Raw genomic sequence first — 243,793 nt, 5'->3', positions numbered from 1 at the left:
ATATTTATTTTGATGGATTGTGCTCAAAAAAGTTTGAAAAGCTCTGCGCTGGACAAGCTGGTAGGATTCTGCTACAAAGATGTAATAAACAACATTCTTAAAGTAATCCCTCTAGTAAATGCAGAGGTATCATGAATTTTTTTAAACAGCATCTCTTAATATAAGCAAATGGCATAGTGCTAAACATGACTTGGTTCATGCAATGTTGCCAACAGTGAAGACAAAATGGTACAAACACACAGTTTTTTGGTGGTCTGGTTTAATCCAGGGCAAAACGTAGTCCAGTGGTTGCTTTTGTTTTTAGAGGCAGGGCTGGCTATGTCGCCCAGGCTGGAACCTGTGAATATGTTACCTTATATGCAAAGGGCACTTTACAGATGTGATTAAGGACCTTAAGATGCGGGAGATTATCCTAGGAGATCTTTTTTAATCTCCTAGAGCCTGGTACCTAGTAGGACGTCATTATATGGTAGGTTTCTTGCAGCCCTTTGGTGGCCAGGTAGTTTTTAATTTTGTAGAGATGGGGGCCTCCCAGTGTTACCCAGGCTGGTCTTGAACTTCTGGGTTCTAGCAATCCTCCTGCCTTGGCCTCCTAAAGTGCTGAGATTATCGGTGTGAGCCACTGCGCCCGGCCTAGTCCAGTGGTTTGAAGTTTGAAGTTACCAGTCACCCATTATGACCATTTTGAGTTTTTTGATGAGAAGGACTGGATGAACTAGTTGCCAAATGTAGCCTCCCCCCAAGCAATACAATGAATCCACCTGCCGTATCAAGTTACTGGCTACCAATCAGTCTAATTTTAGAGAACATCTGCCTCAAATAATTAGGCTAGTATTAGGAGAGTTGAATTTCTTCCCCACACTGCTAGAGAGTAGGACCCAGGACCACAAAAGCCATTCCTAGTTCAGGCCAGTAAATACATTAGCATACAGCTGGACCCTCTGTTGCATGGGGCAGGCATTCAGATGGTTCTCATAGGTTTGTAGCTAAAACATATCCCTGAGAATCGTCATTTGATCTGTCAGGAGTCTTCTCAGCTCCTGCGTGGGGACAAACACCCTCCCCCCAGCATTTTCCCGTCTTTTTAGGCCAGCTCCCCACTCACTGCAGTTCAAGGCTTGCAGCCCTAGCTCCAACTGGCTGGGGCTTGAGGGCTTGACTCCGAGTGAGAAGAGTGGCCTGAGCATCAATCACCTCAGTACCGTGATATTCCTGCTACAAAGCTTTATTTTACGTAATATGTGGCTGCTTCTCCGTGCCCCAGACGGGGTTTTAGGTCCTTCTCTAAGGCGAGCTGCCCTTGGGCGCGCCTGGGACTGCACCTGGGGCACGTGGGCGCCGTTGTGCAGCCGGCACCTCCGGGCCAACCCCGCGGCTTGGAGAAGGGGCTTTGCAGCCGCCGCCGCTGTTTGTCCCCGCGCGGCCCCCGTCCACTGCCCTGCGGTTGCTCTGCGGGCTGAAAAGTTTCTCCCGGTGCAGAATTCCGGGCTCAGCGACAGCCTGCGCCGAGTGTGCGCACCTGTCGGAGACCCGCCAGTCCGCCGGCCGCGGTGAGTGGTCCCTGGAGTCACTGGCTCAGGGCGGGCCCGCGGGATGGGGCGGGTGGCCCGGGGCGCAGCCGGCCAGGCCGTTGCTATGGCAACGCGGTGGAAAAACGGGCCTCTGGGTATCTCGCTGCCGGTCGGCTGGTGACCCCCCAGCGGACGGACCGGGCCGAGCCCGCGGACCCCTCCGAGTGTCTCCTGGGGCCCAGCCGTTGGGACCCCATTTCCCCCGGGTCCGGTATTTGGGGTGGTCTCTGTCTGCCCCGGTTCATCTCCACCGTCTCACCTTCACCCCATCTTGGGACGTGAAACTTTTTGAAAGTTTAAAGCGAACTTACTGTAGGGTAAGTGTGTGGGAAACATCCTTAGAAGTTCTGAAGTTGTGTTTCTTTTTTTTAAACTGCTACAGCCTGGTACCTAGTGGAACGTCATTATATGGTAGGTTTCCTGTTGCCCTTAAGATAGTCTCTTGCACCTAGAGGATGCACATAGGAGGTGATAGGATGACATAAAGCAGCCCGGTACTGGCTCTGTGGACAGGTAATTTAAGCACTCTCCCTCAGCTCCCTAAATGTAGATTATAATTTCTCACAAGGTCGTGGGTTTCAGTGAACCTATATGTGAAGCTGTTTTGTGAACAGTACATGTAAAAAGCACTTGAGCGTTAGTTGTAAGGGATATTTGCACGCTAAAAGTGGTCTGGTGCTCCCCGTCCCATATCACCAGCTAAGAAGGACCTTCTTTTTTGCCTGACCACCAAATGACTCCAATATCCAACCAGAAAATAGGATAGTCCTGCCTTGAAAGAGGGCTCTGTGAATGGAAAGGAACATCAACGAGTTTTGAACCCAAACTCTTTCCTTGTTCTCCAGGCCCGTGCCTTTAGACTGTGATGGATATGCAGATATATCGCACATTTAAATTTTTAGCTCATGTAAATCTCTGTTGCTATCTCAATGGGTCATACCAACCTCTAGTTTGCAAATCAGAAATCTTGGCCTCATCCTTGACACCTCGCACTCGCTTCCTTTCTTATCCAAACAATCATCAAGTTCTATTCATTTTATCTTCAAACCAAATCTCAAATCCATTTGAGTATCTGTGTCTCTGCTACTATCACCCTAGACCAATCTACCATGATCTGTTGTCCAGTAGTAGCCTCTTAACTAATCTAAAGGTATTTATCCTTTCCTTTCAATATTCCCATCCATTCTTTGCCCTGCAGCAGGAGTGGTATTTTCACAACTAAAATTTGATTATGCTACCCCCCCACCTCCTCTAGCTCAAAATCCATCATGGCTTCTCATTATTCTTAGAATAAAGACAAAACTCTTAATGTGGCCAAAAAGTTGGGTGACCATGTACATGACCATCCAGACCAAGATATTTTTGAGAGTTCGAGGCTGCAGTGAACTTGCCACTGCATTCCAGCCTGGGCAATGGAGTGAGACCCTGTCTCAAAAAAAAAAAAAAAAAAAAAAAGCCTGACCAACATGGTGAAACCCTAAAAAATACAAAAATTAGGCTGGGCACGGTGGCTCACACCGGTAATCCAAGCACTTTGGGAGGCCGAGGCGGGTGGATCACAAGGTCAGGAGTTAGAGACCAGCCTGACCAACATGGTGAAACCCCGTCTCTATTTAAAAAAAAAAAAAAAAAAAATACAAAAATTAGCTGGGTGTGGAGGCGTTTGCCTGTAATCCCAGCTTCTCAGGAGGCTGAGGCAGGAGAATCGCTTGAACCCGGGAGGCAGAGGTTGCAGTGAGCCGAGATCACGCCACTGCACTCCAGCCTGGGCGACAGAGCGACTTCGTCTCAAAAAAAAAAAAAAAAAAAGAATGTTATTATTTATACTAGGACAAAATGTCTAACCTGGGTCTCTGTCAGGCAAACTGAGGCAAATGGTTCTACATTGGCTTCTTTTCAGACTTTTGTGCCATTTTCCCTCCTAGTACAGGGCTGTTACATATGATAGTCTCCCTGCCAGATGTGCTCTTCCCTTTTCTCTTCTAACTCTTGTTCACATCTCAGATCAAATATTTCCTCAGGAAAACTGCTTCTGACTGTCTAGGACAAACCGGCTTAACATAGGTTCTTCTGACACCAGTGATTTCTCCTTAGTAGCACTTAATCACAATTACAATTTAAAATTTGTCTGTGTAAATACTTGAATGATAAGCATTTTCCTATGTCATTAAAGAGTCTCTGAAAAGATCACATGGTGGTTAGGAGCACAGGCAGATGGCTTAGATCTGAATCCCAGCTCTGTCACAATTCCTTATCTGAAAACTTACGATGCTAGTTGTGTTTTAAAATTCAGAATTTTCACTTTATAGAAAGATGACATGGTATAGACACTGTATCATGTCTAGTGGGGTCTGGGGCAGCACTTTGTAATCAAACACATTAACTTTTCTTTAGTAAAATGAATTTCGCTCTAAGTAGGATAGAGATGATACATTGTTTCATTGTCAGTTTAGGTCAGGTTTTCCAAATGAATTTGCCACAAGTTTATGAAAACACTTGACTCTTGTTGGAGGCCTAGGTGGGAGGATGGCTTGAGGCTAAGAGTTTGAGACCAGCTTGGGCAGTATAATAAGACCCATTTCTAAAAAATTTTTTAAAAATTAGCCAGGCATGGTGGTGTACATCTATAGTCCCAGCTACTCAGAAGGCTGAGGTGGGAGGATCTCTTGAGCCCCAGAGCAAACCCCAGGCTGCAGTGAGCTATGATTGCACCACTGCAGTCCAGTCTGGGTGACAGAGTGAGACCCTGTCTCTGAAAAAAAGGAAAAAAAAAAAAAAAAGAAAACACTTGATTTTCTAAGATTTTTGGGTTTTAGAATTTCAGATGAGGATATGTGATTCTGCTTTAGTGTAGCCTTGAGCCAGTCATTTAACTCCTGTGGCCTCAGATTCCTCAGCTGTAAAATGGAGATAATACTACCACCTGCCTATGTCACAGGCTCCATGTCATGCTGTTTTGAGAAGTAAATGAGTTAGTACATGTTAACTGTGTAGAACAGGGAATGGTCCTTCATCAGTACTATAAAAGGGTCAGTTCTCATATCATTTTTATCAGCTCTGTAATAATCCACACTATGGATGAAACATAATTTATTTGCAATTTTCTTATTGTTGAATATTTAGACCTCAGGTACAAAATGTAGTAATGGATGTCTTTACACTTAAATCTTTTTGCTACATTTTTGATTACTTAAGATCACTTCCTAGGCTGGGCATGGGGACCCATGCATGTAAAACCAGCACTTTTGGAGGCTGAGGTGGGAGGATCACTTGAGGCCAGGAGTTTGAGACCAGTCTAGGCAACATAGCAAGACCCTGTCTCTAAAAAATAAAAAATAAAAAAATTAGCCAGGTGTGGTGGCATGTACCTGTAGCCAGCCCCTAATGCTCAGGAGGCTGAGGTGGGAGGATCTCTTTGACCCAGGAGTTTGAGGCTGCAGTGAACTTGCCACTGCATTCCAGCCTGGGCAATGGAGTGCGACCCTGTCTCAAAAAAATAAAAAATAAAAAAACAGTTCCCAAAAATGAAATTATAGGGAGGTCAAAGGGCAGGAACATTGTGAATGCTCTCAAAACATCGAAACATTGCCATACTGTTTTTCAGAAAGATTATGCCAATTTACATTGCCACCGTCAGTTTTATGACGCCCATATTAGCATGATTATTTTAAAAACTTTGCTAATTTCACAGATAAAAATGGCACCTCCTTATTTTAACTCACATCTGTCATTATTAATATGTTTTAAGTGAAATCTTATTGTTAGCTATTAGCAAAAGCTTTTTGATGGTTTTTGTATTGGAGTCTTAGTTTTTTCTTACCAGTTGTTTAATTGTTTGATTTTTGTCTTCCCCAGCCCAGGCAGGAACCACTATGCTGGGCTTTGGCTGGAATTAGTTGAATAAATTATCCCTGGAGCCTGGGGCGAGTTGTTACTTCCCTGCAGGCTACAGGGCAAGGTAGAAAACTGTTTCAGAGGCTGTTTCCTGGGGGAAAAACTGGAATCAAGACTGGGCTGATTGCTTGTTTATCTGAACTTTGAGTCAAACAGGGCTTGGAAGAAAGAGAGCATCCAGGTAGGAGGCAAAGACCAAGACAGACAAGGAAAGGCAGAGTAATTTTTTTTAAAATTTTATTATTATTATACTTTAAGTTTTAGGGTGCATGTGCACAACGTGCAGGTTAGTTGCATATGTATACATGTGCCATGTTGGTGTGCTGCACCCATTAACTTGTCATTTAGCATTAGGTATATCTCCTAATGCTATCCCTCCCCTCTCCCCCCTACCCCACAACAGTCCCTGGTGTGTGATGTTTCCCTTCCTGTGTCCATGTGTTCTCATTCTTCAATTCCCACCTATGAGTGAGAACATGCAGTGTTTGGTTTTTTGTCCTTGCGATAGTTTGCTGAGAATGATGGTTTCCAGTTTCATCCATGTCCCTACAAAGGTAATTTTCAAAGCTGGAGGAGAGAAGCTGCAACCTCTTTTTTTGCAGAGACATTGCGGTTTCCTGTATGGAGGATGAGGGAATGCTGGGGACACTGTCTTGGCCATACAGTGAACCATGTGAACTCTTGTTATAGTGAGGGTATTAACCCTTCGTCATTTGGGGCATCTTCCCCACAATTGCCCTTTCATTTATGATGGCTTATGATTTATAGAAATTAAAACAATTTTATGTTGTCTGCTTGTTAATCTTTTCCTTTATGATCCATTGCTTTTACGCTTAGAAAGTCCTTCCCATGAAGAGACCAGCTACCTATCTGCATTTTCTTTAAAAATGTTATTTTGTAATATCAGCAAATCAAGAGGTAAAGAAAATAAGTACAAGAAAGCTGAGTGGTGTGATGTCCAATAAAAAATCTAAAAGAGGATGATACAAAGGTGGATACTTGTGTCTTCTTCATGTGTCCTTGAATCAAGGAGCAGAAAAGAGCTTATACTGCTGTAAAGGAGATTTAGGAAGGCTGTCTCTGACAGTTGTTTGAACTGATGGCTGTTTCAATCATTGACTTATCTGTCACATGTTGTAGAAGCTTATCCTTAGAGACTTACAGAAGAAGTATCCTTCTGAAAGAGAAGATGTGTTCTCTGGAGCTATTTTCTACTTTTATTCATCTGATGATACTATGTAGTACTTCAAACACCTGTAGTTGTTAAATACTGAGAAATAACTTCCCTGTTTTTAAAAAGAGCCTTACAAAATGGAAAATGCAATATAAAATTAATTGCTGACTTTTTTGGCATTGTTAAATTGGTATGCCTTAAGATGCGATTCAGAAAGAATTTCCTTTCCTGCTGAACTCCAGTATATATGAGTGAGGCTAACTGTGTTTTGTTTGGATTTATCTTAGAGCTCTAGAATGTGAAGAATGGGCATCTTATTTTTAAGCTTTAATATATATTTTCTTAGTTTATTAACTAAAATAAATTGTAAGTGCATAAGAAATTACTAACCTCACAAATCCCGCAGTTTTATTGACTTGAAGTTGTTTTATTTTAAAAAGTTTACAAGGTGAGGGGCAGTAATTTTAATAATTAGAATGTCCTTTCTACATATATGGACTAATTATCTTTCTTAACCATTGACTTGTCAGTGAAGTTCAATAAGGATGTGGTATTACATTAGAAATAAATTAAGAAAAAACAATTTTCTATTGATAAAGATAAGTTCACTTAGGAATACTATTATTGATCCTTATTTTTGATAAAGTTATTTAGTAAACAATATTGATTATTATAAACATTCATTCAATAAATATTTACGGGGTGCTGATCATATGCCAGGCACAGTTCTAGAATATTGTATTATATGTTTACTTTTATAGTGTATGTGTAAAAAGTTTGCTTGTGATTCAGTATTCTTAACATGAGCTGATGATTATTCGGAAAAACTGGCCATTTGGACTCACACATATTAATTCAGAGACTCATAAAAAAGCCTTACGTAAAATGTTCATGCAGTCTCCAAGGTTGAGATGTTGGTTATTGAAAGTTCTACTCTGTTACTTTGTCATTATCATGGTGGAATGCTTGTCTACCACAGAGCTCACTGGGAGAAAATCCATTTACCATTTACCAAACGCAGTGCATCTGAGGCTCAGGTTCTTAGACTTGAATTCTTTCAAGTTTGTTTGCTGCTAGCAAATCTAACATCGAGGCTCTTATCTTTGCTCTAAGGAGCTCAGCTTCCAAACAGCTGAAATATTGGGAAGAAAGCAAATATTTATCCTTGGATCTTTTTCATGGAAATCCAATTAATTTTCCTTTCAATCTTCTTTATTTTGGTTTTCAGTTTATGGCAATAAAATTCAATATTTTTCATATTTGTTATTATAAAAGTAAACACCAATATCCAGCAGTGATTTTCAAGTTAACTTCTTTATTGCTTTTCTGTCATATCTCTTTGATGGTACATATAATATGTAAACTTGGCTCCTTTTTATAGTTGCACCTCACTTTTTTTATTGAGATATAATTTACATACCATAAAATTCACCCTTTTAAAGTGCACACTAGTTAAATAGTAGTGACACTAGCAATCATAACTACTATTTAATTCCAGAACATTTTAATCACCCTCAAGAAGAACCCTCACATTCCAATAGCAGTCATGCCTTGTTCTCCCTTTCCCTGAGCCCCTGGCAAACATCAGTCTTTCTCTATCTGTAGATTTGCCTGTTGTGGAAATTTTATATAAATGGAATTATACAATATGTGGCCTTTTGCATCTGACTTCTTTCCCTTAGCATGATGTTTTCAAAGTTCATTTCTGTTGTAGTATGTATCAGTACTTTATTCCTTTTTATGACCAAATAGAATTCCATTGTATGGTACATTTCGTGTATCCATTCATCAGTTGATGACCATTTGGGTTATTTTCTTTTTTTTTGGTATTTTGAATAATGCTGCTATGAATATTCATGTACAAGTTTTTGTGTGAACATATATTATCAGTTCTCCTGGGTTCCCTAGGAGTGGAATTGCTGATCGTATGGTAACTCTGTGTTTAACTTTTTGAGGAACTGTCAAACTGTTTTCCAAAATGGCTGTATCATTTTGCATTCCCAACGGCAATGTATGAGCGTTCTCATTTCTCCATAGCTTCACTAGAACTTGTTACTGTCCTTTTGAGTATAGCCATCCTAGTATGTGTGAAGTGGTATCTCATTATGGTTTTGATTTACATTTTCCTGATAACTAATGATGTTAGGATCTTTTCATGTGTTAATATGAAGATATGCAATTTGTATATCTTCTTTGGAGAAATACCTATTCAAATATTTTGTCTGTTTTTAATTTGGGTTGTCTTTTTCTTGTTCAGTTGTAAGAGTTCTTTATGTAGTCCGGATGTTAGACTCTTCTCAGATATTTGATTTGCAAATATTTTCTTCCATTTCGTAGATTGTCTTTTTACCTCCTTGGTAGTGTTCCTTGAAGCACAAAAATTTTTAATTTTATGAAGTTCAATATATTTTTTCTTTGGTTTAGGTGCCATATCTAAAATACACTATTGCCTAATACAAGATCATAAAGATTTACCCCTATGTTTTCTTCTAAAAGTTCTGTAATTTTAGCTCTTATATTTAGATTCTGGATCCATTTTGAGTTAATTTTTGTTTATGATTTGAAGTAGATGTCCAGATTCATTCTTTTATGTGTAGCTATTCAGTTGTCCTGACTGTTTGTTGTACACTTCATTTCACTTGTTAAAGTCAACTTGTCAGGCATGTTTTGGGGAGATAAAATTTGGCTGATTCCTTGTCACTCCAGTTGTATGCCACCATCCTACACAGAGGACATTCCAGGCAAAGAAACATTCCATATTGCTAACAGGACTTTGGCTCCAAATTTCCATCTAGGGATATAATTTGGTGAATTAGTGCTATGGATTGAATGTTTGTGTCCCTTCAGGATTCATATGATGAGGTCTAAATCCCCAGTGTGATGGTATTTTGGGCCATTTGAAAGGTAATTAGGTCATGAGGGTGGAGCCCTCATGAATGCTACTAGTGACCTTATAAGGGAATAGAAAGATGAGAGTGCTCTCTGTTCTCCACCATGAGAGGACAGAGCAGGAAGATGGCCATCTGCAAACTAGGAAGAGTACCCCCACCAAGCATCAGATCTGCTGGTGTCCTGGTCTTGGACTTCTCAGCCTCCAGAACTGTGAGAAATAAATGTTTGTTGTTTAAGCCACCCAGTCTGTGGTATTCTGTTAGAGCAGCCTGAACTAAGATAATTGGCCTGTTGAGGATGTAAGCTTCAAGGCTGCTTCCCTGTCTAATCTCACTTAAGGCCTCTAAGTAGACCCATATGGGTGCCCCTTTGCCATCTTTTTTTCAGGATTGTAACCTGATTCCTGCTTGACCCCTTGGGGAAAGGGAAGAGCAAAGGAAGGATTGCCCTTTCCCAAGAAGAGGCCTTAAGATTTTCCTTACAGCCTCATGGGAGAAACAGGGAGGGCCATGTGAACCTTTCCACAAAGAAAAGATGATGATCTTCAAGGGATGAAAGAACTTTTCATCTTTTTTTTTTTTTTTTTTTACCTTCCATTGAAAACTCCTTCCTCTGGAATTGTGATCCAGTTGAGCCGTGGCTTGTTCAGAACTCCTTTTCTTGGATTGGAATGATAGGGAGGTGTGCCTCCTGTTCTTTCCAGAGGTTCAAGCGTGCAGTGTGGAAAAGCTTAGGATTGGTGAGCTCAGGCTCACCTGGGTTCAAATTTTGGTCCTGCATTTCTAGCTTTGGTTCCTTTTTCTATAAAATGGGGCTTATAATTACAATTTCCCAGAATTCTGAAAAGCAAATGTCATAGGTAAAGTGCGTAACAAATATGTAGCCCTTCAATAAATACTAGTTTCCCATCCCATTGAAAAATGTTTTCAAATTTTCTAATAAATTTGTATAAATGCAATTAAAAAAACTCCATAGAATCTTAGAGTTGGAAGGGAGCTTCATACTTGATGTCATAAATAATACTTTGCTGAATCTGTTATAGCTCTTTTCATGTTTGTTCGCTTAATTTATTGTTTTTGTTGATCACCTACTGTGCATCAGACACCATTCTGTCTGTCACAAATCACTGAGGGAGAGATGCCAGATACACATGACACGCAGCCTGGCATGCAGTTGCCACTGCACTCATCCTCACTTCCCTCATTTGAGTCATTTACTTACTAAATTATGAGCCAGATACTATGCTAGGTTTTTGGGATACAAAGATAAAAAGATACACTCCATGTCGAGCTCATAATCTGTTGTGGAGGGAAACAAGCCAAGAATTTTTTTTTTTTTTTTTTAGACGGAGTCTTGCTCTGTCACCCAGGCTGGAGTGCAGTGGTGTGATCTTGGCTCACTGCAACCTCCACCTCCCGGATTCAAGTGATTCTGCTGCCTCAGCCTCCCAAGTTACTGGGATTACAAGTGCCCGCCACCATGCCCAGCTAATTTTTGTAGTTTTAGTAGAGACGGGGTTTCACCATGTTGGCCAGGCTGGTCTGAAACTCCTGACCTCAAGTGATCCACCCATCTTGGCCTCCCAAAGTGCTGGGATTACAGGTGTGAGCCACTGTGTCCAGCCCAAGCTGATAAATTATAATCCCCTGAGGCAGGTGCTATAACAGACACATTGGTTGGTGTGAAGGGAGATGGAGGAGAGCACTTCTGTGCCTGCTTGGGGGAAGTCAGGGAAGGATGAGCAAAAGGGAAGAGGAAGCTGAGGCAGAAGGAGCAGCAGACTCAAAGGCCTAGAGGTGGAAAAGCATGTAAGTCTTAGAGGAAGTTGAGATCTAGAAGAATAATGGCAGACAATGACTGGACAGGCTAGCGTGCCATTTTACAGAGACCCTGTTATGCCAGGTTGGGTTGGGATTTGAAGTCAGGTTTTTTTTTTTTTTTTTTCCGAGATAGGATCTGGCTCTCTTGCCCAGGCTAGAGTGGAGTGGCACGATCTTGGCTCACTGTAGCCTTTGCCACCTGGGCTCAAGCCATCCTCCCATCTCAGCCTCCTGAGTAGCTGAGAGCACAAGCATGCACTGCCACACCTGGCTAAATTTTTTGTTTTTTGAGATGGAGTTTTGCTCTTGTTGCCCAGGCTGGAGTGCAGTGGCGCAATCTTGGTTCACTGCAAACTCCACCTCCCAGGTTCAAGCGATTCTCCTGTCTCAGCCTCCCAAGTAGCTGGGATGATAGGTGTGTGCCACCACACCTGGCTAATTTTGTATTTTTAGTAGGGACGAGGTTTTACCATGTTGGTCAGGCTGGTCTTGAACTCCTGACCTCAAGTGATCTGCCCGCCTTGGCCTCCCAAAGTGCTGGGATTACAGGTGTGAGCCACCGCACCTGGTGCTAATTTTTAATTTTTGTATTTTTTGTAGAGACAGGGTTTTTGCCATGTTGCTGAGGCTGGTCTTGAACTCCTGGGCTCAAGCAATCTGCCTGCCTCAGCCTCCCAAAGTGCTTGGAATACAGGCGTGAGCCACCAAGCCCTGCCTGAGGTCCATTTTGTTGGATAAGACAGAAACACAATTTGTAGTTAATTAACATCTGTCTTGGACTTGCTTTTCTTCTAACGCTAGCTTAAAAAAATCATTTTTGGCTGGGCGCGGTGGCTCACGCCTGTAATCCCAGCACTTTGGGAGGCTGAGGCGGGTGGATCACCTGAAGTCAGGAGTTCGAGACCAGCCTGGCCAACATGGGGAAACTGCATCTCTACTAAAAATACAAAAATTAGCTGGGTGTAGTAGTGGGCGCCTGTAGTCCCAGCTACTCGGGAAGTTGAGGCAGGAGAATTGCTTGAACCTGGGAGGCAGAGGTTGTAGTGAGCCGAGATTGCGCCACTGCACTCCAGCCTGGGTGACAGAGTGAGACTTCGTCTCAAAAAAAAAGGCTGGGCGCAGTGGCTCACGCCTGTAATCCCAGCATTTTGGAAGGCCACGGCAGGTGGATCACCTGAAGTCAGGAGTTTGAGACCAGCCTGGCCAACATGGTGAAACCTCGTCCCTAATAAAAATACAAAAATTGGCAGAGCTTGGTGGTGCATGCCTGTAATCCCAGCTCCTTGGGAGGCTGAGGCAGGAGAATTACTTGAACCCAGGAGGCGGGGATTGCAGTCAGCTGAGATAGCACCACTGCACTCCAGCCTGGGGGACAGTGATACTCCATCTCAAAAAAAAAAAAAAAAAATCATTTTCTTTGTCTTTTGTCTGTAGCATTTTCTCTAAGAATCTGCTGTTTTGGGCTTTTGCCTTCCTCATTGTCTTCATATAGCATCCTGCCTAGATAAACTGCCTGTTTACCTTAGGGTTATGACCTTTCACTTCATGGAGAGCTCCCTCTGTGGCTGTATACTTTGTCTGAAAGGGTCTATCTCCTGTTTGCCCTGGCACTTGGTAACAGGAAAGACCTTTCCTATTGGATGGCTGAGACCTAGTAGAGAGAGAGCTGTTGGAGAAGGGCCAGGCATAAGGGGGAAGGCGCCTAAACCAGAGGTTTATCCTCTGGTGTTGCTGACGTTGGCATTATCATAGTCTTGCTCTGATCATCGCCCATAGTCTGTCACTGATTGGCTTGCTCCAAGGCTATGTCTCTCAGGCCTCTCTTGCCCTGCCTTATTTGTGGTATTAATAACTGAGAGTTGAGGAGTGGCCCAGCAGCTCAGGAGTTCTAGTCTTGTTGAGCAGCCATCCTTAATGTATCCAGTTACAGTATGCATTCTCTCAAGACACAGTCCAAGCTGGCACTTCAGACATGAAGGAATATGTATGAAGTTCCAGAGGTCACTTATGTAGGACTTTGTTCTGGAATCCTGCCTACATTATGAATCATTGAAGGACCCGGCCTTGAAAGAAGATTGGTTAGAGGTAGGAAGGGAGGGTATGATAGCTATTTGCAAGTATTTGAAGAGTTGTTCCAAGTATAGCAAAGTCCCAGATTTTGGTCTTAGGTTCTGGCCCTACCATTTACTAGCTTTGTTTTCTTTCTTTTTTTTTTTTTTTTCATCTAAATTCCTTTCAGCCTAAAATCATTCTGCGATTCAATAAATGTAACAGGCAGTGACTGTACTGATTAGATCTGGATCCTTGAGGCAGATTGAGTGGCAGCATTTTAGCTTTTTGAGCTCAGCCACTAGTGAATTGAAATTGTAATAGCTGTATTCATTATACTTAGAATTGAATGTTATTAATAAGCCATTCCTTACTCCCATATTATCTCTGTTTTACAGACGAATTTTTTCCAATAGGATTTCCTTAATTGTCTCAAATGTTTCGTTCTTAGAATACTTAAAATGTCTGATTGCTATAATCTCCAGGGAAACTAAACAGTCTTAATTACATCTAGTGTTTTTTATTTTATTTGATTCTTTAGATGAGATTAAAAGTAACTTATTTCAGAGGATATGATTATTCTCTATATAACTATGCTTATTGTAAATTTAGAAAGTTTTGGTCATATTACACCCACATTATCATTATTTCAGATAATTTAGGCTGTGGACTAGCATATAGGGGGGTTAACTTCTTTCAGAATGAATAACTTGATGACGCTATTTTTTACCACCCTCCCCACATCTTTCTTATCATTGTCTTTGATAGCATCGATTTATATTTTCTGTTCATCTAGTCATTTCCATAGTACATGTCAAGACTTGCTCCCTATGAAGCAGAGGGTTCTTGAGTTTGATCCTTTCCTACATATCTGCTTTCTCATGAGTAACGTTATCAATAATTTGTGGAATTTTACTTTTAGTACTAGATGCCATTTTTTTTTTAGTAGAAATATTGGCAAATTGGATTTCACCCAGAAGGTGAAGGGACTGGGATAGTGAAGACCTTTAAGTGATATGAAGGACAGGTGAGGGTGTTGGGGTTGTAGAAAAGACAACCTCTAGGAGGTATGACCAAGGGGACACATGATCATTTTCTTCATATCTGAAAGGCAGAAACCTGTTAAAGAAGGACTAGACGTATCTGTAAGAATGACATAATTACATGTGACCTGTAAGAAGTTTTATAAGGAGATAATTTTGGCTCATTATGAGGAAAAACATTCTGGTGGTGTCCAATGAAATAAGCTTCTTGAGGAAATTAAGGAATGGGTTCCCTGTCATTGGAAAACTTTAAACAATGTTCATGTCAGTATCCATCAGATCTTCTATGAAAGAAATTTCATGCTGTGCCAGATGTCCTCAGATATTCTTTGTAATTTCTAGATTCTGTGGTTGCTTCTCCACTACTGATGCTATGTTGTGGCCACTTCTCCACTGTAGGGTTTGCTTTGGTGACTTATCTCATTGGTTTTATGTTTCTGAACATACCATAGCCCAGAAGGCTGTGATATGGATGAAAATTTTAAAAGATAATTAAGAGGATATATACCATGTACATATATACTTATACACATACATACTTGATATGATTAGGCTTTGTGTCCCCACCCAAATCTCATCTTGAATTGTAATTCCCATAATCCCCATAATCCCCACGTGTCAAGGGAGAGACCAGGTGGAGGTAATTGAATCATGGTGACAGTTTCCCTAATGCTGTTCTCGTGATACTGAGTGAATTCTCATGAGATCTGATGGTTTTATAAGTGGCTCTTCCCCTCTTCCTGCTGCCTTGTGAAGAAAGTGTCTGCTTCCCCTTTGCCTTCTGCCATGATTGTAAGTTTCCTGAGGCCTCCCAAGTCATGCTGAACTGTGAGTCAATTAAACCCCTTTCCTTTATGAATTACCCAGTCTTGGGCAGTTCTTTATAGCCGTATGAAAACAGACTAATACAATACCTATTTGTTTTGTATAATTGAGAATTACACTTTTTAGTTTTGTCCTTAGTTCCTGTTGTTAAAAAATATCAAGCTATATGCTGTAGAGACCTCTGAGTATCATAAGAAAATGTTTTTTTGTTTATCAAATTGATTTTTTAAAAAATACAGGTCTGTTAAGTCTTCAAAATAGAGCCAACAAAGAGCTTTTATGGAAGTAGGAATTAAAATTGGTGGTTTTATTGTGAGAGTATTTGAGAAAGACCTATAAATAAAACAGTATGGACATTCAATTAGTGTCTTAGATATTTAAGAATAGGAAGTGGGAGCACTATAGTCATTTTGGAAAATCATGTTTTCAGACTCACTTACTAATTGGATTATTGAGTGCTGTATTAGTGGTTTCAAATGGCATTACAATTCATTGCAGTTCTGACCTGGGGTAATAGATGTAGAGGTAAAATGAAATCCATCTTCCTGAAGAAGTACTAGTTATATGAAATGATTAAATCTGATTTTAAAATAAAGCATTAAGTGCAAACCGCTAAGAGTTCAAAAAATACAGGTTCCATGAAAGAAGATTCAGTGCATTTAGCTTTTGCTCATTGTGGATGAAATGCCTTTAAACTGATGCAAGTTATCCTGCCAATAAATTGATCACATAGGGGAAGTTACGTATCTTCTCTTTGAAATGGACCCATCCTTCATGGACAGAGAGTTCTCTTTCAGGACAGACTTTCTTCCAAACACTTCGAAGACTCCCTCTAAGTGTTTGGTGTCTTTTCCTAAGTCTTTTCTGGGATGAGTCTTAGCTCAGTGCAGGTTCTTTGATTTGGTATTGTGAAACCGAAAGTCATCATGCTGGAAGAATTCCCTGGTGACCCTCTCACTCAGGCTGGGGTGCAGTGGTGGGATCATGGCTTACTGTAGCCTCGACCTTCCAGACTCAAGTGATCCTCCTGCTTCAGCCTCCTGAGTAGCTAGGACCACAGGCATGCACCACCATGCCTGGCTATTTTTTTTGTATATATGGGGGTCTCACTATGTTGCCCAGGCTGATAAGTTATCTCATATGCAGAAATATACATTTCCAAGCATATATACAGAAATATTATGAGATGTGAATAGGAAAATTGTACAACACTGTGTATATCGGTTTCTAAGAAAATGGGCTGAGTTAAGGCTTTCTGTGTGAGGGGGATTGGGTTAAGGTTTGGCTCAAGGTGAGGAATGTGAGTTGATGGGGAGGAAGGAAAAGGCATCCCAGGAGGAATTTAGAGGGAGGGATGAATGAAGAGGCAGATACCTTTGCTTGGCTGAGAAGTCTGAGCTTCCAAGTGGAGGGAAATGTCAGGGATAATAGGCTGAGGGGGAGATAGGGTAGATGGTGGTGATTATAATGTCTTTTTTTTACCAGACCAACTTGCTTCCAGATTGCTTACAGCTGGGGAGACAATACCACCATGAAGACAGCAGATAACCCATGATGAAGTGCTAAGTTGTTTGCTATGGTAGTAGCTGGAATTCAGAGGGGAGATACTTATGGCTACCAGATCCAAGATAGGTTCTGTGAACAAGGTTTTCTTTTTTTACAATTTGCAATTTTTAATTTCTGTGGGTACATGGTAGGTATGTATATTTATAGGATACATGAGATACTTTGATATAGGCAAGCAATGCATAGTAATCACATCATGGAAAATGGGGTATCTGTGCCCTTAAGCATTTATCCTTTGTGTTACAAATAATCCATTTATACTCTTTAAGTTATTTAAAAATGTACAATTAAATTATTTTGACTATAGTCATCCTGTTGTGCTATCAAATACTAGGTCTTATTCATTTGTTCTATTTCTTTGTACCCATTAACCATCCCCCTCCCCCTTCTCCCCTCCCTCCATTCTCCTTCCCAGCCGCTAGTAGCCATCCTTTCTAAAACCATCTAAAAATCAATTTAATTGTTTTGATTTTTAGATCCCACGAATAGTGAGAACATTTGATGTTTTTTTTTCTGTGCCTGGCTCATTTCATTTAACATAATGACCTCCAGTTCCATCCACGTTGTTGCAAATGACTGGATCTCATTCTTTTTTATGGCTGAATAGTACTCCATTGTGTATATGTACCACATTTTCTTTATCCATTTATCTATTGATGGACACTTAGGTTGCCCCCAAATCTTGGCTATTGTGAATAGTACTGCAGCAAACATGGGATTGCAAATATTTCTTCCATATACTGATTTTCTTTCTTTTGTGTATGTACCCCACAGTGGGATTGCTGGATCATATGGTAGCTCTGTTTTCAGTTTCTGAGGAACCTCCAAACTGTTCTCCATAGTGGTTGTACTAATTTACATCCCAACAACAGTGTATGAAGGTTCCCTTTTCTCCACATCTCCTCTAGCATTTGTTATTGCCTGTCTTTTGGATAAAAGCCATTTAAACTGGGATGAGATGATGTCTCATTGTAGTTTGATTTACATTTCTCTGATGATCAGTGATGTTGAACACCTTTTTATATACCCGTTTGCCATTCGTATGTCTTCTTTTGAGAAGTGTCTATTCAAATCTTTTGCCCATTTTAAAAATCAGATTATTAGATGTAAACGGGGTTTTAGGTTGTATAAGTAAGAGCCTTTTAGGTGAGGGAAAGTAGCATACTTGATGACTTCCTTGTAAGAAGGTGAATGAAATGAGCAGTAAAATGAGAGCATGTGAATTCTAGGCAGCTTTTTTTTTCTCTTATAAAGCATGTGAGTCTTTGGCAAGTCATTCTCTTCTTTGGCTTTCATTTATTTATTTCATTATTTAATATAATTTAAATTCATATTTAACAGGTTGCTCTTAAATTAAAAATATTCATCTACAAGAGAGATAAAAATATATGCTCTGATTCCCTCATCATTGTTGAAAAAAATTACATTGTATTTTAAAGGATCTTCCATTTCTGAGATTCTTATTCTAGGAATTGAACTAAAGTATTTGAAAGTACCTTATAAATGTTAAATAGGGATACAAGTATAAATTGGTGGCATTTCATTTGGTATTTAGTGTAGTAGAGACTCTGTAGATATGCCTATATACAGTGTCAATAAGGGCTCCACTGAAAGGTTTAGATTTAATAAAAAACCTATACCAAATGTATGATGGTTCCTAATTGCTCACAAAATCCCTACTCTAACTGATTCTTCAGGGTCTGGGCCAATCTCTAGTGGCTATAAAATAGACAGAAATGATTGAATGCCACACGTTTTAAAAGAACCAGCAAAATTTTTTCATTCAGAATAAGAAAAAAGAGAAAAAGGAATTGGTGATGACTATAACTTGGTGATTTCCAAGTCTGCAGTACCATTTAAAAGATAACACTAAATAATAATAATTGCCATGTACTCTGCTAATTGTTTTTTATACTTGATTGTTTTTCATTCTCACAGTAACTATCATTACTTCCATTTTACAGATGAGGAAACTGGGGCTTGGAGAACTTGCCTAAGGTTACACACCACTGGTTAATGGAAGAATGGGGACTTAAACCCAGATTTTCTTATCCAATAGAGCCTCTGCATATAATTATTACTCTATATATTCTTTTAAAGTTTAATTAGTTTTTAGATAGATAATAGTTGGACTTGGTATATAATTTTAAAAAAGAAGAGTATATAGTAAAATAGTCTTCCTTTTGTCTCTGTGGCCTTGATACCCATTTAATTTCCCTGGAGCCAAGTAACAATTGAGTATGCTTTCAGAGATGTGTGTGTGTGTGTGTGTGTGTGTGTGTGTGTGTGTGTGTGAATTACATGTACAAAAATGTACATATGTGGTATACATATAGTATATTATATATAAATAAAATGTTACCCTTATTTTATACAAGTGGTAGTATACTGTAGTTGCTATGTTGCACCTTGATTTTTTGCCTAAAAATATCTTAGATATTGTTGCAGTTGAAGAAAACCCTCTTCATTTTTTAAATTGCTGCATAGTATTCCACTGAATGGATGTACCACAACTTACTTAAATAGTTCCCTGTTGAAGGGTATTTGAATGTTTTCCAGTATTTTGCTATTACAAGTGATGCTGTAATAAGTAACTTTTAATTTATGTTATTTTGTACATGTGTAAATTCACTGTATATGTTAAACAAGAAACTAGGAGATTACTATCAGCATGGTGAAATTCACTAATACAGAAGGTTTTTCTTCCCAGTACAAGTGTGTGATAAATCATAAATATGTGAGTGCTTTCCTATTAGCAGAGCTCCATATCAGGCACTGTAATCATATATATGTATGGGTTGATAGATTTCAAAATGAGAAAAGAGAAGATTATGGCATAGTTGACTGACTTGTAGTGAGAGATGTCTGCATATGAGCAGACATTTACTCAACAGAGTGAAACTTTCATTCCTAAAGAAAAAATGACTCATTGCTGCATGGAAGAACTTCCCTGGAGAGGCACTGTTGCATTTGACCTTTATTAGGGTTATGGTATGATTCTTGCTCAGGAAAGTTACCATATAAAAATGCTTACAATGGCTCTGTTACCATTGAGTATATCCAGAAAATGGGCAAAAGGAGGTTTTAAATATTTATGTATAAATTGAAGAGAGCCAAAGTAAGCTTGTGTATAAAGAACTGCAGAGCAGTAAGATAGGATAGAGTATAAATGGCATGTATACTTACACCTTCATAGCTTCTGCATTGGTAGAATATAAGGTGAATATGAAAATAAATGTTAATATTACACAGTACTTTGCATTTTTCCTGTTACTGAGTGGGTAATTACTATGTCCAGGAGTGATTCTAGAGATTTTAAAAAGAATATGTAAAGTAAAGAAAAATAATATATTTATATACCCAGATAAACAAGCTCAAGGAAGGTGACATGGCAGAATCAAAAAACATATCTAAGATTATTCTGCTTATAGCATGTAGCATAAATAGTAAATAATAAGCAAAGTGTATGAAAAGTCATCTAGGCTTTTGAAATCTGAGTTAAGACTTAGTTTGGTTTGTTCTTCTAATATTCTGATTTATTAATGAATTCTTGAAATATCTTTGATTTTTCCTTCTGCTATTTTTTGTTTCTTAGAATCCATAGTTAATGAACTCTGGAGTACAGTCTAAAGTCACTTTGATTATTGAAGATTTTAAAATCTTTTATCCAGAAATATAGCTTTTTAGCTTATTTGTATTGTGTTTGAGACATAATTGAATGTAAAAGAGTGATACTGCCATATTTTGATAGTTGTATCATGTTAGATACTATAGTACCCTCTGCTAACTATTTACTAGACACATTCCAGGGCTCCTATCCTCCCAAATTTTCTTCTAAATGAATCTTCCTGGCAGGACATGGTGACTCATGCCTGTAATCCCAGCACATTGGGAGACTAAGACAGGAGGATCACTTATAGCATATAATTTATTTATTGTATGGAACTTTAAATCCCAGGGAAGTAGAGCAGTTCTTTCATGTCTTATTCAAGGTTGTTTAAAGTCATCCAGTAGTCTTTTGTGAATTGATGAAACTCTGGAACATCTGTCACTTGCTTCATTTTATAGCATTGTTGTTAGGAGTTTGGCATGTTAGCAGATTTCTGGTTTTGAAGCCTGTCTCTGTCATTTATTAGCTGTGTGGGCTTGTGCAAATTACCGAACCTCTCTGTGTCTTGTTTTATGATCTGTAAAGTGGGAATAGTAGTAGAACCTATCTTATGGAGTTGTTATAAGAATTAAGTGAGACAATATTCCCAAAGTACTTAAGCCAGTTACTGGCACAAAAAAGGTATTTAATAAATGTTAGCTATTATTATTCAGTATGAGAAAGTTAATATCTGTTATATTCACACATTAAGCAGTTGAAGTGATGAAATTTGTGGCATATATTTATAGCCAGATAGATAGTAATACATTATAAAAATTTTATCTACAATCTGAAAATAGATTTCGGGTTTATTTATGTCTTCTTATTACATTAGATGGTTTCATGAACATCAAATAGTTTGGAAAGTGCCAAAAGGAAATGAAGTCTTAAAGCCCTAAGAACACACTGACTTGAATGTTGGTTGTAATTCTTGTTTTGAATGAGGGTGGTCACCTTGGAACCTGAACTGTTCTTTCTTGTCCATGCCAAGTATGATCACTAATAACGCATTTCCCAGACATGGGTGCAGTGGCGGTGGTGAGAGAGTCATGATGATTAGGAAAGTTCTGCTGTTTGTTTTCAACTCCCCATTCAGTCCTCTTTTTAGAAGTCTCTCTTCGTTTTCCCCATCTCGGATGCCTGGTTTCTGTTTGCTGCCCTCTGGCACAGCATCCTGTAAACATTTTCTCTACCATTTACAAATGTCGGTTGTTGATTCGCTAACTAGATTGAGTTAGTCTTCTTAATATCTCCCTCTTAATATCCCCTGGTGAGGAATCTGTAGTCTTTAGAATACAGTATAAGCTTGTTAAGACTTTTAAGGTACTCCATGATTTAGTGTCTCCCACTCTTCTCAGCTTGCATCTATTGAGATGATCATATAGTTTTTCTTTTTTAGTCTGTTAGACTAAGTTAGATTGATTTTCAAACGTTAACCCAACCATACATTTTTAGGATGAACCCTACTTGGTCATGATATGTTATCCTCTTTTTTTATTGTGGTTATATATACATATATATGAAATAAAATTTGCCATTGCAGCCATTTTAAGTATACAATTCAGTGGCATTAGCTGGTTATCCACTACTTCCAAAAATTTTCAACATCCCAAACAGAAACTCTATAGCATTAAGCACCCCATACTTTTCTCTTCCCCCAGCCCCTGACTTGGGTTGTTTGTGTCTATTGGCTATTGTAAATAATGCTGCAGTGAGTGACTGTTGCTGTACAGGTATCTGTTTGAGGCCCTGCTTTCAATTCCTTTGCATGTATACCTAGGAGTAGAATTGCTGGTCATGTGGTAATTTTATGTTTAGCTTTTTGCGAAGCCACCAAACTGTTTTTCACAGCAGCTACACCATTTTAAATTCCCAGCAGCAATGTATGAGGGTTCCAGTTTTTCCACATCCTCACCAACACTTATCATTTTCACAAAAAATTAAAGCAATTTCATTATCCTTTCCCTTCCCTCTTTTTTTGACACAGGGTCTTGCTCCCTTGCCAGACTGGAGTGCAGTGGCACAATTATAGTTCAGTGTAGCTTCAAACTCCTGGGCTCAAGTGATCCTCCTGCCTCAGCCTCCTTAGTAGCTGGGACTACAGGTGCATGCCACCAGACTTGGCTATTTTTTTTTCCTTTTTTTATAGAGATGGGGCCTCATTATGTTGCTCAGGCTGGTCTTGAACTCCTGGCTTCAGGCAATTCTCCTGGCCTGGCACCCCCAAAGTGTTGGGATTACAGGCATGAGCCACCATGCCTAGCCTCATTATCCTTTTATATATTAGAGGATTTAGTTTGCTAACATTTTCTTAAGAATTTTTGCTTCTAGGTTCGTGAAGGATATTGGTCTGTAGTTATATGTACTTGCAGTGTCTTTATTTGGTTTTGGTAACATGGTAATGTATTGGGAAATGTTCCTTTTTTTATTTTCTGGATGAATTTGTATAGAATTGGTATTATTTCTTCTTTAAATATTTGATAGAATTCACTAGCAAGGCTATATGGGTCTAGAGTTTTCTTGGTTGAAAAGTTTTAACTAAGAATTTAATTTCTTTACTCTTTATAGTTATTTTAAAAAGAAAAAGTATTTATGGCTATTCTGATTATCTGTTTTCTTTCTTTTAACTTTTAATTTGAAATAATTACAGATTTACAAAATGTTTCAAATAAATACACAGGGAGGCTCTGAGCACGCTTCAACCATCCTCCCTCAATATTAACATTTTGCATAACTGTAGTATAGTATCATACTAGGAATCAAGGTTGACACAGTCCACAAAGCTTATTCAGACCTCTACAGTTGTATATTTACTCATTTGTATATGTGTGTATATAGTTGTATGCAATTTTATGCCTGAGGCTCATATTAGCTCCATCTCTAAGTGTCCACTTCCTCTGGGGTGAGTGGGGATAGACAGGGAGGGAGAGGGGCCACTGAGGGACTGGCAACACTCCAGCATGTGGTGTTGGGGTCCATGGGCAACTTCAAGGCAGGTCTTGTGTAACCACAAACTTTGTATAACCATCACTGTAATCAAGATACAGAACTGCACCATCACCGTGAGTCTCCCTTGTCTACTCCTTCCTTTATACTCATACCTACCCCTCTCCTATCTGTAACCCCTGGAAACAAATTCATTTCTATAATTTTGTTATTTCAAGAATGTTATATAAATGGAATCATACACTATGTAACCTTTTGAGATTGGCTTTTTTCACTCAGCATAATTCCCTTGAGGTTCATCGAAGTCTGTTGCATATTCCTTTTTATTGCTAAGTAATAGTCCTTAGTATGGATGTGCTACAGTTTGTTTAACCATTCACCTGTTGAAGGACATTTGAATAGTTTCCAGTTTTTGACTGTTACTGATAAAGCTGCTATGAACGTTTGTGTACAAGTTTCTGTGTGAACATAAGTTATCATTTCTTTGGGATAAATGCCCAAGAGTACAACGACTGGGTCATGTAATAAGTCAATTGTAGTTTTAAAATAAACTGCCAAGCTAATTTCCAGAGTGGCTGTACTATTGTACATGCCCACCAACAGTGTAGGAGTGATCTGTTTTCTCCGTATCATCACCAGCATTTGGTATTGCTACTGTTTTTTATTTTAGCCTTTCTGATTGATGATACTTCATTGCGATATTAATTCACATTTCCCCAAAGCCTAATGATGTTGGTCATCTTTTCATGGGCTAATTTGCCATTGTGTATCTTCTTCTGTGAAAAGTCTATTCATGTATTTTGCCCATCTTCTAAATGAATTTTTTAAGGTTGAGTTTTAGACATTCTTTGTACATTTTAGATACAAATTCTTTGTCAGATATGTGATTTGCAGTCATTTTTCTCAGCCTGTAAGTTGTCTTTTTAATAATTAACAGGATCTTTTGCAGAGAAAAAGTTTTAAATTTTGATGAAGTCCAGCTTAACAATTTTTCCTTTTTACCTGTTTTGTTTTGAATGAGCTTTGGTGTTTGTTGAACTTCTTGGATCTGTAGGTTGGTAGTTTTTGTCATGTTTAGAAATATTTCACCTCTTTTTTCTGCTTCTGGAAAACAGAAAAAAAAGTATTAAGAATGCTTAATACTCTCTCACAGGTCATTGAGGCTCTGTTCATTTTTCCTTGAGCATTTTTTTAATCTTTTCTTTTGGATAGTTCCTATTACTATGCCTTTACTGATTTTTTTCTTTGGCAGTATCTGATCTGCTGTTAATTCTATCTGTTGCATTTTTCATTTTAGGTATTGTATTTTTCATCTCTAGAGGTTCCATTTGGGTCATTAAAATATATCTTTCAGGCACCAGGCATGGTGACTCATGCCTGTAATCACAGCGACTTCAGAGGCTGAGGTTGGAGGATTGCTTGAGGCCAGGAGTTCGAGACCAGCCTGGGGAACGCAGTGAGACCCTATTTCTAAAAAAAAATAATAATAAAATAAATAAAAAATCTTTCATTTTTCTCATCATGTTTATGTATTTCTCTACCCTGTTAGACATGTAGAGCATATTTATATGTTTCTTGTCTGCTAGTTGTATCATTTCTGGGGCATATTTTCGCAGATTTTATATGCCCGTTAACTTTTAACTGGTTGCAAGACATTATGGATTTAGGTGACTTCTTTAAACAGTGTTCGCTTTGTTCTGGCATGCAGTTAAGTTGCTTGAAATCAGATGAAGCCTTCTGAGACTTGCTTTTAAGCTTAAGTAGGGCAGGTATGGAGCAGTCTTTAGTCTAGGGATAATTTATCTCTGTTGTCAAGATGAAACCCTTCTGAAAATTCTACTTGCTGCCCTATATGTATTAAGATATCTTTCCTCTCTGTCTGGCAGGAATAGGAATTGTTCCCAAATCCTGTATGAGATCTGGGCATTGTTCTGTCTTTTTCTTGCAAGGCTGTTTTCCTTCCTCTCCCACCCCCAACACGAGCCTTGGATAGTTTTTTTAAAATTAATTTTTAATTTTAAAATTAATTGATTATTTATTTTTTTTAAATTAAAATTTAATTTTAATTTTAATTTTTTTTAAAATTTATTTTTTTATTGTGGTAAAATACATATAAAATTGACGTTTTAACCTTTCTTTTTTTTTTGAGACTGGGTCTCGCTCTGTCGCCCAGGCTGGAGTGCAGTGGCGTGATCTTGGGTCACTGCAAGCTCTGCCTCCCGGGTTCACACCATTCTCCTGCCTCAGCCTGCTGAGTAGCTGGGACTACAGGCACCCGCCACCACGCCTGGCTAATTTTTTGTATTTTTAGTAGAAACAGGGTTTCACCGTGTTAGCCAGGATGGTCTCGATCTCCTGACCGCGTGATCCACCCGCCTTGGCCTCCCAAAGTGTTGGGATTACAGGGGTGAGCCACCATGCCCGGCCCCATTTTAACCATTTTTTAAGTGTATAATTAAGTGACATTAATTACATTCACAATTTGTTACAACCATCATCACTATTTCCAAAACATTTTTATCACCCCAAACAGAAACTCTTAAACTTTATTAGTAACTCCTTATTCTCCCCTCGCCTATCCCTAGTAAACTTGAATTTACTTTCCATCTCTATGAATTTGCTTATTCTAGATATTTCATATAAGTGGAATCATACAATGTTTGTTCTTTTGTATCTGGCTTATTCTAGTTAGCGTACTGTTTTCAAGGTTTTTCCAACTTGGGTAGTTTTGGCCTCACATATGCTTGTATCAGCTCTTAGCCGAGACTCACGTGCATCCTTCTGCAGATTTCAGAAGCTGTCTTTTGTGCAGCTCTTCCCCTCAACTAAGCTAAACTGCTGGGCTTTTGGGGAGTTTGCTGCATTCTGGAAACTGCTTCTATGTGGTAAACTGGTGCAATCATGGAACTCATCATGTTTGCTTTCCCTCTCCCAGGTATTACAGTGCTGTGTCTTGTGTGATGGTCCAAAAACCATTGTATCATGTATTTTGTCCAGTTTTCTAGCAGTTTATGGCAGAAGGGTGAGATCTGTCCCCCTGTTACTCTATCTTGATCAGAAGCAGAACTGTCCTCTGTGTCTGTGTGTGTGTGTAATAGCTTTTACTGAGATGTAATTGCCATGCAATAAGCTACCTATGCTTAAAGTGTACAATTTGATTTTTATATATGTGCACATCCATGAAACTGCCAGACAATCAAGATACTGAACATATCCATCACCCCCCAAAATTCCCTTATGTCCGTTTTAATGTCTCCATCCTGCCTCTCTCTGCCCTCCTCTGCATTCTCAGGTAACCTCTGAATGCTTTTCTGTCACTGTACATTAGTTTGCATTTTCTATGTAAATGGAATCATACAGTACTATGTGTGTGCACCAATAACTTACTCATTTTTATTGCTGAGTGGTGTTGCATTGTGTGGGTATACCACCATCGATTTATCCATTCACATGTTGTTGGACATTCATTTGGGTTGTTTCTAGTTTTTGACTGCTACAAACATAGCTGTTATATATTTGGATAAGGCTTTTTGTAGACATATGTATTTATTTTTCTTTGGTGAATACCTAAGATTGGAATTATTCATTCATAGGATAGATACATGTTTACCTTATAGAAAAACTGTTTTCCAAAGTGGTTTCACCATTTTACGTTCCCACCATCAACAAATGAGGGTTCTTGTTGCAAGAACCTTACATCCTTCCCTAATATTTGGTTTTGTCAGTCTTTTGAACTTGAATCTTTCTGGATAAGGATGTCTCATTGTGGTTTTAACTTACATTTATCTAATGATTAATAATTTTTTGAAAATTTTATCTGTTCATTGAACACTCATATATCCTTTATAAAGTATCTGTTCTTTTGCCCATTTTTTTGAAAACAGGTTGTCTTTTTATTTTTGAGTTGTAGAAGTTCTAGTTTTGGATACAAGTTTTTTTTAGATATATGTATTGTGAATATTTTCTCCCAGTCTGTGGCTTGCCTATTCATTTTCTTTTTTCTTTTCATTTATTTGTTTATTTATTTATTTATTTATTTGAGACAGAGTCTCACTCTGTTGCCCAGGCTGGAGTGCAGTGGCACAATTACAGCTCACTGTAGCCTTGGGCTCAAGTGATTCTCCCATCTCAGCCTCCCGAGTAGCTGAGACCACAGGCATGTGCCACCATGCCTGGCTAATTTTTGTATTTTTTGTAGAGATGGGGTTTTGACATGTTGCCTAGGGTAGTCTTGAATTCCTGGGCTCAAGTGATCTGCCTGTCTTGGCCTCCCAAAGTGCTGGGATTACCAGTGTGAGCCACCATTCCTGGCCGCCTATTGATTTTCTTAATGGTGTCTTTTGAGGAGTAGAAGTCTTACATTTTGATGAAGTCTAATTTATCAGTTTTTCTCTTAGGGCTAATGTTTTCTGTGTTCTTTCTAAGAAATCTTTAACTTACCTGAAAGTCATAAAAACATTCTGTGTTTTCTTCTAGAAGTTTTTAGTTTTAGCTTTTGCATTTGTGTATATGATCTGTTTCAAGTTAATGTCTGTGGGTGGTGTGAGATAGGAGTTGAAGTTCAGTTTCTTTTTTCCCTTATGGATATACAGCTGTTTCAGCACCATTTGTTGAAGACTTTTCTTGTGTTGTTGAATTGCTTTGCCAGCCTTGTCAAAAATCAGTTGACTTCTGTTTTCATTGATTTGTCTATTCTTATACCAATACCACAGTGTCTTGATTACTGTGGCTTGATAGTGAGTCTTAAAACAAGGTAGTGTGAGTCTTCCAATTTTGTTATTTTTCAAGATAGTTCTGGCTTTTCTGGGACCTTTGCCTTTACTGATGCATGCTAGAATCACTTTGCCAATTTCTATAAACTGTGCATCCAGATTGAGAATCATAGAATAGACCTTGGTAAATTCATGCCTTGTGATGTTTTTAAGAAGTCATTTTGGGGACCTTCTCCAGATAATATTCCTTGGAAGCACTGGGCTTTATTCTGTTTGAATGTCTATGTCTTATAACTCCTAAAAAGGAAATTTATACTATACATGCTTTTCTTTAGGTCTTTGCCTAGGTACATAGTTTCCTTGTCATCTTTAGTGTCTTTGGTGGAACTGAATTTTTACTGTTCCAATCTTAATAATATAAATGTTGCTTTAGTACAAGAAAAATAAGAAGGTAATATAGCACATAATCCATTAAGGTCTGTCTACAAAGGATATGTAAGGGAATGAGATTTTTTCTCTGTAGTATGAGAATCAGTCTTCCTTCTGCTGCATTATATTTTCTAGACAGTTATTAGGGAAGTGTTCAGGGACACAGTTTTATGGAACTGTACTTAGTGAAGTATCAAATACTATAATAAATAGCTTTCTTGCTTTTATATTTCCAGATAAACTCAAGTTTTCAAAAAACTTCAAACAGTCTAATTTTTGCTGTTATCTTGAAATACATGCTTTAATAGCACCACACTTACTGGTGACTTTTAATAGCAGAGCGAATTATGTTACAATATGTCTGATGCTTTCTAGAAGTTGTCTAACCATACTGTGGTATTCATTTTTGTAATTGTTTTTGAGTTGTGGTTTTACATATATAATTCATTATCCACGATTTATGATCCCAGTTACATAAATCAGTTCTTTTTAGTCTCTTGTAGTAAATACATGTAAATGTTATGAATAATACCTTGGAGGAACTTTTATGCCATTTTAATGAGTTCATGTTTACATTGAATAACTGAATTGCAACTTGGAGTGTTCCCAGAATAGAAAATGTGAATTACTAAAATGAATTTGGGTACTTCAGGACTGTGATGGAAGGAACTAAGAACTGTATTTTATTTAGTGATCATATTGTTTTATGATAAAAAACAAGCTATTTTTCTCTGGATGGCAATTATTTTGTACTGAGGAAGTACCTCGGAATTATAGACCATCTTTCAATTTTATGTGCATTCCTGTAAGCTGAAAATAATTGCTGATTTGGATTTTCCTTGGAAAAAGAGGTGGAGACTATATTATTAACTTTGTAGGGAGGCATTTTTTAGTCATTAGTCAGATATATTGCTGTAGAAGCTGTTGAATATTGTTTTTAAAAGTTCAGAATCTTGTAATATAAGCCCAAAGAATAAGTTAATTATAGAAAAGTGCTACATTGTATGACTCAGATAATCTGAGACTGGATGACTAATTTAGTGTGTAGCTAGGTGCTAAATGTAAAAGGAGTTCAAAGCCTGGAAAGATCCACATGGACTGGAGCTGTTAGTTTGTTTTTGGTTTAAAGGATAGAATCTGGTGTTATTCATCATGCCCATATTGGGACAATGAAAAGACTTCCCAGTATTTCCTTCAAAAGGTTACCCAGGTGTAGTTACGTGCTTCTGATTTTCCCCGTTCCTCTGTTTATAGAGGCATAGCTCATATATTTTGGGAAATGGGAGGAATAGCTGTATTGGTGCTATATTAGTTTGTTATAGCCAATCCCTAAAGAAATGTGTTCCTGTAAAGACTTTTTTGTTTTTCTTTATATTCTCTGAAATTATGATTTGCCTCCAGCCATAATTTCTTGCAGCCACAAATAGTAATAACTAATAATTTTATAGCACTGAACTGTGTACCTTACTGTGTTCTAGATAGGTTTCATATTTTGACTAATTTGATCTTCATGTTAACCCCATGTGGTAGGTAATATTCATTTTTTCATTTTACAGATGGGAGCCAGATAAATGTTACACAACTAGAAAGTGGCAGAGGTGAGCTCTGAACCAGAGTCTCTACTGTTAACCCTAGTCTATGCTTGAATTGACTTAAGAAGTAAATTTTATTAGTAATGTTTTAAACATTGTTATTATTATTATTATTTTGAGACAGGGTCTCACTCTGTCACCCAGGCTGGAATGCAATGGCTCGATCTTGGATCACTGCAACCTCTACCTCCTGGGCTCAAGCAGTCCTCCCACCTCAGCCTCCTGAGTAGCTGGGACTACAGGCACACACCACCACCCCAGCTAATTTTTTAGTATTTTCAGTAGAGTTGGGGTTTCACCATGTTGCCCAGGCTTGTCTCAAACCCTCCCACAGTGCTAGGATTACAGGCATGAGCCGCCACGCCCAGCCTTAAACATTACTTTAACAATGTCATAGGTTAGACAGTTATAACTGTATTAATAAAGTCCTGAGAAGCTCACTCAGTAATTTAAAAAATTTCCACTAGAGGTCAGTCTATCACTTGGCAATATAAATATTTTCTGCTTTCTTAGTGCAAAATTTCATTTACTAAATTAAAGAAGTATGCTGTGGAAGAGACTTGGGTAGCAGAATAGATTTTGAATTGGAAACATAATAAAAAGTCATCTTTATAGTAGTAAAAGCATCTGTGACTATTACAAGATGCAATATTGGTTCAATTGACTGTATTTGCAGAATTTAGTCAGGATATCCTATGAGATGCTATCTGGCACAGGAAAGGCTAATGACCCTGATCTTTAGTTGTTGCCTCTAAATGAACCACATATTAAACATCAGACCAATTTTGTGTTACTAGTACTTCAGATTCTTTTTCTTGACTCATTTAATTTAGTCAAGGACTTAAAATGTACCTGGAGAGTAATGAAATAGTGAAAATATTGGGTGTTTACTAAGAGAGGTTCTGATAATTTTAAGACAATGTGGCTCTAAGATTGTTTAAAAAGTAGCCTAGAGGCTTTTATTTCTCAACTCTCACGTTCTGGAGATAACAAGGAGTTGAATTAAGATGCAGAAACTGAGGGTCTATTTAGAAGCTGCATTTTGAGGTAACTTCTTTGCTTGTAAATGCAGTCGTATTTTGGAAGGATAAAATATAATTAATTAACTAGAGTCTTAACTTGGAAGGATTAAATATAGTTGGAGAGTCTAGCATGGTCCTGAGTATAAAGTTATTAATCAGTTGACCAATGATGTTATTTATATGTAAATAATGATTTTGGCTTCTGTAGGTTAAATAAAGCCTTTTAGGCAGCCTTCAAACTAACTGAAACAATCTGACTTGACTTCAGATTTGTCACACTGGAAATGAATGGCAACATGCGGAACAGGCCAGGACAGGGAGGGAAGTTACACAGGAGGGATGGGTCGGCAGAGTTGGTAAGTTTCGGTGGGTAATAACTTAACCCAGGGGATTGTCGGTGGAGGAACAAGGGAGTCCTGTAGCTAGAGATAGGCAGAAGCAGACAGGATATTTGGGTTCTAGGTAAGCAAGGTGCATCTAAGACCTAAGAAGTCTTCAGAGGCAGCAGAGACGAACCAATGAATGTGAAGGTGAGAGTTAATGATTTCTAATGGTACCTATCCCTTACTGTGTACTTATTTATGTGCCAGGCACTGTGCTAAGAGCTTTATGTACATTATCTCTTTTTCTCCTTATCATAGTCTTGTGAGGTAGGTTCTAATCCCTTTTCACAGACAAGATGACTGAGGCTGAATGAGTTTCAATAACTTGCCTTCAGTCGTAGAACTTGTAAATGGCAGAACTGATATTTGAACTTGGGGCTTATGACCCCGTCTGTGAAACTCTGTTATCGGATGCAGAAGGTATTTCTTTTTTTGCCCCAGTTTTATGCTGCCTGCAATGTAGGGATGGCCATAGGCTTATATCCAATGGGAAATTAACCGCGTGGGTAAACCCCAATTACAACAAAAGCAGAGAGTTATAACTTCCAGGGAGATGGGGGTTGGTATTTTTGTTAAAAATGTGAAGTTTTTTAACCTTTGACTATAAATCATGGTGAAAAACTTATATCCTCCATGTAGCACTGATTAGATGGTGGTGAATCCATCTCCTATACTTTCACTACTTTGTTATTTTTTTTCCTCTTTTCTAAAATCCACTAATTATCTTACTAGGTGTTCTCTCTGTTGGCTTGGTTTCTCATAAATGACACTCCTGGAGATGCCCTCTCAAGGGCTTTCTAGAGTCATAATAGGAAGAGTAGTGGGCAAACCTAAAAGGAAGTTTAGGGATCACTAATTTGGTCTGTCAGTGTACTTTTGTCACTTTATTTTTACACCTGCAGGCAGCAGTGCTTCTGAGACCTTTTAGTCCTTTAAAGATAGCTTTGATCCTAGATCTCTTTCTGCTTAGGATATGTTTTTGAAGGGATGAGGACAGAATGTCAGCTTTCTTCTCCTAAAGGCACCGGTTGTTGAATTTCCCCTGTAATCTGGGACTTTCATCATTTCCTCCATGTTGATGGTGGCGCTAGACCTGGGGAATAGCATTTATCTTTTGTTTTTTGACCTAAGTGACAGGTTAATGGTGAAAGGTCCATCAGCTAAGAATGCTTTTAATAAGGCCCTCTTTTTTGTGGTTTAGCCAGGGTCCATCTGTGGTTAACTGCAAAAAGTATTTCCCAAGTTCCTTCAGTCTTTTCTTCTGAAGTTGCTTGAAGGTGATACTTAGGAAGAGTACATTCACATGCTATACAAGGGCAAGCAAATGGAAAGTTCTCTTTCTATATCTTTTTATCTCTTGGGTGAAACTTTGATTTATTTTGACAAAATAATACAGAATTCTTAACCTAGCAGTATAAAGTAACACCAGATTCACAAGGGGCAAACTCTTCTCAGCAGAGCAGGCTCAGCAGAATTGCGTAAGGCCAGAGTGCCTGCTTTCTTCCATAAGGCTTTGGGATTAAATTTACTCATCTCTGTTTTTAATCCATCAATGCCCAAAGTCATCTGTCTCTTCTATTTGCTATTTCATAGAGAAGGAAGCCATTTGATGGGAATTTCCTAAATTCCCTACAACCAAATCTATGTACTTACTTCCACCTGTTAGCATCCATCTTCCTCACATAGCTTTCCAGCTGGCCTGCTTGCTACTTTCCACTCTTGATTCTCTTACATCCTGCCTCTAAAGTCATATTTTACAAATAAAAATCTGATTATGCCACTCCGCTACTGAAAAAGTGTTTATTTGCATGGTTGTAGGATAGAGCCTCAGATCTTTAACATACCTTATGAGGCCCTATAGATATTGCTCCTTGTCTACCTCACCATCTTTGACTGACAGCAATGTAGCTCTTTTTTTTCCCCACAGTTCAGCCATACTGGCCCCTTTTAATTTCCTCAAATCTGCCAGGTTTCTTCCTGGTTCCTCTTTTTGGAATGCATTCCTCACTTTCCCTGGCTAACTGATTGCTGTCCTTCAGGTCACTGCTTGTGTTACTCTTTCTGGGAAATCCCAATGTAGTCATACCTCTTGTAATTATTAAGTTAGTGACATTATTTTCCAGGTGTTTTTATTACCAGGAAATTCAGTTCTCACTCTTGAGGACTCTTCCTTCACTTTGTGTATTATGTAAGAACTGGGGGTTCCAAAGGGTTAGTCTCATGTACCATGTGGAGGGTGAACTTGAAATCTGAAAAGTACAATATAGTTGTTGCTGATAAAGACTGTTGCTGTTGAAGAATGGTCCTGCACAGCCCAAAGGGACTGATTATTTATGATGACCTGCCCAAGATATAGAAGTTATATTTTACATTCATATACGTACAGACTTACGTTCATACACTTAGTCATTGTTTCTCAAAGCATAATCTTGTGTCATGGTGGTTATAGGCTGGGTTAGAGTCACCCTTCCTCATGATCCCCTGGGCTGGATTGAACTTGGGACACCAACCCAGACAGCTCCTGCCTAGCGAGTATTCTTTTGGTGCCATTTGTATCCCTTCTTGCCAGAAGATTTTGGTCAGGGCAATGTTAGGTTTACTCCAACAGCTAACTTTGAATCCCAAGGAACACTCCCAGAAGGCCTATGGGTATCCCAAGAAAAAAGATAGTTATTGCTAGGTTGTATGCCCAAGGAAGGCCCTACTTACCCAGATACAGGGTACTTACTCATTTTTGCAATCTGTCACTATGGGAGGTGACTTAAGTGACTCTTCACAAAATAAAGTGAGCTTCAAGGAGACTTTTGCCTCTCCTTGAACTGAGAAGCAACTCAGAGATTCTTTAGCTAGAATAATCTAATCCATAACACTTGGGGACTCTAATCTCTGCTTAAACAGCTACCCCTTTACTTACTTATTGATCTGCTATTCTTGTGATTTTTAAAAATAGTAATAGTCTGTTTTCCCCACTATAATGTAAGCTCCAAGAGGGTAGGAACTATTTCTGTCTTCTTCATTGCTGTATCTTCAGTGCCTCCCAAAGTGCCTTGCAGATAGTTAATATCCTATGCATATTTGATGAGTGAATGAACTTTAAGTTTTCCAAAGTAGAATTGTAATAGTAACTATTACTTCTAAGAATGCAGAAGATATTCAGAGAAGTAAAGCCATGCTAACCATATTCCTTATCATGAAACTAATTGAGAATCAACAAATAGAATGAAAAGCAAACAAAAAAAAATCTGTGAAACTAGGAAATGGCTCAGTTCCTAGCTATGGACTAGAATCTAAGAGTATAATGAAATATGGATGAAATCAAAGGGGATGCTAAATTCTGTTATACACCTGTTTAGACTGTAAACAGAGTGCAGATTTCACTGAAAGTGGGGGCCATGAGTATCCCATCCTGTAAGGTTTTCGTGTTGGGACACGCCATGGGAAAACCTGGAAAATTCCCAAGGAAGCCAGTGCAATATCTCAAAATGGAGACAGAGAGAAAGAGAGAGAGAGAGGAGAGAGAGACAAGAGGACAGTATCTTTTGATTTCTAACCTGCAGTGAAGTGGAGAGGAAGAGAGAAGAAATGACAATGAGCTCTGTAGCAGTTAACTGAATCAAATGAACATAAATGAATAACTAATAAATTAGCAAACCAAAGCTAGTTAACTGCTTTACTCTAAGCATGCAGAATGAAGTACATTTCAGATTAAGAATTATTTTAGTAAACAAATTCTTGAAAAATACATCTGTATTCACTTAAAGAAATTGAAGGGGAACATAGAATTTTTAGAAATTGGAGTTAAGGAAAGCAAGGCAATCCCTCTCTGGTGGTCAGTCATAGGATGTGAGGCTTTATAGCTGTTGGCAGCCATGTTCTGTGCCTTGTGGGATAAATTGGTCTGTCTGTGATACTGACAGCCAAGCCAACACATTGAAGCAGAAATAAGAGACAAAAGAAAAATAGCCCTGGTTGAGATAAGCAGTCCTGGTGGCGTTCAAGTCTGTGGTTCCAGTTATCCCTCAGGCTCAGTTACACTTTATACATTTCCTAAAGTTATATGAGGTACTGCATTGTCTTTCTGATAAATTCTTTTTATCTAAACTATTTCAAGTTAGGTTTATGCCATAGGCTTTCAACTAGGAATTCTGTATGATATGTAGATAATACAGGCAGAGAAGATCCAACATATGTGTTATTGGTGTGCCTGATAGAGAGTAGAACGAATGGACAATAATTTCAAATATATCATGGGGAAAAGACCACCAGAGATTAAACGGATTAGTAATCTGCAGATTCAAAGAACACAGAATTCTAAAAGAACTGAAACAGGATGATCAATATCAAATAAGTATATAACAGTAAAGTTACTTGTGCTTCAAGATTAAAAAAAAGAATCGCCAAGCATCCAGACAGAAAAAGCAAGTCACCGAAAGGGGGAAAATGAGACTGGCTTCTGACATCATGGTAATAGCCAAAGCCAGGAGGCAGTTGAACAGTGTCTGAGTTTTGGTGGAATGTGTGTAGGCAGGGAATAGTGTGACCCACAGATTTAATACCTGGTCAAGCTCTTATTTATGCATAAAGGTAACAACCAATATTCTCAAACATTCAAGGACCTAGTCCCTGAAGAAATGCCTCAAGAGTAAAATTAATCATCTAAGTGATAAATGAAAAGAACTTGGGAATGAAGAAGCATAGATAGGGAGGGGTTGACAGGGCATATGGAATCTATTTAAAAATAGACCAAGTAAAGTCTGAATAACTGCGTAGTATGAAAACAGAAGAAAATGTAAAGGCTCTAAAATTAATATTGAATAAAGGATTTATGTAACAGATATAAAGAGGGGAAGGGAGAATAGGTAGAGGTTTGTAACAGAGTATGAACTCCCATTTATCTTCGTGGAGAGAGAGTCAGTAGATACAGCCTGTAGTTAATGAATCTGCTAGTCTCAGTTGAAATCTATGCACTGCCACATAGCAGCTATGCATTCTCAGATGAGTTTAATTCTCATAAGTAGTTGTAGAATCTTCATCTGTGTCTTGGAGGTAATGATACTACTAACCTACTAGAGTTGTTGTGAAGATTAAATACAATAATGTGTGTCAGATACTTAGAACAGTGCCTGGCCTGAAGTAAGCATTCAGTAAAAATTACCAATTGTTTATTATTATTTTAAGGCAAAAACATGGGCAGATAATTTTATAATCTTGGGGCAGAGAAGGCCTTTCTAAGCATAACTCTCAACCTAGTGACCACAAAAGAAAAGATTAATTATTTGACGTCATAAAAACTAAAAGCTTTTACATGACAAAATCACCATGATAAGAATCAGTGAACAAATACCCAAGTCGGGGAGAATAATTGCAATATATTTGACAGAAGAAGGATTGATATCATTAATATTTAGGGATCACTGATAAGTCAACAAGAAAAAGATGAGAAAAAATCAGTATGAACAGATATTTTATGGAAAAAAATTTGAAAAAATACTTAGCCTCATTTATAATTAAGGAGGTAGAAATTAAAATAAGATGCTATTTTTCATTTATCAAATTGAGAATGATGAAAAAGTTCAAAAATGTCTAATGATAGAATGTGGTAAAATGCACTCTCATATCCTTTCTTGAGGGCAGTCTGACATTTATCAAAATAATAAATGCTCACACATTTATCTCTGCAGTGCTACTGCTAAGAGTGTATTCTACAAATATATTCATCTTAGTATACAAAGATATATGTAAAAGGTTATTGCATATAGCATCATTTGTAATAGAAACCATTTGGAAGCAATTTACTTGACTATTGATATGGACTTGTTAAATAATTTAGAGTGCTTATATATATTGGAATATTATATAGCCATTAAAACAAAAGAGGTATAAATATATATACGGATAATGAAAAAATGGTTAGGCTATAATATTTAGAAAAAGGGTAAGTTACTGAGAATAGGTATAGTATGAGCTTATTTACAACAATATATGATTTATACTTAGGTTGTGTATATGCAAAGAAAATTTCTAGAATGTTACACAGAACCATTGGAAATGATTATCTCTGAGATGGAGAATGGAGATGCTCTGGACTCTTATTTTCATTTTATACCCTCTGGACTCTTTCAGTTTTTATTATAGCAATTATTTTCTGATTTTATAGTAATTAAAAGCAAACAAAAATAATATTTTAACCAGTAGTGACTATGTTGCTTTTGAAAATAGAATTTAATATTCTGGGAATAAAATTATGGGGTAAAATAGTAAAACAAATCAAGTAGGTTCAACTAATGTTTGTTCAACAAAGATTTAGGAAGCTCCTACTTTGCATGATGTACTAAACTGAGCTTAGCTTGTGGAACAGATAATACTTGATATATGCTAAAAATAGCGGTTCAGACATTTCTCCTAGAGGTTACATTTTCTTAATTAAAACCAGATGAAATGAAGTCTGTTAGTGAACACTGTTTTTATTACATGATTGTCATGCCACCAACCTAGAAACTAGCATGAGGGGCAGGAAAAAATGCTAAGGTTTGTGAACTTGGCTATGCCATTTTGTTGGCTTTGTGCTTTGGTTGTCATAATATGGCTGCTGAAGGTGTTGGGGATATGTGAGAAGGTATATTAGTGATAATGCTCATGATGACAGGAGAAGATCCTGTATTCCTGAGCAAAAACTAGATTTGATCAAATGCTGTATTTACCAGTGCTATTTATGTTTTGTTGCTTTAAAGGCAGCAATTTTATGAAGCAGGTTGTAGTTTCATGGAGGCAAACGGACCCCTACATTTTCTAGGGTTTGGCCATGTGAATTATACCAATCTATTTAGAAATTGTGGCTGTTTTCTATTAGAGAGTCTGTGATTCTTCAAAATCTTGTGATTTCATTGGGCTCAAGACATTTTGAGGAATGGGAAATGATTGCAGTATCCAGTTGGCATTAGCTTTTTGAATTTGAATACCCGCACAGTCAGCTGTGCTATATTAACACTTGTTTTGAAAATGTGAATTTGCTGCAATGCCATTGATATGTTAGGAAGCGATTTGAGCATAAGTGAATTTCATGTTTGTGTTATCCATGATTTTGTCAGCAAGAAACACCAGGTGAACACAGAATACAGCACACAGTTGAACCGAGCCCAGCAGGAACACACAAAACAGACACATGTACGTACCTGGAATATCTACGAGCTACCTCAGTTCACCACAAGTTATGAGCCACACCCACCCGCATCTGGTGTCACACCTTTCCTTCTGATTTCAGATAACCTTCTTTCTGGCACCCATGATTAATTCAAAAACTACAGTCTTTCAAATGCCTATATCTATAAGTAAACTTCAGGTTTTTTTCAAGGTAAGGTGCCATATATTTATGTTTCCTAACCATTTAACATGTACAAAAATGCTATGATTTTTTATTAGGTTTTGTGTGTGTGTGTGTGTGTGTGTGTGTGTGTGTGTGTATATGTGTGTGTGTACCACTGACAAAGATTTGGAGTTTTGTGTCCCTAACTACATTTCCCCCGTAAGTCCTTGTTTGTGCCATTTTGGCATAGTGTAGTGATTTTTAGGAATGTAGGTATTTCCTTATAGTGAAACTGACTATATCTCTTTGAACAAATTTATGCTGGTCTTTTTTCCTTTTCATTTTAAGTTTATGTAGTGCATCTGATTTGCAATAGTTAAACAGCTCCCTGCAAACAAATGAATGATGGAAATCTTATTTTTCCTTTTGTTGCAGATAATCCATTGTACAAAGTTAGCTCAACATTTCTAATTTTAAACCAACTCTCTAGTTCCTTATTGGCAGTTGGTTAGGGCTTCATGTGTCCTAGTGAATTGAGTGATTTTTCTAAGTTAAATTTTTGTGAAGGGCTGCATCTTAAGATAAGGTCCTAAATGCCTCGTGTTGAACTCCTTTGGACTTCTCTAGACTTCTGTGACTTAAGGTTCATTACATTGCTAATCGCCCATGTTTACTATTATATGAAGAAAGCCTTGCACCAAGTTTGTGGCATGAAGTAAGTACATAGGTATAAACAGCATGTGATTGAAAACCAAGTATTTATTATTTGGAAGTGAATTACTTGTTTTTTTAAAAAAAAGCTTAGTCATCTTTTTTGAGGGTTTTTTTCTACTCCAGTGATGATATAGGTTGAAGTAAAAATCTTTCATTGAATGCTGAAGTTCCTTTTTGAGGTTCTAACATGATATACATGAATAAAGGAGTTACAAGTCTATAATTGCCTTCTTTACATCTGACTTATAATGCTTTCTTGCGCCCAGGTTCCGTTCCTTATTCTAGTTCACTTAGTAGTTGCACTAGGAATTATTTCTGTAAAAATATGAGAGGTAGGAATGTATATTTTGACTTGAGTATTTGCTTTAAGATTTTCCTTGTGTAAGTACAGGTTTTTATTCTGATTTTGGCATGTAAGAATTCAGCTTTAAGTTGAAATTTAAGACTTCCTGACTTCCTTTTTTCCCTCCTTTTTTCCTTCCTTCCTTCCTTCCATCCTTCTTTCCTCCCTCCCTCCTTGCCTCCCTCTTTCTTTTCTCCTCCTCCTCCCTCTCCTCTCCTCTCCTCTCCTCTCCCTTCCCTTCCCTTCCCTTCCCTCCCCTCCCCTCCCCTCCCCTCCCCTCCCCACTCCCCTCCCCTCCCCCCTCCCCTCCCCTCCCCCCTCCCCTCCCCCTCCCCTCCCCTCCCCTCCCCTCCCTTCCCTTCCTTCACAAGGTCCCCCTCTGTTGCCTAGGGTGGAGTGCAGTGGCACAATCAAGGCTCACTGCAGCCTTGACCTCCCAGGCTCCAGTGATCCTCCTACCTCAGCCTCCCAAGTAGCTGGGACCACAGGCATGCACCATGATGGCCAGCTAATTTGTTTATTTTTTATAGAGATGAGGTCTCACTATGTTGCCCAGGCTGGTCTTGAACCCCTGGGCTCAAGTGATCCTCCTGCTTTGGCCTCCCAAAGTGTTGGGATTACAGGCATGAGCCACCATGCCTGGTTTAAGGTTTCTTTTAATTTTCTCTTTGAAAGAAAGTATCTTAGTCAATAGTAAGTGCATCTAGCAAAGGGGGGCATTACTATGGTGACCCTAAAATCTGTTCTTCTCTTCTTCATTCATTCATTCTTCATAGAACAAATATTTGTTAGGTGCCTAATATGTGTTACATCATTTTAGGCTCTGGAGAATATAATGATGAGCAAAAATACAGTCTTTCCCTCAAAGTCTAGTGGGGGAAATAGACTTTAATTAATTAGTGACCAAAATATATATTTATAAATTGTGATAAGTGCTATGAAGAAAGTGTACAAGTTCCTTTGAAAGAGAAAAACAAGGGGACCCAATTTGGATAAGTGATTTAAAAAAGGCCTTTCTGAAGAAGTGACGTTTAAACTGAAGTCTACAGGATAAGGAGTTTACTGGAAGGGAAAGGGGGTGGAAGGATTTCCAGGCAGAGGCAAGAGGTTTTGTGATATCATTTTATAGTACTTATGACCTTTTTAGATGCTTATATAATTAGGTACTAGTCTATGAGCAAGACAGTTTATAGAGCTGTGTTACTGAAAAGATGCATATAAATTACATTTTTATAAATGAATTCCTGAATTCCTGCAGGCTTACATTATACTCACTGTGCTATATCATCTGCATTTGATTGATGTTCAGTTACTTCAATTACTGCTAGATTGATCTTTCTAAAGCACAACTTTGATGACGCTTTTTTCTGCTCAGAAATCTTTACCAGCTCCCCAGTTACCCGATAAAATCCAGACTTCTTAGCCTCATGGTCAGGCCCTCCCCAACTGGCCCTAGTCTCAATATTCTACTTCAACTTTACTCCTGTTTCTGAGGTACTCTCTTGGCCAACAGAACTTCTGGATGATCATGGGTGCTTTCTTATGTGCCCACCTTCACTTGCATTGCTTCTCTTGCCTTACAATCTGTTCACCTCCTTCTTAGACTGCCCAAATCCAGGCCCATTTCAGATGTTAACATTTGATCTTGGTGTCTTCTCTGATCACCCCAGCTGGAAGTTACTTCTTTTTCTTCTGACTTCTTATGGCATTTTTATTTTTACTGTTCTTTAGTACTTTTCCCTTCTTGTTTTTAAAAAACTTATTATTTTTAATTGACATCATAATTGTATACATTTATGGAGTAGAATGTGATGTTTTGATACATGCACACAGCGTGGAGTGATTAAATCAAGCTAATTAACATATTCATCACCTCACTTTTTTTGTGGTAAGATAATTAAAATTTACTTTCTGTATTATTTTTATTTTTATTTTATTTTAAGATGGAGTCTCGCTCTGTCGCCCAGGCTGGAGTGCAATGGTGCAATCTCAGCTCCCCACAAGCTCTGCCTCCCAGATTCAAGTGATTCTCTCACCTCAGCCTCCCAAGTAACTGGGATTACAGGCGCTCACCACCACACCCAGCTACTTTTTATGTTTTTAGTAGAGATGTGGGTTTTGCCATGTTGCCCAGGCTGGTCTTGAACTCCTGGGCTCAGGCAGTCCACTCACCTCAGCCTCTTAGTGTGCTAGGATTACAGGTGGGAGCCACAGTGCCCAGCCAGTTTCTTAATTATTTTTAAACGTGCAATATGCTATTACTGACTATAGTCACCCTGCTGTGCAATAGATCTCAAAACATTCCTCTTGTCTACCCTTTGACCAGCAGCTTTCCATTCCTTCCCTCCTATTCCCCCCAGCCTCTGGTAATCATCATTCTACACTCTACTTCTATGAGTTTGACTCTTTTAGATTCTACATACAAGTAAGATGGTGTGGTATTTGTCTTTTTTTTCTTTCAAATACCCAAGGGAGGTAAACAAGGCTGCCCAGCTCTCAGCAGTCATGATGATGATTCTCAAGGGCCATCTTGGCCTCCAACCCTGGCTGAAGAGAAAAAAGATCCCCTACAGCCCTATGAGAGAGAGGTCCTCTGTCTTTCTGTGCTTGGCTCATTTCACTTAACATAAAGTCCCCCGGGCTTATCCACATTGTTGCAAATGACAGGATTTCCTTCTGAAAAAGGCTGAATAGTATTCCATTGTGTATATATATCACATTTTTTATCCATTCATCTGTTGATGGGCACCAAGGTTGTTTCCACATCGTGGCTATTGTGAGTAGTGTTGCAGTGAACATGGCAGTGCAGATCTCCTTCTGACATATTGATTTTGGTTCCTTCGGGTATGTACCCAGCAGTGGGATTGCTGAATCATATAGTAGTGATGTTTTCAGTTTTTTTGAGGAACCTCCATACCGTTTTTTATAATAGCTGTACTAATTTACATCCCCACTAACAGTGTACAAGTATTCCCTTTCTCTGCATCCTCACTAACACTTATCTTTCATCTTTATGATAACAGCCATTCTAACAGGTATGAGGTGATATCATCTCATAGTATTTTTAATTTGCATTTATCTGATAATTAGTGATATTGAACATTGTTTTCATGAACTAGCTGGCCGTTTGTATGTCTTTGTAGAAATGTCTGTTCAGGTCATTCACTCTTTTTCTTTTTTTGAGATGGAGTCTCACTCTGTTGCCCAGGCTGGAGTGCAGTGGCGTGATCTGGGATCACTGTACCCTCAACCTCCCAGATTCAAGCAATTCTCTTGCCTCAGCCTCCCTAGTAGCTGGGACTACAGGTGCATGCCACCATGCTTGGCTAATTTTTTGTATTTTTAATACAGATGGGGTTTCACTGTGTTAGCCAGGATGGTCTTGATCTCCTGACCTCGTAGTCCACCTGCCTCGCCCTCCCAAAGTGCTGGGATTGCAGGTGTGAGCCACCACACCCGGCCAATTCACTCATTTTTTGATCAGGTTATTTGTTTTCTTGCTATTGAGTTGTTTGAGTTCCTTACATATTTTGGACATTAATCCCTTATCAGATATATGGTTTGTAAATATTTTCTCCTACTCTGTGAGTTGTCCCTTCACTTTGTTAATCTGTTTCCTTTGCTCTGCAGAAGCTTTTTAGGTGGATGCCATCCCACTTGTCTGTTTTGGTCTGTGTCTTTGGGGTCATATCAAAAAAATCATTGCCTAGTCTAATGTCATGGAGCTTAACCTCTGTGTTTTCTTCTAGTAGCTTTATAGTTTCGGGTCTTATATTTAAGTCTTTAATCCATTTGGAGTTGATTTTTATATATGGTATGAGATAAAGATGCAGTTTCATTCTTTTGCATGTGGATGTTCATTTTTTCCAGCACCATTTATTAAAGAGGGTGTCCATTTCCCATTGTGTGTTCTTGGCACCTTTGTAAAAAAAACATCAGTTGACTATTAATGTGTGGGCTTCTGGGATTTCTGTCCTGTTCCATTGGTCAGTGTGTCTATTTTTATGCTAGTACCATGCTGTTTTGATTTTGATAGCCTTAAGATATACAGTTGTATAGCGTATAACAACATTTTGGTCAGTGATGGATCACGTATACAATGGTGGTCCCATATGATTATAATGGAGCTAAAGAATTCCTGTTGCCTAGCGACATTGTAGGTGTTGTAACATTGTAAGGCAACACATCACTCAGGTGTTTTTGGTGATGCTATTGTAACCAAACTTACTGTACTTCCAGTTGTATAAAAGTGTGGGACATATACTTATGTAAAGTACATAATGCTAGATAATAATAAGCAATTATGTTACTGGTTTATATATTTACTTATACATATATGATATATATATCATATATACACACCATATATATCATATATATACACACCATATATATCTCATATATACACCATATATATATCTCATATATACACCATATATAATATATATACACCATATATATGATATATATATACACCATATATATATCATATATATACACACACCATATATATATCATATATATATACACCATATATATATATATATATATATATATATTTTTTTTTTTTTTTTTTGGAGACAGAATCTCCGTCTGTTACCCACGCTAGAGTACAGTGGTTTCAGCATAGCTTACTCTGCAGCCTTGAACTCCTGGATTCAAGTGATCCTCCTGCCTCAGCTTCCTGAGTATCTGGGACTACAGGTGTGTGCCACATGCCTGGCTAATTTAAATTTTTTTTTTTTTTTTTTTTATGTGGAGACAAGGTCTCACTGTATGGCCCAGGCAGCTCCTGAACTCCTGGGCTCAAGCGATCCTTCTGCCTTGGCCTCCCAAAGTGTTGGGATTATAGACATGAGCCATCACCCAGCATATATTATACTCTTTGTTATTTTAGAGTCTCCTCTTTTCACTTACTAAAAAAAGTCAACTGTTAAGCAGCCTCAGGCAGGTCCTTCAGGAGGTATCCAGAAAAAGGCATTTTTATCATAGGAGATGACAGCTCCGTGCTTGTTATTGCCCCTGAAGACCTTCCAGAGGAACAAAATATGGAGGAGGAAGACAGTGATATTGATGATCCTTATCCTGTGTAGACCTAGACTAATGTGTATGTATGTGTCTTAGTTTTTAACAAGAAAGTTTAAAAAGTAAAAAAATAAATGAGTAAAAGAACGGAAAAATAGAAAAAAGCTTATAGAATAAGGATATAAAGAGATAAAATATTTTTGTAAAGCTGAACCTGTATTTGTGTTTTAAGCTGTGTGTTATTAAAAAGAAGCAAAAAGTTAAAAAAATGTAAAAAGTTTATAAAGTAGAAAAGTTACAGAAAGCAAGGTGATGTCAGCCAAGCAGCAGAATAGAAGATCCTCTGGCATCACTCTCCCTACAAAAATACAACTAGAAATGTTTAAAAACAAGAATACCACCCTGAATATACCAGAACTTGGAGGAGAAGCTGAGAAACCCCATAGACTCACAGGATCGAGATAAGCCATGACTGGTAAAAGAAAAGGTCGTTTCAGTCTGTGCCACTTCCTTCCCCAAGCTGGCATAATGCCACTCACAGAGAATTTTTCTAGACCTATGGCTTATAGGGTGATAGGAGGGAATTGGAGGTGGACATTCATTTTTGCCACTGGTCTGGAATCTTTTTGAGAAGCCTACTCCAGATGCACTCCATAGGAACCATGGGGAATACCAGGAGGGTTGTACCATCTGGGGGTGAATTGGGGGCACACAGGGGCACTGAGCACAGTGACTGGTGTGCAGATCTTGGTGGCTCTTTAGCTCTCCAATCAGCAGGGACACCATGTTGAAGAGACAGGCCAGTGCCATAGTGCTGCAAGGGGTACAGTTCATGGAAAGGCTGGAATACCTAGCTGCATTTTCCACAAAGCCTAGGCATTTGAAGCAAGCCTTCCCCTGACCTAGAAATAACTAAAAGGCTGGGATTAAGTTCTGGTGCCCATTTATGTTTTTCCTAGATTAGGAAGCAATAACAGGACAGCAATATAGTTCTGGGGTAAAGTTTTAGTTCTGATGCTCCCTACAAGTTTTGCGCAGAACGGGAAACAATGACAAGCCAGCATTTAGGTTCCGATATGAAGAAGTAAAGGTCTAACACCACCAAAGAACACCTGCAAACACTAGAAGAGGTAGCTCTCTCCTTAAATGTGCAGGCATCAACAAAAAGACACAAGGATTGTGAAAACTCAGGGAAATTTAATACCACCAAAAAATACTAACAAAGCTCTAGCAGTGGACCCAGAAGCATTGAAGATCTATGAAATGTCTGATAAAGAATTCAGAATAAGGCCAGGCATGGTGGCTCATGCCTGTAATCCTAGCACTTTGGGAGTCTGAGGTGGGCAGATTGCTTGAGGTCAGGAGTTTGAGACCAGCTTGGCCAACATGGTAAAACCCAGTCTCTACTAAAAGTACAAAAATTAGCCAGTTGTGGTGGTAGGCACCTATAGTTCCAGCTACTCAGGAGGCCGAGGCAGGAGAATCACTTGAACCCAGGAGGCAAAGGTTGCAGTGAGCCAAGATTGTGCCACTACACATCAGCCTGGGTAATAGAACAAGACTCTGTCTCCAAAAAAAAAAAAAAAAATTATTCAGAATAACTGACTTAAATAATTTCAGGGAGTCGTTTTGCCTGCTGCCATCCATGTAAAATATGACTTGCTCTTCCTTGCCTTCTGTCATGATAGTGAGGCCTCCCCAGCCATGTGGAGCTGTGAGTCCATTAAACCTCTTTTTCTTCCAGTCTTGGGTATGTCTTTACCAGCAGTGTGAACACTTACACTGTAAATTGGTACCAGTAGATTGTGTTGCTGCCATAGATACCTGAAAATGTGGAAGTGACTTTGGAACCGGGTAATAGGCAGGGGTTGCAACAGTTTGGAGGGCTCAGAAGAAGACAGGAAATGTGGGAAAGTCTGGAATTTCCTAGAGAAATTTTGCCCAAAATTCTTTGCCCAAAATGCTGAAAGTGATATGGACAACAAAGCCCAGGCTGAGGTGGTCTCAGATGGAAATGAGGAACTTGTTGGGAACTGGAGCAAAGATGCCTCTTGTTATGTTTTAGAAAAGAGACCAGTGGCATTTTTCACCTGCCCTAGAGATTTGTGGAACTTTGAACTTGAGAGAGATGATTTAGAGTATCTGGTGGAAGAAATTTCTAAGCAGCAAAGCACTTAGGTGACTTGGGTGCTGTTAAAGATATTCAGTTTTATAAGGGAAGCAAAGCATGAAAGTTCAGAAAATTTGCAGCCTGACAGTGCAATAGAAAAGAAAATCCCGGTTGAGTGTGGTGGCTCATGACTGTAATCCTAGCACTTTGGGAGGCCAAGGCGGGTGGATCACAAGGTCAGGAGTTTGAGACCAGCCTGGCCAATATATTAGTAGAAGGAAAGAAATAATAAAGATCAGAGCAGAAATGAATGAATTTGAGACTAAAAAAAATTACAAAAGATCACCCTGAAACTATTGCTATTAATTACATATTCCGAGACCTTATTGTGTATTATGTAGAGTTTCAAACAAAAGTATTTTTGTAAGAAGAATTATTACTATCATAAAATTATATTTCTTCAAAACTGTTACAATAATTGTTTGTTCCTTCATTAATTATATAGTTATATAAAACTTTTGCAGAAGATGCTGATATATCACTGAGAGCCATGATTTGTTCAGAGTGATATTTGTAATTATGGAAATACAAAGTACAAAGTTAATATTTGACATCTATTTGAAAGCATGTTACAGAAACACTGACTTTTGTTTTAAGTAAAGATAAGCTGACTTAAAAAATCAATGAATTTAAAAGTTGGTTTTTTTAAAATATGAAAATCAACAAACCTTTGGCTAGACTAAGAAAAAAGAGAGAAGACCCAAAGAAATAAAATCAGAGATGAAAACGTTACAACTGATAACCACAGAAATACAAAGGATCATTATAGAATCTCATGAACAACTATTTGCCAACAAATTGAAAAACTTAGATGAAATGAATAAATTCCTATATACGTAACCTATCAGAATTGAACCATGAAGAAATAGGAAACCTGAACAGACTAATAGTGAGTTATGAGATTGAAGCAGCAATCAGAAGTTCCCCAACAAAGCTCAGGACCCAATGTCTTCACTACTGAATTCTAACAAATGTGTAAAGGAAAGCTAATACCATTTGTATTCAAACTATTTCAGAAAATTGAGGAGGGAATACTCCAAACTCGTTCTACAAGGCTAGCATCACTCTCACACCAAAACCAGGCAAAGCCATAACAAAAAAGAAAAAAAAACAAAAACAGAAAACTACAGGCCAATATACCCAATGAACATAGATGCAGAAATCTTCAACGAAACACTAGCAAACCAAATTCAACAACACACTGAAAAGATCATTTAGCACAATCAAGTGTGATTTACACCAGGGATGCAAGGATGGTTCATCATATGTAAATTAATAAATATGACACATCTGATTAACAGAATCAAGGATAAAAATTATATGGTCATTTCAATAGATACTGAAAAAGTATTCAATAAAATTTAATATCCCTTCATGATAAAAACTCTGAACAAACTGAGTATAGAAGGAGAATACCTGAAATCAATAAAGACCATATATGACCAAACCACAGCTAATAATTTGTTTATCAGTTCTAACAGTTTTTTGGTGGAGTCTTTAGGTTTTCCTAAATATAAGATCATGTCATCTGTGAAAAAGGATAAATTGGCTTTCTCCTTTCCAATTTGGATATCCTTTATACAAAACCAGCATGCAAAAATCAGTAGTATTTTTATACACCAACAGTGAACAATCTGAGAAATTAAGAAAGTAATCCCATTTACAATAGCTACAAGAATATAAAACACCTAGGGATAAATTTAACCAAAAAATAAAACACCTAGGAAAAAATTTAACCATTTTTTATAATGAAAATGATAAAATATGAAGAAAGAAATCAAAGAGGACACAAACAAATGGAAAGATGTCCCATGATCATGTATTGGGAGAATTAATATTGTTGAAGTGTTCATACTGCCCAAAGTGATCTACAGATTCAATGCAATCCCTCTCAAAATACCAATGACATTCTTTACAGAATAGAAAAAAATTCTAAAATTTGTATGGACCCACAAAAGACTCTGAATAGTCAAAAGAATTGTGAGCAAAAATAACACAGTTGAGGGCATCACACTTTTTGACTTCAAAATATATTACAAAGTCATAATAACCAGAACAGCATGGTACTGGCATAAAAATGGACACATAGACCAATGGAACAGAATAGATAACTCAGAAATAAATCCATACATTTACAGCCAATTTATTTTCAACAAAGCCTCCAGAAACATACATTGTGGAAAGGACAGCCTCTTTAGTACGCGATACTGGGGAAACTGTATATCCATATGCAGAAGAATGAAACTAGATCCCTATCTCTCACCATATACAAAAACAAAATAAATGCATTAAAGATTTAAATGTAAGACTTGAAACTATGAAACTGCTAGAGGAAAACATTGGGGAAATACTTGGGGACATTGGTCTGGGCAAAGATTTTTTTTTTTTGTTATACTTTAAGTTCTAGGGTACATGTGCACAACGTGCAGGTTTGTTACATATGTATACACGTGCCACGTTGGTGTGCTGCATCCATTAACTCGTCATTTACATTAGGTATATCTCCTAATGCTATCCCTCCCCCCTCCCTCCACCCCACAACAGGCCCCGGTGTGTGATGTTCCCCATCCAGTGTCCAAGTGTTCTCATTGTTCAATTCCCACCTATGAGTGAGAACATGTGGTGTTTGGTTTTCTGTCCTTGTGATAGTTTGCTCAGAATGATGGTTTCCAGCTTCATCTATGTCCCTACAAAGGACATGAACTCATCCTTTTTTATGGCTGCAGAGTATTCCATGGTGTATATGTGGGTCTGGGCAAAGATTTTTTTGGATAAGACCCCAAAAGCACAGGCAACAAAAGCGAAAATAGACAAATGGGATTACATTAAGTTAAAAAGCTTTTGCACAGCAAAGGAAACAATTAACAGAGTGAAGCAACAACCCACAGAATGGAAGAAAATATTTACAAACTCTCCATCCACAAGGAATTCATAACCAGAATAGATAAGGAACTCAAACAATTCAATAGCAAAATAATGAATAATCTGATTTTAAAAATGAGCAAATGACCTGAATAACTTCTCAGAAGAAGACATACAGGGCTAGGTGCAGTGGCTCACGCCTGTAATCCCATCACTTTGGGAGGCTGAGACGGGCAGATCACCTGAGGTCAGGAGTTCGAGACCAGCCTGGTCAACATGGTGAAACCTCATCTCTAAGAAAAATACAAAATTAGCCAGGCGTGGTGGCGTGTGCCTGTAATCCCAGCTACTAGAGAGGCTGAGGCAGGAGAATCACTTGAACCTGGGAGGCGGAGGTTTCAGTGAGCCGAGATTGCACCATTGCATTCCAGCCTGGGCAACAAGAATGAAACTCTGTCTCAACAGAAACAAACAAAAAACAAAAAAGAAGACATACAAATGGCCAACTCTATATGAAAAAATTCTTATCGCTAATCATAAGGGAAATGCAAATCAAAACAACAATGTGATATTTTGCCCCAGTTAAAATGGCTATTCTCCAAAAGGAAAAGTAACAGATGCTAGTGAGGATGTGGAGAAAGGGAGAAGCCAGTGCACTGTTGGTAGGAATTTAAATTAGTACATCCATTATGGAAACAGTATGGAGGTTCCTCAGAAAACTAAAAATAGTCTACCGTATGATCCAGCAATCCCACTGCTGGATATATATCCAAAAGAAAAGAAAAGAAAAGAGATACCTGCATTCCCATGTTTATTGCAGCACTATTTACAGTAGCCAAGATATGGAATCAACCTAAGTGCCCATCAGTGGATGAATGGATAAAGAAAATGTGGTAAATATACACAGCGGAATATTATTCAGCCATAAATGACAATGAAATCCTGTCATTTGCAGCTACTTGGGTGGAACTGGAGGTCATTATCTTAAATAAGCCAGGCACAGAAAGACAAATATTGCATGATTTCACTCATGTGGGGGATAAACAAGTTAATGCCATGGAAGTAGAGAGTAGACTGATGGTTCCAAGGAGCTGAGAAGGGTAGGGTGGGGGGGATGAAGAGAGATTGGTTAGTGAGTACAAAAATATAGTTAGATAGAAGGAATAAGTTCTAGTGTTTGATAGCACAGTAGGGTGACTATAGTTAACAGTAATTTATTTTATATTTCAAAATAGCTAGAAGACAAAATTTGGAATGTTTCCAGCATAAAGAAATGATAAATGTTTGAGGTAATGGATAGCCTAATTACCCTGATTTGATCATTACACATTGTGTGAATGTATCAAAATCTCACAGGTACCCCATAAATATGTGCAATTATCATGTATCAATAAAAAGTTACAGTAAGCTAGTTAGTTTATTATTGAAGAAAAAGTTTTAAAAATAAATTTAGTGTAGCCTAAGTGTACAAGTATTTGTACAGTGTACAGTAGTATGCAATAATGACCTGTGCCTTCACATTCACTCACTACTGACTCACTGTTGTACCCAGAGTATCTTCCTGTCCTGCAAGCTACATTCGTGGTAAGCGCCCTATACAGGTGTATCATTTAAAAATATTTTATCTGTGTTTTTACTATACCTTTTCTATGTTTAGATACACAAATACCATCGTGTTACAATTGCCTACAGTATTTAATACAGTAAAATGCTATACAGGTTTGTAGCCTAGGAACAAGAGGCTATACCACATAGCCTGTGTGTGTAGTAGGTTGGCCCATCTAGGTTTGTGTAAGCGCACTCTATGATGTTTGCACAATGATAAATTACCCAATGACACAGTTCTCAAATGTATTCCCATTGTTAAGCAACACATGACTGTATTTTGAAATTAGGAGGTGTGATACCTCTAGCTTTGTTCTTTTTGCTCAGGATTGTATTGGTCATTCATCTCGCTTCTTGTTTTGAAGTTATTTCTAGGCATATCTTACCTTCCTAACTAGACCTTTATGTTTCTTGAGACCAAAGCCTGTGAAGGATGAGTCTGCTTCTTTCACTGTGCCTAATACAGTCCCTTGCACATGGTAGGCTCTTAATATAAATTTCTTAAACTAATTTGTAAGTTAATTGTTGATGGCTAGATTGCCCTTAAAGAGTACTTAGTAATCTTTAAACAAACGCATCAGGGGACTGATATACATATAAATACTTTGTAACATTAGTAAGCTTAAATTTGTATTTTCCTTCAAAGGGATACTACTTGATTGGGATATTTATATTTCGTTTTGCCCAATTTAGTGACACTGATTCACAGAGATTATTTTAGATTCATAAATGGTGCTGTCATTTCTATTTTTGCCTCTCTTTTAAAGGTTTGCATGCTCATTTAGCTGTAAAAAAGGATGAAAAGAACAAATCAACACCCTCACTGGCTGTTGATTCCCAGTAGAAAGAAATAGATTTGAAAGCATGTCTAGGTAATGGATTTATTTTGATTGTTTTGGGTTTTCCAAGTGCATGTGGCTTCAGATGAGGTTGGAATAATCCCACAAAGAATTTCCTTATTCATTGGTTCATTTGGACTTACACTTCTGGTAGGCAGCTTCCTATTCGTAAGTTTTATTAAAAATCATTTCCCTTTGAGAAGTTGTGCCCTTCACTTCTCTCTGAATAAACATTTGAAAAGCTTTTGGATTGCTCTTCAATCTGTGACTGTAAGCAGGACCATGTCATGGTTTTAGCTGATGCAGTTTTTAGAATATTTCTTATTGGAATAACATTATCTCAGGGCAATATTTAAATATAAGAGGGAGTGATTTATTTCTCATAGAAACATTTGTCTCTAAGGACAATTAAAAGTACAGTAGCAGAATAATGTGTAAACATTTATAATTGACTTAGTATTTGTAATTTATCTAACATTATGATTTTGGCTAGAAGCATTTTAAAAATAAGTCTCTTTTAGTTATATTGTTTTCCCCCATGCATAAATGGTAGGTTCTTTAAAGGGAAATAGTTTGGGAATTTCATATCTTTATGATTAACTATTGTTCTTAAATTTTAACCCTGGAATAATATATGGTTCTATAGAAAACAATGAGTATATGTCAATTATCCGAGGCTCTATTTCTTTGAATATATAGTTCACTTTCCTTACAAAATTATTATGTAGATAGTAAAACAATTGAAAAATTTAAAAAGCTATAGAGAAAAAATAAAATTTACTCATAATTTTCTTTAGAGAAACAATCATTATTCTTCTAAGTATTTGTTAATAAAATCAATCTGTAGCTACATGACAGTTAAGGATAAATATGGAATATATATACATGTATTATATATATATATATAATTTCCACTTGGGATAGTTTTCATATTAGATTAAACTGGGAATGCCAGAGTCTTATAAGTGGGAGTTGAATAGTGAGAACACATGGACACAGGAAGGGGAACATCACACACCCGTGCCTGTCGGGGGATGGGGGGCTATGGGAGGGATAGCATTAGGAGAAATACCTAATGTAGTTGACGGGTTGATGGGTGCAGCAAACCACCATGGCACATGTATACCTATGTAACAAACCTGCACATTCTGCACATGTATCCCAGAACTTAAAGTATAATAAAAAAATGGAAAAAATCATTTAGTATTATTTTGAACTGACAATTGTGAATTACTATTTAAAAAATCACATGGGCATTTTAACCTTTTCTAGTTGCATTTCTCACACAATGAGTGTTTTCTTTTATATTTTTAATTTTTGTGAGTACATAGTAGGTATGTATTTATGGGGTCCATGAGATATTTTGATACATGCATGCAATGTGTAATACTCACGTCATGGAGAATGGGGTATCCATCCCCTTAAGTATTTATCCTTTGTATTACAGATAATCTAATTATACTTTTAGTTATTTTAAAATGTACAATTAAGTTATTATTGACTATAGTCACCCTGTTGTGCTATCAAATAGTAGGTCTTATTCATTCTTTCCATTTTTTTAATGTACCCATTAACCATTCCCATCTTCCCCCTACCACCAACAACCTTTCCCACCCTCTGGTAGCCATCCTTCTACTTTCTACATCTATGAGTTCAGTTGTTTTGATTTTTAGATACCACGGATAAATGAGAACCTGTGATGTTTGTCTTTCTGTGCCTGGTTTATTTCACTTAACATCATAATCTCCAGTTCCATCCATGTTGTTGCAAATTACAGAACCACAATGAGTATTTTCTAAAAAGTATTTAAATTTTACTTATTTGGTTTTGACTTGTAAATTTGAAATACGTTGGTTTATCAACAAATGTGGCCAAATAAAATAGTAGTGTTTTAGTTCCCATAGTTAAAAATATATTTTTGAGCTCTTAATCACTGAAGACATTTGAAATGTTTTCACCTGCTGATTTGAGTGACAATTAAATGGTGAATATGCGTCCCTCTTTTAGATTCCTTGGAAAACCGTATCATAGGGCAAGATCCTTAATGGACATGTGATTTTTCATCTCTTTGGTCATATTTGCCACCCTAGGGGAATCTAATGAATGAGTAGATAAATATTTGGAGAACAAAACAGAGTCTGCATTGGGCGGCATCAAATTGATGGAGATAAGAAGAAGCTATAAAAAGTGAAAACCAGGCCGGGCGCAGTGGCTCATGTCTGTAGTCCCAGCACTTTGGGAGGCTGAGGCGTGTGGATTGCTTGAGCCCAGGAGTTCAAGACCAACCTGGGCAACATGGTGAAACCCCGTTTCTACAAAAAATACAAAAATTAGCTGGGTGTGGTGGTGTGTACCTGTAGTCCCAGCTACTCAGGAGACTAAGTGGGGAGGATCTCTTGAGCCTGGGGAGGCAGAGGTTGCAGCCGAGATCGTGCCACTGCACTCCAGCCTGGGTGACAGAGTGTCTTAAAAAAAAAGTGCAAACTAAATCTTTTCATTTATTAAAATTCATTAATTCATTCAGCAAGTATTTTTGCATCATTCAAGCATATTTGATCATGTGCTTGGCATTCTTTTAGGTCAGTATTTCTCAGCGTTGGCCCTATTGACATTTTGGAGTGGGTAATTCTTTCTTGTGGTGCAGCCATATGCATTTTGGGTGTTTTGCAGCATCCTTGGTTTCTTACCCTCTAGATACCAGTAGCACTCCCCTAGTTGTGACAATTAAAGCTGTCCCCAGACATTGTCAGCCATCCCCTGGGAGGCAAAATCACTTCCGTTGAGAACCACTGTTTTAGATGACAAACATTATAAAAGCAATTTTTTTGAAATGTATTTTGTGTTGTTTCCCTATTTCAGATTTGTACATGTTCCATGTGATTTTTGTCTGTCAGTATTTCCTGGTCAGTGCCCTATCTGAAAATTGACTTAGGTTTCGTAATGACATATGGAACTAGCCACATTTATCGTAGAAATATTGAAATAAAATCCTTATATTTTAAAACTAATAGTTGATTTAATCGTGATTCTGTAACATTTATGACATCCTGAATCAAAGAACCTACTATTTCTTGATCTTTCGAAAAGTACTTTGTACCTATGAGCAAATTCTTACAAAGAAACCTTCTAACGCTTATTTTTCCTCCTTTAAAAATGATCCTATTCATCTTTTGTTTTAAAGGCTCTGTAACTTATTGGTACTGCATAAAAATTCCATTATTATAGAGACTGTTCTCTTTGCTTCTCTGCTGCATCTTCTTCTGAAGTTATGAGAGATGGGAAACATAGTCTGAAAATTCATTCAAAGCTTTAAAACTTATTATATCCAGGAGAGACAGATTTAAGATTGCTGAGGTTTCTGGTTGAAGTACTTCAAGCAGAAATCCATACTCCATTAGACTCTCTAACATTGTGACCTTAATTTTTCAGATATTTTGCTCTTTAAATTGAAAGTAGTATTTTAATACAATTTAAGTCTTTTGAAGGGGCTTGTAGTACCACAGACATAAGTTGTGAAACATTTGAACAAATGGAAAGTAAAATAGCAACGAATTTAGGACTATAAGTTTTAAATTTCAAAATATATAGTGATATAAAGATATGTATGGAACGTACTTTATGCACTGGAGTTGGGGGAAAAGCTATTTAGTAAGGAGTTGTTCATACTGTACTTAAACAGAATTTCTTTCATTGTATATTTTTCTTGGCATTGCCTAAAGAGTTTCTGATTAGGAGTGGTTGTTAAGTTCTCTGAAGTTAGAAAATTTACTTTGTATAAAACCGTGGTCTGGGTGAAATGAAAATCTACCTGGACAATAGCTACTGAGTTATCTTGCTTCAACAGATAAAGCAGGAAATGTAAAACTGTAAAACTGTATTATAGTACTGAGTCACGAAACCGAGAACTATTTTTTAAAAAACCTCTTTGGAAAAGGAGAGATGAAAAGCCTCTTGTTCTTTTATTAGTAAATTAGGTCAGTTTTTAAATAATATGTTCATTGAAATGTACACATTTCTCAAGTAATGATATAATTTAATTCAATTTATATTTTAAAGGCATAGTATCTGAACTGAATTCTTTAGAGGTCCTTAATTGCTTCATCTATTTTCCATTGTAAAATGTTGTTTCAAACCTAAATTTAAAAAAATGTGTTATGTATATTTGAGGTTTACAGCATAATGTTATGAGATATATATATATAGAGAGAGAGAGGGAGAGAGAGAGAGATAGTAAGATGGGTAGTATAGTGAAGCCGATTCACATATCTCATCTCACATAATTACTTTTTCATGACAAGAGCAACCAAAATTTAGTTATTTAACTAAAATCTCTAATATAATACAATTTGATTAACTTTAGTCCTCATGTTGTGTATTGTCTCTAACTTGTTCACCCTACATATCTGGTATTTTGTATCCTTTGATCTGCATCTCTTTGTTTCCTCTCCCGCCCCCTGCCCATCCATGGTAGCTACTGTTTTGTGCTCTGTGTATTTGAGCTCTTTTCTTTTTAAATATTCCACGTATAAGTGAGAGCCTGTGATGTTTTTCTTTCTGTGTCTGTCTTTTTTCACTTACCATAATATCCGCTAGGTTTGTTTTGTAGCAAATGGCAGGATCTACTTCCTTTTTAAGGTTGAATAATATTCCTGTGTGTATATGCGTGTGTGTATACACACCACTGTTTCTTTTTAAAATTTTATTTGTCTTTTTTTTAAAGACTGGGTCTTGCTCTGTCACCCAGGCTAGAGTGCAGTGGTATGATCATAGCTCATTCAAACTCCTGGACTTAGGCGATCCTCCCACCTCAGCCTCCCAAGAAACTAGAACTACAGGTACACACTCCGCCATACCTGGATAATTAAATTTTTTTTTTTTGTAGAGATGGGGTATCACTATGTTGTTTGCCTGATCTCAAACTTCTAGCCTCAAACGATCCTTCCACCTTGGCTTCTCAAACCACTGGGATTCCAGGCATGAGCTACCACACCTGGCCAACAGTTTCTTTATCCAGTCATTCACTGACAGACATTTAGGTTTTTTCATATCTTGGCTATTGTGAATAACGCGGTAATCAACATGGGAGTGCATATATATTTATGAGGTGAGCAAAAGGTCTTCTCTTTTGGGTATACACGCAGAAGAGGGATTGCTGGGTTGTATGATAGTTCTATTTTTAATTTTTTCAGGAACCTCCATACTGTTTTCCATAATGGCTGTACCAGTCTACATTCCCACCAACAGTGCGCTAAGGATTTCAGGCCTAAATTGATCATATAATCTTTCTTTCAGTTTGTGGCTCACTGAAGGATGATACATCAAATATTATTTATTTATCTATAGAAGCTTAGCATTTACATTAGCTTCTATTTGTGTACTACAGTTATGAGTTAGCTATTAAGGGTGTAATGTAACCTCACTGAGTTCCTTTATGTATATTCATGATAGTTAAATGCCAAATAAATCGTATGTCTATCTTAATGCCAAGTAATTATTGCATCAGTTGCTAAGGGCATTCTTTATGATGAAGAAGCAATTTCAGGTAGATTCTTCAAATCTTTTGCTCTCCTGCTGCAATCCAAAACTATTGGGTTGTTTACTCTTATTTATTGGTGTTGGTATTTTAGGGGTGCTCCATTGTTTCAGATCAAAAGTGAACAGATTCCTACCTGTTTGTAGGACATAGCCTGTTTTTGCTGAGACTTTGTTGGTGTCTCTAGGTCAAGTATTTCATCTTCATATTGGCCAGCTGGCTTGCTCCCTTGCCTTGTTCACTGATACACTGATTCTTAAACGATCACTCATGGCCTCATCAGACCAGGGCAAGAGAGATTCATCACTTCACTGAGGGAACATTTTGAGATGCAGCACCGTGTCAGAGATTGCCTTTAAGCCCCTAGAGAAACGGGCTTGATAGCAATGTGAGTCTCTATGATAATGGGCTAGGTGAGAATCTTAATTTTTACTTCGTTTTAAATTTTTGTTTTTTAACAAAGTTATCTACAATTTTGTTTTTTCAGAAAGTCATTATTGTTTTTTTTTTCTCCCTCAGAATACCTTTTCTGTAAACTTTACAGGTTGTAAAATAGTAAAATCCTTCTGGCTAGAGCTGATACTTCTTGGATAGGTTACATATCAAGGGACAAAGAGATTCTGGACAAATCTTAAATTTACAAAACCCAGTTTATATTATCAGTAATATTTGAAAACATTTCTCTTAGTTTTTAAGACATCCTTCTTTTGTCAGAAAGGTTAATTGGCCAGATAGCAGTGGTTCATTGGCCTGTAATTATCATCTGAGACAAGCGAGTTCCGGACCCTTGACTTTTAGGAAGTCCTCCTGTTAGAAGATCATAGCTCCATATTCTTTCCATTTTTGACATTTTAAAAAAGTAGCTGACATCCTGTTTATCTTTCATTCTTTAGAGACATGCATATGTGTGTGTGTTCATTCATTCAACAAGCATTCGTTGAGCACTAGACACATGTAGGAAAGAACACATCTTGTTAGGTTAGGTCGCTCTGCCAAATTCACGTAAAATTGCCTATCTTCTTGAGCCTTTTGTTTTTCTAAAAATATGCCTGCTACTGGCTTTTTTCTTTAGTTAGTGGCAACAAAGTAATCTTTTATAATACCTATGATGATGACTAAAATGACAAGATTCACCCTAAAATTTCCCTGTGTAGGAAAACAATGACATGTTTACACAAATAAAGTTACAGTAATACATTACTGGGGGCATGATGGCATAGTGATTTCAACAGCATGGAGTTTGGAGGCAGACGGTTTGGATTCATATTCTAGCTTTACCATTTACTAGTTGTGTGACTGCAGGCAAATTACTTAACCTCAGTTTCCTCATTTGTAAAATTCAGATAATTGTAGTGCCTACTTCATAGGGTTGTTGTAAGTATTAAATGAGTTAATATGTATAAGATACTCATTATAGTGCCTGACACATCATGCTATTTAAGTATTAGCTTTTGTTGTTGTTACTCTTTTTTTTTTGGATACTGTCTGGCTCTGCCACTGAGGCTAGAGTGCAATAGCACATTCTTGGCTCACTGCAACCTCTGCCTCCCACGGCTCAAACCATCCTCCTAGCTCAGCCTCCTGAAAGCTTGGACTACAGGTGCACACCACCATGCCCAACTAATTTCTTGTATTTTTGGTAGAGACGAGGTTTCGCCATGTTGCCCAGTCTGGCCTTGAATGCCTCGGCTCAAGCAATCCTCCTGCCTTGGCCTCCCAAAGTGCTAGGATTACAGGCATGAGCCACCATCCTGGCTCCTAATTTTTTTTTTTTACTCAAGAAAACTTCCGATTCATTAGTTACTTATCCATTTTATTTATTTTTTATTATTGTTTTAATTTTTTTTTTTGAAACAGAGTCTCACTCTGTTCCTCAGGCTGGAGTGCAGTGGCATGATCTCGGCCCACTGCAACCTCCACCTCCCTGGTTCAGCCTCCCATATTGGCCAGGCTGGTCTTGAACTCCTGGTCTTGATCTGCCTGCCTCGGCCTCCCAAAGTGCTGGGATTACAGGCATGAGCCACTGCGCTTGGCACATGTCCATTTTAATCTCATGTTATTCTAAACAATAATGTGTACCACAGAAAATCACTTATCATACCAAAAACCAGGGAAATCTCAACTTGATTGAGAAAAGTCAATAACAGACACCAATATTGAGATGACACAAGTGTTGGAATTATATAACAAGAACTTTAAAGCAGCCATGGTAAAAAATGCTTCAGTGAGCAATTATGAACACACTTGAAACAAAATTTTCAAAAGGGGGGGGCCAGGCATGGTGGTTTACGCCTGTAATCCCAGTACTTTGGGAGGCTGAGGTGGGAAGATCACTTGAGGCCAGGGGTTTGAGACCAGCCTAGGCAGCATAGCAAGACCCTGCCAGGCATGGTGGCTCATGCCTGTAATCCTAGCACTTTGGGAGGCTGAGGTAGGCGGATCACCTGAGGTCAGGAGTTCGAGACCAGCCTGGCCAACATGGTGAAACCCCATCTCTACTAAAAATACAAAAGTTGGCCAGGTGTGGTGGTGGGTGCCTGTAATTCCAGCTACTCGGGAGGCTGATGCGGAGAATCACTTGAACCCAGGAAGCAGAGGTTGCAGTGACCCAAGATGGAGCCACTGCACTCCAGCCTGGGTGACAGAGTGAGACTCTGTCACAAAAAAAAAAAAAAAAAAAATCTTTTTTTTTTTTTTTTTTTTTAAATTAGCTGGGTATGGCAGTGCATGCCTATAGTCCTAGCTACTTGGAAGGCTGAGACAGGAGGATTGCTTGAGCCCAGGAGCTCAAGGTTGCAGTGAGCTATGATCATCACGCCATTGTACTCCAGCCTGGGCAGCAGAGTGAGACCTTGTCTTTTCAAACAAACAAACAACAAATAAACAACAACAAAAAAAGAAGAAAAAAAGGGAACATTTCAGCATAGAAATAGAAGAAATGAAGAAGAACCAAATGAAATTTTAGTAGTGAAAAATACAACAATTGAATAAAACACTTACTAGCATTTAGGTTCAGACTTGACTAAATTCTACTTCAGTTGTTAAACAATAAAACTTCATAGCTGGTGCTTTGTATTTCCTATTATATTACATCATGAGCACATAATGGTCTCTGGTTGTCCTACTTTTAAGTGAGGCTAATAGTGATTAATCTGTTCAGGTGGTATCAGCCTGTTCCTTCCATTGTGAAGTTCCTTGACCAATCTTCTCTTTATTCTTGGTGTTCTGAAATTTTACGGTGATTATTGAGGTGGATCTTTTAAAAAAATTAATTTTGCTCTGAAGTCTCTGGGCTCTTTCACTTTGGAAATTCATGTTCTTTTAAAAAATTTGTACAAATTTATGAGATACCTGTGAAATTCTGTTGCATGTAGATAATGTGTACAGTAATCAAGTCAGGGTATTGAAGGTGTCCATCACCTGAGTACAATACATTTTTGTTAACTATAATTACCCTACTCTGCTATCAAACATTGAATTTATTTCTTCTATCTAACTGTATGTTTGTACCCTTTAATTCAGTTCTCTTCATCCTCCCTCCTCCCCACGTTCACCCTTTCCAGTCTCTCTTCTCTACCTTTCACTCTGTACCTCCATGTGATCAAATTTTTAGCCCCCACATGTAAGTGAGAACATGCGATATTTGCCTTTTTGTGCCTGGCTTATTTCACTTAAGATAATGACTTCCAGTTATGTCCATATTGCTGCAAAATGATACGACTTTATTCTTTTTTATGGCCAAAGAGTATTCCATTCCAGTATTCCAGTATATATATACCACATTTTCTTTATCCATTCATCTGTTGAGGGACACTTAGTTTGATTCCATATCATTACTATTGTGAATAATGCTGCAATAAACATGTGAGTGCAAGTATCCCTTTGATATATTGGTTTCTTTTCCTTTGGGTAGATACTGAGTCGTGGGATTACTGCATTGATAGTAATTCTTTTTTAGTTTTAGTTTTTGAGAAATCTTCATACTGCTTTCCATAGTGGCTGTACTAGTTTACATTCCCACCAACAGTTTATAAGAGTTCCCTTTTCTCTACATCCTTACCAACATCTATTATTTTTTATTTTAATAATAGCCATTCTGATGGGGTAAGATGATATCTCATTGTGGTTTTGATTTGCATTTCTGTGATGATTAGTGATATTGAGCATTTTTTTCACATGTGTTGGCCATTTGTAGCTCTTCTTTTGAGAAATGTTTATTCATGTCCTTTGCCCACCTTTTAGTGGGATTGTCTTTTTTCCTGTTGAGTTGTTTGAGTTCCTTGTATATTCTGGATATTAGTCCCCTGTTGAATGAATAGTATGGGGAGAGGTAATGGTCTGGCTGTGTAGAACCCAGTGATACTTTTGAAATTTTTGCATTGACTGGGAGAACTTAAACCTGTAAAGTGCATTAGTAACATTTTAGAAATAAGCCCAATAACTCAGTATATGGACCATTAATGCTTCTCATACTGAGGCTTAGAAAAAATCGGAAGACAGTACCAGACACTGTGGTGACACGTTCATACTCAAGCAGTCATGGCAGAATATCCATGTTCTCTCGTCTATTTTGTATAAAGGAAATATTTTTTCCTAAGACTCATCTCTGTACCAGGCTTAGGGATGACTTTCCATACTCTCTCTCCCCTTCTCTGACGTCTTTCTAAGGTGCTTAGAGGACGTTATCATCCCAGGGGAATATTTTAACTCTTTTTATTCCTAAACATTTTACTTAGAATTTAACATTTTCCCAGAGACAATGTGAAGTCCTTTCAATGGCAGCCTTTGATCTCCTTAAGATCAATAGGACTTTATAGGGATACACTTTCATTTATGAGTATTATAGATTGCAGTTCTCTAATTATAACAATTTCATTTTGGTGTGTCTTATGCCACTCAAAACAGTGTAATACCCACTGGAACTACAGATTTGTTTTCAATGGATGATGATTTAATATGTTACAAAGTTGAATCTAGCCATTTTTTATGCCTTAGAACAATGAGTTCCAAATTTATTGACCCAGACCTCAGTATGAAAAAATTTACCTTGACACACACACACACACACACACACACACACACACACAGAGAGAGAGAGAGAGAGAGAGAGAGAGAGAGAAAGAAATATATATATAGCTGCTGGAACAAGTTTGAAGAAATAATACCCTTATGATCAATGTTATACTCTTATACTTTCTATTCTATTTAATTTAAAAATGTGTGCCCACCAAAATGACGTATAGTTTGTAAAACATTGCAGTGTGGTTCTTCCTATTTTTGGGGAGTAGAGTGGGTTAGGCTGTGGACTGTTTTGGGACTCTGATGAATGTACTGGAATCTTTCCTCAGAAAAATGCACGTATAAACAATTTCTTTTTTTTTTTGAGATGCAGTCTTGCTCTTGTCGCCCAGGCTGGAGTGCAGTGGTGCGATCTTGGCTCACTGCAAACTCTGCCTCCCGGGTTCAAGCGATTCTCCTGCCTCAGCCTCCTGAGTAGCTGGGATTACAGGTGCCTGCCACCACGCCCGGCTAATTTTTGAACTTTTAGTAGAGACGGGTTTTCGCCATGTTGGCCAGGCTGGTCTTGAACTCCTGACCTCAGGTGATCCGCCCTCCTCAGCCTCCCAAAGTGCTGGAATTACAGGTGTGAGCCACTGGCTCCGGCCCATATACAGTTTGAGGGCATGAACATGGACTCTGTAGTTCTGAATGCTTCCATGCTAGATACAATTTGAAATTACCTTGCTTTGTTGATACATTTCACCCAGCATGCCTGGACAAATATTATCAACTGTACAGCAGATATTCTGCCCTTCTTTCCTTTTGCTATGTATTATTAATACAGGGTTACCAGAGAAACCATGTAATAAATAAAACCACAAACAAAACCATGTAACAAATAAAACTTTATTTTACATATCAAATTCTTGGGGGTCTTTATTTTAGAATTGGAGCCACAACTCTGTAGGAATGTTTTGGAAGACTGGCTTTTTGTTGTGAACTTCTGCCTTCCCTCCCTTTTACTTTTCATGCTTTCTCTTTCCTTTCTTAAATATTAATGGTGTTTTTTCTGTGTGCCAGGCTTTGTTCGTGCGGAACTGTAGTGGTGAGAAAAACTCCATGTCTGGGCACGCCTGGCTGATCTTCACCTCTTTCTTCTAGGACCTTCCTCTGGGGTTAGTTCTCTGGTGCCACCTTCAGTGCTCTCTGTGGCAGCTCTGCTGCTCACTTCTGGCTTTACTGGGTTTTGGTATTTAACTGTTGCTTACCCACACTGGAAATTTTCACCTGCAGTTTTTCTTCTGCCTAAGGTAACAAACATGTACACATGTTTTCTTGTGCCATTTTTTTTTTGCCTAGAACAACAGACTTTTTTTCTTTTAAGTAATAACGTAAATATGCAAATCTTGAAATGTAATTTCTGCTGTTGATATATTCTGGGCCACTATTTTGGAACTAACATCATGGGAAAAGGGTGTTAATGTGCAAACATTACCTCAAAGTTTAGAGTTAGCATCTTTGAAAGATGTTTTGACAATAAGGACATTTTCAACTGATAAAATGTTGGTTTATAGCATTTGAAACATTATTCATATTCTTTCAAGAGCAGACATCAATCTCAGAAGTCTTGTGTACAAATATGACAGAACTGGTCTGTATTATACTCTGATAAAAATCACAAAATGGTTTTATTTTTCTACTTTTTTATGAGTGTGAAACATTTGCATATTATTACAATAATTTCCATAGCCTTTGGAGCAAAATCTGATATATTGTTAATGGTGCAGTTAAAAATGGGTGCATTACATTCATATTTTGTTGCAGTTATCCAACAGATTTTGAAAATAATCTTAAACCTTATATATTTTATAATCAGGGTTAGCAAATACACAGCATGCATGCTGCAAGTTACCCTTTCAATGTGTGTAGAAGACATCTCTAATCAATTGCAACGTTGTTTCCTGCTGAGCTTGGGCAGTCTCACATCCTCTTCAACATAGTGATTTGGTTGTTGCTTAGTGCAGATAGCCTGTGCCATGAAAACTATTTGTCATATTAGTTTTGCACCTTAACCAATGGAGTGAATATGTCAGCAGAATATCCAAAAAGTCTGCTTAAGTTTGGAAAAGGGAAAATATAATGAGGTATAAATTAGGTAGAATAAGGTAGTGGTTTAGGCAGGGCATGGTAAACTTTTTGGGCAAAGGGCCAGATGGCAAGTATTTTAGGTTCTGTGGGCCGTATGGTCTCTGCCATACCTACTCAACCCTGCCATTGTAGTGCAAAAGCAAAGACAGACAATAAGTGAATGAATAAACCTGTATGTATTCCAATAAAACTTTATTTATAAAAGCAAGCGACAGGCCAGATTTGGCCACTGGGCCATAGTTTGCTAACTCCTGGTTTAAATCAGTGCTACTCAAAGTGAATTGTGTGAATAAGTGGTGGTAACATCACATGTGTGCATGTTACAAATGTAGATCCCTGTTCTGTACTCTGAACTTACAGAATCAGTCTGGGATGGGGCCCAGGAATGTGTGTTTATTAGCTGGTGAGGTTATTCTGAGGCTCACTAAAATTGGAAAGTCGCTGGTTTAAATAATATTATACTTCTCTTCTTTAAAAGTTTCATATACCCCAGCTGTGAAACTACCTGATGCATTTATTTTAATGGCTGATCTTTAATCACTTTTCTTATCTCTTCTGTGGCATTTGATCTATCCAAGTTTTTTACTTCTTGGGTCATGATTGGGAATTTACATTTTGCTAGAAAATTATTTCTTCTAGGCTTCATATTTGTTGCTGTGGCGGTTTTAAAACATTTCTGCAAAATTTTTGACATTCCTATCAAGATGTGAGTTTATGCCTACTTTCCTTGGGTCTAGGCAGGCTTATGACTGCTTCAACCACTGGAAGATGGCAGAAGTGATGCTGACTTCCAAGGCTGGTTCAGAAAAGGCTATGCAGCTTTTTCCCAGTTCTCTGGGAGGCTCACTCTGGGGAACTCAACTGCCATGTAAGAAGTCTGGGTCTTCCATGCTGGAGAGCCCATATGTAAGCATCCCCATTGATAGGCCAAGCTAAGCTCCCAGCTCAGCTTCTGCCATCCGCCAGCATCTGTTGACAGCCTGTTGGCATCTTGGATAAACAGTGTAATTTGAGCTTTCACAGAGCTCCAACCCAGCTGTCATCTCAACGTAATCACATGACAAACCCAGCCTAGCTGAGCCCTGTCTGAATTCTTGACCTAAAGCATCTGTGAGCATAATAAAATAATTGTTTTAAACCACTAAGTTTTAGGGTAGTTTGTTATGCAGCATTTGTAAATAGCACACAAAATTGCAAGTACTATTGTCTTATAATTGCCTTAGTATCTTTCTTACCTGTACTTATGATTTTTTTATACTCCTAATCATTTATATATTTTTCTCTCAGTTTCCTTGAAGCAAAGTTGGGAGGGTATTTATTTTATTAATCATTTCAAAGATCAATTTTTAGATTTCTTCATTTTACAATTTGAGATGTTTAAGTTTTATTAATTGAAGCTTTACCTTTATTCATTTTTTTCTTCCTACTTTCTATGTATTTAATTGTTCCTATCCTAGTTGCTAAAAGTGAGCACTAATTTTCTTTTTCATCTTTCTTGCCTCATAAAAAATGCTTTTGAGGCTGGGTGTGGTGGCTCGCGCCTGTAATCCTAACACTTTGGGAGACTGAGGTGGGCGGATCATCTGAGGTCAGGAGCTCAAGACCAGCCTGGCCAACATGGCAAAACCCTGTCTCTACTAAAAATAGAAAAATTAGCTGGGCTTGGTGGCAGGCGCCCAGCAACTCAGAGAGGCTGAGGCACGAGAATCGCTTGAACCTGGGCGGCAGAGGTTGCAGTGAGCCGAGATTGCACCACTGCCCTCCAGCCTGGGCGACAGAGCAAGAGTCTGTCTCAAAAAAAAAAAAAAAAAAAAAAGAAAAAGAATAAAAGAGAAATGCTTTTGAAGCTTGAAGCTATAAGGTTTCCTTTAAGTTTGGCTTTCACGGCATCCTATTAAGTTTGCTATGAAACATTTTCCTCTTCCTCGTCTTCTGTTTGTAATTTCAGTTTTTATATTCTTTTTATCACAGCATTTTGAAAGTGTTTCTAAATTTCCAAATAATTTTTTCTTTTTTATTCTTGGTGGTGGTGGTGGTAGATTTTTTTCCCCCTATTTTTCCAACATGTGTAATAAATACACATTTCTCCAGTGGTACAAGAAAATAAAATTTCAACTATTTCCCCCACCAGGACCCTCTCTTCTTCCCTTACCAGTAAATTTCCTTTTATTTTAGAGTGCTTTTACTTCTTGTTTCCCCACCAGAGACGTTTAAATGCTCTTTTGTCCGCTGTCTCCCCATGTCTGACCTTAATACTTAATACCTCCTTCCTTAATACCTAAGTGTAAAAAAAACCAGTGTGGTAATTTTTGCCTCAGACTATTATTAGGTTTTTATTCCTTATTTTGCACCGATACTACACATTCTTATTCGATTTCAGGATACTGTGTGATGCTCTCCACATTCTCATCTTTGTAGATGCAAAGCCTCTCTTCCATCCTAAGGAGCAGGCAGGACTTCATACACCTTTTCCGCCCCCTCTCGCACCAGCTCATCTGGGCCAGGAAGACCAGCATGTTCATTTAAAAACATCCAGCTCTGTCTGTTTTTTGGGGGAATATACTAGTTTTCTCTTGCTCATGTAACTAATTACCACAAACTTAGTGGCTTAAAACAATATGAATGTATTATCTTATTGTTTTGGAGGTCAGAAGTCTGAAATCAGTTTCACTGGGCCAAAATGAAGGTGTCAGCGTGCCTATGTTCTTCCTTGGGGCTTTAGAAGAAAATCCATTGCCTTGCCTTTCTCAGCTTCTAGAAGCCACCTGCGATCCATGGCTTATGGTCCCTTTTTTTCATCTTTAACGAGTCTTTCTCGTACTGTATCACTCTGAGACTCCTATTATAACATCTCCTACTATTACCTTTGCCCTTTTTTTCCCTCCTTATAGGGATCCTTGTGATTACTTAGGGCCCACCAGATAATCACATCAACAACAGCTTTTTGCCATGTAAGGAAACATATTCCCAGGTTCAGAGGATGAGCTTTTTGGATATCTTAGGGGGAGGGAGGCATTATTATGTCTGCCAGAGGGGCCTATAAATCTCTCAAGACCAGGCTTTTCCTAGGAACCTTGAATTCTGAATCTTGTCCTATGGCTCTTTGCCACTAGACCTCAGTATATCTTTTGACTTAGCAGAGAAAAATTTGTCTTACACTAGCTTTCTCTGTGACCCCATAAGAGCAGAGGTTCTACTCACACTCTCTAGGCCCTACCTGCCTCTGGTCCAGGAACTAAAAGAGTTAGTTTGTTTGGAGTTAGGAGAAGCATCAGCAATTATGTTTTCAGGCTGCCATGTTCCTAGAATCTTTGTCTCTACACTGTAAATATTATTGATGAATAGATGGCCTCTTATACTAAATAGTTTTAGATTGTAGCAGAGAAAACAGTTTAATGGTTAAGAACAAGACGGAATCAGACTGTTGGGATTCAAACCCTAGTTTCGTTGTTTACTACGTATGTGACCTTGGGCAAGCCATATAGCCATACTGACTTAGTTTTCTCATCTGAAAAATGGATAATGATGCTATTATAAAAAACAGGGATAATGATAACACTAATAATACTCACATAGTGGTATTGTAAAGATTAATTGATATTATAATTTATAGCAAGTGTTCAGTACACTACCTGGCACATATTATTTCCTTAAATAAACTAAAATAGGCTCATATGCAAACATTTTGGTTTGTCTTCCATGCGCCTTTTTTGGACTCACCTGCTGGCACTGTATACTCCAGCCATACCACAGAATTCACCGTAAAAGCTTTGAGGTGAAAAGCGTGTGCACATGATACAAAGGGATATGGCCACAGAAGGCCAAGAGGTCTTTTTCATAACTGTTGTGAATTGACTAATGTTCCAAGTTTTGGTCTTCAGTCTTAAAGGAATATAAATATTATCTTGTCTTTATCTCAGAATATTTGGGTTCAAGATTACTGATAGATATCATTGACCTAAGGGAAGAAACTGAGGCAAAATTAATATATTTGGGCCATGGTTGAAAACTGAAGCTCAGGAGCTATAGATTGAAGTTGCCCTGAATATATGCCTGGATTAGCAGCAGTTACCAGTGGGAAAACAAGAAGTTAGGGAGCAGTTCCTAAATTGTTTACCAATCATTTACATTGGTTCATTAAAATAACATAAGTTGTTGTTTGGCTATACATTGTTTTTTGTATCACAAGTTCCAGGAATATGAGGATAATGGTGAAGGAAAATTGTACAGCTTATGGTAACTTTTTAGATACTTTATCAGCTAGTCTGGAAACTATAGGAAAGGAAAGAAAAAACAAAATGCCTTTAAACAATTACTTGCAAGCATGGGTACAGGGAACCTGAGGGAAGTCTTATGCTCCTGACTCTCTGGGCTTGATACCTTTTGCATAACTCGCATTCCTCAGACTGCTCTGAGCCACTTTTCTTTCTCAATACTAACAAAGCTCGTGAGAAATCCATGTATAACACTACCCAAGGCACATTATACTTACATGGACCTGACTAGTAGATTCTCTCCCTGTAGGTAAACATCATGAAAAAACACATTACAACTAGAAGGTTGTGTATGGAATATGAAATAAGAATGGGGATAATTTATATAATTCAAATATTTAATTAGGTAATCTATAGTTGCCTTTTGTGTCTATTTCTATGATAGCACCATAGGGATTACCTTGTCAGAGGAAATGTAGTAGTGGAAGTGTCTTGGTAAATGGGCTGTTTCCTCTGGAAAATACTCATATAGTCATTGCTATTGTGGTTGCTTCTGTGATTTTACTGTTTCTTCTCTATGCCTCATGTCTATGGAAACTTCTTCTTAGATATAATAATTTTTCTGGTTATCTTGCTCTGGTCTAAGAGCCACCATCTGTTTACTATGTATTGTTTTGTATAAATAAACCCTCAGAAAAGCACAGTATTTTGTTTAATTCCAAGTTCTTGCCATGGGAACAGCTTACTTGTGAACTGTGCCTACTCATGTCTTCCACCCCAACCCTCTTTCCTTCCTGGGGAAATACCTTGGGACACTGTTAAAAAAAAAAAAAAACTCACTTCTTGTGAAACATAACAGCAAACAGAAAAATGTACAAAGCAAAAATGTACAGGTTGGTGATTTATCACAAAGTGAACACTCATGTAACCCATCACTCAGATCAATAATAGAACATTGTCAACATCCCAGAAGCCCTGCCTCAGGGCCCAGCCAGTTTGTATAGCTTTCTTTCCCTCTATCTTTTAAAATTTGGCTGGGCACAATTGCTCATGCCTGTAAGCCCAGCACTTTGGGAGGTCAAGGTGGGCGGATCATTTGAGGTCAGGACTTCTAGACCAGCCTGGCCAAGATGGTGAAAACCCGTCCGTTCCTATGAAAAATACTATATATATATATATGTTAGCTGGGCATTGTGGCGGGCACCTGTAATCCCAGGCTGAGGCAGGAGAATTGCATGAACCTGGGAGGTGGAGTTTGCAGTGAGCCGAGATTATGTCATTGCACACCAGCCTGGGCAACAAGAGTGAGACTCAATCTCAAAAAAAAAAAAAAAAAAAAGAGGAAATCTCTGTCTTTACTTTTACAATAATTACATGTTTTCTTTTTTCCATCTAAGTATGTGTCTCTAGTTTTACCTTTTTTTTTTTTAACATATAAACAGAATCCTACAGTATCTATATTTTTGTCTGGGTTTTTTTTTGCTCAGTATCATTTGTAATATTCATCAACGATGTCACATATAACTAGTTATTTTCTTTGTGTGTGTGTGTTTTAGTGTATATATCTTACACATCTTGCATCAGATTTATACCTAGGTATTTGATAATTTTGATAACTAGTTATTTTCAAACATGCAGAATAATAAACCATTGAATGAATATACCATCCTATTCATCCAGCTGTTGATGGCCATTTGGGTTGTCTCCAGGTTTTTATTCCTATGAATTATCCTGCTCTGAACATTCAGGTACATGTATTTTGGAGCACATCTGCAGACTTTTAAGTTGGGAACATACTTAAGAGAGAAATTTTTGAATTATAAGATATGCGTATATTTAACTTTAATAGATAATAGATAATGCTAAATAGTCTTCCAAAGCAGTTGTACCAAATAACTTTCTTTTTTGTTTTTTGTTTTTTTTTTTTTGAGATCGAGTTTCCCTCTGTTGCCCAGGCTGGAGTACAGTGGTGCGATCTCGGCTCATTGCAACCTCTGCCTCCTGGGTTCAAGCGATTCTCCTGCCTCAGCCTCCCGAGTAGCTGGGATTACAGGCTTGACACCATGACCAGCTAATTTTTGTATTTTTAGAGACGGGGTTTTACCACGTTGGCCAGAATGGTCTCAATCTCTTGACTTCATGAACTTCCTCCCTCAGCCTCCCAAAGTACTGGGATTACAGGTGTGAGCCACCATGCCTGGCCTAAATAACTTTCTTAAGTAGTAGTGTATGCGAGTTCTCTTTTTTCTGCTTCTTTGCCAACATTTGCTTTTGCTAGCCTTTATAACTTTAGTTGTGCGAGTGGGTGTGTAGTGGTATCCTATGGTGATTTTAACATGCTTTTCCCTGACTGGTAATGAGATAAGCACTTTTTATTATGTTTATTGGCATTTGGGTATCCTCTTTTGTGAAGGCCCCCTTGCAGTTTTTTATTTCTTCCAGTTTTCTGTTACCTTGCCTATCTTTTGAAATTAATTTGTAGGAAGTTTTTGTACATTCTAAATATAAGCTCTTTATCACGTGTTGCAAATGTCATTTCCCATTTTGGCTTTTCCTTTCACTCTCTTAATGGTATCTTTGATGAACAGAAATTCTTAAGGCTTTATCATCTTTGCATTTTATTTAAGAAATCTTTTTGTACCCCAGGGTCATAAAGCATCTTCTAGTGTTTTCTTTTGGAAGCTTTATTGTTTTGCCTTTCAGGTTTAGATTTATAATCCGCCTGAAATTAATATTAATGTATGGTGTAGAATAGAATTCGGGTTTCCTTTCATATGAATATGTAATTTTCTCACCACCATTTATTCAAGAGGCCATAATTTTTTCACTGCTTTGCAATGTCATCTTTGTTTTAAATCAAGTGACTATATACATGAGTCTGTTTCTGTGTCAGTGTTCTATATATTTCATCTGTTTGGCTGTTCTTAAACCAATACTATATGTGCTAATACAGCTAAGTAAGTGCTGATAGCTGATCGAGAAAGTCCTCCCACTTTTTCTTCTTTAAGATTGTCTTTGGCTATCCTTGACAGTTTGCATTACCATATACATTTTGTAATTAGCTTGTTCAACACATATGCATATACACACCTATTGGAGTTTTGATTGGGATCTTATAGAATCCCTAGATCAGCTTAGGGGGAGCTTCATTTAAAAAATACTGAATCTTTCAATCTATGAACATAGTATGTCCTTCCATTTGTTTACATATTCTTTTATATTATTCAAAATGCTTTACAGTTTTCTGCTTAAAGTTCTATCTTTTTGTTAGATTTATTCTTTCACATTAAAAAACCAGTTTTTTTAGGTATAATTGACATACAAACAACTGTACATATTTAATATGTACAACTTAATAAATTTGGAGATAAGTGTACAGCTGTGAAACCATCACTGCAGTGTATGCTATAAACATATCTATCCCCTCAAAAAGTTTCCTCTTGGCGTCTTTATTATTACTATTATTATTTTTGTGATGCAAATATTTAACATAAGATCTACCATATTGGCAAATTTTTAAGTACAGTAAGTCCTTACTTAATGTCATTGATAGGTTCTTGGAAACTTTGACTTTAAGTGAATGAAGTAAAACAAAACCAATTTTACCAAAATAGGTGAATTGATTTAAATAAGAGTGAAATATGGCATATTTATGGTCTTATGGCATATTTCTGGTCACAAAAACATTATCAAACTTCTGAATAAAAACTCAAACCACTTCTAACCTTAAACATTGTGTTAAGATAGTTCATCGTGGTTTTGATTTGCATTTCCTGGATAATTAGTGATGTTGAGCACATTTTCATATATTGTAGGCTATTTGTATGTCTTCTTTTGATAAAAGCCTATTTAATTCCTTTGCCTGTTTAAAAATCAGATTATTTTATTTTTTCTACTGACTTGTTAGAGTTCCTTATATAATTTAGATGTTAATATGTTATCAAATATATGGTCTGCAAATATTTTTTCCCGTATTTATTTATTTATTTATTTATTTAATAGTATTTATTGATCGTTCTTGGGTGTTTCTCGGAGAGGGGGATTTGGCAGGGTCATAGGACAATAGTGGAGGGAAGGTCAGCAGATAAACATCTGAACAAGGGTCTCTGGTTTTCCTAGGCAGAGGACCCTGCGGCCTTCCGCAGTGTTTGTGTCCCTGGGTACTTGAGATTAGGGAGTGGTGATGACTCTTAAGGAGCATGCTGCCTTCAAGCATCTGTTTAACAAAGCACATCTTGCACCGCCCTTAATCCATTTAACCCTGAGTGGACACAGCACATGTTTCAGAGAGCACTGGGTTGGGGGTAAGGTTATAGATTAACAGCATCCCAAGGCAGAAGAATTTTTCTTAGTACAGAACAAAATGGAGTCTCCCATGTCTACTTCTTTCCACACAGACACAGTAACAATCCGATCTCTCTTTCTTTTCCCCACATTTCCCCCTTTTCTATTCGACAACACCGCCATCGTCATCATGGCCCGTTCTCAATGAGGTGTTGGGTACACCTCCCAGATGGGGTGGCGGCCGGGCAGAGGGGCTCCTCACTTCCCAGTAGGGGTGGCCGGGCAGAGGCCCCCCCCCCACCTCCCGGAAGGGGCGGCTGCCGGGCGGGGGCTGCCCCCCACCTCCCTCCTGGATGGGGCAGCTGGCCGGGTGGGGGCTGCCCCCCACCTCCCGGAAGGGGTGGCTGCTGGGCGGAGACGCTCCTCACTTCCCAGACGGGGCGGCTGCCGGGCGGAGGGGCTCCTTGCTTCCCAGACGGGGCGGCTGCCAGGCGGAGGGGCTCCTCACTTCCCAGATGGGGCGGCTGCCGGGCAGAGGGGCTCCTCACTTCTCAGACCGGGTGGCCGCCGGGTGGAGGGGCTCCTCACATCCCAGACGATGGGCGGCCAGGCAGAGACGCTCCTCACTTCCCATACGGGGTGGTGGCCGGGCAGAGGCTTCAATCTCGGCACTTTGGGGGGCCAACGCAGGTGGCTGGGAGGTGGAGGTTGTAGTGAGCCGAGATCACGCCACTCTCCTCCAGCCTGGGCAACATTGAGCACTGAGTGAGCGAGACTCCGTCTGCAATCCCTGCACCTCAGGAGGCCGAGGCTGGCAGATCACTCGCGGTCAGGAGCTGGAGACCAGCCCGGCCAACACGGCGAAACCCCGTCTCCACCAAAAAAATACAAAAAACAGTCAGGCCTGGCGGCGTGCGCCTGCAATCCCAGGCACTTGGCAGGCTGAGGCAGGAGAATCAGGCAGGGAGGTTGCAGTGAGCTGAGATGGCGGCAGTACAGTCCAGCCTTGGCTCAGCATCAGAGGGAGACCGTGGAAAGGGGAGACGAGGGAGAGGGAGACCGTAGAAAGGAAAGAGGAAAGAGGGAGAGGGAGAGGGAGGGCTTTTTCCCGTTTTATAGATTGCCTTTTTTTGTTTTGCTGACTGCTTTCATTGTGGTGCAAAAGATTTTTAGTTTGATGTAATCTTGCTTTTCTATTTTTGCTTTTATTACCTGTGCTTTTGGTGTCATATCCAGTAAATCATGGCCAAAGACAATATCAAAATATTTTCCTCCAGGTTTTCTTCCAGGAATGTTACACTTTCATTTCTTGAGTTTTAAGTATTTTGAGTTTTTGTGTGTGGTGTTAGATAAAGATCCAATTTCATTCTTTTTTTTTTTTGGACCCAGTGTGTGATGTTCCCCACCCTGTGTCCATGTGTTCTCATTGTTCAGTTTCCACCTATGAGGGAGAACATGCGGTGTTTGGTATTCTGTCCTTGCGATAGTTTGCTCAGAATGATGGTTTTCAGCTTCACCCATGTCCCTGCAAAGGACATGAACTCATCCTTTTTTATGGCTGCATAGTATTCCATGGTGTATATGTGCCACATTTTCTTAATCCAGTCAATCATTGATGGACATTTGGGTTGGTTCCAAGTCTTTGCTATTGTGAACAGTGCTGCAATAAACATACGTGTGCATGTGTCTTTATAGCAGCATGATTTATGTTCCTTTGGGTATATGCCCAGTAATGGGATGGCTGGGTCAAATGGTATTCCTAGTTCTAGATACTTGAGGAATTGCCACACTGTCTTCCACAATGGTTGAGCTAGTGTGCAGTCCCACCAACAGTGTAAAAGTGTTTTTTTTCTCCACATCCTCTCCAGTATCTGTTGTTTCCTGACTTTTTAATGATCACCATTCTGACTGGCATGAGATGGTATCTCATTGTGGTTTTGGTTTGCATTTCTCTGATGGCCAGTGGTGATGAGATTTTTTCATGTGTCTATTGGCTGCATAAATGTCTTCTTTTGAGAAGTGTCTGTTCATATCCTTCACCCACTTTTTGATGGGGTTGTTTGATTTTTTTTCTTGTAAATTTGTTTAAGTTCTTTGTAGATTCTGGATATTAGCCCTTTCAGATGGGTAGATTGTAAAAATTTTCTCCCATTCTGTAGGTTGCCTGTTCACTCTGAGGGTAGTTTCTTTTGCTGTGCAGAAGCTCTTTAGTTTAATTAGATCCCATTTGTCAATTTTGGCTTTTGTTGCCATTGCTTTTGGTGTCTTAGTCAGGAAGTCTTTGCCCACACCTATATCCTCAATGGTATTTGCTAGGTTTTCTTCTAGGGTTTTTATGGTTTTAGGTCTAACATTTAAGTCTTTAATCCATCTTGAATTAATTTTTGTATAAGGTGTAAGGAAGGGATCCAGTTTCAGCTTTCTACATATGGCTGACCAGTTTTCCCAGCACCATTTATTAAATAGGGAATCGTTTCCCCATTTCTCGTTTTTGTCAGGTTTGTCAAAGATCAGATGGTTGTAGATGGGTGGTATTATTTCCAAGGGCTCTGTTCTGTTCCATTGGTCTATATCTCTGTTTTGGTACCAGTACCATGCTGTTTTGGATACTGTAGCCTTGTATAGTTTGAAGTCAGGTAGCGTGATGCCTCCAGCTTTGTTCTTTTGGCTTAGGATTGTCTTGGCAATGCGGGCTCTTTTTTGGTTCCATATGAACTTTAAAGTAGCTTTTTCCAGTTCTGTGAAGAAAGTCATTGGTAGCTTGATGGAGATGGCATTGAATAAATTATAAATTATGAATTGTTTTTATTTATTTATAAATATAATAAATTATAAATTACCTTATACATTATAAATTTAGATAAAGATCCAATTTCATTCATTATCATTAGCAATCATTTCGTTTATTATTGTTATAAATTACCTTGTGCAGTATGGCCATTTTCACAATATTGATTCTTCCTATCCATGAGCATGGAATGTTCTTCCATTTGTTTGTGATCTCTTTTATTTCATTGAGCAGTGGTTTGTAGTTCTCCTTGAAGAGGTCCTTCACATCCCTTGTAAGTTGGATTCCTAGGTTTTTTATTCTCTTTGAAGCAATTGTTAACGTGAGTTCACTCATGATTTGGCTGTCTGTTCGTCTGTTATTGCTATATAGGAATCCTTGTGATTTTTGCCTGTTGATTTTGTATCCTGAGACTTTGCTGAAGTTGCTTATCAGCTTAAGGAGATTTTGGGCCGAGACGATGGGGTTTTCTAAATATACAATCATGTCATCTGCAAACAGGGACAGTTTGACTTCCTCTTTTCCTAACTGAATACCCTTTATTTCTTTCTCTTGCCTGATTGCCCTGGCCAGAACTTCCAACACTATGTTAAATAGGAGTGGTGAGAGAGGGCATCCCTGTCTTGTGCCAGTTTTCAAAGGGAATGCTTCCAGTTTTTGCCCATTCAGTATGATATTGGCTGTGGGTTTGTCATAAATAGCTCTTATTATTTTGAGATATGTCCCATCAATACCTAGTTTATTGAGAGTTTTTAGCAGGAAGGGCTGCTGAATTTTGTCAAAGGCCTTTTCTGCATCTATTGAGATAATCATGTGGTTTTTGTCTTTGGTTCTGTTTATATGCTGGATTACATTTATTGATTTGCATATGTTGAACCAGCCTTGCATCCCAGGGATGAAGCTGACTTGATCATGGTGGATAAGCTTTTTGATGTGCTGCTGGATTTGGTTTGCCAGTATTTTATTGAGGATTTTAGCATCGATGTTCATGAGGGATATTGGTCTAAAATTCTCTTTTTTTTTGTTGTGTCTCTGCCAGGCTTTGGTATCAGGATGATGCTGGTCTCATAAAATGAGTTAGAAAGGATTTTCTCTTTTTCTATTGATTGAAATAGTTTCAGAAGGAGTGGTACCACCTCCTCTTTGGTACCTCTGGTAGAATTTGGCTGTGAATCCGTCTGGTCCTGGACTTTTTTTGGTTGGTAGGCTATTAATTATTGCATCAATTTCAGAACCTGTTATTGGTCTATTCAGGGATTCAACATCTTTCTGGTTTAGTCTTGGGAGGGTGTATGTGTCCAGGAATTTATCCATTTCATCTAGATTTTCTAGTTTATTTGCGTAGAGGTGTTTATAGTATTCTCTGATGGTAGTTTGTATTTCTGTGGGATCAGTGGTGATATCCCCTTTATCATTTTTTATTGTGTCTATTTGATTCTTCTCTCTTTTCTTCTTTATTAGTCTTGCTAGCAGTCTATCAATTTTGTTGATCATTTCAAAAATCCAGCTCCTGGATTCATTGATTTTTTGAAGGGTTTTTTGTGTCTCTATCTCCTTCAGTTCTGCTGTCATCTTAGTTATTTCTTGCCTTCTGCTAGCTTTTGGATGTGTTTGCTCTTGCTTCTCTAGTTCTTTTAATTGTGATGTTAGGGTGTCAATTTTAGATCCTTCCTGCTTTCTCTTGTGGGCATTTAGTGCTATAAATTTCCCTCTATACACTGCTTTAAATGTGTCCCAGAGATTCTAGTGTGTTGTGTCTTTGTTCTCATTGGCTTCAGAGAACATCTTTATTTCTGCCTTCATTTCGTTATGTACCCAGTAGTCATTCAGGAGCAGGTTGTTCAGTTTCCATGTAGTTGAGCAGTTTTGAGTGAGTTTCTTAATCCTGAGTTCTAGTTTGTTTGCACTGTGGTCTGAGAGACAGTTTGTTATAATTTCTGTTCTTTTACATTTGCTGAGGAGTGCTTTACTTCCAACTATGTGGTCAATTTTGGAATAAGTGTGATGTGGTGCTGAGAAGAATGTATATTCCCTTGATTTGGGGTAGAGAGTTCTGTAGATGTCTATTAGGTCTGCTAGGTGCAGAGTTGAGTTCAATTCCTGGATATCCTTGTTAACTTTCTGTCTTGTTGATCTGTCTAATGTTGACAGTGGGGTGTTAAAGTCTCCCATTATTATTGTGTGGGAGTCTAAGTCTCTTCATAGATCTCTAAGGACTTGCTTTATGAATCTGGGTGCTCCTGTATTAGGTGCATATATATTTAGGATAGTTAGCTCTTCTTTTTGAATTGATCTCTTTACCATTAAGTAATGGCCTTCTTTGTCTCTTTTGATCTTTGTTGGTTTAAAGTCTGTTTTATCAGAGACTAGGATTACAACCCCTGCTTTGTTTTTGTTTTCCATTTGCTTGGTAGATCTTCCTCCATCCCTTTATTTTGAGCCTATATGTGTCTCTGCATGTGAGATGGGTCTCCTGAATACAGCACACTGATGGATCTTGACTCTTTATCCAATTTGCCAGTCTGTGTCTTTTAATTGGGGCATTTAGCCCATTTACATTTAAGGTTAATATTGTTATGTGTGAATTTGATCCTGTCATTATGATGTTAGCTGGTTATTTTGCTTGTTAGTTGATGCAGTTTCTTCCCTGCATTGATGGTCTTTACAATTTGGGATGTTTTTGTGGTGGCTGGTACCGGTTGTTCCTTTCCGTGTTTAGTACTTCCTTCGGAAGCTCTTGTAAGGCAGGCCTGGCGGTGACAAAATCTCTCAGCATTTGCTTGTCTGTGAAGGATTTTATTTCTCCTTCACTTATGAAGCTTAGTTTGGCTGGATATGAAATTCTGGGTTGAAAATTCTTTTCTTTAAGAATGTTGAATATTGGCCCCCACTCTCTTCTGGCTTGTAGAGTTTCTGCCGAGAGATCCTCTGTTAGTCTGATGGGCTTCCCTTTGTGGGTAACCCGACCTTTCTCTCTGGCTGCCCTTAACATTTTTTCCTTCATTTCAACTTTGGTGAATCTGACAATTATATGTCTTGGGGTTGCTCTTCTCAAGGAGTATCTTTATGGTGTTCTCTGTATTTCCTGAATTTGAATGTTGGCCTGCCTTGCTAGGTTGGGGAAGTTCTCCTGGATAATATCCTGCAGAGTGGTTTTCCAACTTGGTTCCATTCTTCCCTTCACTTTCAGGTACACCAATCAGTCATAGATTTGGTCTTTTCACCTAGTCCCATATTTCTTAGAGGCTTCATTCGTTTCTTTTTACTCTTTTTTATCTAAACTTCTCTTCTCACTTCATTTCATTAATTTCATCTTCAATCACTGATACCCTTTCCTCCTCTTTATCAAATTGGCTACTGAAGCTTGTGCATGCGTCGCGTAGTTCTCATGCCGTGATTTTCAGCTCCATCAGGTCATTTAAGGACTTCTCTGCACTGTTTATTCTAGTTAGCCATTCATCTAATCTTTTTTCAAGGTTTTTAGCTTCTTTGCAATGGGTTTGAACATCCTCCTTTAGTTCGGAGAAGTTTGTTATTACCGATCGTCTGAAGCCTTCTTCTCTCAACTTGTCAAAGTCATTCTCCGTCCAGCTTTGTTCCATTGCTGGCGAGGAGCTGCATTCCTTTGGAGGAGAAGAGGCACTCTGATTTTTAGAATTTTCAGCTTTTCTATTCTGGTTTCTCCCCATCTTTGTGTTTTTATCTACCTTTGGTCTTTGGTGATGGTGACATACAGATGGGGTTTTGGTGTGGATGTCCTTTCTGTTGGTTAGTTTTCCTTCTAACAGTCAGGACCCTCAGCTGCAGGTCTGTTGGAGTTTGCTGGAGGCCTACTCTAGAGCTGTTTGCTTGGGTATCACCAGCGGAGGCCGCAGAACAGCAAATGTTGCAGAATGGCAGATGTTGCTGCCTGACCCTTTCTCTGGAAGCTTTGTCTCAGAGGGGCACCCGGCTGTATGAGGTATCAGTTGGCCCCTACTGGGAGGTGTTTCCCAGTTAGGCTACTTGGGGGTCAGGGACCCACTTGAGGAGGCAGTCTGTTCGTTCTTAGATCCCAAACTCCGTGCTGGGAGAACCACTACTGTCTTCAAAGCTATCAGACAGTGACGTTTAAGTCTGCAGAAGTTTCTGCTGCCTTTTTTTCAGCTATGCCCTGCCCCAGATGTGGGTCTACAGACGCAGGCAGGCCTCCTTGAGCTGTGGTGGGCTCCACCCAGTTTGAGTTTCCAGGGCGCTTTGTTTACCTACTCAAGCCTCAGCAATGGTGGACGCCCCTCCCCCAGCCTCGCTGCCACCTTGCAGTTGAATCTCAGACTGCTGTGCTAGCAGTGAGCGAGGCTTCGTGGGTGTGGGACCCGCCGAGCAAGGCACGGGGTATAATCACCTGGTATGCCATTTGCTAAGGTCATTTGGAAAAGTGCAGTATTAGGGTGGGAGTGCCCCTATTTTCCAGGTACCATCTGTCATGGCTTCCCTTTGCCAGGAAAGGGAATTCCCCTGCCCCTTGCGCTTCCCGGGTGAGGTGATGCCCCATCCTGCTCCGTGGGCTGCACCCTCTGTCTGACAAGCCCCAGTGAGATGAACCCAGTACCTCAGTTGGAAATGCAGAAATCACCCATCTTCTTTGTCGCTCACACTGGGAGTTGCAGACTGGAGCTGTGCCTATTCGGCCATCTTGGAACCTGCCACCAATTTCATTCTTTTATATGTGGATATCCAGTTTTCCCAGTGCCATTTGTTGAAGAGACTGTTCTTTCTCCATTGTGTATTCTTAGCATCTTTGTTGAAGGTCAGTTGACTATATATGCATGGGTTTATTTCTGGGATCTCTATTCTGTTCCATTAGTCAATATGTTTATCTTTATGGCAGTATTATATTCTTGATTACTGTAGCTTTGTAATATATTTCCAAATCAGGAAGTGTGATGCTTCTGGCTTTGTTCTTTCTTAAGATTGCTTTAGCAATTTGTGGTCTTTTGTGGTTGCATGTGAATTTTAGGATTGCTTTCTTTTTGTAAAAAATGCTGTTGGGATATTGGTAAGGATTGCGTTTAATCTGTAGATTGCTTTGGGCAGTGTGGGCATTTTAACAATATTAATTATTCCAATCCATGAACATAGGATGTCTTTCTTGTCCCAGATCTTATAAAGCTTTCAGTTTTACACCTTTGAGTGTGATGTTAACTATGGGCTTTTCATATATGGTCTTTATTACGTTGGGATTGTTTTCTTGTATTCCTGGTTTGTTGAGAGATTTTTTGTTTTTTATTATGAAAAAGTGTTGAATTTTATCCAAATGCTTCTCTGCATCTATTGAGACAAACATGTGATTTTATTTTCAATTCTGTTAATATGGTGTATCACATTGATTGGTTTTCATGTGTTGAACTATCCTTGCATCCCAGAGATAAGTCTTACTTGGTCACAGTTTGTGATCCTTTTAATGTGCTGTTGAATTCAGTTTGCTAGTGTTTTGTTGAGAATTTTTACATCTGTATTCATCAGAGATATTGTCATGTAGTTTTCCTTTTTTGTGGTATCTTTATCTGGCTTTGGTATCAGGCTAATGCAGCTCTTATAAAATGAATTTGGAATTCACCAGTGAAGCCTATAATCCTGGGCTTTTCATTGTTGGGAGGTTTTTGATTAATGATTCAATTGCCATACTAGTTATAGATCTGTTTAGACTTTCTGTTTCTTGAATTTATCTTGGTAGGTTCTATGTTTCTAAGAATTTTTCTGTTTCTTCAAGGTTATCCAGTTTGTTGGCGTATAATTGTTCATAGTAGTCTCTTAAGATTCTTTTTATTTCTGTAGCATGAGCTGTAATATCTCTTCTTTCATTTCTGATTTTATTTGAGTATTCTCTTTTTTTCTTAGTATAGCTAAGAGTTTGTCAATTTTGTTTATTCCATATGTCTCTTGTATTCTTTTCAATATTTTGTATTTTCTCCTTGATTTAATCTCGATGCATTTTAATTGTTCATTTTTCTGACTTTTCTTCCAGTTCAGCTGAGTTTAATCTGCTATTATGACCATCCTTTGAGTTTCTAATTTTTGCAATTGCATTTTTCAGGTCTTTAATGTCCTTTTGTTCATTTTTTATGTTTTCTTATTTATTATAATTTTCTTGTCTGTATTTCTTTGATAGTTAGAGTCTCTATCTGATAACTTTAATGTTTGGAGCCTCAATTGGTGAGTTTATATTCCTGGTTTTATTCATGTTTGCTTGTCTAGTCATGTGCCTGTTTTAAAAAAATTAAATTGTTTGCCAGACATTATATTTGAAAAATTGTTTGCAGAGGTAATCTGAGGTCCAGGATGGTGTCATCAACATTCAGAGAAGGATTATGTTTGTTCCTGCTAGCGCCTGTGGGTATAACCAGTCCAGGATCATGTCAACTCAATTTTAGAGAATGAGATGATTTGATGCCTATTGCTGTAGGTTGGAAGTCCTTCAGAGTTCTACCTCAATGTAATAAGGCTCCTGAGGTACTCAACCTTGGTGGACTTTAGACTCTATTTCTTATCCACATGATCCCTGGAGGCTATCAGTAACATCCCACTCAGTCTATCTGTTGTTTCCTCAGGAATTGGCAAGCATCTCCAAATAGAATCTATAAATTAGTTTTAGTTTAATTTTTTACAGCTCAGATTTTTTTCCCCCATAGAGTGGTTTTATTCATGATGGCTAAGTTTCCAGGCTAACCCACAAAGATTTAATCTGTTATTGTGTTAAAATGAAATAGAAAATTTGTAGAAAATGTGTTAATAATGATTATAGTCATTTATCAAAAAATAAAAGTTACCATAAATTTGGAAGCAACCTAAGTGTCCATCAACACATGAATGGATAAAGAAAATGTGACACATATATACAATGGAGTACTATTCAGCCATATAGAAGAATGAGATCCTGTCATTTGCAACAACATAGTTAGAACCTGAAATCATTATGTTAAGTGAAATAAGCCAGGCACAGAAAGACAGACTTAGTATGTTCTCACTTATTTCTGGGAGCTAAAATACTAAGACAAGTAAACTCATGGAGATAGAGGGTAGAAGGATGGTTACCAGAGCTGGAAAGCGTAGTGGTGTGGGGTGGGGTGGGGAAGTGGGGGTGGTTAATTGGTACAAAAAATAGAATGAATAAGAACTCGTATTTAATAGCACTGCAGGGTGACAGTAGTCAATAATAATGTAATTGTACATTTAAAAATAACTAAAAGAGTATAATTGAATTGTTTATAACACAAAGGATAAATGTTTGAGGTGATGGATACCCCATTTATCCTGATGTGGTTATTACGCATTGCATGCCTGCATCAAAATATCTCATGTATCCCATAAATATATACACCTACTATATACCCCCAAAAATTAAAAAAAATGTTACCGTGATTGAAGTAATGTTTTAAAGTCTTGAGTACTTTTGATTTAAAAAAGCAGCCTCAATTTCAGGGGGATGAAAAAGTTGCAAGGATTGTGAGGGGATGGTTTGGATCTATGAGCAGTGTAGAGGTGGATAGCATGATTCTATATGGACTGTAATTTTTACAATCAGACTTATAGTTCTGTTTTTGGTTGATACAGTAATATCAGTAGCACTATAGACAAAATCAGTATTCATGAATAGTGCCTTATTTACACTGCAAATGAAACATATAGAGAGGGAGAGCTTCTTGAGGTATGGGTCAGCATTTGAAAGCAAGGTGGTAGGAACGGGCTACACACAAGCATAAGGGATTCTATTAGGTGGAATTAGCAGTATTGTGATGATGAAAAAGAAGTGAGATGTTAGGTGGGCAGGGACAAAACCAGCAGGTTCTTGATTTCCTTGATGAGCAGAAGCAAGCTGTAGGGTGGTTAGCTCCACACGCTTTCCATGATGGCACAGGACTCCTTGCTTGCTTTAGTAAATAGTTTTGACTAAGTGGCAAAAAAGTGATGGTATACATTAGCAACTTATATGCATCATTATTCATAAGAGTGCTGCTTATAACCGAAGAATCAATTGTCATTTATAGAATGAAGGAATATATAAATAGGAATTTCATAATTTGTTTAATTTTTTCTCTATTTGGGCTACAATAGTAAGTCCTTGAGAAATCTAATGTGAAAAGCAACTCAGTGCTAAACCTAGGGGCGCTAAATATGCTAAATATAATGGGAAGTTATAAGGCACAATAGGAAGAAAGAAGAGCAGGGAACTAGGTAATTGTGTACCTGAGGAAGGCCAAGGTCAAAGTTTGATCAGAGTGAAAGTAGTTTGTCACTCCCCTAGCAAAGTCATGCTGACTCTATGAGACGGGGAACAAGCTTGTGCAAGAAGAAATCTGAGTCAGCACAGTACAGGTGAGAACCTAAGAAGGACAGTACAGTAAGGTGAAAGAACTAGGCTTTTAGTATTTTATGCATTAGACTTAAAAATAAAAAATATAAGCTTAAGAAGCTCATAAGAAATGAGCTTACAATAAAATTCTGAACATTTTGACCTCCTGCCTCCACAAACACTCTTGCCTTAGGACCATAATAACTGTTACAGGAATGCTTTTCCTTCCAGCTTCTGCCAATTTTAAGTGAAATTCCTTTATGGACTCTTCATTTTTTACCTTGCTGGAGATCATCTCTCCCTTCTTTGAGCCAGTAGCACTTTGTATACTTCATTTATCTGTGTCACATTTTATGTTAGATTGTATTTTTTAGAGACTCTGGCTGATTTTTTTTTGTATATCTACCCTCTATTTCCACAAGACCAAGAACAAGATCTTATATAAATTAGGTGCCCAATAAATACAAACTATGAAAAAAAGAAATTGTATATCGTTATGTAAATTTTTGTCAGTTATAGAGAGAAGCATAAGTAGCAAGGAAAACTTAGTCACTAGAAATAAAGGAGAATTAATCTATAGATTATTGACCCAACAGAAAACTACTGTAAAATTCATTAGTCTGTTTTATCTATGAGCATAATCTACTTAAAGAAGATCTACCCTTTGATCTGGAGCTTTATTTGTAATAATAGTTGGCGCAGAAGGAATCATTTGCACATTTAATCCTTTATAAGTAGCTTTCTTTGATCATTTTGTAGAATTTCCATTTTTATATCTTAGAGTTATGACATATTAAGGGCAATACTTTAAAATATTACTATTTTGATGGATGCAAAAATCTTCAACAAAATACTAGCTAACCGAATCAAACAGCATACCAAAAAGATAATACATCAGATCAAGTGGGTTTCATACTAGGGATGCAGGGATGGTTTAATACAAGCCAGTAAATGTGATATATCACATAAACAGAATTAAAAACAAAAATCATATGGTCATTTGAATAGACACAGCAAAAGCATTTGATAAAATCCAGCATCTCTTTATGATAAAAACCCTCAACAAGATTGGCATAGAAGGGACATACCTCAAAGTAATAAAAGCCAACTATGACAAAACCACAGCCAACTTCATATTGAATGGGGAAAAGTTGAAAGCATTTCCCTTGAGAATTGGAACAAGAGAAGGGTGCCCACTTTCACCACTTCTGTTTAACATAGTACTGGAAATCCTAGCCACAGCAATCCGACAAGAGAAATAAATAAAGGGCACCCAGATTGGAAAAGAGAAAGTCAAACTGTCACTGTTCATCAATGATGTGATCATATACCTAGAAAACCCTACCAAAAACCTTCTAGATCTGATAAGTGAATCCAGTAAAGTCTCAGGATACAAAATCAGTGTACACAAATCAGTAGGACTGCTATACACCAACAATGATGAAGCTAAGAAATCAAGAACTCAGTCCCTTTTAAAATAGCTGCAAAAAATAATAAAATAATTAGGAATATACTTAACCAAGGAGGTGGAAGATCTTTACAAGGAGAACTACAAAACACTGCTGAAAGAAATCATAGATGACAAAAACAAATGAAAACACATCCCAACTTCATGGATGGGTAGAATCAATATTGTGAAAATGACCATACTGCCAAAAGCAATCTACAGATTCAGTGCAATTCCCATTAAAATACTATTGTCATTCTTCACAGAACTAGAAAAACAATACCAAAATTCATACAGAACCAAGAAAGAGCTTCCATAGCCAAAGCAAGACTAAGCAAAAAGAACAAATCTGGAGGCATCACATTACCTGACTTCAATTTATACTACAAGGCTATAGTTACCAAAGCAGCATGGCACTGGTATAAAAATGGGCATGTAGACCGATGGAACAGAATGGAGAGCCCAGAAATAAAGTCAAACACTTATAGCCAACTGACCTTCAACAAAGCATACAAAAACATAAAGTTGGGGAAAGGACACCATATTCAATGAATGGTACTGGGAAAATTGGCAAGCCACGTGTAGAAGAATGAAAATGGATCCTCATCTCTCACCTTATACAAAAATCAACTCAAGATGAATCAAAGACTCAAATCTAAGACTTGAAACTATAAAAATTCTGGAAGATAACATTGGAAAGACTCTTCTAGACATTGGCTTAGACAAATAATTCATGACTGAGAACCCAAAAGCAAACGCAACGAAAACAAAAATAAATAAATGGGACCTAACTAAATTAAAAAGCTTCCACACTACCAAAAAAATAATCAACAGAGTAAACAGACAACCCACAGAGTGGGAGAAAATATTCTCCAACTACATATCTGACAAAGGACTAATATCCAGAATCTACAAGGAACTTAAGCAAGTCAGCAAGAAAAAAACAAATAATCCCATCCAAAAGTAGGCAAAGGACATGAATAGACAGTTCTCAACAGAAGATATACAGACAGCCAACAAACTTATGAAAAATGCTCAACATCACTAATTATCAGGGAAACGCAAATTAAAACCACAATGAGATACCGTACTCCTGGAAGAATGCCCATAATTAAAAAGCCAAAAAATAATAGGTGCTGGTGTGGATGTGGTGAAAAGGGAACACTTTTACACTGCTAGTGGGAATGTAAACTAGTACAACTACTATGGAAAACAGGATAGAGATTTCTTAAAGAACCAAAAGTAGAACTACCATTTGATCTGGCAATCCCACTGCTGAGTATCTACCCAAAGGAAAGGAAGTCATTATATAAAAAAGACACATGCACACACGTTTATAGCAGCACAATTCTTAATTGCAAAAATATGGAACCAACCTAAACGCCCATCAATCAACGAGTGGATAAAGAAAATGTATATACACAGCATGGAATACTATTCAGCCATAAAGTGGAATGAAATAATGGCCCTTGTAGCAACTTGGATGGATCTAGAAGCCATTATTCTAACTGAAGTAGCTCAGGAAAGGAAAACCAAGTATCATATGTTCTCACTTATAAGTGGGAGCTAAACTATGAGGATGCAAAGGCATAAGGATGATATAAAGGACTTTGGGCACTGAAGGGGAAGGATGGATGGGGGTGAGGGATAAAAGACTACATATTAGGTACAGTGTACTCTGCTAGGGTGGTGGGTGCATCACAGTCTCAGAAATCACCACTAAGGAACTTATTCATGTAACCAGAAACCACCTGTACCCCCAAAACTATTGAAATAAAAAATGTACTATTTTGTAACAAATATGATGGGGTCATTAAAACATATTCATCATTAGATTCAGGATCTGCTGGAAAACGTTTAATAAATAAGTTATTTAAACCCTACCCATATTTTATTTGGGTGTATTTTCATGGCCCAAGTATTATGTTTGAAGTGCTGATTTCATTGGGAATTTTGAAAAGAACCATTTCTACACATACAAAGTTATAGAATGGGAGTCAACTATAGTCACATGGAAGGTTTTCATTAAAATGTCTCTTCCTGTAGATTTACCCCAAAAAGATAAGATTTAATCGTTGAACTCTTATCCTTTATATGAGAAGTGTACTTAATATAGATCAGACTATGCCATTTAATGTCTGAACATATTGTAATGAGTGGCTTTTTTTTTTTTTTTGAGACAGAGTTTTGCTCTTGTTGCCCAGGCTGGAGTGCAATGGCACGACCTTGGCTCACCGAAACCTCCGCCTCCTGGGCTCAAGTGATTCTCCTGTCCCAGCCTCCTGAGTAGCTGGGATTACAGGTGTGTGCCACCACACACAGCTAATTTTGTATTTCTAGTAGAGACGGGGTTCCTCTGTGTTGGTCAGGCTGGTCTCGAACTCTCGATCTCAGGTGATCTGCTCACCTTGGCCTCCCAAAGTGCTGGGATTATAGGCTTGAGCCACTGAGCCCGGCCATGAGTGGCCTTTAAAATTGACTGAGACCTTGATGGTTATTCATTTCAAGCTCCTATTTAGGGAGAAACCCATTCTCCACATTTGCATTCTCCATTGTGTTAAAGTTAATTCCTCACATGTCCAGACTGAGGTTTTTCAATACCAGTTTGGTCAAACTTTGGACCATGGCCATTAATGGATAGTGAAATCAATTTAGTGGGGTGAGGGGTGTTGTGACAAGAGTTTTTTAAAAGAGGAATAGAATAGACAAGAAGAAAAGGTAAGGCCAGGCACAGTAGCTCATGCCTATAATCCAGTGCTTTGGAGGCCAAGGTGGGAGGATTGCTAGAGCCCAGGAGTTTGAGAATAGCCTGGGCAACATAGGGAGACTCCATCACTGCAATAAATTTAAAAATTGGCTGGCTGTGGTGGTGGTGGGCACCTGTAGTTCTAGCTACTGGGGAGGCTGAGGTAGATGGATCACTTCAGCCTAGGAGTTCGAGGCTGCAGTGAACTATGATTGTGCAGCTACGCTCCAGCCTGGGTGACAGAGTGAGACCCTATCTCAAAAAAAAAAAAAAAAAAAAAGAATAGAAGATAGAGTATTTGTTTCAGTATATACATGTATGTGTGTGTTGGGTCATAATGTAAAAGCCTATTTGTTGGCTGGGCGTGGTGGTTCACACCTGTAATCCCAGCACTCTAGGAGGCCAAGGTGGGCAGATCACCTGAGGTCAGGAGTTCAAGACCAGCCTGGCTAACATGGTGAAAACCCGTCTCTACTAAAAATACAAAAATTAGCTGGGCATGATGGAGGGTGCCTGTAATCCCAGCTACTTGGGAGGCTGAGATGGAAGAATCGCTTGAACCTGGGAGGCAGAAGTTGCAGTGAAGCCGAGATCGTGCCATTGCACTGCAACATGGGCGACAGAGTGAGACTCCATCTCAAAACAACAACAACTACAACAACAAAACAAAACAAGGTAAAAACAAGGTATTTGTTATTGTAGATCAGGTCAAAAGCTTTTGAGAAATACTCAACTAGACTGCACGATCCTTGTGATAGGAGTTGTATTATAGGTGCTCATTAAATGCTTGTGGAATTATTATATTTGCCTCAGTTGTCAGTTTGTATTAAAAATTAGGGGCTTGTTTACCCAATCAATTTCTGATTGGACTTATGTGGAGACAGGTTTTTCATCAGGGGTGCCTTTAAGTGTACCCTCCATCCCCCTTATTTAGTCTTCTTTAAGATAAATGGGTTTTAAGACATAGACATGCTCTATCTTTCCTCCTTCCTCCTTCACCTTTGCCACAGGAGTCATCAAAGACTCTTTGCTGGGTAATGATTTAGACTTATTCCCTGTCTCATACCCCCTTACAATGTGCATTGAGTGTTTATAATTTATCAGGCAGCAGTATAAGTATTTTATATGTATTAACTCGTTCACTCCTCATCATAAGCCTCTAGAAGGTGCTCTTTTATCTCCAATTTACTGATGAGTAAACTAAAACACAAATAGATTAAGTGGATTAAGATCACAGGCTTAGTAAGTGGCCAGAATTTGAAACTAGGCAATCTTTGGGTATCGTAGAAAGAACACAGCACTTATCAAGAGCAGTGAGCTAGGCTAGAGGGCTGGTTGGCTCAGGGAGTTTTGCTCAACCAAGGCTCTTTTTGGGGGCAAGGCTGCTAGAAGGCCTTGTGTCATCTTTTTTTGTATTTCAGATCCCTGAAATTAGGTAAATCTGGAAAATGGACTGAATTTTCATTTTTACTTAATATTTTGATGCTGTGTGGACAAAGCCTGAGATAAGTGACCACATGTCACTTAAGATAAATCCATATTTAGTTTGAAGAACAATGATCAGAATTGGAAATCTGAAGTATAATCTACTATATAGGATGCCCCATGGCTAGCATGTGAATAGACACTCAGAGTAAGCAGGGGAGAAAGGGATAATTTATTTATAAGCACACACATATGTATGTGCATATGTATGTGTGTGTATTTATATCAAATTAAAAAGGTAAAAGTGTGTATGTGGGTAAATGATGTTGACAAATATAAGAGGGAAAATGGCCATAAAGGAGCTTGTGGTAGGCAGAGTAACGGCCCCCCAAAGGTGTCCATGTCCTAATTCCTGGAACCTGTAAAAATGTTACCCTAAATGGCAAAAGAGACATTGCAGAATTAATTAAGGTTAAGGATCTTCAAATGAGGAGATTTTTTTGCTGGATTATCCAGGTGGGCCCAATCTAATCACACGAGTCCTTAAAAAAAAAATCGGAGAACCTTTCCCAGCTGTGGAGAATCAGCATGGAAACAGATTCTCTCCTAAAGCCTCCAGAAAGGAATGCAGCCCCGCTGACACCTTGATTTTAGCCCAGGGAGACTGTTAGATTTCTAACTTACAGAACTGTAAGATACTGAATTTGTATTGTTTAAGCCACTGAGTTTATGCTGATTTGTTACAGCAGCAATAGAAAATGAATATAGGGCTCTTTAGTACCGCCCAAATTATGAAAAAGAGAGTTTTTCTGAAGGTAAGTTTCCTTCCACCTGCTCAAAGAAGCTGAAACTGTTTAGCCTTGAGAAGACAAAGTTAGTAAGGGTAACTTAGCTCTGATCTTCACTATTTAAAAGGCTATCGTATGGAAAAAAGATTAGATTATTATGTTGAGTTGGAAGAATTTTAGGACAAGAGTTGAATTTACGGGGATTGTTACAATTGTAGCTATCAAAATTGGACTGGGTGGCATTGCAAAATGTAAGCTCCCCTTCTCTGGAAGTGCCCAGCAATAATAATACAGTATATGGCATTTTAAAGCCATTTTGCAGTTTACCAAAAGCTTTATGTTCATAAATCATCCCATTTAATCCTCAACAGTGTGGTGAGTTAGTCCTACTTTTTTCATTTTATGTGTAAGTAAATGAAGGCTAACAGAGCTTAACGTAACTTAACAGAGGGCTCACAGCTAGCTAGTAAGGGCAGAGTTGGGAGTTGAGTGTTGTTTTAGGAGTTGAAGTTCAGTGCCTTTCCTACTGCCTAATTCATTCATTTGTTCACATTTATAGAGTGCTTCTTTTGACAAACACCTGGATAGGGCAACAGGAGTAAAGTAATGAACAAAGTGTGTTGCCTATCCTTAGCGCTTACGGTCTGAGGAAGGAGAAACTGGGAATTTCATAGAGTGTGACTAACGCTGTGTAGGAGGAAGTAGTGTGTGATCCAAGAACACGTGGAAGGGCTACCAGGTCAGCCTTAGAGGTTAGGGAAGACTTCTTGGAAGAGGTGGTGTTTAAGAGTGACAAAGAGTGATCCAGAAAAAGATGAACCTGGGCAAGGGCAGAATGGTAGGAAGAATGTCCCACGTGGAGGGAATAGCACACGTGGCAGCACAGAGAGGAGAGAAGCTAAATTGACATCTGTCTGAGAATATCAGAGGGGAGAGTCCTTCCACTAGTGAACAGTTTCGATACATGCCTTCTAAGGCTCCTTCCAACTTTAACATTCAATAAATCTATGAAAAATATCAATTTTTAAATAGGTAACAGACTGCATGGCTTCATTTGGTGAACTTTTATCATTAGCTTATATATCAGGCATATGTAGATGCAAATCAGGATGCTAAGCACTGAATAAGAGTTTCGAGGTGGAACCAATAGGCTATTCCAGAGGAAAAACAGACTACAGTTTATGGCTGTCCAGTGGTGTGTTGGTAAATATTTAGCAACCACCTTTCCAGAAAAATAAGCCCTGATTTATGGCATTTGCCAATTCCATGGTATAAGCACACCCACCATGGCTAATTTTAAGCTGCCATCACTGCTGTGGAGTTGGGAAGAGATGTGCATGAACACACCATTGTGTAGTATTTTCAGCATACAAATGCAGTAGGCACAAAGAACCGCAAGATCGCAGCATAAACTGATGAAATGATTAGGAAGTGATGAATTTTGAGTATTTATTACTTTTGTTTCTATATCATTTATTATAAGTTTATATAATTTATTTATTTTCCTTTTTTTTAGGGACAGGGTCTTGCTCTGTCACCCAGGCTGGAATACAGTGGCGTGATCGTAGCTCACTGAAGCCTCGAACTCCTGGGCTCAAGTGATCCTCCTGAGCCTCCGAAGTAGCTAGGACTACAGGCACACACCACCATGCCTGGCTAATTATTTTTTATTTTTCTGGAGAAGAGGTCTCCCTGTGTTGCTAGGCTGATCATGAACTCCTGGCCTCAAGTGATCCTCCCACCTTGGTCTCCCAAAGTGCTGAGATTATAGATGTGAGCCATGGCACCTGGCCTATAATTTAATTTTTAATAGTAATTGTATTTGACAACTATATCTCAAAATTCCTGAAAATTTAACGATTGGCTCTTGCAAGTTGATACAGGCCAGCTTTAGCACATTACAACAGCTACCCCTGGAAATGCTGCTTAGGGTGTTGTCACTGTGAGAATTGACCTAGTTGTCAAAGGGCTCTCTGTGCTTCTTACAAAGCTTACATATTCCCACACCCAATGTAAATAATGATGTATTGGTTCATAACAGCAGTAGCTGTCAGTTTCATGGGAGTGGAGTAGAAAAGCTCCTATCTACCCCTTCCTCTGAATCCTATTTTTCAGCTTTGACAGGCTTATGTCTGGCTAAAATAGTCTGTTGCACTTATTTTGTTATTGTGTAGAGGAGGTAAAACATGGAGCGGGGAAAATTTTCCTATTTTATATGAGTTCCTGGCAGAGCAAACAAATGACTGTTTTTAGCCACTGGGAACTTAAGGAGTACAGTTTTTAAGTCCATTGTGAAACAATTTCTATGTAATTCCGTTTAAAGCTATTGTGTTCCATTAGATGTTTGTTAATTGCTGAAGGAAAAAGAGTCCTACCTATTTAAAACACAGAAGTCAAGTTCAAGTACAGGAGAAATGTTAGAAAGGGGAGGGAGTCCCTTTATTATATAGATAAGGAGATTGGTGACAAGTCAGATAAAAAGAATGAGACCCAGTGGGCTAAATCATCATAATAAGAGGCTGGAAGGTGTAGACTGGAAGAAATGAAGAAGGGTTTCCCACCCAAGGAAGAAAGAGTAGTGAATTTTAAGTGGAACTGACTAAAATGCTAGTCAAAGACATAGATCCTTTGAGCTGGGAAAGCATTTAGGGTTAATAGTTTCAAGATGGAGACTTTTTAACTTTTCGTTTCAGGGGTCCATGTGCAGGGTTGTTACATAAATAAGGTGCATGTTGCAAGGGTTTGGTGTCTATGTTGTTTTGTCACTCAGGTTTGAGCATAGTACCCAGTCAGTAGTTTTTTGAATCCTCACGCTCCTCTCGCCCTCCATTCTCAAGTAGGCCCCAGTGTCTATTGTTCCCTTCTTTGTGTCCGTGTGTACTCAGTGTTTAGCTCCCACTTATAAGTGAGAACATGCCGTGTTTGGTTTTCTGTTCCTGCATTAGTCTGCTTAGGATAATGGCCTCCAATCCATCTATGTTGCCACAAACGACATGATCTTATTCTTTTTTCTGGCTGTGTAGTATTACATGTGTATATGTACCACATTTTCTTTATCCAGTCTACCGTTGATGGACATTTAGGTTGATTCCATGTCTTTGCTATTGTAAACAGTGTTGCTGCAATGAACATATGCATGCATGTGTCTTTATAGTAGAATGATTTATATTCCTTTGGGTGTATACTTAATAATGGGATTGCTGGGTCGAATGGTAGTTCTTTGAGAAGTCGTCAAACTGCTTTCCGCAGTGGTTGAACTAATTTACATTTCCACCAGCAGTGTATAAGCATTCCCTTTTCTCTGCAACCTCACCACTATCTGTTATTTTTTGACTTTTCAAAAATAGCCATTCTGACTGGTGTGAAATGGTATCTCATTGTGGTTTTGATTTGCATTTCTCTAATGATTAGTGATGTTGAGCATTTTTGCATATGCTTATTGGCTGCATGTATGTCATATTTTGAAAAGTGTTCATGTCCTTTGCCCACTTTTTAATGGGGTTGTTTATTTTTTGCTTGTTCATTTAAGTTCCTTATAGATTCTGGATATTTGACCTTTATCAGATGCATAGTTTGCAAGTATTTTCTCCCATTCTGTGGATTGTCTGTTCTGTTGATAAGTTCCTTTTTTTCCTCTGTGCAGAAGCTCTTTAGTCTAATTAGGTCCCATTTGTCAATTTTTGTTTTTGTTGCAGTTGCTTTTGGCATCTTTATCATGAAATCTTTGCCAGTTCCTATGTATAGAATGGTATTGCCTAGGTGATCTTCCAAAGCTTTTATAGTTTTGGGTTTTACATTTAAGTCTTTAATCCATCTTGAGTTGATTTTTGTATATGGTATAAGGAAGGGATCCAGTTTTAATCTTCTGCATATGGCTAGCCAGTTATCCCAGCACCACTGATTGAATAGGGAGTCCTTTTCCCATTGCTTTTGTCAGCTTTGTCAAAGATTTGATGCTGGTAGGTGCACAGCATTATTTCTGGGCCCTCTATTCTGTTCCATTGGTCTGTGTCTGTATTTGTTCTAGTACCATGCTTTTTTGGTTACTGTAGCCCCGTAGTATAGTTTGAAGTTGGGTAACAGACTTCACTTAAATTAATCTTGGCAAATTTTTAGGGATGACTTAATTTTTAAAAATTTAAATATAATTTATAGACCATAAAATCTACCATTTTAAAACATATATTTTCATGGTTGTACAATCATCACACTATGTAATTTGAGAACATTTTCATCTCCCCACGAAGAAACCTCATACCTATTAGTCACTTCCCAAGCCCTGAAATACACTGATCTGCTTTCTGTCTCTTATGATTTGCCTATTCTGGACATTTCATATAAATAGACTCATATAATATATGGGCTTTGTATCTAGCTTCTTTTACTTAGCAGAATATTTTCAAGGTTCATCCATGTTGAATATATATCAATGGCCAAATAATACTCTATTGTATGTATATACCATGTTTTCTTTATTCATCAGCTGATGGGCATTTTTGCAACTTATTCATCAGCTGATGGGTTGTTTGCAACTTTTTGGCTATTATGAATAATGCTGCTGTGAACATTTGTGTACATTTTTGTGTGAACATGTTTTCAATTATCTTGGATCTAAGAGTAGAATTGCTGGATCATATGGTAGATGTGTGTTTTACTTTTTGAGGAAATCCCGAACTGTTTTCTGGCTATACCATTTTACATTCCCACCAGCAGTATATGGAGGTTCTGGTTTCTCCACATCTCTTTATACCCTCTCCAGCACTTGTTATTTTATTTTATTTGTTTTTTACTATAGCTGTCCTAGTGAATGTGAAGTGATATCTCATGCTTTTGATTTGTATTTTCTTGATGACTAATGATGCTGAACATCTTTTCATGTGCTTATTGGCCATTTGTATATTTTCTTTGGGAAAATTTATTCAAATTCTTTGCCCATTTTAAAATTGGGTTGTCTCTTTATTCTTGAGTTGTAAGAATTCTTTACATGTTCTTGATAGTAGGCCCTCATTAACTATATGATTTTCAAATATTTTCTCCAAGTCTGTGGGTTATTTTTTTTCACTTTCTGGATAGTGTCCTTTAAAGCACAAATGTTTCTCATTTTAAAGTCCATGTATCTATTTTTCCTTTGGTTGCTCATGCTTTAGGTGTCATATCTAAGAAACTGTTGCCTAATCTAACATCGCAAAGATTTACCTCTATGTTTTCTTCTAGAAGTTTTATAGTTTTAGCCCTTACAATTAGGTCTTTGATCTATTTTGAGTTAAGTTTTGTATATGGTGTGAGATATGGGTCTACATTTATTCTTTTGTGTGTAGATATCCAGTTGTCCCAGCACCATTTGCTGAAAAGACTGTTCTTTCCTCACTGAATTGTCTCGGTACCTACCCTTGTCAAAAATCAATTAGTCACTTGTTTTTTACATGTATATAGTCTCATTTCTGGACTCTCAATTCTGTCCTATGATCTATATGTCTGTTGTAGGCCAGTACCACAGTGTTTGGATTACTATAGTTTTGAAGTAAGCTTTAAAATCATTAAGTATGAGTGCTGTAACTTTGTTCTTTCTCAAGATTGTTTTTGCTATTGTAAATCCTTGCATTTTCATATGAACTTTACAATTATCTTGTCAATTTCTACAAATAGGTAGATGGAATTTCAATAGGGATTGCACTGAATTGGTAGATCAGTTTGGGGAGTATTGAGTCTTCCAATACATGAAGACAAAATGTATTTCCATTTGTTTCTTTAATTCCTTTCAATGAAGTTTTATAGTTTCATGTGTACAAGTCTTGCACTTATTCTGTTAATTTATTCTTTTTATACTATTGGATTGAATTGTTTACTTCATTTCATTTTCAGATTGTTCATTGTGAATGTGTAGAAGTACAACTGATTTTTTATATATTGATCTTCTATAACCTTGCTAAACTCACTTATTAGCTGGTGTGTGTGTGTGTGTGTGTGTTGGGGGGTGTTTGTGTGTATGTATGTATTCCTTAGGATTTTTTCCATACAGGATCATGTCACTTTGCGAATAGAGATAATTTTTTCTTCTTCCATTATAATCTGGATGCAGTTTATTTTACTTTCTTGTTTAATTGTGCTGTAGTGTAGGACCTCCAGTACAGTCTTAAATAGAAATGGTAAAAGTAGATATTCTTGTCTTATTCCTGATTTTAGAGGAAAGCTTTCAATCTTTCACCATTAAGTATAATGTTACTTATGTTTTTTTAAAATTATATTTTAAGTTCTGGGGTACATGTGCAGAATGTGTAGGTTTGTTACATAGGTATACACGTGCCATGGTGGTTTACTGCACCCATCAACCCATCATCTACATTAGGTATTTCTCCTAATGCTATCCCTCCCCTAGCCCCCCACCCCACGACAGGCCCTGGTGTGTGATGTTCCCCTCCCTGTGTCCATGTGTTCTTATTGTTCAACTCCCACTTATGAGTGAGAACATGTGGTGTTTGGTTTTCTGTTCCTGTGTTAGTCTGGCGAGAATGATGGTTTCCAGCTTCATCCATGTCCCTGCAAAGGACATGAACTCATCCTTTTTTATGGCTGCATAGTATTCCATGGTGTATATGTGCCACATTTTCTTTATCCAGTTTGTCAGTGATGGATATTTGGCTTGGTTCCAAGTCTTTGCTATTGTGAATAGTGCCACAATAAACATACGTGTGCATGTGTCTTTATAGTAGCGTGATTTATAATCCTTTGGGTATATACCCAGTAATGGGATTGCTGGGTCAAATGGTATTTCTAGTTCTAGATCCTTGAGGAATTGCCACACTGTCTTCCACAATGGTTGAACTAATTTACAGTCCCACCAGCAGTGTAAAAGCACTCCTATTTCTCCACATCCTCTCTAGTATCTATTGTTTCCTGACTTTTTAATGATTGCCATTCTAACTGGCATGAGATGGTATCTCATTGTGGTTTTGATTTGCATTTCTCTAATGACCAGTGATGATGAGATTTTTTCATGTTTGTTGGCTGCATAAATGTCTTCTTTTGAGAAGTGTCTGTTCATATCCCTTGCCCACTTTTTGATGGGGTTGTTTTTTCTTGTAAATTTAAGTTCTTTGTAGATTCTAGATGTTAGCCCTTTGCCAGATAGGTAGATTGCAAAAATTCTCTCCCATTCTGTAGGTTGCCTGTTCACTCTGAGGATAGTTTCTTTTGTTGTGCAGAAGCTCTTCAGTTTAATTAGATCCCATTTGTCAATTTTGGCTTTTGTTGCCATTGCTTTTGGTGTTTTAGTCATGAATTCTTTGCCCATGCCTATGTCCTGAATGGTATTGGCTAAGTTTTCTTCTAGGGGTTTTATGGTTTTAGGTCTTACGTTTAAGTCTTTAATTCATCTTGAGTTAATTTTTGTATAAGGTATAAGGAAGGGGTCCAGTTTCAGTTTTCTGCATATGGCTAGCCAGTTTGCCCAACACCATTTATTAAATAGGGAATCCTTTCCCCATTGCTGTTTGTGTCAGGTTTGTCAAAGATCAGATGATTGTAGATATGTAGTGTTATTTCTGAGGCCTCTATTCTGTTCCATTGGTCTATATATCTGTTTTGGTACCAGTACCAGGCTGTTTTGGTTACTGTAGCCTTGTATATAGTTTGAAGTCAGGTAGTGTGATGCCTCCAGCTTTGTTCTTTTTGCTTAGGATTGTCTTGGCAATGTGGGCTCTTTTTTGGTTCCATATGAAATTTAATTTTTTTCCAATTCTGTGAAGAAAATCAATGGTAGCTTGATGGGGATAGCACTGAATCTATAAATTACTTTGGGCAGTATGGCTCTTTCATGATATTGATTCTTCCTATCCATGAGCATGGAATGTTTTTTCATTTATTTGTGTCCTCTCTTATTTCCTCGAGCAGGGTTTGTAGTTCCCCTTGAAGAGGTCCTTCACATCCCTTGTAAGTTGTATTCTTAGGTATTTTATTCTCTTTGTAGCAATTGTGAATGGGAGCTCACTCATGATATGGCTCTCTGTTTGTCTGTTATTGGTGTATAGGAATGCTTGGGTTTTTAATAGATGACTTTTATCAGTTTGAGGAAGTTCCCCACTATTACTTGTTTGCTGAGTGCTTGTTTCTTTTAAAATTACAATAGGTTATTGGTTTTTGTCAAATGTTTTTTTCTGCATATATCAAAATGATATGTTTATTTTACCATTTATTGTATTAATAATGTGTTGGATTATTGCATTAATATAGTATACTACATTGATTTTTATTTGCTGAACCTACCTTGTATTTCTGAGATCAGTTCCACTTGGTCTTAGTGTGTATCCTTTTTATATGCTGCTGAATTCAGTTGGCTAGTATTTTGTTGAGACTTTTGCATTTATACTCATAAGGGAAATTGGTCTACAAAAGTTGTGTGTGTGTGTGATGTCTTTGACTGGTTTTGGTATCACTGTAGTACTGGCCTCAGTCTAATCACTTTATTTTTGAAAGTTAGTTTTGCTGGATTTAGAATTCTTGGTTGATAGGTTATTTGTTTTTTCCTTTCAGAACTTTGAATATATTTGCCATGTGTGGTGGCTCATGCTTGTAATCCCAGTACTTTGGGAGGCAAAGGCAGGCAGATCACTTGAGCCTAGGAGTTCGAGACCAGCCTGGGCAATATGGTGAGACCCCATCTCTACAAAAATTAGCTGGGCATGGTGGCATGTGCCTGTAGTCCCAGCTACTCAGGAGGCTGAGGTGGGGGGATCACTTGAGCCCAGAGAGGTCAAGGCTGCAGTGAGCAGTGATCATGCTACTACACTCCAGCCTGGGTGACATAGTGGGACCCTGTCTCAAGAAAAAGAAAAAGAAAGAACTTTGAACATGTCATCGAATTTCCTTCTGGCCTCCATGCTTTCTGTTGACAATTTAGTTGTTAATCTTTTGGAGGATATTGAGGATCCTTTGTATGTGATAAGTTGCTTCTCTCTCACTGCTTTCAAGGTTCTCTTTGATTTTGGTTTTTGACAGTTTGAATAATATGTGTCTAGGTATGATCTTTTTGAGTTTATGCCACTCAGAGTTTTTTTGAGCTTCTTGGATGTGCAGACTAATGTTTTTCACTAAATGTAGAAATTTTTGGCCATTATTTCTTCAAATATTATTTCTTCCCCTTTATGTTTCTTCTCTCCCTTGGGTTATGCATATGTTGATACATTGATGGTATCCCACAGGTGTCTCTGAATCTATGTTATTTTTTATTTTTTGTTTGTAATATGTGGAATTAATTTATTATGAGTATCAATAATATACAAAAATAAGAAATATTGATAATTTTGTATGCTATGCAAAACTATTCATACCTGATGATAAATCAATGCTTCCTCTAAAAACTGATATGGTAAAAATAATTACTTGTTTTTTTAATTTGGGGGATGCTACCTAACATAAAAAAAATGAAATATCAGCCGGGCGCAGTGGCTCATGCCTGTAATCCTAGCACTTTGGGAGGCCGAGGCGGGTGGATCACAAGGTGAGGAGATCGAGACCATCCTTGCTAACACAGTGAAATCCTGTGTCTACTAAAAATATAAAAAATTAGCCGGGCGTGGTGGCGGGCACCTGTAGTCCCAGCTACTCGGGAGGCTGAGGCAGGAGAATGGCGTGAACCCGGGAGGCGGAGCTTGCAGTGAGCTGAGATCGCGCCAATGCACTCCAGCCTGGGTGACAGAGTGAGACTCCATCTCAAAAAAAAAAAAAATGAAATATCACACAGGCTTATTTTAAAAAAATAATTTTTACATGATTGTCCAATCCTAGAGGCAAGATCAAACTTAATTAACATCAGTAGAGATTCCTTAAACACATTAAATTTTGTAAAGCACCTTCTGGGTGACATTATCTGCTATTATACAAAACAGACGGAGAATAAACCAAATTCAAGTCTAATCATAGAAGCACCAGCAATTAAAATTGTTTTCAAATAATTTACAAATACATGTACTGCATAAATTCATTTTTTGCACACAATACACAGCATTAGAATTATAAGAAAGACAAAGTGTATGGCAAAGTTAAATTAGAGGATAACTGCAGTTGTTCGTGAGTGTTCCTTCCCTCTGTAATTTGCATATGATCATATACATGGGATTTATTTCAGCAATCTCCTGGAAAATCAAGTTCACTTCTTTTTTTTTGTCCTTCTTTTTTCTTTTCTTTCTTTTCTTTTTCAAAAAATTTTTTTTATTTAAGTTCTAGGGTACATGTGCACAACATGTAGGTTTGTTACATAGGTATGCATGAACCATGTTGGTTTGCTGCACCCACTAACTCGTCATTTACATTAGGTATTTCTCCTAATGCTATCCCTCTCCCAGCCCCCCACCCCATGACAGGCCCCAGTGTGTGATATTCCCCGCCCTGCGTTCAAGTGTTTTCATTGTTCAATTCCCATCTATGAGTGAGAACATGTGGTGTTTGGTTTTCTGTCCTTGTGATAGTTTGCTGAGAATGATGGTTTTCAGCTTCATCCATGTCCCTGCAAAGGACATCAACTCATCCTTTTTTATGGTTGCACAGTATTCTATGGTGTTTATGTGCCACATTTTCTTAATCCAGTCTATCATTGATGGACATTTGGCTTGGTTCCAAGTCTTTGCTATTGTGAATAGTGCCTCAATAAACATACATGTGCATGTGTGTTTATAGTAGCATGATGTATAATCCTTTGGGTATATACCCAGTAATGGGATCGCTGGGTCAAATGGTATTTCTAGTTCTAGATCCTTGAGGAATCACCACACTGTCTTCCAGAATGGTTGAACTAGTTTACACTCCCACCAACAGTGTAACAGAGTTCCTGTTTCTCCACATCCTCTCCAGTATCTGTTGTTTCCTGACTCTTTAATGATCACCATTCTAACTGGCATGAGATGGTAGCTCATTGTGGTTTTGATTTGCATTTCTCTAATGACCAGTGATGATGATATTTTTTTTCATATGTTTGTTGGCTGCAAAAATGTCTTCTTTTGAGAAGTGTCTGTTCATATCCTTTGCCCACTTTTTGATGGGGTTGTTTGTTTTTTTTCTTGTAAATTTGTTTAAGTTCTTTGTAGATTCTGGATATTAGCCCTTTGTCAGATGGGTAGATTGTAAAAATTTTCTCCCATTCTGTAGGTTGCCTGTTCACTCTGAGGATAGTTTCTTTTGCTGTGCAGAAGCTCTTCAGTTTAATTAGATCCCATTTGTCAATTTTGGCTTTTGTTGCCATTGCTGTTGGTGTTTTAGTCATGAATTCTTTGCCCATGCCTATGTCCTGAATGGTATTGGCTAGGTTTTCTTCTAGGGTTTTTATGGTTTTAGGTCTAACATTTAAGCCTTTAATCCATCTTGAGTTAATTTTTGTGTAAGGTGTAAGGAAGGGATCCAGTTTCAGCTTTCTACATATGGCTAACCAGTTTTCCCAGCACCATTTATTAAATAGGGCATCCTTTCCCCATTTCTTGTTTTTGTCAGGTTTGTCAAAGATCAGATGGTTGTAGATGTGTGGTGTTATTTCTGAGGCCTCTGTTGTGTTCCATTGATCTACATCTCTGTTTTGGTACCAGTACCATGCTGTTTTGGTTACTGTAGCCTTGTATATAGTTTGAAGTCAGGTAGTGTGATGCCTCCAGCTTTGTTCTTTTTGCTTAGGATTGTCTTGGCAATGTGGGCTCTTTGTTGGTTCCGTATGAACTTTAAAGTAGTTTTTTCCAATTCTGTGAAGAAAGTCATTGGTAGCTTGATGGGGATGGCATTGAATCTATAAAATTACCTTGTGCAGTATGGCCATTTTCACAATATTGATTCTTCCTATCCATGAGCATGAAATGTTCTTCCATTTGTTTGTGTCCTCCTTTATTTCGTTGAGCAGTCGTTTGTAGTTCTCCTTGAAGAGGTCCTTCACATCCCTTGTAAGTTGGATTCCTAGGTATTTTATTCTCTTTGTAGCAATTGTGAATGGGAGTTCACTCATGATTTGGCTGTTTGTCTGTTATTAGTGTATAGGAATGTTTGTGATTTTTGCACATGGATTTTGTATCCTGAGACTTTGCTGAAGTTGCTTATCAGCTTAAGGAGATTTTGGGCTGAGACGATGGGGTTTTCTAAATATACAATCATGTCATCTGCAAACAGGGACAATTTGACTTTCTGTTTTCCTAATTGAATACCCTTCATTTCTTTCTATTGCCTGCTTGCTCTGGCCAGAACTTCCAATACTATGTTGAATAGGAATGGTGAGAGAGGGCATCCCTGTCTTGTGCAGGTTTTCAAAGGGAGTGCTTCCAGTTTTTGCCCATTCAGTATGATATTGGCTGTGGGTTTGTCATAAATAGCTCTTATTATTTTGAGATACATTCATCAGTACGTTGTTTATTGAGAGTCTTTAGCATGAAGGACTGTTGAATTTTGTCAAAGTCCTTTTCTGCATCTATCAAGATAGTCATGTGGTTTTTGTCATTGGTTCTGTTTATGTGATGGATTACATTTAGTGATTTGGGTATGTTGAACGAGCCTTGCATCCCAGGGATGACACCCACTTGATCATGGTGGATAAGCTTTTTGATGTGCTGCTGGATTTGGTTTGCCAGTATTTTATTGAGGATTTTTGCATCAATGTTCATCAAGGATATATTGGTCTAAAATTCTTTTTTTTGGTTGTGTCTCTGCCAGGCTTTGGTATCAGGATGATGCTGGCCTCATAAAATGAGTTAGGGAGGATTTTCTCTTTTTCTATTGATTGAAATAGTTTCAGAAGGAATGGTACCGGCTCCTGTTCATACCTCTGGTAGAATTTGGCTGTGAATCCGTCTGGTCCTGGACATTTTTTGGTTGGTAGGCTGTTTATTATTGCCTCAATTTCAGAGCCTGTTATTGGTCTATTCAGAGATTGAACTTCTTCCTAGTTTAGTCTTGGGAGGGTGTATGTGTCCAGGAATTTATCAATTTTTTCTAGATTTTCTATTTTATTTGCATAGAGATGTTTATAGTATTCTCTGATGGTAGTGTGTATTTCTGTGTCATCGGTGGTGCTATCCCCTTTATCATCTTTATTGTGTCTATTTGATTCTTCTCTGTTTTCTTCTTTATTAGTCTTGCTAGCGGTCTATCAATTGTGTTGATCTTTTCAAAAAACCAGCTCCCAGATTCATTGATTTTTTGAAAGGTTTTTTGTGTCTCTATCTCCTTCAGTTCTGCTCTGATCTTAGTTATTTCTTGCCTTCTGCTAGTTATTGAATTTGTTTGCTCTTGCTTCTCTAGTTCTTTCAATTGTGATGTTAGGGTGTCAGTTTTAGATCTTTCCTGCTTTCTCTTGTGGGCGTTTACTGCTATAAGTTTCCCTCTACACACTACTTTAAATGTGTCCCAGAGATTCTGGTACGTTCTGTCTTCGTTCTCATTGGTTTCAAAGAACATCTTTATTTCTGCCTTCATTTCGTTATTTACCCAGTAGTCATTCAGAAGTAAGTTGTTCAGTTTCCATGTACTTTTCAGGATTTGAGTGAGTTTCTTAATCCTGAGTTCTAATTTGATTGCACTGTCGTCTGAGAGACAGTTTGTTGTGATTTCTGTTCTTTTACATTTGCTGAGGAGTGCTTTGCTTCCAACTATGTGTCAATTTTGGAATAAGTGCGATGTGGTGCTGAGAAGAATGTATATTCTGTTGATTTGTGGTGGAGAGTTCTGTTGATGACTATTCAGTCGGCTTGGTGCAGAGCTGAGTTCAAGTCCTGGATATCCTTGTTAACTTTCTGTCTTGTTGATCTGTCTAATATTGACAGTGGGGTGTTATAGTCTCCTGTTATTATTGTGTGGGAGTCTAAGTCTCTTTGTAGTTCTCTAATGACTTGCTTTATGAATCTGGGTGCTCCGGTATTGGGTACATATATAATTGGGATAGTTAGCTCTTCTTGTTGAATTGATCCCTTTACCATTATGTAATGGCCTTCTTTGTCTCTTTTGATCTTTGTTGGTTTAAAGTCTGTTTTATCAGAGACTAGGATTGCAGCCCCTCCTTTTTTTTTTTGTTTTCCATTTGCTTGGTAGATCTTCCTCCATCACTTTATTTTGAGCCTATGTGTGTCTCTGCACGTGAGATGGGTTTCCTGAATACAGCACACTGATGGGTCTTGAGTCTTTATCTCATTGGCCAGTCTGTGTCTTTTAATTGGAGCATTTAGCCCATTTACATTTAAGGTTAATATTGTTATGTGTGAATTTGATCCTGTCATTATGATGTTAGCTGGTTATTTTGCCTGTTAGTTGATGCAGTTTCTTCCTAGCATTGATGGTCTTTACAATTTGGCATGTTTTTGCAGCGGCTGGTACTGGTTGTTCCTTTCCATGTTTGGTGCTTCCTTCAGGAGCTCTTTTAGGGCAGGCCTGGTGGTGACAAAATCTCTCAGCATTTGCTTGTCTAGAAAGGATTTTATTTCCTCTTCACTTGTGAAGCTTAGTTGACTGGATATGAAATTCCGGGTTGAAAATTCTTTTCTTTAAGAATGTTGAATATTGGCCCTCACTCTCTTCTGGCTTGTAGAGTTTCTGCTGAGAGATCTGCTGTTAGTCTGATGGGCTTCCCTTTGTGAGTAACCTGACCTTTCCCTCTGGCTGCCCTTAACGTTGTTTTCCCTCAATTCAATCTTGGTAAATCTGACAATTATGTGTCTTGGGGTTGCTCTTCTCAAGGAGTATCTTTATGGTGTTCTCTGTATTTCCTGAATTTGAATGTTGGCCTGCCTTGCTAGGTTGGGGAAATTCTCCTGGATAATATCCTGAAGAGTGTTTTCCAACTTGGTTCCATTCTCCCTGTCACTTTCAGTTTCACCAATCAAACATAGATTTGGTCTTTTCACCTAGTCCCATATTTCTTGGAGGCTTTGTTCATTTCTTTTTACTGTTTTTTCTCTAAACTTCTCCTCTTGCTTTATTTCATTCATTTGATCTTCAATCACTCGTACCCTTTCTTCCACTTGATCAAATTGGCTACTGAACCTTGTACATGCGTCATGTAGTTCTTGCGCCATGGTTTTCGGCTCCATCAGGTCATTTAAGTTCTTTTCTACACTGTTTATTCTAGTTAGCTATTCGTCTAATCTTTTTTAAAGGTTTTTAGCTTCCTTGCGATGGGTTCAAACATCCTCCTTTAGCTTGGAGAAGTTTCTTATTCCTGACCTTCTGAAGCCTACTTCTGTCAGCTTGTCAAAGTCATTGTCTGTCCAGCTTTGTTCTGTTACTGGCGAGGAACTGCGATCCTTTGGAGGAGAAGAGGTGCTCTGGTTTTTAGAATTTTCAGCTTTTCTATTCTGGTTTCTCCCCATCTTTGTGGTTTTTATCTACCTTTGGTCTTTGATGTTGGTGACCTACAGATGGGGTTTTGGTGTGGATATCCTTTTTGTTGATGTTGATGCTATTCCTTTCCGTTTGTTGGTTTTCCTTTTAACAGTCAGATCCCTTAGCTGCAGGTGTGTTGGAGTTTGCTGGAGGTCTACTCCAGACCGTGTTTCCCTGGGGATCACCAGCGGAGGCTGCAAAACAACAAAGATTGCAGAACAGCAAATATTGCTGCCTGATCCTTCTTCTGGAAGCTTTGTTCCAGAGGGGCACCTGCCTGTATGAGGTGTCAATCAGCCCCCTACTGGGAGGTGTCTCCAGTTAGGCTACATGGGGGTCAGGGACCCACTTGAGGAGGCAGTCTGTCCGTTCTCAGAGCTCAAACACCATGCTGGGAGAACCACTGCTCTCTTCACAGCTGTGAGACAGGGACGTTTAAGTCTGCAGAAGTTTCTGCTGCCTTTTCTTCAGTTATGCCCTGCCCCCAGACGTGGAGTCTACAGAGGCAGCAGGCCTTGGTGAGCTGTGGTGCGCTCTGCCCAGTTCAAGCTTCCCTGGCTGCTTTGTTTACCTACTCAAGCCTCAGCAATGGTGGACGCCCCTCCCCCTGCCAGGTTGCTGCCTCACAGATCCTTCTCAGACTGCTGTGCTGGCAGTGAGCAAGGCTCCATAGGCGTAGGACTTACCCAGCCATGCAGGGGATATAATCTCCTAGTGTGCCGTTTGCTAAGACCATTGGAAAAGTACAGTATTTAGGCAGGAGTGTCCTGTTTTTCCAGGTATGGTCTGTCACGGTTTCCCTTGGCTAGGAAAGGGAAATCCCTCGACCCCTGCACTTCCCGGCTCAGGCAATGCCTCGCCCTGCTTTGGCTCGCCCTCCGTGGGCTGCACCCGCTGTCCAACCCGTCCCAATGAGATGAACCAGGTACCTGATTTGGAAATGCAGAAATCACCCGTCTTCTGCGTTGATCACACTGGGAGCTGTAGACCAGAGCTGTTCCTATTCGGCCATCTTGGAACGGGATCCTGTGTTGTTTTTTTTTAATTGTTTACTTTTTGTCCCTCAAACTAGCTAATCTCAATTAATCAATCTTCAGGTTTACTATTTCTTCTGCCTGCTCAAAACTGCAGTTGAGCCACTGTAGTGAAGTTTTCATTTTAGTTATTATGCTTTTCAACTCCAGAATTGCTATTTAATTTAAAAAAATAATTTATGTATCACTAAGGTTTGAATGTGTCTCCCAAAAGTTTATGTGCTGGAAAGTTAATTGTCATTGTAACAGTATTAAGAGTTAGGACCTTTAAGAGGTGATTAGGTCATAAGAGCTCTGCCCTCATGATATATTAATGCTATTATCATGGTTTAGTTATTGCAGCCTTGGGGCTCCTGATAAAATGATGAGTTTGGCCTGGTTTCCTCACTCTCTCTTGCATGCTTGCCTACCATGTGATGCCTTCCACCATGAGATGATCTTCACCAGGTGCTAGTGCCATGCTCTTCGACTTCCTAGTCTCTAGAACCATGAGCCAAATAAGCTTCTGTTCTTTAGAAATTATTCAGCCTGTGGTATTCTGTTATAGCAGCAGAAAATGGACTAAAACATATATATTTATTGATCATCTATATTTGGTGTAATATAATATATTTATACCTTTATATATACACTTTCTTTTAGTTCTTTTCTTTTCTTTCTTTCTTTTTTTTTTTTTTTTGGAGATAGCTTCTTGCTTTGTCACCCAGGCTGGAGTGTAGTAGTGTGATCATAGCTCACTGAAGCCTCAAACTCCTGAGCTCAAGAAATCCTCCCACCTTAGTCTCCCAAGTAGCTCAGACCACATGTGCATGCCACCATGCCTGGCTGATTCTTTACATTACTAGAGATAGGGTCTAGCTCTGTTGCCAAGGCTGGTCTTGAACTCCTGGGATCAAGCAGTTCTTCCCCCTCAGCTTCCCAAAGTGCTGCGTTTATAGGCGTGAGCCACCATGCCCAGCCTCTTTTAGTTCTTTAGACATGGTTTCTTTCAGCACTTTGAACATATTTAAAACAGTTCATTTAAAGTCTTTGTCTAGTAAGTTCAACATTTGGGCCTCCTTAGGGCAGTTTCCACTGATTACTTCGTTTTCCTTCTGTATGGGCCATGTTTGCTTGTTTTCTTTCCCATATCTCATAATTTTTTGTTGAAAATTGGACATTTTATATGTGGCAACTCTGGAAATCAGATACTCTCCCCTCCCCAGGGTGTTTTGTTGCTGCTGGTTGTAGTGGTGGTAGTTTGGTGACCTTTCTGAACTACTTGTCTGAAGACTATACTCTATATTGTTTGTGACCATTGAAGTGTCTACTTGTTTATCTTGGTGGTCAGCTAATGATTGGAAAAGATTTCCTCCAATGCCTAGAAGCAATAAATCACCCATTCTTTGCCAAGGAACTCTACGTGCATGTTGGGCTACACTTGCAACACTAAGCAAGGTAGTTGACAACTTACCTTAGCCTTCACTTCCTGCTTGTGCAGAGCTTCCAGGTCAGCCAGAGATTAGAGTTTAGGAGCTTCTCAAGTCTTTCCTGTGCATGCATATAGCCCTATGTGTGTGTGTAGCCTCCTAGATTCCTAGGAATATGTTGGAGTTTTTCAAAGCCCCTACAGAGATCTAATTTTCCAGCTTTTTCTTTTAAACTTTTTGGTTAGTCTGTTGTTGCTCCAAGTGTTATCAACTGCCTTGGGCAACTGTGAAGTTAAAACACCTGCTTGTAATTATTTTCAACAATTACAAATCCCTGGGAAGGAGGCATTTTGTACTGGCAAGCCCTGAGTTAGGTCAAATACAGACTGACTTATAAGTGGGTTATTCCAGGGAACCACTAGATGGTAAAATAATGACAGTTCTTGGGAATGAACATTTGGAAGAGCCCTATCTCCATTTTCCTTTCTCCAGTAGCTGTTAAGCTGCACCAGGATTGTGGGTTATTACTTTTCACGATTATTTTTATTGTGGAGATAAGGGAGTCAGAGATGGGACTAAGGCAAGTTAAAATGCCGCGAAGCTTGTCGTTCTTACTGATATTCACTCATTCACACATGCATGTTTTTTGGGTTACTGCAAGCCTTTAGTTTAATATCTAGAGTTATGAAAAAGTTTATTCTGATTTTTTTGGCCATCTTTTCATTGCTTTTGTGGATGAGAAAAATTTTGGAGATCCTTAATCTGCCATTTTTGCTGATGGTATTCCACAGCTCAACTTTTAAATATAATTTTTTAGTCTTCATCTTATTTGAAAATTTTGAGCCATTTGGCTTTTGACCAATCTTCCCTTCAAGAAATGACCTCCTTGCTGCCTTTATGGACACCCTTTCCATTCTTCAGTCCACTGAAGACTTCCTCTGATTATCCTTTAGAAGTTAATGTTATTCAGAATTCTTTTCTTGGTTCTCTTGTTTCCATTCTACATATCCCTCCTGGATGATCTCACCTATATGCATGACTTCAGGTGCCTTTTCTATGATGTAACTCTCTTTCTCTCTCTCTCTCTTTTTTTTTTTTTTTTTTGAGACTGAGTCTCACTGTGTCGCTCAGGCTGGAGTCCAGTGGCATGATCACAACTCACTGCAGGCTTGACCTCCTGGGCTCAGGTGATCCTCCTATGTCAGCCTCCTGAGTAGCTGGGACTACAGGTGTGTCACCACGCCTAGCTAATTTTTGTACTTTTTGTAGAGACAGGGTCTTGCCATAGTGCCCTGACTGGTCTCAAACTCTTGGGTGCAAGCAGTCCACCAGCCTCTGCCTCCCAAAGTGCGAGGATTACAGTCATGAGCCACTGTGCCCGGCCTCTATGAAATAACTCTTAAATTCATGTTTTCTACCTAGATTTCTCCTTATCTCTGGTCCTAAATATCCACTACCTCTTACAACTCCATTTTGGCGTAATTAAGACAAAGAAAACTTGGCACATCCCAAACTGAACTGGTTATTTTACTCCAGATCTGTTCTTCCTCCTGTCTTTACTGTCTCAGTAAATGGCTGCTGTCTATCTCAGTTTTCAATGTATTGACTTCTCTCTTTCCCTCGTCAGGTCATAACTGATTAGTTACCAAGTTCCATCACTATACATCTTAAATATCTCTAGAATTTGTCTACTTTTCCCATCCCTGATTCTGCTTTCCTAGTTAAGGCCACAATTTCATCTTGCTTAAAACAATTGTAATGATTTGCTGCTTTACATCTCCTGCCTTGTCCTGCCTTCTATACATTCTCTATACTGAAGGTAGAATGTGCTTTCCAAAAAGCACATCTTATTATGTCATTCTCTCACCTGATAAACAGTGACTAACAACATAAACACCATCTCTGCCTTCAGGGAGCTTTGGGTGTAGTGAAGGATACAGACAAGGAGGTGACCAAGTACAATTCAGAGTATGATATAGTAAGTGTACATAGGAGAGGCAGAGACTCAACCAAGACTCAAGATTTTAAGAGAATTTCAGGGGAGATGATGTCTAAGCTAAGATTTGCAGGAAGAGTAGGAATTATACAGATGAAGAGAGGAATGGGAAAGAGTGTTCCAGGCTCAGAGTACACATAAGAAGGCCTAGAGAAAGCACTGGATTCCAGGAAATGAAAGAAGTTCTGTATGTGGGCAAATTTTGTTAAGGAAGTAGTATGAGTTAAGCCTGAAGAAGTAAGCTGAGACCGTATCACACAGGCTCCTGTATGTCATGTTAAGGGATCACTTTAATCTCAGTGCTTTTGGGAGCCACTGAAGTGGTTTTTGTTGGGAAGAAATATGATCAGATTTGCATATTAGAAAGAGTATTCTGGCTAGAGTATGGAGAAAGCTTTGAGAGTATGGAGATCAGACGGCTTAGTTGGAGTCAGGTTGACCAGTTAGGAAACTCTTGCAGTAATCCAGGCAAGAGATGATAGTGGTGTGGACTAGGATTTTGATATTTGGAATAGAGAAAACTGATGGATTTGAGAAGTGTTTTAGAAATAGAATGGACTTGTCAATGTTGAATGTGGAGACTGAGGGAGAGGGAGAAGCTAAACAAAATTGTTTGCATTATTTAGTTAATAAAGCTATCTATTTCAATAGCTATTTAGAACATAAAGCTATTATATGTTTTCAAGTGTGTACATATATTACTGACAAGAAAGTAGTGTTTTGTAGTTTTCTTTGAAAAATTATGCCTGATGTAAGTCTAATGACTTAAGCTCCACTAAGTAGAGTTTACTGTTCATTTGGCAAAAGCTATATAGCCAATGACTGAGTCAACTTATTTATTTCTGTGAGCCTAGCCTTGTATTTCCTATTGAGATTCAGTGATTAAACTGGTCAACTTTATAGTCAACTTTTTCTTTTCTGTTATAAGCATAAAGCTACATGAAATTGTTGCTGTTAGTTTTCCGAGGCTACACAAAGATGTTTCTACTCTGGACTTTTCACAATAAAGCAACCAATAGAACATTTTTGCAATTTTCTGTTTGTAGTATAGTGGAATATCTGACTAAAGTCCTGCTGATTTTAGGTTCAGTTTGACTTGGTCACTTTTTAATAAGACAAATTTATGTCTACATGACTTTTGTTATCTGGTTAAAAAGTGTGCTTTGAAACAACGTTCTTTGAATTTGAAGGCCTGTGTAAAAGTATATAATTTTATCACTAATACATGAAAAGAGAATCACTTACAATTTTTGCAGAAGAGGTCTGGAAACTCATATTTTTAGACTTTATATTCTTCTGCATGGACTTTTTGGAAATAATAAACTTATAACCTCTGCTTCCCAAATTATTCTGCTATTTGTTAAATGGCTATGTGGTTGGATACAGTATTGTTCAACAAAAGTAGCTTTCAGTTTAATTTTAATCAGAATCATCAATGTATTTTTATTTTAGGAAATAAAGGAAAACAATATTATTTTTTCAAATGTTACAGAAGACATTTTTAATCTTCATTTTTAAAGGGACACGATGATTTCCTTTTAGAAGAGAAAAATCCCTTGGCTCCCAAAGAGAAATCCTCTCTCTTCTCAGTTGCCTTTAAAAATCTTGAACCTGTCAGTGAAATTGTATAATCTACTAATAACATGCCTAAGGCTTATTGCCTTTTCTTGGGCAACAGAATCACCAATTGATGTGCTCTATCGATTTTAATCACACTGTTTTTATAGTTCCATTGCAAGGTTTCAAAAACTCACCAAATAAATCTGTGGATACAGATGCCTCCTTTCTCTGAAAACCTAATCATATATATACTATTCCTTCTCAATCAGTTGTTAAGGTATAATATAGACAAATAATTTTTATTTGATAGACTTTGGTCTTGGCTAAATTAAAATGTTCTCTTTGCTATTCAGCATTTACATATTTAAATTATACAATTCTTATAAATGTGGTATCTGGGTGCCTTGTAGCATTCAGAATTTAGCATGACAAGTTGCTCGTAGGCTATTCCATCAAGACATTCCCTCTACAGCTCAGCTGCAAACATCTAGAGCAAGCTCCCGTAGGGTTGTATTTTAAGCTAGCTATGAGCTAATTATATGGCAATTTGTATCTTAGAATCCATGTAGAACAATATTTGGAGCATTAGGTTGAGAGATTATGACTGCTAAAATAATTTCCTGATGCTGTCATGCATTGGGTTTTGACAGTTGCACAACAGTAATAAAGCCTCCATTTATTAGGAGCTTAAAACTTATCAGGACTTTACATACACGATACCTTATCCCTAAAACAAATCTGCCATTCAGATATATACACACCATCTATACACGTTGCATATGTGGGGGCTGAGACAACATAGGTTACTAGGGAGGAATTTGAGTGTTGGTCTGACAGTAAAGCTTGGGTTCTTTCTACTTTAGCATGAGTACAAACATTTCGTTTTAAGTTTGTGTACGTGAAAAATAGATGTAAAATTGTCTCAGAAGAGTTTTGAGATTTTAATGTTGAATAACTGTTTAGAAACTTGGGGTCTTTAGACTCTCAAATGGTATAACATTCATGTTCTATTTCTTAAAATTGATATAGCTTTATTGGCAATAGTACTGAATTTGGAGTAGGGGCATTTGTGTGTATATATGTATAAAATAAAGAACTTAATATTTCATTGTGGAAGTTACAGTGAGAAGCATCCTTTGGTATTTTTTGTAATTTTGGCACTCATTAGAAATAAGCCATTTATTCTGTCACGTTGAAACACTGACTATAGTGAATTTGTCACTAAATTCTAATATGTTCGTTCGGCAGTAGATTTTGATTGATTGTACTGGCTGGAGCCTATTCTTGATGCTTTTTAGCTTTACAGTTTATATTTTCAGCAGACATTGATGCCCTGTGCCCCCTCCATTGCAGTGTTTCAATTGCTTGCTGAAGAGTTAGTGTTGAATTTGGTGGCCACTCTCTGTTCACTAAAACCTGTGTCTGATTAGGGTCAGTTTTGGAAGTGCCCACCTAAGACTATTCCATTACAGTAGCCTTTTCTTTTTTGCAGCTCTTCAGTACAAGAGCCTCATGTCCCACTCCACCTCATCCATCTTTTGTGCCTATTCTTCAGTGAAAATACTCTTATTTAACCCGAATCTTTTCTGAAAGTGCTTCTTCCCACTTCTCATCCCAGGAGAGAGACTTGACTTTCTCTCTCCTATTGTTCTTGCCTTCAGATGGAAACCACCTCCTTCCATTCATCTGGAACCACAGGTTCTGGGCCCTTGCATGTGCTGGTGTCTCTACTTGGAGAACCTTTCCTTGACTTGTTCACAGGTGAACTCTAACTCATTCCTTGTGACTTAGTTTGAGTATTACCTGCCCCATGAAACTTTCCCTCAGCAAGTGAGTAATAATGATTTTTAAAGCAATAATATGTGTCAGACAAAGTACTAGAAACTTTACAAGTGCTATATAGTTAGTCCTCACAACAATTACATAAGATACTTGCTGCTGGCCAGGTGCGTTGGCTCACTTCTGTAATCCCAGCACTTTGGGAGGCCGAGGCAGGCAGATTATGAGGTCAGGAGATCGAGACCATCCTGGCTAACATGGTGAAATCCCCGTCTCTACTAAAAATACAAAAAAATTAGCCGGGCGTGGTGGCGGGCGCCTGTAGTCCCAGCTACTCAGGAGGCTGAGGCAGGAGAATGGTGTGAACCTGGGAGGCAGAGCTTGCAATGAGCCGAGATCACGCCACTGCACTCCAGGCTGGGTGACAGATCGAGACTCTGTCTCAAAAAAAATAAATAAATAAATAATAAAAATAAAAAAAGATAGTTACTGCTGTTATCTTTCCTTTACATACGGGGGAACTGAGCTAATAAGGGATAGGAGTAGAATTCAAACCCTGGTATCTCTCATTCTAAAAATTGTACGTGTCCCACTGGATCATGTTACTTCCTGGGCCACTTCATCTTTTGTATCACTTTTATACTTTGTTCATATTTATTATCATTATCGTAATCATTATGAGTGAAACCTATGCCTTCATAATCTCTTTATCCATAATTCAGTCCTTAGTATATCACAGGTATTAAAGTGTGTACTGGATATATACATAAACTATTAGATGGCTGGATTCTCATTTGGCCTGTTCTCTTGGACCTCTGATGCTCTTTGCTGGACTCCTAACTGCCCTCTAGATGCTCTTACTGGTCAGACTTATAGAAAACTTGCCATTAAGTGCCTTTTCTTATTGGGTAGTTCTGGTGCCAGATGCACTCTTCTCTTCTTTCCTGTTTTGCTGAGTTTAGCAGCCATGGCACATTTATTCCTCAGCTATGACATTCTAAATGCTTTTGTTCTGGCTACGAGTCTAGGATTTGTGTGCTGTGGATAAGTGGCTCATCACTGGGATCGAAGGAAACAGGCTCTCCCAGAAAACAAGCATTCTTACTTGAAATTATCTGGCTGGGGAGCCTGGAAAGTTATCTTATGTCTCACATGAATCTTTTTGGTCTTAGCTATGATTTACACGCTTTATTAAGAAAGAAAAGCAAACCAGTTATTGTTAGTTACTCTGTCTGCAAAAATATTGATCTTTTGTTGAATATGAAGATATTAATAATAATGTTTATTACGACCAATGCCTATAGATGTTGGGGAGTAGGTAAGGCCAGGAGAAGCCCTTTGGGTTTGACAATATGGTCCATCACCAAAATAAATACTTACGTGTTTATATCCTTCTAGACTCCTGAAAACCAAAAATGTTGTCTAGAACATAAGATGGGGGTGCAGTTATAGCATCTTGTCTGATAGGAAGCCTTTCAGAATCAGGTGGAAATTTAGCCTGACTGGAGTCAGGCTAGGTGTAGGGGTTTTGAAGTTTTGCTCTGAAAGGAAAGCTACAAGATGGAGTGAGGACTGCATTATTGTGGAGGTGCAGTTTTTGGCCTTGGAGACTTCACAGATACATTCAGACTTCTTTTACATGTCAGGTCATTGTCTGCCTTACGCTGGGTACTTGCCTTGTATATTGTATTTGTAAGCTCTAAAACACTGTTTCCGTCAATCAGTTAATGACTTTCAATCAGTAATCCTTACTTAATGGACGTCTTTTGCTGGACATAAATGGCAATGTAAATAGGACATGGTTCCTGCCCTGGAGGGGCTCACAGTTCAGAGTAGTTTTTGTTGTTGTTTCTGTTTTATTAAATTAATATTATTTCTGCTAAAACTTGAAGACAGGGATTTTGGAATCTGTTGTTGGTGTTTTGTTGTAGACTGTTTGGAGTTGTCAAGTTTGCAGACGTCTGGCTATAAGGGGAAAGTTGCCTGGACCCTTCAATTGTGCTTTCAACCCTTGAAAGTGATGAGGATCAGAGTGCCTTTCCTCATGTGGAATGAAACATCCAAGTCAGAACGTTACATCACACATTTCCTCAGCTAACTACCTAGTTTCCTGGAAAGTTGCTGGCTTTGGACAGCTCCTCTCTCTCGGTACTCTTGAGAATGTTTGACGTAGAGGACAGGCACTCTGACTATGGAATTTTACGTTAATATATTTATTAGTGAAAAAGTTTTAATTGGTGCTTGATAGTCAAAGCTAGCAGACTTCCCAGATTTACTGTCAAATTCCTGATCTTATTGATCTTTTGCTTATTGGATTAAGATTCCTGAGTATGAGGAGACTATTTTCTTTTCAGCTTCCTGGATGGAGCACAGCAGAGCCTTCCTGTTTGGATCCTTAGAGCGGTTTTACTTCTTCAAGAATGTATTGAATTTTTTGTCTGCCTTAGCTACATGTGGGCCCCCTTGCTCGCTCTTAGACCTATTCTCTGATTTCATGAAGGGGAAGGCGGGATTATTTCCTTTTTCTTACAATATTTTTTCTTCTATTTTTTATCTTTTTCTTTTCTAGGCAGGGCCACTACTTCTCAGCACATCCGGCCTTCTGGCTCATCTCCTCCCTGCATCTCACTACGCCCCTCCCCACTCCAGGGTAAATTCCAATAATGCTGCTCTGTTCCAGATGGAGTTCGTGTTGACTGAGGTGAATTTTAGGGCTGTAACTGGTTTGGTCTGATCTGGATCCCCATTATAATATTGAAATCTCTACAGTGGAGGTGAGGAACACTGCCACTTCCGTTCCTTTAAATGTCTGCTACATCTCAGATGATCGTTGGGAGTGATTCATCTTCATATAATTTTAGGGCTAGAAGGAACCTCAATATGTCCTAGTCTGTGCTTAAATTCCCCCATTGCTTCCCTTCTTCCACCTGATGCTCCAGCCTCTACTCAAACACTTGTAGTCCCTGAGATAGTCTTTTCCTTTTATCTTTGACAGCTGTAAATGTCAGGAAGCCCTTTATATTAGATGGAAATTGGCACCCACTGTCCCTTCAAATCACATAGAAGTCTAATCCCATATGCCTAATCCTCTTCAGAAATGTGAAGAGAGCTCTCACATTCCCTTTGAGATATCTCTTCTCCATATGATCCCCTCATTTCTTTGAGGACTTTTCCAATATTCCTGCCTGTTTTTCTAACTAAATGATTTGTGATTCTGGCTGTTTTCCACAAAATCGACACTCAAAAATTTTCATTGAGTGCCTATTATGTATAAGGAAGGGCCTGTGCTGGAGAAAGGTCCTTGGCTTCTGGTTGCTTATTTTTTTATTTGTTATTTTTTTTGAGACAGAGTCTTGCTCTGTCACCCAGGCTAGAGTGCAGTGGTGCGATCTCAGCTCACTGCAACCTCTGCCTCCTGGGTTCAAACGATTTTCCAACCTCAGCCTCCTGAGTAGCTGGGACTGCAGGAGCACACCACCACGACTGGCTAATTTTTGTATTTTTTGTAGAGACGGGGTTTCACCATGTTGGCCAGGCTGATCTCGAACTCCTGACCGCAAGTGATCGGCCTGCCTCCGCCTCCCAAAGTGTTGGGGTTATAGGCGTGAACCACTGTGCCTGGCCAGCTTCTGATTGCTTATCATGGAGAGGGAGAAAAGACTGATATCAACAGGGAAGAATCAGGGAGAGTGTTTCCTGGTTTATCCACTGTCTCTAAACTGCAATTTCTGTTCTCGCTTTTTTTTTTTTTTTTTTGAGACGGAGTCTATCTAGCTCTGTTGCCAGGCTGGAGTACAGTGGCATGATCTTGGCTCACTGCAATCTCCGCCTTCTGGGTTCAAGAGATTCTCCTGCCTCAGCCTCCCTAGTAGCCGGGATTACAGGTGCATGCCACCACACCCAGCTAATTTTTGTATTTTTAGTAGAGATGGGGTTTCTCTACTAAAACCCCAGGTTGGTCAGGATGTTGACCAGGATGGTCTCGATCTGACCTTGTGATCCACCCGCCTCGGCCTGCCAAAGTGCTGGGATTACAGGCGTGAGCCACCGCACCCGGCCTCTGTTCTCGCTTTTAACTGTCAGTATAGGGGCCACATTTAAGACTGTCCTTCCGTATTACTGCTTAATCAGTGAGGAACATCATGCAAATTAAAATAGAAAGGAAAAGTTAATAGCAAACATCAAACATTTTTAAAAATTCTGAAATAATGTGAATTTTAAATATACTGTAAATCCTTTTATAAGACAATACAGACTCATTTTCCTAATCATGCCCTTAATGAAAATAATAAACAAGTGCTAGTCTTCCTTAAAATATAGCAATATCATCTAGAAAACTCACTGGGCCCTTCTTTAGGCTTTGTAAACATGTTACTAAAGCAGTCATTCATTTGGCTTGGTCTGCAGAATGTCAGACAATTCGTAAGTTTTTTTTTTCCCCCTTTACTTGAATAAAACACATTTTGACTGAATTGACTATTTAGGTTTCTTGTAGACACAGTCTTAGCAAAGAAAACTAAAAAAAAATGCTTTTGGAGAAGAAAATTATAGCTAGTTATATCTTATAAAACCATTCTTGTGTTCATTTTCTTGAGGAAATTGCTGTAAGTGTATCTTCTAGGGCCAATATGTAAGAGACCTTTTTATGATTAAATAAAAGCCCAGAGATTTTCATTATCAGAATTGTTTTATTGACTTGCCTTAGTTCTAAAAATAAAATGAAAACCTTAAGCCAAAGGAAGGCTCATGTATTAGTTAAATACTGACATAATTTGAACTTATTTTATTTGCTTATATTATGTCCAGTACCTATGTATGTCCAATCTTTGGAGACACAAAGAAACATTATTGTATTAGAAGATTCTTTGGTTTTGTAATACATATTTTTATATGTAAAGTCCTGTTTAAACAGAATTCCATGATTCTATAGAAAAAGAGCTATTAATCTTTGTGTTTACATAAGTTTGCAATACTTGATTAATTTTAAACCTCTAAAATATGAGTGACATCATTTGTCCTGTGAAATAGTAGATTTGTTTTAGTAACAAATCTTTCAGATCAATTCGTAAATGAGAAAGAAATAAATGTGAGTAAACATTTGTTCTATCTTGGTTTTTGTTTAAACTAAAATAATTAGAATTCAGCCAGCCAAAAAGAAGTTAAATTTGAAATCTAATTCTTGTCAAGAAATTTTGCATGCAGCTATTCAACCTGTTGTTTTAGAATTGCTGTGGTAAGAAAGTAGAACGTTATTTTGGCAAATATAGCGCTTGGTAGACTGGAGAGCAAAAATGAAACTTCTCAGTGAGTAATAGAAAGAAATCCTATGCTTTATGCATATAGCTACCAAGTACTTCTAAGGCAACTGATAAATTAGAAGACTGGAGCGAGAAAGTACTCAGAAGTCTGTGACAATGTCAGTGATATGATAATGACTTATTGAAAAATTGATGAAAATTAAAGGAAATGCTTTCTGAACAAAGCTAAGAAAAGAATAGCTGTTTTTAGATCCCCCAAAATCTATCTTAAAATGAAAATTTTAATATTTAAAGGTTCCATTGAAAATTTGTGAATATATATATTTGTAAACCTTGAAGGATATGGTAAGTGTGCTTTTAGGAGTACTGTTTATCATGAAAGAACTCAGCTGCAGTTAAATAAACCTATACGTTACAAATACTTCTTACAATTTCTTATAAAAAGTACCATAAAATCAATATTCTTAATGTATGCAAAAAATGATGTTTTACACATCTGACATGGGACTTCTCTACACCTCAGAGAGAAAGCACTATTTTTCCCAAACAGAAAGCCTATCATTTGCAGATCTACTCCACTGCTCTGAGTCATTGATGGTTATAGGTTTTATATTTAACCTGAAATGCAAAACATTTTCTTCTAGGCCTGAAGTTAAATCATTTTGGAAAGTGATACAGGTACATTCTGAATTTTCTTTGTCTTGCTACGTATTCTTGAAAAACCAGGTTAAGTGTTTATAAGAGATGTGTGTGTGTGTGTGTGTGTATTTTGAGTGGCATCAGTTGCATTATTTTCTTCCTCTGCCTGTCTGGGGGGCACTTTTAATGTGCCTGTCCCCATACTCTCCATTATGAGTTTTAATCACAATAGAAATTTTTTTCCCACCACTTTGATGAAAGGTCATATTTATTGGGCAGACTTATCTATTCTATTTAATAATCTTATAATATACTATATACATTACCTGGGGTAAATGTAAGTACGACATTTAAAAATCTATTTACAAATGAGACTGACCTGTAAATCCCCCTTTTGGGGAATACTGCTATGGTCAGATTTTGGTTATTTTAAGTGAATAAAATGAACCGGATGGCTTTGCGTGCTCTGAAACCATTTATATGAGAATCATCTGTTCAATAAAAGTAGGAGAGGACTCTGCTATGAAACTTCCTGAGTGAAATGATAAGTGGCATGAAGAAAAACAAAGCAAGGTAAGGGGGGAGAGGGCATGGGCTTGTTGTTTTAGATGAGGTGGTTAGGAAAGCCTTTCAAATGAGCAGAAGCCACAGTGAAGCATGGGAGCAGACCGTGTGAATGTTTGAGGGAAGAGCATCCCAGGCAGAGGAAGCAGAAGGGCAAAGCCTTGAGAAGGGAGTATACTTGGCATATTAGAGGAGCAGCAAGAGGCTACTGTATCTGAGAGAAAGGAGATATGAAAGCTGAGAGGTAGTGAAGAGTACGTTTATTTGGGACCGTAGAGGCAAAATTCAACAAAATTTCTTTGTCATTTCTGTTTCTTAAGCTTACTCTTTAATTATGTTTTTCTATCTTTTAGATTTGACTGCACACTTAGTATATTTTTATCCTTTCTCCTCTGATTTTCATAAAGGTTTAAGAGTATAAATTTTCTTTTAAGTGCAGCTTTGCCTGCATTCTGTTAAGCTTAATGGCCATAAGTCACATGGCTACCCCTTATCTGAAAGAGAAGCCCGGAAATGTAGGATGTTAATGAGCACATTGCTGCCCCAAAGAAGATCAGGATTCTGTTAGTAAGAAAGAATGAGAGGACAACTTTTAGGTAAACTACTAGCAATATCTTTTATAAAATCGTATAAGCCTGGCAGATTTTCCTGCCAATCACAATAGATAAGGATTTGATAAAAGCACAGCTTTCTGATTAGAAAACCAGGTATTTCTTTGATGAAATAAATATATTTAATTTCCTATTCTAGTCAAGTTTATTCCAGTTCAAAGGATAACAGTATATTGCATATATCCCCAGCTTTATCAATCTATGACTACAGAATCTACTTTTAAAGACTATCTGAAATGGTATAGCATAAAACCATAATAATGTACTCCCAATTACTTCTGGAAGTTTCTCAAAGTACTCCTTTATATGTATTGCAGAGTGTATTTTTCTTCCTCCTCAACTGAGATCTTTCCAACTTGCCACCATGCAGCTGCCAATGGTCCTAGTTAAGTAAAAGGCTGCCATACCTATTTTAGACTCAGGGAAAAATAGCACCCACTCATTTTTATTTTTGCTCAATATAAAAATGAGGATACTTATGAGGATACTTAAACTTTTAGGATTAGCTCGTTTTCTAAAAATTGAATTATTAGGCCGGGCGCCGTGGCTCACGCCTGTAATCCCAGCACTTTGGGAGGCCGAGGTGGGTGGATCACGAGGTCAGGAGATCGAGACCATCCTGGCTAACACGGTGAAACCTCATCTCTACTAAAAATACAAAAAAATTAGCTGGGCGTGGTGGCGGGCCCCTGTAGTCCCAGCTGCTGGGGAGGCTGAGGCAGAAGAATGGTGTGAACCTGGGAGGTGGAGCTTGCAGTGAGCCGAGATCGCACCACTGCACTCCAGCCTGGGTGACAGAGCAAGACTCCGTCTCAAAAAAAAAAAAAAAAAAAAAAATTGAATTATTCACTCCTTTGTAAAGTATGTAATAGGAATTTGCTCTAATAATCAATAGATTAAGGTTTAAAATTTGAAACCATTAATGTATGTTTAACACCAATATTTTAAGCCTTTTTAAAAACCACAACCCACATTAAGAAATACATTTCATACTGCGATCAAGTACACACGCACACACACACTCTATACATATATGTCTGTCCAATTAAAAGTTTCACAGAAATTTCCAAGGAGGTATGCTAAATATTATCTATTTGATTCTACTTTATTTTTAAAAAGTGGTATCAACCCACAAAATGGATTTCGTAACCCACTACTGCAGTTTGATAAGATGCTGTTTTAGACCATGCTTTTCACCAGTTTTGTGGTCCTATTTTGTCCTTTTCATGTCTATACAGGATGCTTCTAGTGCTAGTTGCTAGCTTTTCTCTGATTTCCAGGATGGTAATAGGTTAAGAATTTCTCTAAATGGTTATTTCTTTTCTTTCTGCAGCTCTCATGTGTGAATATGTGTCTAGTGCATCCTTAACCTAAGGACTTCACCAGTTCGAAATTACAGTTTTCACCATCAACTACCTTATCCTTTTTGGTCTGGTTTTCTTCCTCAAACAGTGGAAACATTTTTAAAGTTGCTTTTGTTGCAGAGTTAAACAAATGGCTGATAGTGGCTTAGATAAAAAATCCACAAAATGCCCCGACTGTTCATCTGCTTCTCAGAAAGATGTACTTTGTGTATGTTCCAGCAAAACAAGAGTTCCTCCAGTTTTGGTGGTGGAAATGTCACAGACATCAAGTATTGGTAGTGCTGAATCTTTAATTTCACTGGAGAGAAAAAAAGAAAAAAATATCAACAGAGATATAACCTCTGGGAAAGATTTGGTAAATATCAAAGATTCCACATCTAAGCACAAGTTGACATCCCGTTCCCTAATGGCACTCCTAGCTTCATCCATATCCCATGAGTTCTTGTTAGCTAATTCATTGCCTTCATAACTATTAAACATTTCTTTTCTCACAGAAGAGGTGAGTAAATTTGGTTAGTAACTTGTTATATGATGTTTCAAACCACTGCCCAAATTAATTATTTCTCAGGACATGAGGTAATTAAACACGTTATCCCAACTTCTTTTTTTAATGGTTTATACAGAAATGAATTGGTTTTCAAGTTGAATTAAATCTGAATTTTTGAGTATTTTCTTCAACTGATGGAGAATTAGATTTATGGTTGTGGTTAAGTGAAGGGTAGTTATGGCTTTGTTATTTAAGTTGTGGTTGTCTAGGTGAAATATCAACTATACTTTACAAAATCAGTTTGCATTAGTTACAAATAATCTATGGCTACCCAATTGTACTGATTTCGATGTATTCATCTTTTTTTTTTTTTTTTTTGAGATGGAGTTTTGCTCTTGTTGCCCAGGCTGGAGTGCAATGGCACGATCTCAGCTCATCACAACTTCTGCCTCCTAGGTTCAAGTGATTTTCCTAGCTCAGCCTCCTTAGTAGCTGAGATTACAGGAATGCACCACCATGCCCAGCTAATTTTTTGTATTTTTAGTAGAGAGGGGGTTTCTCCATGTTGGTCAGGCTGGTCTTGAACTTCTGACCTCAGGTGATCCACCCACCTTGGCCTCCCAAAGTGCTGGGATTACAGGCATGAGCCACCGCACCCAGCCATATTCATCTTTATATAGAATAGGCAGTGTGTAAGATTGTGGTTGATACAGCACAACTTTGGAGACAGAGCAATAAGCCTAAGAAAAGTCAGGTTCCCATTCCTCAAAATTTTACCTTCTTCATATGTTCTCCCTTGACTGTTATTTCTGATTTGTATTATCATATAGTTACTGCCATATGGATGTATCTGAGTGAGTTGTTACTATGTTATTGTCACTCAAAGCATATTTTTGAGTGGCCAATAATTTATGTATAAGCCATTTGATATGGTTGTTAAATTGTGAAAGGAGAGTGATTGAGAAAGTTATAAAGTTGCTTTCTTTGATTTCAGAGAATCACTAGGTAAGCTTTGATGAATCTGCTACGCTGGTTATCATGTAGACTTTCCTGGATTCAGGGGATTGGATTGAATATCTTCTTAAGGTCTCCTTTAGCCTAATGAGCCAATGAATTGCATAGGGCTTAGAATTTGAAAAAGACAGTAAACAATCTTGTGCATAGTAAACATGGCACACGTTAAAGAGTTATCAGATTATCTAAATTAGGATTCTTTGTCAACAAAGAATATTACATCTTAAAGTTGTTTTTTTTTTTTAATTTTTTTTTTTGGTCCCAGCCCTCAAGAACCTCAAATGTAGAGAGAAAAGCATCTCAGCAACAATGGGGTCGGGGCAACTTTACAGAAGGAAAAGTTCCTCACATAAGGATTGAGAATGGAGCTGCTATTGAGGTATATAGAAAGCAAATGAAGCTACTGTGAACTTTCAGGTTTCTTCTAAGTCAATGGTTAATAGGGAAAATGATTTAAAAATAAATCTCTAAGGAAAGGAAGTAAAGAAAAGAGGAAATGTACCATTTTCAAGTATGTTAACATTTTTACTAAAGAAAATACAGATTAATTATCTTCTGTTTATGGAGGACCAAGTGGATTTTAATAAAAGTGGATAACATTTTCATTAGATAAAATGAGGATAGTTTCATCTTCAGGTCTTGGCCGTTGCTGAAAGCAATAGTGGAGTCTTTGTTTAGACCTTTTCATGATGCAGAGATGGACCAGATAATTTTAGTTTGGCTGTTCACTTCCTTGATAGTGAGGCCAGAATCTCCCTCATGAGCTCCTCCATCTTTTCCATCCTGTGATTGGATAAATACCAATACTATTTTTCCAGGATTCAAATTATTATATAAAATAAGAATTAAATATTAAAACAATAAAAAAATTAAAATGTGTGTTTTTAACATTAAAGAAACTGCAATAAGAACAACCACAACAAGAAGAAAATTGTGTTAATGTTACCATTTAAATGGCTTTGGGGCACCACAAATTGCACCCATATAAGATGGTATACTTAATAAATGTATATGTTCTGATTGCTCAGCTGACTGACCACTCTTCATCTCTCTCCCTCTCCTTGGGCCTCCCTAGTCCCTGATACACAAAAATATTGAAATTAGGCCACTTAATAATCCTACAGTGGTTCAAGTGAAAGGGATTGCATGTCTTTCACTTTCAGTCAAAAGCTAGAAATGATCAAGCCTGATGTCAAAACTTGTTTTAAAAGATATTTGGCAACTTACTTGAAATGATTAGAAAAGCTGCCTGGCCTGAAAAACTCTGACACACACACACAAGTTTACCAAGTTTTAAATTTAGTCTTGGGCCAGGCATGATGGCTCATGCCTGTAATCTTAGCATTTTGAAAGGCTGAGGAAGGAGGATCACTTGAGGCCAAGAGTTTGAGACCAGACTGGGCGACATAGCAAAACTCCTTCTCTAAAGAATTTTTTAAAACATTAGCAGGGTATAGAGGTATTCGGCTGTAGTCCTGGCTACTGTGGGGGTGCTGAGATGTGAGTATCACTTGAGCCCAGAAGTTTGAGGCTGCAGTGAGCTATGATCATACCACTGCATTCTAGCCTGGGCGACAGAGTGAGACCTTGTCTCCAAAAACAGTAAAATAAATAAATAATAAATTTAGTCTTAAGAGCTTTTATAAAAGCAAAATGTGTTCATTGTGAAAAATTAGGCAAATATAAATGTGGAGAAAATAAAAATTATCAACCAGATACAACCAATTTAAAAATTATTAACTTCACTTTTTCTATGCATGTACTAGTTTTATTTTATTTTTCTTTAACATTTTTCCTGTTTTAAATTAGAGGATATTTCAAATATATATATACATATTTTAAAGAAGTAACTTTAACTTGGTATAGTTGAAGTTGACGCTTCTATTCCCCCATAAAATATACTCATTTTAAATATTTTAAACATTTCAGAAGAGTATAAAGAAGGAAATTACAAGCATCCACAATTCTATTACCCTTACGTAACTACTATTAATATTTAGATGAACGTTTTCACAGATATCCATGTAAGCACCTCCTCATACACACATTATCATAATGAAATCATATCTTGTATGCTTTTCACACTGTACACTATGTCATGGACTTCTTCTGTGTCAGTAAAAATAGATCTACATTATCATTTTAATAACCTCCTTACACAATTATTAGAAATAAGAAACTGTTTTCTCCTTCATCACTATGTGTTAATATCAAAGCAGTTAGTTGAAGAAAGTGATTAGTTTGTAAAAAACTAGTTGGCCATTTCTCATTTTAGAATTCCTATTTAAACAGTATTGAATACTGTCTTCAAATTGTGGTTCTATTTAGAGAGAAAATAAAAGTTTAACTTTTAAAGAACAAGAAAAATTGGGGAAATGGTTATGAAGAGATTATTTTGTAAATGAGAAAAGGGTAAATGACCATTTTAGTTGAGATTTAACTCACTTTACAAAATATAGGCATACTTCATCATATCATGCTTTGATTTATTGCACTCTGCAGATCTTGTGTTTTTTACAAATTTGAAGTTTTGGCAACTGTGTCAAGCAAGTCTGTTGGTGCCATTTTTCCAACAGCATGTGCTCATTTTGTGCCTTTGTGTCACATTTTGGTAATTCTCACAGTATTTCAAACTTTTTCTTCTTTATTATATCTGTTGTGATCTGTGATCAGTGATTTTTGATGTTACTATTGTACTTGTTTGCGGGCGTCACAAATTGCACCCATATAAGATGGCAATAAGTGTTGTGTGCGTTCTGATTGCTCCAGTGACTGACCATTCTTCCATCTCTCTCCCTCTCCTTGGCCCTTCCTAGTCCCTGAGAGACAATATTAAAATTAGGACAATTAATAACCCTGCAGTGTTTGAAGTGAAAGGAAGAGTCACATGTCTTTCACTTTAAATCAAAAGCCAGAAATGATTAAGCCTAATGAGGAGGGCATGTTGAAAGCCAAGATAGGCTGAAAGCTAGGCCTCTTGCACCATTTAACCAAGTTTTTAAAGAAAAAGAAAATTTGTTGAATGAAATTAAAAGTGCTATTCCAGTGAACACGTGAATGATAAGCAAAACAGCCTTATTGCTGATCTGGAGAAAGTTTGATTTTGGAAAAGATCAAACCAAGCACAACATTCCTTAAGCCAAAGCCTAATCCATAGCAAGGCCCTGTTTTCAGTTTTGTGACGGGGAGAGAAGTGAGGACGTTGTAGGAGAAAAGCTTGAAGCTAGCACAGATTGGTTCAGGAGGTTTAAGGAAAGTAGCTGTCTCTATAACATAAAAGGTGGAAGCAGCAAGTGCTGATGTAGAAGCTGCAGCAAGTTATCCAGAAGATCTACCTAAGACCATTGATAGAAGATGGCTACACTAAACAACAGATTTAAGCCTTAGAAGATGCTAACTAATCCTTTCATAGCTAGAGAGGAGTAATCAATGCTTGGCTTCACAGCCCCACAGGATAGGCTGACTCTCCTGTTAGTGACTAATGAAGCTGGTGACTTTAAGTTGAAGCCAGTGCTCATTTATCGTTTTGAAATTCCTAGGGCCTTAAGAATTTATGCTAAATTTGCTCTGCCTGTGCTCATTAAATAAAACAACAAAGCCTGAATGATAGCACCTTTGCTTACAGCATGGTTTACTGAAATTTTAAGCCCACACTTGAGACCTACTTCTCAGAAAAAAGTCTTCTTTCCAAATATTACTGCTCATTGACAATGCACCTGGTCACCCAAGAGCTCTAATGGAGATGTACAAGATGAATGTTGTTTTCATGCCTGCTAACACAACATTCATTCTGTAGCCCATGGATCAAAGAGTGATTTCTGTTTTGTAGCCTTATTATTTAAGAGAGAAATTTCATAAGGCTATATCTGCCACAGATAGTGATTCCTCTGATGGATCTGGGCAGATTAAGTTGAAAACCTTTTGGAAAGGATTCATCATTCTGGATGCCATTAAGAACATTTGTGATTCATGAGAGAAGATCAGAATATCAACATTGATGGAGTCTGGTAAATGTTGATTCCCACCCTCATGGAAGACTTTGAAGGGTTCAAGTCTTAAGTGGATAAAGTAACTATAGATATAATGGAAACAGCAAGAGAACTAGAAGTGGTGCCTGAAGATGGGACTGACTTTTTGCAGTCTCATGATAAAACATGAATGAGTGAAGAATTGCTTCTTATGGATGAGCAAAGAAAGTGATTTCTTGAGATGGAATATACTCCTAGTGAAGATGCTGTGAACATTTTTGAAATGACAACAAAATTTAGAATGTTACATAAACTTAGTTGATAAAGCAGTGGCAGAGTTTGAGAGGACTAACTTCAGTTTTGAAAGAAGTTCTGCTGTGAGTAAAATGCTATCAAACAGCATCACATGCTACAGAGAAATATTTTATGAAAGGAAGAGTCAATTGATGCACCAAACTTCATGGTTGTCTTATTTTTAGAAATTGTCACAGCCACTCCAGTCTTCAACCACCACTACCCTAATCAGTCATCAGTCATCTACATGGAGGCAGGACCCTCCACCAGCAAAAAGATTACAATTGCATTGTTATGTTTGTTCGCATTTTTTTTTTGCAATGCCGCATTTTAAAATTTTGTGTACATTTTTAGACATAATGCTATTGCAGTTAATAGATTATAATATAGTGTAAACATAACTTTTATATGCTTTATTGCAATTTTTGCTTTATGGTGGTGGTCTGGAACTGAATACACAATATCTCTGAGGTATCTCTGTATATAGTTGAGAGTTGCATATAAATATAAGAATAAAATTATGTTTTGTACTATTTTATAATTAAGTTTTCTGACTTTAATTCTATTATGTGCTATTAAGTGGTATCAAGGAAGAGAGAAGAGCTAGGTTTTTTTAAGAGATACAAAAGAAACAGCACCTTTAGGAGCTTTTAGACCATCTTGGAAGAAAAAAAAATAAGCCAAAAGGTTTGTAAACAAAAAAGCAATAATATTGTTTGAGGACCAATGCGTACATGGTGAAAGGAGTAAAAATAACAGAACAGACACAATTGTGTTAAACAAGGAAGCCCTTCATGAAGGAGGTGAGTAATTAGTTGGGCGTTGAATTTTCTGTTACAAAAGAAAGGAATGTAAGCGTTAGAAAATACGAAGACAAGCCTCTAATTTACCTGTTGCATGGTGATTTGGTTTGGTTTTGTGTCCCCACCCAAATCTCATCTTGTAGCTCCCATAATTCCCATGTGTTGTGGGAGGGACCCTATGGGAGATGATTGAATCATGGGGACAGGTTTTTCTCATGTTCTCATGATAGTGACTGGATCTCATAGGATCTGATGGTTTTAAAAATGGGAGTTTCTCTGCACAAACTCTCTCTTTGCCTGCTTCCATCCACGTAAGACGTGATTTGCTCCTCCTTGCCTTCTGCCATGATTGTGAGGCCTCCCCAGCCATGTGGAACTGTAAGTCCAATGAACCTCTTTATTTTGTAAATTGCCCAGTCTCGGGTATGTCTTTATCAGCAGTGTGAAAATGGACTAATACAGTAAATTGGTACCAGGAGTGGGGTGCTGCCAAAAAGACACCCACAAATGTAGAAGTGACTTTTTTTTTTTTTTTTTTTGAGATGGAGTCTTGCTTTGTCACCAGGCTAGAGTGCAGTGGTGCGATCTCAGCTCGCTGCAACCTTCACCTCCTGGGTTCAAGCAATTCGTGTGCCTCAGCCTTCCAAGTAGCTGGGATTATAGGCACAGGCCACCACACCTAGCTAATTTTTGTATTTTTAGTAGAGATGGGGTTTCACCATGTTGGCCAGGATGGTCTCGATCTCCTGACCTCGTAATCTGCCTGCCTCGGCCTCCCAAAATACTGGGATTACAGGCATGAGCCACTGCACCCAGCTGGAAGTGACTTTGGAACTGGGTAATAGACAGAGGTTGGAACAGTTTGGAGGGCTCAGAACAAGATAGGAAAATGTGGGACAGTTTGGAACTCCCTAGCGACTTGTTGAATGTCTTTGAACAAAATGCTGATAATGATATGGATGATGAAATTCAGGCTGAGGTGCTTTCAGATGGAGATGAGGAACTTCTTGGGAACTGGAGCAAAGGTGACTCTTGTTATGTTTTACTAAAGCGACTGGCAGCATTTTGCCCCTGCCTTAGAGATTTGTGGAACTTTAAACTTGAGAGAGATGATTTAGGGTATCTGGTGGAAGAAATTTCTAAGCAGCAAAACATTCAAGAGGCAACTTGGGTGCTGTTAAAGGCATTCAGTTTTATAAGGGAAGCAGAGCATAAAAATTTGGAAAATTTGCAGCCTGACAGTGCAATAGAAAAGAAAATCCCATTTTCTGAGGAGAAATTCAAGCTGGCTGCAGAAATTTGCATAAGCAACCAGGAGGCAAATGTTAATCCCCAAGACAATGAGAAAAATGTCTCCAGGGCATGTCAGAGGTCTTCACAGCAGCCCCTCCCATTACCCAGAGTACTAGGAGGAAAAAGTGGTTTCGTGGGCTGGGCCCAGGATTCTCATGCTGTGTGCAGTCTAGAGACTTGGTGCCCTGCATCCTAGCCACTCCAGCCATGGCTGAAAGGGCCCAACATAGAGCTCGGGCCATGGCCTCAGAGGGTGCAAGTCTCAAGCCTTGGCTGCTTTCATGTGGTGTTGAGTCTGCGAGTGCACAGAAGTGAAGAATTAGGGTTTGGGAACCTCCACCTAGATTTCAGAAGATATATGGAAATGCCTGGATGCGCAGGCAGTAGTTTGCTGCAGGGGCAGGATCCTCAGGGAGAACCTCTTCTAGGGTAGTGCAGAAGGGAAATATGGGGTGGGAGCCCCCACACAGAGTCCCTGCTGGGGCACTGCCTAGTGGAACTGTGAGAAGAGGGCCACCATTCTCCAGACCCTAGAGTAGTAGATCCACCGACAGCTTGCACCATGCACCTGGAAAGGCCACAGACACTTAATGTCAGCCTGTGAAAGCAGCCAGGAGGGAGGCTGTACCTTGCAAAGCTACAGGGACAGAGCTGCCCAAGACTATGGGAACCTACCTCTTGCATCAGCGTGACCTGGATGTGAGACATGGAGTCAAAGGAGGTCATTTTGGAGCTTTAAGATTTGACTGCCCCACTGGATTTTGGACTTGCATTGGGCCTGTAGCCTTTTTGTTTTGGCCAATTTCTCCCATTTGTAATGGCTATATTTACCCAATGCCTATACCCCCATTGTATCTAGGAAGTAACTAACTTGCTTTTGATTTTACGGGCTGATAGGCAGAAGGGACTTACCTTGTCTCAGATGTGGACTTTTGAGTTAATGCTGAAATGGGTTGAGACTTTGGGGGACTGTTGGGAAGGCATGATTGGTTTTGAAATGTGAACATATGAGATTTGGGAAGGGCCAGAGTTGGAATGATATGGTTTGGCTCTATGTCCCCACCCAAATTTCATCTTGTAGCTCCCATAATTCCCATGTGTCATGGGAGGGAACCAGTGGGAGATGATTGAATCACGGGGGTGGGTCTTTTCCATGTTGTTCTCATGATAGTGAATGGGTCTCACGAGATCTGATGGTTTTAAAAACAGGAGTTTCTGTGTACAAGCCCTCTCTTTGCCTGCTTCCATCCATGTAAGATGTGACATGCTCCTCCTTGCCTTCTGACATGATTGTGAAGCTTCCCCAGTCATGTGGAACTGTAAATCCAATAAACCTCTTTCTTTTGTAAATTGCCCATTCTCAGATATGTCTTTATCAGCAGCGTGAAAACGGACTAATACACATGGTGAATGTGAAAGTGATCACACATACAGAGAGAGAGAGAGTGGCATTTCGAGAGTGGCATTTCTATGGAAGGCTTTGACTAGCTGACCCAACCAGGGCATTACCTAGTGGCATTAGTTCAGCTGCTTTCCCATGTTCTGGTTCCTATGCATGATGGGTCCAGAAACTCTTGTTAATTCCCTGGAGTTGATTTAGATCAGGGAGACTGACTCCCCCAAAACCAAATTGACAAGAAATGAAAGTGTAAATGAGTTTAGCTGTTTATTATTTACAATGCAAACCAAAATGGTGATGTTGGCAAAACCAATGTATTCTTTCTTTGTAAGCAGAAGTTAAATGATAAGAGGATGGATTCTTGGTTTGGATGATGGTTTTATGGGTAGTGGTTATTTTTTTCTCAGTGCTGATCTGTGTTGAAATTTTTGTCACATATTGCTTTTTTTTTTTAAAGCAAAAGGAATCAAAAGTGATTTTTAATAAGATAAAGGAAAAGCATTAGTTGTTAAATGAAGAAACATTTGTTCAGTAGTTACTATGTGTCGATTTTGTAGTATAGCTCTCAGAAATTTGGGATGTTTTGGGGTGAGTGTATTTTATATCTACACACACTTATGTGTGTGTATATATATAAATCATTTCTCCTTTTTCTTATGAAGATATTTCATTAATATATTATAGTTTGAAAGAGATTCATTTTTATACTTTTGAGTTTTTCCACATTTCACCATTAGGATTTTTATGGTTTTCCTCCAAAGGACACTTAATAAAATTCATCAGTGCTTATTTTTGGTTAATTAAGATGTGTTTATTAATATTGAAGCAAATATGTAGTGTCTTCTATTTGATTTTAACTTGGAGCAGAATCTCTTTTCCCTTGGGTGAGTATCTGTCAGTATTATATGTTCATTTTTAATAGCTGATGAATGGCATAGAGAGACAACTTTTTTTTTTTTTTTTTCTCCAGGAAATCTATACCTTTGGAAGAATATTGGGAAAAGGGAGCTTTGGAATGGTCATTGAAGCGACAGACAAGGAAACAGAAACGAAGTGGGCAATTAAAAAAGTGAACAAAGAAAAGGTAAGGCTCATTAGCAGCATCCTACTGAGGGCACAGTGTTAGTGCAGGGTGGGTGTGGACAGTACAGCTTTTTACACTAACACAAGCTGCCTCTCACCCTGAGGTCCCAGGCCTGGGCTGATCCCCCGGAGAAGCGTGGCATTTCTCTAGCCTCCTGGAAAGGGACTAGTTTCTGAACTCAAGTAGGCAAGTGCTGCCTGGAAAAAACAAATGAAAGGAATAACATAACCAATATAACAAAAAATAGGTAAATTTTACCAGAGTATGCTGAAGATAAGGGCTGGTTCTCAGTGTTCTGTAGGTGTAAGGCTGTGGGCTAGAGATATCTTAGCTAGAAGTGCAGATACTCTCTCCTGATTTTGTTTTGATATACTTTTCTCCTATCCTCTCCTTTCATTTCCTCACTGTTCGCTAATTCTGTTTGTTCATCCTGCCTGCTCTTTCACGTTGAACCACTTTTTGCTTCAACTAACTACTGCTATACTCTTTTATCTGCTGCACTCCTCACTAGATTTCCTCTTGAACTGGGGAACGACTGAGCTTCTCTTGACGATAAAATCTAAGACCTCAGACTTTACACCTGATCATTTCATCAACCTTTTTCATTTCTGTGCCTGGGAAAAACCAAACAACATTATGGTGTTTTCCCCTAGGATTTGTGATGATAAATACCACATTTAAAAAACAAAATGGTAGGTTTTATGTATTGTTTAAAACAAACTGTAGCAAATTACATACCATTTGTCCCTAATGTTTAGTAAGGTAACATATCAATCTTAGTAAAGGGATTAAGAGCCTTTCTAGAAATCTTTAGAATTCTTTAAAACTATAGGTAGCATCCTACGTGCTACCTAAGATGTTATTTCCTTTTCTCCTTTGGTGTTAGCTAGGGTTAGGGGTTCAGTTTTTGGGTTATATAACTATCATACCTACTTGCAACTTTAGGAATTAATAATCTTTCATATTTATATTGATGTTGAGAGTTTTTAAGACCGTAAGATAGTAAGATAAAACTATATAGTCAGTATATGAAGTGAATAGTGTAATATTGTGTTATATTCAGGCCAAGCCATTTGGGAAGGGGTGAGAAACAGAATTGAGATGGATATTAGGAGAAATTGGGGTAACTTTCCATATCTAGTCTAGACAAAAATTCACTCCTCACAGTCACTATTTCTCTTGATCCTTTAGGTCGAGGGTCCCCAACCCCCAGGTCTTGGACCGGTACCTGTCCGTGGCCTGTTAGGAACCAGGCTGCACACCAGGAGATGAGCAGCAGGCGAGTGAACATCACCACCTGATCTCTGCCTCCTGTCAGATCAGCAGCGGCGTTAGATTCTCATAGGAGCGCAAACTCTACTGTGAACTGTATATGTGAGGGATCTATGCTGCATGCTCCTTATGAGAATCCGACTAATGCCTGATGATCTGAGGTAGAACAGTTTCACTCTGAAACCATGCCCTCTCCCGCAACCCTGGTTCATGGAAAAATTGTCTTCCATTAAATCGGTCCCTGGTTCCAAAAAGGTCAGGGACTGCTGCTCTAGGTTAACCTTTAAATGTGACTTAATCCTTGGGTGGGGCATAGTATGATGGGCAGCATCCCACCCACTCCTGAGATGCTAAAGGTTGAGGAGCAAAGGTAATTGGAAGCTGGAATGACACTAGGTAAAATTTTAATTAGGCAAAATTTGCCTTATGACTAATCCATTTCCACTCCCTTAAGAACCATTATGTACTCTCCCAAATCAGGTGGATGGGAGGTGGAGGAATAGGACCTTTTTTATCCCTTGCAGGGAGATTTTTTTTATTAGAAATAAATGAGGACAATGCTTATCCTCAAATAATGACAATTTCAAGATCAATAGAGGTGATGATTTGGCAGGGCGGTGATGGTGAGGGTGGAGAAAGCCCTTCTAGAATTTCTGAGATAGAGGACATTGTAGATTATCAATTACCTACACCCGAATGAAGTCCTTGTGCTCCTTGGAGTGTTACTGACTTTACCTTTTGCTATCTGCATGGTGAGTGTTAAATGTTAGGAGACATCTAACAGCTGAAGGCAAGATCTCTCTCTCTCTCTGTCTCTGTCTCTCATTGTCTGTCTCTTTCTCTCTCTTTCCATCTCTCTCTCTGTTTCTCCCTCAGTTAACCAGGCAGGCCCGGAAATAACAGTGCAGAGCCGAGTGTAGAATCTCATTGCCTATTATTTTTTAATATATATATATATATAATCAAATCAAAACAAGATAACAGCAAAACAAAGAAAAACTTTTTGTTTTTTTTCTTCCTCAATTTATGTCCTTGGAAGTAGATTTTATTTTTATTATGCTAACATCAAGGGATCAACATATTTTTAAAGGAAATATCAAAAAGCCTATTAAAAGTTGGAGTAATTTTCGTGGTTTTGTGAGGGGACAGATACCATGTTGTAGCTAAGTTATGGAAACAATTCAAGAAACAGATGTGGCTTGAGGCAAAATTATATGTAACTTAAAATTGGACAAAGGAAAGAAGGGGCATAATTTAATCTGATCACAGGAATAAATGGCATGATATCATTTGAAAAGAAACATCTCAAAAAATGTATGAATTCACTTCAGATATGAAGTTACAGGAAGAAAAGTAAGAAAACGTAAAATAACTTTTCTATCAAAGAATGTAGGAGTGATTTTCATTATGTGAAATCTGTGTTTCTTCATTGATTAAGGCTGGAAGCTCTGCTGTGAAGTTACTTGAACGAGAGGTGAACATTCTGAAAAGTGTAAAACATGAACACATCATACATCTGGAACAAGTATTTGAAACGCCAAAGGTAAACCTCTATTAGGTGCTGCATTTTGAAAGTTGTTATTGTTACAAAATGAATATCATTCCATTCTGAAATAATCCCTTTGGGGCACAGTTGCTCATGTCCTTGGCCATGAGTCTGTCACTGGAGATTGATGAGAACATTCTGGAGGACTTTTATTATTGATTGTATAATTAGATGTCTGATGATTAGATTGATGTCTTCAGTAATATGTTCTGGGTGGCATGTTGAAAACAAATGTTTAAAATTACAACAACTTCATACACAACCAAATGGTGATTAGAACTTTCTTAGAGGTGCCTTTCCTTTTGCTTTGATCCTTAGTTTCTCCATTAAAGTTTATTGGAATATTTTCATAATTTTGCAAAGTTAACTACATAATCAAATTGGTATGGGTATATTTTTCACTGCAGTTTGTAGGAGATATTTTTTCATCTATGTCTTACTGATATGTTTTATCTTCATATTTCCCTAGATGCTATCACTCTTCTCTTTACCTGTAATTTTTATCATAGAGTTGTTCAGAAGCCTGGATTATTTGCCATTCTGCCTCCAGATAGTTTAATGCTTGTGGGCTTGGGTGTTTTCTCTTAGAAGAGTAATAATGTACGGATTAGGCATATGGACTGTGGAATCATATTGCCTGTGCATTTGAATCCTGGCTCCACCACTTCTTAGTTATCCATGAGACCATGGACAAGTTATTCAGCTTGCCCATATTGCAGTTTCCTCATCTGTAAAATGGGCTTGATAACAGTGTTGACCTCACTTGGTTGCTGTTGAAGGATTAAATGAGACAATTGATATAAAGCATCTGTCTCATTAAATGTTTCTCTATTGTTCTTTGTCTCCTAGGCCAGTCTCTAAGGTAGTAATAGTCTATTTGGGTTGTGCTTTATGCTTGATTCATTAGGGATGCTTGATAACAATTAAAGACCACAGTTATCCTTTATAAGAGCAGTATATGGCAATGATGCCCAAAGTCTCCGCCCTTTTCAGTCTTAGACTTGTGATTTCTTTTATCCCCAAATCTTCTTAGAATAGTTTTGTTCATTATCATCAGCTTTAAGCCATTTGATTATAATGTGCCTTGATATCATTTTCTTCATGTTTTTTTTTTGTGTTCGGGGTTCATGGACTTGTGAGTTTATGGTTTTCATCAAATTTAGGAAATTGGGGGCTATTATTTCCTCACATTTGTATTTGCCTTCCCCTCACCCCACTTTGTGGTCTCCAAGTTAGATTGCTTGATATTGTCCACAGTTCACTGATGCTCTGTTCATTTTTTAAATCATTTTTTATCTCCTTGTTTCATTTTGTATAGTTTCTGTTGTTGTCTTCAAATTCAGTAATCTCTCTGTGTAGTATTGTATGTGTTGTTAATCTCTTCCAGTGGAAATTTGATTTGGTTTAAAAAAAAAAATATATATATATGTATGTATTCCATGTGTCTACTTAACACGCTCAGTCTTCTTGAATAGAGTTATAATAACTGTTTTAATGTCCTTTTCTACTGATTTTATCATGGGTGTCATTTCTAGATCAGTTTCAATTTATTGTTTTTTCTCCCCTTCATTATGGGTTCTATTTTCCTGCTGCTTTATATGCCTATTAATTTTTGGCCAGATGCCAGATGTTGTGAATTTTACCTTGTTGGATGCTAGATATTTTAATATTCTAATGATTATTCTTAAGCTTTATTCTAGGATATAGGTAAGTCACTTGGAAACAGTTTGATACTTTTTGAAGCTTGCTTTAAGCTTCGTTAGGTGGCACCAAAGCAACCTTTAGGACTAATTTTTTCCTGTTACTGAGGGGCTCTCCTCAGTGCTCCATGAATTATGAGGTTTACCTCTGGCTCATGGGAACACGGCTGTTCCTGGCTGTGTGTAAGCTCCGGTGATTGTTCCCTCTGCCCCTTTTGCATATTTTCCCCCCCAGCTTTGGGTAGTTTCCTCGTACACATGTGTTGATTCATGCTCTCCTGAAGAATTGAGGGGGTCCTCTGCAAATCTCTGGAGATTTCTCTCTCTACAGCATTCCCCTCTTTGATGCTCTGTCCTGTGAACTTTAGTTGTCTTGACCTTCCTGGGCTTCCAACTCCATGCCCTCTACTCATGGAGACTGCTAGGCTCTGCTTGGATTCCCTCTCCCTCTTCTGTGGTCTAGAAACTCCCTAGATAGCAAGCTAGAATAATCGTGGGGAATGCCTCATGTATTTCCTCTCTCTCAGGAATAACTACCCTATGCTGGCTGATGTTTAGTGTCTAAAAATTATTGTTTTATATATTTTGCCCAGTTCTTAAGTTGTTTCAGGTGGGAAGATAAGTCTGGTCTTTGTTACTCCATTACGGGTACAAGCAGTAGTCTAAATCTAGAGTAAGTTTGAAGGCAGAGGAAACCATCATCTGTGATTTTTCCAATGTATTGCTTTCCCTTAATTCATGTAGATCAGGTCTGACACCCTCTGCCTCATAAATACACACAAGCATGTAGACTTTCTATTGAAGCTATCTTAAGTATTAATAGAAATTGCCACCTGATTGGTTGTGCCGTGGTACTGATCATCCAGTCTGACTATGCTATGGTTTCTTGTGAGTCTAAGTGTTCTCCAGGTCTACACAGTTGTTTCTAATAATTATAAAACAGTTATAACTTATATAACTTTGACCAACTTATATATTTAAAATTGACCAATTTATATTTCAAGTACTGCTAATCCAACCTTTCCTTCCAAATAGTTCGCTTATCATTTTATGTACCAGTGAACTGTACAGTCCTGTCAATGGAAAAAATATGGTCCAGTTCAAAAGCTTATTTATGTGTTAGATTTTGCAGTTACTTTTGAAATTCTAAAACTGCCTGAGATTCAGTGAATCTGAATTGCGCTATAGGAAGAAAGGATGTTAACCTTCGCTTCCTGTTTTCATACTTACTGATTGAACACAGAAGTTGCACTAACAGTGCTTATAAGAACAAAATCAGACTTCAAGATCTTAAAAACAACAAAAATCTAGCAGCATAGGTTATAAAGGAGACATAAAGGGTACCCTGTGTTTGAATAGAAATATGTATGAAAAAGACTTGCTTTTTAGTTGACTGTGAATCTTTTTTGACTCAATAGATGACTTGGCTGTTGGAATACCTAAAGTGATCTTAATATGGCCCCACATGAACAGCAAATATGGAAGAGGCATTTCAGCTATGACTTCTTACCACTCACACCCAATTAGTCACTAAGTCCCACTGTTTCTTTCTTGTTGGTATTTTTAAATCTTTTCATTTCCCTCCTTCTTGTCTCGATTCTATGCCTCACATCTACCCCCTAGAAACAAAAGTCAGCATACTACAGTTTGAGAGCCACACTGGGCCTGCTGCCTGTTTTTTTTTTTTTTTAATGGCCCATAAACTAAGTTTCTGCATTTCCAAATGGTTGCAAAAATGTAAAAGAGTAATATTTCATGTCATGTAGAAATTCTATAAACCTGAAATTTTCAAGTCTAGAAGTAAAGTTTTGTTGTGTTGTTTATGGCTGCTTTCTCCTGCTACAGCAACAGCACTGAGTAGTTGTGAAAGAGACTCCATGGCCTGCAAAGCCAGTAATATTTGCTATTGGCTCTGATCTCTATAGCAAAGGTTTGTTGAGCCCTGTTCTACATTACTGCTAGAGTGTTCATTTAGAAATGCACAATTGGTAATATCATACACGTGCACCCCGCAACCCCGGAACTAGCTTAAAAATCTTCAGTGGCTCCTTATTACATATGGGAAAAAAATCCATATTCCTTATCATGATATCCAGAACTCTTTACAACCTGGCCCCAACCTGTTCTTTCTAGCCTCACTCCTCACCACCTCATTCTTCTCCACCCTACCAAGTTCTCCATGTTATTAACACTGAGATTATTCTTTTAACAGACAGTGCTGTTTCAAGCTTTGGAGTCTTTGTAAATACCATGTGCTCTGCCTATTCTTTCCCACATTCTGTATCTGTAAATCCCTATTCAGACATCCAGACCTGGCCTTAATATTTCTTCTCAAGGGGCATTCTTTAGACAGAGGCTGCCCCTCTTCTGTAACTCTATGGCATTTGGGGCCATTAGCACTTATCACATGATACTGTAATGATAACTATTTGTGAGCTTCTTGGGGATAAAGACTATGTCTTTACCTTTTTGTTTCTCTAGTATCCAGTATGGTATCTTATACATAATAGATAATACTTTTGAATGAATAAATTAATGATTATGACTGTGATTGTATATGTGATATATAACATTTTAAAGATCCCCAGATATATAATTTGCTCTCTCTCTCTTTTATATATATAATGTCAGAAAATGTACCTTGTGATGGAGCTTTGTGAGGATGGAGAACTCAGAGAAATTCTGGATAGGAAAGGGCACTTCTCAGAGAATGAGACAAGGTGGATCATTCAAAGTCTCGCATCAGCTATAGCATATCTTCACAATAATGGTAAGAAGAGGGTTATCCAGCTCATTGACCCCATGAATACTGATGTCACTTTTGTTTAAGGCTAATTGTATTCCAGATTCATAGTCATATAAATAACACCTGCTAATATAGAAGATTTAATTTTTAGTTAAAAATGTTTCCTTTTTAACTTTCTTTTTAGATATGTTTTAATTAGAAATATGAACAAAGATGAAATTATGAACATTTTTTATTCAACAGTTTGAAGAGAAGCTAATGTTATAAAATCAAAAGTAGACAAATCAATGGTAAAGGTGAAGTTCCCCAAAACATCTATTAATCATAACATTAGAATCTGTATGTTCTAGGCATTTTTTTGTCTTTTTAGACTTTATTTTAGAGCAGTTTTAGATTCACAGCAAAACTGAGCAGAAGGTAGAGAGATTTTCTATATACTCTCCTGCTCCCACATATAGACAACCTGCCCCACTGTCAAAATTCCAGACTAGATTGATATATTGCATTGACATATCGTTGTCACCCTAAGTCCATAGCTTATATTAGGATTCACTCTTGGGGTTTTGACAAATGTATAATGTCATTTATCCACCATTATAGTATCATACAGAGTGGTTTCACAGTACTTTAAAAACTACATTAAAAAATTATTCTAATTGCCTTACTATTCTTAGGTGTTACTGCTGCTGCTCCTCCCCCCGTTTTTTTCCTTCGAGGTTAGTTTGGCTTACATGTAACTTTAGAACCTTCTCATTTTACAGATGAACAAAAACTTTGTTCCAGAGAGGTGCAGTGACATGGTTTGGTGTGCCAGAGCTGGTACTGGAACCCAGTGGTTCATCCAGCTGGTAGTTCCCAAGCACCTACTGCATTGAGATTGGTCCTAGATTACAAAGATTAAAAGACAAGGCCCCTGCTCTCCAAGGAACTTGGGCTGGAGGGAGATTGATTATTGAAAACAAGTTGTAATTCAACATGATAATCTCCCCAGTGGAAAGCCATATAAAGCACAAGGATTACAGGAGTTTAAGTTACCTCATTTGGCTTGGAAAGTCAGGAAAGAATTCACTGAAAGAGCAATATTTGATCTGAGGAATACAAACTCAGAAAAAAATTAAAAAGGCAGGCTTTCTAGGCAGAGGGAAACGATTTTTTCAAGGGCTTAATACTATGCTATTGTCAGTCCTTCCCTATTAAGCTATAAATTCAGTATAATTCCAAACAAAATCTTAGCAACATTTTTCATGGAACTTGATAAGATTATTCTCAAATGGGTAAAAATAGCCAACAATGAAAAAGAAGAACAATGGAGGCAGCAGGGAGATCTGCCCTGGCAAGGATAAAAGCATAATGATATGTTTGTTAAAGCTGTGTGGTATTTATGTAAAAAGAGACAAGAAGAGCAATGGAAGCAATAAAAATTCCAAAAACAAAGCCTGGGGATTGTGTAAGGGAGCTATAAATGGTTAGGTATAATTGCCAGTTCAGGACTCATTCAATGCATTCCTCTGGCAACTATGTGTGTAACTTTTTTTTTTTTTTTTTTTTGAGACAGAGTCTCTCTCTGTTACCCAGGCTGGAGTGCAGTGACACGATCTCGGTCACTGCAAGCTCCGCCTCCCAGTCTCACGCCATTCTCCTGCCTCAGCCTCCCGAGTAGCTGGGACTACAGGCACCCGCCACCATGCCCGGCTGATTTTTTTTTGTATTTTTAGTAGAGATGGGGTTTCAACGTGTTAGCCGGGATGGTCTTGATCTCCTGACCTCGTGATCCGCCCGCCTCAGCCTCCCACAGTGCTGGGATTATAGGCGTAAGCCACTGCACCTGGCCGTGTATAACTTTTTAAGTCTAGGGAAATGTTTGCAATGGATATGAACTGAATTAATTATTTGCAAAGGAAGTGTTTGGTACATGGTTATTTGTATGTACATAAAAATTGTACCTGAGCTCTGACATGTTCAACTGGAGATTTTGTGTCTCAAGGGTTTTTGTTTGTTTGTTTTTTATTTTACTACATAAACAGTAGGAAAATGTGTGTTGATGTTGTAGAAAAATATACTGAAGTAAGTATACTTTGTATATATGTAGCCAAGTTACAGTGTGTTAAAATGTTTATGCTGACAGTAACATATGCATAGAAGTAAAGAAGTAATCCTGTATTTGAAGACCGAAGGATATGGGAAACCTGGCTGGGTTTGTGACTAAGATGATCTCCCTCCTCCTGGGAATACCTAAGCATGGGTAGGATCCTCCTTCACACTCCCCAGGCCACTCATGATGAGGAGCAGCCAGTTGGGGTCACAGGGAAATGGGTAGAGGTGAGGGAGTCAAAGAAAATGGCTCCTTAAGGTTAGAAATGTGGAGGAAGCATTTATAAATGAGAGAATAGAACAGGACAGACTATGCTTGGCCCTCAAATTTTTCAACAGCGGATATTAATTTGTCAAATATATTCATTCTATATGTGTCTCTCCTGTTTTTCCATTATTCATTTCATTTGATTTGTTGTTTATTTTCTTGGTAGATATTGTACATAGAGATCTGAAACTGGAAAATATAATGGTTAAAAGCAGTCTTATTGATGATAACAATGAAATAAACTTAAACATAAAGGTAAGATTAGCAATGGTGGTAAATATTTGCCTATAAACAGTTGGATAGCAAAGTGGCAAAGTACATCCTCTTTTTAGACGCATGTTGCTAGCTTTTAGCAGCCAGAAAATAAGTGGCTTGTACTAAAAAATAAAAATTTCACAAGAGGTTGTAACTGACAAGAATAATTTTGCAAGTTAAGTGGAGCTATTGAATGTGTTTTTAAAGTACATATTCATTTGAATAATTCTAAATCATTAGTTAATAGCAAGCAAACAGATGCTCTGAATTCTAATTAATTTCAAAATTATGTCTGGTAATTTGATGTAAATGTGTTACAGATTTAGAGAAAAGCACACCTTGCCTGTGCTTTTGATACTAAATTAATTCTAAAGTCTGTATTAATATTTATGTCCTAAGTTCAATTAATGTGCCAAGTGTTTATTCTTGAAGATTTTATTCAAATTAAGTGTTCCCTAATGTCAAATAAATGCTACGATACATTATTTAGCACCATTATAGTGGCTGCTTTCAAAATATATAAATGTGTTAATTTAGAAATAAAATGTTGTCTGTGAGTAACTCTGTTGCAGAAGCTAAGTCCTATGTAATAGAAATAGGTTTAACAGCATTGTTGGTTTACCCAAGTGAATGTTCTGGAACAGTTCCATTGTAATCTCTATGAAGGCAAGAATTGTGCATGTCTTATTCACTTAGTACCTGAAGTAGTGCCTGGAACATAGTATGTGTTCACTTAACATTTGATGAATGAAGGAATAGATGCTCTCCAAAGCACTAAGTTGGATTGTGAAACTTTTTGTATGTTTCATGTGTCTGAATGGATTTTCTGTAGAGAAAGATAGGTATCATATGCTCCAAGTAAGATGTTTATGAAAACTAATGGAGAAATTGATTCATCTATTTAGAAAAATGGTGATATCACATGTAAATAGGAGCATTTTCTTACTCCATAAGGCACTGGAAACTTTGCATTCATTGTCTCTGGACAAAGAGCCTATATTTGGTTACTTAATCAATAAATGTGTCTGTTTTTCTGCCTTCAGTCTAAGGGTGTTCCAATTTGGGCGATAATTCCAAAGGCACATACTGAATATTTAATAACTAAATGTTTAATGACCAAGATTTAGAACTGAGCAGAAGGCCTACAGTTGCAGCACTAGGCCACCAGTGTATTTGTAGTTAATACTTGTTGTTGTGGTTTTTTTCCTGTTAATATGCTTGTTGTAGTTTTTAATAGTGTAGTAATTGTTTTAATTAGTATACTCCAGAAACACAAAGGAAACAATAGTAAAGAAAAGATACTGTTTACCAATTATAAATAATTATAAAAAAGGAGAGTTTCAGTGAGTGCTGACAGGGATAATTATTTGCATTTATAACAGTGCTTTAAACTGGAATATAACTTGATTATCAGAAACATAGATAATATGTTAAAGCCAGAATATATTTTACAAGGAAAGAACTTTTTTTAAAAACAAAAATACCTTTTTTATATGAAAAAGGTTAAATGCCTCAAAATACAACTTCTCATGTTAGACTGGTGAATTTAATCAGACGGCAAGAACAGTTAAATCATGGTATTCTCTCAAGATTTGAGAACGCAAGCTTCTCTTTACCCAGTTTCTCCTCTATACAGACAGGTGGGTGGGGAAGGAAATGCAAAATTTTTATTAATGATTCAATTAAAGTCCTCCCACCCCCAAGAACCCCAGAATTCAATGCAAATTCAATGTGAAGTCTTATCTTCAGAATGAGTGAGCTCTAGGACAGGAAAACAGGTGACTGTGCTTGAATTTCTTCTCCCAGGTGACTGATTTTGGCTTAGCGGTGAAGAAGCAAAGTAGGAGTGAAGCCATGCTGCAGGCCACATGTGGGACTCCTATCTATATGGGTAAGTTAGTAGACTTAAAATTAATTTTTGTTTTGAGACAGGATCATCCTCTGCTGCCCAGGCTGGAGTGCAGTGGCATGATCTTGGCTCACTGCAGCCTTGACCTTCTGGGCTCAAACCATCCCCCCACCTCAGCCTCTCAAGTAGCTAGGACCACAGGTGTATGCCACCACACCTGGCTAATTAATTTTTTTTTGTTTTTAAGAGATAGCAGTCTCACTGTTTGCCCAGGATGGTCTCAAACTCCTGGGCTCACGTGATCCCTCCAGCCTCTGCTTTCCCAAGTGTTGGGATTACAGGCTTGAGACACTGCACCAGACCTGATTCTTTTATGTGTAAAAAAGTAGAACAACCAGTATGGATTACAGCTTGAACAATTCAATTTTGCCATCATGACATAATGACCCATGATTTAGGCTTTTCTTAGGTCAAGCAATTTCACTTGTTTTAGTATTTTACTTACAGTTCCTACCTTTAAAGATTTAAAAAAATTTTGTTATTTCTCTGGGCTCTTCTTAAAGTTGTTTATATCTCTTAGGTAATCATACCCCAAACTTAATTATTGCTTTTGTTAACTCATGTTAAAATCATGTGCACGTTTTGCTTGTTTGCTTTTTTTTCCGAAACGGAGTCTTGCTCTGTCGCCCAGGCTGGAGTGCAGTGGTGCAGTCTGGGCTCACTGCAACCTCCGCCTCCTGGGTTGAAGCAATTCTCGTGCCTCAGCCTCCAGAGTAGCTGGGATTACAGGCACCTGCCACCACACCTGGCTAATTTTTGTATTTTTAGTAGAGACAGGTTTTTGCCATGTTGGCCAGGCTGATCTCAAACTCCTGACCTCAAGTGATCTGCCTGCCTCGGCCTCCCAGTGTTGAGATTACAGGCGTGAGCCACCATGCCCAGCCTTCTTTGCATTTTTTTATCCAGTTTCATCGCCATCAAACAGTTTTTCATGGAGTACTGATTAGATATATTTTGTAAAGAAAGCAGCAGTTTCCTATTTTTCTAAATGTGAGTTTTAACAGCTTTATTGAAGTTTAATTTAAATACCATAAAAGATATTTGTGCATCCTTTACAATGTAAGATGTATTTTTGTTTTACAATAAAAATACAGTGATTTTTCATACATCCACAGAGTTGTGCAACCATCACCACAATCCAGTTTCAAAACAAATCTACTCCAAAAAGTTCCCTCAGCTCATTTATACTTAGTCTTATTCCTATCCCAGTCCCAGGTAGCCACTAATCTCTCTAGATTTGCCTTTTTGTCTCTCTAAATGTGCCTCTTTTTTTTTCTTTCCTGCACATTTCATATAAATGGAATCATAAAACATGTAGTCTTTTACATTTGGCTTGCTTTCACTTAGAATAATGTTTTTGAGGTACGTTCATGTTGTAGCATGTATCTGTAGTCTGCTCTTATATATTGTTGAATAGTTGTCCATTGCGTGGATATACCACATTTTGTTTATCTACTTACCCCTGATGCACACGTGGATTTTTACCAGTTTGTGGCTATTATGAATAATGCTGCTATGAATATTCATGTACAGGTCTTTGTTAGGGTATGTGGTTTCATTTAGAAGTATTTTTAGAATTAGTTACTAAGAGTGAAATTGTTGAATCATATGTTAAGTTTATGTTTAATTTTTTACGAAATTGCCAAACTCTTTTACAAAATGACTGTTACCTTCCCACCAGCAATTTGTGAGGGTTCCAGTTTCTCCTTATCTTCGACAACTCTTGATATTACCTATCTTTTAAATTATACAGTTCTAGTCCTTAGGACTAGTATCTTAGGAAGTGGTGTCTTGTTGTAGGAAGTGGTATGTTATTGTGATTTTTAATTTGCATTTTCCTAATGATTACTGATGTTGAGCATCTTTCATGTGCTTACTAGGCATTCATATATTGTTCCTGGTGAAGTGTCTATTTAAATCTGTACCTATTGAGATAATCATATTTTTCTATTTAAATTTATTAATGAAGTAATTACATAATCAATTTTAGAATGTTGAACCATCCTTGCACATTTAAATTCAACCTCACATGGTTTAAGGTACTGCGGTATTCAATTTGTTAGCACTTTTATTTAGGAGCTTTGACTGTAGCTTTTCTTCTTATGTGCTTCCTTTGTCTTTTCTGATGTTAGGGTTATGCTGGCCTCATTTAAAAAATAAGTTTTTTAACTTCTTGGACTTTTTTTTGTTATTGAAAAAATAATAAAAATCATGAACTTTTTTTATTATGATCATGAAGTTTTTTTTATTATTATACTTTAAGTTCTGAGATACATGTACAGAACGTGCAGGTTTGTTACATAGGTATACATGTGCCATGGTGGTTTGCTGCACCCATCAACCCATCATCTACATTAGGTATTTCTCCTGATGCTATCCCTGCCCTAGCCCCCCATCCCCCGACAGGCCCCGGTGTGTGATGTTCTCCTCCCTGTGTCCATGTGTTCTCATTGTTCAACTCCCACTTATAAGTGAGAACATGGAGTGTTTGGTTTTATGTTCCTGTGTTACTTTGCTGAGAATGATGGTTTTCAGCTTCATCCATGTCCCTGCAAAGGACATGAACTCATCCTTTTTTATGGCTGCATAGTATTCCATGGTGTATATGTGCCACATTTTCTTTATCCAGTCTATCATTGATGGGCATTTGGCTTGGTTCCAAGTCTTTGCTATTGTGAACAGTGCTGCAATAAACATAAGTGTGCATGTGTCCTTACAGTAGAATGATTTATAATCCTTTGGGTATATATATACCCAGTAATGGGATTGCTGGGTCAAATGGTATTTCTAGTTCTAGATCCTTGAGGAATCACCACACTGTATTCCACAATGGTTGAACTAATTTGCACTCCCACCAATGGGGTAAAAGCATTCCTATTTCTCCACATCCTCTCCAGCATCTGTTGTTTCCTGACTTTTTTAATGATCACCATTCTTACTGAGGTGAAATGGTATCTTATTATGGTTATGATTTGCATTTCTCTAAAGACCAGTGATGATGAGCTTTTTTTTTTCTTTCTTTTTTTTATTATACTTTAAATTTTAGGGTACATGTGCACAACGTGCAGGTTAGTTATATATGTATACATGTGCCATGTTGGTGTGCTGAACCCATTAGCTCATCATTTAACATTAGGTATATCTCCTAATGCTATCCCTCCCCCCACCCACCCCACAACAGGCCCCAGTGTGTGATGTTCCCCTTCCTGTGTCCATGTGTTCTCATCGTTCAATTCCCACCTATGAGTGAGAACACGTGGCGTTTGGTTTTTTGTCCTTGCGATAGTTTGCTGAGAATGATGGTTTCCGCTTCATCCATGTCCCTACAAAGGACCTGAACTCATCATGTTTTATGGCTACATAGTATTCCATGGTGTATATGTGCCACATTTTCTTAATCCAGTCTATCATTGTTGGACATTTGGGTCGGTTCCAAGTCTTTGCTATTGTGAATAATGCCGCAATAAACATACGTGTGCATGTGTCTTTATGGCAGCATGATTTATAGTCCTTTGAGTATATACCCAGTAATGGGATTGCTGGGTCAAATGGTATTTCTAGTTCTAGATCCCTGAGGAATTGCCACACTGACTTCCACAATGTTTGAACTAGTTTACAGTCCCACCAACAGTGTAAAAGTGTTCCTATTTCTCCACATCTTCTCCAGCACCTGTTGTTTCCTGACTTTTTAATGACCGCCATTCTAACTGGCATGAGATGGTATCTCATTGTGGTTTTGATTTGCATTTCTCTGATGGCCAGCGATGATGAGCATTTTTTCACGTGTCTTTTGGCTGCATAAATGTCTTCTTTTGAGAAGTGTCTGTTCATTTCGTTTGCCCACTTTTTGATGGGGTTGTTTGTTTTTTCTTGTAAATTTGTTTCAGTTCATTGTAGATTCTGGATATTAGCCCTTTGCCAGATGAGTAGATTGCAACAATTTTCTCCCATTCTGTAGGTTGCCTGTTCACTCTGATGGTGGTTTCTTTTGCTGCGCAGAAGCTCTTTAGTTTAATTAGATCCCATTTGTCAATTTTGGCTTTTGTTGCCATTGCTTTTGGTGTTTTAGACATGAAGTCCTTGCCCATGCCTATGTCCTGAATGGTATTGCCTAGGTTTTCTTCTAGGGTTTTTATGGTTTTAGGTCTAACATTTAAGTCTTTAATCCATCTTGAATTAATTTTTATATAAGGTGTAAGGAAGGGATCCAGTTTCAGCTTTCTACATATGGCTAGCCAGTTTTCCCAGCACCATTTATTAAATAGGGAATCGTTTCCACATTTCTTGTTTTTGTCGGGTTTGTCAAAGATCAGATGGTTGAAGCTATGCGGCATTATTTCTGAGGGCTCTGTTCTGTTCCATTGGTCTATATCTCTGTTTTGGGACCAGTACCATGCTGTTTTGGTTACTGTAGCCTTGTAGTATAGTTTGAAGTCAGGTAGCGTGATGCCTCCAGCTTTGTTCTTTTGGCTTAGGATTGACTTGGCAATGTGGGCTCTTTTTTGGCTCCATATGAACTTTAAAGTAGTTTTTTCCAATTCTGTGAAGAAAGTCATTGGTAGCTTGATGGGGATGGCATTGAATCTATAAATTACCTTGGGCAGTATGGCCATTTTCATGATATTGATTCTTCCTACCCATGAGCATGGAATGTTCTTCCATTTGTTTGTATCCTCTTTTATTTCCTTGAGCAGTGGTTTGTAGTTCTCCTTGAAGAGTTCCTTCACATCCCTTGTAAGTTGGATTCCTAGGTATTTTATTCTCTTTGTAGCAGTTGTGAATGGGAGTTCACTCATGATTTGGCTGTTTGTCTGTTATTGGTGTATAAGAATGCTTGTGATTTTTGCACATTGATTTTGTATCCTGAGACTTTGCTGAAGTTGCCTATCAGCTTAAGGAGATTTTGGGCTGAGACAATGGGGTTTTCTAGATATACAATCATGTCATCTGCAAACAGGGACAATTTGACTTCCTCTTTTCCTAATTGAATACCCTTTATTTCCTTCTCCTGCCTGAATGCCCTGGCCAGAACTTCCAACACTATGTTGAATAGGAGTGGTGAGAGAGGGCATCCCTGTCTTGTGCCAGTTTTCAAAGGGAATGCTTCCAGTTTTTGCCCATTCAGTATGATATTGGCTGTGGGTTTGTCATAGATAGCTCTTATTATTTTGAGATATGTCCCATCAACACCTAATTTATTGAGAGTTTTTAGCATGAAGCATTGTTGAATTTTGCCAAAGGCCTTTTCTGCATCTATTGAGATAATCATATGGTTTTTGTCATTGGTTCTGTTTATATGTTGGATTACGTTTATTGATTTGTGTATGTTGAACCAGCCTTGTATCCCAGAGATGAAGCCCACTTGATCATGGTGGATAAGCTTTTTGATGTGCTGCTGGATTTGGTTTGCCAGTATTTTATTGAGGATTTTTGCATCGATGTTCATGAGAGATATTGGTCTAAAATTCTCTTTTTTTGTTGTGTCTCTGCCAGGCTTTGGTATCAGGATGATGCTGGCCTCATAAAATGAGTTAGGGAGGATTCCCTCTTTCTCTATTGATTGAAATAGTTTCAGAAGGAATGGTACCAGCTCCTCCTTGTACCTCTGGTATGTTGGCTGCATAAATGTCTTCTTTTGAAAAGTTTCTGTTCATATCCTTTGCCCACTTTTTGGTGGGGTTGTTCTTTTCTTGTAAGTTTAAGTTCCCTGTAAATTCTGGATATTAGCCCTTTGTTAGATGGAAAGATTGCAAAAACTTTCTCCCATTCTCTAGGTTGCCTGTTCACTCTGATGATAGTTTCTTTTGCTGTGCAGAAGCTCTTTAGTTTAATTAGATCCCATTTGTCAATTTTGGCTTTTGTTGCCATTGTTTTTGGTGTTTTAGTCATGAAGTCTTTGCCCATGCCTATGTCCTGAATGGTATTGCCTAGGTTTTCTTCTAGGTTTTTTATGGTTTTAGGTCTTACATTTAAGTCTTTAATCCATCTTGAATTAATTTTTGTATAAGGTATAAGGAAGGAGTCTAGTTTCAGTTTTCTGCATATGGCTAGCCAGTTTTCCCAACATTGTTTATTAAATAGGGAATCCTTTCCCCATTGCTTGTTTCTATCAGATTTGTCAAAGATCAGATGGTTGTAGATATGTGGTGTTATTTCTGAGGCCTCTGTTCTGTTCCATTGGTCTATATATCTGTTTTGGTACCAGTACCAGGCTGTTTTGGTTACTGTAGCCTTGTAGTATAGTTTGAAGTCAGGTAGTATGATGCCTCCAGCTTTGTTGTTTTTGCTTAGGATTGTCTTGGCTATAGGAGAAAGTGGGGAAGATCTGAAATCGACACCCTAACATCCCAATTAAAAGAACTAGAGGAGCAAGAGCAAACATTCAAAAGCTAGCAGAAGACAAGAAATAACTAAGATCAGAGCAGAACCCAAGGAGATAGGGACACGAAAAACTCTTCAAACAATCAATGAATCCAGGAGCTGGTTTTTTGAAAAGATTAACAAAATAGATAGACTACTAGCCAGACTAATAAAGAAAAAAGAGAGAAGAATCAAATAGACACAATAAAAAATGGTAAAGAGGATATCAGCACTGATCCCACAGAAATACAAGCTACCATCAGAGAATACTATAAACACCTCTACAGAAATAAAGTAGAAAATCTAGAAGAAATGGATAAATTTCTGCACACATACACCCTCCCAAGACTAAACCAGGAAGAAGTCGAATCCCTGAATACACCAATCACAAATTCTGAAATTGAGGCAGTAATTAATAGCCTACCAACCAAAAAAAGCCCAGGACCAGATGGATTCACAGCCGAATTCTACCAGAGGTACAAGGAGGAGCTGGTACCATTCCTTCTGAAACTATTCCAAACAATAGAAAGAGGGACTCCTCCCTAACTCATTTTATGAGGCCACCATCATCCTGATACCAAAACCTGGCAGAGACACAACAAAAAAAGAAAATTTCAGACCAATATCCCTGATGAACAGCGATGTGAAAATCCTCAATAAAATACTGGCAAACTGAATCCAACAGCATATCAAAAAGCTTATCCACCACAATTAAGTCAGCTTCATCTCTGGGATGCAAGGCTGGTTCAACATATGCAAATCAGTAAATGTAATCCACCACATAAACAGAACCAAAGACAAAAAACCACATGATTATCTCAATAGATGCAGAAAAAGCCTTTGATAAAATTCAATACCACTTCATGCTAAAAACTCTCAATAAACTAGGTATTGATGGAACGTATCTCAAAATAATAAGAGCTATTTATGACACACCAACAGCGAATATCATACTGAATGGGCAAAAGCTGGAAGCATTCCCTTTGAAAACTGGCAGAAGACAAGGATGCCCTCTCTCACCACTCCTATTCAACATAGTATTGGAAGTTCTGGCCAGGGCAGTCAGGCAAGAGAAAGAAATAAAGGGTATTCAAATAGGAAGAGAGGAAGTCAAATTGTCTCTGTTTGCAGATGACATGATTGTATATCTAGAAAACCCCATTGTCTCAGTCCCAAATCTCTTTAAGCTGATAAGCAACTTCAGCAAAGTCTCAGGATACAAAATCAATGTGCAAAAATCACAAGCATTCCTATACACCAATAACAGACAGAGAGCCAAATCGAGGGAACTCCCATTCACAATTGCTACAAAGAGAATAAAATACCTAGGAATGCAACTTACCAGGGATGTGAAGGACCTCTTCAAGGAGAACTACAAACCACTGCACAAGGAAATAAGAGAGGACACAAATGGAAAACATTCCATGCTCATGGATAGGAAGAATCAATATCATGAAAATCGCCATAGTGTCCAAAGTAATTTATGGATTTCGTGCTATCCCCATCAAGCTACCATTGGTTTCTTCACAGAATTGGAAAAAACTACTTTAAAGTTTATATGGAACCAAAAAATGAACCTTTTAGATAATAAAAATTATCTAATAATAGTTTGAAATTTCCTCTTAAATTTTTTGGTTCTGCTACTTTTTCGGGGATAAAGTTTCTATTATTTTTTCAATTTATACTAAATTATCCAAGTTTTCTGCATTTTCTTGAATCATTTTGATAATTTATGTTTTTCTAGAAAATTGTTTCTTTTATTGAGACTTCGGTTTCATTGGCATAAATATGCATATTATGTTTGCTTATTATTTTCATATTCTCCTGTGTACCTGTGGTTATATTCTCCTATAAATTCAATATGCACTTATTATCTGCCCTTATCACAGTTTCTATATATATAATAGGAATTATGTCACTCATTTCTAAACAATTTTTTGAGGACCTGGTTAGTGTCAGACATTGTTCTAGGTATTAAAAATACAACAGTGAACAAAACATAAAAATGTTTTTCCTTCATGGAACTTAACATTCTTATGGCACAAACATTAAACAAGATTTTCATAAATCTGATGTTTTAGAGCAAAGTGCTGAGTACAAAAAAAAGGAAGGATGATAGGAAGTGTTTAGAAGACAATAGTTTTTTTTTATCAGGTTGACATGAGAATTAAACGAGAAAAAATATATAAAGTGCTTAGCAGTGTCTAGCACTTAGGCTTGAATTTTAGCTCTTTGTAATACTAATAATTTTATCTAGATCAAATTTGTTAGTGGTTAGGACGGTTAATAAATAATAAATAAAGCTCCCAATGGGCTTTTCAAGAACCAACTCATATCTAATTGTTATTTGGTTTGCTTTTTCATTAATTTCTGCTTTTATTTTTCTGAATTCCTTCTTTGTGCTTTATTTTGGTTTGTTTGTTTATTTTATTTTATTTTTTTGAAACAGGGCCTCCCTCTGTTGCTTAGGCTGGAGTGCAGTGGTGCAGTCACGGCTTACTGCAGCCTCGGCCTCCTAGGCTCAAACGTTCCTCCCACCTCAGCCTCCCCAGGAGCCAGGAGCAAGGAGCACAGGCATGTGCCATCATTCCCAGATAACTTTTTTCTTTTTAATTTTTGGTAGAGATGAGGTCTCATGCCCCGGCTGATCTCAAACTCCTGGGTTCAAGCAATCCTCCTGTTTTGGCCTCCCAAAGTGCTGGGATTATAGGCATGAGCCACTGTGGCTAGTGGTTTGTTTTTTATTATAACTTCCTAAGTTGAATACATATTTATTATCAGGCTTATTTTCTATGAAATGCATTGGAGGCTGTATATTTTCCTCTGAGTACCTTGACTTTTTTTTTTTTTTTTGCCATACGGTGTTCTAATTGTGATTAATCTGTTGATATACTTTAATTTTAATTTTAGTCTTCTTTAATAGGAAAATTATTTATAAGTGTTTTTAGAATTTTTCCAGGTGGTTGAGATGTGTTTGAAACGCATGGAATGCATGTTAGTTGTCCTAGCCTTTTGGTTTATCTGTCTGGTTTTCTTTATTGTGGTAGGTGATTGCGTCTTAAAGGTTTTCAACTTCTAGGAATTTTCTTTGTGACTGAACACATGATCAGCTTTTGCAAATGATGCGTTGGATATTTTAAAAATATGTATGTATACCTGGTTTGTTGAGCATAAAAATTTCTGTGTGTGCTTATTAAATGAAATGTGATATTTTTGTGATTCAGATCTTCCATATTGTTGGTGTATTTTTGCTTGCCACTTCTGTTGATCTCTAAGAGAGTCATTAACCAAGAAAGGTCTTTGACACATTGTTTTTGTACTTTTAGTAGATTTTTAAAAATCTGCTTTTTAGGAATATAGTTTACTTGCAATAGGATGTACACATTTTAAGTTTTGACAAATGCGTACAATTGTGTAATCACTACCCCATTATGTTCAAGTCATAGAACATTTCTGTCAACCCAGAAAGTTCCTTTGTGTCCCTTTCAGTCAATCCCCCACCCATAACCACTGATGATTTCTATCACCACAGCTCAGTTTTGCATATCTAGAAGTTTATATAAATTGAATCATACAGTACATACTCTTTTGTGTCTGTCTTCTTCTTTTGTCTTACATCATGATTTTGAGACTTATCCATGTTGTATCAGTAGTTTATTCATTTTTATTGCTTAAGAGTATACATGATTCATTGCTTTTTTTGTCTGCTAGATGCATAAAGTTTTGAAATTGTTTTATCTTATTTGGGAAAAGGCTACTTTAGATTCTGTTCATATCCCCCTGTTGGCAAAAGACATCTGGTCTGTAGTTACATGGGGAAAATATATTCAAGCACCCTGAGTTTAATGCTTCCTTATTAGTTGTCTACACTGATAACAAGTGAGAGAACAAGAGAGAAGACAGATGGTTTGTGGAGCTTTGCTGACTTCCTAAATGGCTTCTTGGCAGTTACTCTGGCCTCTGCATCCCTATGAGGGCTGTGATGACAGTGCAAATCGAAATGCCCCTGATAATTAAGATGACTCTGAAAGAGCAAGGACCAGGAATTCCTGTCCCCTGCTGTGTGCTGCACCAGTGTGGAAATTGTTCATTGAATCTAGTCACAGAATTTGCCCTTGTCATAGACATGTGGCCATAGAGCAACTGGAACTTTAAAAATTCCATATTTAAAGATTTTAAGTAGAGTTAACAAATACAAATAATGGCTTAAAGGAAAATATTAGTTAATTTTCAATCATTTGGAGACAGATTGCTCAGTGTTAGTAATCTGTACATTCTTTCTTCTGTTTAATCTTTTGACCCCTTTTCGTTGCCTTTCATCTCTTTAACACTAGGCAGAGGAAAAAGGAGGAAATGAAATTCCATTTGCTTTTAGTAGTTATAAAAGTGTGTGTGTGTGTGTGTGTGTGTGTGTAGGTGTAGGTATGTGTAGGTGGGAGAGATTGAAACTTTTCTAAAATAAAAACGCACCTTTTGCATAGGAGGCACTCTGCAGCTGTGTAACATTAGGCAAGTCACTTAATATATCTGAAACTTAGTTTCCTCATTGGCAAAGGGAGTCAAATGCTTACATATCTATCTCACAGAATTCTTAACATACTTCATACAAATAACAATTTATGCCAAAGTATAAATTTTAAAGTTCTATTGAAATATATACATATATTGTATTTTTCTGCTTATAACTATTTTCTTTTTCTTTTTTCTTAAATATATCTGATTCATAGCTGTAGAGGTACAACAGACATGTTCCTGCAATGTCATTTGTGAATTTTTTAAAAGGCAGCCAGCTGAGTGTGGTGTCTCACGCCACTAATCCCAGCTATTCAGGAGGCTGAGGTGGGAGGATCACTTGAGGCCGGGAGTTTGAGGCCAGCCTGAGCAACACAGGAAGACCCCATCTCTAAAATAATTTTTAAAAAACAATTAGCCAGGCATGATAGTATGCACCTGTAGTCCTAGCTACTCAGGAAGCTGCGGAGGGATGATACCTTGAACCTAGTAGTTTGAGGCTGCAGTGAACTATGATCATGCCACTGCACTCCAGCCTGGACAATAGAGTGAGACCCTGTCTCAAAAAAAAATACACACACACACACACACACATATTTAGTATAGTCTATGTCCTGTGACTAGTTGGCTTTTTGATCCAGTTTTATAGGAGCTCTCTCTTTGTCTTGGCTTTCTTATTTGAAAATGCAGAAAATAGTTCATATTCTGTTATAGGAGTGATGCTATTATTATTTTACTAAAGTGATTTATAACCACATACCTTAGTTTTTCTGTGAATCCTGATTTCCACATATTGGGCCTGCATTATGTTACATCTACTTAAGGCATATATTTAATTCTATTTTGTGGAAAGGGCTGGGATATTGTTGTCTTCTACTATAACTACAGAATCTTTTCACAATCATTTCTTAACAATTTAAAGAAATAAAGGGTAGTGCATTTAGTTATACAGTTTACACCATTGTTCCATTAGAAGCTAAATGATAGGAGTGAGGTTACAGTGACATCAATTGTTAAGGCCTGTGCATTATTCATTTAACATCTGCTGTTGGTTCTCTTTTCCCTATGGGGGAATAAATTACAGCACATCAGCACATTTTTCATGCTTGTGTTTAAGCATTTAAAAGACATTTATTGTATTATTAATGTTATTTTATATCTGCTTGTTTGGCAGCCCCTGAAGTTATCAGTGCCCACGACTATAGCCAGCAGTGTGACATTTGGAGCATAGGCGTCATAATGTACATGTTGTAAGTAGCCTGCTAAATGTACACTTTAAGATGAGTGGATAGTTTCTAACAGTACAATGATATAGACTTTAAATTAAAACTAATATATATTTTTAAAAAGTGATTTAAAAACCAATTGGGAGAGCATTCTAAAAGCTCTCTTATTAGTTGTCAGGTATACATCCCTGAGGTATTTTTTAATACTGTAAATTTATAACTTTCAGCTTTGGTTTTCATTGATCTATAAATACAACAATATGATCTGAGCAAAATGAAAAATCTTAACACCTTCTGTATCCTTTGCTACAAACCAAAAGCTTCTTTGTGTTTTCTCATGAGGTTCACTTATAGCTTATCAGGTGTAGGGAGGTACTGTGGCCTGGCACTTGTTCTACCCATACAGGCAGAGCATAGGTAGGAGTGGGCACTAACTAGGCAGAGGGTCACTTAGGATCTAGGGAGTATTCTACAGTTCCCAGTTCCCATAATGATGTTGTGCTGCTGGAGCTTTCAGTCATTCTTGTTCTTCCTTCTCTGTCATTCTCAAGATTCAGTCAAACTCCATGTCCTGTTCATTTTTCCTTTGAAATATCCTTACCTATTCTTTGATTTCTCTTCACCTGTTTCTTTTCTCCTTATGATTCCTTTTCTAGACTATTGCAGGGTCTTTCTGACTGTTCTCCCTACTTCTGGTCACCCTCCCCATGTTTGTCCTTCACGTTGCTGCCAGGGGTGTCCTTTCAAATCACAAATCTGATCATACTGCTTTCCTGATTAAAATCCTCTGATATATATATATAAAAGCCTCTGATATATATATATAAAATTATAATATATATTATATATATGTAATCTAATACATATATATATGTATTTGTATACGGAGAAGTGTCAGAGCGTCTTGGCATAGCATGGCATGGCATAGCAGAGCAGGTCTTTCATGACCTGATTCCAGCATGCCTTTCCAGTTTGGGGCTGGATATGTATTCCTGTGCGCCTACACTGTGCTGCGATGATTCCAGGTCACATTTCAATACTCAGACACACCCTGTGTCGTATGCCTCTGGGGTGTGTGTGGGTATGTGTGTATTCTTTTTCTCTGTAAGATTCTCTCCTGGGTGGACCCAGCTCAAACATTAAGGCCTTCTATTTCTCTACTCCTACTTTACCCCACCATAGCAGAGTTCCTACATTTATTAGGTATATACTTTCTCATGCTCCACAAAAGATTTTAAGGTATCATGCAAAACAGTAATGTTGAAAGAAAAAATAATAAAATAGGAACATTTAACCAGGAAGGTTTACACGTGTAAATCTGATAGAATTCATTGTTCCCTTTTATGTATTCTCATAAAGCTTTTAAAAACTATATTATGATATTATATATATTGTATCTGTTTTCCTTGTTCTAAATTCCATGGAGGACACAGACCTTAGATTATTCATCTTTGCATTCCTGGTATCTGGTATGATAGACATACATTGAGTGTTCAATATGTTTGTTAAATTGAATTAAAGTGAATTTTCTAAGAGGTGTTCTAAAAAGTTAGTGACCATTGTTCTGCCTCTTGCTGAATGTGAACATTTTGATGTTGATGCAACATTAGTTTTATGGTCATATTGAAGATTTCACTATGCACTGCCTCTTCCAGATCATTTCTAAATATTGACATCACAGTAGTTACATTTTCACAGTTGTGTGAAATGGAATATACAGGCAGTAGAAATTGGATGATGTGATTGTAGCTGTAACTCAGCTGGTCAACACACATCGTTGCTTAGATTACATAAAGTATAAAAGTATTCAAAAAGTTTTTGATCATCGTTTTGTGCTGATTAAAATCATAGTGCAAAAATTCTGAGCCTTAGTCTTTAATTCAAATATAACTTTTAAATTAGGCTTTTATACTCTCAAGACTTTCTAGAAACCATGAGTCAAACATCCTATATATAATCTAATATTATGCAATTCATGTAGTGTTTGCTGCCTTCTTAGTTTTTACTTGGTGTTAAGGAAAGTGAATGTATTATATCTTAAATATCTTTCTCTTTCTTAGAAATATAATTTTAATTTTTCTGTTTCAGAGTGTGACTGCATGTCACCATAATAACATTGTCTTCTCTTTACAGTAGACTCTTACTTAGCTAATCAGTGCCTATTCATTAATCTGTCTGAGCCCAATGGTGTTATAATTTCCTTAATCAAGAGCACAAACATATTACCTTCTCCAGGGGGTTTATTTTCTTGTTTATCAGTTACCTTTGATTCATTTCTATTTAATCAGATGGTGATAACATACTTTCTCAAGGTGAAATTAGCATAAGTAAATATTCTTTGTAGTTTTTGTCCTCTGCTGTTTTGATTTCTATGAATGCAACAAAATAGTAGGAAGACTTTAAGAGATATTTTTCATGTCTTGGATTCCCTTTTCTGGATGTGCAGGAAATTGCTGTCATAAAATTTTGTATGCTGCTGATTGACCAACCATTAGATACATTTTTATGTAAGTAAAATTGCAAAGAACAGGAAAAAAGTGAATTTTTTAAGATGTAGCCCTTAAGCTATAGTTGCATGCTAGTCAGGCAATGCAGAGGCAGCTAAGAAATTGGTGGATGTGCGTATCACTGGTAGATAACAGGCTCAATGAACTAGGCTTTTGCTGGCCTGCACTGTTTTAATAGATAGTAATTGTCCAGAAGGCCATTTTTCTGGCTATTTTGTTTTCCATAGCTTTTTAAATTGCATTTTAAAACTAAACAATAGCAAGGCGAATAGGATGAGACAGAGGAAATCAGAATGAGCTAGAGAGATAAAAAGTATTAAAATAAGAGTTTGCAGAACAATATGATACTGATAAATACTTAGTAAGAACCTATTGGTAAATGAAAAAGCTCTATTGTCTGGTCTAGTTTGATAAACCACTAGGATGAAAGCAACTTTTCCCCCCACAAAAGTCATCATAATCATCATCATTACTATGAAAAAATCCAATTTTGACTTATTCAGAAAATGTTCATGAGTTAGATTTTTAAATAAAGAAAAATATAAAGAAAATTAGTAAAAATGTAACTGTTAAAAGACGTAGAGATTATTATACTTATGTACAGTGTAGACCAGCAGTTTGGGAAGTATAATGAAATTATGCCATTTTATTCTTTCATCAATGAAGTACAAAAATATATTCCTGAGAGTTGAAGAATAGACAGAGTTGCCCCTGTGATGAATCTAATTACATCTGTCTGGTTGTCATTGGATAAATCTGGTTGTTATCTATAGGATTGCCCTCAGATGTTGGAGTTGACAGTAATGAGGATGGCTGACATTTGTTGATATTGTGTTATGAAGAATTGAACTCAGCTTTTAAGCTTGTTCTTGTAGTTTTGACCTAGATCACTTATTGAAGTAATAGCTTTACAGGCTTGCCATGTTCTGTTAAGAGTCTAAAGGTACATTGTTTCTGTATTAAAGAATGTGAAAACAAGCCCATGTTTACTTTACACACACTGCTCATGGTTTTACTGATGTTGGTCATTATGTATACTTAGCTTTCACCCTTTCAGGCCAAAGGGTCAAATTATTGTCTGATTTTTCCACATTCAGACCCTTTTGATTTCATATACAATTTTTGAAGAGTTGTGTCCATTTTAATGGCTTTTTGGCATTGACTTAGATCCTATAGAAATTCCCAGGGTTAGGGCTGGGTGCGTTGACACATGCCTGTAATCCCAGCACTTTGGGAGGCCAAGGCAGGTGGATAACTTGAGGTCAGAAGTTTGAGGCCAGCCTGGCCAACATGGTGAAACCCTGTCTGTACTAAAAATACAAAAATTAGCCGGGCGAGGTGGCGCGTGCCTGTAATCCCTGCTACTCGGGAGGCTGAGGCAGGAAAATGACTTGAATCCAGGAGGCGGAGGTTGCAGTGAGCCGAGATTGCACCACTGCATTCCAGCCTGGGAGACAGAGTGAGACTCCATCTCAAAAAATAAAAAGAAATTCACAGGGTTAGTCTTGGTTTATTTTTGTTATTACTAACATTTGTATAGTATTTTACTATGAATAAAAGCCTTAGGTGGTCATTAGACTTTGGTAGCTAGTTAGACCCTGATAGCTCATTGTATTTTTCAGTTGAGTCAATTTGCATTATGTTCCTTAAGGTATTACCTTCCCGTTGCTCACTCCAAAGTGTATCTCCTGTATTAGCTACCACTATTATTGTACACTTACACTCACCTTCCTGTATTTTAACACCATTTAAGCTTAGTGTTTCCCCACCTGCAAGAGCTTTGGGTCATTTGCTGATCTGGAGGTTTCAGTGTATACTTGCATACTTCCTTTACCAGATCCTTCCTCTCAATGTTGAAATAAGAGCCTAGCACTGATCTTGGAAAACCCTGTTGTTTCCATTTTTACTTCCAGGGAGGTACCCATCTGTTCCCATCCTTTCCTTAAATATGAAGCAACACTACTTCCAAGTCCTATGGAAACTTAATTTTAATAGCCTTATTTTTATTATTTAAAAAATTTAAACAAAGTGATTGCCTTTGTTGCAGATTACGTGGAGAACCACCCTTTTTGGCAAGCTCAGAAGAGAAGCTTTTTGAGTTAATAAGAAAAGGAGAACTACATTTTGAAAATCCAGTCTGGAATTCCATAAGTGACTGTGGTAAGTATAGATGCGTTATTATTTACTAAAGCTAATATAAGTAACATAAGAAAGTTGGCCTGTGGTTAAAATGTTTTAAATCTCTGTTTAGTCATTAAATTTACTTGTGGAAATGAACACTATTTACTTGTGGAAATAGCGATATTTTCACTGTGATTGCTCATCATCAAAACTTTCAAAAACAGAAAATACATAGTAAAAGTTAAAGAGGAAATTTGCTGATCATCTAGCTAATGTTTACTATAGACCATTAAACTAGGTAATGCAGACAATAAAACTTCACTTTAGGCTTTAAACTATATTTATTAGGCATTTATACTGATGATTTTTGTTGTATACTTGGCATCTTTCTTTCCTGTTATACTGACCTAATCCTAAAAAATTGTAAAATGTATGCTATTAATTGTAGTTAAATAAGATTTTTCAGGATTTTTTTCTTATTTTTAGCTAAAAGTGTTTTGAAACAACTTATGAAAGTAGATCCTGCTCACAGAATCACAGCTAAGGAACTACTAGATAACCAGTGGTTAACAGTAAGTTACAATATTACTTTTTTCTTTCTGACATGCTACCATTGCTCATTTCTTTTTATTTTGTCTTGGAGTTTTCTGTATAGTCTTAAAACAGTCAATTAGTTTGATTTTCTGTCAAATTAAAAAACATTGAGTCTTGACAAATTTCTGAAAATGGGCATTTTCAAACTGTTAGAACTGTTGTCACAGTTGTTTATATATATTTATAGAGGTTTAAATGATCTTTGCTCAGTGTCATGAAAGTATCATGTCCAATAGAACAGAGCTGAAAAATGTCCAGTATTATAGCTGTGGAAAATTGAAACAGTCTGTATAGTTCAGTGATGTAAAACACTGGAACCACTCACCTCTCTTTCAACTCTTGGGGTGTAGAAAATCTTTGGGGACTCAGAAAAGCCATGATCTCCAAACACTGGCAGTCTCCTGGTTTGGAATTTTATTTATTTACATATTGTTTTCTGCCATTAGACTAATGCTTCAAGCACAGACCTTGTGTCTTACTGATCTTCGTATCCCTGCACCCGAACATTACCTGGCCACAGAAGGAACTTTGGAAAAGGCTACTGCTTATCCCTCAATATTTATTCTTCTCCTTCTATAACAATAAGGATTCTGACTTTTAGTTGGAAACATTGCTGTCCAGTTAAAAGGCTCTTCCCCAGTGTTCTTTGCCGGTTATTGTGATGGTCAGTGAGATGCAAGTCGAAGTGGGTACAATTTCTGGGAAGTGTCCTTAAATGGAGCTGATATGGCATTTCTCATGTCCTTCCTCTTTCCTGGTAGATGCAGATGTGAGTTTGAGTAGCCATATTAGATTATAAAGTGGAATCTGGAAATGGCAGAGCAACAAGATGCAAGGAACCATAATAGTAGCTCACAGAGCTGCCATGTCAATCCTTCACTGCCTACCTCCAGAATTTTTTATATGAACGGGAAACAGACTTCTGTCATCTTTAAGATATAGTGTGCAGCTGGACCTAATTTCAATTAATACAATACGCAAACAATTGCTGAATGAGTGAATGATTCAGTAAGTGGATAGGTCTTTAGGTATCTCAGAAATTTTTCTGAGAACTGAGATTAGACATTATTAGAGATATGTGGGAATATTACTAGAGAGTATTCATCTATTAAAAATTATAGATCTATTATTTGCTAGACACTGTGTTAGGTATTGGGGATACATGATATAATTACATTTAAAATATAAATTAGCATATGATAATATTCTTTTTTTTTTTTTTTTTTTTTTTTTGAGACGGAGTCTCGCTCTGTCGCCAGGCTGGAGTGCAGTGGCACAATCTCGGCTCACTGCAACTTCTGCCTCCTGGGTTCAAGTCAACTGCAACCTCTGCCTCCTGGGTTCAAGTGATTCTCCTGCCTCAGCCTCCTGAGGGACTAAAGGCATGCACCACCATGCCCAGCAATTTTTTGTATTTTTAGTAGACACAGAATTTCACCATATTGGCCAGGATGGTCTCGATCTCTTGGCCTCATGATCTGCCCGGCTCGGCCTCCCAAAGTGCTGGGATTACAGGTGTGAGCCACCATGCCCGGCCGATAATATTCTTAAAAGATCACTCTGACTATTGGGGTGGGGGGGAGTGGCTTGGAAATAGGGAATTAGATAGATGTTGAAGTAGTACTGTTGAGAGATAATAGTGACTTGGATAGGGTGGCAGCAATAGAGATGAAGAGAAAAACATGAGATATTTTAGAGGTATAATTGATAGGATTTGATGATGGATTAGATGAAGAATGAGGATAAGAGAGGAAATAAGGATGACATCTAGATTTTATTTTAACAACTGGTTGGATGTTGGTGCCATTTACTGAAATATGGAAGACTGTAGGAGAAATAGATTTATTTCTGGGACACGGATGGTGAATCAAGGGTTCTATATTAGATAGGATCAGTTTGCAACGCTTATGTGGCATCCAAGTGGTGATATCAAACAGATAATTGAATATATGAGTTTGAAACTGGAAAGATTTAAGATGAAGATATAAATTTGAGAATCATGGGTATACAAACACCACATAAAGCCACTGGGCTGAAAAGATAAATAAGGAAGAAAATACAGATAGAGAGAAGAGGCCCCAGCAACATGTCTTTAGGCACTAAAACATTAAGAACCTCAGATAAATTTAGATACATAAATATATAGTGATATCACTCTCCTTTTAAATTATCTAATTTTCCTTTGGCAATTTCTAATCATTTCTTTGAATAACTTTTTTTTCTTTAAGGGCTAAAAATAGTCTTCACCCAAGAATGAATTATGTTTGCCCTCTTCCATGAATGTGTTGCTCTCTCAAAGGATTCTGTGCGACTATTATTTCTGGCCTAAAGTAATTGTGCAAATGAGTTAGCAGCTAGATCACTGCAGAACTATATTGAGTAGGTTTGTAGTACAGCAAAATAAACTGTAAAACAGATGGTGTGCCTTAGAAATTTATCTCTTTTCAGCATCACACAACATTCGGGTTGGGCCATTTAATTATTTGTTTTCTAATTAGCACATACTTTATTTCTGGCTTTGGTCATTTTTCTAGTAGTCTCCATTTTTGAGCCTCTGTAACATTTGTCTCTATGAAGTCTTTGCCAAATGGATAGAGAAGTGACAGATATTGTGTACTATATCGGATTGTCCTAAGGAATTCAGTGGATGAAATTTAGAATACTGGCATTTTACAAACTTCTGAAAGGCAAAACTCTTCTTAACCACTTGAAATCTTACTTTCTATGATTCATATCCCCTGTTGAAGTAATCTAAAGAAAATATGTAGTTCTCTCAGCGCCCTGCTGCTTTACAACCAGAACTTACCTTTTGTAATACCTAACACATAGTAACATTTTTCTATAAAGTTTCTATTGTTTAGCCTATGTACTGTGCATTTTGAAATGTGGTAAATATCTGAAAAGTATTAGCTAAGAAAAATAACTATTTCTCTTGTACATTTAAGGGAATGGAATTTCAAATAAATACATACATATTGTCATCCTGATTTAAAAAGTCAGTGGTTAGATGTAAGGAAAAATACCCAATAAATGACTTTCTTGCAAAGGAAGAGTTTGACTCTAATGGCCGGAGTATGGCGGTTCTTTTCTTTCATTCATTTCTTCCTTGTTTCCTTTCACTGTCAACTGTGGTTCAGGAGTTAATTGCTTCTTATCAGGTAATTGCCTTGGTATTCCTTCAAGTCTCCTGGTGACAAATAACACCAAGAATTTATATTTTTAACAAGTTTCCCAGGTATTTCTTCTGCCCACTTATATTTAAAAGCCACTGATATAAATTAAGGAAGTCAGTTTTTCTTTTATGTCTTGCCATAATGTAGTTTGAGCTTTAATGGTATTCAAACATTAATTCCTTCAACACGTTGTGTGTACACGCACGTGTGCCCCTACTAGGTACTAGGTGCTAGGTATAAAATATAGTTAAAGCCACATAAGACGTGGTCTCTGACATAAGGAACTTACAATTTAGTAAGGAAAACAACCTATGTATAAGATTCAATGCAAGGAAGAAAATGGTAAATGACTTAAGAAATTACAAAATGACCAGAGGTATGGAGGCAAGCAAGTATAAAGTCAGAAAGTTTAATTTGACTGGCAGATAAGAAGCTTGAAGGAAAGAAGTGAGAAATGAGACCAGAAAAGGAAAGAAAATTGTGAGACTAAGAAAAAAAAGAAAATCGTGAGTGGACTTGAACCAGCGTTACAATTTTAACTTCATTCCATAGGTAGTAAAGAACAGTTGTATGCTCTTAAAGAAATTATTAATATTGTTAAAGTGCATCAGTCTTGCCAGGTGGCTTATTTTAAATAGGACATCAGTCACTCAAATGTCTATACTGATTGTTGCAAGTATCATTTTATTTAATCCATCAGGTACTAGAGGGGTACAAAGATGAATAAAACAGTTCCTCTCCTTGAGTAATTAATTTACCACAAGTAAGTCTGTACTTTGCTTTATAGTCACAACCTTTCAAAAGCACTTTGTAATCAAGGTGTAGGGACTAATTTCAGAACAGTCTTTCCTAATGTATGAACAGGGCCTTTGTTCATTAATTTATGTATTGTTATTTGGGTTTTGATCATTGGCTTTTGACCTTTAGCTTTAAATATATACTCTATATAAGAGGATGGAAATTTTCTGATACCTAACTGTTGGCTGTTATTTTTTCCTTCTGTATATTTTCATCCTAAATATGTTAACTCTTACCTTTATTTTACTATATGTAGTTATTCATACATTCTGAATTATCTTATGTATATGAATATATTTTTGAGTCTCTAATGAAGCTTTCTATAAAGATTATGTTAAGGAGGCCGGGTGCGGTGGGTCACGCTTGTAGTCCCAGCACTTTGGGAGGCCAAGGCAGGTGGATCACAGGGTCAGGAGTTTGCGATCAGCCTTGCCAATATGGTGAAACCCCATCTCTACTAAAAATACAAAAATTAGCCAGGCGTGGTGGCGGGTGCTGGTAGTCCCAGCTACCTGGGAGGCTGAGGCAGGAGAATTGCTTGAACCCAGGAGGCGGAGGTTGCAGTGAGCCAAGATAGCACCACTGCACTCCAACCTGGGTGACAGAGCAAGACTCCATCTCAAAAAAAAAAAAAAAATTATGTTAAGGAAAAGCTCATGAGCCAGCACACTTGGGGATTTACTCAGTATTCAATTATTGGTATATACTCAATAATTCAACAAATATTTATTGGATAGCTACTATGTGCTTTGGAGGACACAAGGATCAGTCTGGCATGGTCCCTGCCCACAGGTTGCCCACAGCCTAGTAGAGGGTTTAAAACAAAAACATGGGTAGAGAATGATAGATCAACAAGGATGTAAATGTACTACAACAACTACTACTACATTTCCAAGAAGAGAGCTATTATTCTTTTAAGCAAGCTTATCCAACCCACAGCCCAGCACAAACTTGTAAACTTTCTTAAAACTTTATGAGATTTATTATTATTATTTTTCTTTTTTTTTTGCTCTTCAGCTGTCATTAGTGTTAGTGTATTTTATGTGTGGCCTAAGACAATTCTTCTTCCAGTGTGGCCCAGGGAAGCTGAAAGATTGGAAACCCCTGCTTTAGGGGATTATAAAAATTACTTAAGGGTGGAGGTAATATGTGATCTGGCTTTTTAAAAAGTGGGTAAAAATAGAAATTCATGTAGGAGTCAGGGTGAGGAAGGTAAGAGAATTCTAGATAGAAATAACTTTTCAAAGGCATAAAGATAGAAAAAATATGAAGTATATTCAGAGAATAATTTGTAGTTCCTTTTTTTTCTATAACCATAGAAGGCATATAGGAGCGTAGTAGGAAATTATGTTGAAAAGGAAGGTTAGAGCTATTTTGCTCTAGACCCTAAGAGTTTACATTTGATTCATTTGGCAGTGACTTACTACTGAAAGGCACTCAAGTGCCATGATTGCTGCTGTGCTTGTGTGAGTTTTCTCTTTTGTCCCTCTCACCCTTGGAGCGTTATGTGAGTGGACTTGGATGAGGGCTGTGGGCTAGAGATAGTGACTAGATTCTGAGGGAAGAACTCGAATGTAGTTATCTTGCCTGAGATAGTCTGCATCTCAGTTGAATCTAGGAAGAGCCCTAGGAATAAATTGGAGTTGAAGGTCTTGAGGGAGCCCATATATACAGGTGGTGGCTAAAGGGTGGAAGCAGGGTCTTAACGAGGAGGTGAACCAAGAGTCAGGAGTTAAATAGAAACAAGATGAGTGTTGGAACAGGCTGGGAACAAGTAGCCAAGTGTTTGAGACTCTATCAGTTAGTGAGTTGGTGGATGCATTGTTTGCCAGGACAGACAGAACTTCAGTAAGAGTTATCTGGCAACAGTGTGTGATATGGTTGTCGTGGTGGCAAGCAGAAACCGGAGAACTGAGGTAGGACTGGGGTAAGATAATGAAGACTGAAACTAGGGCAGTGAGTGGGAACAGAGAAGAGGGGAGAAAGAAGACCTGAGAAAGAAAACATAATTTTGTAACTAAGTAGAAGTGTTAGGTAAGAGAGTAAGAGCAATCAAAACTGCTTCTTAGGTGACTAGGAAAATGGTAGGAGACAAAATTAAAGTCTAGAAGTGCTGGTTTTGTAGATTGGAACAAGAATGAAGTGTTTTTGGAACAATCTGTTCAAACTTTTATGCTTGAATTATAACAAAAAAGAATTTTGAAAAATGACGAGTCTTCTCAGATATTTTTAGGTTGAACTTTAAAAATTTTCACCATAAATGTAATTAATTGCAAGGGATATAATTTATCATATAAACATTTGTAATTAAAAATAAAGCTAATATCAGTTTTTTACCCATATGGGACATCCATCTCATTCATTTTTAGATATTTATGAACAAGTTCTTCTTTAACAGAAACTAGGTTATTCATTCTTCTCTTTGAATTTGTGTTTCTATTTTTCTATTCTACTTCTTCCACAGAATTTTATCCTAATGTAATATTTTTGCTTGAATGGATTTTATTGATCACCTATAATTTGTCTCATTTTGCAAAAAAAGTTCAAATTTATATTTAAATTTTTTTTTATTTCCTGGGACTCTAAGGCTCTATAATTTCTAAAAATTATTTAAGAATGACTTTTCGTTATGATTATTATCAGTGGTATATAATTGATCAAGAGAACATGATTATAATTTTTTAGAATTACCAAACATAACAGTATTATATTGGAAATGCTTTAGTGGATGGATAGGGCTGCTTTCCCTCCCAATTAGTTCATTCATACATGATTGAATATTTCTATTGTTAGAATGAGACAATGTTCAGTAATATCGTATTGTTTTTAGTTTTAATAGACACTGAGAACCTTATATAAATAAGTGGATAGGAACGGAAGGAGTTTTGACATAGTAGTGTCATGCAGTTCATCACAGCTGTTTGAGTTACGTTTCAAGACCACTCAGTGAAGGGCCTGCTGGAGGAGACTCTGGTTCCTGCCAAGATACTGTGTCTTCCCTGAAGATTAAACCTGAAGTAACTTTAGAGAGAAACCTCATGATACCAGGATTCAGAGAAGAGTGAGAAATCCCTGGGAAAATAAAGGGATAGCTTGAGCTGGTGTGGATAGTGGGTGAGGCTGCAGCCAAGGCAGGGAATTAAAATAGAAACACAAAACAACCCAGTTTCTCCTGTTTCCTCTTGTCATTTGCTTTGGGACACCAATGCTTACTTATCCCTTCACAAGGGTCTGAAGTAATAAAATCGGAGCAGCAATGAAGCCGTGCCTGAATGAGAAGCCAAGGAAAATGTGTGGGAATTAACTCGTTGTAGGCACTGACTTCTTACCTCTTGGCCTCCAAACTCTAGGACTCCTGGGTGATACTTTTGGTGTACTTTAGGAGTGCCTCCTCCTCAGATTATTTCTCCTGGCGGGAGGAGGTGGGTAAGCGTGAAACCCTGAACTGAGGAGTTGCTTACTGGGGCAGGTTTTTGGTGTCTAAGGTTCTTCCCCATACTCTTCCTTGATCTCCCATGGCTCTAGATCCATGCCTTGTCTTCTGGGGTGCCAATGCTTCCTGGGAAACAGGAGCTTAGAGGCCAAGTTTCAAACACCATTAGAAGAGAGTTTAGAATACACAGTCCTAGAATTTAAAAATTAACAAAGTGAACATACTAAGAGAGATAAGGGAAGATGTTGATAATATGAAGCAAGAATAAGAAATAAAAACAGAACCAAGTAGGTATGAAAAATATAATAGTTGAAATATAGAATGCAGTGATATAGGGTACATAGTAGATACAACTAAAGAATGAATTTTAAAACTAGATGATCAGATTGTAGAACTTTATACAGAAGGGAGCAGGAGAGGATAAATAAGTTGAAAATATTAAAGAAAAGATATATGGGGTTAAAAGTAAAAGTGCCAAAATCCATCTAATAGGAGTCTCAGATTACAAAAATAAAAAGGGGGAGGAGGAAATCTTTTAAGAAATAATGGGGATAAATTCATCAGAATTAAAGAAAGACCTTAGCTTTAAAGAGATGATAGACTACCCAATAAGAGAGAAGGAAAAAACTGACAAATAGACATAATGAAATTTTAAAACATCAAAAAGAAAAATTCTAAAAGCTCCCAGAGAGAATGAGCGGATCATATAAAAAAGAACAAGAATCACATTGACATCCTACTTTTCAGCAGCAACATTGGATGCAAGAATAACTGGAGTAATATGTTAACTGTATTAAGGGAAAAAGAACTTTAAAATGTTATATCTATTCAAATTGTTACTCATATTAAAGGGAATGATTAAGATATTTTCAAATATACAAGAGCTCAGAGGGTTTGCCACAGGAGTTAAAACACATGGTAGAAGTACTTACAGAGGCGGAAAAACAAATCCAGGAGATGCCACAAGAGCCATGTGCGGCAAGAGTCTTTAAATATCTTGGTAGAGTTTGCTGATATCAAAAAATACAAAAACAAAACACAAAACCAAAGAAGAGAAAACATAATCATAATAACCCAGAATTAAAATTCATGATAATATCCACATGAGGAGCACTGGGAAGGGGGCAAGGGCATGGGAGCAGCACATGAAAGTGTGCTAAAGGAGAATATGGAGGTGTCAGATTTTTAAAGTAGGAAGGAATGAAAAACATATAAAGAGTGGGAGAAACTGAAATAACAATGATATGGAAGGGGGCAGGGACTGAAAATTAATGATATCTAACTTAACATTCCAGAATTTTAACAGAGTAAACCCAAATAAAATAGGAGGAAATATAAAACTAAGAGTGAAAATCAACTAAATAGAACACAAAGGTAAAATAGAAAAGATCAACAAGGTCAGTATTTGGTTTTTTGAAAAAAACAACAAAATAAATACATCTTTGGAAAAATTAAGACAGAAATAGAGAAAACAGGCTGGGCATGGTGGCTCACGCCTATAATCCCAGCACCTTGGGAGGCCAAGGTAGGTAGAGGAGGGCATAGTCCCTGGCTAGGGCTCCACCCCCAGGCATGTGCCCACAGACCTAGGTGAGGACAGGCATTTCTGTTTTCCTGCCTAAATGTTGCATTTTCCAAGACCACCCCTGCCTGACATGCCCCCATCCTGGGCCTATAAAAAACCCAAGACCCTAGCAGGCAGACGCACAAGCAGCTGGACATTGAGAGTCACTCCGCGGCATAGGGCCAGCAGGCCTGCAAGCCATCCACCGCCAGAACAATACGGAGTTTGGCTGGGGTAGTTGGAGGAGAGCCCAGGCTGCTGAGCTGCCTGACTCCAGGGGAAAACCACCTTCCCACTCCATCTCTCTTCTGGCTCCCCATCCATCTGCTGAGAACCTCCACTCAATAAAATCTTGGACTCATTCTCCAAGCCCGTGTGTGATCAGATTCTTCCAGTACACCAAGGCTAGAAACCCTGGGATACAGAAAGCCCTCTGTCCTTGTGATAAGGCAGGGGGTCTAATTGAGCTGACTAACACAAGCCACCTATGGACAGGTAAACTAAAAGAACACCCTGTAACACACACCCACTGGGGCTTCAGGAGCTGTAAACATTCACCTCCAGATGCTGCCCTGGAGTTGGAACCCCACATCTGCCCATCTGCGTGCTCCCTCTAGAGGTTTGAGCCGCGGGACACAGAAGAAGCGAGCCACACCCCCCACTGCATGCCGTGCGAAGGGGATGAGGGAACTTTTCCCTTTTCAAAAACAGGCTTAGATAGGAGAAACAAGTCCAAATACAGAAATAATTACAAGTACATTGGTTTAAAATACCTGTTTAAAGGTATATTGTCTAATTGAATTTTTAAAAAATCTAGCTCTCTACTATTAATAAGAAGCATATTTGAAGCATAAAGACATGGAAATATTGAAACACAAAAATGGAAAAGGACATATCAGGCAAACACTAACAAAGAAAACCTGTATAAGGGAATTAATACCAATTAAATATACCTTAACACCTACCAATGACTTTCTTCACAGAATTGGAAAAAACTACTTTAAAGTTCATATGGAACCAAAAAAGAGTCCACATTGCCAAGTCAGTCCTAAGCCAAAAGAACAAAGCTGGAGGCATCATGCTACCTGACTTCAAACTATACTACAAGGCTACAGTAACCAAAACAGCATGGTACTGGTACCAAAACAGAGATATAGACCAATGGAACAGAACAGAGCCCTCAGAAATAATGCCACATATCTACAACTATCTGATCTTTGACAAACCTGACAAAAACAAGAAATGGGGAAACGATTCCCTATTTAATAAATGGTGCTGGGAAAACCTGCTAGCCATATGTAGAAAGCTGAAACTGGATCCCTTCCTTACACCTTATACAAAAATTAATTCAAGATGGGTTAAAGACTTAAATGTTAGACCTAACCATAAAAACCCTAGAAGAAAACCTAGGCAATACCATTCAGGACATAGGCATGGGCAAGGACTTCATGTCTAAAACACCAAAAGCAATGGCAACAAAAGCCAAAATTGACAAATGGGATCTAATTAAACTAAAGAGCTTCTGCACAGCAAAAGAAACTACCATCAGAGTGAACAGGCAACCTACAAAATGGGAGAAAATTTTTGCAACCTACTCATCTGACAAAGGGCTAATATCCAGAATCTATAATGAACTCAAACAAATTTACAAGAAAAAACAACCCCATCAAAAAGTGGGCAAAGGAAATGAACAGACACTTCTCAAAAGACGACATTTATGCAGCCAAAAGACACATGAAAAAATGCTCATCATCACTGGCCATCAGAGAAATGTGAATCAAAACCACAATGAGATACCATCTCACACCAGTTAGAATGGCGATCATTAAAAAGTAAGGAAACAACAGGTGCTGGAGAGGATGTGGAGAAATAGGAACACTTTTGCACTGTTGGTGGGACTGTAAACTAGTTCAACCATTGTGGAAGCCAGTGTGGCGATTCCTCAGGGATCTAGAATTAGAATTACCATTTGACCCAGTGATCCCATTACTGGGTATATACTCAAAGGATTATAAATCATGCTGCTATAAAGACACATGCACACATATGTTTATTGCGGCACTATTCACAATAGCAAAGACTTGGAACCAACCCAAATGTCCAACAATGATAGACTGGATTAAGAAAATGTGGCACATATACACCATGGAATACTATGCAGCCATAAAAAATGATGAGTTCATGTCCTTTGTAGGGACATGGATGAAGCTGGAAACCATCATTCGCAGCAAACTATCACAAGGACAAAAAGCCAAACACCGCATGTTCTCAACTCATAGGTGGGAATTGGACAATGAGAACAGATGGACACAGGAAGGGGAACATCACACACCGGGGCCTGTTGTGGGGTGGGGGGAGGGGGGAAGGATAGCATTAGGAGATATGCCTAATGTTAAATGATGAGTTAATGGATGCAGCACACCAACATGGCACATGTATACATATGTAACAAACCTGCACGTTGTGCACATGTACCCTAAAACTTAAAGTATAATAAAAAAAAATATACCTTAACACAAACAAATCATCATTAAGGGATAGAGAAGGTCACTTTATAAGGATTAAAGATTCAACTCAAAAAGATTATATAGTAATTTTAATAATGTATGCAACTAATAAAATAACCTTAAATATATATCAAAAATTGACAACATTGCATGGAGAAATTGGCAAATCCATTATAGTAGGAGATTGTAATGCACTTCTCTCAACTACTGATATATGAAACAAAGAAACAAAAATATATGGATGATTTTAATAATACGACAAGCTTATTCTAGTAGACACATACACAGTTCTCTAATTAGAGAATGTACATGTTCTCAAGCACATGTGGAATATTTACCAAAATTGGTCTTGTCCTAGGCCGTGAAGCAAGGAAGCCTTAATAAAGTTAACACAGATCATGTTCTCTAATAATACGCAGTTAAAAGCCAGTAAACAACAAGATTAAATATCTGCATATACCTGGAAAATAAATCACATGCTTCTAAACAACTCATAAGTTAAAGAATAAACCCCAATAAGAAAAAATTTAAATTCCTAGAACTGAATGATAATGAAAATACAACATATCAAAACTTGGAGGATACAGCAAACATATACTTCAGTAGAAGTTTAATATTTATATTAGAAAAGGAGAAATACAGAAAATTAGTGATATCTAAACATTTCAGAATTTTAAGAGAGTAAAACCAAATAAAGTAGTAGGAAAGATCAAACTAAGAGCGAAAATCAACTAAATAGAACACAAAGGTAGAATAGAAAAGATCAACAAGGTCAATATTTGGTTCTTTGAAAAAAAACAAAATAAATCTTAGGTGAAATTAAGAAAGAAACAGAAAACAGGCTGGGCATGGTGGCTCATGCCTATAATCCTAGCACTTTGGGAGGCCAAGGCGGGTGGATTGCTTGAGTCCAGGAGTTTGAGACAAGCCTGGACAACATAGTGAGACCCTGTCCCTACAAAAAATTTAAAAAATCAGCTGGGCATGGTGGCCCATGCCCGGCTGATTTTTAGTAGTAGTCCCAGCTACTCGAAAGGCTGAGATGGGAGGATTACCTGAGTCTAGGAGAGTGGAGGCTGCAGTGACTCGTGATTGCATTACTGCACTCCAGCCTGGGTGACAATGTGAGACCCTGTCTCAAAAAAAGAGAGAGAGAGAAAAAAAAAGTCTTACTTATGGAAAAGGGAATATAGCCGTAGATAAAGGAGAGATTACAAAGATAAGAGAATACTACTAGGTAATACTACTAGGTGTATGCAAATACTTCTGCAAACTCAGTCAAAATGAAAACAATTCTTTTCCTAGAAAAATAGTTATACAAGACAGTCTTAATAAATAGAAAACTTGAATTGTCTTGTAATAATTAAATAAATTGAAGCAATAGTTCAAAATCTTCTACAAGCAAAACACCAGGCCCAAATGATTTTAGAGTTCTACCATACTTACATCTTAAACTTATAACTCTTCTTCTACCCCTCAAAAGAGAAAAATTTTCCTAATTTATCCTAAGGCTATACCTTCTAAACTGCAGGATACAAAACTATACCAAGACATTATGACAAAGGAAAACTATCCATTTCACTTACTAATATAGATATAAAACCTTAGACATACTATTAGCAAGTTGGATGCAGCTGTTTATATTAACAGATAACATATCTTGGCCGACTTGAGTATCCCCAACAATACAATGATGAATTAATTTCAGAATCTGTAAGTATAAATCCCCACATTAATATATTAAAGGAAAAAATCATATGATCATTTCAGAGAAATCATTTGTAATAAGACTCAATACATATTCATGATTAAAAAGAAAAGAAAACTTCCTTAACCTGAGAAAATGTTGCAGAAAATATCATTCTGAATAGGAAATGCGAGAAGGATTTCCTTTAAAATAGAGAATAGTCAAGAAAGTCAGCTTTTTTTTCTTCCAACATTGCTGATCTTAGTCAACTGAAGACTAAAGTGAGACTTGAAAAACAGAAATAAGATTTATTATTTATAGTAATCTACAAATAAGTTATTAGAAATAGTAGGAGAGCTGAGAAAGGTAGCTGGATTTAAGATTAATATACAAAAGTCAATTGCACTTCTATTCATTAGCAACTAACAATAGAAAATGTAATAAAAATGAAGACATCATGTAAAATAGTAGCAAAGAATATAAAACATCTAGTAATAAACATGACATAAGATTTATAAGACCTCCTTGGGGAAAGTTAGAACATTTTATTGAAAAACATTGAAGAATACATAAATATAAAGATATATCACAATCATGTGTCAGGAGACAATATCAAAAATTAATTTTTCCCGTATTGATATACATATTCAGTGCAAATACAATAAAAATTTCACAAACTTTCCTGGCTATAAAATTTATATGGAAGACTAAAGAATCAAAAATAGCCAAGAAATTTCTGAATGTCTTGCTCTACCAGATATTAAGACTTATAAAGCTATGTTAATTAGGGCAGTATGATTATTGACAGACAGAATAAAACAGAGTACAGAAACATATCCAGGTGTATCTGGAACTTTTTCTGACAGTCGTCGTATGGAAGATGAGAGGGGAGAAAGGAGGGACTATTCAGTAAATGGAGCTGGAATCAAGAGTTCTCCATATGGAAAAAGTAAAGTTAAATTTCTGTTTCACATCACAGACAAAAATCAACTCCAAAGGAATCAGGGACTTATAGTAAAAACCAAAATGTTGAAACTCTGAGTGGAAATATAGGTGAATATATTCTGCATCTTGGGGTGTGTAGGAAAGGATTTCATAAGCAACATAACCAAAGGCACTAACATAAAAGAAATGATGGATTAGCTTGTCTATGTTAAGAACTCTTGTTAATAAAACAACACCAGAAGGAAAGCTGATAAGTTATAAACTGAGAAAAGGCTTTTGTACTGCAAATAAGCAAAAAAGGAATAATATTATGAAAGTTAAAACAACTAAAACAAAAAATATCCCCCCCCCCTCCTTTTTTTTTTTCAGACAGGGCCTTGCTCTGTTACCCAGGCTGGCATGCCCACTTCAGCCTCTAACTCCTGGGCTCAAGTGATCCTTCTGCCTCAGCCTCCTGGGTAGCTGAGACTACCGGCATGCACCACCATGTCCAGCTAATTAAAAAAATTATTTTTGTAAAGTAGGGGTATCCCTATGTTGCCCAGGCTGGTCTCGAACTCCTGAGCTCAAGTGATCCTCTGGCCTCATCCTCCCAAAGTGCTGGGATTACAAGCTTGAACCACCTCACCTGGTCAATATTCCTTTTTGAATACACATGGTTGTGATAAAAAATATATATAAAACAAAAGCAAGGGAATGTTAATCACAAGATTCTGGATAGCAGTCACCTCAGGTGATAGAAGGCAGGAAGACAAGAAGGAGGAAAACTAGGTGTATGGATGCAAGTTATTGTTTGTTTTCTAGTTTTCTTGTTTTGTAGTTGCGTGGTTTAGAATACACTAAGTAGAAGCCTCAGCTATATCTCTCACTAGAAATTCTTGGCAGGCAATTCGAAATGCACTTCTGGAATAAGGGTAAATTCATTAATTTCTCAAACCGTTTTCTCCTGAAGAATAGGAATATTAATACCAAAGCCTTATCTACTCACATAGTTACTATACTTGTGGAAAAAAATCACTGAGGTGATTTTGTTAGGAAAAACATGAAAGTGGTACACAGTTGACTAGTTTACTTATTATCTTGATATTCTGCTGCCTTGGACTCTGAAACACTTCAGGACATGTTTGGTGATTTTTTGGGTGCTTTCAGTCCTCTTTGGGTATCTAAAACTTACATCATATGTTTTCTTACTATAATTTACATTGGTTATTAGTCATGTAAAGGTAAAAGGTAATAGTCGAGGCTGGGCACGGTGGCTCACACCTGTAATCTCAGCACTTTGGGAGGCTGAGGCAGGAGGATCACTTGAATCTAGGAGTTCAACACCAGCTTAGGCAACATAGTGAGACTCCTCTACAACAACAAAAATAATAATAAAATAAAGGTAATAATTGAGATTATCCATGGTTAAGTGAGTAAACAAAATGGGAAAAATAACTTGCTTTCTCCTCTCATTCTCTCATTCCCTCTCACTAAAGATAACCATCATTAAGTCTTTTATGTATGCTTTCAAAAAACATTCCATACATTTTTATGTAGATACTTTACACAAATGGGTTCATATTATGCAACTATTTTCACTTAATATATAGGGAAGATTTTCTTATAAAAAAATGGAAAAACATTTCATGCTCATGGATCGGAAGAATCAATATCATTAAAATGACCATACTGCCCAAAGCAATTTACAGATTCACTGCTATTCCTATCAAATTACCAGTGACATTCTTTGCAGAACTAGAAAAATCTATTTTAAAATTCATATGGAACCAAAAGAGAGTCCAAATAGCCAAAGCAATCCGAAGCAAAAAGAACAAAGCTGGAGGCATCATGCTACCCAACTTCAAACTATACTACAGGGCTACAGTAACCAAAACAACATGGTATGGGTACAAGAACAGACACATAGACCAATGGGACAGAATAGAGAGCCCAGAAATAAGGCCTCACATCTGTGACCATCTGAACTTCAACAAAGCTGACAAAACCAAGCAATGGGGAAAGGACTTTCTATTTGATAAATGGTGCTGGGATAACTGGCTAGCCATATGCAGAAGATTAAAACTGGACCCCTTTCTTACACCATATACAAAAATGAGGTCAAGATGGACTAAATACTTAAATGTAAAATGCAAAACTGTAAAAACTCTGGAAGACAATCTAGGCAACACCATTCTGGACATAGGTACCGGCAAAGATTTCATGAGGAAGATGCCAAAAGCAATCACAACAAAAGCAAAAAATGACAAGTGGGATGTAATTAAACTAAAGAGCTTCTGTACAGTACAAGAAACTATCAACAGAGGAAACAGCCCACAGAATGGGAGAAAATATTTGCAAACTCTGCATCTAACAAAGGTCTAATACCCAGTGTCTAAAAGGAAATTAAATTCACGAGAAAAAAACAACCTCATTAAAAAGTGGGCAAAGGACATGAACAGATGACGCTTTTCAAGATGGGGCATATATGCAGCCAACAAGCGTATGAAAAAAGCTCAAGATCACCGATCATTAGAGAAATTCAAATCAAGACCACAGTGAGATACCATCTCACACCAGTCAGAATGGCTATTACTAAAAAGTAAAATAACAAATGCTGGTGAGGTTGTGGAGAAAAGGGAACACTTACACACTGTTGCGTGGAGTGTAAGTTATTAATAGTTCAACCATTGTGGGAAGCAGTGTGGCGATTCCTCAGAGAGCTAAAAACAGAACTACCATTTATCTCAGCAATCCCATTACTGAGTATATACCCAGAGGAATATAAATCAGTCTGCCATAAACACATATGCACGTGAATGTTAACTGCAGCACTATTCACAATAGCAAAGAGATGGAATCCGTCTAAATGCCTGTAAATGACAGATTGGATAAAGAAAATGTACATATACACCATGGAATTCTATGCAGCCATAAAAAAGAATAAGATCATGTCTTTTGCGGGAACATGGCTGGAACTAGAGGCTGTTATCTTTAGCAAACTAACGTGGGAACAGAAAACCAAATAGCACATGTTCTCACTTAGAAGGGGAGCTAAATGATGAAAACTCGTGGACACAAAGAGGGGAACAACAGACACTGGGACTACTTGAGGGTGGGAGGAGGGAGAGGACCAGAAAAAAATAACTATTGGATAGTAGGCTTAGTAACTAGGTGACAAAATAATCTTTCCAACAAACCCCTGTGACACGAGTTTACCTATATAAGAAACCTGCTCAGGTACCCCTGAACCTAAAAAAAGTTAAAAATTAAAAAAAAATTAAAAAACCAACATTATATCCCAAACTATAAACTATTTTGTAAATAGTCCCTGTGAATATTTAAATTGTTTCAGATCTTTTCTATTACATCAGTACTACAACAGATGTTCTTGTAAATATGTGTTTGCATACTGTGCCAGTTTATATAAGATAAATTTTAACAGTGGAATTACTGGTCAGAGAGAATGTGCATTTTACATTTTGATCAAGTATTGCTAATTTACCTTCTCATAAAAAGCAAGTAAGTGAGAGTGCTTGTTCCTCCACACCCTCACCAACACAGGGAATATCAAACTTAAATTTTTGTCTATCTATTAGGTGAAAATTGACACCAGATTGTTTTGACTTGGATTTTATTTTTTGAAGTTGGCCGTTCTTTTATATGTTTTTTAATAAAGTGTTCCATTTTTCTATTGAAAAAATTTACTCCTAGGAACTTTACAAAATAAAGTCTTCTAGCTCTTTGCAAAAACAGAGAATGGTGACTGCATGCTAAAGATCCAGAATGTTTCCTTTAGCTTTGCTGATTTGGACTCATACCATCTCACCCCAGCTCATATGTATCATTCATTCATTTATTTTAAAGAGCTTATTAAGTGCTTACTGTTTACAAAGCACTGATAGGCACTATCTCTTAAAAGGCAGTATTTTTTAGATGAGGAAATGTGATTGGGTCTCCATTATGGGGCCTGTCTACTAAGGGATTAAATTCAAATCTTAGTATTTAAGCAGTTCTTCTCTTCCATGAGTTTCATTTTTCTAGTTGTTCAATATTAAATTAACAGTCTCAACTATCTGTTGGTTAAGCAAGTGGAAATTTATTTATCCAAAAGGCTGGTCTCTACCTGTGATAGCTTCAGATGATCAAACTATTGCTACTGCTTTCTTGTCATTTGTTATTTTGTAATTGATGAGTTCAGTATTTGATCACCTAGATGCAGCCAGTAAAAGGAGTTCAGAGGTTAGTGTTCTGATGGTGAGGTGACATGTACATCTACAGTGTCTGCCCTAACAGTTCTGCCCCAGTTTTGTTTGGTTGCTTCATTTGTAATTTCTGTTGAACTAGAAGGCTCATGATACATTGTTGTGGACCACTTATTATTGGTTAGTCCAAGTATCTGATACAATTTATCCTTCAACTGCTAGCAAGGAAGAAGTAGGTGGTATAGTAAGTTATCAGATGCACATTAGACAACAGGCAAAGCCTGGACTCTATACTACCTAGTCCAGGCTTGATATCGCAAGTGAGTATGGGAGGCAAAGAGCTAAAAATTTCCACATAGGAAATAGGGATAATACTCTTATTCTGGATCCTTTGCTTTTCTCCACAGTCTCTATAGAATGAGAAGTAGGGTCATTTCTTCAAGTACTAAGGCACTCTCCTTCACACATGTAGAATCTCAGCTACCAAGCTCTTGGGTGTATGTGTATGTGAACCAGGCATTTGAAAGATTGCTAGAGATGCAGATTCAAAATAATGTAGGCAACCCTTGCTTTGTACAGTAGTGTAGGACAGTAAAATAGCAGAGCAGTTTGAAACTGTGAAAAAATGATCTCAATAATCAATGTGAAAAGTTATGATTGTTTCATGCCCTTTACCTTTTTGTCAAAATCTTAATAACTCTCTGTTGGTTATAAATATGTGGGGAAATGAGACAAAAGTAAAGCTGATGCTCATTTAGTACACTGTAATTTAGAATGTTAGAAATACTGAGAATTAAAGTGTCTTTTTAAATAAAATACTCAAGATTCATTTAAATAGTGCTTACCTTCTTCTTACCATATAACTTATAAGACAGAGGGAGCATCTTTTTTATGCCTTGGCAAATACTCTGTTGAACGGTGGTAGTGTCAGCATTCCCAGTCAGCAATTTCTTCTGTTACTCCATTCGTATTTTTTTCAGTTTTCACTTTCGGCATTATCACTTTTATTTTCTTTGCTGCACTTTCATCTTTGTTGGCTAATTCCCTGGGAGAAAAGGAGGCAACACAAATACACACTTTGCTCTCTATGTGTGAACTGAATAGCAGATGCCTAATATCTAATCACCAACAGCCTTTGAGAGAAGTGACAAAATTAGTCACTGATCATGATATGCATTTGTTTGCTTTGTGGACTGAAGAGCTAGCAGTGCAGTTTGAACTTTATGCAGTTATAGTTCATATACCATGTTGACTGAAATTTAAGCTGCTCTTGGGGGACTAATGCTGTTTAAGTAAATTATAACTGAAATTCAGGCATATCAGGACTGTGCAGCGCAAGAACTGCCTAAATAAATGAGCTGTCACATCATATTGGTTGCATATGAATTCTGTAGTAATTATAATTTTGTTGGACATGATGGTTTTACAATAAAGTCACTCTTTTTAAAGCTTCTTAGAGGTGATTTGCAGAATGTAAATGTTTGCTTTGGTATCTATATCAAGGTGAGCTAGATTATGCTGTGATGACAAATGACACCCAAATCTCAGTGCTTTTAGTACCTTCCATGGCCAGTTGGCTGGGAGGAGAGGAGGAGGTTCTGTTTCACTTTGTCCTTACTCAGGAACCCAGGCTGAGGGAGACTCCATCTCTGTGCTTCTGTAATTACCAGTTCAGGAATTGGAAACATGATGAATTGCATACTATCTCTTAAAGTTTTCACCCAGAAGTGATACATACCATTTCCAATCATGAACCACTGGCCAAAGTAAGGCACATGGTCATGTCCCAAAGTGGATAGAGAAGTGAAACTCTACCATGAGCCTAGAAGGAAGAAATGCTGGGCAAGTAGCATTAGTGACCACCACAGTTTCCAAAGACTTAACCTGGGGAGGGCTTGTCAGGGAGGAGCCACTGAGAACTGGTATTGCAGACTTAGATGTGTCAGATTGTCACTTTCTGCTAGTGAAAGAATCAAGTTGAGGCAAAGTTGTATGTACTTGCATTCCAGGACCCTGGTCACTGATTTTATGAAAATTAAGTTAGAGGTCAGGATGAAGCCAAGAAGTTGTAAGAGAGGAGAGATGGATCATAGGGACCAAGCAGAGCCCTGGAGAGCAGAACCCATTCAGATGAGCGCTCTGAGACTATCTACCATTCTACTTGATTTCAGCTCTTTAATGGTTACTGTCACTGAGCCACTGTCTGTTTTCACTTGAGTTGACTACATAGTTGGGAATTCTGGGATATCTGACAGAAATGGATCTTAAATTGAACCTTCAAGGAAATGTAGGCTCTTGCTATGGACTGGCAGGAAGAAATGGCAATGGCATTCTAGGAGTAAGTAGGTAAGGGACAAACAAGTGCAAAACCAGTGTAAGGTGTAATGGGATGTTATGAACATGGTAGGAGTACTGAGCTTAAAACAAGGGGACAGAGAAGAATCACAGAGAATTAATTGCATAGTGATCCTCATTTAGTTATTAGCATTCCATATTTAGTGTTTGTCTATTTCTTTAGCCACAAATACATTAAACTCAACAAGTCCTCAACAGTGTATTCAGATGGGTACCCCTAAAGTACCCTGTCTTATAGTTTTCTGTGTCACTGATGCTAAACATTTCAATACATCCATATACCAGGGTAATTTAGAATCGCTTCATAGCCATGCCCACACCTGAACTTCTCATTTTAATCTAAATATGATCCATTTTTTGTCTAAATTTTTTCTAACAGTATGAGGTAAGAACAAAAATATTTAAGACACACCTAATCAAGCAGGAGCTATTTGAGCTTGCATTCATATATTTCTTGGCACATTACATGGGGTATTATATTTGGGAAAATACAGTTAATATAAAATGGTCAATTTTGGCATGGTATAGTCATATGCTGGGATAAGAACACTGTACCAAGTCAGTTATAATCAAATGACCACATTATATTTAAATCTTCCAGACAGGTAAGGGATTTCAAATTAAATATCTATATTCTTAGACATAGTGCTTGACTAATTGACTGCATTTAGATTTTTTTTTTTGGCCTAGATATTTGGATGTTGTATAGACTTATCCTTAGCCCTGGACCCACTGGCGTTTGGGCAACTTCTTTAGTTCTTTCAACCTCCCTCTCAATTTTCTAAGAACAGCACTATACGGGTATTTGGGTTCCAGGAAATTGCCCTGTGTAGTGTTCTTTGCACAAGCATGCTGCATTGTTCTTTCAAGCCTGAATATTTCCCCTGTTAACTTGGACATATTACACGTGATATCATGCAAGGGATGTGAGCCATGTGAGTACAGGGGTTGTACTCCAGTGGTCATCAGAAGTTTTCATATTTATTCAGCATTATAATCTTTTCCATGTGACTATTACTGAATTTGGGAGACTGTCTCGCTAAATGATGTAGGTATCGTCTCAATTATCTAAGTTGTTTATAACACCAAAAATTGATTGTTAATATTAGGGCAATAAACTTTCTTCGGTGAGACCAACCAATGTATTAGAGATGATGAAGGAATGGAAAAATAACCCAGAAAGTGTTGAGGAAAACACAACAGAAGAGAAGAATAAGCCGTCCACTGAAGAAAAGTTGAAAAGTTACCAACCCTGGGGAAATGTGCGTGATGCCAATTACACTTCAGATGAAGAGGAGGAAAAACAGGTAGGAAGAATCATTGCTGCATTTCTCCCAAGTGTAAAATACCCTCACCACACCTGGAACATTTTTTTGCAAATCTGTCTTTTTGTTGTTAGTTTGTAACAAAGGCCGAGCATTATATAGCAAGTAAAGTTCTTTCTGCCTTATAAGGCTAGCATGATTTAGCGAGGTGGCCTACATGTTTATTTTAAGGTTGGTGATTATGTAGGGCAGGTGTCTGCAAACTTTTTCTGTAAGGGAACAAACAGTAAATATTTTAGGCTTTGTGGGCCCTAGTAGTCTTTGTCACAACTACTCATCTCTGACGTTGTAGCGTGAAAACAGCCATAGACAACAAATGAATGAGTGTGGCCATGTTCCAACTCAACTATTTTTTCCCCCAAAACAGATGGCATGCCAAATTTGGCCCAAGAATCAAAATTAATAATTTTTGTACTCTACCAGACTATAGAATTTGAAATGGGTCTATGTATTACTTAGAAAATGATAATTATTCAGTTATTTGTGTCTGAATTTATGGTAACAAAAACTTTTTATATAGGTTTATTATTTTACCTTATTAGTTCTGAATGCAGTTTTATTCTTTTTAATGAATAGAATTGAATAACATTTTGATTAGTTCTAGATTGTGATCCGTTAACTGGATATCCTGACAAAGTTTACCCAAAGGTCCTCTTCCCTGCTTCCTTGTTTGTTTCTGAATTTGCAGAAAATTTCTCTGTATGTGTTTGTTCTCCTTCCTGTCTTGAAATCTAATTAACATATCTGAACTATTATTTAATAATTGAGCATCCTGCCAGCAGGGACTGTGTTCACCTCAGGGTAGCCAGACTTCTCGTGAGGAGTCACTGGTTTCTGATTCTAGAAATCAGAATTAGGCAGAGTGCAGAGAAGGACTGCCAGGGTAAATCCTGGACCAGATTCAGGGAGGTGCAGCATTGCTGGCCTACACCCCTCCATGCCAAGAATCCTCTCAGTAACTTACAGAAAGGGACATGGTAACATGATCTATTCATTGATTTTGATTTAGTGGTTGAGAACTTCTTCATTACTTTATAGCAAATGTTTAGATAATAAGCATAACATAATGATTTAGATATTTTGAGATTATAATATTTTTACCATAATGTAGACATAAGCTCGTTGAATTCTTTTTCCTCTCCAGTGTGTTAACTCCTACGATGCTTAGCTCTTGAGTGTATTTTATATTCTCCTTAAAAATAATATCATAAAATTCCATGTTTGCATTTCTTATTGAACATAGTTAAGATTTTTGTTGGCTGACTTGGCATTTTGTACAGATATACATACTTATGCACACACATACACATATACATGTGTACACATATACCCGCATATTCTTACACATACATATATCTACATATACTCACATATGTACAATTATACACACGTTTTGTGGCCTTGAGTTGTATTTGTCACTGCATCTAACATAAAATATGCTTGCGAACCAAATGTCTTCCATCCCCTTTTCCATTGCCGTGTCACACTTTTCCCCTCCCACTCCTCCAGCCGCCCCTGCAAGTTTCACATGAAACTTATGATGTGATTCTCAGTTACATCAACTAGGGAACAGAAGAATTGGAATTTGAATTGTTTGTGGATGCTAGAACTATACCAGTGGGTTGACATTTCAAGAATATAGAAATGGTAAGAATGTTGGTTGATATTTTAGGAATGTAGGTTTCATCGACAGGAAAAATTTTTCCATAGTCAGAGTTCACCAGCAATGGAAAAAGGCTGGGCCATGGGTAACAAACCTTCCACCTCCCCATCATTGGAAGTATTCAAGCAGACTCTGGAAGGCTACTTGTTATAAATGCCATAACAGTAATTCTTGCAAGGTGGGTAGGAGCTTGTCTTCCCTTGATGTCCTCTAAGGAACTTTCCCATGCTTAGGTTTGGGAATTTCTCAAAAGCCAGGGTAATCACACCTTTCGAAACAATGGCAGAGCTCTTGGAAAACTAGCAGAGAGGGTAAGTGAGGATGTGTTAAAACCAAAAACAAAAGCAAAAGCACTTGAACTCAGCACCTTCCTCCTTCCCTAAATAATGGTCCCTTAGTTCCAAATGCCTCGGACATTATGGGAAAATGCAGTCTGCATCTCCTCACTGTTCATATTTGGACTAAGATATCACACGCTTGTTTCAGATTTGTTTTCAAATAGTTGGCACTTGGCAATGTCCTTTTGTTTATTTCCACCATTGGTTATGGTATTCTGAGGACAGTAATGTTCTCTCATGTATATCTTGTTTCTCACATGCCGAGGACATCTAGATAATGTTTTGTGCTATTGGTAATCCTCTGAATTCTCTAAGACAAAGTCTTTATCAGCTTTACTGGATAGACTAGACTTTCACTCCTGCAATAGCATTTGCTCATCTTCTGATGAGACACTTGGCAGACCACTGCTTGTTGCAGTAGTGTGCCTTTTAACATTAGGTCCTTAATGATGCCTGATAAATGGTATATGCTTTCATTATTCATAAGCTCAGAAAACAATTGGAAAGAAATGAATGTCCATAATTAAAGTGTACCTCCCCATAACCATGGAGGAAGGGACTGGAATCTCTAGATGCAATACAAGTATATTTGCATTATGGAATTCTTGCTTTGTAATGGAGAAACCTCCTACTTATAAAATTGTTTATTTAACACAGTCTTGAATGAATTTGTTTAATGAAAATAAAAGATTTTCAGGCCAGGCACGGTGGTTCACGCCTGTAATCCCAGCACTTTGGGAGGCCCAGATGGGTGGATCACCCGAGGTCAGGAGCTCAAGACCAGCCTGGACAACATGGCGAAACCCTGTCTCTACTAAAAATACAAAAATTAGCTGGGCACGGTGGCAATCGCCTATAATCCCAACTACTTGGGAGGCTGAGGCAGGAGAATCGCTTGAACCCAGGAGGCGGAGGTTGCAGTTAGCCAAGATCACGCCACTGCACTCCAGCCTGGGCAATGGAATGAGACTTTGTCTCAGAAAAAAAAAAAGAAAAAGAAAAAGAAAAGAAAAGAAAATAGATTTTTGCCATTATTTTCTTTTGTGATAATTTTTCCTTGACTGAAAACCTAGTTGTTATAGTATTGTTGGAGATAGTACATGTAGCAGTTGCTTTATCTAGGCTAGAAAGTAGAAAGGCATGGTGGTTTAGAAACTTTGAAAAATTATTTTGATAAATGATATGTGTTCATAAAACATTTTTTCAAAGACAAGAAATGTTGACATTTAAATAACATTGAAATTTAATACTTTGATATGTTGATAATGTTTCTGTGAGGAAAAACTTAAATTTTCGTGATATTTTAGTGAGTGGGATAAAAATTTTCTTTTCCTGAAAATTACATTTTAGCTTTCTGAGTCCATGAGAACTGACTATCATATGAAAATGTGACAGTACTTGCATAATTGTGGCACACTTTCTTATCCCAGTATTGAAGCATTGCAATATGGCATATGTACCCAAGCACAGCCCTTAAAATATCATAATAGTTAAAAGTATAACTTCGGATCTAGGCTGCCTGGATTCAGATTCTGGCTTCACCACTTACAAGCTTGATGATGTTCGGCAAGTCTCTAGGCCTCCATTTTCTCATCTGTAAAATAGGAATAATAATCTCACCAACTAAGTGCTAGGTGAAATCATGCATGTAACACTCTTGTCACGTGGTAAGTACTTATTAATGTTAGCCATTAATGCTTTCATTATGATATTACTAAAAATGTATATAGAATATTACTAAAATTGCATATATTTTCCTGGCTGTATCAAGGCTCCTTTGGGTATAAGTGTGGGAATAAACTAGTAAACAAACCAAGAAATTTCATTTTCAGAAGTGATAATGTGCTGCTTCTAACCTTGTTTGCCCTCTGAGTTTGGTGAGTTTCTTAGGGTACGTGGAAGATTGGATTCTTGTTTCCAATTAATTATTCCTTTCCTGTAAATAATTTGTACATGCATATCCTTTGCCATGTGACTTTGCAGTTCTCCCTGGTAGAACTGTTGAAGGCTATTTTCTCACCCTACTAATGTTGGTCTTGGCTGTTATTCTGGCTGATGGAACGTTGAAAGGGTGTAATGAAAGCAGAGACCTTAAAAGTGTTTGCATGATTTAGCTTGCTCTCTTCTATTTCTGTCACCTGCCATGAGAAGAGCATGCCTGCAGAAAGCCACAGGTTCCAGAATTGTGGAGATTTGTGGAACAGATCTGAATTCAGTTTAATACTTGAAGTTTAGCCTAGCACAACCAAACTGAAATTAATTGAGAAAAATAAATACTTGCTGTTACAAGATACTGAGATTTTTGCAGTTGTTTGTTGTATAGTTGTGCAGAAAAGAGTTAAATAGGTGGCCTCAACTGCTACCCTTCAAAAGACCTATTTATTTGCAAGGTTGACCCTTGGCTCATTTCTGGGAACTTAGCTAATTTTGTCTAAACTGTTTGTGCAAACAATATGGTTTATGCTGAATACCTACTTTCCTTCTGGGAGTCTGGGATTTTGGTAGATGCTAGGCAGAGGCTGCCTATGTGACCATGGATGCTGAGTCTCCAATGGGCTTCCATGGTTGGCAACATTTCACACATGCTGTCACAACTAATTGCAGGGGAAATTAAGCACATCCTCTGCAACTCCTCTGGGAGAGGACACTTGGAAGCTTGCTCGTGGTTTCTCTTGGATTTAGCCTGAAGTGCCTTTTCCTTTTGCTGGTTGTTCTTTGCATCCTTGCACTGTAATAAGTCATAGCCATGAGTACGAATATAAATGTCAAGTCCTGTGAGTCCTCCCAGTGACTCGTTGAACCTGGGGGTGATTGTGGGGACCTCTCAAACATAGTTGAATAACTACTGCAATAGCAGACTAATATAGGTACAAATAACTAATTGTGCTAACATGAATTTTGACCTGTTATATGATCTAATGCTGCTTGCAATGCGAATTGCTGGCCTGGATTCATAGGCTCCCATAAACAAGGCTTTTGTTCTAAGGGGATATTTTGTCCCTACTTCTACTCCCACACAAGAGCTTTTTGTATAAGGCTTAGGTTTTACCACAGGCTTAACCAGATTCCCATTGTTGCAAAGATGTATTAGTGAATCCTTTAAATCACTTCCCTCTCTTCCCAAGCCTGACTTTTGCTCAGCTCCCCTTAGGGCCTATAGCTGTGTGGCCATGCTATGCATATCCTTTCTCTATAGAGAACCAACCCATTGTGTTGGGTTATAACAAGTATTGCTTCAATTTCAAATGTATTAATTTGGGTCCATTTATCTCTTACCCTACCTTTATGCTATAAGTGTTACATGTATTACATCTACATAATTATAAACCCCACAAAATAATGATATAATTTTTGCTTTAAATTGTCATGTATGTTTTCAAGAAATTAAGAGGAAAACTTTCTTATATTTATCCAGATAGTTATCATTTCTGATACTCTTCTTTCCTTTTTTCTTAACTTTTGATCATTTTTTCTGATGAAGTATCTGTGGAAATTTGAAATGTTCTTCACTTATATGTAATGTGTCACTTTTCTCTGGATGCTTTCAAGGTCATCTCTTTATCTTTGATTTTCAGCAGTTTAACAATGCTATTGCTAAGCGTGTTCTTCTTCACTTTTATCCTGCTTGGGGTTTGCTGAGCTCTGTGAATCTGTAAATTTGTACCTTTAGCCACGTTTTGGAAGTTTTGTCATTACCTTTTCCTTTTTTTTCTGAGACTCCAATTACTCATATATTAGACAGTGTGATATCGTTCTATAGGTTCCTGAGGCACTATCCATTTTTTAATCTTTTTTTTTTCTATTCTTTACATTGGATACTTTCTATTGATCTGTCTTCAGGCTTACTGGCTCTTAATGACTTAATGCCAATACATTGAGAAATTTATATGAAATGGTCAAATTTCTTTTAAAAGTACAAAAACAGTTACACAAAAATAGAAAATCTGAATCGTTCTGTATTTATTTTTAAAATCATGTCTGTAGTAAAGAACTTTACTAAAAAGAAAACTTTATTCCCAAATGATTTCACTGTCTAATTCTTCTAAATCTTTAAAGAAGAAATAAGAGAAAACTTATACACCAACTCTTGAGAATATTTCCCAACTCATTTATAAGGCATGTTTGCCTTATAAATAACAACAATACCTAAACATGACAAGGATGTTACAAGAAAATTATTAGCCAATATCTCTCATAAATTATAGATGTAAAAATTTCAAATGATATTAGCAAACTGAATCCAGAAATATATAAAAGAATAGCATATCATAATTAAGTGTTTGCAGTGTATTCCAGGAATGCAGGTTTGGATTAACATCCAAAAATCAACCAACATAATTCACTATGTATAGATAAAGGAGAAAGCTATATAATTATCTCAATGATTTTGGGAAAAGCATTTGATAAAATTCAACACTCAAACATGAGAAAATCCTCTGCAGACTAGGAATAAAAGGGAACTTCTTTTACATAATAAGAGATTTTACAAAAAAAAAAAAATCCAAAACTACAATTAGTATCATTCTTAATGGCAAAATATTGAGTGTTTTCATGCTAAAGATAGGAGAAAGGCAAGGAAGGATGTTCTCTCTCACTAATTCTCTTCATCATTGTACAAAAGGTTCTAGCTGATGCAACAAGGCAATTAAAAGAAATAAAATTATATATATTGTAAAGGAAGAATAAAACTTTACTTGCAGATGACATGTTTGTATACATAGAAAATCCCAAGGAATCTACAAAAAGTGAATTAAAGAGGTTGCTGGATGCAAGATCTACATATAAAAATTGTATTGTTATATATTAGCAATGAACAATTGAGAAATAAAATTTTAAAACAGTAATTGCCACAAAACATAAAACACTTAGTGAAAAATCTAACAAAATATATGCAAAATATTTATACCAAAACCATGAAATGCTGTTGAGCAAAATTGAAAAAGACTGAAATAGTTGGAGAGATATACCATGTTTATGGTTTAGAATATTTGGTACTATTAAGATGTCATTTCTCCCCAAATTAACTTACATGTTTAAACCAATCCCAGTCGAAATCTAGAACACTTGCTTTTTTGTTATAAATTGACAAGATGATTCTAAAATTTATTTGGAGATAGATAAAACCTGGAACAGACAAAATAACCTAAAAAGAACAAAGTTGCAAGACTTATATGACTTGATTTCAACATTTACTACATAGATACAGTAATTAATACAATGTGGTATTGATGTAAGGATAAACAAATAGATCATTAGGACAAAATTGGGAGTCTAGAAATAGACCCATGTTTATACAGTCAGCTGATTTTTTTTTTTTTTTTTTTTGAGACGGAGTCTCGCTCTGTCACCCAGCCTGGAGTGCAGTGGCGCGATCTCGGCTCACTGCAAGCTCCGCCTCCCAGGTTCCCGCCATTCTCCTGCCTCAGCCTCCGGAGTAGCTGGGACTGCAGGCGCCCACCACCACGCCCGGCTAATTTTTTTGTATTTTTAGTAGAGATGGGGTTTCACTGTGTTAGCCAGGATGGTCTCGATCTCCTGACCTCGTGATCCGCCCACCTCGGCCTCCCAAAGTGCTGGGATTACAGGCGTGAGCCACTGCGCCCGGCCCAGTCAGTTGATTTTTGACAGAGATTTCAAAGCAATTCGAAGGGGTAAATGATAGTCTTTTTAATAAATAATGCTAGAACAATAGTAGGTATATATGAGGGAAAATGAAATTTGACCCCCTGGCTAAAACTGTACACAAAAATTAGTTTGAGAAGGGTAGAACTAAATCTAAAAGCAAAACTATAAAGCTCCTAGGATAAAACATAAGAGACTATCTTCCATCCAGCAGATAGTCAAAGATTCTTAGAACATAGACACAGAAAGCACTTTTAAAAACTGGTAAAATGGTTCCTAAAAATAAAACACATTTGCTCATCAAAAGCATGTTAAAAAATAAGCAGGCCACAGACAGGGAGAAAATATTTGCAATAAATATATATGACAGAAGACTTGCATGCAGAATATATAAACAACTCCTACATTGCAATAAGGCAATCCACGTTTTAAAATAGTCAGTAGACTTGAACAGACACTTCACATAGGAAGATATACAAGTAGTCAATAAGCATATGAAAAGATGCTAAACATCATTAGTCATCAGGAAAATGGAAATTAAGTCCACCAGAGGATATCACTACATACTTTCTAGAACGGCCAAAATTAAAAACTAACAAGTCCAGATATTGGCAAGGATATGAAACAACTGGAATTTTCCCACCTTGCTGGTGGGAATGCAAAATGGTACTATTCTTTCAGAATATAGTTTGGCATTTACTTTTTTTTATGTGTGTGATGGAGTCTTGCTCTGTCACCCAGGCTGGAGTGCAATGGCGCAATCTCAGCTCACTGCAACCTCCGCTTCCTGGGTTCAAGCAATTCCTGCCTCAGCCTCCTGGGTAGCTGGGACTACAGGCGTGCCACCACACCCAGCTAATTTTTTGTATTTTTAATAGAGATGGGGTTTTACCGTGTTAGTCAGGATGGTCTCTGTCTCCTGACCTCACGATCCGCCCACCTTGGCCTCCCAAAGTGCTGGGATTATAGGCGTGAGCCACCGCGCCTGGCTAGCATTTACTTTTAAGGTTAAGCATTCATTTACCATTTATCCAGCAATCCCAAGTTCACAAAAAGATTTGTAGTGTATGTTTGTAGCGGATTTATGTATAAGCAGCCCCAAACTGGAAACAACCCAAATATTCATTAACAGAAGAATGAGTAAACAAATTGTGGTATATCCATACAGTGGAGCGTTACTTGGCAAGAAAAAAGAAATGAGTTACTATTACGTAGATGAATCTCAAAAACTGTGTTTCAATAGCATGAGAATCTACAAATATCTGAATAAAAATTCAATTAAAAATGTTAAGCAGAATAACTCAGATACAAAAGAGTACATAATGCATTCTTTTTCATGTATATGAAGTTTAGAAAAGGCAAAGCTAATTTATGTTGAAAAAATCAGAATAGTTGTGGCCCCCAGGAGAAGAGGGTTGACTGGGTTGTGGCAAGAAAGAACTTTCTTGGTAATTGTTCTATTTCCTGATTGTGGTGTTGGTTATACAGGCCTATGTGTTTGTCAAAACTCATCAAACTGTACACTTCAGATATGGGTATTGTGTATATAGATTGTACCTCAGTTACAAAGAAAAGAAAGATATTTATATTTTTCTCTAATTTGCAAGTTAGATTTCATTTCTGTTGACTCCACACAAGACCCAGATCTTTATGCAAGTAACCTTAGAAGTCTATATATTTGGAAGTCAATTTTTCTTCTTCCCTTAGCTTTTCTTTCCCTTCCTTCTTCTGAAAACCATAGGGATGTGAGGAAGGTGGGTAGCCATTACACACAAAACTATAGCAGAAAACTTATATCAGAATTTTGTCATTTGGACCTTGTGCAGGCCTATAATTTGAATGTGTGACTCTAGAAATTGTTGCTATGGTGATAAACCACTTTACTTAAATAGCATGTATTTTACTCAAAATTCAGAGAAATGCTAACAGTTTCTAGTAATCATGCACTGGTATTAACTGGCAGGGATATGCCTAGAGCTTACTGGTTTTGCATCCATTATCACCAGACAAGTTCATCAGGTTAAAGCTATGCCAGTGAATAATGAAATATGTATAGCTAGTCCAATTTTCCTGTTACATATCTCCCCTTGCACACATGGAGCCCCCTTTTCAAGATTAATAATATAAGCTAGAGAAATTAGGCCAAGGGTACTGAATTACAAAAAGGTGAAACTGGAGAAAAGCTTGTAAGGTCATCTTTTCCATCATTCTGCCTCCAATAGAACTGACTATTCTTCAACTGTCCCAAATGGTAAGAATTTGCCAGAGATGAAGAACACTTGAAATGCTGCTTGAGGCAGCCCTTGATGTAACCATCCTGACTGCAGCACTCAGAGATGCTGTCCACCTCCACAGTGCTGAAATATGCCTCCTTCTTCATTTTATAGATTTTGATTATATATAGCCTCTTATTCTTTATCTTTTAGATTGAAGAGCTCTCTTAAAAAGAAACCTTCATCCCTTAATCATATTAGTAGCCTGTCTGTAAACATTCTGTGGTCCCTTTATATCTGTTCAAGCTGGTTGCAGTGTTTCAGGTCCGAATTCATCATGATTTTATATAAGGATAGAAATTTTTTTCTTTGATTTCTAAAATGCTTTCTGATGATAGCTAGGTTTTTCTGACCAGTGTGCAATGGTACATAGACTAGTATCTTCAAAGAACAGCCTACAGTGATTTTGAGGTCTTCTCTTGGATTGGTAAATATATGCCCAACAGTCTCATAATGATCATTTACAATCTTTCCCCTTAGAACTAAGTATTGAAATTCCTCTGTTATCTTTCTCCCCCTTTGTACAGTCTTATGGGAGCTCTTCACCTTCTATTTGCTTTTCCTGACCTGGAAGATCTTATAGCCTTGGCAATTTCATTTTTCATTTCTCTGTTCTATTACTTACAAAACTATAAAATTGCATCAGTGACAGCATAGATCCCTGAGGAATCCCTCCAGCTATGAGAGAAGAAAAGGAGAAATGCAAAACTTAGATAATCTATAACCTAACAAAATAAATCCCTGAAAAATTAAGATTTGTTCATGTTTCTAGATAAAGCTTGGAAGCTGGAATTTGCCTTGCCCACTCCAGGAACTAAGAGGCTTGGCTCTTTGTGAAGAAAACTATGGCCTGGCCTGGAGGGCACCATGGTGGCCATTCTGCATCCGTGTCCTGTTAGCATCAGAGGAATGGTTTCAATGAAAGATATTTGAGGGGAGTCTCAGATTCTTTTTTTTATTATTATAATTTAAGTTTTAGGGTACATGTGCACAACATGCAGGTTTGTTACATATGTATACATGTGCCATGTTGGTGTGCTGCACCCATTAACTCATCATTTAGCATTAGGTGTATCTCCTAATGCTATCCCTCCTCGCTGCTCCCACCCCACAACAGGCCCCGGTGTGTGATGTTCCCCTTCCTGTGTCCATCTGTTCTCATTGTTCAATTCCCACCTATGAGTGAGAACATGTGGTGTTTGGCTTTTTGTCCTTGCAATAGTTTGCTGAGAATGATGGTTTCCAGCTTCATCCATGTCCCTACAAAGGGCATGAACTCATCATTTTTATGGCTGCATAGTATTCCATGGTGTATATGTGCCACATTTTCTTAATCCAGTCTATCATTGTTGGACATTTGGGTTGGTTCCAAGTCTTTGCTATTGTGAATAGTGCCACAATAAACATACGTGTGCATGTGTCTTTATAGCAGCATGATTTATAATCCTTTGGGTATATACCAAGTAATGGGATGGCATTGGTCAAATGGTAATTCTAATTCTAGATCCCTGAGGAATTGCCACACTGACTTCCACAATGGTTGAACTAGTTTACAGTCCCACCAACAGTGTAAAAGTGTTCCTATTTCTCTAACATCTTCTTCAGCACCTGTTGTTTCCTGACTTTTTAATGATAGCCATTCTAACTGGTGTGAGATGGTATCTCATTGTGGTTTTGATTTGCATTTCTCTGATGGCCAGTGACGATGAGCATTTTTTCATGTGTCTTTTGGCTGCATAAATGTCTTCTTTTGAGAAGTGTCTGTTCATATCCTTTGCCCACTTTTTGATGGGGTTGTTTTTTCTTGTAAATTTGTTTGAGTTCATTATAGATTCTGGATATTAGCCCTTTGTCAGATGAGTAGATTGCAAAAATTTTCTCCCATTCTGTAGGTTGCCTGTTCACTCTGATGGTAGTTTCTTTTGCTATGCAGAAGCTCTTTAGTTTAATTAGATCCCATTTGTCAATTTTGGCTTTTGTTGCCATTGCTTTTGGTGTTTTAGACATGAAGTCCTTGCCCATGCCTATGTCCTGAATGGTATTGCCTGGTTTTCTTCCAGGGTTTTTATGGTTTTGGGTCTTAACATTTAAGTCTTTAATCCATCTTGAATTAATGTTTATATAAGGTGTAAGGAAGGGATCCAGTTTCAGCTTTCTACATATGGCTAGCCAGTTTTCCCAGCACCATCTATTAAATAGGGAATCATTTCCCTATTTCTTGTTTTTGTCAGGTTTGTCAAAGATCAGATGGTTGTAGATATGTGGCATTATTTCTGAGGGCTCTGTTCTGTTTCATTGGTCTATATCTCTGTTTTGGTACCAGTACCATGCTGTTTTGGTTACTGTAGCCTTGTAGTATAGTTTGAAGTCAGGTAGCATGATGCTTCCAGCTTTGTTCTTTTGGCTTAGGATTGACTTGGCAATGTGGGCTCTTTTTTGGTTCCATATGAACTTTAAAGCAGTTTTTTCCAATTCTGTGAAGGAAGTCATTGGTAGCTTGATGGGTATGGCATTGAATCTATAAATTACCTTGGGTAGTATGGCCATTTTCATGATATTGATTCTTCCTACCCGTGAGCATGGAATGTTCTTCCATTTCTTTGTATCCTCTTTTATTTCACTGAGCAGTGGTTTGTAGTTCTCTTTGAAGAGGTCCTTCACATCCCTTGTAAGTTGGATTCCTAGGTATTTTATTCTCTTTGAAGCAATTGTGAATGGGAGTTCACTCATGATTTGGCTCTCTGTTTCTCTGTTATTGGTATATAAGAATGCTTGTGATTTTTGTACATTGATTTTGTATCCTGAGACTTTGCTGAAGTTGCTTATCAGCTTAAGGAGATTTTGGGCTGAGATAATGGGGTTTTCTAGATATACAATCATGTCATCTGCAAACAGGGACAATTTGACTTCCTCTTTTCCTAATTGAATACCCTTTATTTCCTTCTCCTGCCTGATTGCCCTGGCCAGAACTTCCAACACTATGTTGAATAGGAGTGGTGAGAGAGGGCATCCCTGTCTTGTGCCAGTTTTCAAAGGGAATGCTTCCAGTTTTTGCCCATTCAGTATGATATTGGCTGTGGGTTTGTCATAGATAGCTCTTATTATTTTGAGATACGTCCCATCAATACCTAATTTATTGAGAGTTTTTAGCATGAAGCATTGTTGAATTTTGTCAAAGGCCTTTTCTGCATCTATTGAGATAATCATATGGTTTTTGTCATTGGTTCTGTTTATATGCTGGATTACATTTATTGATTTGCGTATGTTGAACCAGCCTTGCATCCCAGGGATGAAGCCCACTTGATCATGGTGGATAAGCTTTTTGATGTGCTGCTGGATTCAGTTTGCCAGTATTTTATTGAGGATTTTTGCATCAATGTTTATCAGGGATATTGGTCTAAAATTCTCTTTTTTTGTTGTGTCTCTGCCAGGCTTTGGTATCAGGATGATGCTGGCCTCATAAAATGAGCTAGGGAGGATTCCCTCTTTTTCTATTGATTGGAATAGTTTCAGGAGGAATGGTACCAGCTCCTCCTTGTACCTCTGGTAGAATTTGGCTGTGAATCCATCTGGTCCTGGACTTTTTTTGGTTGGTAGGCTATTAATTATTGCCTCAATTTCAGAGCCTGTTGTTGGTCTATTCAGAGATTCAACTTCTTCCTGGTTTAGTCTTGGGAGAGTGTATGTGTCGAGGAATTTATCCATTTCATCTAGATTTTCTAGTTTATTTGTGTAGAGGTGTTTATAGTATTCTCTGATGGTAGTTTGTATTTCTGTGGGATCGATGGTGATATCCCCTTTATCATTTTTTATTGCGTCTATTTGATTCTTCTCTCTTTTCTTCTTTATTAGTCTTGCTAGTGGTCTATCAATTTTGTTGATCTTTTCAAAAAACCAGCTCCTGGATTCATCGATTTTTTCAGGGGTTTTTTTGTGTCTCTATTTCCTTCAGTTCTGCTCTGATCTTAGTTATTTCTTGCCTTCTGCTAGCTTTTGAATGTGTTTGCTCTTGCTTCTCTAGTTCTTTTAATTGTGATGTTAGTGTGTCAGTTTTAGATCTTTCCTGCTTTCTCTTGTTGACATTTAGTGCTATAAATTTCCCTCTACACACTGCTTTGAATGTGTCCCAGAGATTCTGGTATGTTGTGTCTTTGTTCTCGTTGGTTTCAAAGAACATCTTTATTTCTGCCTTCATTTCGTTATGTACCCAGTAGTCATTCAGGAGCAGGTTGTTCAGTTTCCATGTAGTTGAGCGGTTTTGAGTGAGTTTCTTAATCGTGAGTTCTAGTTTGATTGCTCTGTCGTCTGAGAGACAGTTTGTTATAATTTCTGTTCTTTTACATTTGCTGAGGAGTGCTTTACTTCCAACTACGGGGTCAATTTTGGAATAGGTGTGGTGTGGTGCTGAAAAGAACGTATAGTCTGTTGATTTGGGGTGGAGAGTTCTGTAGATGTCTATTAGGTCCACTTGGTGCAGAGCTGAGTTCAATTCCTGGATATCCTTTTTAACTTTCTGTCTCGTTGATCTGTCTAATGTTGACAGTGGGGTGTTAAAGTCTCCCATTATTATTGTGTGGGAGTCTAAGTCTCTTTGTAGGTCTCTAAGGACTTGCTTTATGAATCTGGGTGCTTCTGTATTGGGTGCATATATATTTAGGATAGTTAGCTCTTCTTTTTGAATTGATCCCTTTACCATTATGTAATGGCCTTCTTTGTCTCTTTTGATCTTTGTTGGTTTAAAGTCTGTTTTATCAGAGACTAGGATTGCAACCCCTGCTCTTTTTTTTTTGTTTTCCATTTGCTTGGTAGATCTTCCTCCATCCCTTTATTTTGAGCCTATGTGTGTCTCTGCATGTGAGATGAGTTTCCTGAATACAGCACACTGATGGATCTTGACTCTTTATCCAATTTGCCAGTCTGTGTCTTTTAATTGGAGCATTTAGCCTATTTACGTTTAAGGTTAATATTGTTATGTGTGAATTTGATCCTGTCATTATGATATTAGCTGGTTATTTTGCTCGTTAGTTGATGCAGTTTCTTCCTAGCCTCGATGGTCTTTACAATTTGGCATGTTTTTGCATTGACTGGAACCGTTTGTTCCTTTCCATATTTAGCGCTTCCTTCAGGAGCTCTTTTAGGGCAGGCCTGGCGGTGACAAAATCTCTCAGCATTTGCTTGTCTGTGAAGGATTTTATTTCTCCTTCACTTATGAAGCTTAGTTTGGCTGGATATGAAATTCTGGGTTGAAAATTCTTTGCTTTAAGAATGCTGAATATTGGCCCCCACTCTCTTCTGGCTTGTAGAGTTTCTGCTGAGAGATGAGCTATTAGTCTGATGGGCTTCACCTTGTGGGTAACCCTACCTTTCCCTCTGGCTGCCCTTAACATTTTTTCCTTCATTTCAACTTTGGTGAATCTGACAATTATGTGTCTTGGAGTTGCTCTTCTCAAGGAGTATCTTTGTGGCATTCTCTGTATTTCCTGAATTTGAATGTTGGCCTGCCTTGCTAGATTGGGGAAGTTCTCCTGGGTAATATCCTGCAGAGTGTTTTCCAACTTGGTTCCATTCTCCCCATCACTTTCAGGTGCACCAATCAGACGTAGACTTGGTCTTTTCACATAGTCCCATATTTCTTGGAGGCTTTGTTTGTTTCTTTTTATTCTTTTTTCTCTAAAGTTCTGTTCTTGCTTCATTTCATTCATTTGGTCTTCCATCACTGATACCCTTTCTTCCAGTTGATCGAATCGGCTACTGAGGCTTGTGCATTTGTCACGTAGTTCTCATGCCATGGTTTTCAGCTCCATCCGGTCCTTTAACGATTTCTGTGCATTGGTTATCCTAGTTAGCCATTTGTCTAATTCTTTTTCAAGGTTTTTAACTTCTTTGCCATGGGTTCGAACTTCCTCCTTTAGCTCAGAGTAGTTTGATCATCTAAAGCCTTCTTCTCTCAACTCGTCAAAGTCATTCTCCATCCAGCTTTGTTCTGCTGCTGGTGAGGAGCTGTATTCCTTTGGAGGAGGAAAGGCGCTCTGATTTTTAGAGTTTCCAGTTTTTCTGCTCTGGTTTTTCCCCATCTTTGTGGTTTTATCTACCTTTGGTCTTTGATGATGGTGATGTACAGATGGGGTTTTGGTGTGGATGTCCTTTCTGTTTGTTAGTTTTCCTTCTAACAGTCAGGACCCTCAGCTGCAGGTCTGCTGGAGTTTGCTGGAGGTCCACTCCAGACCCTGTTTGCCTGGGTGTCAGCAGCGGAGGCTGCAGAACAGCAGATATTGGTGAACAGCAAATGTTGCTGCCTGATCGTTCCTCTGGAAGTTTTGTCTCAGAGGAGTACCCGACTGTGTGAGGTGTCAGTCTGCCCCTACTGGGGGGTGCCTCCCAGTTAGGCTACTCGGGGGTCAGGGACCCACTTGAGGAGGCAGTCTGTCCATTCTCAGATGTCCAGCTGCGTGCTGGGAGAACCACTACTCTTTTCAAGGCTGTCAGACAGGGACATTTAAGTCTGCAGAGGATTCTGCTGACTTTTGTTTGTCTGTGCCCTGCCCCCATAGGTGGAGTCTACAGAGGCAGGCAGGCCTCCTTGAGCTGCGGTGGGCTCCACCCAGTTCGAGCTTCCTGGCCACTTTGTTTACCTACTCAAGCCTCGGCAATGGCTGGCGCCCCTCTCCCAGCCTGGCTGCAGCCTTGCAGTTTGATCTCAGACTGCTGTGCTAGCAATGAGCGAGGTTCCATGGGTGTAGGACCCTCCAAGCCAGGCACGGGATATAATCTCCTGGTGTGCTGTTTGCTAAGACCATTGGAAAAGGACAGTATTAGTGTGGGAGTGACCCGATTTTCCAAGTGCCATCTGTCACCCCTTTCTTTGACTAGGAAAGGGAATTCCCTGACCCCTTGCGCTTCCCGGGTGAGATGATGCCTCACCCTGCTTCGGCTCACGCTCGGTGTGCTGCACCCACTGTCCAACACTCCCCAGTGAGATGAACCTGGTACCTCAGTTGGAAATGCAGAAATCACCCATCTTCTGCGTCACTCACGCTGGGAGCTGTAGACTGGAGCTGTTTCTATTTGGCCATCTGGGCTCCACTGAGTCTCAGATTCTTTTAGAAAAACTGTTAGGATTCTGCTTTCTAAACAATGCCATCCTAAACTTCATGCAACTGGAATTTAGTAAAGAGAGAAATGGTAAGGTACCCATACACATACAGTATTTTACAAGACAAACCCATATACACAGAAGCATAAACATTTGCGTATTGAGATCATCCTGGCCAACATGGTGAAACCCTGCTTCTACTAAAAATACAAAAATTAGCTGGGTGTGGTGGTGCGTACCTGCAATCCCAACTACTCAGGAGGCTGAGGTAGGAGAATCACTTGAACCCGGGAGGCGGAGGTTGCAGTGAGCCTAGATTGTGTCATTGCAGTCCAGCTTGGGTGATAAGAGGAAAACTCCATCTCAAAAAATATATATATATATATTTGCATAAAGAAAGGTAAGTAGATTTGAACTGATGTTACCAGGGAGTGAAGGAGCAAATACTGTGATTTGTTTCGGTGTAGCCAGCGTTAGGCTGATTTTGGAGCTCAATTAAAATATGGATGACTGTATTAGTTTTAACATGTATTAAAACCAAGTTGAAAAATAAGAAAACAGGCACTCTTGTATGCTACTGGTAAGATTATACATCAGTACAACTGCAGTGGAAGGCAACATGATGATATCTTTCAAAATTACAAATCCATATACCATTTATCCGAAGAATTTCTCTTCTAAAATATATATCCTGTAGAAAAACTTACGAACGTGCAAAATGTCATGTGCAAAATGTGCTTGCAAAAGATTGGAAACAAACCTGAGTGTTCATTGTGAAGGGACTGGTTAAATAAATTATGGTACTTCTAAACAAGAGAATATTGCATAGCCAGAAAAAAGAATGAGGATTTTTTCTTTCTATGAATTGACATGGAATGATCTTCAAGATAATCATTAGTTGAAAAAAGTCAAGGTGTAAAAGAGTGTTTATAGTTGGCTACTATTTGTATAAAAGGCAGGAAGAAAGCATGTCAGTAGATGAATGTATTTGTCTGTTCTCATACTGCTAATAAAGACATACTGGGTAATTTATAAAGAAAAAGAGGTTTAATGGACTCACAGTTCCACATGGCTGGGGAAGCCTCACAATCATGGTGGAAGGCAAAGGAGGAGCAAAGATACGCCTTAGGTGGCAGCAGGCAAGAGAATGTGTGCAGGGGAACTGCCCTTTATAAAACCATCAGATTTCGTGAGACTTATTCATTATCATGAGAACAGCACAGGAAAAACCTGCCCCTGTGATTGAATTACCTCCCACTGGGTCCCTCCCACAACACAGGATTATGGGAGCTACAATTCAAGATAACACTTGGGTGGGGACACAGCCAAACCGTATCAATGAATTAGATTGAACCATAGGAAATTGCCATTATTAGACTGTTTTTGACCTGCAACCAATGGAAATGACAGTGGAATGACAACCACATCCATTTGGTTCCACCTAATATTTGCTTGAAGATGCATAAAATCTCTCTGAAAGTGTACACTATAAATTGACAATATTGGTTGTCTTTGGGGGCAGAGCTCAGTTAACTGGGGGGCAAGGAGGAGATTTTGAACATTGTGAATATTTAATCATGGGGATGTACTATCTATTTAAGAAATAAATAACTAAAATTACAAAAAAATTTGGCTGAGGAAAATCATTTTCTTATCTTACTACAAAATAAAACAGAAATATCATATTTCTACACCAAAGCAACTAAACATTGTTTAGTTTTCTTTTTCCTTCCACTTTGCCAGAAGACTTTAATAATGATCTTAAGATATTGTATCCAAGAAGAAAATACCAGCATCTGTAGAGTTTTTGGGAAAAAGAAAAATATTCTACATCAATAATTCTGTTCACAGAGACTGTTTCTGAGTATTTCTTCCTGGTGACTGCAACTCCTGAAACTACTATAATGACTCGACTACATTAACAAATGAAGCAGTGGAGAAGAATGGAACCATTAAGCCAGATATGAATATAAGCACATTAAAGGAAAATGAATCTTTATTCCTGCTCGATAGAATATTAGTTGTAGTGGACATGTTGAAAACTACTTCCTCAACAACTTGGATGATAACTCAAAATCCAAGTAGAAATGTCAAAAGACAGAAGGTTACACTTAGATTCACCTTTTAATAGCATTTGTATGTAAAGGTAATTAAATTTTATGATTTGAAATTTTCAAGATAGAGAGTATATCTTAGAGACCAGCACTGTACTAAACAAAGCAACTTGTTCTCAGCCAGATGCTCTAACATCAGGGGTGTTGTATCCTCACCTTATCACTGAACATAAGGAGTTTTCGATAAAAATACAACCTATGTGAGGGAATACTGAAGAATTTTAAATATTTTCTACCTCTTAAAAGAACACACAGAAATAACCCAGAAGTTTGCTTAGGGGGGAAAAGAACTAAAGAAAATGACCTTTTTACATTTCAAATTTTATAGAAATTAAAATTTTAAGGTACAAAATGATTTTTAAGTGTTACCTGCTCAAGAATTAGCATATACTGGTTGTAAAATCAGACACGAGTGATGTTCTGAAGAGGCACACTTTAAAGGCTTTCTTCAGCAAGCGAACATCAGGTGGATTTTCTTTCTTGAAATATAGGTGCCAAAAGTCTTACAGGACCCAGAGTTTTATTGCAGCCCTGGAAAGTCATGGATTCACTAGGCAAACATATATTAAGTGCTACTACTGGATATAAAACGTGGTCATTACATCACAGGAACCTGAATGATCAAAGAAACAATGCATTTATTTTGTGTTACACGCCATCTTATCACACTCTTTGAAAATTGTTAACCTGATTTTTAACCCAAGTGTGCTGTGACTTTCAGGAAACCAGAGTATTAAACTTGTGAGCTCTTTCCTTGATCATTCTATGTAAACCAGAGCTTCCCTATCTCTACCCCAGTGGCTTGGCCCCTGTGCTGCTTTGTGGGTCTCCTGAGACAATCTCTACTCTTTTAGAACTCTATGCTCCAGCTTCACTTAATTAAAAGTGATCACTTTAAAAATGGGCCTAACGTCAAAACAGACCCTGCTTCCCTCATGACAGCAGGATTCAAGACCACTTCTTCCTTTACTGTGGAATGAGGCGACCTGAGAAAATACAATTGCCTGTTAAAACTCCATCTGCTTGTTTTCTACTTTAAAGCTCACATAGTACTTTCATGGCCACCCTTTCTCTTCATTCTCGTGGTAAGCTCTTGTGGCAAATGTGCAAATATTATTTGCCTCCACTTAAGGGCAAGGAATAGAGAGGCTCAAAGAGGTCTACAGGCCTGCCTGAGTAGTGTGACTGGGATTAGAAGCCAGTCTCTGGAATTAATGCGGGAAGATAGTGGGGATGTGAGTGTGGGCCTTATGTAGCACTTCATACACAGGTTAGAAAGAATAATTATGTTGTACTTATCAGGGTATCCATACAGATGTCAGAGCTTGTGTAGAAATCTGTAAAGATGAAGTGAGTACAATTATGTCTAAGTGGACTTCCCTGCACAAATGTTACCAGACATTTACTTACATTTTGGACGGCAGAGGTTTCGAAATTGAGCCTGTAGAGTTTGCTCCACACCAAACATGAGACAATTCAGTTTTCTTAAAGGTGCAAAAGGATCTTTTGGCATTTAATAATAATTTTACAATATGACTAGTTTGTACCCTATATCTAGAGAGGGCTCCAACTTGCAAATCCTGGACAACTTTGTAGTTCCTTGCATCTTTGAATTGATATGCATTGCTTTGTGTCTGAAAATTAATCAAGACCTTTTATTTGCAGTCTACTGCTTATGAAAAGCAATTTCCTGCAACCAGTAAGGACAACTTTGACATGTGCAGTTCAAGTTTCACATCTAGCAAACTCCTTCCAGCTGAAATCAAGGGAGAAATGGAGAAAACCCCTGTGACTCCAAGCCAAGGAACAGCAACCAAGTACCCTGCTAAATCTGGGGCCCTGTCCAGAACCAAAAAGAAACTCTAAGGTTCCCTCCAGTGCTGGACAGTACAAAAACAAAGCTGCTCTTGTTAGCACTTTGATGAGGGGGTAGGAGGGGAAGAGGACAGCCCTATGCTGAGCTTGTAGCCTTTTAGCTCCACAGAGCCCCGCCATGTGTTTGCACCAGCTTAAAATTGAAGCTACTTATCTCCAAAGCAGCATAAGCTGCACGTGGCATTAAAGGACAGCCACCAGTAGGCTTGGCAGTGGGCTGCAGTGGAAATCAACTCAAGATGTACACGAAGGTTTTTTAGGGGGGCAGATACCTGCAATTCAAGGCTGTGGGCACACTTGCTCATTTTTATTTCAAATTCTTATGTTTAGGCACAGCTATTTATAGGGGAAAACAAGAGGCCAAATATGGTAATGGAGGTGCCAAATAATTATGTGCACTTTGCACTAGAAGACTTTGTTAGAAAATTACTAATAAACTTGCCATAGGTATTACAGCAGAAGTGCTTCAGTCATTCACATGTGTTCGTGAGATTTTAGGTTGCTATAGATTGTTTAAGACAGCTTATTTTAAATGTAGAAAAATAGGAGATTTTGTAACTGCTTGCCATTAACTTGCTGCTAAATTCCCAATGTATTGATTAAATCAATAAAAAACAGATGTTACTCAGCACATTAATTTTTATGTTAACAAGAGGTGAATATAATAAGGTCCTCTAAGCCTTTATGCAAATTATAAGTTTGTTCTACTGCTGCAATGGTAGGCACACATCTTTGGGGAAGATCATGAAGCAAGAAACAGGGGACCATACCTCATTTCTCTTAGCTTTGTAGACATCTTTCCACCTGGGTGACTAATTTTGCCAGTTGAAGTCAAACTGGGTGAATAGCTGCTTTCCTTTGCTTCCAAAGCAAATTCTAAAGAAAGAATTTGCAATTGCTTTTATCTTCATAAAGTCATAACCTAGTTCCATTCCAACCCCCCATGGAATTGTCAGGTCTCCAAAATGGCCCACATCTGGCCAGCTGAGCATATACTAGTTGCATTTAAATCCACTTGGTAACTAAAAATAGTATGTGTGCTTCTTGCAGTTAGTTTAGAAGACACTATTGTGATTCTGAATGAGTTAAAGATAGCACTGGCCTGTGTTGCCCCACGTGGTTCTGCCAGTATTTCCTTAGTACCTTCAGTGTGCTTCCCTTGGGGGAACCTGCTGGCCAAGGCATATCTAGTGGAAATTGTCTGTATTTTATTTTAAACTGTCATTAACATAGCTGCTTCAAGATCTTTCTCCCTTCTTGATGTCTAGTTCCAGTCATATCATAAGCCCATAAACCATATCCTGAGCTTTAAGCTTTCTCTCAGGGTTTAGTAAGCCAGTCTTTAAAGGGCGTGTTCTGTTCACCTGATGAGAGCTCTGGCCTCATTAGCTAAGTGGAGCCTTCCCTTCCCTAGTAGTAGTCTCAAAGGCAGATGTGTGCACTGCAGTTCCGTCACCTCCGGCGGGGAGAAGCAGGGACCTAGTGCACGGTGGCTGCTTGTCTCCTTGCAGAAAAGCCTAACCAAGATGGTGGCTTTGATTCTGCCTATTCCCTGGGCCTGAAAATGAAATATTCTGTATATTAAAAATACTCTTACTTTCACAGTGATATTCTTTTGGGATTAGAAGATCCTATTGTTAGATAGAGTACTATCCACACTTCTCTTGGCCCTAAAAATTAGCGATTCTGCTCAGTAAGCTTGAGCAAAGGTCCAGAACTAACCACTAACTAAAAGATGAAGTCATTTGATAACACGTTAGTGTGTCTTCACCTTTTCCCACCTCACACCAGGCAAGGCCAACCACCCTGCCTATCATACGATGCATTCTATTAACGCCCCTCCATTGAGCTGTTCGTTTGATTTGTAGGAGTCATTTTAACAGAAATTTAGCTCACTCTTTCTAGAGAGAATTTCCACATCATTTTTGTGTTACTTAGTGGTATTTTTGTTACTTCGTTGTGTAGAACACACTTGGACCAGGCCATGTCTGAGCTTTGTTTCCAACAGATGTGCCTCTTTAAGGTCTGGGGATATATGGCCTTCCTTCCTCCATTTGCTTTCACAGCTGTGAAAAAAGGGCACTCTTCCATTTCAGATTGACTTTCAGTGACTGATAGGCCGACTCGAAGGCACCAGTAACAAACACTGTGACACCTCCGGTGCTCCATAGCATGGGGAGCTGGGTTTTGCTGTGATCCAGCGGGACATAGTCTGTCTAGGACAGCACAGCGCAGGTGTTATTTTCAAGGAATTCAAGTAGCGATCCGCATTCCAACTTGAGTGACAGATAAGGCAGGCAAAATATGATAAAAAGAGAGGAATGCAGGCAAGCTGGGGACAAATTCATTTGAGGAGAATAGAGGATGATATCAGAGAAGGCCTTACATCAGAGAAGGAAGGAAAATGGGGATATGTGGAGCAAAATGAAAATAAATTATAATTAATAAAGAAGACAGGATGACAACACATGGTTCTGCCAAAGCCGGAAGCCGGAGTGAGAGGAGGGAAGCACTGCTCATAGAATATTTGGTTGTTCCAGGCTAGTCTGAGGTAAAGTTAGCCCCCTCCCAGGGCCTGTACACAGGCAAACCTAGAAAAAGGCACAGGATGAGGAAACGAAGACCCAGGGAAACGGAAGCTGAGATTTTAAGAGTCAGCCACAAAATTGTCCTTTCATTTTGAGTAGGAATGTTGTGTGGTGCTGCGGGGGTTGGGTGGGGGCCAGCCAAAAAAAATCAAAACATCTTGTGCTTATCACTGAAATGCTTTGTTTAAATAATTCTATTTGACTCCAAAATGTAAGTTCCAGGTTAGACAGATCAAAAGCAACCAGTCTTGAAAATGAAGCTTTTTAAATTCCAGCCGCGCTGTTGGAACAGAGAATAAAGGCTTTGTTTAAACATGCATTCCCAGCAGCAAGCAGAGCTTTGAAATTGGCCAGGGAAGTTGCGTCCTATAATGGCTGCGCTTGGCTAGAGACCAAGGAGCTGGCCTCTGGGAAATGACCCTGGGCTGGATATTTTCTATCTGCCCCTCCAGAACCACTCTGCCTGCTCTGCCCTCTCTGCCCAGAGAGGCTGATCTTCAGGTACTGCATTAACACACTCCCTGGGCTTCTGGATTCATTGGCATTCTGTCAATGAAGGCACCAAGGGGAGATGAGAGAAGGGGAGAGCCAGGTCCAGACGCTGACTCCCGAGTGCCTCCCTGCTCTGGGCCAGGCTGCTGGGCATTTGCTGCCTTCTTTGGTGGGCGTGGCTCCTGCCAGGCCCCTCTCTTACAGCTGTGTCCCCTGCCCTTGCAGGCCGAGACCAGCCTGTTGCCCTGGCTACTATGTCTTCCTTTGTGGGTTTTCCTAAACCCTCTCAGTGCCTTTATGAACAGTCTCTGTTAAACCCTCAGCTTCCGCATTTAAGTTTACCATCTGTCTTTGACTGCAACTCAAGTGGTGGAGACCCTTTCCTTATCAGTGCTGCATTGTTCCTGACCCAGGGTAGTTTTGTCTCTGGCTGCCAGTCTTCTACCAAAGTACAGTAAAGGGCAAAAAAGATAAACGAGCTCTTCCTGACGAAAAGAGATTCACCTGGGTGGTCACTAAGGGTTGGGGAGGGGCTGGTGGGGAGATGTTCCTGAGGTTGGGACCCAGGTAGGGCAGGATACCTGGAGCATTTCCCGACACCGAACCTGAAATCTGAAATTGTCTGGGCTCAAGGTTTGGGAGCCTAAAGAATGCAGCACTTCACTGTGACAGCCAAGAGGACCTGGGAGGAGGCCACCCCACACTGGCTGCTTGCTGCCAATGAGAGACCAGGGAAGGGGCTTCCAGGGGACCCCGTGGAGCCCGGGAAGCACAGGAGACCTGAAGACAAGACGTCTACTGGGCTTCATGTTCGCTTCATCTCTACAAGCACTGAAATCACTTTACAAAAGCATTTTCAGGTAAAAATTTTTACTATTCAAAGGTCTCACATCGTTCAGTTGTACTCTTCAGGATCCTGCATTTTTCTGAGTGAGCTGGCTGAGAACCGATTTTGATTTCTGTTCAGTACATTGTTATCACTTAATTCTCATTGGTGATCCAATTTTCTTTGCCTTTGTTCTTCAAAGCGAGGCCGCATCCGCGGCTGTCTTGCATTTTTGTGGCTGCCTTCTTCAGTCCCTACTATAATCAGCTCAGCTCTGTGCTTGCTGGGTCAGTTCTCCATATTTCCCTGAATAATCTGGGTCAGCCCTCAGAGGAGTGGTGGGGGTTCCCACCACTGCCCCATTGGGAGGATTAATAGGACTTTTGCAATGCCACCATGGCACTCTCAGGGACCTCCCCTTCCCTGTTGCCCAGTGCCATCCCAGGTACCTTAGCCAGATCCTGGACCTCCTCCTCCAAACATGCATCAGGTCCTGTCCTGGCCCAGAGAATGGGACTAGAGACGCCGTGCAGACCCTGTCTCCGTCCAGGCTTCTGCTGGTTCCTCTCCTAACTAGATCCTGTGGCATCTTCACACCATAACCAGGGCATTGATACAGGGGCCATAGAAGTCTCCCTGCCCTTTGGGGACCAAAACCTCCCTGTAGGCAAAATCCTGAACCAGGCTATTCTTTAGGAAAGCTCAGTCAGCACAAAAAGTTGTCTCCATCCCCAGGAGCAATTGCAAGGCTGGAGGAGTCAGCATTCCCATGTGACTGAAGGGTGGGGCGGGTGGGGTGGAAGATGGAGAGCAACTGACCCCCTCACTGGACCCTGAGGAAGATGCCCTTGCAGGGAGGTGGCAGCTGATATTTCCTGGTCCAAACACTGGCTTCCACTTAGTTACTAGAATCAAAGTCTTTTTGCAAGCTGGACTTTGAGCTATAGTAGTGGATGGGATCCATTTTAACTAAAACCCCCTTTCAGAGTCATGATGTAACAGCGGCAACATTTACAGAGCACTTATACATGCCAGACACCATTCTAAGCACTTTACGTGTATCAGTTCTTTCCATTCTTACCACGGCCTGTGAAGTTGATACCATTATTTATCTCTACAGAGAAATGAATTAAGGCACAGAGAGATTAAGAACCAAGGTCTTAATGTCCAAGGTCTTGTGTCCAAGGTCACACAGCTAAGAAGTAGCAGAACGAAAACTGGAACCTGGCCAGTGTGCTCAAGTATCACTGTTGTACTATATGCCTCTCAAGATGTTCGTGTTTTTGCTCCCCTACTCTTTAGGCCTAAGCTACCATGAAGTTTGATCCCAGAGTTTCAAAAGGCCGAGCAACTCACAAACACCTCTGTCTCCAGCAGGAGCCTAGAGTGATAATTTTGACAAGTTTGGGCTTGAGGTTTCAGAAGGGAGTGGAATTATTTTGCAAGTTGACCAATTTGGTCGAGACTCAAGCACTATATCAGGGAAAGCTGCATTCTGAAGGACTTTGCGTGATAAAAGTAAGTTCTCAAGGCTGTAACTGGTCCTTTTGTCTGCAGCAGTCTTTAGAAGCCTTTGAATATGTTTTTAACCGAAGAGAGAAAAGAGGCTCCGTTCTTTCCTCAGGAATTCACAGGGACCGTCCTTTCTGTGCAGACATGACAGATCGATGCTTACCAGGAGCAAAGTGTGATTCCCATCTCAGGGCAGCTGGGGGTTAGAATCACTATCATGTTTCGATTTCCCACATCCCTTCATCAGGTGGTGTGAGCAGCTGTGCCGCTGAGCAGGTGGAGTTCAGACGTGGAGTCCACCTCCCCATCCTGCATTCCTCTAGCTTTTGCCATTGCTCACTTCTTTAGAGGACTGTTAGGCGCAGTGACGTTTTGTCCCTTCCACATTGACACCGTCCTGGTTCAGGGGGCAGCCATGTTCCCATAGGCTCAGCGGATTCTGTGGTGCAGGACAGGGGAGACGTCTGCTCTGGGCCTAAGCCAGCAGCGGGGGATGGTGCCACCTCCCCCTGGCTGCCCACCTCCCAGGCCACTGCCTGCCACTTGGTCCCAGGAGAAGAGAGGCAGTTCTTATTCAGGATCCTCATTGCTGTTTTGGAACTTTGGAAGAAAAGGCTTCTAGCTACCCAAAACCATTCAAATGGATACATTTTTACAAGAGTTGTTTTTCTTCCAGAAGCAGTTACCTGGTTGTAGCTTCAGTCCCTTGCCCCCATCAGCACAGAAATTAGTCATGAGACTGTAGTCATTTAGCCACTTAAGTTTCATGTCAACTTTCTGCTCACCAACTCTTTTATACCAGTCCCTGACCAGGCTTCATTATTGTGTAGCCCAGCCTGTGTGAAATCTTGGCAGAAATGTCTTACCTGCAGTGATTCTGATTGCTTGGAGGGGAACAGTCTGACTACCACCAAAATCTTTTTCTTTTCCTGTATAAGATGACCAGCATCAGACCCCGTGGCACCAGCATGGACAGAGTTGTACAAAAGATGTTCATTAAGAACTGGATTGGCTGGGCGTGGTGGCTCACGCCTGTAATCCCAGCACTTTGGGAGGCCAAGGTGGGTGGATCACGAGGTCAGAGATCGAGACCATCCTGGCTAACATGGTGAAACCCCGTCTCTACTAAAAATACAAAAAATTAGCCGGGTGCGGTGGCGGGTGCCTGTAGTCCCAGCTACTCGGGAGGCTGAGGCAGGAGAATGGCGTGAACCCGGGAGGCGGAGCTTGCAGTGAGTGGAGATAGCGCCGCTGCACTCCAGCCTGGGCGAAAGAGCGAGACTCCATCTCAAAAAAAAAAAAAAAGAACTGGATTGAGAGACTCAGTCATTCATTCAAGAAATAGTTGTTGGCCACCTATCATGTGCCAGGCACTGATAGGCGCTGGATATAAAACAATGTGAAAGGCAGTCAAAACCATTGCCCAACATAGGGAGCTTGTAGCCATGGGGGCACAGAGACAGATGATGGCCATCTATACAAATGCGTAAAATAATTATATATTGTGATTAGAGATAAGGAATTTCTATATAGAGTGCTATCATAGAGGATTACAGGATAGGAACCCTCTGGAAAGCCTCTCTAAGGAAGCCAACCGTGGGAAGAGCCGGGGAGGGATGTTTTAGGCAGAGGGAACAGGGGAAGAGCTTGATGGAGTCCAGGACTTGGCCCAAAGGCCAGGATGACCAGGGAAGGGGAGAGGCAGGGGTCAGGTCCTGCAGGATTTAGGGGGCCACAGGAAGAAACCCTTTTATTCTAAATGCACTGGGAAGCCATTGAGGGCTTGACATCTGATTATGTGTTTAGAGGATCCGTTTGTCTTCTGTGTAAATGAATTATGCAAAGTGGAACAAAAGTGGAACCAGGGAGATTAGTTAGAGGACATTGAATAAGATGGTGGCAGAGAAGATGGAGAGAAATGGGTTGATATGAAATATGTTTTGGAAATCAGATTGATAGGATTCAGTGACGGATTAGAGGTTATGGTTGAAGAAGAATGGGTGAGGAGGCCAGGGATGACTTTGGCTTCAGTAACCAGATTGATGGTGGTTTCGCTTCCTGGGGAAGGCCAGGCCTGGGCTGGCAGTGGAATGAAGAGTTCTAGTGTAGGGTCCTGCCCTACAGGGTCTAGTGGTGTTCTCTTCATGTGTGGAGATGAGAGATTGTAGAAAAATAAGAGACAAGACTAAGAGTATGAAAGACAGCTGGGCCCAGGGGACCACTACCATGAATGCGCGGAGTCCGGTAGTGGCCCCGAATGGCTGGACGCACTGCTATTTATTGTATACAAGGCAAGGGGGCAGGGTAAGGAGAGTGAGTCATCTCAAGTGATTGATAAGGTCAAGCAAGTCACGTGTTTACAGGACAAGGGGCCCATCCCTTTGTGGTCGCCGAAGCAGGCGGAGGACAGCATACGTCAGCGTTTTTTCTACGCGCTTATCAGAGAGATCAAACACTTTAATACTTTCACTATTTCTGCTACTGCTATCTTCTAGGAAGTTAAAAGGAGGACCAGGTGTACAGGCGGAACATAAAAGTGAACAAGGAGCGTGACCACTGAAGCACAGCGCCACAAGGAGACGTTTAAGCCTCCGGATGTCTGTGGGCAGGCCTGGCTAATGTCCGACCTCCCACAAGAGGCTGGTGGAGCAGAGTGTTCTCTAACTCCTCCAAAGAAAGGGAGTTTCCCTTTCACGGTCTGCTAAGTAATGGGTTCCTTCCCAGGCACTGGCATTACCGCAAGACCACGGTGCCCTCAAGCGGCCCTTATCCGGACGTGACAGAGGGCTCACACTCTTGTCTTCTGGTCACTTCTCACAATGTTCCTTCAGCTCCTGACTCTGCACTGGCTGGTTACTCCTTGGTTATAATAATAAAACAGAGATTAATACTAAAAACTAATTATTATGATTATCCATATATGATCATCTCTGTATCCTATTTCTAGTATAACTTTTCTTATTCTAAATACTTTATTATATTGGAACAGCTTGTGCCTTCACTCTCTTGCCTCGGCACCTGGGTAACTTTCTGCCCACATCTAGCTGATCGTATGAAGTTTGAGATCTCTATCAGACCTCAAAGTGGAGGTGACTACTTGAGATGGATTTAAGGGTTGGAGCAGATCAAGGTGGATAGAGAGAAAAGAGCCCTAAGGTGGAGAAGGATGTGAAGAGAGACCCAGAGTTAATAGCAAAACTGTGTGCAGAGGCTTCTGGGTGCCTGACAGGGCTCACAGAATCCAGGGAGACCTGGTATCAAGGCACCGTCTTGGTCCACACAGCAAGTGTGTCTCCCTCACTCAAGGACTAGGCAGTGACTGTATTTTGGCAAGAAAAAGGATGAGAATGGAGTGGAATGACATGAAATGCCATTCGGAGAAATATCCCTGGGAGATATGGCCAAATCTCCTTATTGCTTGATTGATTGAATCTGAATAGTGACGGTTTACAAGCCCTCAATAGCCAAATCATAATTCCATAGCCTTCCATTAGCAATAAATCAGAAAATGGTGGGCCAGGTACTTTGCTGAAACCCATATTTGCAGAATTCTGGACTGTCTGAACTCTTCCTTCAGCCCAACTCTTCCTCAGTGCAGAAGCTGCACCCACAGCCAGCTCCAGTGAGCTCCCACCTCTGATGACACGTTCCTGGGGTTGGGGGCTCCCTACCTCCCAAGGCAGATGAATTCCACTCTGGAAACACCTAAGTGTGAGAAAATTCTTCCTATCATCTGACACCTGCTGCTCACTGGCCCTTCTGGAGCTCTTTAAAGGCCTCTCTAGCTGCCACATCCAGCCCCTTGGGTTTGAAGGTAATTCCCACAGCCCTGTGTGCCTTCTTCAGGCTAAACATCCCCATGTCTCTTGGACTCTTCCTTAGTGACATGTTTCTAGGCCCTTCATTCTAGTTCATCTGGGTCTTTTTCCAAAATTGAAGTCAGGCCTCCAAGTGTGGCCCGTCACCCCCAGTCCTCGGAACACTGTGCGTCTGTCACTGCAGTCCATTGTGTTCCTGTTAACAGGGATTTGTGGACAATCTAGTTTGAGTTTACCAGGACAGGCTTTAATGACAATGTGTCCCTGAAGCATGGTTATTTTCCTATCAGTGTCCTTGTGGTGGACTCTCAGTGACCGCTAAAGAGCCTTTTTGCAGTGTGTTGCCTGCGGGGAGCAACAGAGAGTGTGTTGAGTCAACGCTCTGGGGTTGGGTCTGAGTCACAGAGCCCTGAGATTATCCAGGAAGACACACTCATTTTCCTTAAGTATCGGTCTTGCTAATTATCCACTGAGATATATGGGGAGGGAAGAAGGCACAAACCGAATTACAGGCCTGCTTGCCAGAGGATGCCTTAGTGGCTTAGCTCCTGCTGGGGTGGCGGTGGGAAACAGGAGAGGTTTGGCAACCTCAGACAGGACCTGTCCCGGACCCTCCAAACAGGGTGAGCACAGGTGTGGTCTGTGTCTGTGTAAGCTGCACATCCCCACGCCTCCCGCCCACAGGCACTGGGGCACATTAACTTCTGTGCCTAAATGGAATGGCTCTGAGCCCTCTCTCCCCATGCTACTACCAGGAATCTGAGTCTTTTGCAGGGAAGACTCTGAGCGCCCTCCCCTGAACATCTCTGAGAATTCCCAGGAGTGTTCACACATGTCCTTGTCCACTTGTGGCTCTTTGCCTGAGGCAGAGGCTCAGATGCATCATTTCTGATGTCCTTGCCTCTCACTTTCATTTCCAGGGCTTCTGCTCCCCAGCTACCATCAGCGACTCTGCAGCCTCTGGTCAGCCAGGGGCTGTGGTGGCAGCTGCCCAGCAAGATGCCATATGTCCAGTGTGATGAGCGCCAGGCCCAAATCCCAAGTGTCACCCCAATGTAGCATGACACAGCAGCCGGGCCCTGCGGTCCTCCGATGTTCTTCGCTGCAGGGTGTCCCTTCATGTGGACTGACCTCGTGGAGTGGAGTGGATGTGGGTGGTAAGGGTGTGCTGGTACATAAGCCGTAGGATTTGGGGGTGGGGGCGAGGCAGGAGTTGGGAAGAGGTGTGGTGTGGGAGAGGCACGGTGCATACTGTGGTTACAGAGGGATATGGGTGGGAAGGAGGTCTCAGCAGAGATTGCTCTGGCCCTTCCCTTCTAGATCTCAGAAGCTCCCCAGGTAATCCTGACATGCAACGTGTCTGTTTCCTATCTGGGCCCCAAACTAAAGGGATTTGTAGGCTATTTCCAAATTGCAAGGAACATAATGGAAAAAGCGTATCTGCCTATAGTGAAATGGCTCAGACCACACTCACCTAAAGTTTTTGGGTAATAAAATATTTCAAAACACAGAGCTCACAAAAGAAATAATGACAGGCATCGTTGGAGGCGTAAAGGGTGAGAGGTAGTCCAGCCCCTCACTGTACAGCAAGGCCCAGGGACGGGGTGTTCCAGCTGCTTGGTGCTCACTAGACCAGAAGCCAGGTGGGGTGTCGGCTACAAGTGGGGTGCTGGGTGCTAGGTGATCTCTCATGTTTCTGCATTCAGGATGTTCACTGTGGGATAAACCTTCCGCCTGTGGGATCCTTATTTGGGGATCAGAGCAGGCACAGGCTCTTGTGGCTTAGTCACTCACTGCCCCAGCAGCTGTCCCTGCTTTCATTCTCCGTGGGTCAACAGCAGGAGCCCTAACCCTTAGCCACAGTGGAGTGGGGAAGGGGCAGCCAGGAGACTCTCGGCTGACAGATTACTTGGAATACCCCTTACTAATTATGTAGCAGTCCCCACCACTGCCTTTGCAAGTTAGATTTAAAATGAGGTGTGTTTTCTTAATTTTTTTTTATTTTAATAGCTTGTGGGGTACAAGTGGTTTTTGGTTACACAGATGAATTGTACAGTGATGAAATCTGAGATTTGAGTGCACCCATCACCCGAGTAGTGTACATTGTACCCAATATGTAGGTTTTTATCCTTCGCCACCCAGCACTCCTTCTGAATCTCCATAGTCCATTATACCACTCTGTGTGCCTTTGCATATCCATATCTTAGCTCCCACCTGTAAGTGAGGACATAGGGTATTTGATTTTCCATTCCTGAGTTACTTTAGTTGGAATAGTGGCCTCCAGCTCCATCCAAATTGCTGCAAAACACATTATTTCATTCTTTTTTATGGCTGAGTAGTATGCCATGGTGTATATATACCACATTTTTTAAATGCACTCATTGGTTGATGGGCACTTAGGTTGGTTCCGTATCTTTGCAATTGTGAATTGTCCTGCAATAAACATACATGTGAGGTGTCTTTTTGATACAATGACTTATTTTCCTTTGGGTAGATACCCAGTATTGAATTGAATGGTAGATCTGCTTTTAGTTCTTTGTGAAATCTCCATACTGTTTTCCATAGGGGCTGTACTAATTTACATTCCAACCAGCAGTGTATAATTGTTCACTTTTCACCACATGCCCACTTTTTTGACTTTTTAATAACAGCCATTTTTTTTTTTTTTTCAGAAGGAGTTTCGCTCTTGTCACCCAGGCTGGAGTGCAATGGCATGATCTCGGCTCGCTGCAACCTCTGCCTCCCGGTTTCAAGTGATTCTCCTGCCTCAGCCTCCTGAGTAGCTGGGATTACAGGTGCCCATGACCATGCCAAGCTATTTTTTGTATTTTTAGTAGAGACGAGGTTTCACCATGTTGGCCAGGCTGGTCTTGAAGTCCTGACCTCAAGCAATCCACCCGTCTCGGCCTCCCAAAGTGCTGGGACTACAGGCATGAACCACTGTGCCTGGCCAATAATGGCCGTTCTTAAGGCTCATATACTGTTGGTGGGAGTATAAATTAGTTCAACCATTGTGGAAAACAGTGTGGTGATTCCTCAAAGACCCAAAAACACAAATACCATTCAACCCAGCAATCCCATTACTGGGTATATACCCAAAGGAATATAAATTGTTCTGTCATAAAGACACATGCACGTGTATGTTCATTGCAGGATTATTCACAATAGAAAAGACATGGAATCAACCTAAATGCCCATCATTGGTAGACTGGATAAAGAAAATATGGTATATATACACCATGGAATACTATGGAGCCACAAAAATAAATGAGGTCACGTCCTTTGCAGGAATATGGATGGAGCTGGAGGCCATTATCCTTGGCAAACTAACACAGGAACAGAAAACCAAATACCACATGTTCTCACTTATAAGTGGGAGTTAAATGATGAGGACTTACGGATAGCACAAAGAGGGGAACAACAGACACTGGGGTCTATCAGAGGGTGAAGGGTGGGTGGAGGGAGAGGATCAGAAAAAATAACCTAGTACTTCAATATTAAGTGAAGGCTTAATATTGAAGTGACAGAATAATCTGTACAACAAAGCGCCCATGACACAAGTTTACCTATATCACAAACCTGCACATGTAACCCTGAACTTAAAAGTTAATTAAAAAAAAAAGGGCATTCTTCAAGAGTAATGTGGTACCTCATTGTGGTTCTAATTTGCATTTCCCTGTTAATTAGTGATGTTGAGCATTTTTTCATGTTTGTTGGCCATTTGTATATCTTCCTTTGAGAAATGTCTGTTCATGTCTTTTCCTACTTTTTGATAAGATTATTTGTTTTTTTCTTGCTAATCTGTTTGAGTTATTTGTAGATTCTAGATATTAGTTCTTCGTTTGATGCATAGTTTACTAATATTTTCTCCCCTTCTGTGGGTTGTCTGTTTACTCTGATGATTATTTCTTCTGCTGTGCAGAAGCCTTTTAGTTTAATTAGGTCCCGTTTATTTATTTTTGTTTTTGTTGCATTTACTTTGGGTTCTTAGTGATGAATTATTTGCCTAGGCCAATGTGCAGGAGAGTTTTTCCTAGGTTATCTTCTTGAGTTTTTATGGTTTCAGGTCTTAGATTTAAGTCTTTTGATCCGTCTTGAGTTGATTTTTATATAAGGTGAGAGATAGGGATCCAGTTTCATTGTTCTACATATGGCTAGCCAGTTTTCTCAGCACTATTTATTAGATAGGGTCTCCTTTCCCCAATTTATGTTTTTGTGTGTTTTGTTGAAGACCAGTTGGTTTTAAGTATTTAGCTTTATTTCTGTGTTCTCTTTTCTGTTCCGTTGGTCTACGTGTTTACTTTTATACTGGTACCACGCTGTTTTGGTAACCATAGCCTTGTAGTATAATTTGAAGTCTGGTAATGTGATGCCTCCAGATTTGTTCTTTTTGCTTAGGATTGCTTTGGGTATTTGGGACTTTTTTGGTTCCATGTGAATTTTAGGATTTTTTTTTTCTAATTCTGTGAAAAAAGATGTTGGTGTTAGGATAGGAATTGCACTGAATCTGTAGCTTACTTTCAGCAGTGATATAGTTTGGCTGTGTCCCCACTCAAACCTCATCTTGAATTATAGTTCCCATAATCCCCACGTTGTGGGAGGGACCCAGTGGGAGGTAATTGAATCATGAGGGCATTTATTCTCATGCTGTTCTCGTGATGGTGAGTGAGTTCTCATGAGATCTGATGGTTGTTTTTGTTTGTTTGTTTGTCTGTTTTTTGAGATGGAGTTTCACTCTTGTTGCCCAGGCTGGAGTGCAATGGTGCGATCTTGGCTCACTGCAACTTCTGCCTCCCAGGTTCAAGCGATTCTCCTGCCTCAGCCTCCCGAGTAGATGGGATTACAGGCATGCACCACCATGCCCGGCTAATTTTGTGTTTTTATTAGAGACGGGGTTTCTCCATGTTGGTCAGGCTGGTCTCAAACTCCCGACTTCAGGTGATCCACCCACCTTGGCCTTCCGAAGTGCTGGGATTACAGGCTTGAAGAGATCTGATGGCTTTTTAAGGGGCTTTCCCCCCACTTCGCTCTGAACTTCTCCCTGCTGCTGCCATGTGAAGAAGGATGCATTTGCTTCTCCTTCCGTCATGATTGTAAGTTTCCTGAGGCCTCCCTAGCCCTGCGGAATGGTGAGTCAATTAAACCTCTTTCCTTTATAAATTACCCAGTCTTGAGTATTTCTTCATAGTAGCCCAAGAATGGACTAATACAGGCAGTATGGTCATTTTCATGATATTGACTCTTCCAGTTCATGAGCTTGGGATGTGTTTCTAGTTGTTTGTGTCATCTGTGGTTTCTTTCAGCAGTTTTTGTAGTTCTCTTTGTAGGGATCTTTTACCTCCTTGGTTAAGTATATTCCTAGGTATTTTATTTTTTGCAGCTGTTGTAAAAGGGATTAAGTTCTCGATTTGATTCTCAACTTGGTCATTGTTGGTATAAAGCAGTGCTACTGATTTGTGTACATTGATTTTATAACCTGAGACTTTACTGAATTTATTTATGAAATCTTGGAATCTTTTGGAGGAGTCTTCAGGGTTTTCTAGGTATATGATCATATAATTGGTAAACAGCTGTAGTTTGACCTCCTCTTTTCCAGTTTGCCCTTTCTTTCTCTTGCCTGATTGCTCTAGCTAGGACTTCCAGTACTATATTGAATAGAAGTAGTGAAAGTGGGCATCTTTGTCCTGTACCAGTTCTCAGGGGGAATGTTTCACCTTCTCCCCATTCAGTATGATGGAGTGCTGTGGGTCTGTCATACATGACTTTTATTATTTTGGGGTAAGTCCCTTCAATGGCTAGTTTGTTGAGAGTTTTTATCATAAAGGATGCTGTATTTTGTTGAATACTTTTTCTGCATCTATTGAAATGATCATATGATTTTTATTTTAATTATGTTTATATGATATATCCCATTTTGAAGTGTGTTTTAATTGGCCAGTTTTTAGGGGGGATTTATTTTACACAAAGGTGAAGATTAAGGGGTCTGCAGTGGCCCTGCCTAGGCAATGGATCCAGCAGCATCAACCCCACAACTATAGGGGTATCTACTGGTCACTCTCGATTAATGAGAACATCATCTCTAGCTTCTAGTTTTTGCTTTGGCTGTGTCTTGGTTGAAGGAAAATGGAGGATTGTACAAGGTGCAAAGGGGCACTGTCGAGTTAGTGGTTTTGATAAATGGACCAACATGGGCAGGATATAGGACACTGGGGAGGAGAGAGGTGATACTAGGAAAACAGCTTCAGATTATGCTTCTGAAGCTGGGAGGTTAGGGAAGCTTCTACAGTGGAGCCTTTCCTGCCCAGTCAGACTGTTGAGGACTTCACGTTTCAGACTATACGAGGGATGGTTGGAGCCAAAATGTGGTAGCTGGAAGATGTGATCTCACTTAAAAGAAATGCAGAATCGGCTGGGCATGGTGGCTCATGCCTGTAATCCCAGCACTTTGGGAGGCTGATGTGGGCGGATCACGAGATTAGGAGATCAAGACCATCCTGGCCAACATGGTGAAACCCATCTCTACTAAAAATACAAAAAACTGGCCAGGCATGGTGGCTGGTGCCTGTAGTCCCAGCTACTCAGGAGGCTGAGGCAGGGAAATCACTTGAACCCGGGAGGCAGAAGTTGCAGTGAGCTGAGATCATGCCACTGCACTCCAGCCTGGTGACAGAGTGAGACTCCATCTAAAAAAAAAAAAGAAAAAAGAATCAAAGCCTGCCAGGACAAGACTTTATTGCAAATGCCTCTCCAGTTGCAGAGATCAGACCTGATGAAGAAAGTGCACAGGCGAGAAGAGGGGAAGGAGAGCTCGGAGAACCAAATTCTGTCTTAAGCCATCTGCCTTCTCCTGGCTTTGGCTAATGGTATTAAATACCCTCCACCCAGCCCCACCCAACATGCACATGTGAACACACGTGTCTGCAGCTTCTGTCCCTCACTGCTGCAGGGGACAGATTTGAGCTTGCCCCCATGACATGCTTAGACACACATAAAGTCATAGTCACTTCTGCCCCCTCCTGCCCAGGACCCAGGTTCCCAAGGATCAACCGAGATCCCTGTTTCCCAGAGCCTTGCCCTGGTGGCTGTCGCTCAGTGATGCTTGGGCTGGCTGGAATCACAGCTCTGACCCCGCTCATTCCCCTGGAGCCTCTTTGGAATATTCCCTGGGTGGCTGGCTCTGGAAGGAAGCAAAGGAATGCATTTGCCCTGTTGTATGTCTGGAAATCTAAGTAGCCTGAGTGCCTGGAGATTAGCCTGTATTCTCCAAGCTGAGTTTCCCAACTCTCCTGGCTAGGACCCCTTGTATTAGTCCATTTTCACACTGCTATAAAGAACTGCCAGAGACTCTTTTCCAATTTGCCCTTTCCTTTATGAAGGAGAGAGGCTTAATTGACTCACAGTTCCACATGGCTGGAGAGGCCTCAGGAAACTTACAATCATGGCAGAAGGCAAAGGGGAAGCAAGGCACCTTCTTTACAAGGTGGCAGGAAGGAGAAGTGCCAAGTGAAGGGGTAAGAGCCCTCTATAAAACCATCAGATCTCATAAGAACTCACTATCATGAAAACAGCATGGGGGAAACCACCCCCATGGCTCACTGATCTGCCTCCACTTTCTGGGGAAAGAATTTGCAAATAAGGAAGTTGCAGACAACTCACTGCTGGCACCGTGTGTGAACTGCCTACATTCTATTAAGGAATATAAGCTTAAACACATCCTAAAGCAATTATCTGTGAAGTTGAAAATCATTGAGTAGTTCTATTATTTTTACCTTGACCATATATGGCCAGTTACTTAAATTAACACAAGTTCCAGGAGTATATCACCAATAATAAGTTTCTTTCTGTCAAGCAATGGGGGGAGGAAGTGGTGAGTAATTCCTGCCTCTGAGGTAGCCATGGGATAGAAATGTTTCCCATTTGAACCCATATGGATGCCTGCCTTAAATGCTAGTTGTTAGAAAGATGTACATTGGAAACCCTATTGCAAATAAATGTCACTGCAAGTTGTAGGGTTAACCAACAAGCAACTAAATTGATAATGATGAAGCTAAATTAATAGTAGTCTGTAGTTAAAAGGCAAAAGTAACATTAATTAAAACCACAGTCACTCAGGATGGCATCTCTTCAAACCTTGCAAGTGTGCATTTCTGTGGGAGCATTAGTGCTGCCAGACTCTTTAGGAGGGCTTGGCATCAGAATCCTCTGGAAACACATTAATAAATTTAGTCTGTGCTGCAAGATGGAGGAAATGTTATCTGTTAAAATTCCTCATAGGAAGGGAACTATACTTCCCTGCCAAATATCCCTTGGTGGGTCCTCGGGCTAGGAGATGAGGCGGCCGCCAGACCAGAATCTGGAGAGAGCTTTGAGGGAGAGGTGGGCTGGTGGAAGGATGGGTTGGGGAATATGTGTCCACTGCTCTGGGCGAACAGGGAGAAAAGAACAGCGAGGTAATTGAAACCCTCTGTCTGCAGTGTGACCTCTCTGCGTGAACATCACTGTTACAGGCTACATGTTTGTGTCCCCTCCTCCAAATTATTGTGTAAAGCTCCAACCCTACCCCCAGTGTGACTGTATCTGGAGGTAGGGATTTTATAGAGGTATATTATGGTTAAATGTGGTCACAAGTTTGGGGCCCAGAGCCAATAGTATTAGTGTCCTTATAAAAAGAGACACTGGAGACCCCAAGTATGATCTATCCTTCTCTCTCTCTGTCTCTCTGTCTCTTTCTCTGCCAGTGAGAAGGTGGCCATCTGCAAGGCAGGAAGAGAGCCCTCACTAGAAACTGAACCTGCAAGGACATTGATCTTGGACTTTCCAGCCTCCAGAACTGTGAGAAAATAAATTTCTCTCATTTGAGCCACACGGTTTGTGGTATTTTATTATGGCAGCTCGAGCAGATGAAAATAACCTCCTACCTCTGCCAACGCCCCCAACCTCCCAGCTCACAGAGTACAAGGAGGTTGGGGGTGGGAGCTAGGGAGGGGCCTGAGCTCTGTGCTCTAATTGGCCCTTGAGTGAGCCCCTGTGGACCCTGGGGCAGGTGAGAGATAGTGGGAGCCCAGTGGCACAGAGAGAAACATCAGAAAGTCAGCCCTGGCAGCTTGGAGACATCAGCCAGAGCTCTGGACTTCCACAGGCTGTCTAACTGGATTTGGAGGCAGCAAGGGCCTCAGCTGAGAGCTGGGAAGACACATATAAGCATTGCGTTAATAACTTTGGTGCTTAAATAATTGGGTATCAGTAAGGAGGCCTGAGGTGAAAGAAGACAGGGAAGACCAGGAATCGCATGTTGTCATGGCTAAGAGCCCAGGAAGGCACCTGAACACTTGGACTGCTGGTGAGAGGCAGGAGGGGCCTCTGGGCCCCCTGCAGCTGCAGCCACAGCCCCCTCTTTGAGAACCACTAGTCAAAGGCACGGGTTCCAGGGAGGCCCCCAGAAGGCCACCCACTTGCATTTTTCCAGCTCACACTCGGCCATGTTCTTCCAGGAACTCCACGCCCCACAGCCTGCAGCCTGGGCCTCAATCACTGGGATGATCCCCCTGTGAAGAGGGTCTGCTTATAGCTGGGTCCATCACGGTGGCAGTGGAGCCAGCATCACCTGGTGATGCCGCTGAGGACCAGTAGAGCCATCTGGGCCTGAGACCACCCTGAGCCCCCTGTGTGGAGGCCCCTCCTGTCCATTTTCTACTTTTCTGCTGTCATATTCTTCCCAGCCATGCCTGGGCCCAGCCTGGTCCTCATACTAGCACCCCCATCCTCTTCCTCGCAGCTCCTGGGCAACCTGCTACATCCTGCCCCTGCCTTTAACCCAGGGCTCTTGGTAGGGGTAGAGGCTGGCGTGTCCTATCAAAATCATCTGGGCAGCGTTCTCTCTCCATGAGGGCTCCACACCCCCAGCAGTGTGACTTTGTAGCCCCCTCATCAAGAGCTGGAGTCTGTTCCCCAACCCCTTGAGTCTGGGCTGGCTTTGTGACTCGCTTTGGCCGATGAAATGCCACGCCCAGAAACATGTGGTTTCTGAGCTTAAGGCTTCAGAGGCCTCGCGTCCTTCTGCTATCTTGCTTCCCAACCTTTGCTGTGAGAACAAGCCGAGACCAGCCTCCTGGAGGATGAGAGACCATATGGCACAGAGCCCAGTCATCCCAGCCAAGGTCCAGACATGGGAGACAGCCCACCTGAGGTCAGCAGCTCCCCAGATTTGGGTCTGCCCTAAGGGGAACAGTGGACTCTGCAACTGCCCGAAGCGCTAAATGCAGAAGCCCTCCCTGCTGCATGGGGTCTTTTCCCAAGCTGACCTTTAGGGTCTTGATGAGCCCTGCCTGGCTACCTCCATGACAGTCCTCACCTTCCAAGCATATCTTCTCAGAGAGGCTGGTCAGTGGCAGGGTCCCAGAGCCCCCGGAAGAGGCCGCCATGCCCTCAGCCTTGCAAGCCAGAGCAAGACATGAACTCAGTCTGCAGAAAGACATGGTCTTGGCCCTTGCATGCTGTCTTAAGGGCTGCAGTGGGCAACCCCACAGATTGAGGCAGTCAGGGAGGCAGTACGCCTGTCCCAGTCAGCCTTGGGAAGAAGATGTGGCTGTGAACTCAGGACTAGCTGCCCTTCAACCAGCCTATGCGGTGGGATGCATGAAGAGCAGGCCTCAAATCCAAAGTCTGAGCGCCAAAGGTTCACTGTCCCCACATTTCTCTCAAGAGTGTCTGCCTTTCTACTAGTTTCTAACTGGGAAGCCGAGGTTGTGAGAGTTTTCCTGAAAGACTGGGGTGTCTGGTGTTCATGTTGGACCCCAGGTGGGGTGAGGCTTTCAAGTATGAGCAGTTTCCCTACCCCCTCTCCCACCCACCCCTTCTCCAGGCCTGAGCCAGCCAGGTAGAAACATGGGATCTTGGTCTAAGGACCCCGCGGATCACTCAAAGCCCCTGCTTTGCACAGTGAGACCTTGCAAGGCTTTACAAGGGCCCGAATGGTGTTCATAGAACTTGGCCTGAGCCTTGCAGCAACACCAGGCTCATGGCTTATAGGGCAGTCTGCTCTGGAATAGTGTGATTCCAGCTACTAGAAAAGACTTCTTGGCCGGGCATGGTGGCTCACACCTGTAATCCCAGCACTTTGGGAGGCTGAGGTGGGAGGATCTCTTGAGCCTAGGAGTTAGGATCAGCCTGAGCAACAAAGTGAGCCCCATCTCTACAAAAAATCAAAATATTAGCTAGGTGTGGGTCCAGCAACTCGGGAGGCTGAGGCAGGAGGATTGCTTGAGCCCAAGAGGTCAAGGCTACAATGAGCTATGATTGTGCCACTGCACTCCAGCCTGGGCAAGAGAGTGAGACCCAGTCTCAAAAAAATAAAAATAAAGGAAAAATAAAGAGAAGGAGGGAGGGAGGGAGGGGAGGAAGGAGGAAGGAAGGGTGGGAGGGAAGGAGGAAGGGAGAGAGGGAGAGGGAGAGGGAGAAAGGAAGGAAGGGATGGAGGGAAAGAGGAAGGGAGGGAGAGAGGGAAAGAGGAAGGGAGGGAGAGAGGGAGGGAGGGAGAGAAGGAGGGAGGGAGGAAGGAAGGCAGGGAAATAAATGAAAGGAAGAAAGGGGAAAGAAAAAAATAAGAAAGAGGGAGACAAAGAAAGAGAAGAAAGAAAGAAAAGAAAAAGAAAAGAAAGGAAGAAAGAAGGAAGGAAGGAAAAGAAAGAGAAAGAAAGAGAGAGAAAGAAAGGAAAAGTCCTCTTGCTCATCTGAACCCTTCCTCCCATGCTTTCTCCCTATATCAGTTTCCTAAGGCTGTGTAACAAATTACCACAAATTCTGTGGCTTAAAACAACAGAAATGCATTTCCTCAAAGTTCAGGAGGCCAGAAGTCCAAATCAAGGTATTTGCAGAGCTATGCTTTCTCTGAAGCTTCTTGGGCGGGATCCATCCTTGCCTCTCCCAGTTCCTGGTGGCTCCTGGCATTCCTTGGCTCGTGGCAGCATCCCTCCAGTCTCTGCCTCCGTCTTCACACAGCCTTCCTTGCTGTCTCTCTGGGTGGTCCCTCCTCTCCTCTTCCTCTAAGGACACCAGTCATTGGATTCGGGGCCCACCCTAAGTCTAGGATGATTTCATCTTGTGATCCTTAACTAGTTTCATCTTGCAAAGAGCATTTTTACCAAACAAGGTCATTTTCTGAGGCTCCAGATGGACATGAATTTGGGGGAGGACACCCTTTAGCCCATTACACTCCTTCATGGTTCCTCCTCTGCCCCAGGCCCCCACTGAGCACTTGTGCTTCCTCAGCCCTCAACAGCCCTCCAAGATCAGACATTAGCCATGCTCCTCAGCTTCGGTCCAGGGCAAACAGCCCCGCTCCTTCCACAACTCTCTCCAGCCCTAGTCTCACTTCGTGATCTCCAAACTCGTCACTATCCTGTTCATCCCCTTCTGGACCACCAGTTTGTCAAAGTCCCTCTTAAAACATGGCTCTTTACATGGAGCCCAGGAACCAGATTCCCAGCCACTTCTCGTGCTGGGCGCAGTCCTCCTGACAAGAGAGCCTAGGTTGGCAGTACCTTGGGTGGCTGAGGGTGTGACACTCTTGCCCGGGGCCTCTCCAGCCCCCTGTTTCTCACAGGAGCTACCTTGTCTCCTCCAGCTGCAACTTCAGCAGTTGATTTTTTGACCCTAAATTCAGGATGTTGCATTTGCCCCACTGAGGTCCCCTGTTGGAGGTCTGGGCCCCGTATCTGTAGCCTCAGGAATGGAGTGTTTTTGGGCCCAGTGCTGCCCTCTGCTTCTCCCTTACAGCCCTAAGTGGAGAAAGCACCAGGGAGTTGGAGAAAGTCTCAGCTTTGGGGCCTGGCAGGGTGGATCGTGCCTGTAATCAGCATTTTTGGAGGCAAGGCAAGATGATCACTTGAGGCCGAGAGTTTGAGACCAGCCTGGGCAACACAGTGAGACCCCATCTCTACAAAAAATTAAGAAATGAGCTGGGGGTGGTGGCATGCTCCTGTAGTCCCAGCTATTTAGGAGGCTGAGGTGGGAGGATTGCTTGAGCCGGGAGTTGGAGGCTGCAGTGAGCTATGATCGTGCCACTATACTCCAGCCTGGGTGGCAGAGTGAGACACCACTTCTTTAAAAAAAAAAAAAAAAAAAAAGCCTCATCTTTTGAGGCCGAGGTTTGAATCAGCCTTTTTTCCCTGTTCCCCCTTGGCTCTACCCCAATCCTCCCAAAGCAGCTCCAAGCCAGCCCTGGCCCTTGGGAGGGCAGGTGGCCCCTCAGACGGGGTCTCCTCCTGCCTTCATTGGTGTAGCTGGAGCACCAGAACGGGGCTGTTCTTAACGCGGAAGGGCCTGAGACAGAGACTCAGATCAGACAACTGCCTCTCTCTGACATCCCCCATCCAGAGCTCTGAATTCTCACTCAGAAACACTCACTGACTGAGCCTTTGGTGTGCAGGTTGGCGACAGTGTTCCTCAGGCTGGCCCCTTAGGCTAAAGCCCCAGCATCTCAAGCCTCAAAGACTAGCCCCCAGCCCCAATCCTTAGCTGTGCAGAGGGCATGCACAGCAGCTGAGGTCCTGGGGCCTTGCTGGGGCTCAGCCTTTCAGGAATTTGCAAGCAGGGAGAGTTCAGAATTCTACAAATAAAGAAACTGGGGTCAGCAGGAAGAGAGACCAGGCCTGCTAAGCTCCGGCATCAGAGCTTTCCGGAACCCCACTCAGGCCAGCTGCACCCTCCCACTGGCTGCAGAGGCGGAGGAGGAGAGGAGGTGGGAGAACTGAGGCTAGGTGCTGCCCCACCCTCCCTCCCCAGGCCCCACTGCCCCCACCTGCAAGGAAGCTTTCCATACAAATGACAAAGAAGCTTCATCAGGCAGGACTCCTTTAGCCTCCTCATTCTCTGGAAGCTCCCTCTGTCCCCACTCTTAGATCTGAAGATCCCATCAGCCCCTCCCACTGCCCCTGGGGCTTCCTGGAGCTGCCTGTGCCATCGTATAGCACACCTTGGCTGGATTTTCTGATTATACACACACACACACACACACACACGCAGAGTAAAAACTCAAACACCACAGAAAACTGTAAAAATAGAAGGTAAAAAAAAACGTGACTTCACTACCCAGAGATGATAAGTGTTCATATTTTCCTGACTTCAAAACACCTGCCTCTTGAGCCTTCTTTCTCTCTCAATGAATATGATTTTATGTAAATGTCATATTATAAATACACTTTAGTAACCTGCAGTTTTGCCAAAACAGTGCATAAAGGACATATCCCCATGGCAGTGAACCGAGATGTGTATTGTGGCCCTTCCATGGCTGCCCAGTAGCTCTCTCTGTCCCCTAACCGGCATTCCATACAGATGGACGCAGACGCTGATGGCTTCTGCGGTGGTAACAGCTGTGTAATGGGGCTGCCTCAGCACACTGCTCGTTTGTGTGATCAGCTCCTTTCTATAAATTCCCAGATGTGGATTTGAAGGTGAAAGGGCATGCTTATTTCATGTCTTGATCTGACCACCCAATGTCTTAGGGTGGTTGGGGCCCTCCCCGGGGGAAATGCGGTAAGTTATTTTGGATCCTGAGATTAATGGGAAGTCGCTTTGAAGCAGGGAAACAAGGCTAACCAGACTGGGGCTCCTTGAGGGCAGGGGCCAGGCTCCCATCCAAGGGGAGGCAAGAACCTGCCACTCGGGCAGGGTTTCAGAACTGGAGGGGTTAATTAGAGATGGATCCAGAAATCTATAAACACCCGGAAATGACTGACATGTGCTAATTTCTTCTTTAGTATTCACAATGGCTTTCTATTAATTAAGAAGAGACAGAGCCCAGGGGAGAGACGACAGGCCGGGCATTCTGGCACTGTTGGGCTGGGCAGCCTGCCCATCCTGGGTCTGCTGAGGGTGAGGGGGTAGCCAGGGCACAGTTCGACCTTGATGGCACAGGCCAAGGACAGCATTGCTCTCAGGGACCCTCCTTGGGCAAGAGGCAACATTGTGCATGGGACAGGCAGCAGCTTTCAGGTATCTTGTTTTTGAAGCTCAGTGACTGCTGGCTCTTGAGGAAACTGGGGACACAGGAGGCCCGGGTTGGGGATTAGGGTCTCCCATTTCCCAAGGAGTCCTTTCCATAGCCATGCAGGGACAGGGTGGACAGAATCCTTCCCCCATAGCTGATGGAGGAAGTGAGACTATACTGAGGTTTTTGAAGTGGGTCCACTTCTTTGGGTGTGATGGACAGGGAGGATCCCGCCCTCTGCTGCTTGTCTGCAGGAGTAGGATTAGAGGATGGAGCCCACCCTCAGTTATATCCCTCAGTCCCCCTTCATCACATGCTCGCTGCCCTTCCCTCCTGCTCCATCACCCCATAGAAGCTAGGGCTGAGCCAGAGCTCTGGCCCAAGTCACTCTGGACAGATGGGAACACCTGGAGATAGCCTGGGTGTGGGCGTGTGCACTGTGTATACGTGTGTGTGTGTGATGAGTGTGTCCACTGTCTTGTCTGCATGTTCAATGTGCATATCATTGTGTGTATGTGAATGTATGAGTGTATGTTCACATCCCGACTATACCATTTTCAAGCCTCATGTGCCTTTGGGCAAGCTACCAAACTCTCTAGAACTCATTTTCCTCATCTGTAAAATAGGAATGGTGATAGTGCCCATTTCATAGGGTTGCTGTGAAGATTATGTGAGTGTGTGTAGCACACTCAGAACAATCATTGTGTTTGAAAAGCATCTTTAGTCTGGAACCCCTTTCCCTTCTCTACTACTCCATTTATTTGGTGAGTTCCTACTCATTCTTCAAGACCCAGCTGAAGTTCAGGCAGCATCAGGTCCATGTCACAGTGCAGGAAGATCTACCCTTAGAGTCCTGGGCTCAGGGGCAGAACCTCAGTACCTAAAGAAGCAGAGAGGAGCCTGTGGTCCCCATATCTCATAGTCAGAACATGAATGTACAATGATGTGAACACACGTCAGCATGGGCTTGTACACATCTGTACAATGATGCGTGTATATACACAATGTACACCCACACACTCACAATCTGCACGGATACAGGAGGTACAAGTACTTTGTCCTCAGCGTTTGTAGACGTAGGACTCACACACATAACCTTGGCATGCATAGTGCGCACAGATACAAGCCCTCCATTGTCTACAAACATGATGTAGAAGCAGAACTTATACACGCACACTTTGTACACATTTAGTACTTTGTTCACACATATATACAAAACGTATACTTTCTACACATAAACTGTTACATAAACTCTTTGTATATGCACAATGCAGACAGAATGCACACCTGTGTACACACATGGCATGGATGTATTCTTTATACACAAGAATAACAAATACACATGCACACATGTGTGTGCTCACACACGCACACTGTACAGTCCCAAATGCAAGGCCTCAGACTCTCACAAGCCACACAAACCGGCCTGTAGCTGCCATCCCTGGGGAAAACTCATCCTGAGCCAGTCCCCTCCCTTTAACCTTCAGCGCTGAAGGCTGCATTGGACCCACAGATGGGGAATTAATTGGTGTCATTAACATGAGGCATTGATAATGACTTCTCATCGATCCCTGTGGCAGATGTATGGCCACCCCGAGGTGGAACTGGGAGCTCAGGATTGGGGTCTGGGCCTCTCTTGCAGAGCCTTGATCTTTGGTGGCCACACCGGATGCCCCTGTTCCTGCACACAGACTGTGGTCAGGCCCCACCTTGCTGGATTCCTTGCAGAGCACAGAGGGGAAATGGAACCCAGGGGAGATAAGCCACTTGCCCAAGGTCACTTGGCCTGCTAGAGGCTGGGGCCACCTGGGCACTCAGGACTCAGCCCCTCACATGTGAGCCTCCCCCGACCCCCTCTGTGCTCTCCCATCCCTTCTGTAGAAGTCGCTCTTGTCCCTCCTTTCCCCCCGGCTCTAACTGTCTCCTGTGGGGCTGGCCCTGTTCACAGTCTCTGTCCTGTGTCCTGGGGCCTTCAGTGAGACTGAGACCACGAAGTGGAAGGGCTTGGCTGTGGGAAGGAGAGGGTCTGGGCTGCAAAGAGGATGAAGGTGCAGGGGCTGGCCTGGGACACACTGACAGACCAGCAAACTCCTGCTCCTCCAAGAGGCTGCCTTCTCCAGGAAGCCTCCCCTGATGGGCCCACTCCAGGCCTAGCTGGATCCCCTTCTGATGCTTCAGCAGCTTCTTCTCCATCCAGCCCTTATCCCACAAGGTTGTAGTGGTCTGCTTCCCCCTTTCCTTCCCCACTGTGCCGTGAGAAAGTCTTCCTGTATGGACTTTGTCTAACGATCTCTGCAGCTCCTTCAGACTTACCCCAGAACAGGCAAGTAGTAGGTGCCTAATGGATGTTGAATAAATGGAGATAGACTGAGACAGACAGATAGACAGACAGATATACAGACAGGCGGAAAGGCTGAGACCAGAGCTGGAAGGACAAATGGAGAGGGGTGCTGAAGCCCGAGTTCCAGGACTCTGTGGGGTGGAAGGTGGGCGCATGGGCCTTGGGGGCTTGGCCAGGTGCCCAGTAATGGCAGAGAGTCTGTGTTCTCTGGGGCCCCCTAGAGGCTTTGGGTTCCCTTCCTGGGTTGGAGCCAGGCTACTTCCTCCTACCTGTCCTCTCAGGAGAGAAGCGTGGGGAAGGTAGCTGAAGGCCCTGCAGCTGGGAGCTGGGCTGGAAAGTGGCAGTGGGTAGGTGGAGGTGGAGGGGTGGTAACAGTAAATGGGATCCAAGGAATACGATTCAGACTCTGTGGATTCAGACATGGGCAGAGGCTGAACTCATTCCCAGCAGCCCCCTAGAAGCCCAACCTGGGTCAGGCCCCTGGGGACACCCCCAGACTGGCTGGCTGCACTGAATTTGTTACTGTCACTGCATTTCCAGGGCTTATAATGAGCTGCTAATGAGCTGTCAGCTAATTATGAGAATTAAATGGGGCAGCGGGGCTGAGCTGAGTGTTGCTGAAAGCTTCTGGGGTGTCCGGCGGGGAGGGAAGGTCCCCATCAGCTTCCTAGCCCCCTCATGAGGGTGAGAGTGGAGGAATTTGCTCTTGAAGAGAAAGAGGGAGAACTCCAGCAGCCCCAGAATAAGGCAACTCCAGCCCCACAGCTGGGGAGCAACTGCACCTGAAGGCAGGGCAGTGAGGCCTGTGGAGGGCAGCTGAGTGGCCCCAGAGGTTTGACTCTCTGTGTGACCTCAGGCATGTCCCCCTGGGTCTAGAGTCTTTCCTTCTACCTGTAAAATGGGTCGGGAGGAGGAGAAGGGACTAACCAGCTGTTCCTTGCTGGCCCTTCCTCCCATCTCAGCCCAATCATGACACTGTGACTCCTCCCTCTTCATAGATGTGGCTCAGAGGCCCCCAGCTTTGTGAGCATAGGGATTTGCTTGGGGTGGGGGGGGGCGTCACATGAAATAATTGGTGAACCCAAGTGGAGAAATCTTTAACCAATAGAAATGAGTGCATATGTTGACAGGTGCAAGAACATTCATAGCAACTATATGCATAGGAGAGCAAAACTGGAACAACCCCTATGTCCATCAACAGAAGAAGGGATAAATAAATTGTGGCATATTCATACAATGAAGTAGTACACAGCAATGACAAAGAACAAACTACGTACATAGACAGTCTTCATTTTATGTGATTCTGATATGCACAAATTCCAGTTACCATGGTTTAATTAAGCAGTTTCAGTCTCTCAACAAGGTGGTTCAAATTTCAGCCACCATTTTACTGGCATATTTTAAACTGTGAGTAGTGGCCTAAGGGGTAAACTTCCCTGCTGGCTCTTCAGTTTGCAGGTTGCTCCATCAATAGCAGATACATATCATGATCAATGACCAATCACATCACTCTTTCTAAGGCCGTTGGTGATTGGACACTGGGCATCTGCCAGGCAGTTCACACACAGCAAAGTGTGCAGTTGTGTTGTCTCTTTGTCTTCAGTTTAGAAACCCACATGACACTTTAGAAAAATCTCCAACTGAAAGAAGGAATTAGTTAACAAAGAGGAAATTGCAACAAAGAAATGAAAATGATAATGCTGGAAGTAAAATTCAACTCAAACGTAAATGGAGTTGCAGAAGAAATAGCTGACTGGGAACGTCCACCGACGACGTCGCCACCATTTGGCTCCAGATGTGCAGCAGAGGAACTTAGTGAAGACGAACGTATTGACATAAACGAGGAAGGAGGTTGTGATGAAATGGATGAACATGCCCCAGAGAAAGTGACGCTCGCAAAAACACTTCACACCAAAGGAACTTCCAGAGATATTTCGCAACATTGAAAACACAAGGGAGGAAATGTTGGAAGCAGATCCAAACTCAGAACACAGTCTACAATTGGCCAACACATAGAAAAGATCCTTGCCTGTATTGTAAGTGACACGACCAGCGCTGTTCAATCTGCTCTTCATAAGCTTTTTACAAAGAAATGAAACACTTTAATTCTTAATGTTTCTGATGTCTAAAATTGCATCAGAATTAAAACTAATTAAAACTAAAATTAAAACTAATACTAAATGAGTATTAGTTTTGCTATTGTTTTTATTTCCCAACTATATTTATAACTAACAGTAACCGTTTTTAATGTTTTGACAAAGAAACTTCTAAAGGTCACAGAACAATTATACTTTTCCCCCACTGACTAGGATCTCCCTGTGTGATTTCAACTCACACAGTTGTTTGTGTGTCCTGCACGCACCGCTGTGCAAAGTGAGAGCTGCTGGTACATGCACCTGCACAGATGACTCTCACAGAGACAACGCTGGGAAGAAGCCAGATGCAAAAAAACAAGTACAAACTTTATGATTCCAGTCACACGAAGTTCAAAGGCAGGCAAGACTAATCTATGGGGGTAGAAGCCAGAAGAGTGGTTACCTGGGGTAGGTGGGGGTACTAGCTGGGTCATGAGGAAGTCCACTGGGGTGTGGGATATATTCCAGATCTTGATTTGGGTGGTGGTTTCAGGCATATATAAATTTATTTTAGAAATCATCCAGCTGTATACTGAAAATGTGTGTACTTTATGTAAAATATTCTTAAATAAATAAATTTTTAAGTGGAGAAATCCTGTGAATTTTGCGCAGCTCCATCTTCAAGAATTTGACAGTATTCCATGTGGCTGGCCTTTTTCCCCTTCTTCACTCTCTTCCCTCGCCCGCCCCCAGTAATCCGGCTCTCCTGGTTGCCCTTCCCTCTCTCTGGCTACTCCTCAGCCCATGCCGGACTTCTCAGTGCTGCTCTTCACTTTCTCCTACTTCGGTCATCACCTGCTGCTGCTCTGGTCCCGCCCAAGGGGCACCTGCTCCACCCTGGAGCCCAAGCTCACCCAGAACCCTCCCCGGCTCACTCCCTTCAGGTGTGCAGTGTGTGACCCTGTCACCCTTGTCTCCTCAGTCTCTCTCAGGAAGGAAGGAAAAAAGGAAAGGAGGGAGGGAGGAAAGGAGGGAGGAAGGAAGGAAGGGAGAGAGAGAGGAAGGAAGAGGGAGGGAGGGAGGAAGAGAGGGAGGGAGGCAGAAAGAGAGGGATGGAGGGAGGAAGGAAGGAGGGATGGCAAATGGATGGGAAAAAAAGGAGAAGGAAGGTCGGTCTGGCTGCTGCTGAGGAAGGGGCAGCTTCAGGGAGAGGCCGTGCCGGGCTGGAGCTGCTCAGGGAGGATTTGGGCCTGATCCCAGCTCTAGAGAAGCGACACCCCATTAATGCCTTCCCAGCCAGTGACGTGCCTCCCTAATGGAGTCTGGAACTCCACGCTATTAGCCACAAATGGCATTTTGAAATGGCTTTTTTTTTGGGCGAACCCCAAAGACATTGCTAAGATTTACATTTTCAAATATATGCTGACCTTTTTTTCCTCTTTCTTTGAGTTCATTTGTCATCAGTGTGTAATTGAATCAATATATTTCCCGATCAGCCCCAAGATTGAATAAGGTCACGGGGAGCCGTGTGTGGGCATTAGACATCATTATTTCACTCCGAATGAGCGGCCATGGCATGGAGCATTCCGGGTGCCAAATGAAATTCCATTAGATTCTATTACACTTACAATTATAGAGACGTTCCAATATTACAAGGGGAAATGAAGTCATAATAAAAAAGCCCAGAGGTGTATTACAGAGAAATGGGCACACTATTTTTCTAGTTAAAAACTTGATGGAAGGAGCTTGACTGGCTCTCGGTTGCCGATATGTGACCTTGTTCTCAAAGCCCCTCAGTCGCTGGGCCCCGGCCCTCCCTTCCCAAGCCTCTGCTGCCCAGAGAACAGTCAGAGCCAGAGTTTGGAAGCCAGCTCACCCTCTCTAGTCGAACTGAGTCCAGCTCCTAGGCCCCATGGAGGCACAGACTTGTTCCAAACTGATGTCACATCTGGGGCAATGAGGCAGCCAAGATACTGAACCATCCTGGGGAGGTGTCTGACCAGGTGAGAAAGAAGCAGAGTGGCCAAGCAGGCATGTGAGAGGGTGACCATGGGCCCGCGTGAGCACAGGCTCCTGCCCACTGACATATGGGGCAGGGGATCCAGCAGTGGTGGGGTGGGTGCCCACTCCCTGCCGTGGAACACCCCGTCCATGCCACTGTGCTGCTGTGGGCCAGGGATCCTGCCATCCTGTCCTGACCCTTGCAGAGGTGTTCCACCAGCTCCACGTACAGATAAGACAGAGCCCAAGAGGGGCAGCTAGTGGGGCTTCCTGAAGAAGCAGAGGAGACAAGCTAGGCTTTGAGGGATTGGGAAAGCCTGGATATAGGGATAAGAGAAGAGCCCCAGAGCTCAGACGGGAGGAGAGACCAGTGCAACGAAAGGTCCAGAGGTTGAGGCGAGCCTGGCACATTGAGAGTCAGGGATTGGTGGGGGCGGTGGAGAGGGCAAATGCTGGAGAGTGAGCAGGTGGGTGGGGGCTGGGGTGAAGGGCGGGGCCTCAGCCTCTTGGGAGACCTGAGGGCAGGCAGGGGTCTGGTCAGGTGCGGGTTGGTGGCTGCCCAGGAAAGGCTCGCTGTGGAATGAGGTGCAGGCTGGACAACCACCCAAGGGAGGCAGGACAGGGGGCCAGGAGGGAGGCTCAGGTGGGTCTCTGAGACCTGGGTGGTTGTCCCGGACCATCTTGGGAAGAAGACAGTGACAGAGCCTCTTGGGAACAGGCATGGAGCCCTCCCCTTCCCTCTGGCCCTGCCCAGGTGCAGGGATAGCTGGTGGATAGATGAATGAACTTCAGGCTTTCCAGGAACACGGTTAGGTGGGATAATGGTTCACTAACCTTTTGCTCCCCTCTCTCTTGAGGTATACATTTTCCCACCCAAAAATGTTGGGCCTGGCCATATGTGGTAGGCAGAATTGTAAAGGTGACCCCCCAAGATTCCTGATCCCTATTTTTCAATGCAACACTAATTTAGGTACTGCTGTGGAGGGATTTTGCAGATGTAATTAAAGTCCTAAGTCAGTTGACCTTATGATACAGAGATTATCCACATGGATCTAAACCAAGCAAGTGAGACCTTTAAAAGCAGAGCATGCTCCCTGGTCAGCAACACAAAAGGAAGCCAAAGAGTCAAAGCACGAGAAGGATTTGTTGCACTATTGCTAGTTTGATGATGGAGGGAACACATGACAAGGAATGCAGGCGGCCTCCAGAAGCTGGGAGCAATGCTGGCTGCCAGCCAGCAAGGAAACGGGGACGTCAGTATTCCGAGGGCATGGAAAAATCCTGCAGCCGCAATAGCAGGAATGAGCCTGGAAGAGGAGCCCCAGCTCCAGATGAGAATGCAACAGCTGACACCTTGATTTCTGCCTGGGCAGAGAGCCCATCAGACTATGCTGGACTTCTGACCTACAGACTGTGGACTCATAAATGGGCATTGTTTTAAACCACCAATTTCATGGTAATTTGTAAAGCAGCAATAAAAGACTAATATATGCCATGACTTGTATTGGACAATGGACAATGGAAGTGACAATGTGGACCTGGGGCTAGGCCTTTTGCGTTTCTGCTTAGCCTCTCGTGCTCCTTTGATGGTTAGAGATGAGGAAGTGCAGGCCCGGGAGCTATGCCTTCTGCTGGGCTGGAGGAACCGGCCTGAACCCAACAAGACCCTGCAGCCATCCCTTGCTGACCTGCATCCTGAAGTGGAGTCACCCAGCCAACCTGCAGACCTGGGAACAGGCAAATCAATGTTGCTCTAAACTGTGGAGTTGTAGGGTGTCATGCCACCATCATGTCGCAGCAATAGTTGAATTTACAGATACCTGCATCTTAGCAGCAGCCAGGAACAGACCGGGACAAAGAGGCAGGGGCTGCCTTGAGGTCCTAGAGCAGTCCTCTTGTGCAGGGGTGAGCCCTGGAGGCCAAGGCTTGTGCTGAGCCAGCCTGGACCACAGCACTGGAACATCAGCTAACTGTCCTTACTAACCACCCTGGGTGTCTGCATGCCCTTTTTGTTGGGGTCACCTCTGGAAGTCACCATGCCTCACCAGGAAGTCTCCTCTCTTCTAAGAAAGCTGGAGCCCCGTGGCCTTTCCCTTGCTGCTGAGGGGGATGCTTGCCCTCGCCCAGGCAAGTTCTGCTAGACCACCCCTGTGCCAACTGCACAGGAAGTGTCAGGCCCTTGCCCCCAAGCTCAGGGGACACAGGCCACATCCCCTCAAGAACCCCTCTCTCTGATTGCAGGGCAGTGCTGTCCCAGCCCTGGGGGAGAGGAGGGGAGAAGAGCAGCTCTACATGGTCTCTCCAGAGAAATCCTCACTTGTCTCACCCACCACCTGGAGGCAAGTGACTGAGGAGGCGCACAGGCCTATGAGGCTCTCTGCTCAGCAAGCCTTGCCCGGACCACCCAGCATCATACTGTTAAGACATGGGGTCTGGGCTTCTGTTTTCCCCAGCATTGGACCTCAGTTTAGAACCCCACCTCTCCCTGCCGTTTTAAAATTTACTTTGAAATAACCTCAACTTTACAGAAAAGTAGGAAGTCCAATACACATAACTTCTTTCCCTGAGCCATTTGAAAACACAGGGTGATGACGTGGGGCCCATCAAGAAGACACTTCAGCATGCATTTCCCTCAACACCTTCTCCTTCAACACAGCAAAATCAGCAAATTAGCACTGACATATAACCAGCAGGCAGTCTTCTGCCCCACTCAAGATGCACCAAGCATCCCAACAATGTCCTTTAGAGCAAAAGGACCCAGTTTTTGGGGTCAGGCATCTCACTCACTTGTCATGTTCCTCAGTCTCCCTCAATCTGGGATAGTGCCTGGTCTTTCCTGACCTTGTTGCCTTTGTGATGACAGGCCGGTACTGGACAGGCTGTCCCTCAATCTGGGTTTATCTAACGTTTCTCAAGGGTCAACGCAGGCTGTGCGTGTTGGGTAGGCCTGTTACTGTGGGCTCATCCCCGCGCTTCTTGTCGGGAGGCGCAGGGTTTTGACTGTCCCATTGCTGATGCTCACTTTGATCACGTGAGGAAGGTGGTATCTGCCAGCCTTCTCTCCACTGTAAATTTAGTCTTTTTCCGTTTGTAATTAATAACTATGTGGGAAGGTATTACGAGACTGTGTAAATATCCCATTCCTCATTAAATTTTCAATTTATTCATTTATGTCAGTATGGATTCATGGTTTCCTATTTCTTTCAATGGGTTATAAACTGCTACTATCATTATTTATGTTGATGTTCACATTGCCCCAGATTTGGCCAGTGGGAGCCCCTTCAGGCTGGTTTGTCGCAGCGCCCGCCCCCTCTCACTGTCCCAGCTGTTCCTGGCCATTCCTCGGGTGGAAGAGTACCTGGATGACCTCTACAACCATCTCTTCACCCTCCAGGCGCCCTGTAGCAGCGCCTTTAAGACTACTCTTTCAGGCCGGCGTCTTGAGCGCTCATTTCCCAGCCTGATGGTTAGACCTTGGCCGGAGGGCAGACCTCAGCCCCTGCCCTTGGCTGGCACAGATCTGGGTTGAGCACACAGGCACAAGGCGCCCCCACTCACCAATGCATTGGAGGCAGGACTGAGCTGTTGGCTAAGGGAGTCTATGCAGCTTCCTCAGGTGTGAGCAGGGTGGGGTCCTAGCTCATTTCTAGAGCTTAGACATGCCCCCCCACCCCAAGCTGGGACTCCCCCAGTCCTCAAACCCTGACGTCTTCCAGTGTGGTCTTCCCTGGTGTCCCAGGAGAGGGCAGGGTTCAGCCCGGCTCTGCGGCCACTGGTGGGCAGCCGGTGATTTGTAGGGGAAGTGCAGGAGAAGGCCCAGTGGCAGCTGTGTCATAATAGAAGACATGTGGGCAGAGTCTGGAGAACCAAGAGAGGGCTGCTTTGAGCCCAAGCTAGGAAAAGAGGCTGAGTGACACCAGGAGCCTGTATGGGGAGGCGGGGCCAGAGAGACTCTCGCCATACAGGCAAGACCCTGTTAAACCAAACTTCAGAGTCGATAGTGGCCAAGCTGAGCTGAGTACCTGCAATTTTCTGGCTTCAGTTGTCATACCTCTTCAGACATTTCCTAATGTGGGGCTCTGGTGACACACTGGGTGTGAGCTCATCTGAGCTGGTGGCCCCATGTAGAGCTCCCCTACTCCAGTTTTCAGGAGCAGTTTGCATGGCTCAAAGGTGACCCTAGGGTGCACCTGAAGGCTGCAATTCCTGGGGGATTCCTGGAGGGGGACTGTGGGCCTCCTCTTCTTCCCCAGCCTTCTCCTAGTGGGGAGGGGTGTGAGGGCAGGAGGACCCTTGGGTAGTTCAGGGACTTCCCTGCAGCAGGCTCCTGCCCCTCCCGCGGTTCCGAGCCCAGGTTCTGGCTGTGCAGAGGCCTGGAGCTCAAGGCTAATTGTGAATTAGGAGCCCAATTATGCCCGGCACAATTGGCTCTGTACTGCCTCCTCTTCCCGACAGACATGTATATTAATAGTTGGCACTTATTGAACCAAATATGAATATTCATCTTCATTTATATTTCAAGGCCTTTCCTCCTGGAGGCCCGCGGGGCTGCGACCAGCTCCAGCCCCATCACAGAGCTGACAGCTCACACTCCTGGGCCTTGACTCCTGGCTCCGCGGGCTGCCGGGCAGGCTCCCAGCTGTCCACAAACACTCATTAGGGGGGCCGGACCCAGCGAGCTGCAGAGAATGTGTAATCGCGCCGCACGCTGCTAATTAGGGAGCTGATGGGGCATTGAGGGCGAGAGGACGAATTCTTTAAACAGAGGACGGAAAACTTGAAGAGCTGTAATTACTTGGAGCAGAGTTCATTTCAGAACTTGGGAGCCAATGAGTCTGATGACAGCCCTGCCGGGAGGAGGGAAGAGGGCAGGCCGGGAAGGAGGGAGACAGCTGGGGCTTGGGCACCCAGGACCTCAGGCTGCACAACTGCGGGGCAGCGCCTCCACCTTCATTTAATGCAGTCCAGCTGTGTGGGCCCCGCCCCACTTCAGGGACAGCTTCCTGTAGCTCAGGGCCAACTTGGGGTCAGGCTCCTGTCTCTCTTGCACAGTCAGCTCCAGAGTGCTCCCCTGGCATTGGGGGTCATGCAGAGTGCTCTCAGCTCCACCAAGGGCCTTGGACCTCCATAGACAGTCACCACTGCTGAGAGCCATGAGTCACGGTCCAGCTATCTGACAGCTGGTGTCCCTGTTTCCCAAAGCCAGCAGAGATGAGGGTCTTCCGGCTCCTCAGATGCCCCAGCCGGAATTGGCAGGAATTGCTACGGACAGAGGGAAAGTTTACAGGCTCTCCAGAGCCTCCCAGGCATGTCCCTGATACTGTTGATCCTTTATAGGAACTGCTTCTTCCTGGGTGCCCTCATGCTCCAAATCTGCCCCCCTCAGCCCTAAGGTCCCCCCACGCCCCGACCACTGGTCTTCTTTAAACCTCCCTGTCTGACATCCCACCCACCTCTCCCACGAAAACCTCACCACACTGTCTGCAGGAAAGGATGACAGTGGCGAGCCGTCGGTCCTCCCTCGCAGGGCAGGGTCCCCTGTCAGCCAGTCACTTTGGAGGAGTTTGAGGCCCCCACTCCTTCTTCTCCCCCTTCACAGCCCCTTCCCCTAAGGCCCAGTGCCACCTGGGTCTCACAGGACTGCTGTGGGCAGGAAGAGCTCCAGGCTCACAGTCAAAGGTGGACGTGGATGCTCCTGGGTGGATTTCCCTGTCTCTGTTCCCACTGGGGTGAGCTTCATACCTGTAACTAACGGGCAGATTCCTGCACACCTCCTGTAAGTCCCACTCAATTTTCAGCAACTGTTAGATCTGAATCTGTGCTCTGAAAGGATGTACTTCCTCAGTTAGCAAGGTGTAACCCTCCACCCCCAGCTCCCCACCCCTGCCCCCCCTGTTACGGGGTAGAACGGCGTTTGGTTTCTTTCCTGTCAGCTTTTACTCCCTGTTACTCAAGGAGAAGCTCCTGACTCAAACTCCATTTGTCAGATCTGCAGCCTCACTGCAGAACAGACCTATCAGCACTCCTTCTCCATGTGGCTGCTGTTTGTTGCATGCCAACTGTGATGGTGATGATGACAGCAACAAAAGCTACCATTTACGAAGCGCTTCCGACATGCCAGGCACTGGTGTAAGCACCTTGTATACTCACTCGTTCAGCCCTCGCAGTAACCCTCAGTGGATAGTATTAGTATTTATCATCCCCATTCTACAGATGAGGAAGTGGAGGTTCAGAAAAGCTTAGTGGCCTGTTGGTAAGCGGCAGAGCAAGATTTGAAAGCCAGTCCACCTGGCCCCAGAGGCTGTGCTGCTGGCCTCAATCCCTGACTGCACCTGGAAGGGCGGGCCTGGGGCTGCTGCTCAGGCTGGACAAGGAGAGGAAGGAACGCCCCGTTTTTGTAGATGGAGAGGACAGGGTCAGAGGACAGCCAAGTCATTCCTCCAGGTCTCACCCAGCTGGGCACCAGTTGTGCGACCCAGTGGGAAATCTGGGCAGCATCTCCTCACTTCGACCTAGAGCCGTCCAGTACCGTAGCCACTAACCCCATGTGGCTATTGAAATAAATGAAATGACAGATTTGATTCCTCAGTCAGACCAGCCACATTTCCATGCACAACAGCCACGTGTGCCGTATTAACCTCTGTGGTTATCAGTCACCCCATACTCAGTGCATGCGGCCTGCCCAGCTTGGGGTAGAACTTTGAGGCTAAAACCTTTGGGAATCTTCTCCCTGGCACCCTCCAGGCCTCAGAGTACTGACTGCCTGGTGAGGGCAGCATGGGAAGGGTCTCTGTGGGAAAGTTGATGGGAAAAGCCCCACCCTCACACCTGCCTCTGCAGCCCTTGTTCAAGCCTCAGAAGCCGCAATTAGCAGGCAGCAGCCGCTGCTTGAACCCGTCGTTCCCCTCCTCCCGGAAGCTGGAGGCCAGGCAGCTCCAGCAGCTTTGCTCTTTTTTTCTGCAAGAAGAGATCAGAAACAGAAGCATTCAGGCTGCGCCTGGCTGGCTCCTCTCTCGGCATGAAGTCTGTGCCCAGCCCTGCCAGGCTGGGCTTCCAATTATGGAAGCTCGGCTTCAGCCGCGGAGGGGCCGGCGCCCAGCCAGCAACCCACCTGGCCCCCTCCTCTAATCAGAGCCTAATTGGTGTGGGCTTGCCCGCAAGTCTTGCAGCACTCCTCTTGCTTCCCGAGCCCCAGCTGCTGCTCCTCAGGGAACTCAGCCCTTTGTCCCTGCAAGTTTGAAACCATCTGAACAGAAGGTAGCAGCTCTGTGTTCACAGCATTCTGGACTTTCTTCATGCCCCTGGGTGGAAGTGTACCTGGATGGTTTCTGGGAGAGGATGTTCAAGTCACCTCCCCAGTTGCTTCCTAGACCTGTGCTTGAGCTGGGTGGGGCTGAGCATGATGTGGGGTGTCTGAGGGGTGTGTGTGTGTGTGTGTGTGTGTGTGTGAGAGGTTTTGCAGACTTGTACTCTGGAGTGTTGATCTGCTAGGGAATTAGGCTTCTAGCTCTGAGTATGAGCACCTGCCTTCAACCTAGGACACCTGGATGCCCTTAGGACTGTACCTTAGGATAGGATATTGTATCTGGGGAAATAGGATGAGGAGGAATGAGGAAGGGAAATGAGGGTGAGAGCGGAGGTGGGGCAGGGGTGGGAGGATTCTGGGAGGCAGTTCCGGCCAGGCCTGGCAGGAGTTTCTCCTAACTGATGCCACCTCGTCCCTGGAGCTGTTTCATGTGGAGAAAGAGCAAGGAGGAGAGGAGGAGACACGGTAGGTAACACAGTGTTCTCATCTTGGCGGTTCACCTTGCAGTTTGCAAAGTGATTCCTCTGGGTTTATCTCCGTGGCTCTGCAAAGCAAGCAAGGCAGGACACTCATGCCCAGTCTGCAGAAGGGGAAACTGATTTGATGAATGTCACATAGGGCCAGAGGTGGCAATGAAACCTGACCCTTGTCCCCAGGCTCTAACCACCCAGCTGTGGCCCATGGCTGCCAACAGAAATTCCAGACCTTCATCCCACCCTGGGATTGCCACTGCTAGAGTGGTCACATTTGGTTCCAAATGGCCTGG

At 39.7% G+C, this 243,793-nt stretch overlaps 1 protein-coding gene and 1 non-coding gene across 32 annotated transcripts; one reads left to right on the top strand and one right to left on the bottom strand.

Moving 5' to 3' along the window:
* Positions 1 to 947: 947 nt before the first annotated feature.
* STK33 (serine/threonine kinase 33) lies at positions 948 to 223,177 on the top strand. 31 transcript variants are annotated; one of them, XM_063710933.1, is made up of 16 exons: positions 1,441 to 1,550; positions 116,818 to 116,949; positions 120,151 to 120,184; positions 120,654 to 120,718; positions 122,904 to 123,039; positions 124,451 to 124,564; positions 132,913 to 133,026; positions 135,737 to 135,841; positions 140,176 to 140,314; positions 142,816 to 142,904; positions 144,711 to 144,795; positions 156,860 to 156,935; positions 161,466 to 161,578; positions 162,026 to 162,111; positions 183,889 to 184,086; positions 204,873 to 205,713. In XM_063710933.1, the coding sequence occupies exons 4-16, from the start codon at positions 120,687 to 120,689 to the stop codon at positions 205,071 to 205,073; spliced, it is 1,488 nt and encodes a 495-aa protein (XP_063567003.1). In that variant the 5' UTR covers positions 1,441 to 1,550; positions 116,818 to 116,949; positions 120,151 to 120,184; positions 120,654 to 120,686; the 3' UTR covers positions 205,074 to 205,713. The 31 variants fall into 31 exon arrangements, with proteins under 31 accessions (XP_063566997.1, XP_063567011.1, XP_063566992.1 ...); XM_063710925.1 differs by lacking the exon at positions 120,654 to 120,718 and adding an exon at positions 121,149 to 121,305 and having other exon boundaries at positions 1,460 to 1,550; positions 116,818 to 117,022; positions 122,654 to 123,039; XM_063710932.1 differs by having other exon boundaries at positions 1,462 to 1,550; positions 116,818 to 117,022.
* LOC115933498 (small Cajal body-specific RNA 20) lies at positions 42,388 to 42,518 on the bottom strand. The gene has a single exon (XR_004069326.1).
* Positions 223,178 to 243,793: the final 20,616 nt, after the last annotated feature.

This window comes from Gorilla gorilla, chromosome 9, assembly GCF_029281585.2.
Source record: "Gorilla gorilla gorilla isolate KB3781 chromosome 9, NHGRI_mGorGor1-v2.1_pri, whole genome shotgun sequence".
In the NCBI taxonomy this organism is placed as follows: domain Eukaryota; kingdom Metazoa; phylum Chordata; class Mammalia; order Primates; family Hominidae; genus Gorilla; species Gorilla gorilla.
Note: the sequence above shows the minus strand (reverse complement) of the source record. Positions and strands in the feature narration are given on the sequence as shown.

Excerpts from the sequence above, each read along its gene's own strand:
- STK33 (XM_063710927.1), top strand. The coding sequence starts at position 122,815 with ATGGCTGATAGTGGCTTAGATAAAAAATCCACAAAATGCCCCGACTGT. Across the intron at positions 133,027-135,736 it reads AAAAAGTGAACAAAGAAAAG|GCTGGAAGCTCTGCTGTGAA; the intron begins GTAAGGCTCATT and ends TCATTGATTAAG. Across the intron at positions 144,796-156,859 it reads TGGGACTCCTATCTATATGG|CCCCTGAAGTTATCAGTGCC; the intron begins GTAAGTTAGTAG and ends CTTGTTTGGCAG.